The sequence below is a fragment of the Eleginops maclovinus genome, chromosome 17 (assembly GCF_036324505.1).
Source record: "Eleginops maclovinus isolate JMC-PN-2008 ecotype Puerto Natales chromosome 17, JC_Emac_rtc_rv5, whole genome shotgun sequence".
Classification (NCBI taxonomy): Eukaryota; Metazoa; Chordata; class Actinopteri; order Perciformes; family Eleginopidae; genus Eleginops; species Eleginops maclovinus.
This window is the reverse complement of record NC_086365.1, coordinates 3,544,170-3,778,934: the sequence shown is the minus strand read 5'-3', so window position 1 is coordinate 3,778,934 and position 234,765 is coordinate 3,544,170. Positions and strand designations below refer to the sequence as shown.

The 234,765-nt window shown below is 40.8% G+C and overlaps 6 protein-coding genes and 1 long non-coding RNA gene across 9 annotated transcripts; 3 read left to right on the top strand and 4 right to left on the bottom strand.

Moving 5' to 3' along the window:
* The first annotated feature begins 12,323 nt into the window (after positions 1-12,323).
* Positions 12,324-13,790, top strand: LOC134879415 (uncharacterized). The gene is made up of 2 exons (XR_010167843.1): positions 12,324-13,178; positions 13,305-13,790. It is a non-coding gene; the product is annotated as an uncharacterized LOC134879415 (long non-coding RNA).
* Positions 13,791-106,480: 92,690 nt separating this feature from the next.
* Positions 106,481-141,610, top strand: atp2b1a (ATPase plasma membrane Ca2+ transporting 1a). 3 transcript variants are annotated; one of them, XM_063905288.1, is made up of 22 exons: positions 106,481-106,551; positions 115,481-115,962; positions 123,240-123,437; positions 123,929-124,186; positions 124,375-124,500; positions 125,757-125,918; positions 126,405-126,443; positions 128,333-128,488; positions 128,617-128,831; positions 129,150-129,392; positions 129,872-130,113; positions 130,481-130,718; positions 131,739-131,918; positions 132,010-132,097; positions 132,186-132,292; positions 132,437-132,628; positions 133,619-133,832; positions 133,927-134,138; positions 134,295-134,402; positions 135,068-135,256; positions 135,801-135,890; positions 138,456-141,610. In XM_063905288.1, the coding sequence occupies exons 2-22, from the start codon at positions 115,770-115,772 to the stop codon at positions 138,843-138,845; spliced, it is 3,840 nt and encodes a 1,279-aa protein (XP_063761358.1). In that variant the 5' UTR covers positions 106,481-106,551; positions 115,481-115,769; the 3' UTR covers positions 138,846-141,610. The 3 variants fall into 3 exon arrangements, with proteins under 3 accessions (XP_063761358.1, XP_063761360.1, XP_063761359.1); XM_063905290.1 differs by having other exon boundaries at positions 135,801-135,981; positions 138,456-138,737; XM_063905289.1 differs by lacking the exon at positions 135,801-135,890.
* A 1,517-nt stretch (positions 141,611-143,127) lies between these two features.
* mest (mesoderm specific transcript) lies at positions 143,128-150,349 on the top strand. The gene is given in 13 exon segments (XM_063905735.1): positions 143,128-143,365; positions 144,212-144,401; positions 144,981-145,060; positions 145,482-145,559; positions 145,662-145,798; positions 145,909-145,967; positions 146,705-146,745; positions 146,845-146,915; positions 147,016-147,085; positions 147,087-147,118; positions 147,220-147,296; positions 148,035-148,098; positions 149,745-150,349. Coding segments are annotated over 12 exon segments (981 nt in total). The 5' UTR covers positions 143,128-143,365; positions 144,212-144,247; the 3' UTR covers positions 149,863-150,349.
* Positions 150,350-150,373: 24 nt separating this feature from the next.
* Positions 150,374-157,403, bottom strand: copg2 (COPI coat complex subunit gamma 2). Its single transcript, XM_063905734.1, has 24 exons — positions 157,250-157,403; positions 156,639-156,691; positions 156,272-156,352; positions 156,087-156,158; positions 155,871-155,950; positions 155,634-155,709; positions 155,432-155,524; positions 155,230-155,316; positions 154,919-155,076; positions 154,432-154,565; positions 154,260-154,327; positions 153,863-154,051; positions 153,581-153,676; positions 153,196-153,439; positions 152,958-153,033; positions 152,753-152,856; positions 152,500-152,625; positions 152,334-152,402; positions 152,054-152,235; positions 151,741-151,870; positions 151,534-151,631; positions 151,302-151,440; positions 151,070-151,168; positions 150,374-150,736 (listed from the first exon to the last, which is right to left on the bottom strand). The coding sequence occupies exons 1-24, from the start codon at positions 157,284-157,286 to the stop codon at positions 150,606-150,608; spliced, it is 2,622 nt and encodes an 873-aa protein (XP_063761804.1). The 5' UTR covers positions 157,287-157,403; the 3' UTR covers positions 150,374-150,605.
* Positions 157,404-158,218: 815 nt separating this feature from the next.
* Positions 158,219-159,930, bottom strand: ucn3l (urocortin 3, like). Its single transcript, XM_063905842.1, has 2 exons — positions 159,769-159,930; positions 158,219-159,552 (listed from the first exon to the last, which is right to left on the bottom strand). The coding sequence occupies exon 2, from the start codon at positions 159,540-159,542 to the stop codon at positions 159,084-159,086; it is 459 nt and encodes a 152-aa protein (XP_063761912.1). The 5' UTR covers positions 159,543-159,552; positions 159,769-159,930; the 3' UTR covers positions 158,219-159,083.
* Positions 159,931-162,054: 2,124 nt separating this feature from the next.
* col7a1l (collagen type VII alpha 1-like) lies at positions 162,055-208,738 on the bottom strand. The gene is given in 111 exon segments (XM_063905008.1): positions 162,055-162,238; positions 162,376-162,549; positions 163,375-163,446; positions 164,199-164,402; positions 165,132-165,180; positions 165,276-165,329; positions 165,646-165,723; positions 166,299-166,415; positions 166,541-166,603; positions 166,698-166,760; positions 166,841-166,894; positions 167,014-167,067; positions 167,153-167,233; positions 167,323-167,358; positions 167,437-167,508; positions 167,679-167,750; positions 168,018-168,074; positions 168,168-168,203; positions 168,481-168,516; positions 168,617-168,661; positions 168,821-168,880; positions 169,020-169,055; positions 169,208-169,279; positions 169,438-169,563; positions 169,920-169,979; positions 170,069-170,095; positions 170,909-170,944; positions 171,056-171,195; positions 171,304-171,487; positions 171,490-171,696; positions 171,792-171,830; positions 171,921-171,974; positions 172,049-172,102; positions 173,257-173,307; positions 173,420-173,470; positions 173,632-173,733; positions 173,982-174,038; positions 174,241-174,315; positions 174,733-174,777; positions 175,291-175,398; positions 175,695-175,895; positions 176,096-176,188; positions 176,410-176,544; positions 176,642-176,677; positions 176,763-176,801; positions 176,897-176,932; positions 177,017-177,034; positions 177,283-177,345; positions 177,568-177,639; positions 177,719-177,745; positions 177,828-177,863; positions 178,027-178,071; positions 178,271-178,336; positions 178,430-178,462; positions 178,584-178,637; positions 178,733-178,771; positions 179,011-179,073; positions 179,171-179,209; positions 179,375-179,401; positions 179,678-179,713; positions 180,382-180,453; positions 180,852-180,896; positions 181,033-181,065; positions 181,275-181,355; positions 181,807-181,842; positions 181,949-182,008; positions 182,140-182,211; positions 182,882-182,914; positions 182,991-183,062; positions 183,713-183,757; positions 183,959-183,994; positions 184,151-184,195; positions 184,292-184,327; positions 184,451-184,510; positions 184,618-184,689; positions 184,888-184,941; positions 185,118-185,144; positions 185,495-185,590; positions 185,675-185,749; positions 185,911-185,955; positions 186,307-186,333; positions 186,425-186,505; positions 186,694-186,759; positions 186,935-186,961; positions 187,056-187,073; positions 187,327-187,407; positions 187,817-188,004; positions 188,096-188,239; positions 188,966-189,089; positions 189,542-189,681; positions 189,802-190,062; positions 190,301-190,447; positions 190,977-191,096; positions 191,288-191,434; positions 191,793-191,930; positions 192,424-192,573; positions 192,726-192,839; positions 193,388-193,546; positions 194,392-194,511; positions 194,605-194,751; positions 194,864-194,980; positions 195,763-195,918; positions 196,105-196,221; positions 196,332-196,461; positions 196,961-197,121; positions 197,433-197,606; positions 198,734-198,827; positions 200,256-200,415; positions 200,633-200,813; positions 204,471-204,659; positions 208,556-208,738. Coding segments are annotated over 110 exon segments (9,057 nt in total). The 5' UTR covers positions 204,547-204,659; positions 208,556-208,738; the 3' UTR covers positions 162,055-162,200.
* A 12,778-nt stretch (positions 208,739-221,516) lies between these two features.
* On the bottom strand, positions 221,517-234,376 carry lrguk (leucine-rich repeats and guanylate kinase domain containing). The gene is made up of 21 exons (XM_063905009.1): positions 234,215-234,376; positions 234,022-234,057; positions 233,688-233,789; positions 233,413-233,494; positions 233,208-233,308; positions 232,849-232,930; positions 232,589-232,713; positions 231,273-231,416; positions 231,013-231,093; positions 230,685-230,771; positions 230,408-230,514; positions 229,778-229,897; positions 228,980-229,076; positions 226,871-226,984; positions 226,477-226,678; positions 225,621-225,737; positions 225,067-225,227; positions 224,783-224,871; positions 224,380-224,442; positions 222,938-223,056; positions 221,517-222,602 (listed from the first exon to the last, which is right to left on the bottom strand). The coding sequence occupies exons 1-21, from the start codon at positions 234,344-234,346 to the stop codon at positions 222,388-222,390; spliced, it is 2,376 nt and encodes a 791-aa protein (XP_063761079.1). The 5' UTR covers positions 234,347-234,376; the 3' UTR covers positions 221,517-222,387.
* Positions 234,377-234,765: the final 389 nt, after the last annotated feature.

Here is a 234,765-nt window from a genome sequence, read left to right as displayed (position 1 = left end):
TCTCTATTTTTGCACTATTGTATTTATCTTATTTGCACCATGTATGTTGAGTTGTTGGAGGAGCATGGGATATAAGATTTTCATTGCCAACATATACGCTGTATATGCTGTGCATATGACAAATAAAACCTTGAAACCTTGAAACATGCATGCTACAAACACAGTGCAACACCTACATAGACCTAAATGCATGCTTCAAACACTGTGCAACACCTACACCTATATACATGCTACAAACACTGTGCAACACCTACACCTATATACATGCTACAAACACTGTGCAACACCCACATAGACCTATATGCATGCTTCAAACACTGTGCAACACCTACATAGACCTATATGCATGCTACAAACACTGTGCAACACGCACATAGACCTATATGCATGCTTCAAACACTGTGCAACACCTACATAGACCTATATGCATGCTTCAAACACTGTGCAACACGCACACAGACCTATATGCATGCTTCAAACACTGTGCAACACCTACATAGACCTATATGCATGCTTCAAACACTGTGCAACACCCACATAGACCTATATGCATGCTACAAACACTGTGCAACACCTACATAGACCTATATGCATCCTACAAACACTGTGCAACACGCACATAGACCTATATGCATGCTTCAAACACTGTGCAACCCCTACATATACCTATATGCATGCTACAAACACTGTGCAACACCTACATAGACATATATGCATGCTACAAACACTGTGCAACACCTACATAGACCTATATGCATGCTACAAACACTGTGCAACACCTACATAGACCTATATGCATGCTACAAACACTGTGCAACACCTACATAGACCTATATGCATGCTACAAACACTGTGCAACACCTACATAGACCTATATGCATGCTACAAACACTGTGCAACACCTACATAGACCTATATGCATGCTACAAACACTGTGCAACACGCACATAGACCTATATGCATGCTTCAAACACTGTGCAACCCCTACATATACCTATATGCATGCTACAAACACTGTGCAACACCTACATAGACCTATATGCATCCTACAAACACCGTGCAACACCTACATAGACCTATATGCATCCTACAAACACCGTGCAACACGCACATAGACCTATGCATCCTACAAACACTGTGCAACACGCACATAGACCTACATGCATCCTACAAACACTGTGCAACACGCACATAGACCTATATGCATGCTTCACACAGTAGCGGTTTTGGGCATGGGCGAAGCCGGCAGCCATCCGGGGCGGCGTTTCGTGGCACGAGCGAGCACTTAAAAAAGAAACGAAAACTAATCTGGGCCGGAAGCTATCATATCACTGATGTGGGGAATTGGCAAATGGAGTGGAAATTCCCCACACCAGTGATATGTTATCCTGTCAAAAATTTAAAAAGAGGAAGATTGATTTTACTGTATTTGCCTTTAAGTGCTTTTTAAAATGAACAGAGCTATAAAGAGAACTTCACGGAGTGTATTTATCCCCTCGTGTGTAAAAAAGGATGTTGGATGACAGTAAAGAATAATTTGCTTCAATGTTCAACAGACATGCTGCTGTGGCACATCATAAAAATCTGGTTTATTTCCCTGTATATTTAAGAAATTATTAATTAAGTAGCAAAATGAGTAAAAGTAGTGCATCTTGTTGAGCCCACTGCTCATGTGTTCGATTTTGTAAAACTAAACCTGGGAGTAGAGCAGGGCCGGTTCTAGCCCATTGGCTGCCCTAGGCGATATTGAGATTTTGCCAGTCCAACCTGACGTGTTTGTGGCTGACAACGTTAATGCGTACAACTACAATATGGAAAATAATAAAATAGCACCGTAATTTCGAGTAGTGCGTGATTATTTCAATCATTTGCAGTGTCACGTCTGATATGCAAGAAAAAGGGGAAGATGACAAAAAATACTTTTGCGTTTTGGAGAAGGAACGTAGTCTCTCCCTCTCACACACACAAACGCAAACACTATTCTGTCCTCTTTTTTTCCGAATTGGCAGAGCCTAATTAAAAGCAGCCTAGGCACAACCATTCTCTTCTTCATACTTGGACAGTATAGTTCAGGGGTATTCAAGAAAACTATGAGAAGGTCCAGTTCAAATACATTTCCTCAAGCAGAGGTCCGGAACATCATATGTCTATTTGCAGTATGACGATATCGGAATAAATTGTGTTTAAAAAAATAATAATACAGGTTAAAATCATTTCAAAGAAGTTTATTAGCACTGAAACACAGGATAACCTTGTGAGGCTGCAGTTTAAATAAAAATTAACTAAATTATGTATTCAAAAATAAAGAAAGTGCGTAAGAAAAAATAGCAGCTTCAGTTTCCTTTTGATAGAACAATCTCAATATTTCTCCTGAACAAAACATTCTCAAAACATGTTAACTATTTTATGTATTCAAAAATAAAGAAAGTGCTTAAGAAAAAATAGCAGCTTCAGTTTCCTTTTGATTGAACAATCTCAATATTTCTCCTCAACAAAACATTCTCAAAACACCTTAACTATTTCTCTTACAGATTTCTCTCACATCTGTCTTCCCCCCTATCATTTCCCCTGCTCAGTGTGAGAATTGAGCTTTGGCTTGCCCTGCCAACATTTTAAATCTGGGCTTGAAGGAGGTCAAGGCCATTCTCATGCACATGTGCAGATGCTCATTGGTGAGCGTGGAACGATATTTTGTTTTTATTATGTTCATTGTAGAGAACGCTGCCTCACAGCTATATGTGGAGCCGAACGTGGTCAAGATAAACAGGGCCACTTTTTTCAGATCTGGGAAAGCTGTCTCAGAAACCATCTGGAGCCAGAAGGTGGTACATTCGGTTCTTGCAAACTGCTCTTTCAGGGCCACGTCTGCCTGGAGGTCAATCATTTGCATCTGGAGAGGCCCAGAGTTTGCCCACTTGAAGTGATGTGCGACATCATTTGAGAATGCTCTGACATCAGTGATGAGAAATGGATTCTGTATGAAGAGGGTGAGCTCCTCTCCAATACTGAAGCTATCAAAGCGTTTGCTGAAGTTTTCAATCAACTTGTCAACAAAGTCAACAAAAGAGGAGACATCTCTATGGCCCTGCACCTGTTCTTTCACTTTTGGTGTGTGTAGTCTCCTTGCAGATCTTCTTTGAACAGCTGAAGTTTTCGTTGAAATGAGCGGACAGCTGTCATCAGATCACAAATGGAATTGTTCTTTCCCTGCAGCTGCAAATTAAGCCCATTCAGGTGTGACATGATATCAGCCAAAAAAGCTATGATATCCACGTTTTTCTCATCATTTAGAAAGACAGAAAAGTTTGCTGCTTTCTGACTTTCCAGTTGTTCCAAGAAAGCTGTTACTTCACGTCTAATTGACCAAAATCGCTCTAGCACCCTGCCTTTGCTGAGCCATCTCACATTGTTGTGGAGCAAAAGATCATCAGAGTTTGCATTAACCTCTTTGAGAAATTCCCTGAGCATGCGATGCTGACAAGAAGAAGATGCCCTGAGAAAGTTTATGATTTTCATCATTGTCTTCATCACCTCAGCATACTCATCTGACAGGGAGGAGCAAAGGACAGCCTTATGAATAATGCAGTGGTAAGAGATGAGGTCAGCGTTGTCTTGTTTCAACCTTGCCACAGCTCCCTTTTCTCTCCCTATCATGGCAGGGGCTCCATCAGTAGTTATTGATATGACTTGTTTTGGCTCTATTCCTCGCTTTGATAGCATTTCCTTAATGGCCAGGTAGATGTCTTCTCCTTTGGTAGTGGTCTGCAGGGGAGTCAGTCTTAAGAGGTCTTCACAGAACTCATTTTTCTCCCTGTTTAAGAATCTTATGTAAACTAACAGCTGAGCATTGTCAGACACATCAGTAGATTCATCCACAGCCAAGCCTACACACGGTGCCTTAGAAATAGCATCTTCCAGCTGGGACAGTGTATCTTGAGCTAGTATCTCACTTCTCCTTGTGGCTGTGTAGGCTGACAGGGGTATTTTCTCTATTTTGTCACAGAGGTCATCTTTTTCTTTACCATCAAGTAACGCCTCTGTTATTTCAGTCATGCACTCTTTGACAACACTTGCATCTGTAAAGGGCTTTTTGTGTTTTCCTAAAACCCAAGCAACACGGAAGGAACATTCATTTGCACGCTGTTGTGCGCTGAAAGCACGGCTTAATACCCTGGTGGACTGATCATATTGGGCAGTGAGACTTCGAATTTTCTGCGCCCGGAGTTCGTCTGATTGGTCAAATGCTTTGTGCCTAGTCTCATAGTGACGCTTGACATTGGCACTTTTAATAAGTGCCACGGTTTCGGAGCATATGAGGCACACTGGTTTCGTGTTCGCAGGCGGAAGAATGAACATGTATGCATCAGTCCATTCCGTGTTGAACGCTCTATTTTCGGCGTCTACTTTTCTCTTTTTTGAAAGCGCCATAGTGTTTGCACCTCTTCTGACTATAACTCACGCCCTGTATTCCTGTATCATCTCCCTGCGTTTCTCGCTTCAATCGCTTTTCACTTGCCTTTCACCTTCTCTTCCTTATCACACTGCGTGTATGTCTGTGCCTGGCTGACTGGCTACAAACCTCGGCTTCGGTTTGCTCATACAACTCGCGCTGAGTTCAAGCTGGCGATTTGATTGGCTAGTTGAACCATGTGGTTAGTATGACTCGCACGCAATTGGTTTGTAGCTTCCAATCCTTGCTCAGTGTAGTGCTGGTAAAATCACTGTTGTGTCAGATAGGGGGAAAAGTAACGCTCCGGTTTAAAATGAATTCTCCCGTCAAAATAAAAAATATTTTAACAATTTATTCCGGGTCCGGATGGGATTGCATTTGGGTCCGTATCCGGACCGCGGTCCGTTGGTTGCGGACCACTGGATTCACCCTATTACGCCCCGCCCATTTTTAACGGCTTTTTTCTTCCGCTTTGTGTATGATCTTCCGGTCAGCTAGTTCCGGTTAGCTAGTGTAACCTAACCTTTAGTGTGACCTTTAAGATGGATGTTACCTGGGCAGAGACAAGCGATGCTGTTCGTAGTAGTGGAACCTCTAACCAGAAAGAAATGACCTTGCTGACAAAGGGCTGTGACACCTGAAACCTCTCTGCGATGTCTTGTTGAAGTAGGTTCAGACGAAGCTTCATGAGAGTCATTAAGACCTGATCCCACGGATGAATATGAGAGCTGTTAGAGAAATCACGGGTTAGGTCATCAGCCAAAGAGGTGAAAGCATCCAGATGCAACCCAGTGTAAAGTAGGCTCAGGTTGTCATTTCGCACAAGCTCTTGATATTTTGCAGTGCTCGCTGAGCACTGGGTTGCCTGGTCACACAGCAGAGGTTGGTGAAGTAAAGGTCTTGCAGCATAGTTGTGATCGGTCATGCATTGATCCTCCCACTGCGTTCCGATGTCGCGATGTCCATCACCCTCCGGCTCGAGCTCAGGCTCAGCCTCAGTACAGCAGCATTGCTGGTTGATGCCTCTATGAAAATAATGACTCAGTTAAAACTAAGATGTATCCGTGTTGTCATGGCTTAACTAAGGTTAACACTATTTTGAAAACATTTACTCCTAAACTACAATCGTTTAAAACTGTGTTGACAAGCAGTCGATAACAGAATGTTACCACAGCTACTAACTCGCGTTATGGCAAAGTATGTTCTGAGAACTTACCTGATTGCCTAACAAGCTGTCGTCGCGGACGTCGCACCGGAGCTTCATACCCAAGCCATTTCTCGGGATACGGGTGTTGGGTAGTAGGTCTACCATCCACAAAATGAAACGAACAGACATAGGGTCTTTTTGGAGTTTTTTTTAAGTGAAGTGCCCTCAGCCAAAGACGCCGGTCTTCCTCAACGCTAGGAGGCGGATATAGATGAAACGATGGCCCACAGCATTCAATTCGCTTCTTCCCGTGAGTAAAACACTCTTGCTGAAGAGACAATCTTCTTTTTCTCCAATTGTTATGGCAACCACGGACTGCACAAATTATACTCGTCATTTTACCTGACTTCTTTTTGCCCTTGCTTTTAATGTTAGCGAACGCCTCAGCTGTTCCACCGGAAGTACTAGCACAAAATAAACAAGATGGCTCCGCCCTTGTAACCATGGAGAATAGGGTGAATAGTTTATTAAAAGTTATGATATAGAAGACATTTTGAATGATTTTTTTAAGGATAAGCATCTGATGTTATACAATCAACTGGCTATGTATACATCGCCGAACAACATATATATATATATATATATATATATATATATATATATATATATATATATGCTGGTTCGCAGCAATACAATTATTGTAGCCTTAGCGTTAGCAGCTTTATTCTTCTTCTTCTACTTCTTTTATGTAATTAACTGCAAAATTCTGAATGAATAACTTGTTTCAGTGTGAACTAATTCCACAAAGTATGATTACAAAATTGTTTTAAACCAGGTAAGTTGTTATTATTTATGTTCTATATCGCTAAGTGTGTGATTACACATTTAACGTTTTATAATATTTATTATACTGTAGGCTATTGGTGCCGATGCGTTAAGATCGCCTCTAGTGTCAGATTTTGGAACATTGGGGACTTTACTTCCTCTTGACACCGTCGGTTAGTTACAAAAAAACACCTCAATATACTTGTTATTGTGCTTCTATGTCTTTTCATCTGCTCCGTAAACTCCCTCAACACTCGCTCTCTTCTCTTGATCGCCCTCTCACAAAGGGAGAACACTTCACTGACCCGCTTCAATGTAGGATTTCTGTCATGTCTCTACCATTTTAGTTTGACCATCTCTGTTATTAAGTTATGGAATACTAAATAAATAAGTCATTTGATACATTACCGTTACTGCACTCATAAAGAATGATAAGAATAAGAATAATGCGTATTGAACTGGTTTAATTAATTAGTGAGTTTATTTAAGGTACTTAGTTAGAAGCCCCTTTTCCAGTTTAGAGCAATAGCCCCTCCACATGTCTGTGCACGTCCCTGGCCAGGATGCTCAGCATCACAACATTTCAAACGCCCAAAGTCAGACAGTTACAGCCTGGAACAACTTTTTTGCTTATCACCCCCAGCAAAAGCCCAAAAATCTGTATCTGCAGAGAGTGTTCATTTGTAAAGATGGCACAAATCGCAAATGGCTCACATACTGTTAGGAGAGTCACACATTATATTGCACAGTGTGTTTGGCATTTTCCAAGCCATATGAAACAAATCCCTTCATAAGTGGAATGCAGGGCTGGAAGCATGTCAATCAAAGAGTAGAGGAGCATGAAAGGGGGGCCATGCATAGGGTGTGTGCTGAAGCATATTTCTTACGTGCATCAAAAGCTGATATAGCCAGTCTGCTACATGGTCCCCAAATAGTGTCCCACAGAGACCAAATAAGGAAAAGACGGCAAGTGTTGGAACGAGTTGTTGAAATAGTTAAAGCCATTGGTAAGAGAGGACTTAGCTATAGAGGGACACAATCTGAAGCAGCTTACACTTTGGATAACCTGAGTATTGACCATGGGAACTTTTTGGAGCTAGTAATTCTTCTTGGGAAATATGATGTATGTCTGAAGGAACATCTCACTGATTGCATTGAAAAAGTAAGAAGGTGCATCAAACAGGAGATCAGGGTCGTGGCTCTCTTGTTACATTTTTGTCCAAAACCATTGTGAATAAAGTCATCTCTACAGTGCAGCAACTTATACAGGAGACCATTGCAAAAGAGGTCAGAGAGGCTCAGATGTTTTGAGTGCAGATCGACACAACCCAAGACATAACATCCCAAGACCAGTCCTCTATAGTCTTAAGGTATGTCAAAGACACAGTTCAGGAAAGGCTTCTTGCAGCGGTGAAGTGTGAAGCATCAACTGGCCAATATTTTGTCACGGTCCTTGCAGATGTCCTTGAGAAATGTGAATTGGAGATCAGCAACTGCATCAGTAATGCCACTGATGGTGCATCCAATATGCAAAAGCCAATACAAAGGTTTTTCCGCTCTGTTGTCCTCGAAAGCGCCAAACCAAGTGCATGTGTGGTGTTATGCACATGTGTTAAACCTGGTTCTGGCTGACACAACTGAAGTGGCCATTAACAGTGGATCCATGTTCTCACTAATGAACAATATTGCTTCTTTCATGAGTCATACCAGAGGATGAATGTGTGGGAGCAGGAAAGTCAAGACAGTCGACATAAGCGTCTTTCCATGATTGGAGAAACAAGGTGGTGGGCCAAGGATGTTGCCTTGAGGAAGATTTGTGGGTCCTTTAGGAAGCCAGGCCAGTGTGTCTACACTGATGTCATCAGGGAACTGAAAAATATTGAAGGCCAGTTTAACCTGAAGACATCAGCGCGTGTCAAAGCAAAAGGGTATTTGGAAGGTTTAATGAGGTTTGAGACAGTTCTGAATGCTCAGCTTTCCCTCAGGATCTTTGAAGTCACAACACCACTCTCTAAATACTTGCAGACGCATGGTTTAGACATCTTGACTGCTCACCGAATGGTTCTGACCATGCCTGAACATGTCACGAGATTTTGAGTCAGTGAAGAAAGCTGCTGATGTTTTTGTTCAGTGGGCATATACAAAATTGTCTGAGGAGGAATGTGATAGGGAAGAGGAAGAAGCTCTTCCAGAGAAAAGGATGAGGAGAACAAAGATGATGGATGGTGAAATGGCAAGGGATGAGAGCTTTGGAAATGCTAACAGTGCCTATGAAGCAGAGGTCCATAACCAGGTGATGGACACAGTTACAGGGAGCCTCCAAAGGCATTTTCTACCCCATGGTTCCCTCTATGCAGACATGGCTCTCCTTGACCCAAGAAACGTTACGCAAGTTTGTTTATCAGGTCTGCCTGATACTGCTTTTCAAGGGTTGAGCAAATGCTTACTCAAGTTTGACAGCAATGCAACTGCTGCTAATTTGCAAAGTGAGCTTAAGTGTTTCGCAGCACAATGGCCACGTCTGAAACAGTCTGTATTGGATGAATACAAAGTTAGGACAGTGGTGGAAGAAGAGGCAGAAGAGAACAAAGACACAGAAGAGGAAGAGGAGGAACTTAAACTGAGCAACTGCAAAGCATGTAAAAACTGCCCAGCATGTTGTTACCAGATTCTGACAAGGTACAACCTGTTAACAGATGCCTATCACATCCTTGGCCTAGGCTACACATTTCTCCTCACTCTTCCTGTGACCCAAGTAGCCTGTGAGAGAAGTTTCTCTGTCCTCAAATATATAAAGAATAGATGGAGGAGCACTAATTCCCAGGAACATCTCGAAGCATGTATGCTTATGGCCATAGAGAAGGACATCGTAATGTCCTTGGGCATTGAGCTCATTATAGATACAGTTGCAGAGACCAGTGCCCTGTTGAGTAAGCTTTTACTGCCACAATATTCAGTACATTTTCATTAGCAACCTATAAATCAAGTTTCTATCCTCCAAGTTCAAGTTAATATAGGTTAGGGCTACCTTCTTTGTGAGTGTTCTGAAATACTTTTGTTTTATTGTGGTTTTATTGATGTTTTGTTATAAATAAACACCTCAGAAATGATCATTGATTGTGTAATGTTATTATCTGTGAATATCTTCAGTCTAAAAAGGCTTTTGGTATTGTACCTTGAAATGCTGGCAAGTGGTTATTTAAACAAAAAATCGCGCATGGGCTGTGGGCCTAAATTTGTCGAAAAAGTCCAGGGCCTTTATTTAGCCCCAGTCCGTCCCTGCATGTAAGTAAATACAATGTTAAAATTAAGAGCTTGAAAACTTTGTGGATGGTTTTCAAGCTCTTGTGCGGTGCCCATAATACAAGTAGCTTGACATTAAAGACCTAGAATGGCCCTTGTTGTTAAGTGTTTTTTTATATAAAAACGAATCAATTGAGTGACTGTGATGTGAGAGTAACTGATACTACACCGACAAACCATCTACATGTAACGGTACAGTTGGGTTTCATAGCTTTCACTGCAACCTATAAAACCACTTCCAGCCAACAGGATCCAGGAGGTCAAGTTGACTCTAATCGTCAACCACAAAATGTCAATGAGACAAAATAAACTATATTGAGACTTTGTTGAACAAGCCAGAGCTAAAAACCACCACTAGATACCTCTCCCAGATGCAGTAAGTCACTATCCAAACATTAGCCCTAACAACTTGTGAATATCAGGAAGGGTTTTTGGAGATTAATGCTGAGTGACTGAGTGAAGCAGTGTGCATGGGGCTATTATAACACCAGCACTAAATAATGGAGACAAAATTGTGTATTTGTAACCTAAGATAACTAGCTTATTACTTACAGTGAAATTGAAGAAAAAACAGCTTTTGCAGCTGCTGCAATGCATTCTGGTACATGTATGCATTGACCACAATGCTCCATGATACAAACTGTTTGTGTCGCTCCCCTCTGGTTGGAGGCTGCGCTCCATCAGGACCAAAACCTCTCGCAACCTGAACAGTTTCTTCCCCTCTCCTACCAGCCTCATCAACAAGGCCCGGGTCCCCCACTGACAGTGACCCTTTATCCACCCCACAAACACGATGCATTACATTTATGCAGATCATGTCAACAACACTTTGTTCTTTTTTTCCCTGAACACTGTGAGCCGTGTTCATGCCCAGATCTGATTGCATTTTGCACAGTCTGCACAGCCCTCCAACAATACAATCCACTGCAGTTTGCCATATATTGCCATATTTTCATTGTCCTAAGTGTTTGTGTTTTCTTTTAGCTTTTAAGGCTCTTTGTATATTTAATTTTATATTTGGTGTAAATACTTGTCTTTTACATTTTCTTTTTTAATGCAAAATAGTTTCTTGAAAATACTTATTTTTATTATCTTTATATTTTGGACCTACTCTTACAACTTTCTTAGATTGTTTATGTTTGCACAACCACATAAATTCCTTGTGTAAACGTACCTGACAATAAAATTGATTCTGATTCTGATGATGGGGAGAACTTGTGTTTCTCTGTTACAGCACACACTGAAGATGTTTTAGCTTTAATTGAAAGATTGTTATTCACAGAAAATGTGGCACATTCTTTCTTAGAGTATTTCCCAAATGGCTTGTATTACAATAATGTGAAATGACAGGTTACATATCATACATACAGCAAATCATCACAAACTTTACTAGTATGCTAGTATATCAGATTTACTGATATTAACTCTATCCTGCTCTTTATGTGTTTGTGGTAACAGTAGTGATTTCAGCTAGCGGGTTAGCTGCTTTTGTTTACTTGTATGAAATTAAAGACCCATTCTTTCAAAAATGTGTAAAATTCAAGTGTGAAAGCTTCAAAAGCATAGCAACATTAATATTGTTGCCACTTTTTGCTGCTCGGAAAGTGAGTCATGAACTCAAACCGTTTTGGAGGTTGTAACATAACATTATAATCAATGCAAGTGTCTCATTTCAATCCACACACACACACACACACACACACACACACACACACACACACACACACACACACACACACACACACACACACACACACACACACACACACACACACACACACACACACACACACACACACACACATACACAAGGGATTAGTAACACTCAAAGACACTCAGAGCCTTCAAGAGACCATAAGGGAAACAGATGAACACAAGACAGTGATTGTACTGCTACACAGTGGGCTCTCTGTCAGAGACATGCTGCCCTCTGGTGGGGCTTAGAAATATCTGCTAAATGGGACAGACCTACATTTCATTTTGGAGCCTGCCCTCCAGTGGATCACAATATAATTTCCCTGGAGATTGTGTTGACAGCTGTAATATCACTTTATCTTCCTGGGATAAATACACTAACTGTGAATTAGTTTGTCTGTTTGTAAATCAAGACAATCCGTTTAGGAAATATCCTACTGTGAAATATGCAAGATAAGAATTTTATTTAAACTTTTTCATACTTATGGTGTGTATTGTTCTCCATGTAAATGCAGAGGTTATAACTAAGTAGATTTACTGACGTTCTATACATAAGTGCAATTTTGAGGTACATTACTTGAGTATTTCCATTTAATGCTACTTTATATTTCTACTACACTACATTTAAAGGGTAATAACGTAACTTTACTCGACTACATTTATCAAACAGTTTTAGCTACTTAGAAGTTAAATTATTTTAATATTTGTCATAAAGTCAGTCGGAATTGTGTTGCTACTTGATGCAGCAATAGCATCTAGATGTGTCACATATTAATATTATTATGCTTCGTGTCCCTGTTGAAGTATCTCTCTGAGTTTCGTATGTCTCATTCCACACCAGCAGGGGGCAGAACTGCCATGCAGCCCTGTCTTTGTTTCGTAAAGCAAAGGATTCTGGGGGTTTTCTATTATAAATACGACGTAGGCCCTACGTTGCAACGGACTTTTGACCAGAAGGAACTTAGGAAAGGGCGTGTTGTTAGAGCTCCGAATATTTACCAAACAATTCTTCTACTGTCTAGATTTTGTGGTACTAAACAGTACAGTACTTGAGCGAAAAAAAAGGCTGTCCTTGTATTTTCACGTTTTCACTCCGAACAAGACACTTTGAACTCGCTCTACAGAGAAGTCGACAGTCGACGTTTTTTTTCTCTACAGTTCATTTTTGGTCGGACATGTGTCAAGAAGTAATGGATACCAGATCGAAACACATTAAGACCAACTGCCTGCGGAAAACCATGAAACCTGGATCCAGATTGAGATGGAAACTGCCTCGTGTCACCGCGGAGGGGGATGCGGCCTTCAAGAAGTGTTTAAGCGACTCTGTGAGGACCTTCCGAAAATGCCTCCGACGGCAACAGAGGCGGGCCCAGCTGGCTAAACTCGCCAACGCCCTGGGAAACATCGGGAAGAAAGAGAAGAAGCAATCCGTTTGCGAGGAAACCCCCAATGTGGCCTGTATGCTACCTCAACCATCGGGGGCAATGGCGCCGCCTAACACCACGCAGTACCTTATGGGTAATGTGTACGACGACTTAAAGACGAACTACATCCAGACAGTCTCGCATGCTACATCTCCACATCATGATAGTGAATTTGTTTCACCCAGTGTATGTGATGCACCAGACTCTGATTACGATAGCTGTCTTGCCTTTCAGCAGAGGGACTTTGAGGAAGTGTTTGACCTGTACTGGTAACCGGATTGAACTGGTCTGGCCGCCTCTCCAGCCGAGACTTGCCGATAAGGGCAAATAAAAGGTGTGAGATTACACTTTAAATGACATAAATGTGACATGTGCATATTGTGTTTTTGTTTTTATTTAAGCCCATGTTATGCATTTGCTATGTCGCAAGTTTCATGGTTGGGCTTTATTTGTCTCACAGCGGCGCACTGGATGGTGCCCGCCCAGTAGGGAGATTCCTGAGCCCTGTGTGGCGCCGCCCAGAGGAATGAAACAATCGCACTTCGGCTTTCGCCTGGCACGGATTGTGAAATCCAGGTAAACCCGGGCAGGTATTGTGTTGCACTGCATTGTCATTGAACAGTACAGTAACAACAGAACAGTAGTACATTGTGTTGCGATGTTGGGCCTTTGCACAGTTACTGTTGTCTGAGCGTTTTCCAGGTCGAATTCCTGCCGGGACACGTGACTCTGCTGCGAGAGGCGCAAGCGACCAAGGAGCTCTTCCGTCACGTGACTGACATAAGGTGACATTTAATGCCCATTGGTTATTTTGACTGTTTTCAAGAAGGTTACAGTCCAGCTGATGACATAGATGTAAACTGTGTTAAAAGTGAAAATATAAAGTGATTTATCCTGAGTTTTAAAGGGTAGTAATGTTCAATAAAATGTGCTTCCTAATGAAAAATGGTTGACTGTTTGCATTTTTTGCTGATTACTTGGGTGACTATTAATCTGCTTTTTTTTGAGAATGTATGACTAATGTAATGTCCATACCATAGCCTTTCAATATAAAACACTCTTGAGGATTGTAGTACTACACCGAGAAACTAAACATTTAGTTTGAAAAACGCAGTTTATTTTCCACAGATCTTACAATATGCGATTACATTGGCCAAGTAATTGCTGGTGAAAGAATTCAAGAGTATAATTTACAGTTCAACATGCAAATGTCAGCCATCGATGGAACTAAATAGATTTTACCATATACTCACTAATATCTCTTATTTGCTGCACACAGCCAGATCAGTGTAAAATACCTTTCAGGGCCATGGAATTAAACTCCATGATCCTGCTACATGTCTAACAGCAAACGCTAGTAATTATTGTAAAATATTTTTAAATACTATTTATTAAAGTATCAGCCATGCTCACCAAATCATACCTAGTTTAATATGACTAAGTATTGCCTGAACATGTTTTCAAAGCTGCCACATGGTGGCACTAGTGTCCTACAGATCTGAAGACCATAAGCAGGTCACTGCAGCTGAGGCCACGGGGAGAGGTGATTATTGGTCTTTAAGATCATGTTGCATGGCATTTGTCTCGGAGTGGCAAACTGTGAAGTCTTGTGGCAGCAGGCGGCTCGGGCCGAATGTCTCCAGTTACTAATTTTACAAACATTTCAGAATCTATAATCCTTAACATGTCCCACAGAGGGGTGATTTACATTATTACTGCAAGACTAAACATGGACAAAATAAAACGGATTATGGGCAATATTTACAATAAAAAAGAACAATTACAATTTACACAGTACATAGAAGGGTAGTAGCGGCAGTATTTATAAAATACAACATGTAGAAGCTAGATAACAGGTAAAAATATGTATTGCAGTTACTTAAAGATATTTATAGTATTAAATTATCAAAGTAAAAAGAAACTACTCAGCTGTGACAGGCTGTGCCGGAAGTGTCAAATTAAATGTTGTATGGCTCTAACAGTGCCCGTTTAAAAGGTTTAGCTTTACGTTGTGAGGTTTGGCTAATATATATCTGATAGGAGTTTTATTGGCTAAATCTGTGGGGTCTTAAAACTATGTGCACAAAGGTCCATGTCTTTTTAAGGGAGAAAAGCAGCAGGGCCGTTATCTGGATTCTTTTCATCTCAGCGTGTCTGATTCAGAGGCTGGTGGCTCTGAGGAATGGCCATGGTTGTTGAGTTAAGCATTGGCGTCACCATCTCTTATTCCTGCCGGGCCGCTGCCTGGTTTCGGGATCTGTCATCTAAAAAAACTTACCCTGTAGTCAAACTGCCAAGTATGATGGTCATTAATTACACCTAAAGGTACTGTGGGTGTGATGGAGACATACTGCTGTTTGCTGATAAATGGATCCCCCTGAGGCCTGCCACGCCATCGATCCACTGTCCAGGTATCAACTCCGCTCAATTCTGTTGTGTCCACCTGGTCGTATGAAACAATAGTCGGTTCTACACCAAGGTGTCTGGAAAGACATACCCCTGTAGTATGTATTGGGAAAACTGAAAAATAAATGTAATAAAGTATATAATCTAGCAGAGGTGAGAGAAGTACTCTGATGTTGTACTTGAGTTATAGTAGAAGAACCAGAGTGTAGGAATAATCTGTTACAAGACCTGCATTCAATTAAAAGTGCAAAAGCATTAGCATCAAACGATACCAAAAGCAATAGTAGTCTTTGTTTGATTGGTCCATTTCAGAATAATATATCTGATATGTTTTATAATTAATGATATTTAAAGTGTTCTCAAAGCTGCAGCTAGTTTTACTAGAGGTGGAACTAAAGATTTAAGGGTTGAATATATTTTAAATCATGAATCAAAATGTGCAGATTCTTTTAAGATATTACATTAATGTTGGGTAAAAGTACACAATTTACCCCTCAATTGTAGGGGGCTGGAACTACAAAGTAGCAACACATTAAAATACTCATAAATGTTACTTGACACCACAGTAACCTGTTGTTTTAGGCATTGATTCTCGGGTTTGAGTGAAGCAGTACTTTCAAGAAGTTCGCAAGTCTCAAAACGGCTCCCTGTACTGAATTAGCATGGTTTTTTATATGAAATTACAAGATCAAGCAATATCCTCTACATCAGATAAATGAAAGCATTCCAAAAATGTAGTGTTACATGATTAAAATAATAAAATTACAATCGAGAGGGTAGTGTAACCAGAGGTTGGATTACCTTATCATTCACATACATTAAGATCAGTACTGTGCTCCAAATGAACACAGATAATTATTGCAATACTTTTCTTGAGAAGCTCAAGCACATGCTTTCCTCTGACCTATGTGGATATTATGCTGAGATTATTTTTGTGTATTTTATTTCATACAAAAAGTAACATCCAGCAGTTATCTCTCCCCCCGCTTTAGAGAAACTCACTCATGGGAGGAAGTTTGGGCGCTTGGCTCCACATATAAAGGGGGAGGGCGGCCAGCCAAGAGTTGGGATTTTGGCTGTGACAGGACTTTTTCAGACAGCCTCCTTTTAATTGGAGTTGTTAAAAGAATCTTGTGTGAATGTGTTTGTGTTGCTGTGAGTTCGAGCCCTAGAGTGTGAAAACACATCAAGGATAAATGTCAGGCTACAGTAAGTGAGGAGGGAATTAAGGGGTAATCTTTATCCTCAGGTCCTTTTCTGCACCCCACATGAAGCCTAAAATACTGAGCTGACAACCGCCGATGACTATCTGTCTGGGCTGTGCTGACGTGTTTTGGTGTGAACTTCAGGACGCACCCAGGAGAAATCTGATTAGGAGAGTTCTCTACATGAATGAAAGCAGAGGAAGCTGTATTTACAGTCCCAAGAGAAGGAATTGTGGCAGAGATCCTTTGTTGAGAGAAGTGACTAACTAAAGAGTAAATATTTTTGCATTTTTCCAGTCTTGGGTGGAACTTCAAAGTGATTTCTAACTGGAAAATGGGGAACGGTGGGGGGTGGGATATCCGTGAGTTATCAGCATGCTGAATGATTAACATTAAGAGCACATCCTTGTCATGTAAACACTTTGGTTAAAGTGGGCGTCAGTGGACTTAACACCCTGGCTTAATCCCCTGATTTAAATATATTCCCTCCATAGCACCCTGGGACATTGAGACTATTGACTATTTCAATCTATAGGTTTACCTCTTGTGCAACACTGCAGCACTTTTTATCCCTTGATAGACCTTCCTGTGGTGGAACTAATATACACATAAAATAGAGATTTGGCTGAACAGTAGATGGCAGATTGTCATAGCAGCCATCTTGTGGTTAACAGAAAGACAGGATCTGAAAGATGAGTGTCTAAAAAAATCTCTCCTTGAGTTCTCAATCATCTGACTGAGGACATTCCGCCAGAATCAGAATCAGAATATCTTTATTCGTCCCACAGAGGGGACATTTTCATTTGTTACAGCAAAAAAGAGCCAAAGACAACTTAATATTACACCAAAGACACAACAATATATACTAAAATTACACAGTTTTACAAAATACACAAAAATAGACCTCAGAAACAATTCTGAATGAAATTCTGGTGAAAGGTTGTGCTCAAAGACACCTTGGTAATCAAGAAAAGGAAAATAAATGTTGCTTTTTAATGTGCCTTCCATATTTATCTGGAACCCTTGATGCTGGATTCCATTAAAGGATTTGTTAATTTCTTCACCATATTATTTTGCTGATGACTTCAGTCTCCTGTCTCCGTCTCCCTGTGATTATGAAGCTTATTAACACGAGACCGTGGGCTGGTTCGAAACCCACTTTAGCCTTGCCTTGGAGGTTTTTATTATGACCCATTTGGAAAAAGCTGGCTAGCAGTGCCCAGCCCAGGGTGAGTGTTTCATGTCAACCACACACAGTTGAAACAGACAAGCACACACAAGTGAGAAAGAAATAAGCCAAGAAGAAGGGGGCAATGACGTTACCCTGTGCGCCCTTTGGGAATTCACCCCTCTGCTATGCTGGCTCATTAGTCAAAACACTCAGAGGAGAGGAACTGAGGGATGTTTGTGCCACATCTATTTCCGTGCTCATCTTCCCATTTCTCCTCTGCACAGACAGAGCAGGGGACGTCATTGGCCGTTGACCCGGCAGTTTCAGGGAAATAGGAAGGTAAAGAAGTGTGTGTGTGACACTAACAGTGTGTCAAGGGGAGGAATTTTCTGTATGCGGTGACAGTCCTCTAACTGTGTCAAGGACTTACCAACGGGGTATATCCAGAGAGTGAGAGAGAAGTCCTGATTTAGTCACACACGTGTCAGAAAATAAAAATAAATCATGTTTTTGCTGTTCCACTGAGCAGAAGCTGGCCTCTTTTAATGTGCTCCTTTTCACTGCTTCTTCATGGGCGTTTTAATACATATCAAGCTGCTTTGAAGAGAGTATTGAGTAGACGAACAGGGTACACACAATTGCCCTGCTCATACCTTGCCATTCAAATGTTTTTTTAACTACTGCTTAAAATTCATGCAAAAAACCACAGGATAGATTGAATTGAAGAAAGATGCTGTGTTAATTTGTGAGCACAGCGCAAATGGCAAGTGTGACTCATCCATTCTCCCACACACAGACACACACACACACACTGGGCTGTCAATCTTGCTTGATACTTTTACGACTGCAGATTAGCCATTGTTGGATTCTCTTTTCAGATCATGTTCCATAACAGCTCACGGGTCACACTGTGGGTAAATAACTGTATGTAGTTAGAGTTCAGACATGCCATTGTCCATGTCATTTCCTGTCATATAACTTTGCCTTTCAACACAAAGGCGACAGTTGTTACTTTATGCTTTTAGTGTTTGATTTTCAATATGCCATGTCAAATCTCACAGCATATTAAAATCATGTCACAAAAAAAGAGTTTATAAAACCTGCGCATTGAAGGTGTCATGGCTGCAATGACCTCATTTCTTTGGGCTTCCTGTTGCTGTCATAGAAATGAATTCAACATGGTTTAACTGGGCCTTCCTTTAACCTTTGTCATCACACGATAAAATATTACAACCACAACAGGTGCCTGGCACAGACAGACAGAAAATAGAAACACCTAAATGTAGAGGTAGTGTTACGTTACACAAGTACTAATTGAAGGATAATAATCAGAACATATTGTCTTGCAGCTGTGCTTATTTGAAGAAGTCAGTCATTCTTGGGACACTTTTGTTTAGTTCCTCAGTGCTCCTTTAACCAGCAGTAGCTTTGTTTAAACAGTGCAGCTGAAAAAAGTGCAAAGGAGATCAGTGACAGCGCTGTGTGAGTGTCCGTGTCACTGTCACTGCAGAGACAGGGACAACTGTGTCATTGTCAGATATTGTTGAGGGCAGCCGAGTGTAAACAACAGATGGTTGAGTTAGAACCCGATCGGCATGTCTTCGTTCAGCTCAGTGCTTTTTGAGAAGCTGTATGTGTAATCAGAATCAGAATTCCTTTATTATTCCCACAGTGGGGACACTTACAGTGTTACAACAAGTGACATAGCAGGTAAAGAACAGTTATTCTAAAAATGTTATATTAAAAATGGCCAAAAAATGAGTAGCAGCAATTTAAGTACGACTAAGTGTCATAAATAGCATATTGAAGTATTGCGACCATATATAACCTATGCTTATCAGGTGTTTTGTATTGGCTCATGATTATATGGCTTAGTGTATACAGTAGATTATAATATGCAGTGGACCTCTGAGCTCGTCAACCTTGACTAAGACATCCCAACAGGCAGGAATACCTTCTGATCTTCAATAAGGAACACCCTGTTTCTAAAAGCCAAATATAAATCTTTCTTTATAGGACATAACGGGTTTCCTAGATTGCCTTCAATTACAAAAATATGGAGTAGTTACAGATTGGTAAGAGTCATACATGTGATTCCTATACAGTAGCCAACTATTTGCAGAAAATGACGCCTTTATGGTGCTTACGATACTAAGAGTCAGTATGAGACATGTGATGCCTGTATGTTAACTAATAGTCTTGATGGTAGAGGTCATGTGACCTCTTACAAGATCTTGTAAATGAGACATGAAATTTGCATGAGCTTGATATAAATATTTGATTCAACCGTTCTAAGTTTTTCCTTTTTTTTCCTTTGGCTATATAAATAGTTAAATCCAGAGGAAACACACACAATCTTCTCAGATCCAATTATATCAGTGTCCGGGTCATTTAAACTGTGAACAAGCCTAACATGTGTGACCCAAACAGCACCGCTGTGCACAGAGCTACATTTGTTTCTTTTAATTAGCAATGATGGATTGGATTGCCTTTCAGCCAAGAAGAATGTTGAGGTTTTGATAATGTTTTATAATGGTTTAATCCTTAACTGAAACCTTAGTATCTGTCTCTAAACGTAATGAGTTTCTTTCAGTGAATTAACCATCCCACAAAGCTAAAGGCCACAAAGAACCGATATTATCCACAGATCACCGAGTAAATTCAGTTTAAAACACTTGTTCTGGAGGCTTTGGAGCAGATGCCTCCTGCCAGCAGCTGCTTTGTTCTGTGGCTCGGTCAAAATGAGGTGTAATAAGCTTGAGTCAATACAGAGCTGTGAGTTTTGGCAGGAGCTAAATAAGATGGAGGGGGAGGATCGATACGATGAGAGACGGGGACGATATGAGCCTGCTGCTGGACACGCAGCCTGTCAGCTATTTGTCACCCAGTGCACACATGTAGAGAGGTGCAAGAGACACAGTGTCACACACCCACACAAACACACAACAGTTTAAACAGCTTACTTTTGTTCCAAAGCAGTGGAAGGCTGTGCGCATGCATAAAGCACACGGAAATGTCCCTGCATTCTCATCAAATGATGATCTGTGTGTGTAAATGACACCTATGTCACATACATCACAAGGGCTACAATAAATTGTCCCAACAGAAAGAAAAACCACACACACACACACACACACACACACACACACACACACACACACACACACACACACACACACACACACACACACACACACACACACACAGAAGAAGATGAACACAAAAGCTTTGGAATCGATCACGCTGCTTCACTAGGAGGAATAAAAGAAGAAAATTGATTTTTGCGAAATTCTCTGCGGTGAAGGATGACTCACACCGTCTTGCCGCCTTAAGATGATGTGTGAGTAGAAAATGGGAAAGTGGCAGAACAGCAGCACATAAACAACGGCAGCTTGAAGATGATGGCAGACCTTCGTCACTTGTAGATTTTAAGCCATTACATTTATTCTTTCTGCATGGTTCTGCACCTGATTGCGGGATGACATCACATCTAACCCCTCAGTGGCCCTAGGTACAGCTTCAGACAAATTTGTACACTGTCATCGGTTGGGTCTAAATTTGTTCTGTTCTGTCATCAGAATGTGTGGCTATCTGAGCTCTCCCAGAAGAAAAGTGTCAACTTGTCGTTCTGGATGTGCATCAAAGTCAGTCATAATGCCTCCACAGCCTGGATATGCTGTCACCACAAATGCAACATTACAGTACGCATCTAACAAATTGTCAGTCCACTCGGCCAGAAAGGTAATTCTGAAGAGGCTGTGGGAGAAACAACACATGGCAAAAACACAGTTTGGGGACAGCAGTACACAACATGCTGTACATTACAATGTACAGAAAACATGCACATCACATATTCTGTCTTCAGGCAGCATAGACGTTTTTTCCTGGATGTTTAAAAAGTTATTCCATCATTAGAAAAACTTTTGAAATCTTTATTCAGCCAGTGGTGATTCTCTGAATATGCGTTATTCTTTCAGATGTAACACACAGAAGTTATTTGAGATCAAAATGTGGTTTTCTGCAAAGGTGGGGGCAAGTTGGCATGATAAAACAAGAACAATGCACAACAGCATAAAAAAAAAGACAAGGCATTTCATCACAGAATGGCCAGTAAAAGCAAACAGGTGTCTGAAGGAGGGTTGGAGGAGGAGAAGCCTATTGTAGGTGGATCCAAGCCACTGATTGGATAGGTGGAGTTTATTTGAGAGGGAGCTTCCTGAAACAAGGAAGACAAGCAGATACACTGCAGCGCTTGAATATTTGTGGTCTTGGTTAACATTGTACCAGATTTAACAGGATGTGCATTTAGAAGATCTGTTTGAAATTAATCAAGAATGATCTATGGAGGTGAGTAAATAGAAACATATTGTTGGAGAGGGAAGAGGTAGTGCGTTTAGGAAGCAGAGACAAACAGGAGGGGATGCTTAACCATGGATGGATTACTTACAAGCGAATAAGATTATGACAACCCCAAATAACTCAAAGCAACTACAAAGAGACACAAAACATCACCAAAGAGACTCATAATGATCACAAAGAGACACCAAATGACCATAAAGACACAACATGGCCAGACGGTGACTCCAAAGACATACAAAATGACTATAAAGAGACACAAAACAACAACAAATTGACAATTATAAACTGTAATCTTGCTACAATGCCGGAGATAGTAATGCCCAATTATCTTTAATACAATATGCTAATTGTTTATGATTCATACATGTGTGTTGGGCCTTTTACATAACACACACTTCGCTGGAGAGGAGACCCATGAGCCACATTATCTCACTGTCAGACTAAACTTTCCCCCAATTAATGACACAAGTGGGTTTTAATTCTCTGGACCTGGGAAGCTAAGTCTTTGGCTGTGATGCCCTCTTGTCCGTATGTGTGATTGCTTTGATTTGGCCTGTAATTACTTTTCTTACGGCCAGTTGTTGGAGTGGAGTCACTAGAGGATACCCTGAAACATTTGAATTAGCTTAAAATAAATCTTCACTTAAAGGGACGTATACAAGCAGGTTACTAGTGCTCTTCGTTATTGTTTTCAGGATGTAATTTGTCGAGCTCGAACACATTAAATTATCAGGATTTACAGCTTTTGCAATAAAGTCATGAAGTTTTGTGGCTTGCTTCAGTGCTATTTTATGACTTGGCGAGCTTCCTGCTGTAATCAGGAGCAGGTTTTCTGGATTGAGGGCAGGGTGAGTTATGTTGAGTGGATTTCAGCTGTTTACATTTTGTGTTTCCTCTGCCTTTTGGTCAGATCAGATTCTGCCAGTTTAGATTGTTCCACATTAAAACATTGCTGATTCATTTACTTGACTCATAAACCCCTCACATTCACCACCGTGCAGCTATAATCTGTATTTCCTGGCTGATGTTTAAAGATGTCAAAACATTTAAAGAAATATGAGGATAATAAACAGATTCAGTACTTGATGTTTAGGTTTAATTGATTAAGATTTAAGAGGGTTTCCCCACCTCTGTTAGAAAACCTTTTTCATCACTGCTGATATTTCTTATCATTGCTGCACTCTCTTCTCTCTCACATCACACCAGTCTGTTGCCCTTGACAACCATTTTTCCCCGTTCATTATGCAAATGATATGGATCTGTGGGCCAAATAGATGCTCATAAACAACCAACCCCTCCACCCATCCCTGTGTTTGTCTATCTAAAGTGGCTACGATTAGCGTCGGAGGTGGAGGCGTGAGTTTAATTGAATGTCACAACTCATTTTGCTTTTCATATTTGCAAAAGGTCAGTTTTTTAATGAACACAAGCGTACACAAGTGGATGTGGTAAAGTGAGTAATTCTTCTTCGAATTCAAGCCTCCTACTCACCAAGAAATGGACAGAATTGCAGAGATTGACATTTTAGTACTTCTCCTGCCCACACTTTGGAAGACTCCCGCAGGGTCTATTTCTGCAGAACCTTAAGTCATTTCTGGTCCGTCAGTGCTAATACTTTATATAAACCAAACTACCAAACGGTTTCTTTTTCCACTCCTGCTTCCATTTCAAGGCAGAACAAACAGTCCTTTCTTTCCTTCCATTTTTCCCTCATTCGTCCATCAGTGTAATTGTTCTATTTCCAGGAATAGAAAGGAGCTGCCACAGTCCTGTCAGGGAGTCGGTGGTTAAAGCGTCCTTCAGGAGACCATTCAAACGATCCGTAGCTAAGGTTGTTTTGGAACAGTTTGGCAAGTTTCTCACACCTCAGTTGTGTCACTACCGTTACTTTTTCTAGACTCACCACCAAGCAGCTGAATCAGTCATGTCAAAGCACACAACATATTTTCCAGCATGTATAAGTGATGCTTTTCAAATGACAGTTACTTTGGTTTATGGGGATTTTTTGTTGTTGTTGTATTTATATCAGTGAATCTCTAACTGAGTTAAGTACCAGTACAAAGTAAACAACAGAATAATTAAGCTAGTCTTACCTTTGGAATTTAGATTTGTTACTATTCATAACACTGACAGATTTTTAGTGACACTGTTTAAAATTGCAATATGTTTCACTCGAAACCTACTAAGAATGCAATTTAGTTGTAAAGAACAGTACATTTTAAACAGGGAGACATAATAAAATGTGAATATCAGATGTGTTGTCTGTGCTTGTGTTATTTACAATGTTAAAACTGACTTGGGAGTCTAATTATTGGTGTACCTTTTTAAAAAAGCCTCATTCAGAAGCTTAAACATTGTTTTCGTATGGTCAAAATTCATGTAATGCAGTAGTTCGACTACAAAATAAGTTCTATGCCTTTTAGTACTAGCTATTTCTGTCCTTCCCCCTTCCATCTGTTGCAAGTAGGTACTGTGCGAATACAGCTCAATCTCAGTGTGGTATTTTTGTAAAGGTGGGAGAATAAGTGGCTGTTTCGCCCTCTCTGCCTTGCACACAGCTGTGACTCACTCTAACTACGTACAGCAGTTTCTTCTTTCATCTCTCTCTGCTTTATTTTTTGAAATTCAGTCGCTTTAAATTATCATCTAAAAGCATTTTTAAGCTGCCCCAAGGACACATCACTCGCCAATAGAAACAGCCTTGAAAGTGTTTTCCATCTTCTGCTTCTCTGCATTTGCTTTGTCCTCATTTTTCTTTAGTTGCCTTCATTGTTGTCTGTGATATCAGCCATCCGTTCTATGTTTTTCAGAAGATGAAATAAGAGAGGGGAAGATGTGATGAGGTTTTTATTGTCAAAGACTTTTACCTGCTCTTTAAAAGTTAAAGGGATTTTAGGAATGCACTTATTCTCTTTCTTGGCGAGAATGAAACCACCTGAACAGTTTAGTTAAATATGAAGCTATAGCTGATAGAGATAGCTATAGCATTAACACTAGAAACAGTAGGAAATGGTTAGTTTGGCTCTGTTACCATGCCTACCATTACCTTTTCAATACCTTCAGTATTACATGAAATATAATCTCAACCATGCTGAGAAATATCAATCCAAAAGCAATGTGATGTCTGTTTCCTGCTTTGGACATTCGCACTAAAATGTTCTGTGTCTTTCTTTCTTAGTCAGTCTGTCACCAAGCTTCATGCCAAGACACCGCACTGGAAGAAATAGTGTTTCTGACTCTTTTAATACAAATTATGTAAAAAAATATTGGATGGATAATATGTTCCTGATGTGGCTCCAGTTAGAGAAATATTTACTGGTTATACTAATTACCTTGGGTTCTCATTTACCTGCAATGTCCCTATTACACTGTTGTGTGTGTGTGTGTGTGTGTTTGTGTGTGTGTGTGTGTGTGTGTGTGTGTGTGTGTGTGTGTGTGTGTGTGTGTGTGTGTGTGTGTGTGTGTGTGTGTGTGTGTGTGTGTGTGTGTGTGTGTGTGTGTGTGTGTGTGTGTGTGTGTGTGGAGGGCATGGGGTAGTAGCATGGAGATCACACACATTGCATAAGCCTGTGTTAGTGAGAAGCCTTCACCCTCACCCTCTCTGTAAATTATCTCATCTCTGTCATTAGCCAATCTTGTGAGTCTGCCTTCCCTCCAAGCTTGCTGCTAAAATGCTAATGAGGGCGTGCACTGCAATTACAAATCACACACAAACGTAGAAACACACACCTCGCTCCGTCTTCAAATAGCGGGGTTATAACAACCCCAATGCTAGGCATGATTTAAATCAATAGGGCAGACTTTTGCTTTGGGCTATATTAATTTGAGATATTATATTAGTCCATTTTACAGTCTGATTAAGTGCACTTGGTTTGGATATTCAAGAGGGTCGAGGGAACCAACTGTAGGAATTACGGACTGAGAGTTTCGGGTTTGAGAAGGGGCTATTGTTAGATAAACCACTTTGATTCAGACTGAGATATCCCAAGCATCTACTTCATGGACTGGCACAGAATGTCGTACACACAATCGTGTCAGGATGAATTGTTAAACTTTTTTGATCCCTTAACTCTTCATCTCTTATTTCATAGAAGAGAAATGCTGCGTTAGTAAATCCTTTAGGTCCAATTGAATAACTCCAATAAAATGTAATGACATTTCTTTTTTTTAAAGTGCAGTATACACCATGGCAGATGGTTAATACCTTGTATCCTTAAGAAGAATATTAATCCAACTCTCTTCACGCAAACATAATGCTCTCTTTCTCTGCCTGGCTTTTATCTTAAACACACCAACACAAACAAATTGATCCTGGATTACAAAGCTCCACAACCCTGTGGAAAAAGCTAATTTTTACTAAGTACATTTCGGATTCGTTCAGACACTCAAGCTTGTTTTTGCAGGTGATGTATACAATTGAAGACATTTTTGAAATTGTTCTTTTTCGGTAGCTTTTAGGCACACACAGAGAAAGGCACATGCGACAAAAGTCCTGGTGAGGATTCAGACTGAGGACGTCACAGCCACATGATAGGTGCCTTTAGCCAGCCCAGCCACCCACACAGGGATTATATTTGGTGAAAAAAAGGATGCGGAGACACAAAAAAATGTAGTTCAACATACATGGGGTGGGTTGCTGACTTAATTTTATGCTGATTAATTTGTACACTTCATAAACACATTTGCCCTAGCCCCTGTTTTGCTTGGCTAAAAAAGCAGGATGAGTCTTGTTAACATCATCTACCAAATTCTATTTGTTTTTTTATTTTATAGAAGGCATACAGGAGCTCAGGGTACTGAGTAAGGCAGGCATGTTGTTTTGTTTGAGACAGGGAGGGGAAAAAAATCTGTTTGTATGCCGTTGCCAGGTAGAGCTCTGTAGGGATTTGAGTGTGTGACTGTGCATGTATGTGTGTATTTGGGAGAAATTACTTTGGGAGGCTGTGTATTTACCCTGCATGGCAAAATCATTTGTGTTGACTGTGTGGAAAATCAGTGACATGTCTCTGCCTGCCTGCAAAAGCTGAGAGTCCACATGGTGGCGCTCTGAGTCAACATCAAATCCCTCTTGAATGTCCCTGACACCTGCGCCTGTTCTCACCTGATTCTCTTTCACTTCTCTTTCCATCACTATCTCTTGTGTCCTCTTGTGTTCTCTCTGTTTTCTCTCCTCTGTTGACAGAGGCTGAATGTCACACCATCTGCCACGCCATGTTGCTGTGTTCCAGCTTTCGAGGTGGAATGTTATCAGTGCTGCTCCTGGCAAAGATTGTGGCCTTACCTGGCCCTCAGCAGGCACAGCAATTAGGAAAAAACGTTATACATAAGTATAAAGGGAAGATTTGATCATTTGTAAGCAATGATTTGCATTTTGGTTTAGCCAAACTGATAGAGGGGAAGTGGACGGGAGTAGAGGGAGAAATAGAAACGTTGGTTAATTCTGTCTGAGCTGGAAGCCTCGGCCCCCAGTCAGAGCATGGGGGCTTGTCTCTTCTAGTTCCAGAGAATGCAGTGAAATGCCCTGTGGAGGAGACACATGCGCAGCAACCAAAGAAAAGTCAGTGTGATCAGCACAATCGCTGCCTCTGTCAGGGGCGGGGGATTTTAATAAGGGTATTTAAATGTGTTTGGTTGTGTTTGTGTATGTTATTTGTGTGTGTCTGAATGCAGTTTGAAGAGAAGGAGTGAAGATGGGCTCTGATTGGACTCTGCATCAAACACACACACATACACACACATTGCCTACACACTGAGTTATTTTTAGTCACTGTCGCACTCTGCCCAACCCTTATGCTCTGTCTCTCTCAGTGCAGACCCCCCTGCCACCCCACAATGAAGAGAAGGACGGCAATTCATCAGGTTTTCCTGTACTACTTTTTTGATAAATATCTTCTTTGCACTGTTTTTTTTCTTCATCAAATGGCCATAGGCATGAGGTGATAGAAAGAGACAACAGGGGATAGGGATGCAAGTTCATAAAAATCTGGAAATTGTGTGAGATGGAGAAGAGGAATGACGAAAAATCAATCCTCCCTTCCTGCATCTTGCGGTCTCATTTTCTCCCTTCTATACTGACTCTGACACACCAGGATATTGATGTGTGTCTGCCCAAGCGCCTCTCATTGTTGTGAACATGGCTATTGAACAATGACCATTAATGTCCCAGTATAATCAATCACAGACCTGTTCTGCACAGCTACCACATCCACCACTCTCTGAGAGAGATTCTGCTGTTAGCTTAACAGCTTTTCAAGCTCAATTGTTATTGTGTTAATTCACACATAATGTAGGCTATGCATATTTTCACCTTGCACTGTATTGATCGACTATTGTGATAATCCCCTGGAGTGTGATTCAGTTTGAGCAGTAAATGAGGCAATTTCTATTTTGGGCTATATCCTCATTTTCCTCGTGTTACATGATGTAGGTTGTCGATAAGAATGGTATCTCCACATGTCTCTGTGGTCAATATGTTTTGGTGCTCCTATTGATTCATTTATTGACTTAGTATTCTTGACTACTTCATCTTACAATCAGTTGTCACATGGACAGTCACACGCAGATATACATGTAGGGTAAGTGTATGTAGTGCCAGTGACAACTTCCCCTAGGGCACAAAGAAGCTGTTGTCCCTTCTGTTGGACTTGAATAAACCATTTGCCAAAGTCACACTGCATTGCAGATATATACTGCCACTCCATCTTCCTGTATCCCTGCAGTGAAAAGCATGCTAACCCTTGGGACTGAAAAATATGTATCCAGAGCAAGAATGATCAAGAACAAAGAACAAGATAGTGCTTTAATATTGTTAGAAGATTTGAGAATTATAATCAGGGCACAGAGCATGCAGTTCATAGCAATGTGGGAGCAATTAATCATTAATTAATCATCACTATAATTATGGAACATGAATTAGAAATTACTCAGAGCAGCCTAACCACTCTGAATCAATTAGTACTTATACAACAGATTGCCTGTTATGAATTTAACAGGAGCATTATGTTAATAAATGTATGCAACAGGGCAGTGTGCACTTTTTAAAATTTGAATTGGATACAATAAGTTATTTAGATACACAACATAAATTGTATAATTCAGTCCATGCAGCAATAATCTTTTTCAGTGGTAGAAAGTACCTTACAATGTTTCACATCTCCAACAGATTTCAGAAAGGTTATATTGTGATTTAATCCACTGTAAATGATCTCATTTCATTTGGACATAGGCTACTGAACATATTGAGCTAATAAAATGTACACCTTAATACAGTACCACATAGAGAAGGCTGGATGAGTTAAACATAGCCAAACACAAATCCTACCTGTGGTGGTGGTAGCCTAGCATAGGCTATTTAATTAAGTAATTAGGATCAATAATAGGTTTTTATAATGCCCTGCCATAATTTAAGTGTGATTCATGGCAATCCATATGTGTCTTAACTTCTCAAATGTTATTTCAATTAAGTATACACAATACTTTATGTGTCAAGCCTTTCGATTAATGTATTGGTCAATTGATTGGCTCCTCTTTCTGTGTGTGAGTGTGTGTGTGTGTGTGTGTGTGTGTGTGTGTGTGTGTGTGTGTGTGTGTGTGTGTGTGTGTGTGTGTGTGTGTGTGTGTGTGTGTGTGTGTGTGTGTGTGTGTGTTTGAACAATTCTGACTCAAAATTCAGAAAGAAAACACATAGCTTTAACGCGATGCAGGAAGTGCACCAGCTAGCTATGCGCGCGGCCCATGTTTTAAAACGCTCAACCAACGTTGCCTTATGTTACGTAAGAAAGGCGTCAATAGCCACCACCAAAGCACTCTGACAGATGAAGGTAAGCCCCTAGGTCTACAGTGTATGACGTATAACTAACTGCAAATAAAAACAATTATGTGAACAGTAACTAGGCTAACGCTAGCTTATTTCTTTTTTGTGTTAGCAGCACGAACCAGCAGGAGAGGGCACAGGTGGAGCTGAATTATTGTGTAGTTCGCCATGACGGTTACTCTTTAACACTACTGCTATTATACAAGGTGTGAAATAACGTTTTATAGAAGCCTCATTGACAGAAACTAGTATTTTTGTTATTTGACACGTGTCCTCTTGATGATGTTTCCTATGTTGTCAGGAAATACCTATATAAAGTCTATGGGAAATACATTATATGAATAACGGTTCTTGTCCTCCAACTGTATTTGGTTACACAATTGTATTATACTATTCTGTTAGGTGCAGAAATCAGGCACCAGTAGCAGGGCAGAGACAAGAGGATAGAGGCCACAGTGTCTCAGGTAAGTACCACTGCATTTCAATGTAGGTGATTATAAGTGTGCTATATTTAAGCTGATATGTTTTTAACATCTTCTTATGGAATACCACATCACTTTGAAAAGTAGCTTTTATCACACGAGTGCCACTTCACCTGCAGAGCTGCATTATGCTGTAAAATCTGTTTTGCAGGTTTCTAAAATAATTGTTTTCTGAACTCAGCAGTTGAAAGAGAAAAAAGCTTTACCTTTATGTAATTTCTTTAGAATTATTTTCTTCATATTTAACCTTGATGAACAAATTGTTAATAACTAACCAAAAACAGCAGCTGCCCTTCTTCGAGCTTTAAGTTGTGTGTTGAGGGATAGTGACCTGCTGAGTTTACTTACTTTGGCGTAGCTCTGTTAAGTTTTCCCTATCATAGGTGTTGTCTTGTTTTATGCATTGTACTTTTGCTGTAGACTTCAGATACATCACATCCTGTGGTCCTAAACTGTATGAGTTTCATCACACAACTATAAACACACAAACAGACTGTCAGAATTGTTGTACATTTCAGTCATTTTCCATGAAAGCAATATCATACACAAGAACTTGTAATCTCTGACTTTGGACGGAATAGACTTATTTGGAGGGCCGAACATAAGTAAATACATTATTTCATACCCTTGGTGTATTCATTGGTGTTTCTGATTGCTTTTGTGGTCGGACCTGGGTGTGCCTTTTCCTATAAACCAGACACTTGTTTACCAGTGTTTCTGAGTAGTCTTGCTCTAGGTGTGTCACGCAAATACATCATGGCTGGAATTGCTTAGGAGCCAAGGAAGCGTAGTGTAGGGCGTGATGTTGTTCGACTGAACGGTTCTCGAAAGACCTGCAAGCATTAATACAACATGCCTAGCATTCGGTCTATCAAAAATGGGTATGTGTGCAGAGGCCCTGTGCTGCACTACTTGCTATAGACACATAGTTTCCTCCTCCAAGTGCTACCTAACCTCTTTGTTTTTGGCTAAAACTAATTCTGGGGATTGCAGTTGGTTTGTGTAGAAGTAAAAAAAAAAAATTGTTCACCATTATTATGACATGATGTTGAAAGCTCTTTTTAAAAATTATTATTCTGAGCTCTTTGGAATGCAAGAGAGCCTTTCACAGGAATCAGAAAAACATGCTGCCAGTCACCAGAATGTGAATTCACTATGTAGATCCAAGTAGAGCTGATAGGATTAACGTCACCAAAACTGCTCTTGGTTTCTTGGTAAAAACAAAAAGTGTGTTAAAGGTTTCTCACACTCTTACAATCTCCACATTCTCCTCTATTTTAATAACAACCAAGACATTCTGTAGGAAAGGTTGATGTGATTGATGGCTCTGTGTGGAGATGAGTGGAACTTGTCATTTTCTTCCACAGAGCTTTAGTGCCACCGCAGGCACAAGGGGCTTCAGTGAGACGAGATGGCATCACCTCAGTCATTTTGTTACCATTAACACTTTAATCAAAGCCCTTTAGAGTTTGTGTTTTTTTTTTACAAGGGCTTGGTGTCATGGTGCTTAACCAGCGTGGGAGTGACACTGATAGATCTGTTAGATTTAAGATGAGGGAAATAAGTGCTTTCTGAGCAGGAAGCAGGCCTGCAAATACTTACTGATCTGTTATCACCCAAAATGAAAATGCCTCTCATTTAGTGAAGAGGTGTGTTTACTTCCTCTTGGATCCTGCCAGCTACAGATAAACAATTTTGTTATAAGTCATACCACACTGGCATACTTTCCCCACCTACTTGACATCTGCATTTTTCTTTATACCTTCATATTTAAAATCTTGCCCGAATGTTTCTTTTTAGAATTAATTGAAGCTGATTTGTATGATTCAACTGAATAAGAGTATTTACTTAGTTTAGATTTTTAAGAATGTTAGTTTATTTACCACATGTTCATTAAGACAAAGTTCTTGGTTGCTGTAATCCTTCTTTATTAGAAGAAGGGTGAGTGTGTAGTGGTCTGGTATTCTAACCTCTAAAAGGCTATAACTGGAACATACTGTCAAAGGCTGTTGGCAAGAAGCTAATTTTACTGTTCGGTGTACGTCTCCCACCTATCAACACACACACACACACACACACACACACACACACACACACACACACACACACACACACACACACACACACACACACACACACACACACACACACATACCAACATCCTTAGGGAGTCAGTTCTAAGTTTGGGAGCTGCTAAGTCTTGTCAGGAAACCCTATACCCCTCATTGTCCCTGGGACGCAAGCACTTCACATATGACATTTGAAGAAAGACGATGCTATGTGAGGGTGGGTGATGTGGGTGTAGGTATCACAGATCTTAGTGCGTCTGTATGTGTCGAAGCTCCTAACTTTTTTCTTGAGCACTGTGTGGATTAATGCATGAATGTACAGCGACTGCATTAATTACTGTATTCGCTGAGTGTGAAGCCAAACATGCAGCAAGGTGTGAGGCGTTTCATGCTGCAGGGTTCAGGAACATATTAGTATATTAGTACTTCACAGTATAATGGCATTTCCTTTCCTGAATGGTTGGTTGCATGGACTGTTAGGACATTAGTCCAGATAACCAACGGGTAATGTGCTACATCTTCGGTGTGGGGGGTGTAGCCAGGTGAAGCTGCTTCATATCTGCCCTTATCAACTCAAAGCTCAGAGGTCACATCAGCAGTTGTTAGAAGCTGAATGGTTGAGGTCAGTCAAAGGTTGTGAGAGTCTTTTGACAATGCTTTTCAGCTCTGCAAACAAAATGTTTTGACACACAGCAAAAAACGCAGATTATATCAATTTATTCTAAGTCATCTATTAGATTATGAGACCTCTAAGGGCTTGAGCTGCCTCCATGTATTTTGATAGTGTCTTTTGCTGGCATACCATTATGGGAATTGGGGAATATCTGTAAACACACCTCTGTTGACCTCTCGGGCCATGATGCCAAAATGAATAAACATGAGAGCTCTGTTACAACAGAAGGGCGATGTTGCACACTGGATTAGCTCTCTCTATCTCTGCAGCAAAGCCAGCTAAACTTTTTCTCACTATTATTATTCCAGCCATGACTCTTTCCCATCACTGCTTCTCCTTTGACTTCTCACATTTCCCACAGAAATGCTGCTCCCTTATCTCAGTGTTGCGATAAACACTATTACGCTCTGTTGGCTCCACACAATCTTTCTTCATAGTGTTTGATTATCCCCTAATTGACAAAAATGGATGCCTTACAAAGAGCACTATGCAACTATCTGTAATCAAGCCCAGAGAAAAGCATACTTTATAAAATAAGTAAAGACAATGTTTACTAAAAGAACAGTAATTCACTTCACAGCTCCACAGGTCATGTTGCAGGCTTGGTTGTAATCAGTGTGTTATTTTTGTGGTTTACTGACAGAATGATTCATTACTCCACCAAAACCCTGCATACACCGAGGATTTCTTGGCATTTATGTGCAACAATAGATGTGGCAAACATTACATAAGGTCAATCTCAGGGAAATCAATTTCAATTTCATGGTATCATTTTACAACAGGGTTGTGAAATCCAGAGGATTTTCTTAAAGAATGAAAATGGAACAACATACTTGCTACTATATTTTCTGAGTCAATTACAGAAAGAATGATGGATGCATCAAAACTGTTGAACCTGAACTCATCATTACTGGCCGCCTCAACCATACTTCCCAGAGATACTTAAAGGAAAGTTAAATAAGGAAAAGTCTTTAATAAACAGATTGTCGGTGGGTCGTAAAATGTTGCGTCACGCTGCAGTGATTAGTTGGCAAAACAATTAGTCGATCTGCAAGAAAAACCAACTCGCTTCTGTTAGTAATTGAATAATTCTCCGCCTTTTCAACTTTTGACAATTTGCTCATATATCACAATAAATTGAATATCTTCAAATTCTGAACACCGTTTTTATTTTATTTTTACTGTATTTTTACAATTTATTAAGATTTAATCAAATATAAAGAGCAATCATTAGTTGCAGCCTTAATGTTGACACGTTAGCTGCCCACTGCTCCTAGTACTAGGATGGGTTAAATGCAGAGGACCAATTTCACTGTGTGTGCTCTGCTGTGTGCATGTATGTGACAATAAAGAGGGTTTCATCCTCCGATTCTACATAAACTGGAGCAACTTAAACATAATTACATTTGCATGGCACTGAGCATATAGTTAAGGACCATCATTTTTATAAAACACGTTATAAAGCTGAGAGTGAATTGAAACACGAGTTTAGTTTATTAAAATGTAGGTAAAACCAAATCACTCCATAACCTTCTATTTACACATTCCTTCAAGTGGTGCACTGAGTTCCTACTACTGTATCTGCACACATCTTGAATACTCCTGCATTACTTCATATTTTTTATTATAGAACAACTGAAATGTGGCTACTTAGTGTGAATTGGAAATGTACCATTAATTCCATTATGACACAAGCCCAAGCCAGCAGAATCCTCAAAAAGCTATTTAAATCATTATATTAAGAGCAGATTTATATTAATATTTAAATCCATATGATATTACTTAATAACACAGCCACATTAGATGGCTGCCAGCAAACACTTATTTTTTAATTTACACTACTGCGGTGTGTAACTAATGTTCATATTGGCTTCCTCCATGCATTCATTATCTTTATTCCTAGCTGCTAGAGAAGAGCTTTTAACCTTTTAAAATAATGAGCCAATCGCTGCTGCTTATTGAATTTCATTAGAATTCACTCAATTCCTGTCGCTGAGCCAGATGCACATCACTCTAACGGTAAAGTAACACCTTTCAAAACTTTTCACATTAAATGGCTGAAATCAAAAATAAATGTTCTTATATAATCACTTGATAAATAATTATGTGATTTAAAAAAAGTGTTTCCCCATACACTCCCGAGTCCCCTTTAAGCGGTATTTATGGGATAACAGGGAGGCTGATGTTTTGGTTGTAAGCCTTCCTCAGAGTCTGTAGTCACTCTGTGCTCATCAGTAGGGGGCTGCTGGTCCATCTGAGTGCTCTGTGTGAGGCGCAGTCTCCCCACTGAGAGTCTAAATGAGTGTTTAGAGGTAGAAGCATGGCACACTTTGCTATTGATAAAACCACCAATACATCTATACACACACTGAGCACAACACACTCCCATACGAGCATGTGATGTGGGCGCCTGTCTGATTGATTGTTTGCATGATGAGTTCAAATAATGGCAACATATAATCACAGATCAATGTGTGTTTGCTAGAAAGTATGACGGAGGCAGAACATACAGCTTCTTCAATGGACACTTCGTCACAAATCGTGCTTGCAGCTGTCGGTCAGTTGTGCTATCACCATGGCAACAGCACACGTATTTGTACGGTCCATTATAGCAATTTCTTGTAAGAACATATTTCAATTTTATTTTTCGTCCTTGCCGTCTGTGTGGCGTCAGAGTTCTGATGTTCTGATGACTCCCGGTCATTTTCCAATATAATCACAGACAATTCAACAAGTAATGATTAACCTGACCTGACTTTGAACTATATAAGATAACATATTTTTCATAGATTGCAATCCTTGTGAGTGACCTTCCTCTCTGCTACTTACAAACTGTATTTGACTGGATTTATTGTTACAGATCATATATGGAAAGACAGGAGGCAGCAATAATAACTAATGACAATCTTGTTTGTCAGGAAGGACAGTTTACTTTGTCTTCATCTGCGAGTAAACACACCCCGTATCAATAAAAAGCATCAATAAAAATGGATCACGCAACACAACAGCTGACTCTTTTTAATAAATGTTGACTCAAAGTGGTGGGCTTTTTTTCTGAACTGTAATGCTTGTGTAACATGGCACGTCCTTCAGCATATCCACTTATGAATTTCCCATGTTGAGGACAGCCACTTTGAAAAATACTTCCCTGGGGAGACGTGTTTACTGAAACTCACCAACGATAGCTGACTAAACGCTGGATGACTAAGAGTCAACATTGCCTTGTCTTCTCATAAACGATAGATACCTGGATCCACCATGACAGATTATAAAAATACACACACAGATGACTGCATTCCCTTCAAAGCAAAAAGAGGATGAATGTGTTACATAAGGGCTGAAGCTTAACAAAGACCTCTATTGAAAAGGCAGGGCATAATTGAGTGACGACAGCAGAGTCTAAAAAAGAATCTCACTTGTTATTTGCCAAGGTAGCATCTTTTCATCAAGGAAGAGAAGCAGTGTGCCCTCCAGAGATTCGGGAACAATGTAGTGTTCTGTCTTTATGAGGAGGATGGATTTCATTCACTCTGAATCCCGGAGTCAAGATAAAGCACCGTTTAAATAAGTTTAAATGATTTACGGTCCCATATTCAGGCATATAGTACTTCAAAAACAGCACAGAATGCCTTCTGCTCATCACTCAATTTTGGCCTCAATTTTCCTACAGGAAGTTCATCTCCTGGGAAGGTCGTTATAAACAAAAACAAAGCACAAAGTCTGAGCTTGTCCTTGCTTTTTAAGTGTTGATATGGGATGTCATAGAAGCATAACATTGATTTCATAACACCAAACGTGGATGGGAGGCTGTGGCTCAGTGGGCTAGTGCATTGATCTTCGGATCAGTGGGTAGCACTGGTTCCATCCCCACGGCAGTCAGCATGTCATTGCGTCACCCCGAATTTCACCTGTGGCCAAAGTGTTTATTTATGTAAGCCTCTTTAGATAAAAGCAGCAACCGAGCAATATGTAATGTAATGCAACATCGCTAAAAACAAAACCAGCACTCTGTTCAGCAGTCATCTCTTGAATCAATTTAAAGACGTCTGCCATGTGACTCCATTGGATGTTGCTGGTTATCTGTGGGAAGCAAAATGCCACTCCAACGAAACAGCCAGCCTTCTCTCTCCATGCATTAACTTAAGCGCTGACTGGAAACACACACTCCATGGCATTAATCTTTTGAGATTGCATCTGCAGTCTGTAGGCTCGCCTCCCAAGGGGGATACACTCTTATTAAAGAACACAAAAGAGACTAGTTCTAGCTTTGACAGAGATGACACATCTCACCACTGACATGAATATTCAGACGAGCCCTTACCCCTTAATTCGCATTTGAATCATCCTTCTAATTTCCATATGCAAATACGCAGTGTGTGTCAACATCTGGGTAAGGACTGGACTGTTTGGGATGATTGGTTTGGAATTGGTTCACTGTACTTCATTTGCTCGTTGCTCTGGGACACAGTCAGGAGGGGCGTTATTGGAAAAGATGGATTATAGTCCTGTGTGAGAGTGATCATTTTTCTTCCACTACTTTTGAGAGATCTAACAGAGAAATTGGCTGTAGTGAAGGACTTCATCGTATTTCCCTCAACAGCAATGAGGATTTGATGTATGTGAATGGGTAAATAAGAAGAAAAAGCCATGCCAAAAGCATCCACTTTCCATCAGCTGCAGCTCAACCATGTTCTGATTGATTTGTCTGACATACAGTCCTTAACCATAGTTTGACATTATAATCTACAACAATTAAACACATCCTCACATTTAAAAACACTGGAAATGGCAAATTGATTGTTTCTTTTAGTGACGTAAACCGTGAATCACCCAGTCAGTTTATGACAATTGAAAAACAAATAAATCGGCTTATCCTTTCAGCACCATCGTATTTTTGCCGATTTCCCAAAGGAGAGTATCTTGATAAAGCATGAGCTGTACCCAGGCTTAAACATCTCTCTGAACACAAGAATTTTAGGTTAGGTTAGGTCAGGGCGACTGAGTGTGATGTGGCATTATAGTGCTTCAATAAAGATGCAGCACTATAACACCATTCAAAAACATCCATTGTTGATGAGCCTTGCATTTCTTGCAGACATTTGAAAGCAGCTTAAGGGCTTTGTATGCATATTGGCTCATTTTGGTGAATCCAAGCATGGGAATTTGCATGTCTGAGCTCAGCCAATACGGATGAGTCTACTCAGCCTGCACTCTATAAAGAGTCTCTGCTGCTCATCCACTAGACCTTCACTGACTAAGTTACTGTCTCTAGGGAATTCAGAGAGCTTGATCTGTAACCTTTGTTTGCTGCCTTTCTCTGCGGCAGTGCTTCAGACCACTGGCCAATCTTTATATGTTTTTTTCCCCTGTTGTGAGCAAGGGCTTGATACTGATTCATTAATTTATTGACACTAGTCTGTCATCACAGCAATGTAATCAATTGAAATCCAAATAGGGAAAGAAGAGCAACTGCGGACTGGCGATCATAACCCTGTCAAAGTCACACTCTGTTGAATGTCAGTGTATGTGTTCATTTGCTCTATTTTCTACACGGTCCATCCATCAGGGGAGTTGCTCCACATTTTATTCTTAGCATTTATTCTCGGCAGGCCCCAGCACTGAAGTTCTTGATGTGAGAATACCAAAGGTTCACGGTTCATCTGCCACATATATTGACCTCGGACCACCCACCGTGTATCCCCTAGCTCTCTTTTAATGCCAAATTCCCAAACGTACAGAAATGCATGTAAGCTGGACATACTCCATATGTACAGTAAAGCCAGGCATTGGCCACTGCTTTGTCCTTCTCATGCAAACACACACACACACACACACACACACACACACACACACACACACACACACACACACACACACACACACACACACACACACACACACACACACACACACACACACACACACACACACGCACACGAGGCCACCCCATGATATGTGCTGCTGGTCTGTGAAGTGAGTCCATGCTAAGAAAAGCTCCTGCTTCCATCGATTGCCCCGATCTATTTTCCTTTCTAGCTCATCCCTACCACTGAGTGCACTGCTATTTCCTTCACAGTGTCATTGTGACATGTGAAGACACATGTGGCGTCGCTGACGTTCTAGACAGATTACCAGTCCTTAAATAGATCAACCTTTTGTATCCTCCCCCCCTTATCACCCCCTTCATACCATTTTATCTACTGTATCCATCTCACTGTCTTACTGTCTCCTTCTCAGTGTTTTTGCTATCAAATACGATGGATTACACCAATCCTTGGTGAGATTGCGTGAAATTATGGATTTGTATCAAAGGTCAGAACCGTCTTACGTCTTCTAAGGATTAAATATTGCAAGTCTGTAGGGATAAGACTGAGGGGGATAAAAGGAACAGCACTGAAGATCTGACCCTCACTTACCCGTTATATCCAATCTTCAGACTCTTAACACTTGTATGCTTTTTATGCAAATAAATAAAAACACAAAGTACAATACATTTCAAAAAGGATGCAGTGTATGCTGTAATAGGGTAAAAACAGATCTCAAGCCTACTGGGACGACCCAAACCTTAACGTATCCTACGTGTTAGATAAAAGTGAAAAGTATGTCACAAGAGAGGCATAAAAAAAGAAAAGTTTCTATATGGAGAGACGTAAAACCAAGAAGATCGGGACAGAGCTGAAGCATTGGCACTCTGACAGCTGGTTTTGTTAACTTGGAGACACCGCTCTCCACCTGTCTCCACCATGCCAAGACAAACTAATTACCAGCATGTCAGATCTCCATCCTAGAAACTGCTAGTGCCTTGGCTAATGTAACACCATGCCTCTGCTGCACAACAATGCAGGAGACATGACACGTCGTGGCAGAGCACACATGGGAAAGATAGAATTTCCTATCACGCTCATTCACACACAGCTCGGGGGAAATTCAGCCTCACTGTGTGTCATTTTATTCAGTCAAACTTGGGCTTTCAGCTCTTTGTCCGCAGCCATTCATGGCTGAGATCCTGAAAGAAGGACAGATGTTCTTATTATGTAAACTGTAATGCATTTGTGTGTGGCTAGTAAAGCCCCTCTCTCCCTCTCTGTAAACTTTGCCCCTTTAAGGTTCCATTTACTGTCTCACCATCCGTGATTACAAAATGCAATTTCATTAAAAAAAACAGGGGACACTGGTAATGCTGCTTTAAATCATTACATTATAAAATCCACAGCAATACCACATATTACCCAGGTTCCTTAATACTGTAATATCCGCTCAAAAACCCAATTGGAAATTCTTCTGTTGGGTCTCAGGTTATTCCAGTCTTCCTTTTATTGATGTTGCTGGTTTTACAGAATACTTTAAAATGGCCTTTTAAAACTGTTATTTACCTTTTACGATACACTGTTGAACAGTTTATACATCCTTGATTTGGTAATGAGTTTTCTTGTTGCTTTTGTTGGCTGTATTTCTGTGGCTACATAATAGAATTAGACATTTTCCTCATGTACTCGACATTGATCATCTATGGTATCCAGGTTGTCTGTATATTAGTCTCAGACATGGTGTATTAACATAAACACAACATCCGTCTCAAATCCCTTAATTTCCACTCTCTTGTTTTTGTTGTTGTAATCGAAAATTCATTTTGTTTTTTTACGCAAACAAGGATTTCCTGATGTATTCATTGACTGAGCTACACCCCTTCCCATTTGTTTATAATTGTACATTTGATCAGTTATTTATGACACAGGAAAACTATTTTCCATTACAGATGCTGTTCTATGGCTTTCTGGTGACCATGACAAATTGTTTTGTTTCCAATCTACTGTGTTCACAAGTTCACAAAGGTCCGGGCCTAGTGATGAAACCTGCTGTCAGTTAGAGAGTGTGGGTGGTGTCAGTTTTAAGCATATCATCTGTCCACACACACACACACACACACACACACACACACACACACACACACACACACACACACACACACACCACACACACACACACACACACACACACACACACACACACACACACACACACACACACACACACACACGTACACACGTACAGCCTCACTGTTCTCATTCTGGCATCCAAGGCCAGGGGATAATAGTGTCACTGTGTGTAAGGTTTGCATGCGTGTGCATTAGTTCTCTAAAGCTTGGGCCTGACTGCGTGAGTGGGTGCCTGTGTGTGTTGTGTCCTGTAGCAGTGGAGACAGTTACACAGCGAGTGTGTGTAAGCAAGTCCCAGAAACACCTGAGCCCCAGTGTTTGTGTGTGTGTGTGTGTGTGTGTATGAGTGTGTGGGTTCCCTTGTTGAAGGGTGAGCTCCTGACTGCAGCACCTGTCACTGGGTGTTGATGGTCCATCCTGCTATTCTTACAACCTTCACTTTAATTGGTCATTAGTTTCCTGTCACTTCATTCTATAGGAAAGCCTTGATAGAAGTCTCTTTGTTTGCTGTTCTTCACACTCCTTTTGCACATTTCTCTACATAAAGTTTTATCTTCCTATGTAACTACCTCGTTACATATAGCTGAAACAACACAGGGGCTTTATTCTAGCTGAAAGGTAAATGATTAATTGAATGGAAGTTACCTATTCATTTTATTATTAGTGTTTTTTATGAATAAAATCCTCTACAGTCATTTGCAGGACATTTTGCCTTTACTCAAAGGTTGACGTTATTTCTTCTTGCGAGGTGAATAGTAAAGAGATTGGGACAAAAAATCAAAATAGGTGCTGAACAAAACTGGAACAGCCTGCCACTAAAAAGACAACAGCTGGTCCACCTTAGCGCACCTTAAGTGAGTTTGTGGTCATTGTAGTTTCCAAACGTCAAGCCCTGATTTTGGTTTCATGTGTTCATAATTCACATTGTCTGTGTCTGAAAATGAACGAACAGTGCAATGCTCAAATTCCTTTAGTTTGATTTGCAATTTTTTGTACAACCATCCTACAGAGTATTTTTAAAATCACATTTCATGGTATAATAGTAATTTTAGCTGCTGTGTAGGCATGACTGACATTTTAATATTATGTATTTATCAATAATTATGACATGGCTTTTGAAACTGTTTTTTAAGACGTGATCGTGATATTTTGCATTTAAAAGAGAAACATCGAAATATATTTTATGATTTCCTGAAATGTTGTCATCAGCTGAGATACAGCGGGCAGCGTGCTGCTGCTGTGCATAAACCAGCTCTAAAGTCTAAGAATAGACGTTAAAACCCTCCTCTGCTAAACCGGAAGCCTCTATATTTAACTCATCTAAGTCTGGTTACCATGACAAATGAGGGACATGCATCCCATATTGCATTACAAGAGCACTGTTATGGACTCCTCTCTGGCCTGAAATTGGTCTGAAGATCAGATCAATAGATTGTGGATCTGGAAAGGTCATCAATATCATTACAATCAAACAATGATGATGCTCTAAAGCTCAGGTGCATTACTCATTCTGGGATGTTGGCTCAAGCTTCAGCATCCAATAGGATTTATCCGCCTCATGACTGCTGACGCAATTTCTGTTCTTCTTATAGGCCAATGTTACTCTCTTCATTTCATGTGAAGCTCCACAGAATATGAAGGGAAATATAAATAATTTAAAAAATGTTTAAAACTTTGATGTAATATTTGGGTCAGCTTGTTCACAGTCTGTGCCAAAAATCTGGCTCCTGTGACAAGTTGTACGTCACATTGTGTGTATGTGTGTGTGAAAGTAATATTTCGAGTTCTAGAAAGGCTATTTATATATAGCTAATATGTCTTTCCAACATCAGGCTGGTAAATGAATGCTGCCCTATTTAAATGTCTGGCATTTGGACAGTTTTGCAAGACAGTCTAACCTTATAATGTTTGAACATTATGGGTAGTACTGTATAAACCAGGTGAGGAAAGAAGTATTAAGATCAAAAAAGGTTACTTTTCCATGTTGGTTATTGAGTTTATTACTTTTTATGTATTGATCACTTGTTCAAACTAGTTGAAAATCATCAATAACTCAAAAAAATCGTAGTGTTTTTATTTGAAAATACAATTTGCTGTGATCTTTGTCCTATGGCAACAGCATACGTATTTTGGGGGATATCTGATGAAATAATAACAAAAAAATCCCAATTTTTTGGGAGAATTGAAGAAAAAGGCAGTCAGCCTCATAGCCTACAGCAGACACAATTAAATAACTCTGTCGGAAACATTTCTATAAGCACAAATAAACATCAGCAATGTGTGATAAGGAAAAATGTATAATGTTTGTTAAGTCTGTAAAATAGAAAAGCTCTTAGACTGTCAATCTGGGACTGTGTGCCTGTTTTCTTTGACCCTCATTAGTGTTACCATCAGTACAGCTCTGCCCCACATCTCAGATTAAAAACTCAACAATCCACTACTGAATTGCCTCGCTTGCTTATCTATGCCAATATGTTGAAAGGATCACAGTTTGACATATCATTCCAGTTCATTGTCTTGGTCTTGGTCGCACAGCTGTCATGCTTCATTTCCCTTTGAGGAGGGTCTACTAACACAATCAGTGAAACATGCTGCGTTGCCCTCAGGCGTCATGATAATGATTTTTAATAACATCTGCATGAGTCAGTTAATGTGCAATGACTTGAGATTTGTATTTTCATAGTCTGGCACACATGGAGCCTTACTCTCATTTCTACTATCTGAGATAAAACCAAGTGACATTTCCTCCTTGAGTTTTCATACAAGTCTCCAAAGTTATCGTGATTAGATTAGAAGTGCGGTGTCTTCCTCTGATTCAGCGCAAACCCAGGGAGATAAAGAGCAGCGATTCAGATCATTGGCTGTCAGATAGGAGCTGCCGTGGAGCACAAATTCAAGACAACTCCCGGTGTGCAGGAGCGCTGATAAAACCGTCAGTGCAGGGAGAGACAGTGGTGTCTGGGGTGTGTCTGTGTGAAGATGAATGAGGGAAAGTGTGCATTAGGATTACAGTAATCTGACTATATTAAATTGGTCAATTTGGGATATCAATGTAAAAAATATTGGATAAAAGAGATACATTTGACTGTGAGATCATAATCCTGTCTCATCCTGTGATTGTGCGTCATTGTACGCAGTTTGAAATAATTTTAGATGATAGCTATGATATTCAAATCAGACTGTAGCCGGAGTATATTGTTCATTTAGCGTCATATTCCATGTATTTCGGAGACAAAGTAATTGAAAGAAATCAGATTATGTTAGATCAACACAAAGGATTATATTGCTGGGTCAAATCTCGAGCGGGTGCGCAGTAATCCGTAACAGATTACATTTTAAAAGGAGCCTGTACCACGCGCAGGGTGGATGTGTGGCGGAGATTGGAAACGGTTTGGGAATGAGAGCCATGTCAGTGGGGCTGCATGATAAAAATTGGTTCTGACTGTGCGCAGTTCTCACATCCACCTCCTGCCAGGCGCCTGCGTCTGTTTGACCATTACGAGTGTACAGGTAGAAGTGAGAGCAGAGCAGAGGGATACGGAGGAGAGAGGACAAGTATATAAACTGCAGATACAGTATGCGTGGGTATACACGAATAAACATTTATTGTTTTGTGGTGGATGTTGATCAGAAATAGTGAAACAGCTACTAACAGTTGTTTTTATTATACATTTATAAGCTGGTCATTTTGTAATAAATGACCAGCTGGCTATACAATGACTGTCAATCATCGCAAGTCAGTCACTTTCAAGTCAATTAAAATGTGTATATAGCCCAATATCATAAATCAGTAAATCTGCTTGTTTTATTCCAATCCTACAAGTAGCAAATTCTTGAACTAGTGAAGCATGAACCAGCAAATGATTAACATTTTGTCTTGATCTTTTAATGATTATAAACTTGCTTCTTACATGGTTTAGGTGAATACTCGATTCTGATTGGTCAATTCAGACATGTGACACATTATTAAGATGTAACTTTTAGGTTATTTATTTGATTACTTTTCCCCACTATAGTTACCTCTCAGATTACAACGGGGACGATGTCATGGAATCAATCGAGATTAAGTTGAAACGTTTTTGGCCAGTAGCTTCGAACTCACAAAGAACTCATCTACTGTAATAATCAAGTGTGAATCCCCTTCCCTCTTTATTTAAATTATTTTATCTTCCAACAATATGAAAAGCTTCTCAGAGAACCAGCATCTTATCGTGGTGGAGAGGTTTGTGTGCCCCGATGAACCTGGGGGCTGTGTTGTCTGGAACCTTGTGTTCCTGGTAGGGTCTCCCATGGCAAATTGGTCTCAGGTAAGGGGCCAGACTAAGAATGGTTCAAAAGACCTCATGAAAGGTCCATGATCGACTTTGTTATCGTATCATTGGACCTGAGGCCGTATGTTTTGGACACTCGGGTGAAGAGAGGGGCGGAGTTGTCAACTGATCACCATCTTGTGGTGAGTTGGGTCGAGTGGCAAGGGAAGCCTCTGGACAGACCTGGTAAGCCCAAACGTGTAGTGGGGCTGAACTGGGAACGTCTGGAGGAATCCCAAGTCCAGGAGGCCTTCAACTCACACCTCCGGCGAGCTTTTCAGGCATCCCTGTGGAGGCTGGGGACATTGAACCAGAGTGGGCGGTGTTCAAAGCCTCCATTGCCGAAGCTGCGGCGGGGAGCTGTGGTCTCAAGGTCTTAGGTGCCTCAAGGGGTGGTAACCCTTGAACCTCCTGGTGGACACCGGTGGTCAGGGAAGCCAGCCGACTGAATTAGGAGGCCTTTCGGAATATGTTATCCCTGGGTACTCCTGACGCAGTTGCAAGGTATCGACGGGCCCGAATGGCAGCAGCCTCAGCCGTGGCCGAGGCAAAGCAGCGGGTGTGGGAGAAGTTCGGAGAAGCCATGGAGAAGGACTTTCGGTCGGCACCAAAGTTGTTCTGGAAAACCGTCCGACACCTCAGGAGGGGGAAGCAAGGTACCATCCAAGCTATGTACAGTAAGGATGGGGCGCTGTTGACCTCAACTGATAGTGTGTTAGGGCGGTGGAAGGAACACTTTGAGGAACTCCTGAATCCGACAACTCCGCCCTCTATGTTAGAGGCGGAGCTGGAGTATGAAGGGGATCAACTCCAATCTCACAGGGGGAAGTCACTGAGGTAGTCAAACAGCTCCACAGTGGCAAAGCCCCGGGGGCGGATGACATCCGCCCAGAAATGCTGAAGGCTCTGGGTGTTGAGGGACTGTCATGGTTGACACGTCTCATCAACATTGCGTGGAAGTCGGAAACAGTACAGAAGGAGTGGCAGACCGGGGTGGGGGTTCCCCTTTTTAAAAAGGGGGATCAGAGGGTGTGTGCCAATTACAGGCATCACATTACTCAGCCTCCCCGGGATAGTTTACTCTAAGGTGCTGGAAAGGAGGGTCCGGCCAATTGTCGAACCTCAGATTGAGGAGGAACAATGCGGTTTTCGTCCTGGTCGTGGAACGACGGACCAGCTTTTCACTCTCGCAAGGATCCTGGAGGGGGCCTGGGAGTACGCTCATCCGGTCTACATGTGCTTTGTGGATTTGGAGAAGGCGTATGACCGGGTTCCCAGGGAGATACTGTGGGAGGTGCTGCGGGAGTATGGGGTGAGGGGGTCTCTATTCAGGACCATCCAATCTCTGGTGCCCGAACCACCTCAATCTCCAATTGAGGTGGTTCGGGCACCTAGTGAGGATGCCACCTGGGCGCCTCCCCAGGCACGTCCAGCTGGGAAGAGACCGAGGGGTAGACCTAGGACCAGGTGGAGGGATTATATCTCTTCGCTGGCCTCGGAGCGCCTTGGAATCCCCCAGTCAGAGCTGGTTGATATGGCCAGGGAAAGAGAAGTTTGGGGCTCTCTGCTGGAGCTGTTACCTCCGCGACCCTGACGGAAAAGCGGGAGAAGATGATGCATGGATGGATGGACAATATGAAAAGCATGGATACTTTTTGCAGTAATTGCCTCTACAGAGAAGGTAAAAAAGACAGGATACTACTTTCTTTTTTCCGGTGGTAGAACTGGGAGAAACACCTTGAATGCCTTTGTAATGTAGATAGTCTGTCTGGCAGTGTGAAACGTAATCCCTATTTGCACATTTCTTGCATCCCCCCCCTTCTCTATGATGACAAGCTTTCTGCAGCAGTGTCACCGAAAAGCTCAGCAGAAATCACATTTTTCTCAGCCACAAATGAGAAAATAAGACCACACTGCCTCCAGTCCAAGTTTGACTGTGACTGCACACTGATGGAAGCGAATTAAGAGGAAGGGGCAAAGCATTATGTGTACCCTCAGGCCAGAATAAGGGCGTCAGTAATGAATGAAAGAGTTTTATATTTTAGTTATTGTGCAGACAGCATTCTATCACTAATTTCAATGAAGGAGCATGGTTTGGAAAAAGGCTGCTGCGTCTGAAATATAGCTGTGGAAGGCACGTCGGAGTGCATTTGTAAGTTTGTCCATGCATATGTGTTTTTTATGTTCCCTCTCGTGATGCTAATGCAAGTTTGCAAAGATTGTGGGCGGCTTGTGACGTAATGTGGTTTTCACATTTGATTACGATCACGTCACACTGCCCCTTCAAGGGTTATGCTTGCTCTGCTTCTCCCTCTCTCTCTTTCACACATACACACAGACACACACACACACACACTGAACGCATTAGTAAGTACATATCCTAAATGACTAGGTAATAGTCAATTAAGTCTTGTCTTAAAACAGACTGTCATTTCAAATCCTGAATATGATGATAAATAAAGCGATTCAGTGTGATGACATCTTAAGATCTTCGGCAGATAGGATTCTCTTATCTGTTTTTACTTATTTTTCACAAAGGAGAATAAAGGGACTTGTTTTTCAAACCTCTCCTAATTGGCAGTAGTAGCAGATGTGTTTCTCTCTTGCTCTTGATTTTTTTGTCAGTTTTCTTTTGTTCTCGGGGCTCAGGTCAAACATTTAAAGTAATTATCTTTTGGAATAAGTTCCTATTGTCATTGTTTTGATGCTTATTTCGAATGCAGCTGCTTGGTGATTGATGAAGCAGCATGCTGACACTGGTAAAGTGGCATTTAATGATTTTTCATCATTTCTAATCGGCAGATTTGACAGTTTATTATGTTTATTAACTCGTTATTTTCAGTTCTAACAGTTTGTTTTAAAACCAGTTACTCATTTGTATTTTTATTTCATATCCTTGTGTGAATCTGTGCAGATTAATGAAGGTACATCTTATCTTACCTTAACTGATTTGTTGATGAATCATTTCAGCTCTCGCAGCTGGTGCTCTTTCTGTGTTCTCAGGTCAACTATGTTATTTTTTAAAAATAATAATTTATGTATGGATAGGCCTTGGATCAGCCCAGTATAATTGAATTGGACTAGAAAAAACTATTCCCTGTGTTTCTTTCAAACAGTAATTGTTGTCACATTCTTTATGTTTGTCTTTCCAAATCACGGCTCCTTTTCTCTTACTCTATTTCCGTGTGTGTGTGTGTGTGTGTGTGTGTGTATGTGTGTGTGTGGCCAAGAGCAGTAGTAGAGGACCCATTTGAAAGCACACTTCACAAATAGATAAATCAATTTGAAGGCCTGCAGCAAGATACATGTATGGTTTGTGTGTGTATGTGAGTGTGTGTGGGTTTGCTTGTATGGGGATTATGCAACTAAATCTGCATAAGCATATTCACGTGCCTCCTTTGCTGTGTATTACAATGCATTTCTGTGCACATTCCCCACTGCTCACATAATTAATAATTTGCATATTTCATATTGGTATGGCTGCCTGCATCAGAGCTGCAGCCATCATGCGCCGAGAACAGACCCGTAATGGGGCATCCATGCCTTCATAGATTCTGCCTGTTACACAGTCTCCTCTGCAGGGCTGCGGTTTCATCGACTGTGTGCCTGTGTGTGTCCTCCTCACTGTGCACATTGACAGTGTGCTCGACAATAACTTCATTTAAACCTCATCATCACCCTGGAGCGTGGCGATGCTCCGTGTAGCCATGCTGTTCAGGCAGCAGGGTGCAAAAATGCAGGGGACACCAGACCTGTACTTTTGAGATACTGGTTTACTTGAGTATTTCCATTTTGCTACTTTGCACTTCTACTCCACTAAAATTCATAGGTAAATGGTGTACTTTTACTCCACTAAATGTATTTTGTACCTGTATCTGTTACTTTGCAGATCTGGATTAATGATGTGAAATATAATCAACCCTTCAATCTTTAGTTCACCTGGAGTAAATCCAGCAGCTACCCTGCAGTCTACAAAGCCATTCAAACTAGCTGCACCTTTACCAGCTCTGAGAACACTTTAATGATCAATAGTTATAAAACATATCAGATATATTATTCTGAAATGGACCAATCAAACAATGACTACTTTTACTGTCGCTACTTTAAGTACATTTAGATGAGAGTACTTTCTACTTTCACTGGAGGAACATTTTGAATGCAGGACTTTTACTGTAACAGAGTATTCCTACACTCTGGTACTTCTATTTGTACTCAAGTACAAGATGCGAGTACTCCTCCCACCTCTGCACATTAGTTAGTTGGGTTATACTTATAACGCTGTCCTTGAAGCTTCTGTGTAATGGACTACAGAACATTTATCATTCAGCTTGGTCAGTATGTGTGCGAGTGTTTTTGATTGTCTTTTGTGTTTAAGGAACCCTTTAAAGCAAGACGGTTCATCCCATGGGGCTTATCCTTTAAATGAAATATCTTTAAATTAGCATACCACCCCCCTTACTGCGAGGATTTGCTGATTTTCTCTGTCTTGACGTGCAGTAAAATAAATATTTCTGGGTTTGAGATTGTTGGTTGGATGCTATAAATGTTCAGGAGCCTTTTCTAACATTTTCTTTACTATTTCATCCAAAAAGGTAACATTATCTAAAGGAAAATAGCCCTACTTCTAGCATCCATTTAAATGCCGCAGAAAGTCAAACATTTCCAAAACTATTCAGTGTATTTTAATCCACAATAAAACTGTGTGTGTATTTGTGTGCGTCTGGTTTGTATCCGTACTCCATTACCAGTCTGTGTAAGTTGACGCCAGTGTTAACACCGGGATCTAAGTCCCTCGCCCTGCCTCTTTCTCCTCCTCTGTAACATACAAAGTAATTACATCTCTTTCCACTACACACCCCTCCCTAACGCACACCACACCCTCGTCTCCAGGCTCCAAATGTCAGCCTCATCAGCTCAATTATCCGCTGACTTTAACAACATCCTTACATAACCCATTTAGGTGTCTGAGAGCTCGGGAGATGACCAACTTCCTCTGCCAACCCCATGCCCAAATGACTGTTTCTACCTTTCCTCACCTGCAAGGAAGGGCCCTTTAAACTACATAGTGTAATATTAAGTACATACATCTTATCATTGTTTACTTCCACCCTACTTATTTTGTGCATCCTAACATCCTCGTTAAGATTCTTAAGAGGTCTTTTTTGGAGCCTGTTTGTTCCCTCTGCCTCCCTATTTGTATGCACAGGTCAATCAATAACTGAATCATTCCTATGAATACATAACTTGCTTATTCATGAACTTCCCCAGGTATATGGTCCTGTCACTCATTTTCATTCATATTTCCCCCTCTCTCATCCTTCCCAGTTCTTCACCTGGCATTTTATTTGTAGATCAGCATTTACGGAGCATAGATTTGCTTTGATGAGGCAAAGCTACTCTGGAGAAGACGTGTGATCTATTTTCGTTACAACAGCACATGGGACTCACGTGCCTGGTAATAAAACGCCCTTGATGTGTGTCCTCTTGTCTTACGGAGGGAGAAAAAGCCGCACATGCATACATAATGGGGAAAAAAACTATTTTGAGATGACTATTTTTTCTCTTTTTGACTGCGATCCATTCGCCTGCTGGTGGAAAATAGATGTAAATCACTCACTACGGCTCTCCACCATCCATCCACGCTACACTCCTTTCTTTAGTCATTCAATCATTCTGACAGTCCTAGGGAATTGCATTTAATTTTATAATAAATAAATATCTGAAACTAATCAATATGGCTTTAAAATAATCCTATACACTATATTTATTTCAACTTCTTTTGCATCATTTTTTCAGTCGCCTTTTATTTAATAATTGCTTCCTTTATTTGTTTCACAGACTTTTTTTACATAATGCCACTTTTATTTATCTTCAGAACACTTCATTCTAAATGTCACATTTATTTCCCGACTCTTTTTACTTCCGCTTCTTTTTCTTATATGCAAATGAACCAGGCATGGTTATCTTCTAGACTCTTGAGGGGTCTTGAGCTCGACTGGCCGCCTGACTGTTTTCCACAGGTGTGACTATGGCATGGAGTGGAAACCCTTCTGTGATAGGTTGTTTTGCTGCGAGATGATGACGTAATAACCAATCGGATAACAATCTGAATCTGTGAGATAACCACGGCCTGCTAATTTGCATATAAGAAATAATTAAAATGAGCTGGGAAATAAGTTTGGCATTATAAAATAATGAAACATGCAATAAAAGTCCCTGAAAAACAAAAAGAAATCCTATTTATTGTTTTAAGGATTTATTTATAGCCACATTAAATTATTTAAAAATCATATTTATTTAATATTGAAATTAAGGCCATTCCATACTTTTCATCTCCTTTTTTTTTTCCTTTTATTCCTTTTTCTCAAAACCATCGTATAGCCTGTAGGATGTACTTCTATATTCTGTCTTTCAACTCTTTTCAAACTTCCCTATCCCTTCCCTCCTGCCTGCACTCACCCTCCTCTCCTCTCCTCTCTGAGGGCACCCTGGGTAGCCTGTGATGTAATTTTGTGTGAGAGTCCTGTCAGGAGATCATAGATTGAAGTGGAGTGCAGTGCCGACAGCAAAGGGGTCTCACCATTGCAGGTTATGTTTTTAGAACTTGATGTCATCCTCTTTCCATCACTTTTTAAATCAGGCTCTCATAATAAATAATGAATATGTATGAGACCTGTATGTATGGTGATTTGGACTTTCTGTTACAGGACTGTGGAAACAGTTAAAGTCACCTTCTGTGTCGAATACATCATGTCAATTTCAGTTGGAGGGCATGCTCATTTCATAAGTGAGCTCATGATGTGCAGATTTTACAGCTTCTGGACTGAGCCAGGCTTAATGTGTCCTTATGTGTTCAGCCTCTATGCTAAGCTAATCAGCTGCTGGCTTTAGCTTTACATTTAGTATACATAGATTAGAGGGGTTTCAATCTCAAGAACATTTACCAACTTGTCAAAAATACTCCTTTGTACCGGAACACTCCAGTTTCTCTGAGGTGTAATCCACAACAACATATTTATCCATCATATTTGTGTTATTTGTTTGCACTCAATGGGTGCACAATTTTCCCTTTATTGTTCTTTCTATAAGTTCATCTTTTGAATAGTGCCCGACTAAAACAATACTTTTGATGCTTTTACCTTGTTCAAGCCTATTCAGAAGAAGAAGTGCATGGTAGCACCATGTTTTTACTGCCTTCATGCAGCCCCATTTAAAAACTGTACTTTCTGTACCTGTTTGCATTACAAAAGCACTGACTGAGTAAAATATATGGAACAGAAAGCTGTCCATGTTATGTAATCCAGTGCTGCAATAACCTTTTACTTTATTTCTGTCAGAGAGCTATTGACTCTGAAAAGAAAATTAAAATAGCAGCATTTCTCGCCTGACTAATTTTCACATTACAAGAAACCATATAGGATATTCAGCATGAAGAGGCAGGGGATATGAATTGGCATTGCTCTATATGTATCTGCCTTCTTTTCACCCAGCTTCTCTCTGATTGGCTAACGGTTGCCTCTCTGCTACTGTAGACCTTCTTTAGCCCGAGCATCTTCAGCCATGATGACACTTCTCATCCTCTGTAGCGCCGTGCTAATGAAACCAGTTAGGTTAAGGAGCTTTAGCTAATCGCTGTATTTTTTAGGTTTTATTTCTCTCATCCGTCTTCCCGGAGCTCTCTCTCCCTTGCTCTCTCTTCGATTCCCATGCTCAGTTTATTGCCCATTGCAGCTAAATCCATACAACCCTCTGTGCTATTGTAGATAACACAGCCTAGCCTCGGATTCCCGGGAATCTGTCACTGCAGCATTATAGAATATAGAATATGCAGGCATGACATCAGCCTTGACACCTACTGTAGGCCTATTAAAAGGATGAGCTACACACAGTTATTTCACACTGGGGCAAATATTAAAGCGTTTGTTAGCTGAATCTGGATAAAGGCAGATAATGGCTTCATTACTTTACTCAGTTTTCAAAGCCTTGTGTGTGTACCAACGCTGTTTGCTCCCATCATCAATGTTCACTCTGCAGAGAAGGTGTGTGCTTTAGGTTTTTGAGAAGAGAGAATAGAGGCAACAGCAGGCATCATGAGTCAAGTTTTCGAGCATTTCCGTGACTTATCCACAGTGCAGCGGTGAGGATTATCACTGCGCAGACTGTGAGATGCCGAGTGAGCTGGAGACTGAAGGTTCTGCCAGCTAGAAGCCGCTTTAACCTTTATCAGACTGCAGATAGCATCTCAGATAACCTTAAAAGACGGAGGGAGGTGACGAGTAAGAGTGAGTGGGAGGGATAAAAAACAAAGAGGAGAGCAGCGGTGAGAAAGGAAGACAGTAGTAAGGAGTTGGTTAAGAGTTTCTCCCTGAGGCAAAGAAAAGCTTCAAGGTCAGGGACATATTGTAGACTCAGAGCTAAACAATGTCCCATACAGCCTGTCCATTATGTCCAAATGTTATTTGTGTTTCCTTTTTTAGACCCTCCTCACACTCCACACACACTATCTTTATTTTTCTCTTACTCCTGCCCTTTCAGTCTGGCTGTCCATCTATCTGCCTGCGCGTCTCCGTCTCTCTCTCTCCTTCACCGCCTCTCCTGTCTCTGGGCTGCACTGATAAGAAAGTGCCCGCCCCGTCTCGGAGGAGAAACCATGGAAACGTACCAGCCACGTGTTGACATCACAGCATGTTAAATATAACCGTCTCCCGTGCCACACAACTAGTTGTTCTGCCGTTGATCCTGGCCCGGCTATAAATACATAGTTTCCTTCCCATAATTGCAGCTCCGACAGCCTTGTTTGGATGGAGGGAGAAATAGCAAATGCCAGAGAGAAAGAAAGAGAGTGTTCCTTTTTCCTCTATCTGTGCCACTGTGTGTGTGCGTGTACGTGTGTGTGTTTATATCCCCGTGGGCTTCCTTTCTCATTACAGGCCAATCAACGAGATGGTACATTGAAAGCTCTTAGAGATAATCTCCTTTTGGACGGACACACTACATTGTGACTTTGTTTAAAAACAGAGCATTCTAACAGTTTTTAATTACCCCTCACAATAGTCTGTTCAAGCTGTTTGTTATAAGCTTGATTCCACATATTTGGTCAGCTGCAGTGTGACGCTTTCGGGCTTTGCTTTAATTACTTCAGTTATGACATGACCATAGCTGTGTAATTTAGACTGTCTAGCCTGGTTAAGTGTTAGTACCAGGCGTTTCTTGTCAAGATGCCTACAGGTCGACTGCTTGTGAAAACCAACTGAGAAGATCAATACCACTCCTGATATTTGAGAGAGTATCGATCTTCTCCGTATCTCAGCAAAACATGTCAAATATTCCTTCATGGGATTATCTGAAACATTCAAAAGAGAGGTTAAGTCTTTCAAAAACTTCTCCATCATTTGAGGGAGGCACACTTTTCAGGGCTGTTAGACATTATGTTGAACACAGTATTGATTTATCTGCTTGTTGTTGGAAATGTCAAAACACAATTGTCCCTTTTCCCTATTCTGCAAAATTGGATGAACATTCCCTATAACTGAAGTTGACAGTCTGGTTGTGTCACTTCACCTCCACACAAATGAGAGCACTGAGCCAAGAAATTAAAAAGTCTTGACACTATACCCTTTTCTATGTACTTTGGTTTCTTTTGCTTTGAATCTACAGTACATGGTTCAGATATTAACTGAGGAGAGACACATATTGCAAGTCATATGCTGCATGTGGTATATTTTTCTATGATGTACAGCCCCGGAAAAAATGAAGGGACCACTTCAGCATTATCATTTTCTCTTGTCTTAGTATTTATAGCTACAGTATGTCTTTGAGTTAAATGATTAATAAAAAATAATAAACTACTGACAATTTTTCTCTGAGCTGAAATTCAACAGACACTGGAATGGCTGCCATACATGTAGAGATAAAGATTTAAGAAAAATCTGGAGTGGTCTCTTGATTTTTCCGGAGCTGTATATTCTTTATCTATAACTTTAACACAATGAGTATGAAAGGGCTTGGAATTTGTATCTTACATTTGCTGAGGAAGGTCGTTTTCAAGGTCAAGCATAAGCAGTCTATCATTACAGCTGCACACAATGCAGTAAATGCTGAAGATAACCAACAGATGATTCATGTTGTGCTATTAGCCTAATCATGAATAAATATGCTTTTGATCGATCTATTAGACAAAATGTGCAAAAGGAGTTAATTATAAGGCGAAGAGCTGTAAGGGCTGTCACAATAGAAGTACATTTCCCCAAAGCAACTTCAAAGCTACTTAGAAAAACACTAAACTAGATTGGAAAGGAAAGTGTTTGCCTGGAGTCTGTCTCCCCGTCTTTATGTAACTGCCAGTGTGCACGGGAGATGTTGTGAGCAGAGAGCATTGCATGTTGTGACTCAGTCTCTTAGCAGCCACCTCATCTTCACAACCCCGCGGGTCCCCAGAGGCCGGTGCCGGGCCGACCAATCGCAGCGAGATCCCACAATGACCAAAAGGCCGGCGCTGGGCTGTTGCCAGCCGAGAAACGCTTTCAGTCTAGGAAATGGACTCGGCGTGTGTTGATGTGTGTGTGTGCACTGTATGTGAATTTAATAGTCTTTGAGTATGAAGTGAGAGAGTGGCTACCTCAGTAGGCTGTGCATGTGTGTGTGTGTGTGTGTGTGTGTGTGTGTGTGTGTGTGTGTGTGTGTGTGTGTGTGTGTGTGTGTGTGTGTGTGTGTGTGTGTGTGAATGAATGTGTATGCCTGTGCATGTGTCCTTTTTTTTATCCCATTGTTCCTAATGCAGTTTAATCCCCTTTAAACCCAGATGATTTGTTATTTCCCCCGCTGTGACACACACACACACACACACACACACACACACACACACACACACACACACACACACACACACACACACACACACACACACACACACACACACACACACACACACACACAAATGCACACACTATAGAGATTGCAGGGTATTTTAGTGAGTCATAGTTAGAATTTTGAAAGTTTTGCACTTGTCATGTGACCTCAGCTGCTCTTTTTTTATATACTCTTTCCAAATATGAAAAGGGATAAAAGTGAACAAGCATTAGAAAAATCGCGTTTACCAAACCATAAACTTTATGTGCATTTGTGATAAAGAAAAGGCTATTGAACTGACGTTATCATTTCTCCATTTGCTACACTTTTATTTATTTAAATGTCTTTGTTTTTATTCATGAATCCTTGTTGAAACACGTTGGCTTTTCTCTTGAGATAATGTGCAGATCTGTTTTCATTTATTTTTTGCTTGATAGCGTGGGACCAAGAATACTTCAAAAGTAGCTTTCCGCTGACTTGAAAATAGGGCCCTTCATATCTGTGATCATTTTGAATATCGCAGCAGAATGTGCTCCACTTCAAAGCTAATGAGTATACACAAAGAGCCAGGGATCCCATTCAGGTGCACCAGGTGACATTAATTAATGGTTGGATGGATAAATTAAGTTTGAGAAGAGATCTGTGACCTACATGCTGACCTCATTCACAGCACACTATGAGATGAAATAAAATGTGTTATATTTCTATAATTAATTTTCTTCAGAGTTGAGTACATGGTTAAAACTTTTTTCTTCTGGTATTCCTGAAATGAAGCCACATAATAACTGCAGATGAAGAGGGGACTGTGGAGTAATATTCATCCTACGGGCACCATGAATATCCGTAGATAAATCCATGGTTATTCATCCAATAGTTATTCATATATTTCAAACAAAGTGGTAGTAAGACCGACGTTGCGATCTGTGCGGCTTCTTATGCTAAATGCTAAAACAATTGCAAGACATAAATTTGCGGAGGTGAATGTTAATGACACTATAGTACTTTCTTTAAATACTGAAATGCATGGCATCCCAAAGTGCACGCTGATTCCCAGAAAGTGACTGTGAGCAGGCAGTGACTTATCTTTGTCTTCGTGTCCCCTGTGCTTCTTTGTTTCTTTTCTCATTTCCCCAGTGTCCTGTGATAAGATGACTAATGTGCAGGTGGGATTTGGGTTGTGATCTGTGCGTGATAGAAAGCTCTGTCCCCAACTTGCATTACAATAAATCTGGCTGCCAAACTCAGATCGTACTCTGAACACAATAAACCCATAAATAGGGCTATCTTGCTTTTGATTGATGCCCGCTGACCTCTTTTATCATTTCCTAAATGCTGAGGGCCTGCACATACTCACGCCTCGCTGTGTTCGCAGCAAGATAAGCAACGTCCTAATGTGGGTCAGAGAGGAGGGACAGGATTGTGAGGGTTAAAGGTGGGGAGCAGGTTTATCTCCTGCTGGAGTTCCTTGAATTCCTGTTGAAATTAAACCCCCCCTTTAAGAATGGAGACTCTGAGAAGAAGTTGTGCTTTTTTTTAGACTGACCTGCTTGAGTGATGGCAGAGAAGTCGTGCAGTGGATGATTGACAAGGGTGGTTCTAGACCAATGTTGCTGGGGGGCCAGTTATTGAATGAGATTGGCACTTTTAATGCTGAAGGGAGACAAGTAAGTGTTCAAGATTTAAACGTTTCAGTTCGGTATAATGCACAAAAAAAAAACCTCAAATACCATATTGGTTTTGTTTTAATAACAGAATTTGTGTCAATGACTTAGTTACAATTTGGGGTAATTTATTTGGGTAACTTAGTTTCTATTTATTTAATTACAGAACCCCACGAAACCCCCTTCCTGTTATCTTAGGCCCAGACTACAGCACAGTATTGGCTGCAACACTATCAGAAATTTCATTATCATAGATTTATTCTTTTGAAAGGGCTATTAGGGGGGTCCAGGCTCAGTGTTCACTGTTGCCCCCCCCCCTTAGAACCGCCCATGTAGATTGAGGAATAGAGCTAAAGGGAGATGGATGTAACCCCCGCTGTTGTAAGCATGAACACACACCATTAGTTTGACTAAACATGAGCCATTAAGTTTGGCTAGCACAACTCATTAAGCAAACACACTTTGCTGCACGCATGCACACACACACACACACACACACACACACACACACACACACACACACACACACACACACACACACACACACACACACACACACACACACACACACACACACACACACACACACACACACACACACACTTTAACCTCCACAGCGTCAATATGTAGTCAGTCTGCAGCATCCTGTGCACATCTTTTATTCGGCGGGCCTATGCAATCATACCTGATAGCCCAGGGGATAATTGCTGGCAGCACTAACAGCAGCAAGACATTACCTCCTCGGCTTTCACTTGAGCTATAGCAGCTTGTAAATTGGACGGTGAAATTGCCTTTTTGGGAATCTCCTATACTATCTGCCCTAAGCCTTAATTCATTACATTTAGATTAAACCTGAATAGCACAGAGTGTTGGTTCCCCCATGATCACATGCATAAATATAAAGGTTGTTATGGGTGTGTGCATTCCGCATATAAATGATCTATGTTTTTTTCTGGGATCCAGTGTGTAGATATTTATAGTCATGGATTTGCATATGTATGTAGAGTGTATTTGTCAAGTTTTTGTTTAGCAAAGCACCACATAAATGTATTTTGGTGCACAGAATCCTGGCAAGGCAAAGTTTGTTTGTGTAGAAACCGATCTTGAGTGTTAAAGGCCCTTTGACCTCTACAGTCATTCACACCTCCGGCCTCTCACTCCCTCCAGATCTCTGCACTCTATTCACAGCCGTCTTCTTTGAAGCATTAATACGTGAACTCCTGCCGCCTGGACATTGATCAGTTTTTACTGAGGAGTACTTCTGCCTCCTATGTGACCCAATCTGAGCTTCTCTCCTCCTGCACCACTTCAAAGATGCAGAAAGTGCTTATTTAGAGTTTAGGAAGATTGAAAAGGATGGGATGTAAGAGCTTGGATTTGTAAAATGACGAGGAACATTTTCAGCACAAAAAATGTCGATTAGGACAACAGTCTTAGCCAAGTGTAATTTGAACCACTAGTGGCATTATCATTGTGTGTCAGGCAGTGACTCAGTCGGTGCTTGACTGGGAATCGCCGGTTCCAGTCCCCGAACAGACCGAGTATATGGAGTGTGGACTGGTACTTGGAGAGGTCCCATTTTACCTCCTGGGCCCTGCCGTGGTGCCCTTGAGCAAGGCACTTCTACCTGGTCGCTGTACATATGGCATCCCACTGCTCTTAACACTAGGATTGGTCAAATGCAGAATGTACATTTAAAAGAAACACAAAGTGTGTCCAATGACTAGTGGATAATCATTTTATACATATTTTACTATATATTCTTTATTATTGTTTGATTCTTTATTTCATGAGAGAGTTCTATAGCCATCCAACCCACTTATTTTAGTTTGTGTTATATATTTTAGACTGGGGATTTGCTTTAAATGGAACCCTTGCAGAGCAGACTTCTCAAAACCTGCTGAGACTTTGTAACTGGGACTTTACCACCAAAGTGAGGCCCCGATTAATAGATTTCCCCAAAATATCTTTGGTAGAAAAAAAGTCCCCAAAGCATGAAAGCAAATTATTAATTGGTAATTGCAACTTTACTGGACAGACATACTGTAGCTGTCGTTTCAAAAGTGTCATTCCATGCTAGTGTGCATCGTGAAGCAATAATTGTGATTATCCAGCATGCAAACCCAATCCAGCAAAAACAAATAAAAACACAATTGCACATGGCATCAGTATTCATTTTAAATGCACCTGTCGTAATAACCTTCCCCTAGCTTCTGCCTCATGAACACACTCTCGTATTGACCTTTCTTCCACCCCTTGTCTGCCGGTGAGTTGCTATATTTGTTTACATACAGTATGTGACTGCTGGAGGCTCGGTTGAAGGCCAAGAGAAAGCCATTCAAATGAGTTGCTAATAAAATCCTTTCAAGAGCTCCATCTCTTTCTTACAGCCAGCACAGAACAAACAATCTCAACATAAATCACATTGAACATCCCTCCAGAAAACAATAGAAATAGTTCTCTTCTGGGCCACAGAAAGTATAGTGGGAGAAATATGGAAGCAGTCAACAACTGAGGACTATAATTGATAATTTGACAGTTTGGTTGTTTACCATGCTGACAGATGTTTTGATCAACATCCTGGCAGAGAATAATGGAATCTTTCTTTCTGTGTATTTGGCTGAAACTGTGTGAGGTTTCCGGCTGCACTCAAAAGGTGAAAACGTTACACAACTCAGACATGTGATTTCTATTTTTTTTCACAGCGGTGGGGTCACCCACAGCTCAAAATACCCACTGGTTGGGGGACGGAGGTGTGTGGAAGAGTTTGAGGGGGTGGGCAGCTGCGAAACAAAAAGACTGACATTTGTAGCATAGGGTTTCCCCTAAGCTCACCCGAACCTTTCATGTACAGTAACTCCCCCCTCCTCGCTTCCTCTTTTAGGTTTTTACATAACATGGGGGACCTCACAGGGTTTCACCTCTTCCCGGAAGGTTTCCCCTACTAATCAAGAGCTGAGGTGCCATCTGAACCTCCAGGTTGTCCTCTAAAAGTGGGGAAAGAACATTTGTCATTCAGCTTTACTCCTATTATGCTATATTTTAGCAATATATTGCAGGGCACTATCTATACAAAACATGTCTGTGAAGTGTTTTGCTCAAAATAACAAACAGATCACCCATTGTAGCATGCTCATACCCCTCTATTTCAGCCCTGTTCTTGAAGTGCTGATTCTGTGACTGTAGCTTTAAATTTGAGCTGAGCTGAAGCTGGCCACGCCCATTTGGAGCATCATGGTCTCTCCTGAAGAGAAAAGTTTCTAACGGAGAAACTCAGCTAAACCCTGCCTTGATTAAACGCCATATTATGTTCCAAAGCACATCCAGCATTATTTCTGAAACACTTCTCAGTGTTTCCCACTAGAACAGAGACATTATATGTATTATATAAACAACAACTCTGAGTCCCTGCAGACATCCTGCTGAACACACACACACACACACAGGTGCTGCGGAGGGGGTTCAGCTCGCGACTGTATATTGCGGACCATTGGTTGGGACGTGTCACGTGGGAGGGACCTTGCCAGAAGTTCAATGTAAAGCCAGCCCACATTTCTGTGATGACATCATAACCGAAGCAAATCTGGAACAGCTCGTTTGTTAAAACGTTTTTAGAGATGTGGGTAAGGAGGAAAAGAGAGAGGGTTGTATTTTTTGACACTGTGTGAGTCTCCTTACACACCGGGGACACATATGTATGTATAAAAGACAGCAAAACATGCATTTTGCATAATAGGGGACCTTTAAGATCCATCCTACATCATGACTCTCCTCAACACTGTCATGCGATTTACTCACTTGACCACACCAGGTTGGAAAAGGTTTTAATGATTGAGCCTTAAGGATACTTATAATAGTTAAAGTTAGCTTGGAAGTGGCCTGAGCACACGTGCTCTCTATTGCTCTCTTGATATGATAAATCCATTATGTGCTTTCCAAAAGGAACATTTCATATTCCTTCATGTGTTAAGAAAGAAAAGTTATTGTTAAATCCAGTGAGGAGAAGACAGTATGGCCTCTATATTGGATTGTAAATAACTCAAAATGTCCAACTGAAAGTCCCCGCTGGCTTAATGACATAATGACTTTAGCTCAACTGCAAAGGGCATATTTATATTTCCGAGTTAGTGATGGTGGAAGGCAGAGACGGACAGAGAGAAAGCCTGCTCTCTGTCTCTCTCTCAGAAGGGGGGGTTCCATTGTCGCTGCTGCGGTTTCTGACTAAGTGCCCCTTTCTTCCTACACACCTCCATATCCCTGAAGTCACATGATTCTCTTAAGATCCGACCTCTGACCCTTCCAACAACCTGTCATCTCAGGTTTCCATGGAGACATGTGTCATCAGGACCAGTGTGGCGTCTTGGCAGGCTATATTTAGCTGCCCAGTCTCAGTGCCAGCTTAGTGCTCTGGAATGGGGTGCGAACGTCAAGCGGCCGGGGGAAGTTCTGTGGAGGTTTAGGGGCTTCCAGAGCGGGGCTTCCCAGCTGTAGTGATATCATGCCAGGGTGTCCTAGCAAGAATGTGAGTCATCCATCCACATGATCTGCTAATGAAACCTTATGTCAGTCAGTGTTGGACAACCTGGAAAGTCCTTCAACAAGTAGTCCTAACAGCTTGAGGAAGGGGATTTCAGCCAGCTAAAAAAAAGCTGTCCGGGTCCACTTAGTTTAGCTTGTGTGTGTTTCCATTTCCTTTGATAAATCAGGTGCTAATGTAAGGCTACAATGTCAAATGTGTGTGTATATTTGTCTGCTGGTGTGTTTGCGGATGTGTCACCTTCATTTAAGGCTTTTAGCTCCTTGTAAGAGAAATAGTTTCCATGTGGCTTTTCAGAATACACACTTTTTGGAAACTCACATAGACATAAGCACGAGTGCTACCCTGCCGTGTGTTAGTGAAAGCACTTGGATTATTTGTGATATGCTCAGTTGTTGGTGTGAGAATGTGTCTGTGCAGTGGAAACTTGGAGCCTCTTGTTTATCGGTTCCTATCTGTTGAGGTCAAGACTGAAAGAGGGAGTGAAAACGTGGCTGTGTTTCAGTGGTGTGTTTGGGTCTTTAGCAGCTGTTGTATACGTGAGTGTTTGAGAACACCTGCATTCATGGTGATCATTCCACGTCATGTTTGCCCTGCCATACTTCTTCAAGTGGTTTTTGCAAATATTTTGAAACAATTTGTCTGATTTTCCATGCACCAAACAGACAAACTCAGGAAAAATGTATGCAATTCACAACTTTTCTCACAATGTTTCTTCTTAATGCAAGCGTTTAAGGATGAATTTAAATGGAAGGTAAAATAAAAACACTACTGTTATAATATAATTATATACAATATAATGTTCCTTTTCCATTACATATTTCAATGACAATGTTGCATTTATCCTTTTTTACTGAATAATTTGTATTTTTTATTTCAATTATCACCTTAAAATTAACATGGAAAAATCCACTCCGAATGTTTCTTAAATCTCAATCTCTACGTGGAAGGCAGCCATTCCAGTGTCGGTTGAATTCCATCACAGAGAAAAATGATCAGTAGTTCATGGAATACAATAAATAATTTAACTCAAAGACTAAATAATAAAACAAGAGAAAATGATAATGCTGAGAGGTCTCTTAATTTTTTCCACATCTGTATCCCAAATTCAATTTGTAATTTAATAACCAATTTAACTTTTTAGTTTTCTTTTACTTTTTGACACCAAGCTATGACGTTACAATCACGAGAAGTGAAATTATAATAATTTATCATAATTTGATCGTTTTTTAACTATATAATGTGATGAAACATTTAGTTTTAAGATTCAACAAGCATAAGGTTTTATCTGGACCTCAATTAATTGATCCTCATGTCATGTGTGAGGACTTTCTGCTTTTCTATGGCATACAGTGGGGCAAAAAAGTATTTAGTCAGCCACCCATTGTGCAAGTTCTCCCATTTAAAAAGATGAGAGAGGCCTGTAATTTTTTATCATAGGTATACCTCAACTATGAGAGACAGAATGAGAAAAAAAAATCCAGGAAATCACATTGTAGGATTTTTAAAGAATTAATTTTCAAATGATTGTGGAAAATAAGTATTTGGTCAATAACAAAAGTTCATCTCAATACTTTGTTATATACCCTTTGTTGGCAATGACAGAGGTCAAACGTTTTCTGTAAGTCTTCACAAGGTTTTCACACACTGTTGCTGGTATTTTGGCCCATTCCTCCATGCAGATCTCCTCTAAAGCAGTGATGTTTTGGGGCTGTCGCTGGGCAAAACGGACTTTCAACTCCCTCCAAAGATTTTCTATGGGGTTGAGATCTGGAGACTGGCTAGGCCACTCCAGGACCTTGAAATGCTTCTTACGAAGCCACTCCTTCGTTGCCCTGGCGGTGTGTTTGGGATCATTGTCATGCTGAAAGACCCAGCCACGCTTCATCTTCAGTGCCCTTGCTGATGGAAGGAGGTTTTCACTCAAAATCTCACGATACATGGCCCCATTCATTCTTTCCTTTACACGGATCAGTCGTCCTGGTCCCTTTGCAGAAAAACAGCCCCAAAGCATGATGTTTCCACCCCCATGCTTCACAGTAGGTATGGTGTTCTTTGGATGCAACTCTGCATTCTTTTTCCTCCAAACACGACGAGTTGAGTTTTTACCGAAAAGTTCTATTTTGGATTCATCTGACCATATGACATTCTCCCAATCCTCTTCTGGATCATCCAAATGCCCTCTAGCAAACTTCAGACAGGCCTGGACATGTACTGGCTTAAGCAGGGGGACACGTCTGGAACTGCAGGATTTAAGTCCCTGGCGGCGTAGTGTGTTACCGATGGTAGCCTCTGTTACTTTGGTCCCAGCTCTCTGCAGGTCATTCACTAGGTCCCCCCGTGTGGTTCTGGGATTTTTGCTCACCGTTCTTGTGATCATTTTGACCCCACGGGGTGAGATCTTGCGTGGAGCCCCAGATCGAGGGAGATTAGCAGTGGTCTTGTATGTCTTCTATTTTCTAATAATTGCTCCCACAGTTGATTTCTTCATGCCAAGCTGCTTACCTATTGCTGATTCAGTTTTCCCAGCCTGGTGCAGGTCTAGAATTTTGTCTCTGGTCTCCTTTGACAGCTCTTTGGTCTTGGCCATAGTGGAGTTTGGAGTATGACTGTTTGAGGTTGTGGACAGGTGTCTTTTATACTGATAACGAGTTCAAAAAGGTGCCATTAATACAGGTAACGAGTGGAGGACAGAGGAGCCTCTTAAAGAAGAAGTTACAGGTCTGTGAGAGCCAGAAGTCTTGCTTGTTTGTAGGTGACCAAATACTTATTTTACCGAGGAATTTACCAATTAATTCATTAAAAATCCTACAATGTGATTTCTGGATTTCTTTTTCTCATTCTGTCTCTCATAGTTGAGGTATACCTATGATAAAAATTACAGGCCTCTCTCATCTTTTTAAATGGGAGAACTTGCACAATTGGTGGCTGACTAAATACTTTTTTGCCCCACTGTATATTACCTCCGAAGACTTTTATTTTCCTTATTTTAAACAGTTTTGCCTTCATAAGATCATAGAATAATATGCAGACAGGAAACCTGGGGACAGAGATAAAGGGGGATGACATGCAACAAAGGTTCTAGTTGAAGCAAAACATTTGCCCAAATCCCCGGGCTTATGTCTATTTTCTTCTCTCTTATTGTGTGTTGGGCTCTGAGCGCTGCCAGAATTAGGATCAACTACAAGCAATACTTTGCCTGAGCACATCCTCTGTATACTAAAGCCGCTGCTCCTGCTGACATGCTGCTTTCACAACCTGTGGAATCAGTTTCAGCTCAAACTAACGCTGAGAATAATATCTGTAAATTACACGTGAGTCTGTTGTACAGTTCCTTCTTAAAATGTCACAGTTGGATTAAGAAGCCTGGGGCAGCCATTTGTGAAATTGCAGTCCTATTAATGGAGTCAAGAGATGCCTGTGTTATATCACATCAGTGATCTTCAAACAGGAGTCACTGTGACACCTCGGTCATATTAGCAACTAAACAAAGGATGGCTCTTCAGAGCAGATGGAAACTTCCACTGTCTGTCTTGCCATGAGGGCTGAGAGCATCAACACACTGTCACAGACACGTAAATACTTTATCCCTTTTTTATTTTTGACACTCTCTCTCTTTCTTGTTCATCTCCTGTTAGCTTGGCTCTAATGCATGTCAGCACAGATCCACAGATCATGACCTCGTCTTACAACAACTCAGAACAAAAAGATAAAGAGTGAGCCATGGGCAGATTGGCACTTCCATTCTGCTGATGTGGAGATTTTTGGAGCATTCTTCCTTCACCCAAGGGATGTTAGTATACTTTTAGCCTCTTGAAGCATCAGCTGTTTATACGAGGACTGTGACACAGAGTTCCCCGAGCTGTGAATTACCATTCGCCTTCTTCAGGTGGGTTTCAGACTCTCTCTTGTGAAAAAGCCAGCCTAAAGTGCTCTGATTTGTGCATAGTCTCCCCCCTGTTACTCACCTAGTGGTCTGGCCCATGCCCACTGATGATGACTATGATGATGTCAGAGCAAAAGCTCAAAGCGGCTTTGGCGGGGTGCAGAGTGGAGTGGGGGTGGGGATGCTAGAGGTTAAAGAGGTGACATAGAAAACAATCTAAAATCGGAGAGAAGATCAGCTAAATGTTACCTAAAGAGACACACTAACACAGGTGAAATTGCACTTGCATGTATTCTCATATCACACTCAGTGCTCACTTCCTCCAATCAACAATAGACGCAGAGGGATTAAGACACACAGCAGGATGCCAGCGGGGAGTCGGCTTACTGCAAAAGTCATGATCAGATCAGAGCGGCGGCGCTCCTGAGTTGTAGACAGGGGGTCACGTGAGGGTGTGTGCTGCAAACCGGTCAGGGACTGGCCATGATGTAATGGTCACGCATGCAATGGCACAGCCTTATGCAGCATAACATTTCCATAGCCCCCCAGGCAGACATTTGTCCTTGTGAGCCACGGCAGCTGCCACCGCATTGGCTGAATAAACATTCAGGAGGGATTTCGGAGATTTGGGTAAACAACTGAGGTGCTCTACTATTGGATGGAGTGGTGTTTTACTCGCATCATATTAACTATTCTCCTATTGGTCAAAAAAATCATGTTTGGAGGGATTTAAAGAAGCTTTAGCTACTGGATAAAACGATTTGAGTGCTCTACTCCCCTGCAGTATTAGCAGAAGTCTTCTTCAGGGACATGTTGAATATCGACATCAAATTGAGTCTTTACTTTCATGGAAAGAGCCGGAACATGTCCTGGTACTGATGTCACAATAAGTGGTTCAGCTGACAGGGCAGCTTCCCATCCCCTGATCACACACACAAAGAAGTTCTCAGAAAGGCAGAAGTGGATCTCTTCTGCAACAAAGGGGATCAATTTAAAAGAGGCATCAGTGTCTGGATGTTATTAGTGTTTGTGTAAGCAGGCAAATAAACAACCGCAAAATGAATATCACTGGCATTGTTCAAGTGTATTCATATCCAGTGTGATTTCCAGCGTCAATAGGCAAATGTCCTCTTTGCAATTGGCTGGCGTTGAGTTTTGAATTGTTTTCATCCGGGTAAACAAGCTGTGCTCCAGAGATAGCAGCGAGGCCATTCACCCAACCCTGGCACGGAGCTGATAGTAATACCAGCCAGCACGCACACACCGACACGCAAGCATCTTTCAACTCCTCTGTTCCCTGTGTACTTGAATGCATCACTGCACCACCAGCAAGGTAACACGACTCAAAACAGAAACAATACAAATGCCCGACAACCTCCCCGGACAGGATACCACCTCCCCTACAGTGCTGTGCTCGCCCCAGGCCGTCATTCTCATTCACACTCAGTGGGTTCTTACTGATGTGTCCAGTGTTATGTCCCGGTTGTGCTTGTGGCCCGCCTCAAGTAGTGACCTCATCTGACAGCAAAGCTGCCAGTAGGCAACAGACTGCTTATGAAACCAGGCCATTCTATCCCTAAAATTCAGAGGTTGTGCAACTGGAGTGGGAGCACAGAGTGTGTCTGTGTAAGTTAGTGTGCAGTACAAACTGTGTGATTATGCAACAGCGTAGATATTTTAGCTGCAAATAAAATGCAACCACGCACACACATGGTCATGCACAGACTTGAAAGTCTCTGACCGCTTGTGAATAATAGAAACAGAAGCAATGTGTCAAAGTCCTTGGAGTGGCCTGGAAAACAGAGTAGATTAAATGTGCACCATCCCTGACCTCAGCCAGACCATGTTACCATGTTACCCCCCCCCCACACACACACACACACACACACACACACACACACACACACACACACCACACACCCACACACACAGTCTGCAGGGACGACAAAACTCTCTCACTGACCAATAACATCAGCCGGTAATTCCAGTGACCAGAGATCAGAGGAGCATCTTAATACCAGAAGATATGTATTATGTGGTTATTTAAGCACGAATTTGATGGTGAGAATAGTTTTGACCCTATGAAGGACGGTGGTTTGGATTTACATTTCCAAATACCCTAAAATAATTTCAAACGTGTCAATCCTCACCAATTCTGAAAGTTATATTTTTAAGTTGTAATTGTCATCTATCGTAGTAATCTGCATGAAAACACATATTTCCATTCATTAGGGAAATACATTTTTCATGTCTTTATTTAAATATTTGTATTCAGTTCTTGGCGCCAGACATTTAAATTATGTATTGCAAGATTCTTAGAGCTAATATTAAGAATTTAAACATTCCCTCCGGCATGGAAATGTTATATTGCTGTGAAATTATCAAGAGTTTGTGCTAAAAACAAGATGTTTAAAATTTGATTGGAACGCATCATTATATCACACTTCCGCCCAATACTGGTTCTTACTAAAAAGGGCCTAATCTCATGGTGATGAAGTGAATTAGATTTTGATCTCCTAGTGTCTGTGTATCTATCACAGTACATCAGAATTCATTGCACTTTGGTTTACACCTGAAGACCTGGCAAATATGCGTCAATCTTGCCTGCCTGTTGCACCAGGAGGAGCTCAAGTTCACGTTTTTTCCCCCTGCTTCAAAGTTTTTCAGCCGAGAGCAAACATGACCTACTTGTTGATAATTGGACTCTTGAACATCCTCTGCTTTCCAATCCCTTCAAACTTCTCCTCCGCCTTTTTAAAGAAAGCCATGAATAATGAAGTGAGCTTTGCGTCACCATTTGTACGGTTAACAATGTTGGCATGTCAAGCCAAGGCATCTGATCCTCTCTTCCAATGACATGATGGAATATGTTGGCCGGTGTTAGCTTTCACCAGGTAAGGCTGCAATATTGATGAGGACGTTGAGGCAGTTTTTCCACTGCCTCAACTCCAAGCGGCTCCTCCTCCCCGTCGACTTGTCCCGATCATTTGATACGACGGCGTGGCTGGGCCAGCGATGCAGCCGACAGGTAGATAGTCGGGCGGGTCGGACGAAGCGGAGTGGAAAAGGGAAGGGAGGAGTACTGCGTGCTGCACATTTTCCATCTGTCATGAAAGTGGAGCAGCTCATTATCGCAGAGTGCTCTCTGCTGAGCTGACCTGAAAAGACAGAGCCAGTGTGTGACTGTAGGTGTAGGTTTGACAGAATCTACATGGTAGTCCCAGTCGTACCTCTCAGAAGAAGTCAGTGTGTGTGTACAACTAATGCTAATGTACTTCTAGCTCTATATGTGTCACTGGGTTTGATTCAGACACCTTTATTCAAGGATGAACAGCGATCATTGTTGCATTTAATCCAAATGCTTTCCTGCATCCATCATCCGGCAACAAACTGAAGCATAAAACTGACTGATTGTTTTTACCATCGTGTTTCCTCTGTTTCCGAGCTGTCCCTTCATTTGAATAAATCATCACCCTCAAAAGCATATAAATAATGTAGTGCTGGCAGCAGTGTAATAGTGGCAGGCAGCTGATAATGATACCAATACACCTAATGGTTAAAATAGATGCATGGATATGAGGCCTAAACTATACTATCATGTTTTATCATTAGGCCAGTTGCATGTCTTTTTTCCTCATGGTTGCATCTTAAGAAATAGCAAAAACAAGCAATAAATATGTTGTAGTAGTGCTTATCATTTGAGCTTGTTCTGAATATACTTAAATTATATAACCACAGTTGTTGTTGTTTTGCAGCCCGGTAGCAGATTTGAGATGCGGGACATTGGTCCTTTGTGCCAGAATCTACCTAGTGCACTATGTGATGAACATAAACAATTTGCAAAGGGAGAGGATATAAAAGAGCTTTGTCTGCACGCTTGATCCCTGGGGTTTAAGGTCCCAGTTGAGAATTCAGCATGTCAATTTGTGACTGTGCTTGAGGGCACAACCGAAGAGGTGGCTCCGACACAGGAGTGGAGACAGAGGAGAGGATATTGGAGATAGAGGATAGACGCAGAGGAGGGAGAGTAGGGGATAGAGGAGCAAAATAAATCAAGAGGGACCTTGCGGATTGTTAATAATGCCTCTGAGCCCAGATGTCCATCTGAATGAAAAGCTATTTCCAGTTTTTTTTTTTTTCTTTTGTATTGCTTTTACCAACAGCCAGTGTGACGGGGAAGTAGAGCTTTGTCAACATATTGCTGCTGAACATTTGGGACTGAATTTAAAAATTGCAAAATAATCCAAGGTGTGAGGCCACAAACCTCTCTGACAATTTGTAGCTCACTGTGAGTCCTTCTGCAGGCTTTACCACTTGTGCCTTGACTGGAATTAACTTCCCTTCCTCACTCAACCATGATGATTGATTTCAAGGTCTGGCTGCCAACCTGTCCAAACTGTACCTGGCAAAAGAATGCGTTCGCAATAGCCATTTCATAGTTTGTACCCTTCAGTTTGACATAAAGGATGCCATAGAGGGAATAATTGATGACCTGCTGCGTCCTTGTTATGTCTACATCCATGGAACTGTGCAGGGCCCTGGGTGTTGTGTCACAGTTCTGGTTGTAGAGCATGGCTGCCGTGGTTAATCAGAAAACAGGCCATAACCTGTTTGATGTTCCAGGCTTGATCCTAAAATGGAAGCCATGGAGGGCAGCGAAAATCAGAGCTGCTTTGTGAAATAATTTATCTCACAGCAGCAGCTTAAACATTAATGTTAAGCTCATCAGCAAACATGCTGATGTTGTGCTGAATATTAACGCAGGGTCGACCATGACTTTGGATTGTCTGCTGGAGACTAGAAAAACTAGAGCACGGGTTGCCAACGCTGTGCCTGCAGGGAACCATCAGTCGCCTGCAGTGCATGTTTAAACATTTAATTGTCAAAGCCTTTATAGTAATTCTAACTGTTGTTCGAGCAATGCAGGAAGTATTGTGATGAGGTCCTATGGATGGGTCAACAAATATCAGACTTTAGCACATAAGGCTAAAGTATCCTGTCTTCTACCAACAGTCAACGTCAGTTTATTTGATTCATTCTGAGAGATTGAACCAAATCAACGTTAAACCAGAGAATTGTGAAATCATTTACAGTTTTCTCCGACGATAGGGGCGTCACATCAGGTGTTATTTAGTAGGTGTCAGGGTTGGGGAAACTTGACCCAAGTGCAGTAAATCAAGGGGAAGCAGGTAAGGGTCAAAAACAAAAGCGAGCTTTATTCAAAAGCTGTTGATGAAATCACGAATCAAGGGGAACACAGGACATGAATAACTTAGCTTCAGACATGAAGTCGACAGGAACAGGAAGGTAACATGGACAAGATCAGGGAAGAAATGAGGACGACCGAACAACAGACAAAAGGGAAACAGGGACTAAATACACATGGGTAATCACAAGACGAGAGAAAGCTGGAAGGGGGAGGAGAAACAGGTGAACACAATGACACAATCAGGCGCAGGAGGGAAACGCAGACAGGAAGTGAAGCTTAACGACTGACACAAGAGGGGAAAACATTTCAAAATAAAACACACAACACAAAGACATGACAGATACAAAACACGGATCATGACAGTAGGTAAATGGTGTATTTCTTCTTTTGCTTCATTCAGAGGCCTGTTCTGCATCATTTCCTCAATGTCAAACCTGAGGCAAATGTGTTTTTTCACCAACAGGATGTGAACAGCAACCCAGCAGGAGGCGTTTCCTCTTTCGGTTCCTCAGCCCCAAAAGTTCATAAAGGGTCACACATGGCTGCAAAAGCCGCAGTAGCAGAATTTCCAAGCTCCTTTGACCTGTCCTAATCAATGCTTCCTCGTTTTTTTTATTGTTTTACAATGGGAAAATAATTAATTCTTGGACTCTGGCCAAGAGAGTTATAAATCTCTGCTATCTCTGTTCCCTTTCACTCAAAATACAGTATATCCCATTTATTCAATCGTTTCCTTCCTTCCTTGCAATAAACACACATTACCTCTCCAAATTGCACCATCAACCCTTCGTTTACGGGCAGGGAAAGTGTCAACTAAGCATGACACTGTTCCAACCTGTTTGGCCCCTCTTGTACTTATAAAGCCTGACAGACCAAAGGTGGCAGCGCGGGGACTTTGGCTGAAGCCAAAGTTTGCTAGATTTCAGATAGGGCACAGGGTTCGTGTTTTGCCCACTGGTTTTTAGCTCAGTGGAATATTTCCCAGGATTTTGCAGCAGTTGAATATCCTATTTTAAACACATTCACTTTTCTTTATTGTTTTTTAGAATTACATTTATTTTTTTTGCACCTAAATATACCAAAGGAAATTCTTTGTGTGTGTAAAAATAACCGGCAATACAATCTGCTCCGATTCTGATCCTGATTCTGGTTTCCTCTGCTATGACAATATAGTGCATAAGAAACATCTTTTCTTAATGGTGAGAAATCGCTGTAAAGGAGCAGAGAAGGAGTCTGAATCACGTAATTGATCCAGGACCTGACCTTGTCCCTTCCGTCTCAGGTGGCCATGGTTAATTTGTCTATCATAAGTTGGCGTATTGAAGAGACTTGTTATATGGGCCCTTTGAACCTTGATGAACGGTGAGGGGGGGGGGGATACCAGTCCAGCCTAAGCTGAAGAGCTAAATAACCTTGTTGTGCTAATACAGTATGTCGATAAGCCTTTAAAAGCTCAAGCTTTAATCTTCATAACTTATGAAGCATTAAAAATCTAGAATAAGCAAAAGATTTCCCTGCTGCGTCAAGTTAGTGTTGGTTAAGTTTTAATCTGCGAGTGAGTGTGTTAGAGTCTGCTGTTAACCCCAATCAGTATGGAAATAATTCTTTGGTGAATTGACTAGACAGCTACAGTATGTCCTCGGCTGACCTAGTTAACCATGTGCATAATATCCCTCTGCTCCAATTGCTCTTGACTCATGGCAGGGTGATGACGGCTCCTGGATGCAAGAAAAGGGAGAAAATAAGTCTGAATATGTGACTGAACACCATGGACTCATTTAACTTTCTAAAGCTCATTTTGGGTAGCAGGGGATCCATTTTAAATCAGTACAGGTTTGTTCAAAGTGGGTCGTTTGACTCTGGTGTGAGAGACAACATACTCTTTGAATCTTATTTTGGAACATTTCTAGACTTTGAATCTAACATCTCAATTATCACGTATCATTAATCTGTGGTAAATCTATCAAAGGGACCTCTGCAGATATTCTTGTGATATTTATCCTTGAGTTCAGCATTTCTAATATTACATTTTTTATAGTACATTTTTAGGTGTGCTATTGGCTATTTTTTTAAATTTTAGTTTTACTTTCATTCACAGCATCTCTACTTTTACCAACTTATTTTTTCCTCAGGTTTGTAGCAAGTTCCATTATCAGAATCAGAATCAGACAGCAAAAATAAAGAGCCAAAAAGAGCAAAGTATTAATCAAAGATCATTTATTTAAAGTCTTTTAAAAGGACAATAAAGTTTAATTGATGTCAGATATTGTATTATTCTTTTAAAAATATTCTTTGGGTCAAATAAGCGTTTATCGGAGATGACAGTATTGAAAGGGGGGACAGAGAGCACGACTTGCGTACATGGTTCCAGGCCGGATTTGAACCTGGGTCCTTCGTAACGAAACTAAGTCCTGATACATGGGCCGCCAGCTCTTCCAGGAGAACTATTTAATGGGAAACTTAGTACTTTTTTTAAAAGATATTTTTTGGGGAGTTTTTGCCTTTAATCGGATAGGACAGTGGAGAGTGACAGGAAAGTGGGAGAGAGAGTCGGGGTGGGATCTTGAAAGGACCACGGGTCGGGAATCGAACCCAGGTCGCCGGCGTACGGTGCAGGTGCCCCAGCCAGTCGCGCCACAGCCGGGGCCATTTAGTACTTTTTAACACATTTCCCCCCCCAAAAAAAGGTTGGTGCTATAAGAAAAGTCACCGAATGCATTGGGATACATCTTCCCGGGAACACGAATGTCCATAGAACAAAGCATTGTGGCGGACCGCTCTCCATTTGTTGAGATATTTCAGGCAATGTGTTGAACTGAAACACTAATGGCAAGGCTAAAATGATTTAAAATATTTGTGGAATAATTGGTGCTGTCCGAGGGAAATGGGTTAGCATGCATCTGTGTTAGTAGCATGTGTGTCAGTGTAGTGCTGTTTGTTGTGCAGGTGTAGCAAATTGAACTTTTACATCTTCTCGTTGTCTTGACTGTACATCACATTTGCTCACCACTTACCTCCTGGGCTGAGCTCTTGAACTCCCACTCCCGACTCTCTCACACACACAAACGCACACTGAGTTCCCGGTAGAATCTCCTCTTCCTTCCCTAATTGCCCCCGGGACTTATGAGACCTTGGCATTCTACTCAGTCAGCACTTAAAGTTTAGCTGCTCGCCTGTGTCAGGGCATGACAGGCTGAGAGCCCCGTACGTCTCGACAGCGATACCTCTCTGTGGCACCGCGTTAACACTTGTGCCTTCCCTACGCAGCATGATGAGCCATGGCACAGAGACAGGTAGTGATGTAAGCCTCTCAGCAGTCGCTCCGGCCATGGCTCGTTGTTGTGATATAATTTTCCCTCTAGATAGGTGGTGATTATGTGTAAGGCAATGTTAGCAACTACACCCAGGGGATGACTTGAGCTGGACAAAAAGGGTCGAGAAACCTCCTGTTTGTTAGAATATACCCTGATTTTAAGGCAAATGTTTGTAGAAGCAGAAATCCACTTACAATTCACTGGGTTTGTTATACTAAATTCTCTGGCTGTTTCCAAGTGTTGTGACTCAACTAGTTACAGCTTTTTATTCCTTGTTATATTGATGTAATGGTGTATAAACTTATGAACAGACCCTGAAAATGCATCTCTATTAAATGCAAGTGTATGCACTTAACTGCATATTTGTATTGTGTGCAACTATGTAGGCTTATATGCTTAAATGAATCCATATCAATGGTATATACAATATGTCTCTCCACAAGATGAACCGTAACAGATCAAGTAGTAAACCATCACTGAGTGTCCTAGCCATTGTGTTTTTGGTTTGGTTATGCAGAAACGCAAAGCTTGACACAAAAGTGATCTCTACAGTTTTAATAACAGCTAAACGATGGGTTTCCAATGTTTCCTAGCCAGGTCCAATATCCCAGCTGTATGCCGTGGTTCTACTTGGCAGCATCCAGATGTAAATGCTTGAAAACATAGCGTCCATGTTTGTGCAGCAGGCTCTTCCTGAATCGATATAACATTTATTTTATCCCATGCTGTCTGTTTGAGGGGGTGCCTTAGTTTATTCCTGGTGCTTACCCTTGGACCTCTGGATACATGCTGCTGTCAAAGGAGCATGGTTCCAATGAAAGAAAAGGAGAATATAGGATGTGGCTGAATAGTGGATTAGAAGTAAGGAGATATTCATACATCTATTAACATAAGATACGATTCTTCTGGTGATAAGAATAGCAATCCTTAAACAAATAACAAGGAATTGGCTAAAAGATAATAACTTAATTCACTCACAATGGAAGAATCTAGTAAATGAAATCTACGGAATGGAGACAAAAACTATGAGGATAAGAAACCCAATGCATGTCTTTGAGGAAAGACAGGAAGAATGAGTAAAGTATAGAACACTGTAATGAAGATTTGTATTATTAATATTGTATCCATTCTTTTATTTGTATTTTTATTATTACTGTTCTTTTATGTAGGATTTGTCAACTGTTATGTAGTTAATGTAGGTACTAGATGTGTTTATTTTCTTATGTATGCTTTGTGAATAATTTCATAAAATGCAAAAAAAAGAGAGACAAGATTAACCTTTATTGATCCCTGGAGAAATCAGGTGTCTTAGCAGCAACAAGGGTGAAACACAGAAAAGATATGACAGATATGAATTCACAAAAGGCTTATAATAATAATAATAATAATAATAATAATAATAATAATAATAATAATAATAATAACAATAATAATAATAATAATAATAATAATAATAATAATAATAATAATAATAATAATAGAAATGTAATAAAACATTTAAACAAATATGTGACGGTATAAGTGAAAATGAAAGGTGTTTACATATATTCAGATGTGTATAGTAATGAGTGTGTCAATATGGAAGTGCACATCCAACAATGTATGCTTTCTTATTAAACAAAACAAACTCTTTCTGAATTAAAGTTTCCTTTGTTCATTGAATATCAGCTACACTGCCTTTGATTTTCCACTATTCCAACAATTGCTATTTCTAGTCTGGTTGAAATAAACTCTTCACCGAGTTAAATGCTAAAATATGCTAGCCTTACACACTGTTTTGCTTTCCTTTTATTCAAACCCACAATCCTTTACACCCAGTTATACAGTATGAGCAAGAGGGTCATACTTCAAGGCGCAATTGTATGCTAAAATAGTACAACAAAAACTTTGAAAAAATAGTATGCAATTTGCAATGCAGCCATGAGTCACATGTGAAGAAAGACTACATGTAATCTGTCAGTGCTCATAAAGTGTGTGTGTGTGTGTGTGTGTGTGTGTGTGTGTGTGTGTGTGTGTGTGTGTGTGTGTGTGTGTGTGTGTGTGTGTGTGTGTGTGTGTATCCGGCATACAATGTACAATTTGCTCTCCTTAATTTGAGTGTGTGCTCACTTGTGTGTGTATTTGTTATGTGTTGTGGCGTACAAAACAAATGACGTCATGGTTTCATGATTTTGATGATGCCTCGAAAACCATTTGAAGCAAGCATAGCTGCTTTGGAACTGTAATCTGTGTGTGTGTGTGTGTGTGTGTGTGTGTGTGTGTGTGTGTGTGTGTGTGTGTGTGTGTGTGTGTGTGTGTCATATGTGTGCACTGTAGTATACCATACCATAATTGAGTGACACATGTGCTCTCTGTCTCTCTCCCACATACATACACACACACACACACGCAGGCACACACACACACACACACACACACACACACACACACACACACACACACACACACACACACACACACACACACACACACACACACACACAGGGATCAGACCAGCCAAATGTCTCTATCAAACCCCATGCAGTCCGCTAGCTTCTCATTCCCTGGCATGGGGCACAGCTTAGCCAACAAGTCCACTTTCTGGTGTGTCTTTCTGTGTCCCATGTGTGTATTTTTCACACGATCCTCTCTCCCACCATCTTTATTCTCTCCTTCATCACCTCTCTTTGCATTCCTCTACTTTTCTCACCTCTTTGCATCTTTTCTCACTCTCTTCCCCTTCGCTGTATGCCGTCTTTAACAGCGGGTTATATAGAGTACGCCATAACCTTGCAGGCAAACTGAAGGCTCGTCCATCTACGAGCAGCAGAAACAGTGTGACAGAGTGATGGCTAGGCTAAAGGGTGACAATCCTCGGTAAAATTGGCCGAATCTTTTCAAAAAATAAATGTCTTCGGCAGGATGCTCTTTCAGATGCATAGACATCATCCTGAGAGGGAAATAGAAAGAAAAAGGGAGCAAGCATGAAAAAAGGTGTACGTAATTGGGTGGTGTTATTTCTGTGATTCAGTTCAAACCTGGTCCACTTAAAAGCAGAAAACATGTTGATGAATTATTCCCTACAGACTCAGAGAGGGCAAGGGTGAAGCTTCATTTTTAGAAAGGAGTCCTTGCTATAATAGGATTTACTGCAAACAAACGTCTATTTTAGATATTGAAGGCATAATATACTCACCCCCAAGAAGAAACTGCATCAGTCTGAAAAGCAGCACCCTGAATCAAAAACAGAGGTTGTGTATATAATTGGCTGAGTTTCAGAATTAAAAAAAAATATGGTTCAAAAGGTCTTCAAAAAAATAACGAGGCTATTGAGGAAATTCGGAAATGCTCTCTTGGCAATTATCCAAACACTTTTGAATAGCTCAGCCTTTCCAAGTTGCAAGGCTTCATTAAGCTTCCATAAGATTCACAAGGTATACAAAAAATACGACCTCTGGCATCATCCAGAAAATTCCGTATGCTGTTATGAGCTGTAATCCATAATTCATACTTATTTAGATCTTTAGCAACAAAATACCAACGTTTATACAGCTCCGGAAGAAATTAAGAGACTACTCCAAATGTTTCTTAAATCTTTATCTCTACATGTATGGCCGCCATTCCAGTGTCTGTTGGATTCCAACACAGCGAATAATTGTCAGTAGTTTATAGAAAACAATAACATTAAATAAAAAATAATGATAAATGAAGTGGTCTGTTATTTTTTTTTCCACAGCTGTATAAGACTGGCATAACACTATTTTAAAGTGTTTCAGTACACCTTTAAAACACCTTTAAAAGTAGCCTTCAACAGTGTTGGGTGTAACACGTTACAAAAGTATCAGAGTTACAGTAATGCATTACTTCTGAAATGTGGGTAATATATTAGCCATTACAATTCTCAGTAACGCAGTAACAACACATGTTAACCTGAAATGATGTGGTGTTTTGTTTCTAAGAATTCACAAACATTGCGAGACATTCCGACACCGGAGAAATAATTGTGCCGGTAGAATAGTAACTCAGTAAGTCTGTTTACTGTTGGTTAAGAGGGCTGCAGAAACAGATTCGCTATGGAGAACTGCAGACTCACAATGCAGAGCTGCAGGCTCACAATGCAGAGCTGCAGGTTCACAATGCAGAGCTGCAGGCTCACAATGCAGAGCTGCAGGTTCACAATGCAGAGCTACAGACTCACAATGCAGAGCTGCAGGCTCACAATGCAGAGCTGCAGGTTCACAATGCAGAGCTGCAGGCTCACAATGCAGAGCTGCAGACTCGGAGAAAAGCAAAGAAAAAGACAGGAGAGCGTGCAGGCTGAAGCAACAGAAGGTAGCTTTTCTCTGGGTTTGCTGTGCTGGTTGAGCCCCGAAAAGTTCAGAGACTCGTGGGGGAGTGTTGAAGAATTGCAGCCTCTGTCCTCTGTGGAATCGCTTTTACATTTTTGGAAGTAACTTGCCCATCACTGGCCTTCAATGTGGATGGAACATGTGTTTTATTTTGGAAAATGCCTCATAGCAAATGTGTTGCAGACATGGGACACCTAAATGAAGTTTAGTTTTGCACACATATTTACAAATCCAAGACTTTTTTTACAATCTGTATTTTTCCTTCTTTTGGATTGTATTGTATTTTTCCCCAGGATGTTACAAATAACTCTGGCCAGTGATGTGTTGTGAGCTAGCAAACATTGACGCAAGCTGTGTGGGTAAGAGAGAGAGAGACATAAAGAGGTTCAGTCAGGCAGCAGCTTCACAGAAAGAGAAGAATCCAGAGCTGCGATAGAAAAAGAGATGAGGCAAGATAAATATGCAGAGCCTTCCTGACAGGAGCAAGGGTAAACAAAATATGTATGCAGGATAGAGAAACCGAGAGGCAGATGGAGAGCGGCAAAGACAGAAGCAAATCAGATGACATCACTGGAGTTGGTTTGTGCATGTGTGTGTGTAAAAGTAGATGTGCCCGGCAGAAGGGAGGGCTGAGAGGGAATCTGTGACGTATTGTAATCTGGAAGGCCAGCTGTGCAAAATCTGGGCATAGCGAGGGCTTATGTTACGTCACACACACATGCACACATAGCCTGTCGTGAGTCCTGAAGGAACACAACTAGGGAGAAAGGTCAGGAGGGTTAGCTCACGTGTGTGTACGTCCTTGTTTTGATGTAAATCCTACCAAACAGCAGTAAACATTTCTCCACCCAGCATCTCCCGCTGACATTCTTCTCTGAGCCCTCTTCTTCTGAGCCACCGTGCACCCTGCATGGGTAGAAAGCAGTAACGCCAGATGGAGACGTGGTCAGCCTCATGTCGCCAGCCACAGTGCACGCTGGGCTATTTGGACCCCGCTCTCTGGCAGCAATTTGCCCAGGGCAGAAAATAACTCTCTATTGGACTGGAAATGTAGTATGTTTCTAATGCACCTCCAATCAAAGGACTGATGGCACAATCTCTACTAAGAGCAGAGGGAAACAGATTCCCAGCTCCATGACCATATTCGGCAATGACTTCAGGAAAAGGAAATAACTCTACCCATGTCACCCTCCTTTCTTCGGTGGTTATTTTTGACCTTCCCCTACAGCTCCCTTAACCCCGAGCTCCTCTGTACTCCTGATAAACATCAACTCTTAACCAAATGGCTTTTATGGTCTGAAGAGTATCAGGCATCCTGGCTTCTGCGATGAGTGTTAAGATGCAGTCATGTTCGTAAATGCATCCCCAGTGGTTAACCCATTCTGCAAGTTGAAGCTGTGGAAATAAATATTTATTCACAACTTGCGTGAGGGCTTGTTTGCCCTCTGGGTTGTCATGAAATAAGGTCATCGAGCATGGTTGCGTAATTATTTGTACGCACCACACTTTCAGCGAGGAGTCTATTAATAGAACACATGTATAAAGCCTCTGTTGCATTATGTGTCAACCTGATTTATTCATCCCATCCCAATACACCTGAGGGTCATTTATAAAAGATGACATAGTGGTGGGAGAGCAGCTCCATCATTGGAAAGCAGGCCTTTTGATGGATGTCTCCGATGAAATTGAGGCCACCAACAGTCACCCGCTCATTTTATTATCCCTTGTATAAAATGACATGTACAGGGCCATTGTTGTGTGACAGATCATTTACATGTTTCAGATAAAAGCTGTACGGGCAACAGAGCTCTGGGCAAAGGTTTGCTCTGATATCAAACATCTCCACAGATTGCAACAAATGGGTACAGATTTTAATTGGTACCCAGAGGATAAACCATTATGAATATCTGACTTTTTTTTTCTTGTGATGCAACAAAACAAATAAAAAATGGACTTGTCTAACACTTCAGTTTACAAGAGCTGTCTGCTCTTTCAAATCTGAACCTAAAAAGATGATTGTTAAATTGTCCTGGTAGATCACTTTTGAAGCATATTTCCAGTCCTTACCTCACAATCCTTGCAAAAGATATACTTATCGAGTTGTAAATGACTGTCCGAGTATAAAAGAATCGCTGGCATTCATGACTTCCTAGATGTTATTCCCTGTCATGTCATGTCGATGATTTCAGTCTTAACCCTCACAGACTGTTAAATAGTCACTAAACATTGAACAGTTTAGGCTAAAAGCTAATAAAATGTTGAATTCAAGCTTGATTTATTACCATATTGCATATTCTGTATGTGTGTGTTAATTACTGACACCCTGTTAAAGCAGTTTCAACCCACTTCAGAGGACCTAAGTGGGCACTGAGTGGTTGGTATGGCGCCGGCCTTGTGTCACTGTCTCCCTGGCATTGCATCCTGCCCGTTTCCCGCCGCCACCTCCTCCCTGTGAGTGGGCACGCTGTTGGGAGAGGCCAGATGAGTAGGTTGGTGTTGGAGATAAAGGGGCACTGTGCTGTCTTCACTTCACACCTGACTGACACACTGCCATGCTTTCATATTGTGCTAGAGACTTCTTTTACAGGACTATCTTAGGAGCGTTTTTATTCTTACACCGTGCTTTTACGGTGCATTTTTTAACTGTACTCATTGTGCATTATTGCATGTGCAGAATCAGCTCAAGTTAGTTCCAAATGTTATGAAATCCACATAGAAGAAATGTTGCAAGAGACCCAAGTAATCACAGTAAGTAGAAAAGTGATATGAAAAAGTGATCTGACTCACTTTGGAGACAACCACAGTTGGATTCTCCCAATGTGCAGAAGAATATTAAAGGGAAAGAAGCTCCTTAAGTCAATATTTCATTATTGTATTTTGTTTTTGTTTTCCATGCTTTTGTTCTCACACAAAGTATGTCCTACATGGAATTATTCCCGTTCATGTGCTGAGTGACTTAGTAACAGTCGTAGAAGAAACTGAATAGAGCTTTCTGTGAGCCTTAAGGAGTCTTTGTTTTATTCATTTGTGTGCCAAATTAAGAGCAACTAAATACAATCAATGCACATCAACCAGAAATGTATTCTGATAGATTATTTATCTTCATAGTCCACTGTATATATATTTCTTCTCTAATGCCAGTTTATTTTTATTTCTATTTCATCTTTGAGATGTCTATACTTAAGAATTGTTTATTCCTTTTTTTTATTTCGAATGATTTGCTATGCCTTGTGTTGTATTATGCTGCTGTAACACAAAAAACTCCCACTTTGGGATTAACAAAGTAATTCTTATCTTTATCTTATCTAAGGGTTGATCTTCAGGGGACCATGAATATGTGGAGATATTTCTAACTCATTCCAATAGTTGTTGACATATTTCAGTCAGGGCTAAGTGGACTAACCGGCTGATCAACAGAAAGACCAGCTGACATTAGCCTAAAGCCACACTACTAATGCACTAACCAAATAAACGGTTAGCCCAGTCAATAGCTGGGTTTCCGCTCTGACATCATCTACTACAGTGAGTCCTTTAGTGTGTCAGGGCCAAATGCAAAGCTCTAACCTGTCCCCACAAAACGTTATTCAGCAAAGCACACTGTGTTCCTAGGCCACTCTTCACAGAGGCAAGAGATATAGCCTCAAGATCTTTAAATTGTGAACAAGAAGTGAGAGGGATGAATAGTGAAGAGAAGGCGAACTTGTAATGCTGTGGAGGAAGAATGCATTAGTGGTGGCGATTATAATAGAGTCCTCACACTCAAATCTCTCCGCTTTGCCCCGAGGAACTAACTGTTCTTAAAGGTCGGTGTTTGTTCATACGTGTGCTGCCTTTGGTTTGACCGCTCACCATTCTTAACCGTCCATCAAATGTAGTGGTTGACGTTAGCGTGTTTTGTGTGTCTCTGCTTGATTCTTCAGTAGGCGGTAAACATCTGAAGGTGGGAGAATGTTCCAAAATGCAGCCTTTCACAGTGAGTCTTTCCTGTGCATTATCAGCACTTCCTGTCATTAGCAGGAAGTCTAGGCGGATTGAAATAGATGGACACTGGAGTGCTATTGACATAGACAGAGACAGTAAGGTCATTATTGCTTTGCCCAGAGGAGGAAGACCTCTCCCAAGTCTCTTAAGTGCTTCTCCTCCTGCTTCACCATCATCTGAGTCCTCCTGTCGCCGCCGGCCGTCAGGAAGACAGGCTCTCTCAAAATGAGAGTGGGATTGAGATGTGTCAATGTCTCAGCAGGAGATGCCTGTCATGTTAGAGAGTTCTGTTAGTTTGATGTCATAGAGAATCACATCCACTGTCCTTGTCAAGCAGGAGGGGATGCGAGCAGTTTATCTTTAGTAAACATAAACCGCCAGGAACACAGGCATTCGCTCTAAAAAAGTTTCCTCTCACTCCACCTCAGCAGCAGTGCTTGCTGCATGCTGCTGCTGGAGGTTTATAACTTGAACATTGCCATACGGACACCGTGTTTGAACCCGCAGTAGTCATGCTTGACTGTGTTTGCGCTCGCAGGCTAGCTGTGTGCTCACATACCATAATTAGCGTAATGAGTTATTTATAGCCAGCTGTGGAATTAGCTGTGGAATTGCTAGGCAGCCTCAGGGCTGATTAAGCCACTTGCCAATCAATTATTTATGGCTTCCTGGAGAAGAGTAGCTTGTCCTCTTCTGTGTGCAGCACCATGGCAACACAACAGGAAGCAGAAAGCCTGTGGAAAGGAAGTAGACCCTGTGATAGAATCAGCTGTGCCACCACTGTCTGCACCGTCTCCCCCCCTCTCGCTCACATTCACACACTGCGCTCTAATCCAAACCATACTTTTATGAGGAGCCCTGTATGAACTCCCTACACCCAATAAAAGGTGTTTATGTTCGGTATTTCATGGAAAATAAATAAACTGGAAGGATGAAATTAGATAATTCCCAAAGTAGGAACCGACTGAACACGGCAAAGGAAATGTGCTTTTCATCCAGCCACTGCGGGGTCAGGTAAACTACTTCTGGATGACAATAAACAGAGTTGATAAGGTTCCCAGGGTCACAGCAGCTTCTCTTTCACACTCTAATTGTTCAGAAGTGAGAAGTCCCAAGAGCTAGAGCCGTTTGATTGCAAATTTGGTCTTCTTCTAAAGAAACGGAAATATTACATTGTAAAATTTCAAATCAGAGTAACTGTTTCCTGCCTTATAACGGTTGTCACATCTTCCTCATGAGTAAGGATGAAGAACTCGCTTCTCAATCTGGAAGCAAAAAAGCAGCTGAGAATTTAGTTTTGTAGGTAAGAGTTGGCAACCTGCAAAATGACAAAGCACCCTACGAAAAGCTCATTTTGTCTGTTCTTACCATTAGCGATATCCTCACTCTTCTCATTCTCTCTCCCTTTTTTCTGTATGTATGCATGACTTTTCTTCCTCTGAGAAACACACACTCCCACAGACCGAAGGTAGACCAGTCAGTGTAATAACAGAACATCACAGTCGAATGAAAGTGAGCGCCTTCACCTCATAAAGTAATCGGGTGAAGTCTCCCCTCTGCGTGTCATCGAGGGCAGAGCGGCGCTTTGAGGCGAATTTCAATCAGTCTGTCTCACTCCCACACAGCTAGTTGGCTTCTGGCTGCGTGGGAGGCCCACAGGACATTGCCATGGGCTCCGTGTTCACAGATCTGCCTTCCAAATTGAATCTGAAATCTAAAATCTTCTGCAGTTTCTCCTTATCCACTTTCCTTTACTTATATAAACCTTGCAGATATTGCTGAGCCTAAAGTTAGAAAACTATCTGTCATCTGTCAATCTTTAGCAAACTTCTCCCCCTCACACCATCAGCTAAAAGGACATTTCTACTTTCGTACGCAGGAGAATCAGCACAGGAGAGGATTTCTTTACCTAGTTAATTGACAATTATTTAGATTTGAGTGTGTATTTGTTTGTTTCAGCTTTTCAATTGAGATTGCCTAATAAAAGATACAATTCAATTTAAGTTACTCAAGAAAACTGATACCAATTTCATTTCTGTACATTAAATATGAAGCTTAGCTTAGCTTAGCACAGACACTAAAAAGCAGCACCTCTGAAGCACACATTTTATCTTATTCGTTTGAATAAATAAGCAATTTCCCTGGTTGGGATTAATGAAGTATGTCTTCTTGAAAGTCTAAACACAACAGATTGCATATTTCCGGGGAACATATGTGCAGAACTATTTTTGGCTAACAGAGAAACAGCCAATGAATCAGCTGCTGTACCTTCCTCTGTTTTGTACATATAAGCAAATTTCCCAAAATGTTGAGCTATTCTTTTAAATATAAAGCATGTGATGGCCACAGAGATGACCCACAGGCCTCATTCTTTCTGGTGCTCAACATAACTTATACTCCAATGTGAAAAACCTTGTCAACACATACTCCTATGTGGATTTATTTTTATCACTTCCTGACTCCTTTTCTCACTTTGGTTCTCACATTTTTCCTCACTGAGCAGCGTACTCTTTGACACAGATGCTCTGGAAGGACAACTGTTTGCCCAAGGACTCGTCAATCCCAGCATACCTGGCTGTTGCCCAACTCTTTTTCCTACCGGCTGTCTACTAATTTGCCCACCAATCATCACTTTCTCATTTACAGCGTTTTGGAAGAGGAAGTACACACAGACAGAGCTAACGAACATGTGCTTCCCATGTGATGACACAGACACACGTATAATACACATTGAGTATATTGTTGTATGGACAATGCGTTCAGTCTAAGAGTGACACATGCATGCACATCTGAATGCAAATGGAAAATAATGAACTCATGAATAGGTTATTGTATCTTTAATATGCAATTGAGTGTCTATAGAAATATGTGATGAAAAAAGAGATGAAATTTATTCCAAGGACCTATGAATGAAATGTTTGCTTTTAGCTGCAGTAGCTACGGCAACAAAGTTTAGAAATGACAGATTGTGTACCGATAGTCGTGGAAAAGAACAGGTCCTTGATTTGACTACTTTCCCATCTTTTAAAGCCTTTAATTTATGTTTACAGGGGTCTTTTCAGAATTGTATGGATGTGACTATTCATGTGAAAGGTAAGAAATGATGGGATATTATTAATGTAGTCTCGGCATGTGTGTGCTCTTAGGAGCCAACTGTTGCTAAGGCACCTGTCCCACGTCTCCCCTTGAGCCTACATAACCATAGCCTGCAGCTGTCAGTCCTGTCCGTGTGTGTCATGTTGCTCTGCAGCCACTCCGTCTTCTTCGTCTTCAAAACTCTGTTTACTTTTGTATTGAAGATGTTGCAAGTCTTGTCTGCTCCCGCCATGACTCCCAAGCTCCTTCTCTTGGTGTAAACATCATTAAACAAACTAGGGATTTTTAATGCTTGTTTCATTAAATAAGCACATTGTTCAGAATATAAACTCATATTTGTACATTCAGTTTAAGCAAATCCCAACAGAGAATCAATTAAACAAAGACAACAATTCAACTGAAATACAAAATTAAGGGAAAATAATAAAGTCATATACTCAAGTTAAGTCTGATAAAAAAATGGCTCATACAGTTCATTTTTCTTCATAAGTTGTACTTAATAAAGGGATGATTTCATACATTTACATACACACTTACATAAACCTATTCACATACTTCCTTGTTGAAAATAAGAAAACATACTAGTTAGTTACATTAGCCCCAATACTACTACTAATAATAACAGTATTATAATTTGTATTTATTCAATCCAATTCTCCAGCTAATATTAACTATGTGTTTTTGGTTTCTCATTTTGTATGTTATCCTATCCATAGTGTACACTTGGTGGATCCCTAAAGAAAGACCTTAAGTAGAGTTTTATTGTAGCACTGCAGTATAAGTAATCAGACTGAATGAAATGTAACTCTCAGACATATATTTTCACTCTTTTTTAAAATAATCTGTCTGTAATATTAATTATCATCCTTGTTTGATTCATATTCTATCACACTTAAATGTCTAAATGCCCTGCTGCCTGTCCACATTTCCTGGACTCACACACATACTCACGTACACACTGCGTGGCTTTCGCCCCTTACATCATGTTTCCATTGCTCAATGAAAGCCGACCTGTATCATGTGCGGCCGCTGTTGTCACCGGGAGACAAATGAACAACTCTGTCTCATCTTTAGTTATTTCCATCTCTTCCCTTGTTCTCCTGCCTTCCTCCACAGGCTTTTTGACAGTGTGTCTTTATCAAATGTCATTTTCTGTAAAGGAATGTGGGCTAAAAAGTAAAGAAAGATGGCTTCACTGAAGATTTTAACCATGCAACTAGTGAATAGCTTATGTATTAGTTCTGTCACACACACACACTGTCTGTACACTGTAGCTTTTTTAAATCACTGACACACACACACACACACACACCCACAGCTTTGTGACTCTTATTTATATTCTAATTCATTTTCAAATTTGCATAATCTCATTTGTCTGATTCAGCAGCCACAAAACCGTATTAACTTGTATTTAACTCAATTATCATACTTGTTTTGAAGATGTTCAATATATCCACGAGCATTTCATTTGTCTGTACCTTTCCCCAGCTGCACATAAGCCGGTCTCGCAGGGCCGCACAGGCCATTTCAGCCAATTTAGCCTCAGTTAATTACTCATCAATAACCACCCCAACAGCTTTAAAAGCCCTGCTTACACACACACACACACACACACCCACACATTCCTCCTGCCTATTTTATCCAATTAAATCCATCATAAAGATTCCAAGGCAAGTGTATAATAGGAACACAATATCGCAGCAGTCATTATGCGAGTTTGAGTTGGCCTGGTTCTCATTACCTGGGGACCTCGCAGGAGCTACACACACACACACACACACACACACACACACACACACACACACACACACACACACACACACACACACACACACACACACACACACACACACACACACACACACACACACAAAGAACCACTCAAATGTACGTATGGGTTGCTTCTCACCAATTTGAGACCTGGTTAAAAATGTGGAAAATTCCCGGTGTCAGCACAGCGGCTTGTAAAACTTCCTCTGCATTCCTTTATCAGCAGCTGACAGGCACACACAGAGCGAATAAGTGGGCAGTCACATAAATGTAATCCATATTATCTGTACTGTTTCAGCAGTAGGATTTCATGTGTGTGTTTTTATCTGCTTCCAATGATGCAGATACAGATTCCTCGTACTCACACTGTAACCCCCCCCCCCACACATCTACTCTGACCTAAACTGCAGACAGGTACTACCATGCACATGTACTGTATGTTAATGTGCAATGGCCAAGACAACACACACACACACATCGTGTAATGCATTTGAGGTGGAAAGTGAGTGGCCCTGTTCATTGCCTTGGAAACGGCAGGCTGATGGGTGAAGGTAGTAGCTCTGCGGCATAATGATGTTATCACTAGACCCGGGTCACATCAGGACAGACCCCTAGAGACCTACTGTACACACACTCAAACACACACATAGTTATGCTGGCTGGACCTCTGCAGTCTTTATTGACGGAAAAAATCTGAATTTTCCCCAAAATAATGAGTGAGAGTGAGTTCTGACTGCGTTATCAGCAGTGTGCTGCAACTGATGGGATGTTGAGAGGTCTATACAGCATATATACAGACAGTGCTTCTTCATATCTTCAGCTATCCGCCTGAAAAGTTTTTATCTGCTCCTAAGCAGACATTCAAACTGGCAGTACAAATGTAATATAATCCTTGCATTAAGACAATAAATGCAAGTGCATATTATATTTCAGGTTTGTTCACTCTGCTTCAATTCTCAAAGTAGCATAATAATTGTATACTCCATTTATTATATACAGTAAATGTTGCATAGGGAGCATGTAATGAGCAGCTTTTATAGTACATCACATTATATATTTTTTAATAGGAATACTCAAAGAATCATTTATTCATTTGGGGATCAAATATTTAATTATACACCACATTTTTCTCAATCAATTCAACAACAATGCAAAACGCCAGAATTGCATTGGTGAGAGCTTCTGATAGAATTTTTGTGTAATCTCTAAATTCAGATGTAAAAATATGGGATCTGTTGATGAGTAAAAAAATGCTAAATTACAGACATTATCCTGCATGTAATTTTCACAACTCATGTAAAAATGTGAAAAATAAACCCCTTCCTCACTCACCGCCCATCCCACTGCAGCACCCTGTTCTTTCATGCGGTCATTTCCCCACAGAGGTAACACATAGTGGTGATTTTTATGTTCGATTGTCTTTGGATTCTCTAAATTCAGACCTGGTGTTTTATCCGCCCTCAGCCCTGTGAAATGTTAAATTCATACATCCCTTTTCTCTGCTAATTGACATCGCAGTGGCTGGGATACACTAACCAAGACACTTGTCTCACTCTTTCTCACTCACCACTCATTTTCACCCCCCTCCCTCAGCCTGCAGTGATAGTGGCCTTGGCCTCATTATTTTACAAAGTGTTGAAGATGGTTCGTCCCTTTTTACACCACAGCTATTAATGTTCAGAACAAATCTTCTGTACCTTCTGCTCCTTCTTCTTATGGAACAGTAATCTTAATGAATGAGAACCCTACACTCTGTGCTCTTTATAAGGAGGTACTGTAGTTCAGTGTGAGTAGTTTACATGTGTTCACAAACAGCTCTGAAGGAGGCATGTTGCTGTTCTATACTCAGTGAGGTGGATCTGTTATAGGTATAGCTGGGATAGAGATTAGATAACGTAATAAACAAGCTAACAGATTTTTTATTAGCTACTGCAACAGCGAAGCGTGGTAACATGGTCATTGGAAAACATGCTAACGTGCTAGCCCAATCCAAGTGGCCTTATATTGAGCATCAACCAATGTTGAGCTCTGATCAAACAATTCCATTTTCAACATTATAAATATCGTATATACTGGGAATAACAGATGCTTAGTGGGGGGTTGTGCAAACATACACAGCATCTTGCTTTCTGTAGCTGCTGCATCTTATTACACATGTTGACAGATATTAATATCTTCAATGTCCTATCTGTGTGCCAGCATGTGTGTTCATACTGGTGTGTTGGAATGATAATGTTAATGAGCCGTGGGCATGTGTCCCTTAGTTATTTATAAAGTGTTTTGTGCTCAAGGGTAGGCACAGCCTCCTCCCCTATCCTGTTACGTTCATGTCCCAGTGAAGGGACTGCGCACACTCCTGTTGCTTTCCAGGGTTGTTCTGCGTCTGTCAGAAAAACTGCATTCAGGTTTATATAGAGATTGGGGGTGTGTGTGTGTGTGTGTGTGTGTGTGTGTGTGTGTGTGTGTGTGTCAGCTACGCCAAGACCGCTGTGAAAGTCTGAGTGAGTGATGCTGCCTTTGATTCTTTCGCCAGGGTCACATCCTCTCTACAGGCGCACTGGTGACTGTTGTGTTGCCATGGTTACGCTGCATACAATAAAAGGACAAGCTAACATCTCCTCCTTGAAGCCCTAAGCTGTGTTTGCCTTACATGTCACCACATAGAAACAAATGTGCTCACACACAGGAGTAGCTATCGTACACACACTTGCTCTGCTTCTGTTCAGTTATAAATACCCATGTGCACCAAAACAGCGGCACATATTACATTATTGCAACACAAGAGACTCATCGAGTTACGGGTTTATGCGATCAGTTAAGCCATGCTGGCCCGCCAGCCGTGTTAACTTACTAGAAAATAGGTCACTATATTGAGATATTCACCAATCACATCACTGTGGATTACCAGATGCAGCCTCAGCACATCGGGACATTAGATATTGAAAATTAACCGGAGGATTTGGTGACAATGGAAACGTTTGTCATGATGTGTCTGATATGAGCGGATCAGCAGCTGCAGGGTTTCATGCATGAGGGTGTAATTGTGTTTTTGGTCTTCATAAAAAAACTTGTGAGCTAGAATTCACAGGCAATCTGTTTCGCCCGTTTGTCAAAACTTTCACTCTGTGTCGGTGAACGTGAAAGATTGCAAAGAACAGATCAAATGTTTCACTCAGAATAATGAGTAATAGTTGTTCTGCTAACCATCATCATTCTGGTATGGCAGCACACACACACACACACAAGCATTTAAAGCCCCTTATATTTCAGTGCTGGCAATAAATGTTGCCCCAGCAGCACTTCAGCGGAGCAAGATTTAGGGTGTTATAGATATTCATGCTGATGGCATCATTAACCATAACTCATGCTATAGTATTTATATTGTACTCAATTTACTTTTGTTACAAATCCATGTGGGTACGGGGGGGGGGGGGGGGGGGGGCAGTTAAGCTCACGATGTAAAGCCATCTCTTACTGCTGAAATGAAATGACATGTCAAGGTAAGCAACAGTGTGTGTGTGTGTGTGTGTGTGTGTGTGTGTGTGTCTGCTCATTTCCAACACAAGGGCTGCTGTCTTTTTTCCATGAATACATGTAAATAAAAGATGACATTCTCAAACTAAATATTCCCACCTATGATGTCCCATCCAGGTCTTCCCACAATTCAGCTGGTGTTTCATCTGAGGAGTAATCGACCCGAGGGTGACGCCGCCGCCACCGGTGGCTTATTCTGCCGGTGATGAGTCATCAATCACTGTCAGTCGTTAAACATCCAATCAGAGGGACCTTGCCGGTGTCACTTCCATCCGATTGATGGGAGAATTGTTCAACTTCCTGTTTAATCAGACTGGAAATGTCAAATATCTCTTCTACCAAAATATTTCATCTGTTCAGAGCCACAAAGAGCTATACCACCAAAATACGGAAGATTTCGAGGTAGTTAAGTGTGCTAACAAAACTACTACATAGATAAAAAATTCAAATATGTGCTTATCCATCCAGTACGTAACATACACCTTTATGAATGACTCGTGAAATTCAAAATATTTGGCATCTGGTCAATTCAAGATTTCTAAGTCATGCCCAGCAATGAATAAGATGTACAAATCACATCCTTGGATTGTGTATTGAATGCATTTGGTTATCAGAATTCCCTTTCTATGCTACAGCGTTATGTTTTACTCGTGTTATTCTGTTTAAAAAGGACTAACAAAGTGCGTCATGAGCGGTCCATTGGGGTGCAGCCACACAATGTGTCATTCAGGACTTGGGAAATGGATTTACAGAAATCATTTCCCTGACACTGAATGTACAATCGGAGGGTGTCGAATGGATGTGCGATTTCATGGCCTTGCGCTAAGTGTCGCAGCAGAAATTGAACAAGGTTTTTTTGTTGTTGCAGGCAAAAATAAATAGTTGATATACGGTTTACACAAACATTGAGAAGTATAGTTTTGCTGCGAGTGCTGATCATATACAACCGCAGAAGACCACTTCAGCATTTTAATTTTCTCTTGTTTTTATTATGTATAGGTATTGTAGGGTTCTAACTAAGTCCAGTAGGAATAGGCTAAAAGAATCCAAGAGACTTCTCATCTAAATGTACAGGATTTATGAATACAATGATATGATAAGTCTACAAAAGATACACAGCTGTGGTCCTTCCCCATGCCAACTGATCCAGAGTCCACATTCATGCAGGAAAAGGCCTCGCTCTTCTGATTACCTCACGCATTTCTACTCTCTGTTTCTTCCGGTCTCGTCTTCTCTCATTGGTTGGCAGCGGGGGCTGGATCCTGTTGGCCACTTGTCGTCAGATGGGCATATTCCCGTCTCTTCTATTGGCTGACGTCGTCGGAGGCTGGTCCAGGGCACGTTCCGCTTAGCCCTCTTATGAAGTCACCGTCGCCATCTGTTGATGTAGTTGTGACGCTTGTCCTTATGATATTCTATTATACAATTCTTCTGAGGTTTATTGATTATTAAACAATTAATAGTATTATTGCAGCATCAATGAGTGACAGTTAGAGGCGGTGTGTTTAGTATGTAACTCGACGCGTCATTCTCCCTCTACTCATATATACGATACACTATTAGCTACATGCTAACTGAGGCTAAAAACCATAACATCCTGTATGACCGGAAGTGCAACAATCCAGTCCGTGCGGAAACATTGAATTAAATCATTTAATGTTCTGTTTCACTATATTGATTTATTCTCACAGTATCTCGAGTTAAATGATTTCTTTTATTTTTTATTGTAATCTATAACCTACTTCAAATGTTTCTCTGTGTGGAAATTCAACAGACTCTGGAATGGCTGCCATACATGTAGAGATAAAGATTTAATAGAAATGTGGAGTGGTCTCTTAATTTTTTCCGGGGCTGTATATCCTGTTTGTTGACACTTTTAGAGTAACTCGTTTGTATAGAGAAGCACATATGGCCTTTAAGCCCTTATGCAGTGCTGGAAAGCAAGGAGAAATGTATAATAGTCATGCAGAGGGTTTATCAGAGTCTGCAATCTGAGGACTGCTATAAACTTTGGTTACCAGTTTTAATTCCTGTTTTGATTACAACTATATAGAAAAGTAGAGCTGTAGGAGTTGGGAATCAGACATTTCTCTGGCTGTGTTGGATATTAAAGCTGCCAACTCTACCAACTACCCTGCATTTTTGTCAAGCTTTCCGCCCATTAATTAGAATCAACAGTAGCTGTATTCAAGTGTACCACCTAATATATTCAGACAGCTCAGGTGCCTGCATGGCTGATATAAATTATATATTTTGTGACAACCTAATCAGCAATCTATTGTGAAATTTTGGCCAGCAATGCATTTCACTGAAACCTCAAGCACATTGAAACCTATGTTACGTACACATCTTAGGGTGAGTCACAGATCCATACATAAAACATACACAGAGGAGGGTTTTATAACACATTTGCAACAATATCATATTTGCTTTTTATGTTGGTGATCGAAACATGAACTGCTTTAGTTTGTCAGTTACAAGCCTAAGATGTCACAGTCGTCCTCCCACAGCTTTCTCTGCTTCACAGGATTTTTGTGAATGACTGTGCTATTGTTACAGTTTGCTTTTTATCTACCGAGCCGTGAATGCATCCGCTTGTTCTCCCTATCTCTTTCCCATTTCCCTGATAGTCACACTCATTCTGTACCGACACCTTTTCCTCTGCGCCTGACTCACGATTCATGTGTTCATGTTTTTGTGCTGCCAGTGCATGATCAATTTTCTGTGCCTACACAGCCACAGCCGAAGCCTTTGCTATGCAATCACACAGAGTATGTTTGAAATCCTTTTTACTTGCACACCTTAAAGGTCCCCAGATCTTGGCCCACTCACCAATGACATTACCTCCAGTAATGTGTACCTGCGCTGATCAATGGGCAGCCTCTTAGAAGTGTGGGAGGTTTAATTAAATAAATGGAGCACATCATTGCTGGAGTTGGGGAAGGGAATGGAGTGCAGCACAATCTGTCTTTTTCGGGATCCCACCCTCAGTACAGCCATGAGTCACCCTCTGATACACACATACACACTCTCTTCCTCACAGGCCATCAGGTGTGTGACTAAGCATGCTATTGTCAGTGTGACTGAGGATGAGCCTCACTAGTTCACTAGTCCCCCCACCCACGGCTCCTCCTACGCACAGAGCCATCCCTGTTTCCCATCTGTCACCCTCTACTCAGCAGACAGCAGTGTCGCCTGTCAAAAGTGCTGGTCATTGATTGCTACTGTAAGGTGGGAGGGGCCCTGCGCTATTGAATTTCAAATGACTGCAGTGAACTGTGGGGCCGGTGTGGGCAGTGGCAGCTGTTTGGGTACAGGGCTCCCTTTGTAGGAGCCAGCTGACTCAAAGATCTCACCGTGGACAGTTATTACTTAGCCGGCTGATTCATTCCACCCAGTTTAATTTGTGAACGTAAAATTGGCACATTGGAGGCTGCCATTGAAGATTTTGTGCTGGATTTTCAAGTCTTTGGACCGGCAAGAGACATATATAATTGAAAAGAAAGTCAGACTTACTTTTAATCCCTAGTATGAGTTAAGCTCCAAAAATACTGGTTACTACATTTTTTAATGATGCTGTAAATGACCACTTCTTACAAACCATGCAGACTTTCTATTAAAAAAATTAAGCTGAAGTATTTATGAGAGTCATTTTAATGCAACTCATTTCTTTCCTCAAGCTTTTGCACTAAGATTCAAATGTGCAATTAATTGTGGCCACTTTGAATAGACAAACTGAGAATACAACATTTGACATCTGTGAGCTTTATTCAACTAAGAAGTCCCATTGAGAATACTTTTTTTTAAGACCGCTAACGTCACCTTCCTATGTTGATATGCTGAACTAATTAGTTAAGAGTTTCATTTAAGAGTCGCATGTCTAGCCATCTGGTGAATGTAACACTCTATTTTAGCACTGGTTATGGTCTCTACCAACTCCTGACTGTTAAAGCTTCTCCCTGCTCCACTTTTGTCAACAGCTAGTTGCTAACTGTGTGAAATTGCTGCTGACGTATTTCCAAGAAATCTCCGCTGTGCTTTTGCATGATTCTTTGTGGAGAAACTTAGTGTACAGATCTGTCTATTAAATCATCAAATATATTATTTTTATTTGACCAAAAATGTCTTACTCAAGGAAAATCATAAATTATAGCTACTATAAAATGTATATTGCCCAGTTTAAAAACATTCATTCTTCATCAAAGTGTTTCCTCATAAACGTATCCCATGACATCTTGTTTGTTAGGTAGTTAATATGGATTTGTTTGAGTGCCATCATGTTTGTTTTCAATGTGGCCGTGTCCAGGTGAGCATCATGTTCCATGTTTACTGAGAATGAGGAGGAGGAAAAGGAGGCTAAGGCCGAAGCAAGTCTCCATGTCCCACCGCATCCTCAGGTTACTCACCGGCCTCATCCATTATTGCTGGACCTCATCCATTATGGAGGAGCAGGTACAATGCCACATGGCTCCGGAATTGACGCTCCCAATGCTCTCCCCTTCCACCACTAACACCACTGCCATTGCCACTGCTGCCCTGCCAGATACCTCCACCACCTTGGAGCTTCTTCATCATCTCTCTGACCTACATATACAGGGGAGCAGGGACCTTTTGGGGAGATGGAATTAAAAAAGATGGGTTGGTGAGACAGAAAACAAGAGGAAGGAAGTGGTGGAGGTTGATAAGATTAAAAAGAAGGGAAAGTACATTATGGTAAAAGTGATTTAGTACTCATAAAACAAACCGTCAGATGTATATTATCTTGCTTGGGGTTCCTATCAGATGATGGTTTCCATTTCACATCAGCACACCACAGTTTATACCTTGAGTAAACAGGCTATCCATAATGATAGCAATTAGCATCTACTAAAACCGGCCTGCTTGTAGACATCTTACTTTATGTTCCAGATAATAACACTAATGATGACTTGCAGCCTCCATCCAGAGTCGCCCCTCAGCCCTTTTTTCCCTTTTATAGCAAGGAGTTCCTCGATGCTACTGCTCTGGGGAATGTATTTAGTCCCTGCTCCCCTGCATTTGACAGTTAAGAAGCACTTGTTTGACATTGGGAAGTAAACTGGAAAGAATCCATGTTTTGTTGCAGCCTTGAGCACATCAACGGTGGCGGTAAGTGTTTGCTAACCAGACCTTGAAAACAGCTAGACATGCTGTTATTAAAAGAGAGCTGATAATACACATTAGACAGGAGAATCCTCACAAACAGATATTGCAAAGGTCTGAAATTCACAGGCACAAAAGTATGTTTTAAGATATCTGATTTAGCCTAGCTTTGGTATGGTGTTTAGTTTCTGGATGAATTACGAGTCCAGACTTTTACAAAATTCATATTACACAGTGGCACCCCATAACTTGTCACTCACAAGTTTTATCCCTGCAACTGCAGTCAGTGCTCATTAACAGCCGTGTGTCCTGCCAAGGTGTCCTTGAGAAAGATCACTGAGGACAGGCTTGTCAGATAGATGCCTAAAATATTCATGTATTATACCCCATCCCAGTTCTAGCTCCCTGTGATAGCTCTGCCCACTATTCCCCCTTTATTTCAGGGTGAGTGCAGCTCCAGCGTTAGCTCAGAGTTGCCATTACTTATTTGGACTCTGCTCACATGGAGAGACTGACGCTTTTGGGTGTTTTTGTAACTGGGCTATTGGAGCTGAAAGTAGGGTAGCCTTTAACTAGGCTATGTGCAGACTCCAACTGGGCCTCATGTTTTCTGGTCAGGCTGAAGTCGGTTTCTGAAAATGTGAATCTAATTATCTATGAATTGTTCAACATTTTTGGAAATATGCTAGGAGAGTCATATCTGTCATGTCTGTAAAGTGAATATCTAGCAGGTTAGCTTAGCTGAAAACACCTACCCTGGCTCCATTCAAAAGTGATAAAATCTGCATTTTTAAAACTCACTGATTAACATCTTATATCTTGGTTTTTTTAACTTAAAAAAGAGAAGAGAATAATTCATCGTTATATGGGGTGTAATGTGCCAGAATACTACTTTGCCGGGACCAGTTGCTTTCTAGACTATTCCATAAATAGTTATTTTGTACAGATTAAACAAACAATACATGTTACATGTTGATCAGTGAGCATCAGAGTTGCTGGTTGACTGATTTAATCAACTTTGGACAGTCTCGAGCTAGCTGTTTCTCCATTTTCCTAGTGCTAAGCTAAGCTAACCAGCTGCTGGCTGAAGCTACATATGTATTTACTGCAGAGACAAGAGTGGTATCAATATTCCCGTCGCGGCATGGAGATCAAATGGGCTTTTTTTCCCCGAAATGTCGCACTATTCCTTTAACAGTGTTAAACCTAAAGGAGTGCAGGACAGACACCATACCAATAGAAAGCGGTTTTCACAAGCTTGCATTTCTTCCAAATCATCATCATGTAATCCACGATTTTGACTCGAACAAAGAGTCTTTTTCTGAAGAGAATTTATCAGAAAGAAGAGTTGATGGAAAATCATCTTCAGCCTTTCAAAATGTCACACCTTTTATTAATGTCATTTTCACTAATTTTTTTCATTCGTCACTGAATGTGCGAGAGTGGCCCAGTCATCTGCCGCAGCAGTATTACTCAGTGGAGCTCACAGGACACTTTCCTGAGCACAAGAAACAAAGGCCGGCTTGTTTCTATGGTTTCTCACATACTGGAGATCTGAGTGGAATTTTACATAGACGATACTAATGGGTATACTGCAGCAGTGGATGGTCAACAAATACCAAAGAGAGGTACGATGAAGGAGAGAGCAACCCCACTACGCAATTCCACTGATAGGATTTTTAGTTATTGCTTGTGCAATTTTGTCGCTCATTAGTGAAATGAGTCATTAAATCAAAGGTGGCACAGGGGGAAAACGGCCTTCTAAGAACATGCTGGAAATAGCCCAAACACCTCCACCTTAAACAGAATACACACACACAAACCCCAGCCCTCCTGTAAGTCAAAACAGGAAGCCTACCAAAAGAGCTTTGACAAACATGCACTCCTTTTCTCCAGGCTCCTGATGCAGGGCTGGGTGTTTTTCTGCAGACAGAGCTTTGGAAAACTCCTGGCTTACCCTTCACATGTCACACTAACAGAGGAAAGTTTCCATTAACCGTTGGACAACAGCTGAAGGAAAATCACAGAGTTAAACAAACTGTATGTGAAAATGATTTGTGCAGTCTAGCATGTAAACATCTCTCTGAAAGGAAAACCCTCAAGTTTACAGGTCACCACACAGGCTATCAAAAAAGATAATCTGTCCCTAATTAAATCCTAGAAAATTGAAATTAACTGAGTGGTTAGCGCCTTTGACAAGCAACACACGTGTTCTTGAACCACTGCCTTGTGGAACCTTGTCAGTGTGTTCAGTTATTACATTGGAAGGCACGTTGTGTTCTTTTTAAACTGAAGTAGACCAAACTGACTTCCTGAATTGCAGTAAACCAGGTCAGCACAAATGTGTTCAATCTTTAAGACAACTGATGCGTTTAAATGGGCCGAGCATTTTTTGTTCCCTTTGTGTGGGCCTTTTGAAGAAGAGTTATCCTCGCCCAAACCACAAAGCTCCACATTATTAGTCATGCAACTGATAAAACTCCAAAAGATGGTCACCAATAGTTATAACCTTTAAAGTATTTGGTAGAAAAATAGTTTAAAGCATGTTCTCCACCCTGTCATCTTGTCAGCCAAAGAAATTGGTAGGTTTATCATTTCAACCCACAAAGTAAACAGAGTTTTGTTTCTTTTGTCTCATATTGACACAAGTTGGCCCTTTCTGGTCTCTCATCAGGAATGGAGAATCGAAGTTGAAACTGTCTCCGGCCTTTTTTCCGTCACAGTAAAGTGACCGAGTTTTCCCCAGACAGGCTCAGGGTAATTGGAAACGTGGATTGAGGGGTAGGCAGGCACACACACACACACACACACACACACACACACACACACACACACACACCCAGGTCATTACATTTACCACTAAGCATCTCCATAAGCCCAAGCAGGCATATCTGACATATCCATCTGCTATGGTAGGATCATGCTGGATCTGCCTCGCTCCCTCTCTCTTTCCAAATGGGGGTAAGGGGTCTACCAGTAATAATGATGATAGGGATATGACATGTAACCAAGCATGCCTATGATTTCCCCCACATTTCCGTCTCTACTGGAGCAACATGTCATATTGGTTTTCTAAAATATAATGAAAGAGACAGTTGAAATTCTTGAAATCCTTTAATCCTTTAGAGATGACTGGTTCTTAATGGATTGTGTCTGGTGTTATAAATGTAATATTACAGATTACATCCCTTTTTTCCTGCCTCTCCATCATTGAATGCATTTGAATTAGCTTAAAAATCTTTCGTTTACATTTCAAAGGCTAAGTTTTTTAAATACCAATGATATTACAAAGCCTGACTTTTTGCACCAGATTCACCTTATTGACAACAAACCTAAAACTAATGAGAGAAACGCAAAAAAATTATTTTCTGAAATGTTTTCATGAATATGCCTGACTGATCCATTAGTTGACAGCTTACTTGACATCACATTTTGCTTCTCTTTGAAACCTTTCACCTCGCTCTCTTTCAACCAGACACACATATGTCCACTTTTCCTCTTCCTTATGGTAGGAAGGTCAGGGTTGTTGCTTACTGCAGGGTGAGGTGTGTGTTTGTGTGCGTACGTGCATCACGAGTGCGTGCTCACATGCGCTCTGGGGTTCTTTTGCACCAAGAATCATAGGTCCTAGTCCGCAGCGCTACCTTCCTCTCTCTCTTCCCGTGCCTTATTTCCCTCCCAGGGGAAAAGCCCCCATGCGAAAGGAAAGAAATGGGGTGTAAAGGCCACCGAGTTCCCATTGGATCTTCCCCTCCATGCCCCATCTGTGCCCAGTCCATGCCACTCTGCTTTGGCCGCTCTGTGGTGGCTGGAGTAGGCCAGCACTTTTAATGTCCTGCTCTCTGCACATTCGGTGGGTTAAGCAAAAATCAGATGTGGCACTGTAATTAAGTTGCCATTAATAGTTTTGCCTGCTCCCCGGTGGCAGTGCTCACACTTTGGGGGAAGAGAATAGCAGATTTATAGGGCTGATGGGCTCCACGCCTAACTGAACAGCTAAACACAGTGAAAACGGTTCTTAATTACTGCCTGTGCCACTAATTCATCCAGTCACCTCTGCCAACAACGTCTATCTGCACACAAGTTTCTCTCTTGTGGTTTCCTTTTCTTCACATGTTTACCTCATTTCTAGCAATCTTTGTTTTTTTTAGCACACAGTTAGTGTTTGATTCTGCAATATTTTTGTCTTGTTTGTTTTGTTTTCCACGTTTCATTCCTATTGGACTCTTAAGGCAATGTTTTCAACTGAGTTTAAATGTGGAATCTCAGGTGTTTTTCTGCCTTACCCATAACTGAATCAAGACTATTTATATGCCCTTCATTTTATGACATGTAACTGTTCACTGGCCTGGACGAAATACACTTTCCAGCTCCCCCGCTAGCCGAGCCAAATGTAAATACAGAAGATATCGGTGGAAAACAGACCATGGAAAACATGTCCTTCAGGGCAATGGCACTACCTCCTCAACCCCGCTAACACCCTTCTAAGGCTGCTCTATGACTTCACACACACAAGTTTATATGCATACTATAACCATACACAGTCTCTTCCACTCACACACCCTCATATTGGGCTGGGTGGGTCGCTGTCCTGACAAAGTCTAACCTCAATGGGCACTTGAGGTGAATTATTGTTTGCAAGTGGAAACTTGGCCAGATAATCTCAATGCTGCTGGCTCAGGGCTGAGTAAGACCACTGTCTCCTTCCCTGCACACACACACAGCTTTTGTTTTACTATTTTCTATTTCCAGTCCACTACATTATTTGCTGACTCTTTTGCAAAAACTCCTTGTCTGTCCTGTCTTTGCTTTTGCTCGAGTAATTCTGTTCCTTCTCTAAAACTCCTGTTTTTCTTCTTCTGTTTCTTTCTGCTTCTCTTTTCCCAACAACTCTGGCCTCTATCCTTCAGACCATTCACCTCTCTGCGGCTGCCCTCAGCAGTGCCTGCAGTAAATTCCAGGGTAGTTGGAAACACAAACATGCACAAGCCTAGGGCGAGAGACTCACTCATGATAGACCCCTCCTTAACACCACCGCACCTCTCTCAGCTTTCCTCACCGCACAAGGGGTCTTTGTGTGTCTGGCTTCTTCACAAGGTCTCACTTCAGATCTTCTCCTAGAAGCTTAACCTGCATCATGGGCCTTTTTAGACAGGTATAAACATCTAGAATCCTGTTGTGATGGAATCAAAAACGCACAGCCTTAAGTAGAGGTGTGAATTACAATGTCCAATCACTAGTTCCACATTTGGAGGTGCACTGGGCTGCTTATGGCTACAGTTTTCTAGCATTGTGTTTGTATACAGCCCCGGAAAAAATTAAGAGACCACTTCAGCATTATCATTTTCTCTTGTTTTAATAGTTATAGGTATGTCTTTGGGTTAAATATATATATCTTTTTTTATTGTTTTATTGTTTTTCTATAAACTCTGTGTTGAAATTCAACAGACACTGGAATGGCTGCCAGACATGTAGAGATAAAGATTTAAGAAACATTTGGAGTAGTCTTTGTGATCAAGTGGTCCCTGGAGATGCATAAGGAGACACATTCTAATGCAAAGTGTGAATTGACGCACTCAGAGCTGTCCTCTTGCGATTGCATCATAAAATGCTAATACCAGGTCTAAACAGGGCCTATAGGTGTAATTCATGTGTTTAAGTCTCCCGTTGTTGTACCAGTCTGCAGAGTGCGAATGTTAATCATATAATTGATGATTCCTTCAGGACACATAAACCAATGTTTGGACTCTAGCGGTTTGCAGGACAAATGTGATTACAGTAATTGTGGCAGACTAATGACGTGTTGGATAAGAAAGGTTTGTTATTACCATGTGCGAGACCCATCCTTAATATAAACTTTATTTGAATGATTTAGCTACTGTTCTGCTTCAGTAATAGGTCCAAACTGTTTAGTGTTACACCAAGGGTATGACACATTATCTTTACTAAGAAACCAAAGCAAAGAATTGGCAACAAGAAGATTAATTTGCGATCGGAAAGTTCTCACACATCATCACCCCCCTATCAGCAGAAAGTATGCAACACAATTTTTCCTCTTCCTCTTCAAAAGAAGGAAGCCCCCCCTCCTTCTCAACATCTAACTCTTTGCCAAAGTGCTGAGCCAGTGGAAAAACCGACGTCCGTTCAAGAAACAAAGTGGTGTAGAAAGATGAGTTGACCAGAGGAAGCAATATTCATACGGCATGTCTTCGTTGATAGGGACCTGGTTGTGCAAGTCAAATAATGAAACATCTTCAGGTTTTTCCACTTGCTGTGGCTCAAGAGGCACATGATTCTCCAATTGCACCACAGACATTTCCATCACACTCTCATGTTTATTTAAAATTTGTTTAGGAAATAAATGATAATCTCTCTGTGGCTTGTGATTTTTTTTTTTCCATTCTCATTGGGTTTTCCATTGTTACTTGTGTAAATGTCTTAATCAGCTCACAGCAGCGTGCTATCTAAAACTAAGATAAGATGCAGAGTCCGCAACTTAGTTCCTCTCAGTTAGAACAGCAGACACAGCCGTGCGGTGTCACTTGCTAGACAGTTTTTCGACTGAACCTGCAATTATTTGTCAAGCTATCTTGTCTTTTGGTGTGTGGCTACCCCAGTAATTAAAGTTCTATGTTGGGATGAACACACACACACACACACACACACACACACACACACACACACACACACACACACACACACACACACACACACACACACACACACACACATACAAACACACACACTCAGCACACAGTGATCTCGTTTATTCTCCAACACTTTAGCTTAACTTCTTTTTGTGTTACGCAAGGTCTTTCTCTGTGGAAGCATGTTCTTGTTTTTAAACCTAAATTAATCATCTGTTTTCAGTGGATTTGATGAATGCAAAAGTTCACCTGAAGGCAACATCCTCTTTTAGGGAGACTTTTGTCGTGAATCATCGTTATTGCTTACTCAGACATCACGAAAAACACATTAGCATTCAGACAGGCTAATGACACTTGACATTTTACAGTAGTTCACAAGATGCTCCAAAGCATATGGTACATTTCCACTCAGAAACTGAGTAAACAGGAAGACACAGACAACAGCTGTTGGCAAAATGATTGGTCTCCCTAATTAAAAACTTGAAAACACTTTTTATGCAATGCTTAATTTTCTGAGATTGCTGCTCTACACTCTGGCGCAGATAGGTCTGTTATAATTCATTTCTAGCAGTCAATAATTTACTTGGTGCCTTAATGAGTCAAAAATATTGCATACAGCCCACATATTGTTGTGTGGATTCAGCCAAAAGGTCTTGTGTGTTGGGCTTCATCGCCTTGATCACTTCTGCGGTCCCAGAGTGTTTAAATGGATTGGAGCAGAGATTAAGTGGTTTCAACTGAACAAACAGGCTCTTATGACACAAGGCAGAATACCAATTTATTGTCTGTCGTATTAAGATAAACAATGAACACCACAAACACCAGCCACTGACTGGAGGGAAAATGTTGTCATGGAAAGTGGTTTCTTTCTGCAAGAAAAATACACACAAGAAGGTCATACAAGACAATCCTTTTCTAGATTAATAGTTTGGTTCAGAAATATGTCTTGTCTTTTCACTCCAAATCTCAAAGATTTTCGGTTGAATAAAACAGATAAAGGCAGGTTCTCTTTACATTACAGATGTCACATTTTCTGCCTTGTGTGGATGAAAATTTACATTTAACATTTATTTCAATATACTGACTAATCCCTGCAGGGAAGAGCAACAGACTGATGAACAGCAAATGATAGACATGATAGTGTCATGCTCAAGTTTGGCCAAACACAAAAAAAAAAAACCCTGCCAATCAGGAAGCCACCACAACTACTGACTAGAAACATCGCACATAAAAATATCAAAATATGTCTCATCACTACTTCCTGTTTGCCAGTCCCAGCACAGCTCAGGCTTGTTACTTTTTGGATGAACGAGAAATGCTGTGCATCAGCTTCAGGTTGAGGTTTGACAGCAAAAGATTGACTGACAGCAGAAAATGTGGTGAGGGTGTGGAGCAGCACACGTGACCCCGAAGTGATTGCATCATCTCACTGATGGCTGCTTCTGCAAACATTGGTCAAAATTCCACTTGTGTTCTCCTTTTTTTTTGCAACCACACCAAAATGATACCATATTTCAGAAGCTAGGTGAGATATTTCACTGTCAATTGTGCTTTGGAATGGGAGGACAAATGCAGATTGTTTTATCAATTGCATCCTTTAAAAATTTCCGTCCGTTTTTTCAATTTGAAGGATGTTCCTCTTTCTGATTTCAACTGAACTTACTTCGTCAAATTCCACACAATGCTAAAACCAAACTGTTGCACAATTCAATTTACATAATTGCGTTTTTTTTCCTGCTTCTCTTCCTCTTTCTTTCCAGATTTTTTTTCTCCCCTTTGACCAACATCTGACTCTACAAGTTCTAAAACAACATTTTTCTAGTTCAATTGCACACAGTCCTATATACGTGTTGAACTCTCCCCCTGTTTACCAAATGCTTCTGTGCAGTTAGGGCTGTTGTGTTAATGATAAATCCCGTTATGTCAAGACAGCAAGTATATTACACTGAGGTTTGACCTCAATCAGAGTTGTTTTCTGTTTATCATCTACCACCACTCGTGTCTTTTTTAAGCTACGGTCCAAAACCTAGTCATAAAATCTAGGATAGACAGTTTCTTTACCTGCTTTATTAATGCAAAGTCAAGATGACTGTAAAAAGGCTAGTAGGTTTGTCATATTAAACCTTCTTTACCATGCACTTTTTTATTTATTGATTTATATGGCTCCTTGGGCTAAGCATACTGCTATACAATATACTTTGTGATTTTTTTATGCACCATAATTTTGAAGCAGGTTATGTGATTCCTCTGTCCAGTATCAATGTGTTGTTTCTTTATTATTGCATAAAATAATTATAAGGAAAAGTAAAAGGAAAGGTGTATTTCTAATGCAATTCAATTCATTGCATTGCACTGCACTGTCAGTTGGCCCCAGTAACGGGAAATCTGATTGCCAAGTGTGTCTTTCCTTCTGAACAGGACTAAATAATCGCAAAGAATACAGGCATTGAATCTGCAGAAGAAGAAAAAAAGCGCTACGTCATGGAAAGAATGACGTCAGGTTTGATTAGGCGCCGAGGGAAGAGCCTTGTGTAGCCAAGGTGGAGTTTAGGCAGGCAGCAGGCAGAAATGATGCTGCAGTGAGATTTCGGTGTGTACTTTTTACCGACTGCATCATATGGTGGGGGTTGGGGGGACTGTTGAATAATCCTGTTATTATAAAGCGACACGGGAGCAAAGAGGGAGTATGAAGGGATCATTACGTAATCGTTTCCATAGGCGACTGATATGCTGGTTTAGCCAATGGGAATCCACACGAGCGGTCCATACCCATCCTCCTTTTGACGTGCATCACATGTCCCCGGCGGTGTTGTGACAGAAACGAACCAGGCGAGGCGAGAGGATTCCCTTCAGCTAACTTCCGCCTTCGTCAAAATATATGATCGAGAGACGGGACCGAGTTATTTTGGCTGGCTTTCTGTCCAACAATGTGTCAAATTGCTTATTGAGTTAAGAGTATAATATAATTGTATGGTAACGTTGTAAGATAAACATATTTCGTAAAATAAATAAACAAAGCATGCCATTTGGCCTACACTTGAATGAATAACCACTCGGTTTTTGTATTATTTAGATAAACATGGTTATTGACATATGTCAGTTAACCGAAACCGTTATTGAGCAAATAACTACGCAAGCGTCATAAGGTTTCCGGTCAAGTTGACGTGGGTTTTTCATGGGCTAAAAGGGATGGTTACTATCTTGACTGTTCTGTCTGGAAACTTTGGCTTGGTTGTGACAGGGCAGTGGGCGGGATTTTACCTCAGATCAGGGGAGAGAGTCTAGTCTTTGGTGAGACTGAGGGGGAGTTACAGAGAGAAAGGGACCCGGGGTGCTCTTCAGAGAACGGAGTGAGTATTTCTGGTTATATTCCTGTACTAGGGCGACAAAATACCGCAAGATAAGAGCTACTCTCAGGTGTTAAACATGCTAGAAGTGCCTGACCGGTTAAGTCATTTTTGTGTGTGCAATGAACAGCGAGGGCCAGCCACCGGTGGTGTAGCTGCCTTGGTTAGTTAGCCTTGTACCAAGCTAACATCGTTAGCCAGCGTTATATCTTGGAGAGATACTGACATTGGGCGTCTCGTTTTCCAATCCAGGTAAATAATCACCTAGGTTACGGCCAATTTTGTCTTTATTATTTCTAGGTAATTGGTACTTATGCATTGCTCTGAAATAAGTTTTTTGACTTAACGAATATTTTAGAAGTATCCTTTGCGTATTTCGCTCCTTTGCAATCAGCATAAGCTAATGCCTGGGAGCTAGTTGGCTAACATTATACGCCAGCCTGTTTTTTTAAAACGTTGGACTCCACGCCACGGTTTCTCATGGACAGCAGATTGACAGTTAGCCATTGAGGCTCCTCATTTATAGACTGCAACTCAAAATGTGGACTCGTGTACTGTTACGAGAAGGCAGTTCATTCTAACGTACGGAACCCAGAGTTTACAATGGGGTGCGTTTCATTGTCGGTCTTTCAGTCTATTTAACGTCATATGAACCTCCTTTAACTGGCATGAAGATAATGTCAGTGAGATAACGTCAGTGATGTTAAAGATGTGAACCGACCAGTAACGGTCATTTCTTGAGATAAAGAGGGGCACCGTGTGGCACGTTTTTAGTCCTTTTGTCGGCACACTGTCACTGGATATTCCATACAGCAAATGTCTAATTTGAATGAAAATCAGTAACGTCGTGTCGAAATCTACAACGTATCACCCTGATATCAAAGTTAACCATCAATCGAGGAATATCATTCCCCGGTAAATGTCGTATTTGTTTCCTCCTGGGTTTCTCATACCTTACCTATACTGTCACCGAACGAGCCTAATGTCATAGTAGGAACATGCCCTTTCACCAGTGCAAGCTATAACGCTATTTAAAGAAGAAAAAGACGTTCACTTGCACGACAACTGCAATTCGTCCAAACCTTGAACGCAGCATGTCGCTTTAAATTACCATGCCAGTTACCTTTTTATAACGGTAATGTGTCTCATATTCCCTAAGCTTTCCATGTACTGTTTATAACGTACGTTAACGTTGTATTCTTGACCTTTTTTTAATGGGCAATGTAACATAGTTTTCTCAGTCCTGCACGTTTTCAAGTTGATGTTGAGCGCAGCCACTGAGCACCTTGTGGTGTACAGTTGAAGGGATCACTCCTTATCCAATTAAATAGCACCCGCTTTGCTGCAGCGCCAGCAGTGTCTTCCTGTTCGTGTAATGACTTGTGGGCCTAAAGTGCATGGAAAATAGTGTTGTAGTTTTTATCAAAATGCATTTGGACACATCATTAATTGTGAACTTGAAGTGCATTGACTATGGTTCAATGATACAAGGTGTTCCAGTAACCGTAGTTGTCATAGACCTATTACATAATGTCAGGCAAGCCATTACATAGCCAAGCTCTATAGTCAGAATGCCTTGTTGGAAAGAATATGCTTGTTCTGATGTCATTGGTTGGCATTTATTTTTTTTGAATAGTAACATGTTGTCTCCTTTTAGATTCTACAACATTAGAAAATATTATCCAGGTTTAGCAATGAGTTATGTTTTATTAAAAATGTCTAGCTCAGCATATAGCGATTGAAGATTTTGTTCAATGATTCACTTAAACCATCAGTAACCCAATCTGTCGCTGTGTCTGAGCCCTTTGAACTCAGACTGTTGCTGTCACTCAAGAATGCCAAAAATATCCTTTCTTAAGCCTTGCTATACCATGCTTTTTCATAATGGCCGACTGGTGAGTGTACTGCTCGCACTGAAAGATATGAGGCAGAATTTCTTAGACTTAATTGGAAAATTGTATCTCAAAGGCAAGATCAGTTTAACCTCCTGGTCAAGTTTGATAGTGTTTCCCTTACTTACGATTCCACCTGCTCATAAAGGTTAATTAGCCATCCTGGAGAGTATGAGATTTCTACTAATCTTACATCATAGTTTGCTTCTAAAATGTGTGCCGTTGGCTTCTCTTGGCACAGGAGGTTTGCGTAGTCACACAGCAATAGTCACTGCGAAGTAATGCAGCACTTTCTTCCAGGCAGTTCTCGCCTGACAAGTCTGTCCCTAACTCATCACGGATGAGTCTCCCTTTCAGCTGCTTGATATGTCTACTGAATTTATTGTCATGCTCTGCACTTCAGTCAATTACAAGCACAGCCTACACAAATTAACTAATATTCGATAGCAACACTTCCTCGCATTTTGTAACATTTGTGTCAGCCTTGTATAAGTAATTATAGTTGTTGCAAACAAGCCACTTGGTCACTAATCTAAGGTGACATTGACATGAAAAGCTTAATGTAGTCTTTTTCTTTTTTTTACCAAGAACAAGTTCAACGTATTTATGGTGCTATTTACTTATAATGAACTTTTGCTTATCTTTCTTTCTCTGTGTGGATTGTGAGTCCAAGGTTATTCCAGGCAGAGGTTTAAGGTAACATGGAGTTTGAATCTTTCATTATTGATTATTCATTCAAATATGGCTTTACTAAGCAGTGAAAACAGTCCACACGGGTGTATGACTAAAATGATTTTTTATAAAATTTGCAAAACTAATTGAAACACTCTGATACAGCATGCTAAAACAATTATAAGGCACACTGCAAAATATCCTGAATTAGTCATCAAGGCAGCTAGCAGGTCTAACTATGTTTACATACAAAAACTATACTTAGACTCAGTCTCTCTATGTTAGTTTGACTGCTTCATGACTCGACATGCCACTAATCAAAGTAATTATCATGTTTAGGTAGAATGGAAGCTGTAGCTGTCCTATTAGTGTAAACTATGCGTGAAAACAACTTATTGTTGATTGTTCTTAAAGTGGAAAGCCTCTTTATTGACAAATCAACATGACCAATGCTGTTGGACTTTTCTGAAACCGTGCTAACAGGCAAGTGCACACATGGGGATTAATGGCTATCATTAGGGTTGTGAACCACAAATATTCATCACAATACAATATTTAATTATTCTTTGGACAAAAGTATAATGTTTGCTGATATCACAATGCTGGCCATGATTTGATTATGATACGGAAAAATTCAGGGACCTGCAATTGATTATAAGATGATATCATATGCCCTTTCAACACAACCACTTTCATTTATATTAATTCACAATAAGCAAATAGGATTTGACGATGTATTAACTAACCTAGACATTTGAAGAATACATTGTAAATCTTACTTGGTCAAGCGACGTAGAGAGTGAGTGAAGAGAGTTAGCGCAGTTAAATAAAGCAGTAAATACCCACCACCTAGTGGGATGGTGGGTATTATGAATTACTTCAGCCAAAAGAGCACGCTTCTTTCGTGTGTGTGTGTGTGTGTGTGTGTGTGTGTGTGTGTGTGTGTGTGTGTGTGTGTGTGTGTGTGTGTGTGTGTGTGTGTGTGTGTGTGTGTGTGTGTGTGTGTGTGTGTGTGTGTGTGTGTGTGTGTGTGTGTGTGTGTGTGTGTGTGTGTGTGTGTGTGTGTGTGTGTGTGTGTGTGTGTGTGTGTGTGTGTGTGTGTGTGTGTGTGTGTCGGGCTGCACACCCTGCCTATTGGCTGAGGGATACACACCCATGTGGGGCCCAAAGGCTTTTTGTTGATGCCCAGAAATGTCCCCATCACAGCAAAAATAACAAGAAAAGAGCAAATACAGGTAGAGGGCTGCAGGGTTTCTGCAGATACACACTTCTAGTGGGGCATTGAGAGGGATTATAATTAGATTTTGGGCATATTATACCTAAGATTTTGATTGATTGGCACCAACTAACAACAATCCAGTTTTAAAGAATATTTGATCTTTGAGATATCAGGTTTTGGGTATTCAGAGCACATATCTGAACCATCTTTAGAAAAATCCAGCTTCAGATTTTTGTCGGAGTGTATAGAGACCGACTTACACCGGATAAATTGTACTCTGCATCGACCTAGCCCTCTTTAGCTTTCAGAGTTAATTTACTTCTACGGCAGCCTGTAATATCATTGTGTCCATATATGTTTGTCTAGTACAAATTGCATTCCCTACCCCAGGTCCTGGGGAAACGACTTTAACGCTCCACTCTACTGCGTCCTGAAATTGTAATGGTAAAGACGGCAAGGTCAGACTGTGGCAGCAAATGGCATAGCGGTAGGACCTCGGGCTATTGAGCTGCTGTGTAGAACCACATATAACAAAGAACACACAGAGCCTCTCATCTTCAAAGTGGCCCAATGAAAGGTGCTTCATTTTGGAATATTTTTCCATCCTTTGGACTAGAACACTTCTGACAAAATAAAACCATCCCTCCTGGTCTCTAAAGGAAAAGAATGATAATATTTTTACCGTCACAGTTTAAAGATGACTCTACAGTATTGCCAATGCTTAAGCTGGTAATGTTATTAGTACTTGGTTTAAGGTACATTTGGTCCTGCAATAAAAAACATGTTCTTTTTAATGGTGTGAAAGAACTTTGTCCGTCATTAATTACAGTCCAGAACTCTATGCAGGGCTTTTAAATTGTTCACCTCTCCCAATTTACGCAGACCTCGTCTCAATGATCATACGCTTCCTTGCAGTGAAGTAAAACTGGAACACCATTAACTTTGTGTGACATCTTACAAGGTGTGATGTGGTTTTAAAACGTTGTGCCAGCTTTCACATCAGTGGTTTGTCGTTGATTTGCACATCATGTTTAACAAGAACACCTTACAGGAGAGACTCAGTCATCTACATTCAAGTGTGCAGGGATTGAATAAGGTCTTGATTTGATCTTGTTTTGACAGACCCCTTTCACAGACTTTTTTCCCCAGTGTAATTATGAGCAACCTGTTCTTCTTTATGCGTCTAAATGACATTTTGTGGACCAAAAACATAGTATTTATTTATCTCCTGTTATGATGTGAGGAGACAAAATCCTGCCACAGTTTCAGACTAGCATATGTGCACCTGCATGGATTTAGTGATGTGTTTTTTTGTGTGTTTAAAAAGAGAAAGGAATAATTGTTAATAATTTTGCCTTTTTATATTTAGGTAAAACAACAAGAGTTTGGTTAATAATTATTTCCGATGACATGCATACAGAAAGAAGGGCTGAAGTGGTTTGATGATGACTCCTCTGCCTGTGTTGGTATGACCTGGCAGCCTGACAGTGTTGGAGGGCCGTATAGAGGGTCCAGTCTGTGGATTGCAGTAGCGCTCTCAGCTGCGAGCCATGTAGCACAAGGAGGGCTGGATGTCTCTGCTTTGTACCCTCCACATTTACATGGCCTGACCCAGTTCAGTAACGGCTAGCAGTAGGGGGAGGGGGCAGTCTGGGCGAGGCTAAAAATACCACCCCTCGCATTAGGCAGCTCCATTGCAGAGGGATCCCTAGAATTGCTATCCTCGACTTGCATCGAGGTGTTGGCACGTAGAGGTGTTCAAACTGCCAGAGGGTTTCCTTAGCATGGAAACAAAGTATATTTCTCCGATGCCCACCACTGTTGTCCGATGCACTTGTTTCCACTCACCATAGCGTTCTGGCCGGAGAATCTAGTGTGCATCTCTAATGTGCGATCACAGCTGTAAATAGCCTGGGTGGAGAACAGACTTGTGACTTTCAAGACTACGTCTGACTGAAACCCCCTTGGTATTTCTACTCAACTGTGGATTTGCTGCTGCTGCTGTAGTGTGGAAAGGGTTAACCTTAGCCTCTGTCATTCAACCATACCATGCCAGCTGTTGGCTTGGAGATCCAATCACAATGATTTTCCACTGTTGTGACATGTGACCTGCTCCGCAACCCGAAACTGTCGCAGCGCAGCAAATGTTAGCACTTCCTTCATCTTGGCATTGTTGCTGCTTGCGGGGTTAGGGGGTGTGAATGTGGGAGAGGGCTCATGAAGTTATACATGAAGACGGAGAAATGGAGTAGGCAGGGAATCGCATTCATTCCTAAAGGCTGCACATGTGTTACCCAAGCAAGTCAAATATTCCTACTATTTGAAGATCAGTCGTTCAGAGACCATTTGCTCACTTTAAAAGCCACGTGTTATTGCAAGATGACATGCAGATTAGTCCTGACCCCTGAAATTCACTTGTCCTTTTGTTGTAATTAGTGAAAAGGACTACTGTTGGCCACAATGAGCTCAAAGGCTTGGTAACAAAACAACTGTTGTTCTCGGATGTGAAAGGGTGTTAGGATGTGTAAACAGTGAATTAGCAAACGGCCAAATTCACTACAAGAAGGCAAGTCGTTCATTATTCAGTTTGATATTTTGTATAGTTGTTTTGTTTTTATAAAGCATTGTGTCAGGCATATATGAAATGATTTATCTCACTTACAATAACATTACATTCATCATGAACATGCTGCTAACATTCCCTGGGATATCTGTCTAATCCCCCAAAAATGCCTATTCATGTCATAACCGTGGTGTGAAAAATAATAATACATGACGTGGATGTGGATGATAACAACATGCATTGAAGACCAGGATGGGTACAAAAGTATTTTATTTTCTTCGATCTCTCCCACCTCAGTAATGCACCCGGCCCTGCAATTATGCTGAGTAATAAATAATAAATTCTGTCCTGTTTTCCATGGCAGATGGCTCCAAATAGAATCTCAACATGTGACAGAATAGTTTCCAAGAATCTCAATGGAATAAGCTGCAAGCATTCATTTGTTCAGAGAGCAATAATAAAGTCTACATTTTCTCTCGTGCTGCATCTCTGCCCCCGTTCTGGCATATTCGGGTTTAGGGAAGTCATTCTGGTGTTTTATGTTTAAAGTCCTGTTTGACTTCTAAACAGATAAAGGGGTTCTCTGAAACATGATTTGGTCGCTGTTGTACCTTTAGTCGAGAAATGGAATGAAACCTCCCCAGCTGCAATATCTGCTGCGTGTTTTGCAGAAACCTTCTACAGTGCATCTTCCAAACTAGAAATCACTTTTTAAAATCATTGCATACTTCCTGTTTTTTTGGACAGATTAACACCTGCTCATCTTCAACCCTTGTCATTGTATTGGGGTTTTGTATGTAGGGCTGCATGATTTCAAAATGATCATTTTTGGAACGTCATCCACACTTTCATTTCAAATGTTCTCTCTTATTTTTTGTGTAAAATTAGGTCTAGTCCATAGAATACCGTTTTTAGGCAGGGACTTCTCTTTAGCACCCCGATACTTGCACAATACTATTCAGATATTTACATATTTTGCCTTCACCATATATTGCACTTGTTGCAAATTGAATATTGCTCTAGTCCATATTGTGATGTCCACACTGTTTTGATATTGCAGTCGTAGCTGTATGTGTGTAGTTCTGTTTCCTTCTGAGCTGCACCAAGACAAATTCCTATCACCTTGGTGGACATGAATGAATCAGCCTCATAGTGTTAGGCTGATTTAGAGCTGAATGGACAGCAGCCTCTCATTAGAATGGACTCTCCCATGTAGAGCAGCATGGAGCTCCCTGATGCCACAGATAGTCCTAATTAGATTAAACAGAAGGCTTGTCCTGAGGTAATCACTTCTCACTACGTTACCCCAGCAGTTGCACTGCAGGGGGGGGGCAGGTAGCTTTTGATTATTTATGTTTTCAATGTCACACCAACTGTATGTTGTTTGACATGGCTGGGTGCTGTGATGCAATCTTCTGGGTAATTATTGAAAGGATTGGACTGTAATGCTTTACCTAACTGGTGGTACCGGAGGAGGAGATTGCTGTTTGTTATTTACAGAAGGGCCATATAGTATGTAGGGTAATCAGCATTTTGTACTTTGCATATAAAAGTAAGTTGACTAAACTCTCACACCTCTTCATAGTGAGGGTGAGAAAGAAGTTTGAAACACATTCTATAGACAAATAAAAACAACACATACAAACCTAACAGTAAAAACACAATGTAGGTGAGAAGATTATACATTCCAATTAATATCAAAATACTTTAAGCTGGGATATTTGTTTAAACTGCACCCACAATTCAGTTACTTTCAATTCCATGTTGGGCTCCAAGCAGCTGCAGGAAGTGTTGAATTTGTACTGACAGTAGGTGAACATCGCAGAGGAGCAAGGACTACCTTTAAATTCTCCATTCAGGGAAAAACCCCGGGAGCAGAGTGGTTTGAGAATGCTAATGCTCCTCTCTGCTCACATACTGAAAGCAGAGTGCACATTACTCGACAAGAGTTTTGTCCAGATGACAAAATTATTATTACAACTCAAGCACAGCTAATCAAAATCTCCTGGCGATGGCTACAGGCAGTTTTGTAATTACTTTGCTACTTGTCTCAGCGGCCAAGTGGTTTTGTCTAAGGGTTTCAGTGTTTGCTCTTATGCAGCAATACAGTTCTTTGACTCCTGTGCTAGTGTACTGTAGCTGTGTGATGACTGAAAGTGTAAAAAATAGTAATGGTAACATACATAGGATTTGTTGAACATGCTAAATTGAAAAAAGGTCATTAAAGATATCAGAAAAGACTACTCGACAATAATATCCTCATTGAGTAAGCCTCATAGGTAATGTTTAGTGATATGTTGATAACAAAAGAGTAAAACTACATTAAACGTGGTTAAATTAAAATGTATTTTTCAAAACCAAAGTTAGTGACATGATTGGATAATGATATAGGAAAGAATAATCAATCCAACATTGCTGCCATGCTAACTTTGTTTACTCTGTAATGCTAATGACTGTCATAAAGCATGAAATGTTCCTAAACAGTTTGTGCAAATATGTCACTGTACGGGGATCCCTGCTGTTCATGTGGAAAATACTCGGTAGTGTTACTTATCTTTTTTTGTATCTTTGCTCTTCTCTTTTCAGATCTGCATGCATGGTGATCTCCTCCTCTGTGGGTGATCCGCAGTCACCATGAGAGACTAGGAACTCTGCTCTCCTAGGGAAATGGCTTGTTTTGTAATATCCCTGCCCTGCCTGCCATATGACTCCAGCTGCCTCTGAAGGTCCCGTCAGCTGTTTATGGGAACTACCACTGTGTTCGCTCCCTTGAGGATTTAAGCTTTTCCAGGACAACACTTTCTTTTTTTTCCCCACCCCTAACGTCGAGCCGGGGCAGCAACGCTTTGCAACAGAGAGGGGAGGCGGCGAGACAATGGCGAACAACTCGTACAGCGGTGTGAAGAACTCCATGGTGGAGGCCAACCACGATGGAGAGTTTGGCTGCTCGCTGAAAGACCTGCGCTCCCTTATGGAACTGAGAGGCGCAGAGGCCATAGGCAAAATTGGGGAATCTTATGAGGATGTTCAAGGACTCTGCAACCGGTTAAAAACGTCACCTATAGATGGTAGAGTAAAGTTTCCATACACTCAACATAAATACATTTAATTGAATGAAATACAGGATGTTTTCACCACAGTGCTAGTAGAAAGTTGTTGTTGGAATGCTAATGCGGTGTACACATAGTTTAGTTGGCGTGTCATTGGCCATATCATCCACATTGGGGATGACTTGACATCACTCCCTTAGAAAACTCATAGGCCAGACAGGTGGCTGGGCTGGCTGGCTCTGACCTGGGCCAGTCCTGCTCTATTTCAAGGCCTGTGGATATGTCCCTCACACCCTCCCTCTCTCCTTTTTCACCTCTGTGTCTGTGCGTGCATGTCTGGGTGTCTCTGTGTGTATGCTTCAGACAGAGCAGCTGTCTGCCTGGGCACAGCACCAGGCTGCAGGTACATGTGGCGGACAAAATGGGAGTCTGTAAGGCTGGGTAGTAATGACTTGAACATGGTAGGGAAGGAGTTCATCTTACGAATGTCTCTTCTGTCAAACTCGTGTATTTGGTCTTCATTTGGACCCTGATGGTGGTTTAAAGCTCCTTTTCCCCCTTTTCGTCTTTTCTCTCAGTTTGTCTCTCTATCAAGACCGGGCGCCTAATCGCCAGTATGACCTTGACTGAACTCTTATGGGAGGGGATTTTCAGTTTGATCCCAGATTAAAACGGCACCGCGTATTCACTGTAGCAGCACCATTCCTGTGTGCAGTGTCTCACAGCAAGCAAAACATGTCCAGGGCTTCAAAAACCCAAAGGGAAGGCAATACATTCCATGCTATATTGCATTTCTCATTCAGGAATTACTACCTCACTATTTAATTCTTGATCTTTCATTTAGTGGCAAAATGGTGTAAAAGCCACACCATGCTTTTGCCGCTCTGTGTCTGTCATACAGGCCAGTAAGCCATTGTAAGAGCTGAGCAGAAATAGCTGAATAGGAACTTCCCTGTTCAGAGAGAAAGAGTTGTTCAAACACGCATGTGGCTTTGTGAAGCTGGGGAACGAGAGTCCTGTCATATTTGTAGCATGCGTGACACTAGTTGTTTCATTAAGTGTGAGCGTGCCTCCCTCGCTTCCATCTAATCTATGATATAAAAAAAGAGAGTGGTTAGTCGAGGCCCATTAGCTGTTTAGCATTTTAATTTGAAGCAAAAGAACAGCAGGGTAGAGTGGTTGTGTAGGTAAATAAATGATACCATAATACTGTAAGCATGTTGGGAATATTAAACTACTTTCAACTTGTGCCTTCCCAGTACTATCCTCAGTCTGTCTACCATCATCAAACATGTTTTATTGAGAGAATAGCATGTTATTTGTAGATTGGAAAGGTAAAAAGGCCATCTTTTCATAAAACGGCTCTATACTTTATACTTAACAAAGAAAAGGCCGCTTTTAGCCATTTTGAAATAAACTCTTTGACTTCTGTTGTGATTTGCAACTGCTCTCTACTGATACAATAGAATTGGTCCACATTTAGTTTCCCTTCGCAGTAGGTGATGTTTCACTTGGCACGCAGCCACTGAGTTTTGCCACTTCCAGTTTCAATCAGCTCATTCGTCACAGGCTTGAGAAATTAAGCCATCATTTAAGATTACAGCAGCTTGACAATTGGAAAGGGATTTCTAATTAGTTGGTTGGTCATTTCTCAAACCTCTTAAGCCAATCCTTTGCTAATCCCCCACATTTCCAAGCTCTTTTTTTCACCCGAAGAAGTTTGACTGAAGGTCTCTGTTGCAGCTGTGCATGGCTGTACCACTCTACTCTGACTAGTGTTCAGCACGGTCTTGTTGGATTTGGCTTGATGTTATAAGGCTGAGTATCTAAGATCTCCCAGTTCTATGAGATCTAAATTCACTGGGCTATGAGTTTTAAGCAGATTTAACGAACCAATTCTCCAAGATAAAAAACATAATAATTAGGCCCACTGTTCCACGCACTCTGAATAAAATCAACTTTTAGTTTTGAACATATCTCAAATATCTTAACTTGGCTAGTATGCTGTCCTTCTCAAACAAACCCTGTTTCCATATGTGGAAGAACTCACCAACATAGCTGTTACCGGGCATTATTTATATTTGCGTTACTTCCTGTATGCATGTAAGCTCCCCCCCCCCCCCCTTAACAGGGGAACTCCTTCATGCTTTTACACCAAAATCAGTCATGGGGAGTAATACTCATCTTGTGAAAGCGGTTGTATAACATTTCTCTGTGGCTCTTGTAGGATGCTTTGTCAAGCCTGTGAAAATAGCTCGAGTGATGATGTATCACCAGTGTTATCTTGGCTTGGGTTTAGAGATGACGCATTTTAACTGGAAGCCTGCATTACTGTACGCACTGGGTGCATTTAGTAAGATATGGATGCTTTACTAGCCAGGGATGGTCCAATGAAAAGGCTCTATTGCATTATGAAAGTGTAGGGTCCATGCTTAAGCAGCTTTATTTTTGAACGAAAAACCCATTTATAAAAAAAAGGGGGGTAGGCAGAGCTGAGTGACTTGTTCATTTTACATCAAGGGAAGAAATGTTCCTGAATGGGTTCTACTTATTTTTCCAGATCTATCTTGATGAGTCAGGAGATCTGAGCCTTTGCAGCATCATTTGTGACCATTCTTATTTTTCAAATGTGTCCCTCGCGAGCACCAGGCTGTTTGAAGGAGCAATACTAAATCACTGGAGTATTGTGAAAATAAAATTCCCATCCTTTTAACACATTTTCTCAGCATTGAACGGATCAGTATCACAGTATTTGACTCAGATGTATGTAGGATTGGGGGTGTTTCTTCGCCAGTTGATGCTTAAAAGCCTGAAATGATGCATCCAGGGTTATTACAGAGGTGTCTGACGTTTTAAGCTGTAATATTTGAAAATAATTAGACCACACCATAGAATCAATAGGTTGAGCAAACCCAGCTTTTATTTTCTCCCAATGGGATCCTCTATTTCATCTGCATAATGAGACATCAAATAGACGAGGCCCCTTCCCATCAATATTATTGACAGTGTTCCCCTATTTTCCCTTTTGCCAGTATTCCCTGTTGACTGCTATTTTAGCATGGTCAAATATTTGGGTTCCAGGCTATTGATCAAATCGACTGTGGGCTGAGAGGCTTGCACAATTGGATTGCGATTCACAAAAAGGGGACAGGCTCTCTGTATCTATCATTCCAGACACCACACCCCCTTATTCAATAGGAAGGGTTAGACTGTTAAATGATAATTTACTCTACAGGGGGCTGGCGTTGCTTGTCTTCACGTCCAAACTCAAAATGATGCGCTTAAATAGGCTTTAGCCAGAGAGTGATTGTAGCATATGGCCAGGCCCTGCTTCTGTTGATGGAGCTGTTCCCTGGGTGCTGGGGCGGGACGCTGATCTATCCGTAATCTTTGGATTGAAAGCTGTGATTTGTGGGAACAATTGTTTTCTTATTTTTCCTTTTTATTTAGTTATTAACAATGGGCACGGGGGTCCTAGATTTAGGCAATTCTTTTTGGTTTGGGTGATTTTTAGAACCTTTGGCTGCAAAGTACTGTTCTAGTGATAGTTCAGACTCTATGGTTAAGTCTGATATCCAGTAGTTTAGTAGAAACTATAGTGCCCAAACATGCATTCAAAATAAAAGCATAATAATAATAATAATATATTCATTATAAACAAAGACAGCAAGTAAATAAATGATTAACTCTTAAATAATATAAGGCAATTTATAGCTCCAACAGAATCTCTGCCATGCTCCTTCTAGCCTGCCTCTCTGATATAGTTTCCAGGTAGAGCATTCTCTTTTTCAGAGGTCTTTCCAGAAATCCCCTGTGGCCTGATATTGATTTCAGGTGTATGAAATTGCATGGTGATTAAAAATCCATGGCTATTTTTGGTGGGGAAATGACCGTGTTATAGTAATTAGGGTGCAACACTATTGCTCCATTTTCTTTTTGTTGGCAAAGCCCTGCTTATTAGCACGGAATCTGCTTATAAGCTACACACAAACTGCCCTCATGACTTATAAATTGGAAGGTATTATTGAGAAGTAATTACTTAAAGGGCAGCTAATGAAGGTACATTTATATGTTATAGTATCCAAGTCGTTTTGGAATAAAGTAGAAACATGTGGAAGATGAGCCTTATTGCTACCAAACACACTTAGCATCTGAGTGGACTAACTCCCCCTGAATGTGTCTCTTAGCGCTGCGCAGTTTGGTTGTTTAAACAAATGATGTGAAATCAAAAACGCCCTTCCTCTCTATCAGTTCTTCCTACTGGCTAACTTAGCCTTATACTCTCTTCTTTACACGATAAAAGCAATTTTGTAACCTGTGTAGAAGTTATGGAAATCCTATAATCCTTAGACTCTGATTAGCTTAATATCATATTAACATAGCCAGATGTTGAGTTAACCTTGGTCTCATTTTACTCTATTCAACACTGACGATACGAACATGGAGTTCTTCAGTTTACTAACAATTTATCTCTTTAGATCAATAATCTACATAAAGAACACTCTTCAGGGACTTGAAAATCACGACTAAAATGCTCTGACTGTCATTCCTGTACATGCTTACGATCCGTGTCTACACACACTTCTGTCATTCAGGCGAGGACTGTGTGTGTACGAAAGAAAAGCAGAGCCGATTGTCATTCCTATACATCACCCACGTCAGACTTGCAGTTCTTACCTTGAGATTTTTGTATTGAAGGTATTCTGTGCATGAAATTGATAGATTTAAGATTGCTATTTATTATTTGTGATTCCCGATTGTACTAGATGGTGTGTTGCTGCATCTCTACCTACTCAGTTACATAAAGGTTGTAGAAAGCGAAATTGTGACCCGGTTTAATCGTGACAGACCCAGACTGAAGGCTCGCCCTGACCCTCACGGCTGGCTGAATTGACAGTACTCAGAGGGGTCAGCCAGGGACAAGCGTCCAAATGAAATGGTTAATGATTAGCTGCTTGACTTGAGACACACTCAGGGTGCTGAAATGATGTGAGGGGCCAGGGCCAACCTATTTTCTGTTTGTGTATCCAATGGAGGGGTGGCGTGTTGATCGTCCTCTGTCACTTGTATTTATTGCTATCATGCTAAGGGAAAATGTAGTGTAAAATTGAATAGGGTATTAGCTGTCAGCATGTTTTCATTAGAGGTGGAGAGAATCAAAGCAGACGCTGAGAGACAGCCAGGGAGCAGCAACAGGATAAACCCTGTAACCCTTTTTAATGCGCTGTGCCGGTGAGTCATCGTCATTCTTCTCACCCCCTTTTTAGAAGAGCATACGTTAGTGCTAAGTTGTGATGACAATTACTTAAGGATTTTATTTCTTAAATGAAATACACCAGTGTTTGTGTTAATTCAGAAATAGGTAAAGAAATATGAAAACGAAAGACTATTTTTTGAATTGAAATAAACGCATGACAGTCTGCTTAACTGAGGGAAGGCTTATTAACTGGGATCATTGTTTTAGCTGCAAGTTGGATGACATAACTTTCTTTTGGGGACATTTTCATTCATTTCAAATAAAGTATTGAATGATTTAATTTTGATTAGTGACAAAATAATCTGTACTTTACCGTTATTGCTGTGTAAGCATCAGATTAGGCGGATCATTATAATGATCTGTTCATCTATTTGATTGAAAAGTGGTAACCAACAAAACACTTTGTATGAGAGGATTTAACATACCATAAAATCCCCCAAATAAACTGTTCTTTTACTGCAGTGGCTGTGTTTGAATAGCACTTGATTGGCATGTGAAATGTGATTTACTGTAGTTAAAGACCATTTTGGACTTCACAGTGGAACAAAAGCCTTTTCTGTAGGATAACAGAAAACCCACAGATTATGGGTTACAATAATATCCAGCTAATTGATGTTTTTCCAGTATTCCTATATTTCAAAAGAAAGAACAATCAGTACGTTTTGTAGATATGTTTATTACGTTGCAGGAATACAAATTCAAGTTTGTTTGATAAATGAACACATTGTCCTTCATGAAGCTGTTGTAGACCTTTCTTTCTCAGTCTGCCATGACGTAGATGCATCTTTTCTCTTAGTGTGAAATAACAAAAATGGGACTGCAGTCTAGCGCTGAAACTAACAGTTATTTTCATCATTAATGAATCTGCTGTTTTGCCTGTAAGATGTTATAAGATAGTCAAAAAAGCATGTTAGCATTTCCTACTGCCAAAGCAATGCACTCATGTTGCTTGTTATATTCAACCAAACATCAAAAACCTAAAGTTATTTAGTTCAATATCGTATATCACAATGAAAATCAAACAATCTTCACATTAGAGGATCTAGAACCAGATATGTTTTGCTTGAAAATGTCCCATTCTTCAACTCTCTACTTGAGTTTACACCATCAGAGGTGTATTTTGACAGCATTTGGAATGAAGAATTGTCTTCTTGGCAGACAAACGGTGTGCCGTTCTCCCTGAGCTGTTGTCCCGGCACAGACTCATTATCCAAATGTGTCGCATGGTTAGCATTGTACCTCCAGCCTGTTTGAATCTGTCCTTCTATCTGTCTGTCTGTTTGTCCAAACGTTGACCCTTCTGATCCTTTTTCCTACTAAGACCCCGAGTGCAGCTTCCCTTCATCCGTCAATACCTCCACTCTTTATTAGTGTCAGTCCCTATCTCACCCCCATTTTTCTGTCAGTAGCTGTTTCACACTGTCACTCTTCCATGGCCCCCAATCCTCAGCCACACGCAGCTCCATAAAGTCTCCAGAGCCGCCCCCACACAGTCCGTCCGCACGGCATGAATAGAACTGAAAAACTGTCGTGCATCATCAAATGTGCGAAGGCCCTTTTGAATATACAACTGGGCCTTGAATGCGGGGCTCTCTGTGCACACAGATGAATGGCTCTCAGGCCAAGCAGCGTGTGGTGTGTCAGAGATGACTATAACAGCACAGCCGTGAGTCTAAAGCTGATTCAACTCTCCTCTCTGGTCATTTGTATTTAAAAAGGCAGGTTATGGGATTAGATTTGACCTCTAGTGTTCCCACATTGTTTAAACATGCCTGAAAGAGGTGAAATGTTGGACCTGCCCACAGAATGTGTCATTGTTATCCAGCATTGTGGCCTCCTTTGTGTCTGCTCAAAATGCTGGGGATAATGTTTTTAGAGGCCCTGTAATGAGAGTACAGCTTACTGGCAGTGATTTCCTCCTCTGAACTACAAGTCCACAGTAACGCATCCACAGCACATTATTAATGCTCTGTTTTACGTGACTATTTACCGTGGTAAATGTAAATCTAACAAATGTTCTCTGTCTTTCCCTCCTCAGGTCTAAGTGGACAGCCTGGAGACATCGAGAAGCGGAAAACAGTGTTCGGGGAAAATTTAATACCACCCAAAAAGCCCAAAACCTTCTTACAGTTAGTGTGGGAGGCGCTACAGGATGTCACACTGATTATTCTAGAAGTGGCAGCCATAGTTTCACTAGGCCTTTCTTTTTATAGACCTCCAGATGCCGAAAGAGAACGTAAGCAACACCTCTTTACAGTTTCCTGTTCTTTTATTAATCCATGTTAATGTACTGTTAACTGACACAAGTATATATGTATTATATTAAACAAAGGTCCGTACGTTGCAGGTAATTCATCTAGGAATTTTATAATGGTAAAATCTAATACATGTGCATATTACATACAGCCACAGAAGACATAAAGCGTTATCATTTTCTCTTGTTTATTATTTATAGACTTTGAGTTAAATTATTTTTTTGATTTAATTATTGTATTCTAAAACTACTGACATTTTTCTCAACACACACTGGAGTGGCTGCCATAGATGTAGAGATAAAGATTTAAGAAACATTTGGAGTGGTCTCTTATTTTTTTCCGGAGCTGTATACTGTCTAGATATTTTGTCTCCGTTTGTGCATTTCTTAGTTTCTGAGTGACTGAATGATGTGATAAACTGTGTTTATCTGAGAGTAAAGCTATATTAAGATTTCCCCCTGTCCCTCTGCAGACTGTGGAAGGGCAGCTGGCGGTGTGGAGGATGAAACGGAGTCAGAAGCGGGCTGGATCGAGGGCGCCGCCATCCTTCTGTCTGTTATCTGCGTGGTGCTGGTGACAGCATTCAATGACTGGAGTAAAGAGAAGCAGTTTCGGGGCCTCCAGAGCCGCATCGAGCAGGAACAGAAATTTACTGTCGCCCGTGGAGGACAAGTCATCCAAATTCCTGTGGCTGAGATTGTGGTCGGTGATGTTGCACAAGTAAAATATGGTAAGAAGAGATAATGATTTGCTGTGGAAGTCATTTGATTTAATGAAGATGCTGCATAGATAATGCTAAGAATGAATATCACACAATAATATATGATTTATTAAGAACACATTTGCAAAATTCAAAACAAATGTCGTAAACTATTGTTCCTCAAAACTAAAGATACGTTTTGTCTGTGTGTGTTTCAGGTGATCTTTTGCCTGCCGACGGAGTCCTCATCCAAGGCAACGATCTGAAGATCGATGAGAGCTCGCTCACAGGGGAGTCGGACCATGTGAAGAAAACTCTAGAAAAAGATCCAATGCTGTTATCAGGTAACACGCAGCCAGACTGTTACTTTTCTAAACCGAGTCTTATGCTTTCATTTGGTCATTGAAATGAAGACATCTGTAAAACTGACTGAGCTTAGTAAAATTCAACGATACAATACACATTGTCTTTAAAATGACTCCAATCATGGTATTTACAATTACAGTCTTTATTTATTTAAATGATACATAGTCTTTGTTCAATCTTTCTTAAAGGACCTATGCTACACGGAGGCATTTTGTCAGTGAAACCATCTGACTGTCCTCTCTTGTGACTTACATTTTAATCTACATTCAATGTGGTAAAGCTAATGTGTATGTCTTTGGTGACAAACTGGATTAAAAATCAAAGTGAATTAGTGTCGCTATCCTACTGCTCAGTGTAATAAATTAGCAGTCTTTCAAATCTCCAGATGTAAACCAGTATTAGAGGGTTTTTTTTTTTGTGTGCCGAGACTCCATGAGCACAAAGCCTCTTTAACACTGTGTTTGTGCCGTAGCATAGTATGTTTTCACTCAGATCCCCAGTAGAAGTGTGTAGGGATCCTGAAGAAACACTTCTTGTATCTGGCTTGTACTGGCATACCTCCAAATGAGCGTGTGTGTGTATCTCCCCTACTGCTTTTTAAATTTCCCTTAGCACAGGCTGGTTCCCTTCTGCAATCACTCACAAATTGAAGCAAAGCGTCCTCTCATTAACAGAGGCGTGAGAAAACTTTGTTCTTTCCTCTCTCTGGCTCTGTTTGCCTCTGACTGAAGCTTGTTTTCTCTTCTGCTGGTTTTTCTCTTTGCTTAAATCAGTAAGATGTTCCTGTTGTCTGAGAGGGATGGAGACCCAGAGATCTCCCTTTCAGATTTTCATTAATTTTGCCCACACTGACAATTGGCTTTTGATTAAAGGCTGTTGATTAACGGTTTGGAGGGTTTTCGCAGCAGTGATTGTGTTTCTTATCATTTTACTTGCAAACGCACCATTCCTTTTGTATTTACCGCCGTCAGTTGCGAACCGGCATTCAGTTTCTCTTTCGTGTGTAGAGAGCCACTTAAAAACTGGCTAAACCACATTCTGAGAAAGCAAAGGAATCCAGCTGAGCATTTAGGCTGAACCAAAATGATAGTCAAGTTACAGATATGTTTAGTTAAAGCTGCAACAGAACGTAAACTTGGTTTATAAAAGCAAGAAACATTACGTCAGGTCCTTCACATACCCTTCCCCTCCCTTCCTTATTGACTGACATGTTATTTTCCTCCTCTGTCCAAAGGCACCCATGTAATGGAAGGCTCAGGGAAAATGTTGGTTACTGCTGTGGGTGTCAACTCTCAAACTGGAATTATCTTCACTTTACTTGGAAGCGCCGAGGATGATGAGGAAGATGAAGAAGAGAAGAAAAAGGAAAAAGAGGAGAAGAAGAAGCAGAGAAAAAGTTAGTATCCCCATTGTTCTGTTGTTCACATTTGAATAGACATTTCCATTTTTTACCTACAGTTAGCATCTCGCATAAGGATTTCCTCCTCTTGCATTCAGAGTGTTTTGTATTGAAAGCAGAAGGCCAGTGCAAAAAGAGAAGCTGACTCGACAGAGCTGCATGCATAGACTAAGAACACAAGATCGATACATATGCCTTTTAGAAGCACAGTTGAGATCCAGGGCTGGATGATTAGCTCACTTTAAATCATTTATATTATCGATTAATCTGATAGAATATTAGAAAATAATTTCCCACAACCCATCATCAACCTGTCATAAAATCACAGCAACGTTTGTTTTGTTGTTGCAACACATTTCTTTTGCAAATACAGACATACTGTACTTCTCTACATATTACACGTGTACTCGTTTACAATAGTAGTTTATAGTGTAGACACTGTGTTGTTTGTTTTTACTTACTATACAATATATTTTGTAACAGTCAAGAAGCAGGAAGGAGCTGTGGAGAATCGTAAGAAAGGTAAGTTGCTTGCATCACACACACACACACACACACACACACACACACACACACACACACACACACACACACACACACACACTACATATATTATCCTTACAGCTTAGTACATACATTTTTAGCCTTTTATCTCCCTCTCATTTAACAGCGCTGGGTGAAGGTGAATGCATCAATTTGGTAATAGTTTGCTGCAATCTTTTTGTTCCTGCAATAACGAGGAGTTGCACATTCTTGCGTGTCCCCGTTCATACTTGGTACTGGCTGTTCTTGCCTATCCATTGTGCTGCCGCATTGGGCTTTGAGCAGCAGGTGCTACTGAATCCAGTTATAGCGATTAGTGATGAGGAGATTAAAGCCATGTAACAATTCTGGAGCCAGAACATCTGCTTTCCCACCCATCGCGCTCTCTCTCTGACTTTTCCTCAGGCCCCCACAATTTGATCTATATTAATGAACCAATCTGAACAATTTGGAGTAAAACTGTACGGATTTTCCGCCTTACAACAATGATGATGAGGCTTATGAGTGGTGGCTCAGCCAGCTAGCTGGGGTTGTGTTCTCCTCTTGGGACACTATGATCAGTTTGCTTGGGTCTGTGACCACAACCCTGGCACTAGTCCCTGGTGCACAGATTCCCTCTGCCTGCCAGGAATCAACAGTAATCTTTTAGACTGAGATTACACAGGCCATGTAAGAGCAGAACAAGCCACAGTCCACAGCAGCTGCAGTCGCCCAGTGTTAATGCCCCTCCTCTTCCTGCTGCATACATCCACACACAATACTACTGACTACATAGTAAAACATCTTTAAGCATAGAGAAATAGGGAAAGGACTGCATCTGCTCTGAATGGAATGGAGAATGGAAATTGTCCTTTAGCAGCAGTGCTAGTGCCAGTGCCCGGCGGATCTAATGATTTTATCATGAGGAGTGACACGCAGAGACCTGCCCCTGCTGGCCTGCCGGCTGCCTCTCCTTCCTCCTCTGCCATTAGAGGCTTTGCGTTTCCAAGGTTACCTGGTTAGACGTGGGTTTGGGATTCCTGTCAGTTCTATGTGCAAGGGAGGGGAGTCCGGAGGGATGTTGAGGAAGAGATGAAAGCGATTTATGGGAATGTAACTAGCCACAGGAGTTGCTGTCGAAGGAGGAGGCGATTCCTCAGACAGATCTGAATGCTATTGGCTAGGTAACCTGTTCTTTAGATCTCTAGGTGGGAGTATGCTAATTACTCCACCAAATCTTGCCTGCTAATTAGTGTGCAGACAGACCACTGCAATCATAATTACAGTGACATTTCCCAAGTTCCATAGATAAAAGGAAAGCAGAAGAAAAATAGCTTTTGCTCTTGGCAGTCACTCTGATTTAATCTATTATCTTTAAATATAGTGTTTTTCATAATGCTTCTTGTAATGCTGTTCTAAAGCAACTTGCTGTGAGTAGTTAGCAGCTAATTAATGAATCAAATAAGTCTAGTCTGTGTTATTTGACCTCCTACAGTTTATTTATTCTCTGGTGCAACAGCAGCGTTTTTACTTCAGTTCATGCAAATGTAAGCAAACAGGCAAAGAGGCTTCATGTGGAGCCAATTATACACTGCATCTTCTGTGTGTTCTTTGGATTTTGCTGATTTGTCACAACTGCAAGACATAAATCCTGGAATCTTGTGGAATATTTGATTTAAAAAATAAAGTTTGGTCAGTAAGGTTTTCCAGGTAATTGAAAGAAAAATACATCGGACTGACAAAGTGCTGGGACACTGTTTACACCAAAAATGAATATGTGGGCTGGGATGTAGAAATTGAACACATTTACACAAATTCCAAAACTAAAATGAAACAGCGGCAGGGGAAACTGCCAGGTCGTTTACATTTTTCTTGTCCTTTTGCTGAAGCTAAAGCACAGGATGGTGCTGCGATGGAGATGCAGCCCCTGAACAGTGACGAGGGAGCTGATGCTGAGGAGAAGAAGAAAGCCAACCTGCCGAAGAAAGAGAAGTCTGTTCTCCAGGGAAAACTGACCAAGCTAGCCGTACAGATTGGCAAAGCAGGTGAGGAAAAACCTTGGATTCGTGCAAAGCTGTATGCTGCATAGCTGTCTCCTGATTGTCTGCCATTCTAACAGTGTTATGATTGGTTGGTCATTCTCTATCTTCCTTTTGTCTCTTATTCTGCTCAGGACTGGTTATGTCGGCCATTACTGTCATTATCCTGGTGGTGCTGTTTGTAGTAGACACCTTCTGGATCCAGAATCTGCCCTGGGTCAAGGACTGCACACCCATTTACATTCAGTTCTTTGTGAAGTTCTTCATCATTGGCGTCACTGTCCTGGTGGTTGCTGTTCCCGAAGGCCTGCCTCTTGCTGTCACAATCTCCCTGGCCTACTCCGTTAAGGTAAAGTCTGCGAGCCAAGTGACCTGTGGCCAATGCTGACCTGCTTACACTTTAGCCTATTAAAGCTAGCAGGCCAGGCTGTTAGACAAGGAGGCTTGGCCATTTGATACCGTCAAACCAAGCTATGATCCCTGTGCTGAATCTGTTCGCCAACAGAGGGCTTCATCCAACTATCTTTTCAATCTTGCTGCCTTTAAAAACCTTTTTTTGGCACACAAGTTAAAGTTATGTTCAGCCAAGAAAATATAGTGATACATTTTCCCTTAGTCATACTGAATTAAGTTGTGTTTATTCATTGGGTGTGTTGTTTTTCTACAGAAAATGATGAAAGACAACAACCTGGTACGGCATTTGGATGCCTGTGAGACTATGGGCAACGCTACCGCCATCTGCTCTGACAAAACGGGAACGCTCACCATGAACCGCATGACTGTGGTGCAGGCCTTCGTTGGGGAAAAGCACTACAAGAAGGTCCCTGAGCCAGAGAACATCCCCTCCTCCATTCTAGACATTTTAGTTCTGGGCATCGCCGTCAACTGCGCTTACACTACTAAGATCATGGTGGGTCTGACAAAATGTGTGTGCCTCTGAAAACATTGTGTCACTGTGAATATTGTCTTGTGGAGCTGTACCAAATGTCATTTAAAGATTACATTTTGAAGCTTCTATTGAGGTTTTTCAAATGTTTATGACATTATCCTAAAAAGGAACAAATGGATTAAATGTATTTTTGTGTGCTGCAGTAAAACATTTCGTTTTTTAAATCCAAACGAATATGGATTAAAGCAGAATATTTTCCAGGATAAAAATGTTGGAAATAGTGACTCTATTTTTTCTTTCTAACTATTATAACATTCATTTATTGTTGTTATCTTTATCCACAACTGTGCAGAGATACCTGGTACCAACACACTTGTAATATTGATTTAGAATATGGTTATTAACGTTATGAGTGTTTTTAACTATTTGATACAGCCCTATTATAGAGCCCTTTTTGGTTTTTAGCAAAGTACTTACTGTCTTCCACCTTTTTGTCTCAGCCTCCAGAGAAAGAAGGCGGCCTGCCACGGCAAGTTGGTAACAAGACCGAATGTTCCTTGCTTGGTTTCTCCAATGACTTGAAGCGCGACTACCAGACTATACGCAACGAGATCCCAGAGGAGAAACTCTACAAAGTCTACACCTTTAACTCAGTCCGCAAGTCCATGAGCACTGTGTTGAAAATGGCCGATGGCAGCTTCCGTATGTTCAGCAAAGGGGCCTCTGAAATCCTCCTAAAGAAGTAAGAGAACACTTTTTATCTTGGCATTTTACGTTAATATCTGTCTTCTATTGGAGTTGACCAGTGTTTTCCACATGCATTTTTCTTATCAGTAAGAATGATTCTATAGATGTATTTCTACTTGTTTTAGCCTGCCAGTCTTTGCAGTAAATGATATGTGTAAGGTCTTAAGCAGCTAAGAAGTTCAAGTGCATCCCACCCAAGCCCCTTACTTTGCGACTTAAAAACAGGCGCTAAGAAAATGAGCCTGTAACAACTCTGTAAGCCTCTTAACCAAGCGGGCTTCTTTTTAACCCACAGAGGGCTTAGTGGGACTCCTTACTACCACAGTTAACCATTCAAACTCTTGCTCCTCTTTTGTCTTCAGGTGCTATAAAATCATGACAGCAAATGGTGAGTCCAAGGTGTTCCGCCCACGCGACAGAGATGACATGGTAAAGAAAGTGATCGAGCCCATGGCCTCAGAAGGCCTGAGGACCATTTGCCTGGCATACAGAGACTTCCCCGTCTCGGAGGGGGAGCCTGACTGGGACAATGAGAACGATATCCTCAGCGGACTGACCTGCCTCAGCGTGGTGGGCATTGAAGACCCTGTGAGACCCGAGGTGAGTGGCTGCACACACATCAGCAAGAGGGGCCCACTTTTAAACGGAGAGAACTTAATTTCATACATGAAAGGGCTTTGCTTTAATCAGGGGAACAACTAACTGGTTACACATTTGGATTGCTACGGTATCTTGAGCCTGTGCTGTTTCCTTCATCACTTTCATATAATGTGCCAGCACTTTATGCCCTTAAATGAAAATCATAGATTCAACTGCAGTGTTTCCAGCTATATCAGGATGCACATTTGTTTTATCCAAAGAGTCTGCAAAAAAGCCAGTCGTCATAGAGAGTGGGTGAGACTTAACGTTATTTAAAAATTGGGCTTTATTTTCGTTCTTTTCTGGAAGGCATATGTAGTGTTGCACAGTGATGGAAATAGCTGTGTGTCAAGATTTAAAATAGAAAGCTAAAGAGAGAAGAACAAACTCTTACTCCTTTCTTACCTCCGCACAGATGGCCAATGGTTGTGAGTTCCTGTACCAGAGCTATTTGACCATCAGAAAAGCACTTCTGATGAAGCATCCTGGCAGCTTAATGGGGTAGCTTACTCTAGTGTGCTGTTTGGCACTCAGGCCTTCTGAGAAAAACAAGACGACTGACTGACAGGAGATGCTGCATCAGCCATATTAGACAATGATATTGAGGCTTTTGAGGGTGTGGTTCCACAGTGAGATATCCCAAATAGAACCGAGTCATTAGTTCCTGCTAGATGATCTTCTTCAGTCCTTCTGATTTGTCTGGCTTTATGCCATTTTGTGCTGGGCAGGTGGTATACACACAAGTTGTGTGCTGGGAAGAATTGCCTGTCGTTGGGAGGGAGCTTACAAACATTGCGACTGCAGCATATAGTCACAATATCAATGTAAACCTCCCAAAACCTAAATAAGATCATAGCTGCGTATAGATGTGTGGTTGAACATAATCATGACAGACTCACAAAACCTGATCTTTCATTTTAATATCCCCAGTGATATGCAAAGCATGCGTTACTCATTCATTGTGTTTCCGCTTTCCTGCAGGTCCCAGACGCCATCAAGAAATGCCAACGCGCCGGTATCACCGTGCGGATGGTGACTGGGGACAACATCAACACAGCTCGAGCCATCGCCTCCAAGTGTGGCATCCTACTGCCCGGAGACGACTTCATCTGCATAGAGGGAAAAGAGTTCAACCGAAGGATCCGCAATGAGAAGGGAGAGGTGGGCCTCAGCAGCAAAATACTGAACCTCAGAGTTGACTGTTGAAAATGTGCTTTTGGGATTCTATCAGGGTTTCTTCTCATGTTTCTAGATCGAACAAGAGCGCATTGACAAGATCTGGCCCAAACTGCGTGTACTGGCACGCTCTTCCCCCACAGACAAACACACCCTAGTGAAAGGTAAATCAGCTGTCCTGCTCTGACTGAAATGTTTTGCTATTTTCAGCTTTAGGATTATTCTGAACATGTATGTTTTACTTTTATCCAGGTATTATTGACAGCACAGTGATAGAACAAAGACAAGTCGTAGCAGTGACAGGAGATGGTACCAATGATGGTCCCGCCTTGAAGAAAGCTGACGTGGGCTTTGCCATGGTGAGTTATCTGTTTTTAATCAGACTTAAAAAGAGGATCTATTACCTAAAGATGCTTACATTACATGTATTGGTCATGTAGTAGCATGTTAATATATTGTGATCAGATGCAGGCAGATTGTTGATCGTCTTTCTTTCCCTCCAGGGTATTGCCGGCACAGATGTAGCTAAGGAGGCCTCTGACATCATCCTGACTGACGACAATTTCTCCAGCATCGTGAAGGCCGTCATGTGGGGACGCAACGTCTACGACAGCATCTCCAAGTTCCTCCAGTTTCAGCTCACTGTCAACGTGGTGGCTGTCATCGTAGCATTCACAGGAGCCTGCATCACACAGGTCAGCACCAACAGAGTTCATATCAAAGAAAACTCAAAGAAAACACACTGGTCTCTATCCAGCTAGGTGGTTGAACTTAAAGTTTGCTTCACTAGTTCACACTTTAACAGGGTGTAAATATGACCTTGTGAAGATCCAGCTAGGACATCTGAGGGGAAACACAGGGTGGGATGTGATTTTGTACACCATTAAAGTGGCCGTATTTTCTATCTATTGGTGGCATGCATTAGAAATGATCAGTACCTGTGAAATGATTTTAGAATTTCTCAGTTTGGTAGTCAAGATACGCTGTGCTCTGCTGCCTAATGCAGTGATTTGAATATCATCTTTTTGTATCTCAACCAGAAGATTGCAGGTCTATCTTATATATTCCTCAGACCTGCCCTGTGGCATTAAACCTTCATCAGTTATACCAGTTGCATTTGTTTATGGAAACCAAATGACTGACAATTGTGCTGCAGAGTAGGGCATAAATTGCAATTTGGTTCATGGCAGTTAAAATATATTTAATTTATGCGTTGCATTCCCATGGTGATGAGATCTGATCGTTGTTTTGCCTGAAAGGTGGATTATTTTTATGTTTTTGAATAGAATTTGATGATACATTTAGTTTATATTTAGTAATATTTGATGTATATTTAGTGTATATTTAGTAGTTTAGTTATATTGAGTGTATATTTCTCCTTCCTTCTTTGTATTGAACTGTTGCACCTCAATTTCCCTCGGGATAAATAAAGCTTCTTGAATCTTGAATCAAGTTTGTGGGCTTAACTCAAAACACATGTGCTTTTATTAAGACAATTTCACACACATTTCAAATAGGATCAAATTATGAAGTGATGACATTTTGCACGGACATGGCTTTAAACTGCAGCTGGACTGGTAGGCGGAGGCATTCAACCGAGAGGCAGTAATTCCACTTTATTCCTCCCTCTCTTCCCTCTCTTCCCCCTCTTCTCAACATAATGTGATGCCTCTCTCTGCCTCCAGGACTCTCCGCTGAAAGCAGTCCAGATGTTATGGGTTAACCTCATCATGGACACTTTTGCTTCACTTGCCCTGGCCACGGAGCCCCCTACAGAAGCCCTGCTGCTTAGGAAGCCATATGGCCGCAACAAGCCCCTCATCTCCCGCACCATGATGAAGAACATCCTGGGTCAGGGAGTGTTCCAGCTCATCACCATCTTCACTCTGCTCTTTGCTGGTAAGAAGACATACAGGGTGCACACAGAGCCGCTGGACTTATAGTGTAAATCCGTCTGTTTGCTCTAACACATTCTCTCTGACTGCTCCTGTAGGAGAGAAAATCTTTGATATCGACAGCGGCAGGAATGCACCGCTCCACGCTCCACCCTCTGAGCACTACACCATTGTTTTCAATACCTTTGTACTGATGCAGCTTTTCAACGAGATCAATGCCCGCAAAATCCACGGTGAAAGGAATGTCTTTGAAGGCATCTTCAACAACCTCATCTTCTGTAGTATTGTCTTTGGTACCTTCATTATCCAGGTAAAGTACACAGGAATATTTTGGCTTATACATTTTTCTGTAAATCTGCTTAGTGATTCATACTGCAAAAAAACATGATCAGTCTCTGAGACCTACAAATGTGAAATCTCAAAGATTGCTCTGTAATTAATTCCGCCTCTCTTCCTGCTCCTCCAGATCGTCATAGTGCAGTTTGGTGGGAAGCCGTTCAGCTGCGTGGCTCTGTCCCTCGACCATTGGCTATGGTGCACTTTCTTAGGCTTTGGCTCTCTACTATGGGGACAGGTACGAAGTGACTATACAACTGAGCCTCACAGAGAAAAATGGTATGACACTGCCCCCCTGTGGTGGATTTGGTGTAATGGGTGTCTAATGGTGGCAGATGGGCGATGCAACAGTAAAGAACGTTGTACTCCTGTAAAGATATGGGTTAACTCCCATTCAAAGATAAATATTTAAAATATAATCTGTTGTAGTCATACTTCTCTGTACATAGCTTCAGAGCTCATTTTAATTGGATGTATCGGAATTTGTTAATCACAATGTAGAATAGCTTTTTATTAATATGTGGCCAAAACAACTGTATATACAAAACACATTCAAATGATAAAGTAATCCTGAAGCTAAAATCAGAGATAAAAAATGACTGAAATGTTTAGTTCATTATTATGTCAGGTCTATTGTTGTAACATGATGAAATGATGTGTTAGCATAACTTACAACATCATCATTATCCTCTTTTATTAGCTTTCTTACAAAAATGTGGTTATTTATAAGTCCACACCCAAATGACGTACGGCTGTCGTTCACATGGAGCCCGGCAGGCGGCTCATGTTCAGGGTCACCGGCTCTTTAATGTCTAGGATGAAACATAGCTCGTTACTAAAGGCCAATCTGAGGAGACATTTTCACAAGTCAGTGCAGCTCATGTAAATACTCATGTGCTCCAGGTCATCTCTTCGATACCCACCAGCCGCTTAAAATTCTTGAAAACGGCGGGACACGGCACCCAGAAGGAGGAGATCCCAGACGAGGAGCTGGACGAGCTGGACGACAACGATGAGATCGACCACGCCGAGCGGGAGCTTCGTCGAGGGCAGATCCTCTGGTTCAGAGGCCTCAATCGCATCCAGACTCAGGTAACAATCCACAGACCCTCCCATCTACCACAAACACTGCCCCCGAACTCCAACGGAATCAAAAGCCATAAACCCTTTAACTCTCTATTGCTCTTCCAGCTTTAAATCTATGTTCCCTTTCTTAAAGAATGGCTTGTGCCCTTTAAACAAGAGCCTTTCCTCTAATTTTCTGTTTTGCTTCTGGGCTATTTCTGACTCGTTCTGAATCTGTCTGCTAAAACACGACAAGTTTGAAGGTACTGATGAGAAGCAATTGGATTGGAAGCATGAAAAGCATATTGGCATTGCTATTAACTGGAAATATGGAAGAATTCTGCAGAGAAAAGAGTGAAAGTGAGGTCAGAGCTCCCTCCAATCAGTGCCTTTAAACCCAACGTCCCCCTTTACTCTCTCTCTTTCAACTATAATGCCTATATCCAATTTCCAAGTTACATGTTTGCTATTGTTACTGGTGCCTTTTCTTTATTTTTCTCTCTCCTCTGGCTGTGTTGTGTTTTATTTCCTCTGGGCTTTTTCTCCTGTCACGCTGTCTGATTCTTTGCAGATGGATGTAGTGAGTGCGTTCCAGAGTGGAACTTCCTTTCAGGGGGCTCTAAGGCGGCAGGCCTCCAACTCCAGCCAACAACAGCACGATGTAACCAATGTTTCTAGCCCTACACATGTAGCCTTATCCACTACTACCACTACTGCCACTGCCGCCAACACCGCTTCTGCCACTGTGGGGTGTGAGTGCGTGTTCTCCTCTAGTGCATGAGACTTTTTTTTTTATCTCTTCTGTTCTTCTAACATCTTCCTCCTCCACTCTTTTTCTCACCTAACGTTGACACTTTTACTCTCTCATGCCTCAAATGTCATGTAATGTAAAAAAAAAAGACACCAAAAATACATCTTCCATATTGCTTGGATAACACTGCTGTATATATCTGTATGTAACCAGGTCGCTTCTAGTGTCCAAGTGTTATCTCTGTGTCATCATGTTTTCTGTTCTGCTTCTGCTTCAGCCCCTACAAATGGAGAGGTTGGGAAAGGGCGGGCGGGGGCGGGGGGGGCTGATGTGTATTTCATATTTGACAAACATTATATTCTGGATTGACTGTCACCAGGTTTGTCTGCAGCTGCCCCCGTGTGCTCTGTGCCTCTGTAGCACCCATGGGTCTGTGTCGCAGCTCGCTAGTCCCTAGTTGGGTAAATGTTTTGAGTATATGCCCATGATCACGGCCAAAAACGATAGAAGGGGACCTCCTGTGAGAAAATGTATCCGAGTGTCAGTGGATGTCTTGTCAGTCAGTGAAATAATGAGCTTTCCTCCTCCAGCTGTGGCTGTTTCTGTCAAAAAGATAGGGGGTGGAAAGGGAGAGGCTCCAACAGCAGCCTGTAGTGGACGAGCAACTGCAGATGATATGACCGTTTATGATGCAAGGCTGTGTTTAGTTCTGTAAGATCTGGCAGCCTGTACTATTCTGCGTGGAACATCACTGCATAGAGAGCGGACACGGATCATTTGATGATGGCATTTCCAAAGGCCGTGCTCTAACAACCGTGTGGCTGGTGACTATTTCTCTCTTTCAGATCTTCCTAGGCAGGATCATCTGACCGGCCGTGGATCTTAAATGTCTAACAGATGTCCCCGAAAAAAATAGTTTAATGGAATAAATGTAATGTAAACATGTGGGACTTTCCCAGAAACATTCACAGCAGTTCTCCTGTCCCGTCCCCGTCCCCCACGCCCGGCATGTTGGAAACTTATGCAATTGAAGTAATGTTCAGATCTCTGTCTCAGGTGGGACCCCCTGAATCCCTTGGTCCTGGCGGGGGCCTCCATTCTAAACTCTAAACTTCTCCTTTCAGGTTTCTGCTTGAGTCTTTTCCCTTGTTGAATATTGTTTGTTGGCAGAATGTGTCCACCTGGCAAAGTGTTGCCTGAAAAGAATGAATTCCACTGACTCCCCACATATTCTTCTTTAGATTCTGTGAAATGTGTCATGGGCTATACTCAAAGGTTTACTACCATTGAACACAAGGTAGCGCCACGCTCTGCATGGGTTCAAAGTCTATGGTCTCGTTTGTGAGTTTTCTCTTTGTGCTGTTTGACATGTAATCCAGCTTGTAGACATGCTTGGCTGCCGCAGCTTTTTTGTTTTTACTCCACAAACATAAGCTGTAACTGACCACCCCTTCCTCCTCTGTCTCTGTCCTCGGTCTGTTTCCTCTGTCTCGTTCTCTCTGCCTCTCTTCCTTTCTGTCTGTTTCCGTTGCCTCTCTTTATTTCTATCTTTCTTTATGCCTCTTTTCGCACTGTCTCTGTGTCTGTCTTTCTTTCTGTTTCTCTTCCTGTCACTTTCTTTCAGTTTTTCCTTTCTGTCTCTCCTCCTGTCTCTCTTCCTGCCTTTCTTTCTCTCCTAACTCTTTCCTAAGCATGTCCAACAAAAGTAAACTCGTGTCCAGCCTCTGTCCTCTCTTCTCTTAGGATGTGTTCTTGTCTAAAGAACAACATCCCTCTTGTCTCTTAGTTTCCTTTTTGCATTTTGATTAATCAGACACAGGCGTCTGCCAAGTGTATTGTGACATCCTGCAACTGAACTCACAAAAAACCATACATTGCATTGGGTTTGACATTGGATTTACCCTTCCCAAAACATTGGAGGCTGTACTTAATGTTTTACGCTCATTTTTTTACAAGCACACACTCGGGTATCAGTTTTATTTCTACCGGATGGAACTCAAGGTTTCTTTTTCTCTGAAACACTTTTCTTAGACTCCTGGCTAAAGTCTAGCTCGTGCTTATACTTGATGAGCATCATTTCTGTCCATCAGAAATGTAAATTCAGTGACAGGTTTACATAACATTTTTGGGTATATTGGGTACTCAACAAATGAATCAAACTGAAGAGGCTGCTCCCCTTTTACACTTTTTGCCAAAAACATATGAGTTTTCGGTGGTTTTAAGGCCAATTCCTCGGCCCACTTACAGTTCACTGGTTTTCCAAGTTGTGAATTTAAACAACTGGTCATAACTGCACACCTGCACGAGAGTTCTCCCCCTCACAGATTTTTTGACCCTTAAACTCACCTCTAATTGACCCAATAAAACTTGCGCCCTCCAGTTTTTATATGTGTTACTCAGGTGTTTAAAAAGGCACAAACATCCGTGCTGAATGTGACTGACTGTGTGTTCCCTGTCACTTCTCCCTCCCTCCAGATCCGGGTGGTGAATGCATTCCGCAGCTCCATCTCCCTCTATGAGGGGCTGGAGAAGCCCGAGTCGCGATCATCCATCCACAACTTCATGACCCACCCCGAGTTCCGGATAGAGGACTCTGAGCCCCATATTCCCCTCATAGATGACACCGACGCAGAGGACGACGCTCCCACCAAGCGCAACTCCGCCAGCCCCCGCAACACCACGCCCACGCCGCCCTCACCCACACCCTCGCACACCACCATCGCCCCCATCACGCCAGTCTCTCCCTCCCCAAACCAGAACAATAACGCTGTGGAGAGCGGTAACCACCTCCTCCCAGAGGGCCCCAAATCAGGAACCCCCTCGGCCCCGGGGAGTCCCCTACACAGCCTGGAGACCTCCCTTTGATCTGACCCCGTGCCACGTGTCACCACCACCTTTCTACCCGCCAGGAGGAGCTCCACGCAGACAACAGGAACGAACACTTGGAGAGCAGAGGCGAAGGGCTAGGAGGAGAGCGTGTGTGAGCTCGGCTGGCTGGACTCGGAGAACAGCAAACATTCAGAGGAATGTACGGCTTGGTGTGGATGCTTTGGTCTTCTTCTTTTTGTTCTTATTATTACCCCGCTGCAACACAAGGACTCTATCTCCACCCCTCCCTCCTTGGTATTTTTTTTTTTCTCGGTAAACAAGGGGTGATTATAAACTCAGATTGAAAGTGACCTGTTTTTATTATTCTATTATTATTATTATTATTATTATTATTTTAATTGAGAAGGGGAGGTGCTCCTCCTGGCTTGAAGATCGTCTGTAAGAATTCTGAAAGAACCTTTTAGCTTCTCTTCTATCTGAATGGTGTTGTATATTTATCTCTTTGGCCCTTGCTCATTCAAAACTTATTTCTGCTCCATTGGCTGTTAATATTTTGAGTTATTTATGTTTTTGGAAAAAGCAGGTCTGTTTACAAAGTTTGTAGATACTTTTTTTCTGTTTGTAGGCAAAAGAGCTTCCTGATGTATGATGCAGAAAACTGGGACAGAATATAAAATGAATGAGAGGATTATTTCAGATACTGCTGTATTTTCAGGAAAAAAAGGGTGTTTCTATTGAAACTTAACTATTTTTGCCTGCAAGTTTTATTTGTTATATATTTGTAGATAAATGTAGAACCTTCTAGCCAAACCGATAAACACTAAGGCTTGTACAGAAAAGAGGTCCACCGGTTCAAGGAGTTTTCACAGGAGACGTCACGGGAAAGACAATTCGGGCCTCTGTCCACTAACATTGCTATAAATATTTACTTCTTCCATTTCTTCGATAGTTTTCATGTGCACAAAACCTTCTGGAGTTCTGGATTCTCTTTTCATTCATTATTTTGTGTTCAAGGATTTCCACATGTTAAAGGTTCACTCATTAAAGGGAGTTCAGATGATATCCGGGCCCTTATTTAGCAAGCATCTCAGACTGACACCAATGTCATGCTGAAACAAAGTCTTACCTCGCAGTCGGAAATGAAGTTATTAACCTCCTGCAGTCGCTTTCAGCAGGAAGTAGAAGTTCTTCTTTAGATTTTTGTAGTTTTACACACTGCACCGTAAAATAAAATGTCTTCTTGTAGTAGTTCTTAGTTAGATTTGAAAGATCCAGATAATTGGATGGGTGTGTGACTAATTTATGCATGCAAGGCTCAAATTAATTTTATCCAGAGCTCATAAAACACTACTAAGATCACATTTTTTTCAAAGTATTGCTGTATTCAGCTATGCGCCTATTTATTCTTCACATACACTAAACTTGAATGTGCCTTGGCTACAATTACAATTTAGACGATGCATTTCACTGCAGGTAACTCCTCAGATAAACACTGTTACTCCTACAGCTAACCGTAGGACCAAATCCGCTTCATTCTGATCACTCTGGGCCAGGATCATTTTCTCTCTCTGGATGCTTGGTAAATATGGACCCTGGTCATCTTTGTTTTTTGTTTTTTTAAACCAGTGCATTTCATTTTTACTTTTTGTCTATCTCAGCAAACATACCCCCCTGCCAATGTACAATATTATCATTTGTTGACTCAGGCATAGAGGAAATATTTAATTTAAAAGGAATCTATAACAAAAGAACCTTTTAATTTCAGACTTTGTGTATTTAGATAGCAACAAAAATGTCTTGGTTAAAAAAAAAAAAAAGCAAGTGATTATTTTCATATTTCATGCCTTAGAACATTTAATTTAACTCCTCCGAGTTCTGGTTTGTTGACATTTAAAACATCAAAAATGGGGGGTGGGGTTTTGGTCTCTTTTTTTGACCCTGTCCATAAGACTCCTTTCAACATGGATAAATGTTGCTGCATTTGGTTTGTTTGTAAAATATTTTTGACACCTGATGTACTGGAAACGCTAAAGAATTGGACATGTGCATTTTTCAAGAATAAAGACTAGGCATACACTGGTATCTATCTGCACAGGGTACTTTATTTCATAGCGTTCCTTGGGAAAACAATTTTGATACAAATCATAATAAAAAGTAAACCTTTGTATTTTTATGACAATACCGATGATACCTTTCATCGTACTAAACCAATTTTGGATGATTTGACACCAATCACGTTATATGGGGAGGGTTTTGGCCACTAAAATGTGTGTTGTTCTGGAATATTCATCTCAGGGTGCAATCGGTGTGAAAGAGAACAGGCCTCTTTAGTTCTTATATTACCACGCTTAATTAAATGTTTGGGACGGTGCTTGTCAACCACACAGGACTGCCCGGGCAGCAGGCTGCAGATTCTTCCTGCAGCCTGCTGCCCGGCTCCACCTGGAGGGCCGTGGACAGGAAGTGGAGATGTTAAAACACAACATTCTCTGAGGAAACGCATAGATTTATATCTTTTACAGATGATAGAATAGCAGCTGGGATTGCATACAAAGTGAGAAATTGAAAAGGCAAGCAGAATCCACATGAGGAGTTTGTTCTGTAGCTTCTTCCTGTAATGGGAATGAATGTTTTTCCATCTGTTTTATGGATTATTTTTTTATCTTTTAACATTTGGAAATAAAAGTACTTCATGTCTGTTTATCTTGAGCATTTTAAATGGATATCGTGATTGGATTTACATTTGAAACTTGTCGAGTAATGTGTATGGTTTTTAAAAATAAAAAATGTATTTAGCCTAATTACAGGGCCATGCTTTTCATTTCCCATGCACTATTTATGGAGTCATGCATTCAAATGTGGTCTGTTTCATTTCTGCAGTGAAGGCAAGCAAAGAGCTCTGGCTTTTGTGAGAGTGATTTTCACACAAGAGAGTAACTGTTCAATTCACTCATCTGTTATAATCATCAGCTAATGGACAAAGAAGACACATCGCTGTTCAATTTAGTGATAACTTACATTCTGATATATTTGGATACATTAGCAAATGAAGTAGTCAGAGCTTCCTGTCAGATTCAAGGTTAGAGATTAGTTACATTTTAAATAACGTATGTTGAATGCCTGAAATTGTTCATTTCTTATGTCAGGTCTTTTTAATTCAAATAATGATGATCCAAAAAACATTGTAGGTTTTGATATTTAAAAAAATATATAAAAAGTGGCTGATACAAATACAGTGTAAATGTATGGAGTCCCTCATTTTACAAAACATTACAATGATAACTTTCTGTTGCGACCCGAAACGTGCAAGAAAATATGTTGTGCTAAAGACCACCAAGTGCATTTCAGACTGCTATGTTTCTATGAGGTCGTGACAGTAAATTCATTCATGTAGATATATTTTAGAGACCCAGCTATTCTTACAAAATAACCACATTTGGTTGGCATTAACACTCATGTGATTACCTGAAGACAATTGACATCTGTACTAACTGCTGCACTGAAGGATTATCCAGGGGTGTATGTGTCTCTTTATACATCCATGAGTAGTGCTATTTGTTAGAGGACACCTATGATGCGCATGGGTGCGCGCGCACGGTTGTTGATTGTTGAAAACGGTCACTGTCAATTACCCTCTAGACAGAATCAGAACTGCAGGAGTCAGCAAATCAGTCTGCAATGATCTATGAATGATTGTGGAACATCACACACAATATCACACATATTCTAGCATCGTAAGGCATCAGGTCAACATTGGGTTGCAGCTTGATGTTTACCTAATTGTTGTTGTCAATAGACATCAATTGTGTTTTAAAAACGGTCTGTTTGAGTTATTGATCCGTAAAGTTCAAAGGACAATATGTGTGTGTTTTTCTATCAGTCTGCCGATCATGTTTTAATTTAAAACACACACACACACACACACACACACACACACACACACACACACACACACACACACACACACACACACACACACACACACACACACACACACTTTTATGGAGTGCTTAACTGTAGTAATGCATTTTAGGATTAGATTTTTTGTGAGTTTGATTTCCCTTTTCATAGGGGTGCTTATTTACTCATCAATGTTTTATGTTATACAGATACACTTTGTTTTAAGTGGCTTTGAAATGATTAATATATGAAAAAAGTTGTTGCCAATTGACTCATTATCTGCTAAAGGATTCATCGGCCGTCGACGTATGATCGCTAGATACACTGAGTTGAGAAACTTAAAATCAGTTGTCGTTTCACATCCTGTCCACCAGAGGGGATCGACTTCTCTCCGGGCCTCTGCTTGTAGCCCTTTAAACAAAGATTGTGTATTGTAGAGATGCGTCACTCGGGGTCATCTTCTTCAAATGCGGTCGGGCAAATAACCACAACCGAGTGCTTAGCTAGGATACTTCCGTCTGCCTATCAACAGAGTGGGACGTCCACACCGTTCTTCCTCTGACCGTGGTTCCTTTCCGCTCTGCAGGAATCCCTTCTGCAGTAATGGACTCTAAACACTGGACGAAGGTCTGCTAACCACAGGTCACAACGTTTCTGTAAGTACTGCAGTCTGCTACACTGTCAGCCTCTTACAAACAAACACACTATGTTGTAGAATGAGTGAAGGGGAAGCTGTGTGTGGCTCTCTTGTATTGGAGGTTGTTGAAAGCCTCGTTCATGTTGAGCTAATTTACTGTAACGTTGTGTCCTTATTTGAGTGTTAGAGCTCAGTTAGCATGTTCTCTCAGCTGGTTCTGGTCCCTGAACGCCTCACAAATGCACATTAGATGATCGTGCTGTATAGCTGTGTCAACAATGTACCTGGGTGTGGGGGAGCTGATCTCACCTGTGTGGAGATATATGACCTTTTCCTCGTTATATTAGCTTAGATTCAACTTTATTGTCATTGCACAGTACTAAGACAACGGAATGCAGTTAGCATCTAACCAGAAGTCCAGAACAAAGTGCAGGGTTATGCATAATATACATTTACACCTGACAGTATACTATGAACACTATAAGGAGGTATAGACATTATAAACAGCAGTATATACATTGAATATACTATATATCAGATATAAAATAGATAGTATGATACAGCCACTATAAACACAATAAATATGAATAAACACTGTTACTTTTTTAAATAATTGGTATGCAGAACCATTGCAGTATGTTGGTCTATTATAGTGTATTCTAACTTATTCTGTATTGTTTGCTTTATAGATACTCTATGAATATAACCCTTTGTACTGTTCATATGTAAACATTAACTTCTTCTTTTTAATCCTTGTGCAATGATTTGTTAAGAAGCTGTTGTAACAAAACTGTTTCCCAATTTGGGATCAACAGTCTACATCTAATCTAAACCATACTGCTGCATGTGACCCATCGTCTCCTAGAGGCCGGAATGAGACGCCCCCACCGCTGAGCTCAACATGAAAGAGTGGTGGGTGCATGTGGGTTTGATCTGCATCCCACTGGTGGCTGTCTACCTGCACATCCCGCCCCCCCACCTGTCCCCGGCCCTGCAGAAGTGGCACAGTGCCGGAGAGGCGTTCCACTTCAGAGGCAGGGAGGTCTTCTACAGAGGTAAGGGAGGAGTTTTTAATGAGTCCTCAGTCTCAGTGCTGGTGTGAATGTACACACACATGGGCGTCATTACGTTTTCAATTCATGGTTAATTGTTTAACATACCAATCAGGTGAAAAACATCCATCCTAAAAGACATCTCATGGTGGCTTGTTTTGTCTGATCGGCTAACAGTCCAACACCCAAAGAGATACAGTCGAGAGGACGCTATTTTGTGGCTGTTCTAGAGCTTTCTAAACCAAAAACATGATCCTTATTTTATCAGAGGATACCAGTTGGCATAAATTGTTGGAGTTTTGTTTATCGATTAGTTGTTCAGTCTATAAAATGTCAAAAAATGTTTAAAACATATCAGAAATCGATTTATTTTTGGTTAATAAATTACTAAATAGATGAAGAAAATATTCAAATTGTTGTCCATAAACATATGTCACATTAACTAATGATCTATGTAAAACATTGTGGTCTTCAGGGACTTATTGATATTATCTTTTATAATCTTGTTAATTATTTTTTCACGATGACATCCATCCTTACCCCACATGTGCTTAGCATACATGTGTTCTCTCCCTGAACCAGATTCCTACGGTGCTTTGGGAAGCTCTGATATCGTCATCCTGCTCCATGGCTTCCCCACCTCCAGCTTCGACTGGAACAAGGTACACAATCTGAAGCTAGTTAAACACACCTAAGCACCATTAAAAAGCATAGATATGTTTTGATCTGGTCAGCTGACCTTCTCTGTATAGGGTCCCGGCTAGGCTGGGCTTCAGCTCTAAATGTATTAGAGGCATTCAATCTCTCTATAATGAACCGTCAGCCAGCATTAAGATCGATGGCGATCTGACAGAGCGCTTGAAGCTGTTTAGAGGGACCCGGCAGCGATGTAGCTTGAGCCACACCCTCTTCGCAACGACAGGACTTTAACAAACTATACGAAAAAAAGTACAATATCATACATAACATGAAAAATACATAGCAAGATGGTCAACTCAAATATTGGACTGAAGCGGTAAAACTGAACGTGTTTCCGAGGCTGTTTTTGTATCACTTCCAGTATAAGTGTGTTTCTCCTTACAGATCTGGGAGCCCCTCACTCAGCGCTTCCATCGAGTCATTGCGCTAGACTTCCTGGGTTTCGGCTTCAGTGACAAGCCTGTGAGTAATGTCAGTTAAAATGTGTCTTATTTATCACCCAAGGAAAAACACATGTCCTGCTTGATGATCTTTAATTTCACTAACTCATAACCTGTGTCCCAGCGACCCCACAGGTACTCCATCTTCGAGCAGGCCAGCGTGGTGGAGGCTCTGGTGGCTCACTTGGGTCTGAGCAACCAGCGGGTGAATGTGATGTCCCACGATTATGGAGACACTGTGGCCCTGGAGCTGCTCTACAGGTGTGTGTGTGTGTGTGTGTGTGTGTGTATATACAGTTGATAGTCAAAAATTGAGCACAATGATAAATTGCTCACCACACCTCTTCTGTTTTCTCTGTCCTGCTAAACAGAAGTGACCAAAACCGCACAGGTCACCTGACCTTCAACAGCCTGTGTCTTTCTAATGGAGGTACAGTGCAGGCTCCTGTCTTTGGGCATGTTGTAGTTAGCAGCTTTGCAGCAACAACATGGGGGGGTCTTACATACTGTAATCAGTGAAGAAGTCAAATATAGCAGCTCTCCTTTATTTTCTTGCATTTTCTCAATGTTTTTCACAATTCTTTACCTTTTATTGTACTTAGTTTTAATAGTAAGCATTGGGACACTTGTATATATTATTAGCAGGCTTTTTACCACATTTCCAAATTCTGAATCTCTGAAGTTACTTCTTATCTTATCTTAAAACATTGTTCCTCAAGCAATGTTTCATCTGCAAAGACCATCTCTATATTAGTCTTTCATCCAGGCTTACCTTGAAATCTTAAGGATTAAAAAAAAATCTTTCATACTCTTCAACACAAACAGTCTCATGTGGGAGTGCGGTTCTATCTGGGGTCTTGGTTCGATGTTTTTGCTTCAAAAGTGAAATGATTGAACGTCAGACTAAAATATTGTCAGTCCACTGTGAATGGAGTTGAATCCTCCTTTCTCTGTCGATTATTTCAGACATTCATTCAGCAAAACTACCAAACATTATCTACATTTAGCTTCAAAATGTCTTTTATTTCTTACAGCAATGTTCGTTGTACATGTTTTTGGTGTGACAAATCAACGCTGAAATATTTATGTTGGTAAAATAATGTAACCTAAATCTGGTTCCTCTCTTGTGAAAGTCACACTCAGTGCTGAATGTATTATTTCCCACAGGTTTATTCCCAGAAACACATTACCCACGTTTGCTGCAGAGGGTGAGTCATGTGCATTTATGTAATGTAAGATTTCCGATGGTACTCTGGTGTAGCTGTTTGGCTGTCGAAGGTCTAACTGAGACGTTTTGACTCTAAAAGCTTCTGAAGGACTCCAGTTTCCTGGCTCCACTTCTGACACGTCTCACCAACTATATGATCTTCCAAAAAGGGTAAGAGAACCAGAGTTTTCTTCAAAAAAGAATGAAATCTATGTTGCAACTGCAAACATGTTCTTGTTTATTATTGACACTGTTTTCTGTTGTCTGGCAGGATTGGAGACGTGTTTGGGCCGTACACGCAGCCCACAGACGCTGAATTCTGGGACATGTGGACAGGGGTTACGCTACAACGATGGCAACTTAGTGTTGGACAGGTGTGTGTGTGTGTGTGTGTGTGTTTCTGTGTGTCTTTGCTTTGCGTTCAAATTCACTTTATCATGCTGCTAACTGATTTAATCTCCTCCTCCCCTCCCAGCATTCTGCAGTACATCAACCAGAGATTAAAACACAGAGAGCGATGGGTGGGGGCGCTCACTTCCACCTCCGTCCCACGTGAGTTCACAGTTGCTCCATGTTGATAAATCGGAGGGTGGGGGTTATTTTGTGCAGCCGAAACATTTCCTTGAGGTTTATTAACTCAGCAGCCTGGGCCCAGGGAGCTGTGGACGCTAAGCTGCTTAGCACACGAGAGGAAGCCTTGTCGACCATCTGTGATCCCAAGCTCAGGGGTGTGTGTGTGTGTGTGTGTGTGTGTGTGTGTGTGTGTGTGTGTGTGTGTGTGTGTGTGTGTGTGTGTGTGTGTGTGTGTGTGTGTGTGTGTGTGTGTGTGTGTGTGTGTGTGTGTGTGTGTGTGTGTGTGTGTGTGTGTGTGTGTGTGTGTGTGTGTGTGTGTGTGTGTGTGTGTGTGTGTGTGTGTGTGTGTGTGTGTGTGTGTGTGTGTGTGTGTGTGTGTGCGCGCTACAGACACAGACCTTATAGTAAATACAGCTAAAGCTTTAGCTAGAGTTACTGAGACAATTCTTCTGAGTCACGGCAGCAGTGAGTAAATGTGAGAATAAAGTGTCGGCGTTTTAGAAAATAATGTGGTGTCCTGTCACCCATGAGTCGCACCCACTTAATAAAAATGTGTATATCACAAAAGTTGTTTTGCTTTTAGGCCTCATCCACAAATTCTCTTGGCTATTCCAATTTTAAACCAAACTACCTTCCTTTTGTTTCTCTCCTCCCCCTCAGTGTTCCTCCCTCCATTTCTCCCTCCCTGACCGTGTCTCATCCCTCCTTGTGTTTCAGTGCACATGATCTACGGACCCCTGGACCCCGTCAACCCTCATCCCCAGTTCATCCGTCTTTACCAGTGAGTGCCCCAACCTCTAATTCTTAATCCGTTTCTGAACCCTCTTTACAGACACCCTGGTCTCTGTTCATGTTTTATTTTTGAGCTCATCAACACACAGTAGATGTTAAACACTTCACATATATCTTGTTTGGTTACAAAATGTGGACATATTTATAATATTTATATTTATAAATCTAATTAGAGTATTAATGAGTTCAGGTCGTTTCATTTAGGTTCTGATCACAAATATTTATTTTTGTTATTATTTTAGGGTTTTTTGGGTTTTTTTGGGTTACTCATTCTACCACCCAGGTTTCAAATATAACGTTTTTGCAAAAAAGTGATATTGGTTCCTATTTTCCCACAGTGCTTCACTTAGGATGCCCTAGACTGTTGGAATCTTTTGGGAATTTCATTTACCATTGAGACTCTCTTACATCTCTTTTGGGAATCGCTCACATTTCTTTGAGTCTCTGTCTGTCTCTTGGAGCCGGCTCCGTCGTTTCACCATCTTTCGGGAGTTTGCTCGTTTGGGAATCTCTTTCGTCGCTGCTGAGTCTTGAACCAACCACCTCATGCATGAGAGGCCCTCGCCCCTATCACTTCACCATCTTTCTTCTTACATCTGTGTCAGCTCTTCTTGCGTAGATGCAGCAGGAATCATTGAGCTGATAGCCTGAAAATAAAACTGTTCTGTACGGGGTTTGAACCAAACACCTCCTGCATTCATCACCTCTAAAATCTCCACTACACCATGGTGAAGATACTGGAGAGCTTCACTTTGTTTGTGTTAATTGCATTGCGATTAAAAAAGTCAAACAGAAAATGTGTTCCTGGTTGGATTTGAACCAAGAACCTTCTGTATTGAGTACCTCGGACATCTCCACTCTACCACGATGGAGAGACTGCTGTCATTTGTTTGTCTGACAAATGCTGCAGGAACTCATAATGAAGAGCAGAAGAAAAGTGTTGCAGATTGGTTTTGAACCAGCAACCTTCTGTGTGGAGGAGCTAAAGCATAACAACTACACCACAGTGAAGAGGTTGGAGGGGGTAGTTTGTTTGAGTGAATGCAAAAGTAATTAATGAGGAAAATCCGTTAAAAGAAGAGTTCTGTCGGGGATTCGAGCCACAAACCTTTAAAACTAAAACTCAACGACACTATCACTACACCAAAGAGGAAAGAAAGATGTGAATGTCCTCACATCCAAACTTGTAGTCAGAGATATTAATTATTTGGTTTAAATTGTATCTGTTCTTTGGAGGCAAATAATGAAGCAATACTTATGCACAAACAAATAACGGTTTCTGCATTTTAGTTTGGAGATAAGGAGAATAACAACAGATTTTAATCAGTGCTGGATTTGAACCCACAAGCTAAAGAATTCAGGGACAGTGTTCTACACCACTAGAGCACCCATACAATGAGCAAGTGTGTGTTTTTTCTTTATCTCATTTATCTGACACTGACCCTCAGCCATAGACTTTATGCATCACATTTATGCACCCGATGTAACAATGAGGTGAACATTTCTATCAGTTGTTTTATTATGATGTATGTTTATGTGTGCACCACAACCATGAATGAGCCCTCTTATGTTTTAACCTACTTGGCAATAAACCTGTTTCTGACTCTGATTCTGACATGTGTTCTGTTCCTGCAGGAAGCTGGTCCAGAGGTCGACCGTCACCATTCTGGACGAACACATCAGTCACTACCCTCAGCTGGAGGATCCCACCGGCTTCCTCAATGCATATTTCAATTTCATTCACTCTTTCTGAAGAGAAACTAAATGCAATAACCTGTGACCATGAATGAATTCCGACCCTTAACAAGCTGTTCTTTTCCAATGAATTTCTGAATGGTCACGTGGTGCCGAGACCTTTTCTGATGACTGCAGACAGGAGTAATGCTTCATCAGATTGAGATTTAATCACCAGTAATTTACCAGCATCAATCCTTAAATACCAATTACTACAAGAGACGTCAAATGTGAGCTATAAATAACATTAATTGTAGTCGATGCGACTGAATGACTAATCTGATAATGCCAGAGTTCAGTTATCGACCCTTTTTCAGTGCGACACAAAGATATCTCATCTGTGGTTATTTTACTTTCTGTGGGACGTCGTTCGGATTGCCTTCTGTTGATTTGGAGACCTTAATTGTATGCATTCTGAATGAATTTTGATATGATTTTCTACATTTCTCCTGAACGCTGAAATGTCAACAGTTTCTCCAAATAAAACTAGTTTTGTAAAAAACACATTTCTGAATGAATGAAGCTTGATATACTTTGACAGACAGAATTTATTGAAGATTTGACAGAAGAATATTCTTATCGCAAAGAAAACGGGGGACCAGCAGACAGTAAAAGAAAGGAACATTTTAGAAGTAATAAAACAATGATGTTATCTTCCAGGTGGCATCGTGTCAGCATAATTATCACAATAACATTATATATTTAATCATTAGAGCTGTGGAAAAGTGATGACTGTGTCGTGCAGAGACGAAAGGCGGGGCTTTAGCCGACAGACGCCAGGATGATGTCGACGACCGTCTCGTCACTGCTGCGCACCGTCACTTGCATGGTGACCCCATCAGCCAGCGCCAGGCGAGCGCGGACCAGCACGTCATGACACCCCCGAAACACACCTGAGAAGAGGGAGGGAGAGCTGTCAGCGGCCAATCAAATCACACCTGTCAGAGCCCTGATTACCAGGATAGTTTTAAACAAGAAATAGTGTTTGTGTTCAACTGTGTCGTGCTTTAGAGATAGTTATTAGGACAGAATGTGTTTTAAATCAGATTGAACAGGACTTTCAATAACTACGAAGGTATATAATCGTCATTGAGTGTAATAATTAAACTTTAGTCTGCTTTTTTAGTTATGGTATTTGGTTTCAAAAAACATCTTGAAATTTCATTAGAACCATACAGGCTAAAGTAGATATGTGAGAGATTAACTTGTCCAAATCTAGCACCCACCAGCGAGGAAGAGGACGTGCGAGTTCTTGTTTTCGGGAACTTTGTCAGAGCGTTCGCATGGCTGCATTCCCAGGAAGCTGATGATGTTACCCACCGCCTCTGCACCAGAAAACCAAAGATGAGTCACTCAACACACCGGGTATCATCTACTGCAAAGTCCTTGAGTGACAATGATTAACATGCACAGTATATATCGTTATTGCTGATTACTTTAGGAAGTGCACATTCTCACCGTCCAGAGTGCGTACAGACGCCAGGGCGAAAGTCTCTTCTTTCTCAAATTCATCTCCCACTTCTTCCCACGCTGCTCCAAAGTTTGGTTTCAAGACCTTCTGAATGTGGTCTGCCACCGTCACCTCCAGGTCCTCCAGCTACAGAGGAGGGAAAGATATGAATATGATTTACATTCTCATACACCACATAAACCTCACTCTCCTTGTTTGTATAGTTTTGAGGTTACATACCACGTATTCATCATCATAACCGTCATCATCGGGCTCTCCTGTGTTGGGGTCGCAGTCTCTGACCAGGTACTTCATAGTACAACTGAACGTGCAAGACACTGTGGAAGGGAAACATCTTTAATACTCTCATACACAGTCAATGCTCTTAACCCACCTAATCAATCTGACACTGCTCAAATGAGCCCAAAAACATCTCTGTGTTCCTACCAGCGGTGGGGTCGTCCTCGGGCAGGCGGACCAGGGTGTAGCAGGACCCGGGCTGACTGTAGGGGAGGTTAGCAGCGGGGATGTAGTGGATCACCTCGTAGGACTCCGACGGCTCCATCTGCACGAGGACCTGACACAAAGATCAACACAACACAATCACAACACTGCGTAGATTCTTCTCTTGTGCGTAAGATTTGTTTTAAGATCACTGAAAAGAGCTATTTAAGAATAACAGAAACGTATCAAGGCAGGTCGCCAGAAAGAGTCAAGTTATTTGTACAAAAAGGAATCGAAGTCCCCCCTCAGCTGGTACCTTCTGCAGGAGCTGGTCGTTCAGCGTGTTCGTGCAGTCGAACTGGAACACCATGTGCCTGGCGAAGGTGTGTTTGACGCAGCGCACCACGTATTCTGTCTCAGCCTCCGTCAGCTGCACCTGCTCCGAGGACTTGAAGAGCGGGCCGAGACCCTGGAACTCTTGGATGGCCGCCAGTTGTTCTGTAAAACAAACGAAGCAGAGACGGTTAAAAACAATACTATAGTTTTATGCATGAAGGTGAGTATCAGTGTCTAATTTAGAATGTTATTGATCTTACCTTGATAAATGTCCTGGCGTGACGGGGCCAACTTCTCTGGCATTTTGCTGGTGGCAACAGGGGCCATTTCTAGGAAGAAAAACATTAACAGACGCCCCTTAACTTCAGTGAAAGCTTCTCATTTGAGGATAACAAACCCTGTGCAGTTCAGTAAACACTTATGTACCTGTTTTGTGTTCATTGAGAGGAGTGGTGGCCAGAGGGACGCTCTTTATGTCGAAGGGTTTCTCTGAGGGCTCCAGAGTGTACTGGTGGAGAGACTTCTCCAGGCCAGGGATAGAGACCGACAGACCTGAGAGCAGCACACAGGAGGAGACGTTAATAACACACCTAACATACAGGTGTGTACTCTGACAGGCAGCTGCTATGAACTACCATCAAGACAGTGAACCCTGAGTGAGTGAGTGAGTGAGTGTTACCATTAAAGATGTAGGCAGCGTTCAGAGCCTTCTGCTTCTGCTGCAGAACGTTCATGTAGAAAGTAGCTCTGTCGCGCACCTCATCATCACTGTCCATCATGCACCTACGAGAACAAATATAGTATGAGATTTATTTAATCGGACTATTACCAATTATTTTAAATAATCGTTTTTGTATTTTCCTCAAATGAAAGGAAATAAATACCTCTGCATGAGCACCAGGACGCTCGGCAGCAGATCATCATTCTGAGCTCCAAATTTAGCCAGAGCGCTGACGGCAGCTGAAGAGGGACGAATAAATGATTACACTGGTTATAAAAGACCATACACTTAATGTAAACAGTATTCAATAGATGTCCCGTGTGCCGACACGGACACTTGGATGTTAGAGATCAGTCTCTGATATCATAAAACGTTCATATTCCTTTCTGTTCCACACTCACCTGCACGGACAGCTTCGCTCTCCAGCACCACCCGGTTGAAGATGAAGCGGATGTACTTGGAGGGCTGCGGGGTGCGGGGGCCCTCCTTGCCCAGGAGGTGCAGGATCTTTGTGGCGAGCACCGTGTGTTCGCAGTCCTCGATGAACTCACACAGGTGGGCCAGGCCCGTCTCCTTGCTCTCCGGGTTCTCCTCGATGATGCTGATGATGCAGTCCACGATGGCCCGCTTGTAATCAAAACCACCCTGCAGAGAGAGGACAGTCTTAAACACACACTGCAGGACTTTATCAGGTCCTATGCACCACTGATGTGTTCTCTCACGAAGCTGCCCTGTGAGGCCAAGACCAAAGTGTGAAGGTCAGCACTCGGTAAATGATCCACTCACATCATCTCTGAGCATGTTGGACAGGAAGTTCATCATGACGCTGTGCTTCCTGGGATACTTCTGGCACAGAGCGCTGATGGCCTGCACCACCACCACCTGGAAAAAGAAGCGTCAGGGACAGGTTGAGGACAACAGGAAGTACAACAACAATAACAGGATAGGTAGGTGCATCTCACAGAGGAAATTCATCTGCCTGGCTCTAATTTGTGTGTCTGGAATTGAATTGGCAAGATTCACTGTTTATTTGTAGAGAAATACAGGAAGTAAACATCAGTGTCTGACCTTGAACTCGTCAGAGATCTCGGAGACGAACGAGGAGATCTGCTTCATGAGTCGGTCCACGCTGCTCTCGCTGCCCGTCTTCAGCAGGGTGGTGATGGCCAGCGTGGCGATGCTGCGGTTGGAGTCGGTGATCAGGTTCTCCAGGTCCAGGTTGCAGGCAGTCACAGCCGATGGATGCTTCATGGCCACCTGGTGGACACGGAGAATGTCAGTGTGTGTCGAAACAGATGGATGATAAAAAAAAACTGCAAAGCACTTTATGCATGGAGCTGTGAAATCAAAAAGGACTCAAACTACTCTTACATGGTGTTATAATGCCATTCCTGAATATATCAGCAGAATGACAAACTATAGATTAAACAAAAGAAGCCATGTAGAGGAGGATGATGAGCTGTACCTTGTTGAGGGTCCGGACTGCAGCGTATCTCAGGGCTGCTTTGGGAGAGCTGCAGAAGAGCTGCAGCACTGCGGGAGGACATCACAATGAGTCATAAACACATCCTTCAGTTTTTACAGTCAAATACAGATGGAAATGTAAAGAGAGAGGACTGAGATGTGAGTCTCCTGACCTGACACAGCAGGGGCCAGCTCCCGAGCCGTACAGTTGGGCATGTGGACAATAGCAGAAGCCGCCTCGTACACCACCATCTCATTCTTGTTCCTCAGGCAGCTCTCGATGAAGTCAAACAACGGGCTGTCGTGCCTGGAAATAAAAGAGACAGAATTTGATGCGTTAAAACACAACATATTCACCCTGCAGTTTGCAACATGTTTTAGGTATTATGCACTAAGTGTGCTCAGCTGTACTATGCAACTACCAAGAAGTTTATGTTTGTCTACTGGAGCGTAGGTTCAAAGGACCCAATGTACTGGGGATGGCCTCATTATATCCCTGGGAATTAGAATGTTATTTATGAGTATTTTTGCATTTCAAATGTATGAAAATGTGTTGAATTCTGACGCTTCTTGTAAATATATAATATATGCTTTCATATCGTGATCGTTTAAATGAACAAATGTGGAATCTGTTCCTCAGCCCGCTGCAGATGCACTCACCCCCCCTCCGTCTCGTCCAGCAGTTTGCTGGCAATCCTGATGAGCATGCAGTAGGCAAAGGGAGACTTGAGACCGGACTTTGTGAACTTGTTGAGCATCTTGGTGACGGCAAGGCGGTCGTTCTTCCTCAGGTGATACAACAGGCCCAGGGCATGGTACTGGAAGACAAGAAGAACACACAAGCAACAGCTTTGGCATTAAACTCTGTGAAAAGTGATTTAATAGATCTGTTTAATCAGAAAAAGTATCATTTGAATATTCCGTCTACACACAAATAAATGTTCAAACTAACATGGATTTCTTCTACACACCTGGACCATGATGTTGTCACTGGAAGCAGCCTCCTGAGCCTCGTTCACCCAACGCTTCACCACATCGTAGCTCATCTTCACCATGTGCTGAACACACAAACAGAAAGGACTACATCACCCCAATCATATTACATACAATTACATCTCAATCTGTCCCGAATAACAAAGTTGTTTTTGAATGTATAAACGAAACATTTCTTACCAGTGAGGAGACCAGGGCCGAGCTGGACACACTGGGCACCTTGTCAACGATAGCCTGCTTCATGTACCTCTCAATGGCCTGCAGCATGGTGGTCTGTGGGGAGCCAAGGTACATTTTAATAAAACAATGCTTCCCCTATCAATTATGATGACAATGTGAAAGGAGAGATGGGGCAACGGGACAAGAAAAAAGCAGCACTCACATCAGTGATCCTGCAGAGGGCTCTGATGGCAGGTCCTCGGTATACATCCTCCTTCCCTGTCATGTCTTTGGTCAGGCTGTAAGATATCAAGGAGAAATCCGATTTATAACAGAGTTATTCTCCTTTGTGATCATTTAAAAGACTGTTTACCAGAACACGCACTGGAATATGAGAGCCGAGTATATCAGTATTTGCACACAGGTCATACTCAAAGCCAGTTTACTTCATGCTACAAACCTGCTAGTGACAATGATGACATCCTCAGAGATGTTGGCCATCTCTTTGATGGTCAGGTAGCACATCCTCCTCAGGGTTTGCTGAGAGAGAAAGAAATGATTAACTTATTGAACTTATAATAATTATACTTTAACACTACACACTGATTTGAAAATGGAATCTTAACATGCGTCTCTTAGTATCCAAACCAATAACTAACTGTGAATGAGATCTTACGTCATTGGACTGAAAGAGCCTGGTCATCGCAAAGAAGGCCTCTGTGGCCTCTGTGGTCCCAAAGTGCTCCCCCTTAATAAAAAATACAAGAGAGACATCTGATGTTAGGATAGGTAGATGGGTGGACCACAGAAACGCAATACTTGCCATAAAAAAAGTTTAATTTAAAAGGAACAATTGTTTACCTGGTTGAGCAGGTAGATGATCTTGGTGAGAATGTGGAGGCATCTCCTTGGGTTGATAGGAGTCTCGTTGAAGATACGAGCCTGAGAACACAAAGGACACCTTCATTTATTTCAACGGCAAGGATATTGTACCTTTGGCTGATGCTACTTACCCTATATTACAGAAAATGCCTTTTACTTGATTATTGGTTTATTTGTTTATTTTTGAACATAATGAAAATATAAACGAGCTGAATTAAAATACAAAGAAAATACATTAAATCCACTCAACAATGTTGGATATAATGCTACAACACAACCGGACACAAGCAATCAACAAGAGAGGTAGAATTGTATATTTTTAACAAGTATTATGAGGAGTATTTACCTCCTGCAACACGGCACTCTTCTCCAGATGTTGGAAAGGGTTGGACCCACTTCCTAAATGTCAGAGCAGAGCAGTCAGACTTGTGTGAAGGTAAAGCATTTCTGTACAGCGTTATTCAACTTTAATGAAAGCGAACAAGCGGAGAGGATGTCAGCTTAAGATACACATATTCAATCCAAATGAATAATTAAATCAAACATGAAGACATATCTCTTTGTATTATAACCTCCCTGCAGCACGATTCACCCCTCTACACATTCAGAGATTAAACGTCTAAAAAACAACACGAACTGACACTGCCTAGACTGCAATGCTAACGCTACATTTCGCTTATCTGGTGTTAGTATTTCGGCACATGGAACAATACCACGAACACATTTTAATGCAACTGCTATTCGGTGAACAATTTACCTTCAATACACATACATAGAATTTAACCTGACAGCCACGATTAAACGATTTTTGTATTCCTCCTGTTACATTTAGCCAGCCGGCTTGCAGTTACAGGCTAGCTCCATTAGCTACCAAAGCGTCAAACATCTTGTCAGTCCACACACAAATGACCTTTTACAGACGTTTTCACTTTAGAAATAATAACTGTATGATCTTACCTGACTCCTCGTCTTTCTTATCAAACTTTTTAATCATGTTGTCGGAATGGGGCAGAAAGACGAGATGCTCTCGGTCAGAAGAGAAGCTACTTCCACGTAGCCAAAATGAAAACTAACTTCCGGTTGAAGCGTCCACGTCAACGGAAGATGCGCATGAACCTTTCTACTTCATGACCGGCAGAGGGCGGGCGCTGCTGACAAGCTACATGATACAGGAGGGTTGGCACCTATAGTTCACACTGGATTTAAACCAAATCACACATTAAGTAACCATTTTATTAAAATTAGTTTAAAAAACATCAATTATTATACCGAGTTTTTCAAACTGAGGAAAATGCTCCAAAGATCATGCAGGAGCCTCCTTAATGCTGCATATAATGTTACATTTCTGTTATATTCTGCTTAAGTGATGCCAGATAAATGTTCATTATAGTGCACAGTGAAAATGGAGCCCTCTGCGTTGCTTGGTAACCAAACCTTGACTAAGGTATGGGCATGTGAAAATGTAGGAAGAAAAAAGAGAACTGAGAGTGGCCCAACATAGAAGCAATAGGTAAATAATCATTACTCAAAACAGCAGTCGAAATTGTTTTAATGACCACAAGATGGCGACAATGCCGCGTGTTTTGAGACTTTTTCATGAAAAGGGATCACCCCATCTTAAAAACCCAAATAGCTGCTAAATTATTCTGTTTAGTGGAAAAGAAAACTTCTCATCCACTGACAGTCATTAAGAATTTATAGCCGGACTGATACTGACCATGATATTTGAGATTTGAATTACTTCAAATGATAAAGATGTTGTGTTTCTGTCTGTACAAACGATGATTATTCCGAACCTGCTGTTTCAGTCAGTCTCTACTAACCTCATGAATTGTAAAGGAATAAAGATGTCTCTGAATACATTATGTTCCCGACTGTTTAAAATGCTGTATGTACAAAAAGGCAAATGTAGTTAGTCACATCTGCTTCATTTGAGGAAAAATAATCCTTTATTTTGCGTATAAAAATAACAGACATCTGATGAACCCATACATTCTCATGCATTTGCATTTGACTGTATTTCATGATCTTGCAGTTGGTTTGTACAGTATTTCAGTGTTTTTCCACTGATGATGTTTCACAAATCTGGATTCATTGTAGGCTCCGGTGTGATCTTGAGAACAGCAAACCTCGTGAATAAACCAAACAAAGGGAGAGAGGAAAACCTTGTACGATACAATGTAATGTTATGATTATGCAACAGAGTTACAGAACACACCATCTTTTGCTAAGGATGTCAGAATTGATCATCAAAACAGCTTTGTTCTTCTTGTTTAGTCCATGTTTTAAAATGTGATGACTCCCGGGCAACTCAGTATTAAACATAAGTTTACAGACAAAGAAAAACGCAGGGTTTGTTTTAATTACACAGTCCTGCTTTGCGGCAGCTCAAACTGATAGGCTTCAAGTCTTCCTTTCAGACTTGAAACCATCCCGTGTTCTCTTGCCTAAAACACCAATTCTCTTGATACAAGTAAAATTAATTCCTTATTGCTCCCCAATGTATTATGTCTGCTACAAAATATATGACAGACCATAATAAACACGTGGATCTTTCTCACATATGAAGGCATGTTTTTTTAATAACACTCAATCTCAATTTAAGAGTCAATTAAAGGGTAACACAATTTGTATATATTTTTAGAATCCTTATTTTACTTGCACTATGGGGGGAAATACACTAATCTTCCAATGAGAAATAAATCGAAAGCATTACTTTAAAAGTGAATAATGCATTACATTTGAGGCCAACACTGGTCATGGCTGATACATCTGAATTTGTCCAACATGTTCACTTTCTCCTTCCAATCTGAGCCAGCATGCGCGCGTTGTCGGCCGCCTTTGCGCGCAGGTGTTTGTTCTTGGCAACGTCAAAGAGGACGTTCATGATGTTGGTCGGGACGTCCAGAGACAGGGTCAGCCTGCTCCTCCGGTCACCCTTGATGCTGTTACGGAGCATCTGCTCCCTGAGCTTCGTCCGGCTGATGAAGCGGTAGTTCCGCGGACTTGAAGTCCTTTTTTCCCGACTGGACTCGGCAGAAGTGGAGGTGGAGGAGGAGAGATACTCTGCGGACTGCAGGAGGGACCCCCATCCGCCCAAAGGGAGCTCTTCCTCGTCCCTCCCGACCCCGACTGCCATCTGGTCGTCGCACAGGAGGTTGGAGCGGGTGTGGTAGAGGCGGAGGCACAGGCTGGAAGTCGGCGTGCACAGGACCGAGAGCAGCAGCAGGGTCTTCAAGGAGGACAGCATGCTGAGTCCTCTGGGACCCACACAGGTGAAGAGGGAGAGCGAAGACAACATGTTTACTTTTTCCTGTGTTTACCATTTTAACAACTATAAGTTTCCATCATAAGAAGATTTTTAATTCAGATGAAGTTCGGCTTTTTTTTTCTTCAAAATTGTGTTTAAGAACAGATCATGTCATTTTGGATCACATTCAATTGGGTCACAAAAAGACATTTTCTGCACAACTTACCACTCGTGTACTACAAGAAAGAATGCAGTTAAAGAGGTCACCCAACACCGAGCCCTGCAAGGAAAAGCCAAACCGGCAGATATCCTCTGAAGTGAAGCGTGATAAGAAATCCTGATGAAGTGATAGTGTGCGGAGGTCAGCAGTGCGCACTGTCTGACCGGCAGCGTGTCTTGCGCGTCCATTCCCTCTGCATTCATTTAGTAGGAGCCACCAAACTGCAGCCCTACGCCAGCAACAACGTCATCCCCGTTCACATGTTGGTCTGCTCTCAAGTATCCCATTGGTTGTGATGCAGTGATGTATGGGTACATTGAAAAAAGTTGTTAAATGTGACGTCCTGTCGGTGAACACAAGGCATCACGACCACAGAGAAAACGAAACACCTTTCTTGCAGCCTGATCCTTTTTCGGTTTGTTTAAGCCTTCATGTGATGGTTATACAGGAGTTAGACATAAAAACAACAGTCTGCTCCTCATTTAATTGGGCAAAGTTCTCGTTTAATGACATCTAAGATTGCTTGTTGAGGACAAGTAACAATTCCCATTCTGAACAATTAAAAGCTCCCTCAGCACCATGGACAGTTACCATTCAAGCAAGACTTTTCACAGTTATTATAAATTCAGTCAAAATAATTGCATTATTTTATACGTGTATCCGTCAGATACTATTTTGAATACGTTTAGTAATGCTTTTCAATGTGTTTTAAATACAACTTTGAGTCTAGATGTAACACACACCATGGGAACAACCTGCAGTGATGTAAATTACATGTCAAAACCAAGTTGGAAGAAGTGAGAGGATCAAAGGGTGTTGGGTCAAGCTCTAATGAGCAACTTCATCGTGGGATTAGTATGACTGTAAGTCTGCACAGCTGGAGTATGTAGTCTCTGACACACTGTGCTAAACATGTCCTCCCACTCCTGCCTCCACTCCGCAACTGAGCTCTGAAATGGAATTAGTTGCTCCTCTTTAGCTTCAATGGAAAACCTCACTTCCATGCTATACTGGATTAAGTTGTTGTTAGTCACTTGAAATGGACCTGTTAAAAGTTCTTGCTCAGTTTAGGTGTGATTGGGTCTTGACCCCACATAGTTCTTGTCTGGTTTTGAATGTTGATCAAGTTAAATAATATGTCCCAACATACTTCACTTCTTTCTTTGTGGAAATATGGTTGAAATACATTTTTCTAACTTCTTTCCTAAATTTTGAGTTTCTTACTATAACATTGTTATGATTTGTGTGTGTTTGTTATTTTTTGGGGGTTCCTGGTTTAATGTGCTCCAGGTCTAGATCCATTGGGCAGGCTGGCCAGCTAACCAATCAGAGCAGACTGGGCTCTGGTTTCAGACAGGGAAAAAAGAGGTGGTGCAGCACAGGCAGTATCAAAAGGTTTTTGAACTTTAAAGCATTGAGACATGTCATAGTAGAAGCACAAAATGCTAATACTAGCTATATACTGTATATATAAACTTTGAGAAAGTATATTAAAGATAACGACGAATGATTTGAAAGTTAAAATATAAGTTTCAAATATTTTTCACAGTCTGGCATCTGCCTCATCTACTCTTGTTGTGTTGGCAGAGGGCGTGGTTCATCGAGGACAGCCTGTCACTGCAGACTGCGTAACCACATCTTACAGATCTATGAAGTCCCCTGGCATGTGGGAGTACATAGTACAGAGCAGAATCGTGACTAATATAGAGAAAGCCTCTGGAGGCTTGTCAGCGAAAGAGACGTCTGTATCTATGAACCAAATGTAGCTTCTGCTTTAAATACTGATTATTGTCAGAGAGCAACTTTTTGATACACAGAAAACTAACATTATTTTTCTTTCAAACATCATCAAATGACACCGTGAGAATCTAGGCTGTGTCGTGCTTTTTCATGTGTCACACCGCCAGCAAAAAAACCTTGAATGCGCACTGCTGCCACATCCACACCCACGCAGGAATCCCCTGCTACTGCTGCGTCGCTCCGATGGAGAGTCCCTTGCAACAGTCCCTGCGTGATCTTCCTCATGCAGCTCCCAGCCTGACCCATAACACCCCCTACCAAAGAAACATATGTAGTGCTGGAGGTAGCAGCAGGCATTCAGAAATCAGCTTCTTATTTTTCTCACCACACAGGAGGCAGAGCACTTGATAAAAACATCAGAGAGGTGACTGAGCATTAAAGAGAGGTGGAGAGAGAGAAGAGACAAACATGACAAACATACACAATAGTGATTTAATATTTCAGGATGGAAATTGATCTTTTCAGACATTCAAAAACTCAGTCTAATGTCAGTCTATTTCAGAATAAAAGTATATAAAATTCACATTTTGATTTTCAACACTTTCAACAAAAAAATCAAGCCGTTAAAATATATAAATAAATCCACAAAAAACACAAAATTCTAACTTTTTACAAAGTTATGTACAGAAATAATTTCCTCATTTGCGGTTGAAAGTTTCCTCTCCAGGATTCGTACCTGTGGAAGTGTAAATACCATTTTAATCACCATTTGAATCCACAGCATCCTCCCAATCAAACTGCACAAGAGACACTTTTACAAAAGATGAGCAGAACAAAGTTTACTTAATCTGTAATCGAATTAGTGCCGCTTACCTCTCCTCTCCACCCCACACCAACTCTGGCACTCTTGCCTTGAAGAGAACTGGTTTCTGTTTCCTCCACAGCCCCCGTACACAAAGGGCCTGCACTCCCCTGAGCGAGGGTGGAAGTACCAGAGGAGAACAAACTCTGAACAGGTCCCCTCTGACATCGGCTCCAGGCAGCGTTCTGCTTGCATGCATGCAAAAAAATGTTTCTAATGTTTCAATATGAACGACGATGTGAATTACCGCCTACATTTCTCTCTCACGACACTCTCAATATATTCACTCAATATATATATGTATTGAGGCCACTTGGGGCCACTAGTGTGCAAAATGTTCGGGGAGATTTTAGGGTTTGACTGACAAGATTTCACAAATCTGACGATGAAACCTGCATTGCTTTACAAAGTGTTTGTGTTAAAGGGATGCTTACTTGTTTGCTTTCTTATAGAGATAGATAACAGTTAATAATGTGCTTATCACACCAGTCTATTTATTTTTTGGATGTACTGGTACTAGTTAACTTTTTGAATAATTTCCCCTCTATAATCCTGTATTTGTGCTAAACTAAGCTTAACACCAACCATTTCCAACAGCTCTGTATTAAACACACATATATTTAAATGATATTCATCTTTTCTGAAGAAGAAAGCAAATTACAACATTTCCAAATGCCAGACTATTCCTCAAATGAATTAATGACTATATACTGACCTGCTGGATGTTATCAATTGACTGTATGATCCAAACAAGGTCTGCTGAGAAGCTAGGCTCTTCATTACATTGTATTTTTCACTGCATTTGTTTTTCATAAAGTGCGTCACGAAATCTAGCACAGGCTATTAAACATTCATGGATTAAGTTTTGCTCTTATCATTCTCTCCCACATTGTGCTTTTTTAACAATTTCAAGGATATCACTACTCATAGCTTATGGAAATATGTGATGCACAAAGCAAGTAAACAAGATTTAAAGATGAGGAGTAAAACAAGTTGTCTTGGCCACTCACCAGCTGTGTTGGTTCCAAGTACCCTTCTTTTCTTCCTCTGTCTCCACTCAGCAGTGCCTCCCTCAACAGAATCTGACGCCCAAAACAACATCAATTACAAGTAGGACTACAGGGTGGATTTAATCATTAGGGGCCAAAAGAGGGAACCACTGTGACTTAACCAACATTTATTGAATGCCGGTTGTGTTCTCCTTTCAAAAGTCCATATTAAAAGGGACCTCCTGTGCCTGAGCAAATTCATAATTATGTTCACAGAATGAGTTAATTGTTTTCTACTAAATGATTATAATTTATGAATAAACATGCTGACATTGACAATGGGCAATGACAAGCTCAGTCTTTCATTAGTCTTCTGGTTATGTTCACCTGAAACAAGAATGGAAATAAATTAGGTAGCAGAAAGCTGTTCTGTCCTGGGGCTGTGTTCAATTTATAGAGCAAGCTTCATGTTGACCTTCAACTTGTGGTGGCTCTTTATCTTCGTGTTCTTGGTCTTTAACTCCATTTGTGACCTTGACAGAATCATGATAATATACTCTGAAGTGTCCCAATGGTAACAAGTTATCAAAACACAGTTTATTACATTATTTCTGTTTCAAAGTCCCTACAATCTCAATCAACACACTATGAAAATGCCCACATCCCAGCTGTTACACAATAGTGTGACATATGTAACCATTTAGCTGCGACACACATTTGGTCACACTCTATAAATGTGTTGTGGACAACTGAGCATGTTCAGAAATGATGATGTCTCAGGCATCTGTGTGTTTGGCCCGTGGGCTTAGACCCTGCATGTGTAATACTGAAATGATTATAATTACTAGTGCTGTTTGGTAGGACCACAGGGGCAGCAGTGGTCACTTCTCCCAATTTGTCTCCATAGTCGTCCCCTCCTTCCTCCATCCCTTCTTTATGGAGGTCAGGGTTGATGGGTGTCACTACATCAGCCGGATGTTTTTTATTCTCAGTCACAGCGGTTGTTCCATCTGGATCCACAGACTTCACCATGAACTTGTATTCCAAACCTGCAATGATACAAACATTATACACACAACCTTCGAAACTAAATAATATCTGTACTATACATCAACATACTTCTGAAATATAACCGCAACATTTGAGTCTGAAACCAAAAAAACTGTGATTTTAGTTTTTTCGTGTGCTATATTCAGACCAGTTAATTTATCCTTTTAAACTTCACATAAGGAGAAGTAAATAGCAAAAAGTTATGGGAACACATATTTTTTCACCAAATCTATTGTGGTATTAGACGTGTAGTTTAAATAACCAGCTATTAGCTAGCTAGCAACTAGAACATGGGTGGTCTGATATTCTGGGCAAAAATCACGAGTTATTTTGGGAATACACCTTTTCTAAAAAGCAAATACTCATCTTTCTATCATTTCAAAACATCCTCCATTAAAAAAGTTGGCAATGTGCAGAATTGTCCTTTAAGTATTTAGTGAGTGTGTTGTGGATTTTTTGTGAGTTGTCCCACTTAATGGCAGTCTCCTGTTTGTGAATGGCTCTACCGTGGCTGGCACCATGGTGTGTGTTCCTCTGAGAGAACATAACAGATGGCTAAACACACACGGGTGCCATGCTGCCGCCGTGACAGCTCTACAACAAACAACCACACACACAATATGTAAGCCTGTCAAGAGTCACACATGTATTCAGTCTTGGTTAAATATACGAGCACACGGAAAGGGTTCAAGATGTCCAAATGAATCATGTGACAAACAGGATCTTACCGCACTTCACCACCACCTCCTGAGTGACTATCTCCTTCAATTCTTCAGCCTTGACACAGACAAAGAAAATGCTAGTTTATTGAGTCATTCATTTTACCACCACTCTATATACAGTTTATATGTTTAAATGTGATGAACACGTACTGAGAGTCCAGGCTCCCCCTTCTCCCCCTTTCCTCCTTCAATACCCAGTGTACCCTAAAAAAAAACACATTTTCAAAAGTTTGTTTACATTCTCTCAAGCACTTTTATCAAATATTTTAATTCTAACATGCGACAACACAAGTAGTACAGTAGAGTGTATAAAGTCGCACCACCTTCCCCATCTAGAAAAGCACGTGTAACCAAGAATAATACCACAGTGTATTTCAGTGGACCAAATGCATAACAGAAGCTAGTAAAACAGAAGCGAGGAGAAGACCAAAGCCTCGATATCTCCACTTTTGTTTGTACAAGTTTTTACGGAGAAGTGTGGGTGTGTGATTGAGTGTGTGTGTTCATGTAGGATTCTCACACTCTGTCCTCTGAGTCCTGGTGTCCCGGGTGCTCCTCTCTGACATGTCTTCACTCTGCCCCTTCTGCCCCTCTCCCCCTGTTTGACAAAGCGTGTCCAGAGAAACCACAGTGTGAGTTTGGACACTATTTCTTACAAAACCTCTACGTTAACAAATAGACACACAGCGGTAGCCTCGCTGCTGAGCAGCAGGAAACACAGACTGATTGGATAAATCCTCAGAATATCCTTAATAAAGGTTTCAAGACTGTCAAAACTCAGTCTGCTAATTGTAGCTGAAAGGAGCTAATTGAGTAAAATATTACATGAAATCTGCAGACACATAGTGTGTGTGTCTGTACTGTATCCACTGCTGCAGTACATGCTGAACAAGGCACAGACATGGTGAAGACTGTAATCACACTCATCCCCTCCTCCTAAAATACCCTGAAATTGCACTGTTTCTTATACAGTATGTATATTGTTTAAGACTGACACATAGCTAAGTGATGATTGTGAAAAATGTATGCAATTGTTTGGGACAACTCTTTTACTTTTTGCTATACATTATTTTTTAAAAACAATTAAAGAACAAAATGAAGCATTATTAATGCAGCATACAAGACATGACAAGTCAGAATCAGATTTCCTCAAAACACTGAGGAATACTGTACCTTACGCCCTGTGTTCCCATGGGGTCCGGGGGGTCCTGGCGGTCCCTCATCTCCGTCCATTCCTGGTCTCCCTTCCGACCCCTTAAACCCTGGGAATCCAGGGAAACCTGCTGCACCCTTCATGGAGCAAGAACACAATTAATACACCAACACATTCTTTGCATGCAGGAGAAAATAAAACACATGATCACTGCTGAAATGAGTTTGACTGTTAGCAGTGATGTTGACGTTAATTTACTGACCTTATCTCCTTTGACTCCTGGTTCACCATCAACGCCATTGACGCCTCCCTGCCCCTTATCACCCTAAAGTGATGTCACATGATAGGAACAGAGAGTTTGTATATGTTTGTGGAGGAGAGAAAGAGAAAGAGAAATATTTGCAAAGTTGAATGTTCACCTTGCGCCCTGTGAGTCCATTCAGCCCGGGTATACCAGGCGTGCCGTGTAACCCCAAGTCTCCCTGCATACACAGAGTTATTTAGATTATTGAAAGATAATGTATAACTCTGCTTTCATCTAAGATGTTAGTTCTTTACTAACCTTTTCTCCATCCAGGCCTGGACTCCCAATGCGTCCCGGTAGACCTCTGAAACCCTGTAACAGCAGGTAAAAGAAAAAAGTAATTAAGCGATCATGAAAAATAGCACATGACCGTGGCAAGATGAAAACAATAAATGGGGGGATAACTGTGTAAAGCAAATGTCTGCCTTAACCTGTTCTCCATTCACCCCTGTGTTTCCTGGTAAGCCTGGTTCTCCCGGATCACCCTGTGACAAAAATCAAACAATACCTATACAGTATATGTATGCGTGTAAAGGATCATGATTGGTTGAATATAGATTTTCAATGTACCTGATTTCCCTTCTGGCCCAACAGTCCTATGTCTCCTTTGTCCCCCTTGACCCCATCCACTCCATGATCCCCATTGCGACCCTTAAATCACAACCATGGATATTGCTATGTGTGTTAGAAGTCAAATTTGGCCCTTTTTACAGTAGAGAAAATAAGTATTGTAGCTGTACCATTTCTCCATTTACTCCAGGCTCTCCAGAATCTCCCTGGAGGAAAATAGATCATTTTACACACAGCACTTACATTAATGAGGTGTAACGATATTAAAACAAAACTTTATTTACCTTCTGGCCTACTGGTCCTCGCGCTCCAAAACGTCCCAATGCCCCCTTAGTTCCTGCATCACCCTTTATGCCCTTTCCAAAACAATTGAAAATAGTTTCCATGAAGATGCAGTCCCCCCTTTATTGTCTATCAGAGACCGTGATCAGCAAAGCAGTATTTTGAATCGCATTTCTGCACTCAAATGATGTTGTGCAAAGTATTGTTGTTTACATATTTGAAATGTTTACAGTAGGATTTATACCTTGACTCCAGGAGGACCATCCTCGCCCTTTTCTCCTTTATCGCCATCAAAACCTGGTGGGCCACGCTCACCCTGAAAAAAAAAAGATCTACTAAATTCTTCATGGGTCTTTTTACTAGTTTATATAATGTGAGCTTTGTGAGGATTTTGAATGTTAAAAGTATCTTTCTTAAATGAATTCCTTCTAATACCGATATGGATTCTGACTGCATTATCTTTTTTTCCCTCTAACTTATTGTATATTTGTCAGCCTAGCCTAAGTGACTGGCTCTACTGTTATCAGTTATGTCGAAATATGTGAAGTTTAAATCATATGGCAAATATAATAAAGTATTTTACCCCCTCTCCTTTGGAACCCTTAAATCCACGGGGTCCTTGGATTTGAAGTACACTCCCCTGCGGGAAGATATTAAAGTTTGAATACAAGCTGCAGAATGTAGTGCAAGCTTACAAACTGCATGTGAAGTAGTAAAAAGGAACACATCATACCCTTTCTCCTCTCACCCCAGGCAATCCAAAGTCACCCTGCAAACAAAAGAGACCTTTTTTTGAGCAAGGTGTTTATTGCCATTCTAGCTGTTGATAAAGTACAATATCTGTTGCTGCTTTAGTGTTGCAACGGGAACATTTCTAAAACCCCTCACAGGATTGTATTAAAGCCCTTCACAATACAATTAACCCCGTCCAATGGGATCCATCTGATCACATTGTCACGGATGATTGTTGCAATGACAAAGGCTTTGGAAACATTTGAAAAAGTGTGTAACACAATTTTGTTAATTTATGTGAAATAACAGCTCACCTTTTCCCCTTTGCTGCCACGCAAACCCTTTGGACCCTCAAAACAAAGAGCAACAAAAGCATCTTTAAATGTACAAAAGGGAAACCTGTAACAGTTTTGAATGGAAACAGTAAAGTGGTTTAAAAAAGTTACTTACTAAATGTCCAGGCGGCCCTTTATTGCCAAAAGGACCTTTCTCACCCTGAAAAGAAAATAGATGTTACGTAACATTTTGCATAATCCACTAACATTAAAGGAATGAGCTAAATAATGTTTGTGAGGTCTTATCTTCTGTCTGTTTCTGGCCAGGACTTTTTTCTCACAAGGGTTTTCTGTGAGGTATAAGCTGATACAAACTCACCTTTCTGCCTGAGAAGCCTGGCAACCCCCTGGCCCCGGGCTCTCCAGGAATACTGCTGGCCTGATGAGGAGGAACATAAAGTCATGACTCAACTGTGAAACGACAATAAGAGTTTGCTGCTCATAAAAAAGCTTAGTATAATGTAGGATTCATGGGCCACAGAAAAACCTATTTATGCTTAAATATCATACATAACTACCTTTTCTCCTTTTACTCCAGGTAACCCAGGAGGACCCTTCATTAGAGAGGGGCAGTGGTAGCAAAATAAAATATCATTTCCAGTGGACAGTTAATCAGAGGAAGTGTCACTATTATCAAATCATGAAAAGTACCAATATTCAGAGAGAGCATTTGTGAAGCCCATTTTGCTAATTTGCATTGTCTTACTTGAAAACCTGGTGCTCCTCGAAGTCCGGGAGATCCAGGCGATCCGTTCTTCCCCCTTTTTCCCCGTTCCCCCTGCGTCAAGACAGAAAATATTCATTTGTGTAAATGTATTTGTATTTAATAATTATTCTTTACAACCCATTTTAGCATTCATTCTATTCAAATGCTTCCACTGTCTTCCTCAAAGACGAGCTAAATAGCAGCTGATAAGTTGATAAAGTATGATGCACCTCTCTGCCTGGGTCTCCTGGGTCCCCTTGAGGACCCCTAAGCCCCTGGGAGCCCTGCAGGCCTGAGTTACCATGGATACCCTGGATGCCCTGGGCTCCCGGAGACCCCGGTTCACCTGGTTCACCCTAAAATTAAAAGAAAGAGGAAAAGTACGAAAAAACAAAAAGACAATTTCAAATGTCTGAGACAATCACAAAATTAAAGGTCACTTCTTTAATGTAATGTAATTATTCAGCTCTTCTGTTACTTTTGGGTAATTGCTTTCAAATAAAGTTTTTCTTTTCTTTATCAATTTAAATGCTCAGACACAATTTTAAATGAGTGAGTGAGTCACTGAGCCAATTACATTTGCTAAATTAAAACCGCCAACAGAAGCAAATCAATTAACAAGAATGGGATAGAAGCCTTGCAGGGGATTAATTGATTTAGAGAGGAAGTAGAAAAATAAAGATTGCAACGTTTTTATTTCTTTAAATTGTACCTTATGTCCCGGAGGACCAGCCTGGCCTTCTGGACCTCTGTGGCCGATGCCTGGCTCTCCCTAAACACACAAAACAAATGTAATTGGAATATCTTTAGCAATGTCTTTAATTTACAAAACATATTATTTAACAGTTTATATATATTTACCTTTTGTCCTCTTTCACCAATTTCCCCCTGAAAAGTTCGGACAAAAATAGTTAGAAAGAGCACCTCTGAACATTGTTTTCCATGAACCAAAATAAACCAACTCAGAGGAATTTGAATTGAATACATAAATGAAAAACACTAAAGAATAAGCAGCCTTGTCGGCATGTTTAACAAGGGGAATAATTAATGTCTGCTTTAATCTACTGTCTCCCAGTCAAACAGAAATAGAGCAGAGTGTCACATCAAAGGCCTGGACTCGACTGGTTTTACTGACAGGCGAGACGGGAGAGGAGTTCTCCCCCAGCTCTGATGTAATTCACTGATGCACTGTGGGTAGGTGGGGAGAGCTGCAATAATATTTTTATGAACTGGAGGCATATTTTGTGTGGTGACTGTCATTTTCCCCCTGTGATCTAAGATCATGATGATGCTGCTTTGTATTTGTTTAAACTGTGAGCTGATATCAGTGACTCAGTAAAAGCTGGAAGGGACGTGTTTGAATTAAAAGGGTGAGTTTGCCCAAATTACAATTTTCCGTCCATGCAGAGAGCTGGGATTGTATATGTTCACCTCTCGGTTTCATAAACTAACATCCCCCTCAGACTTAGCTGTGTGTGTTTTCTAATATCCTGAACATTGGGACATGTTTAGCATGCTCATTTTTCGTTTTCCCCCCTCAAATCTTGTAAGTATAACCTTGGCTCCTATAATTAATTTATAATAAAGTGTTGGACCACAAATAAATGATTCCATAACAGCAGGCTTTACATGAGTAAATGTACTTGTCCTGTACAAGGATAACCATGCTTAAAATGGTTTTATCTAAAAGTCTTTAGTTACCTTCCGTCCTGGTGATCCATTCTCACCTGGTTGTCCCTATTGCATAAGAAATGCACATGAAAAGCATTGCATATTCAAAGAGGTGTTCTTAATGAGCAGAACACAGGTTGTGTTATAATGACGGGAGTGTTACCAGCACTTCCTCACCTTCAGGTGGAAATAATCTGGGGGGTATGGGTAGGGCTGTCCAGTTTCTTCATCATAACCCCCCAATCTCCCCCTCTCAATCTCCGCCTTCCTCCTCTCCCACTCCTCCCTCGCCCTCTCCAAGTCTTCCTCCCCTTCCTGCTCGGTCCTTTCCCTCTCCAAGTCTTCCTCCCCCTCCTGCTCTGTCCTCTCCCTCTCCAGCTCCTTCTCCCTCTCCATATTTTCTCTCCCCCTCTCCAGCTCCCTCTCCGTATTTTCTCTCTCTAGTTCCATCTCGGCCTCCCTTTCTCTCTCAAGCTCCTCTCTTTCTCTCTCCATCTCCATTCTTTCCTTCTGTCTCTCCCTCTCGAGGTCTTCATCCTCTTTTCCTCCTCCCTCTCGATCTACGTCCTCCTCTGTCTCCCAGTCATAGTCTCCACTCCTCTCCTGCTCTCCTCATAGACGGGATCAGGCTGTGGTTCTGTAAATCCATCTGTCTCTATTCCTTCGTCTTGTTCTCTTTCCCACTCCTCCACTTCTTCAGCTTCAGTTTGTTCCTTTCCTCCCCCTTGGGTATCTGTTCTGCTGTATCGCTGCCTGTCCTTTCGCTCTTGCCTCTGCTTCCTGCTATGTGTTTGAAGGTCAGAGATTTCTTGCTTCTTCTGCAAAAGATAAAAGTTTAACAACGGAAATGAACATGTTTATAAGTCACAGCATCTTGGTTTGGATTCATAATTTCCAACCCTTGATAACTTACATTCAAGCTGTTGTAACCTTGAGCTCCAGAAGACAGATGCTGAAAATAAAATAAGGTGTCAACCTTTGTAATTTATTAGATGCAATCAGAGTCCCATGCATTAAGTAAAGATTTTTAAGACTGAATTACTTTGTGTGCCTCCTTGAAACGAGTTCTTCCACCTGGGGCACCTGGCATAAACACCTAAAAAAATACAGAATGTTTATTAGTGACATTTTTTACATTATCTATCTGTCGTCTACAAAGGTGGCACTTACCATGGAGGCGGGCCAGGGAGCACTTCTCTTCACCCTGATTTGGGACCTAAGCACCTATTAAGACCCCCATAAATTCTCATGAAACATTTATCACATTATTGTGAAGCTTTATTAGCAGAAAGCTGTATGTGTGTATACGAAAGAAAGACACAGATTTGCTTAGGAGGTTATTTCAACATTTTTACTTAAGGATACATGCACAGAGAGGTTAAACACAGACAAAACAATGTAATACCAGAGAGAAATTTCACCAGTGAAAAAAGTGTTAGCTCCACATATGCTTATAGTAACACAACATTATCCATATTCAATAAATAAAATGTCAGTACAACTCAAAAGGAAATATGTTTGGAAACTGTTTTTCACATTGGAAAATGTTTTATCTAATGTGATCCGTTTTGTTACAAAGAAAGAATTGTCTTAATAAATAAATTAGGAGTTGAGTAAGTTAAAGGGAAGACTGGTGTGTACATTGAACAAGGTGAAGAATGAAAATAACCTGGACATGAAGACACATATTGAATATTTTAACAGCTGTGCCTGGGTTTCTACAGAGCTCTACTAAAGATATAAGCCCTTATAGCATATTTGAACTTTGGTATGGCCTTGGGCATGGGTGAGTGTCTCTGTGGAAAGAAGTCCTTCCTCAAGATGAGTTCAGGTCAGGTTCAGGGCTCCTCACCAGCAAACACTTCACAGTTTATTCACACCCTCCATGTAGCGTGAGCTTTCTTATGAATGCTTAACACCCTATAGTCACAGTCTCTTGGGACTTAAGAGTCGCCCTGTTTAAAAAAACCAGACAGAGAAAGTATTAAAGGTAATTCTATGGAAGTTTGTCTAGGCAACTTTTTCTGCTCATTCCCAATCAGGCAAGCATTAAAGAAATCATGCTCGGAAAAGCTGTCCTGTCTCATGCTTTAGTAATGCTATGATGCTATATTTCCATTCCCATTGTGTTCACATTAGTCATATGTGCACCTTTTTTTGCACTGGTGAAATTTTATAGTTAGAAGAAAGAAAAAAAGAAACATGTGAAATATTACATAAAGCATGTTAAGTTGAGTGTAGCCATCAATCAGTTGGTTCAAGCACTTTTCAATCTCATGTTAAGTGAACATAAAAGAGATTTGCATTCCAAGGCATGCAAGGGTCTTCAGAAACAGTCAGGTAAGTTTCAAGCGTTTCAAATAAAATCAAAGCTCTACCTTGTCTTGTTCTTCTGTCGTGATGGGAGGCGTAGGGAGTGACGTTTCCTCCTGGTGATAACGTTGACGAACAGATCAGAATATGACAGTGAAGGTTAGACTTTAAAAGTCACACTCTCTCAAAATCCATATGTGACAGCAACCAAAACAAACCCCTCCATACCATTTCTATATCTGCAGGTTGTGATAGTGGTCCTGAGGTTGTCAAGTTAACCTTGGGAAAACAAAACCCAAAGGGAAAGGTTATTTAGATACAACATTTCCCAGTTGTGTTTATTTGGTATATATTATATATAAATACTTAAGATATAATTTTCAAATGACAGGACATTTTATTCAATCTTTTTGTACTTCAGCCATTGAGTGTATTTTCACCTGAGCATCCATTTCTCTGTCTGTGGAGGATGTTAGAGGAAGACTGGAGCTTTCCACCAGTGCTTCTGAATGAGCAGGACTGTGTGTGGTTATCTGTTTCTCCTACATTGAAAAACAGAGAAATCATAAATATGTGACGTGTGCAGCAGTGAAAGACTTTTGTTGAGGATCTCTGCTACAGAATGACATGCTCAGCTAGTTATTTCACTGTATGGGGAATTAAATCATATTGAACTTCAAGCTGTATACCATTGAACAAACGTGGAACATATTTAACATCAAAAATGAATCACAGCATTTTACCCAGACCAGCTAACACAGAAGAGACATGCTGTTTGAAGCAAATGTACCTGTGTGTTGTTTTTCCTCTCCTGAGAGGCCAAGAAGACATCTGTAGGAAGTTCTTCCTGTTTAGAAAAAGCAGATCAGGTGGGCTGTTATGGTAATTTATTCCTAGTGATAAATTCAGGTAGTGGGTGTGTCATTAATCAATTCTCTCAGTATTTAGTGTGGGCGCAAATGAGACGTTGAAAAAAATCCCAATTTATATATGAATATGACTGTTAGTGAGAAGCCTCCCACCACGACAACGCTCCAGCAGCTCCCTACCTCGTATTCATAACTGTATTCTTCGCCATCATAAAACTCCTCTTCCTCTTCTTCTTGCGTGTCCTCATCAGTTGTCTTTAGTAAAAGGACACGTAACAATATTTAGAGGTAGATACTGTTACACATCATCATTTGAAAAGGCTGGAGGACGAAGATGCCAAGCGCTTACAATAAAAATGAGATTTGTTACCTTTATAATGAGAAGCACATGGACGTTGAGATAAATGCATGCTTTTATTTTTATCACACCATAAAATACTGGTTTTTATTATATTTAAATGATGTTATTTTATTATGATTATTTTTAAAACATTAAGCTGTTATTTAGACAAATAATGTCATGTTAATGTCATGTTAGCAGCAGCCAGTGTCTTCGTTTAAACCTTGCAGTGTTAGATGGACGAGTTAGTTGGTAGTTTATTTTTAGTTTAGTTGGGACAAAAGAGGGGTGAATTTTTGAGGTTAAGATTGGACCCCTTCAAGGACATTTACCAGGCGTTGTCTCTGCCTCTTATGTCTTCCTTTATTTCCTTTGCCCTGGTTAAGAAGTTCACAGTCGGAGAGAAAAAAGATAAAGGTTTCTCATGCTTTGGACGTTGATGATCAAGTATTAAATTATGAGGTTGATACTATAAGTTAAGGGAGATATTTAAGAGGGAGATAAGTAGTTAATGAACACAAATTAATGCAAACATTATAACAGATGTTTATGAGTTCTTACAGTTAAAGTTATCAAATGGTTTAGATCTATTTATATAGGAGCACACCAGTGGTTTTGCATGTTTCAGCCCATATTTATTACAAATTAAAGATAGACTTTCATGAATGAGTGGAATTATTGAAGGTAGGGAGCAGAAACATGCAACACTAGGGTTCTCCTTTAATTTGATACATTTAAGTAATCAAGAATCAATACGAATCAATCAAACAGCAATATTACAACATGAACATAGTATTTTATGATAGTGTTGTATATAATAGATGAGCAATACTGAAAATGTATGTTTTGATCAGTCAGGGAGATTTGTAAGTTGTCAATAGTAGCTTTACCTTCCCTCGTTCCCTGTTCTTCTTTTTTTGTCCGGAGCTCTTGTTCCGGGAGTCCTCCTGAGTGAGGAGAACAGTCCCTGCCACAGTATCCGCAGACTCTGAAACCGTCTGAGACACATATTTTAATTTGTATTGTTTGTAACCACACTTAGAGCTTTAACACTAAAATATCTTTCACGGAAAAACCTGGTTTTGCTCAAATCTTGTGAAATTTAGCCGTAACAACTGATACCTGAAGTTGTGTAAATGTACAACTCAGTTTAATTCAAGTTGCTGTACAATTGTCCTAATTCATTTCCTACAAAAGTTAACTAATTACCATTCTTTATGTACTCAGCATGTGCTAAGCACTTTAGTAAAAGCCTGCTTTTAAGTTGTCGTTCTTTATTGTACAATGTTCTCACCTCCTGGGTCGTAGTATAATTGAAAGTTGAGTTGTTAACAGTCAGATTCATTTTGTGTGATGATGCGTTCTCACTATCGCCATCGACAATCTTATTCCATCTTCTGTTTAACTTGGTCTCAGTCCTGTTGATATCCTGATCTCTGTTCAGTGTGGTGGCGCTCCATAAAGTCGGACCCTCTGCGGCTTCTATTAAAGGGTCCTTAATGGCAAAAGACAAAATAACGTGAAAATGACATTTTTTACCTGAGGTAAAATCATTTCAGGGACAATATCCAGTGCACAGTGGGTAAAATGCTGAGTGGGAACCATTTCTTATGTGTTATAGTGTGTGTACAACTTAATGGTCTCGAAGAAATAAGACATTTTGAGAGTCAAAGTAGAAATGTTTAGGTAACTTACAACTGTCAAAGACTCTGGGATATGTCCATCTAATTTGGGGTCTACGATGTCCTCCTTCAGCGCCTGACTGGTGAGGTCAAACTTCACTGAACTCTGTCCAGACAACACATACAGGACAGGAGTGAGCTGATACGTATCACATGTGATTCTGACAGTTGTTTGAAAACTATACCATGAGTTGGTTTAAATAAAGCATGGGAGTTGAGGAAAATAAATCACTAGTCCTACAGCTAGCATCTATTAACTGTTGTTCTGCAACATGGTATTATCTTTTTAAAGACCCCTCACACGCTATTTCCCCAGAGTTTACGTACTGTGTACGCTGTGATGATGTTCGAGGTGTGAGTTTTTGTGTTTGCATTTGTTTTCTGGGAGGTTCCGAGCACACGAAGCAGGTCCTCTATTCCATCCTGCAGCAGCCTGTCAATTAAAGCCTTCAACAAAGGCAGCTGAGGAAGTAGAAAAGTTGCTGAGAAGGTCAATCTGGTGTACTGATACAAATTCTATCTACCTTAAAATGTGGACGTTGTTGTGCTCAGAGCTCACCCTTATGCCGTAGTCTTCAAACATCACTTCAATGTCCTTAAGAAGAGGAAAAAGATATTATTCAAAGTGCAAAAAAGAGAACATTTATCCAAGAGGAGGAATTACTACCCACTGCATTCACCTTCATCTCTATTGATTTTCCAGGAGCCCCAGCATCGCCCTACAGAGACATTAGTGTGAAAGACAGTAAAGCATATAGTATTCGTAGTATATTTCTACTGACATATGTTTTTGAAGGAGAAAATCAAATACTACCATGTCTCCTTTTAGGCCGGTTTCTCCTTTATCACCCTGCAAAACAGACAAATAAGCTACACACCCAACATTTCATTTTTTTGAACAGTTGTTTTAGTATGAAACGCATACCCATCTTACCTTCATTCCTGGTGAACCCTAAACACAGAGACACAGAGGAGCAACACATTGGAACATGCATCTACATGAAGCTTGCCATATCTGTTCGCAGATAGTGGCACGACTCATTGCAACCCACAATAAAAGCACTACAGTCATCGCTAAATAATGACTCAGATGTCATGCAAGCCAAATATTACGCATGCCATGCAATAGCTCAATTAATGTGCCATTATTCATGAGCTATAGATATCCTGTTGTGTGTTCAGTGCAGGCATCAAACTCACAGTAGCTCCTGGAGGACCCATTGGGATGGGAAATGCTTCTCTTATTTCCTCAATGGTGGCGGCCTGGAAACGGATCCATGTTACAAGTAAAGTTTAGGTTGCCAGGCAGGTCATTGTGCCCCTGCTTAATGTTTTTTTCTGAATAAACAACAATACAAATGAGCAAAGGTGACACTGATTGGAGTTATAACCTTAAATACACAGCCAGATCAACTGCTTTTAAAAAGGTCTAGCTTTCAGCTTCCCTGCTTATTAAATATTGATATTGCAAGTGGTCCTTTTTACCTCTGATGTGACAAGCACCTGCCTACCCGGCAAACCTGGAGGTCCTGGTTCCCCCTTACTACCATCTTTACCCTGGGAAAGAAGAAAAACGTCTTGCAGCTACTCAGTTTTCTCCCAAAATTAATAATTGTTTTATCTCAAAACCACTTACATTGGCCCCCCCGTCTCCCTTGTCCCCCTGGAATGAGAGAAAAGTTAACACACGTTTTCAAAAAATTGCTTCATAATTGTTTCAATTGGTTGCAGTAAAATGAAAGGACCTTATTGCCGTCATCTCCCTTTTGTGCTCTTTCTCCCTGTGAAATGAAAGTACATTTTCAGTTTTAATAATTCAAATATAAATAGTTACACATTGAAAATATCTGAAAATAGTCAAAATCGCTCAGTGGTTCAGCACAAAAGTAAAACGGTGGGTATCACAATGCAGCATAGTAATTGTTGGACAATTATGCTCCTTACATCTTTTCCTGGCAGGCCCCTCTTCCCATCAACGCCAGCTCTGCCCTGTAGAGAAGAGGAAATTAAGGAAATTACATTATCTGGAGATATGTTCTGGATGATTATCATAATCATGCTAATTTAATTTAACACCTGAAACAACGATATGAAATATTGGCTTTAATATAACCATTAGAAACATGTTAAGTATGGATTTCATATTAATGTTTCAGCCACAGGCACTATGATTCAGTCTGATACTCACTGGAGTTCCCGGTAAACCAGGTATTCCGGCAATCCCAATCCGTCCTTGTTCGCCTTTATCACCTTTCTGTTCGCATGCACACATACAAATATTAAAGCAAACCACCTCCCTAAGGGGAAGGTAACCATATTATGTCAAAAACAATATCCGAGCACTCACCGTACTAAGCTCCCCTTTTGATCCCTTTTCACCCTGCAGTTAAATATGAAACATCTTGTGAGTAAGTTCAGACTGTAAGATTCCAAAACTCAAAGCAATTCTCAGGGGACATATTTTAAAACTACAAGTAGAACTGTGCTCAAGTTTGTTCAACCTTATCTCCTGGTTTTCCTGGTAAACCATCAAGTCCACCTCTTCCAGAACCACCCTGCAAATCAAACAGTTCATGATATTAACTCATACACTTCCCCACAGATACAACAGTCACACAATAAATGTCATTTTAATGCTACACACACATACCAGGGATGGTCCTGGTAATCCAGGTTTCCCCTCTGGACCCTGAGAAGAGGGAAAACATATTCAAATATTGGGATGATTAAATAGATTCAGGAAAGGTTGATTATTATTTTCTTCTACAAACTACAACAAACACATTTCATTATAAATCCATTTTTCCCTGATAGACTGATGGTTTCAGCTCTGATTTGAATGGTTGCACTGTAAATGGATGGTCATTTTGATCAGCATGCGTCTTAAATTGAAGTCAAAATTGAATATGACGTGTGTAAAATACTCACTCTTGGTCCAGTCAGACCTGTTTCACCTCTCAACCCGGGCTGACCAGGATCTCCTGGCTCACCCTGAAGGTAAGAGAAGAAGAGAGGATTGAATCAATTCACTCATGAAAAAACGAACAAGTTAACTGGATAAAATAAGGCATGCTATTCTATAAATTACCTTAATCACTCTGGTCATTACATTGTTGTCTCCAGCAATCTGGACAAAATCAAAAATCAAAAGTTAACTTGGTAATTGATGGACAATTTCAGACGAGGGGGGGACGTTTTATTGTTCTTTATAAGCTTCGCTACCACCAATGCCTTTGTCAAACATGACTGAACTGATGAGAAGCTGTCAAAATCATAATAGAGGTTTGTTTACTTGTCCTCCCGGAGGTCCAGGTTTTCCCTTTGTGTGACAACGGCAGCACGATCAAAAGAAGAGCACAATAAAACTGTTAAAAATCTAACATGTCACACTGCTAAACACAATCCATATTGGCAACACAAAGAGGAAATAGTAGGTGCACTGAAGGGTGGCACACACAAAAAGCTAAACATAATTAGTTAACATATCACAACACAAATCATGTCACAAAGGAATGGTGACTCAGACGAATAACCAGGAGGCGCCAACCAGGAGAAACAATACATAGAGAGAATGAGATGGTCGATACGAACAAACCTGCTCTCCTTTATCGCCTTTTTTTCCATCAGCACCCTTTCAATACAAAAAGGAAATCAATGGTTATCTCAAGGCATTGCAGTTTAAGCTCATTTATAGTGACATTCATTCTACACAATAAACTGAACACAAGGTTTTATTCAGAACAGACATAACTTTAACAATTTCAAGTGGCCCTATTAATCTCATTTCAGGTTCATATTTGTATTAATACCTCTACTGGGACACGTCTCCATGCTTTAATGTCATTTAATGTCTCATACTGCCTGTGCTACAGCAACTCTTTTCACCCTCTGTCTGAAACCAGAGCCCAGTCTGTTCTGATTGGTTAGCGGGCCAGCTCTGTTGTGATTGGTCAACAACTTAGAGATGTCCAGCCCCTTAGCCTATCACGTACAATGTGTTTGAGTGCAAGCTAATAGAAGCTTGAGTGTAACATAGTGATGTCACTGTGTTAATGAAAGTAAACAAAGGAGTCCAGTGGAGGCATTTCAGGCAGAGGGGGTTGGTAGAAACTCTCTCTGGAGGGAACACAGGGATTTTAGCCTTTGAAGACCATTTATATGTACAAAAACTTATATAACCCACTACAGGAAATGGAACCCAAAAAACCATAATAGGGCCTCTTTAACTGTTTGTCGATTGTTTTGACAACAACTTTACTTGTAACAATTTAAGAACATGAAATAAAAGAGTGAACTTACAAACAGGCCAGGAGTTCCTGAATCTCCTTTTTCCCCTGGGTCACCTGGTCGTCCTGGTAATCCAAGTGGACCCTGAACCACATTATCAGAGGAATAAAAAAGAGCATATAGCCTTGAAGTGCTATAAACATGTAAAATGACACGACACTGTGAGCAAATGTGTTTCAAATGGCTGCAATGTGATGTTTGCTCAGCAGGAGTTCTGGCAGACATTTGAAGCTTGAATATATGTGAGCCCACTTTAACTATATATAACTAGATACATTAACAACTGGCACACTTCAGCACAAGAGGTTTAACAATAGAGGTTAGAAATGAAGAGAACTAGAAATCTTACTCAAATACGCAGTGCATTACATTAACAATGTATAGATTAAGTCAGAATGTTGGTATATTGATTGGCAGATCTACACGTTTTAATCTGTAGATATATTTCTGCCATTAATGTTATAAAAACACAAAATGAATACCCTAATTCCTCTGTCACCAGGTTCTCCACGTGGTCCTAGTTCACCCTGTGAAGTGAAAACAATGTAATCATTTAACACTATTATATTTAGTACACAAGTGTATGCACTATATATAGAGGTACAACCTCCTGAGAAACATTGCAACAAAACAAAGTAAAGCACCAGGTAAAAATGACGGTACCTTAGAGCCTTCGTGTCCTTTTCCAGGTGCACCCTAGACACAAAGTCAACAGTCATTGTCACCAATATCACTATGCAAAAACATTTAAATACATTTAGAGATTTATCACATTCTGTATGACTTATTTTTCAAATAACACACCGTGAGCTGTGCCCTGATGTAATGTTTTTTAGGTAAATGATTGTGTAATACATCTGAATTGTACTGTATCATTCTGTGACAGTCAGTCAGGATTTACTTACATCTTTACCTCTTAATCCCAGTACTCCAGGATTGCCGGATAACCCGATACTCCCTTTGTCACCTTTAAAGCCATCATGTCCCTGTACAAACACAGGACTTCTGTTTTAGTTATAGTTACACTCTCAGTGAACAATTAAGATGTTTCAGGGGTTTTAACAGTTCCAATGACAACTTGTAGGGAACTTTTACCAGAATACACAACATCAATTATATAAGAACATTTAGCATCATTTGGAGTCCAATATATATCTATTTATGTTTTGGTCTCCTCCAACAACCACTTTTTTGTTGAAAGCAGCTGCTGTAGCTGTAACTGAGGTTGATGCAACTAGTGAAGTGAACTAAAACAGCAACATCTTAAAAAGCTAAAATAATTTTGAACTTGCAAAATGTAGGGCTCCTTCAAAGTTTTATTATTTATTATTCATAGTCTTCACTATAAGCTTCACCTCACACATAGTCATTAGTCACACTGTTAATATACACATTTTTATAAGAGCATCTCTAAGCAAGTATTCAGGTTTCACTCACTTTTGGTCCTGGTTTTCCAGACAAACCAACATTTCCCTGTGATTGATGAAAACATAAAAATAATAGCAATAAACATCTGTTTTCTATCTCAATATGATATTGTACATTTTAAATGAGTGATTTGACTTATCAGGTGACTCACCCTCTCTCCATTTTCTCCCTTGGGTCCCCGCTGTCCTGGAATCCCAAAACCTGGACTGCCCTGCACACATCAAAACAAATCATACCTATATATATTTGTTTTACGCTAACAACTATTAGTCCGTCCTATTAATAGTGAATAAGATAAATTACAAAATGAAAGCATGATGCAGAGTATTTTTCATTATTAACCTTATCTCCTTTGGCACCTTGTTCACCCTTTATTCCCTGGGGGCCTGTAGGGCCGTCTGGACCAATGTCTCCCTGACAAAAAGCAGAAGATATGCATACACATACAAGTAGCGTCAATCATTGTGATTCTCGTCAGCAGCCCAATCATCAGTTTCAAAACAATACTCTTCACTTTAAATGGCACCCTGTGGACCGACATTAAAGAGGTCCCATTCAGTGGAGCGTTCATTCCCACTTCAAAAGCTAATGAGAGACAAATCTTAATTGTGTTTGATAAGCAGACCCAGAGGACTGAGTCTGAGTGTACAAGAAATACCCCGACCAATTAATTAACAATGTCCCGACAGAATAAAGCATTAAGAGAATCACTTCCCTCTGGCTAACTAACTTATTTTAAGCCAGTTATAAATACAGTTTTTTGACACATATTTATAGTTGTGTCAAATTCACCAAAGTTTGGTTATGTTGCCAGTTCAGATATTTTGACTGAAAAAATAAATAAGACTCTTCTCTTCTTGGACTTTCAATAATAATGGTTTATATGCAAATATTTCATGAAGCCGCGTGGAATTGTATTGGTGGCGGCAAACATTTCAAATATCCAAAGCTCATCCAGCCAACTAAAACTTAGTGTATATTTGGTATTATTTAATTGAATTTATATATATATAGGTGTGTAAAATATACAGTATGCATGCTGCCAAAAAAAAGCCTTTCCAATTATATAAAGTTGGTTACTTACCCTGGCCCCCTTTTTTCCAGTTGGGCCAATTATCTGTTGGCAAAACAAAGTGTGTGATTATTAAATGTTTCTATTTCTAAAGTTTAAAGTAGTAAATTATTTTTCTTACACCCTTGGCAGGATCTCCAGGGGCTCCTCTTGGACCCTCATCTCCTTTTAACCCCAAAGGCCCCGTCAGTCCCTGAAAACATGATCAAATAGAAACAAATAACATTTCTAAAACTAAAATACCCTTTAAACATTAACCATCACTCCCAGCAATCTTCTGTTAACCAGCACTTTTGTTTTCAAAGCTGAACTTGTTTGTGTAAAAAAAAACACAAAGTATGTCAACTGAAGACATGATAATGGACGTCACGACATCAATGTTTTGGTGAAAGTTGTTTCAAAAAGGACTACGCTGCCTAAAATTAAAAATCAGCGAAGCATTTGGACCATTTGATAATGATACTCAGTGAGGGTTGAAAATTTGGCACATGATCGTATGTTATCATACCCATCTCTGATAGGGCAAAAAAGCCAAAGCAAAATTGCTTCCTCATTTGTTCATGTATATCATCATCTAAATCTTTGTTTGGAGACACAACGTATTAAATAGGGTATTACTGGCATTTCTAATCATTCAGTCCCAGTTGGTCCTGAATAAATGTACAACAAAATTGAAGTGGATTTTTGCCCAGTATAGTGGTTTAGTTGGAAAGTATGTGAAGTTCCAGTGCAGGCAGTATCTAAATATATGCAAGTAATTAAAAAAGTGTTAGTTCAATATGCAACCTCAAGCTTGCTAAGATTTGTATATTTGTGTATTTTCAAGATGTAATCTTCACTTACTGAGTGTCCTTGTGGCCCTATTGGTCCTATGTCTCCTCGTTCCCCCTGACAAGATAAACAACATGTATTTTACATTGAAATATGCATGCACACAGTCATGTACAAACATCATTATTTCAGTATGACGTCAATGGTAATCAGACAATTACTAAATGGACTACTGGCTAAGGTAAATTGATTCTTTTATTTGGCATGTTAATTATAAAGTGATTATTTTCAGCTTAATGAAGGCAGGGATGAACTCACCTTGTCCCCTTGCTCCCCTTTGAATCCCTTCTTTCCCTGTAGGTAAAAATAAACAACTGCCTCTGAATTCTTTCATCATGGATCCTTTCAAAAATGATCAGCCTTAGTTAAACATCTTTTCGTCTCATTAGACTGTAGGTAAAGCATGCAGAAACTCAATGCATGTTATGGAACAGTGGATGAAATGCAAACCCGAGGTCCGATGATTCCTTGGATGCCCTGCTCGCCAAGATCACCCTTTAAAAGATTTCACAAATTACAAATGTTTTATTTTTACTAAAACATTTCAAATTCAAATTCTGAGGGTTCAAATATATCTTTCATGGCTGTTACCTTTGGGCCAACTGGTCCAGTAAAGCCAATATTTCCCTGTAAGACAATAGTTCAAACACTGAGACAAAAATGGGATTTCCTACTGAGGCTGTGGACACTGAACAGAAACGTTTTAAATGATTTTTTATTTTACTATGAATAAAATCACATATACTTTACCTTGTCTCCCTTCTCTCCCAGAGGACCCTGAATACCTTGTATGCCAATTCCTTCTACTCCCTGCAAAATAATGAATATTTATCAAGCCAGGTACTCAGTCGCATTATCGTATTTGTTTTGTAGACTGGATCAAAATGTGTAATTTTCTTCATCAAGAAAGAAATCACCTTCTCCCCTTTCTGACCGGACAATCCTGGCACCCCATCAATGCCAATAGGACCTGGTAAACCTGCAATACCCTACAGTAGTTTGAGTGTGTGTGTGTGTGTGTGTGTGTGTGTGTGTGTGTGTGTGTGTATCAGAGTTTGTGTGTTAGAGACAGTAAGCAAGAAACAGAGAGGAGAGAACATACTTTCAGAAGGCGACTAAATTATCTTTAAATTTAGATATACAACTTATGTTGCTACTTCTAATACTTTCATCAACTTTGCACTTACATCTCTTCCCGACTCTCCTTTGTCTCCTTTCACACCCTGCTTCCCACGTAAACCCTTTCAGAAACAATGGAAGTGTTATCACATTGAAATTAAACAATGAACTTTTCGGACCTGGTAACATCTGATTCTGAGGCGGTAAATGTAGGTGTTTATGATGCATGATTATGAATGTATTCCAGTGCAATATTTAATAAGGGTATCACGGAGACGCATAACAGCATCACACTTACTTTCTCTCCCGGCTCACCAGAATCCCCCTACCAACAGCAGACATAAACTGTGATTAGACATTTTGTGACACTCCGTACTGAGTATTAATAGCTTATAAACCTACAGGATTCTTGCTTTCTTATTGAGTTGTTATTTTCACCTTTGAATGCACTTATTGTAAATCGCTTTGGATAAGTGCATCAGCTAAACAAAATGTAATCTAATGTAAGGTACGGAACACTGTAGGTGGGTCGAACATTACAAGATGTAATATGATAGTTGAAACATTTTGGAATCATCATGATGAAGACACAGGGTTATATTGTGGTAGTGTTCACAGTTTGAACATTACACTGTTTTTCTTTTTACTTAGAATTTTGAAGCTGATGCACATTACCTTGACAGATATTCCTGGTGAGCCTGTTGGACCTGGCTGGCCAGGACGGCCTGGAGATCCATTCACCCCTGGTACACCGGGAGAACCCTGGGGACCCTATGACGTGCAGTGAATAATATTAAAGTTCCCCTTAAGTTCACTGTTCTGAAAGTACAAAACATGTTTTTTTTGAGCACTCACCGAAGATCCTGGCTCTCCTTTCCTTCCAGGAACAAAGTTTGAGTCTGTGCCTGCTATGACATATCCAGGCTCCCCCTGGAAACACATAAAAGAATACCTGGATAAACAACCAGGCATTTCCAAGCCATGCTGTTGTTGTAGCACAAAAATCCCTTTGCACAAGGCAACTGCGTCATGATCTCAAATCTCAGTAGAAAGCAATCAGTCATTAAATGAAATGCAGATGTTAGACTTACTCTCTCTCCCCTCTGTCCCTTTGGACCAGTGGTTCCAGGTAGACCCTGTTATGGAAAGAAACAAGAGCAGTGATCATTGGGCATTAATACAAGTAATATTGTACAGTTCATTATTTTGTTTTAGATGTATAGAACATTGAAATGTTTAATGGTAAGGTGTCCCGGTGGTTACTTTAGAGGTTTTAAGACACCAACCATGTGAAGTAATCACATTCTCTTGTGCACGCCATTTTTCTCCCTTGTTGATAGAAATCAAATCAGTTTTATCTGTATACAGCATGTTCATATATCTGCTGTTAAGTTAAGTTCCAGGTCTCCATTCAAAGACAGGACATTAAAGTTGTATGATCTGTTTTTGTTTGTTGTATGAATGAGTATTTGTCATGTTGGTCTTACCATATCACCTGATATTCCTTGAGCTCCCTGAATAAAGAAAAGATAAAATGTCAGACTACCATTGAGTTAAATAAAATAGATTTTAAATGGTTATTTTTCTTTGTCTCCATTAGGTTACCCGTTGGCCAGCAGAACCGGGTGGTCCAGTTCTCCCTGGTCGTCCTGGCAACCCAGGTATACCATCTGTTCCTGAAAGCCCCTGTCAAATTCATAGCAGGGTTTTAAGGAGTAATTTAAACCATATTTCTATATTGTCGACATACATCCATGCTGCATACATAATCAAATGTGTTATACATAAAGCAATAAAGACAGCAGATAGGTTTCGATAATACATTACGAGAATGATGGCAGAGCGCATTGTTGTGTGTGTAAGTTGATTCTTACCCTTTCTCCCTTCTCCCCTTTGGTAGAAGTGAAGGGATCAAACTGTCCCGGGCTTTGCCTGAATCTCTACATAACAGAACAAAGACTACAAGTCATTCTGAAGGTTAATAATAGAGATAGTAAATGAGAAAAAAGCAAAGAGTATTTAAATATATGACGGAGGAAAATGGATAAAGAATTGAAATGTCCAAGTGGCAGCAAAGTATTAACAACAGATACCAGAAAACTAGATAATCCATACCAGACCTCCGAGACCAGAACCATCTCCCTGAGAGAATGAGAGAATGAGAGAAGGAAAATAAATAACACTTACAAAACGTGCATTTCTAAATCAATTTAATGTTCAACACATTTTTACTCACCCTTTCCCCTTTCTGGCCCTGAATGAAAAACAAAGGATATGATCCATAGTTATTGAATAATCACGAGAGGTCATTCATCATCCATTGCTAACATGAGAAGCTCAGAAAAAATGTGCACCTCAAAATATAAAACCAGCTTACAAATAAATCCTATTGTTCTGCTGTTGAATGGGTTAAGAACAAAAGACAATGTGCATTTATATTTTCTTGTTGTTATTTGATTGATATGATCATGATGATGACAACACTGACTTCGAAAGTGAAGACCAACCTTCATACACTGGGAGGAACAGGGACCCTGAGGCTTAAGCAGCTCCTCTGGGTCTTCAGTCGGGGTGTCCAACTGAGCAGACTGAAAATAGACACCAGGAAAAAGGAATTAATTACCGACTGGTCGAATATTTCATGATCAAATTGACATAATGTAGAATTAAGTGGTCGAGATGGCTGAGTAACATCCTCCAACGCTCTTACATCAAGCTGAAAGAGCCTTTGTGAGTCAATTAAAAAAGTGATTAAAAGTGTATTAATGTAAAAAGTTGTCACCATGCATGCATGACCAACTCCAGAGGTGGTTGAGAACCTCACCTACACATGTTTAATTAACTCAACATGCGCCACTAGTGAAGGAGTTTCAACATAAACATATTTTTGCCAGTTGTAGAGTTTGACTTACATTGCATGCATGAATAAAGCTAAGCACACGATTAAAGAATGGTATTAACGAGAAAGGCAATATTTTAGTTTCGTTTATGTCTTGCCTCATCATTTAGTTTGAACTCGGAGAGAAGTTCCTCACTACACATGATATTGATGAATTCTCTCTCTACGGAGGGGAAGTCGTCAAAGGTTGGTGAGTAGAAGATATTTTTGTAGCTGGTTGGAGCTGCTATCTTATTCAGCTCCTCCATGTCTGCATTAGAAACTCCAACTGCCAGGACACTGACACCTAGAGAGAAACAAAGCTGGCTGACATTCTTTTGCTACAGTAAAAATGATTAGCAGCACATTTAGGGAGGATTTACAACCCTTTAACTGACCTAGAGCACGTGCAATTCTGGAGGGTGGCACCACATTATCCTGAGCCCTGCCATCCGTAATCAGAACCAGAACATGGGCCACATCCTGTCTCATCCCCAAGGACTCCTGGAACAGTTCCTGCAGGACATAACTGATGCCTTTTCCTGAGGGTACACAATGGTATTAAGAGCAAATTAGGAAACTTTTGGAAGACTTTTTACTACGATAAGTGCCCATAGAATAATTAAACTTGTCTCAACAGCACTGTTTATAAAATGTATGGCATCTTTTATTAAATATTACAGATGTCTGATGAAAAAAATCTCAATTTAAACAGCTAAACAACTTGGGTTTACATACCAAAAGAACAAAGCATTTAAATACAGTAATACAACTAGATAAGAAACACAAATATTTAAAATCATAATTATAATACAATAAACAATTTGAGCCATTATCTATGTGAATTTCAATGATCAAAAGCAAGGCTCAATAGGTAGGTTGTTAATTTAGATAGCTTTCATAAACAGCAAGGATTAATTAATAATTCCAATTAATTAGGTGATTACATTTAAGTATACTTTTTCAATTATGAAATGTCAATTCTAAAGGTTTCATGGAAACCTGTGGGTTCCCAACTCTACAAGTGTTTGACGCAAAACTGTTCCTCACTTTTAATTGCTGATACCTTCAGTATTAATCTCTGGAATATTAATGGAAAAACATACGTCATTATAACTACTCTATATGGAAGCAGCACCAGCAACACCAGCATGGCAGCTGGTGCCATGACATCAAAAGCAGGACAGAAATAGAGTTACAGGAATAAGAAGCTGCCATCAGATGACAGGCGGCAATTTAGTGTGCACATTTGTGTGAGTGTCACTAACCTGTTTTAGTATTGCCCCCTCCATAACGCAGCCCTCTGAGCGCCCTGAGCATAGAGTTCCTGTCTTTGAAGTCACTTAGGCGGAATTCAATTCGAGGCTCATCACTGTAATGAACCACGGCTATCTGAGGGAAAATACACATCAACATAAAATCATTATAACAACATCTAAATTGAATGAGGTCTGACTTCAAGATGTAAGTGTAAATTAAAAACACAACTTCTCTCAGATACTACTTTACATATTGAAAAAAAACATAATTTGTATGTTTAAGAAGCAGGCGCATATTCCTTGGCTTATACTCTTTACCTGCCAGGTTGCTTTGTGCCTTGTTGATCATTTTGGCAAATCTTTTTCTGCCCACTTGATGACAAAACGTGCACATTATGGTCTTGCTGATGGTGCTAGCTTCCACCAGAGACTCACTATAACACTTTGCTAACTTGCATTATTTATTGTCATTTAAAATCACTGCAATCCAGTCTGTAATTGACTTACAACTCTAAAAAACAAGAGTCTTATTATAGTGTAGCCAGACCAAGGTGAAGCAAAGGAAGTATTTACTGAGGGACTAACCTGTGTGCCCTGAGGGCCAATGACAGGGAAGTAGGTGGCCACCCGGAAAATGAAGTCTTTCATCTTGATAAAGTTGTTAGCGCCGATGCTAGAGGATTCATCTACTAAGAATACTATGTCTGCTTTGGCCTTACCACAGGCTGATAAAACACAAAAAGATGAGATCTTACACGGTGCAAACATATACAAACTATATACAGACTTTATCATTTTAATCGTATATAAAACTTAAGCAATATCTATGTATGAATAAAGCATACTTGGTCTTGGTGGACCTGTTGTCTCTGCATGTAGTGTGGTTAAATGATGGAAGGGGACTTCTGATTTGGCCTCAGTGACTCTTGGCTGACCTGGAGTTTTCTTGGGGGTAATGGGTTTAGTTGGTGGTATAGCGATGGGGTGCCGGGTGGTCCTGCTGGCTTTGCGAGAAATTGTAGTGTCGCTGATGGAGGCAGTCGTGATGCGAGGGGGAGCTGTGGCTGGCAGAGCCTGGACTATTGCAGCCGGAGGATCCTCTCCCACTGAGATGTACAGAGACATAACATCATAGATTGAAAATAATTGTTGGAATTTTGATCATACTCTTCTGTTTCGTAGAAGTGTTATTTAACTTTACAACTGATACTTAACTGAGTAGGACAAATGTAAACCTATATTAAGTGTAGGTATAACCTGAGGAATCAATAGGCATATTGTAGCAAACAGAAAGAGGTTGATGGATTATGCAGAGCTGAACAAACCATTTAAATGATGTCTTACATATTTTCTGATACACAGTGCTTATAGGGCCCTCCACTTCTCCATACAAAGGTCTGATGTTAAAAATATAGGTTCTTCCATACAGCAAGTCACTGATTTTATAGATGTTGAAACCAGGGCCCAGGGTCTCTGTTTTAGTCTCCAACACTGTGAAGACACGCACAAACAAAGATATTTTTGCAGTTAATTGAGTTTCCAGGAATAGGAATTTAACCTCCCTATTTAAATGTGTTTTAGTCAAAAGGAATATAACTTACAAATATCATATTTTTACTACAATGAAGACCACTCCTGTCTTTAAAAAGTGAGCTTATAAAAATCTGCATGCATGATAAAGCATGACTATTAGTTTAGAGAATGTTTTTCTTTATAATTCCCTTTTTAACAAAAGAGTGCTTATGCGGAGACTCAATACACAATGCAATAACATGTGCCATGATTAATTTCCACTTTAAACCCTAAATAACCTTCAAAACACGTAATTACACACACAATGGATTAATAATGTTCTTGGAATTTATTCTAAAGATCAAATTTACTTCTACGGTTGCCACTGTTAAACAAAGCAGTGCTTACCACAGGGCTCAATCCACAATGCAATTACATTTACATAGCATGGGAATAAACCTTTGTGGGTTAGCCCTGATGCTAGATTAAGTTGAACACTTTGTCTGACCTGAGATGTGCCTCCAGGAGAGAAGGTATCCAGAGACACCAGCCACACGTGTCCAGTTTAGTACAGTGCTGCTGTCTGTGGTGTTCAGAGCAGCAAAGCCATTCACTTTTGGAAGATCCACTGAAACAGAAAAACAAATGAAACATCAAAAACAAAAGGACAGTAGTTCTTCATGTCAGAAGTAAAAACTGGGGTGGTTTATACTATTGACACATTCATATCAATTTGTGTTTTGTATATCTATCCCTTGGATCTCTGACTGAGAGCACATGTCATTCTGTTCCTCACTGTTTCAGGCAGGCGGGACTCACAGGTGCGTGCAGTGAGCAGGACCGGGCTTCCCTCCCTGTGCCCCACCATGGAGGACACCTGGATCTTGTAAGCTGAGCTCGCCCAGAGGTTGTCGATGTTGAAAGTGGAGGACGAAGCAGATACCACATGGGACTTCTCATCGCCCCCTAGAGCAGGGAATAATAAAAGCCAATATGCGGAAATAATGAGTGTAAAACAATACCGTTGTGTGCTCAATTATAGTTAAAACCCTATTGCGATGAGCCACAGGAGTTGAATGGAGATATTCTAGCTATTACCAATTATAAATAATTATGCACAATCATACTAACAATTTGTTGTGATTGTGAAAGGATGCAATTATCGGAGCTTCTTTTTTATACAGCGAATACAATGTAATATTTTGTTATTTGCCAGAGATATATTTGTTGGAAATTCAGCATAAATAAGTCATTAAGTCACACAGTATGTAATTATGAGGGTGTAAGCAGTGCATACATGGTTGACTGTTATGTAGTGTCTTACCCAAGAAAGGGGTCCAGGAGATTTTGTACCCAGAGGCCCCCTGTGTTTTTTTCCAGGACAGAGTGAAGGAGCTGACTCCAATGTCCACAACCCTCACCTCCCTCACTGCCTGGATTGGCTGTGAGTCTGAGGAAGCAGCTGCGTAAAAATATCAATAACCAGGTCCAGAAGAATGAAAACAAACATCACATTTACCTCCTTATTATTTCCAAATCATGACGCAAGAGGTAAAAACATTATCACACTTAAAGAAATCCAAAATCTTTAAGCTGAATGAGCCTGGATTTCATTCACACACCCTATCATTTGTCAGTGAAATAAACTCAGCAATTGAACCTTGGTGTAACACACTAGCTTTGACAGTGACAGTGATGAAATGATAGCAGCTCTTCTGACTTTTACTCAGTGACACATACTGCAAGTGACATTTCAGCTGTGGTTAAATGGGAACACCAAAGTATATGACTTGTCAGTCAAATAAAGACACCAAGAGGGTTCCGGACACAGGGTGAGGAATTTCACCGTCCTACCCATTTAATAACAATGTGGAGCACAGCTGCACAGACCTATTTGGATCTTAAGATGAATCATGATCAATTCAAAATAAACTGTGAGACATTACTAACTGTACCTGTGAGCTGAGATAAGGAGATTTCTGGTCCCTCTGAGTTGCCGTACACGGCACAGATAGTGATGGTGTAGATGGACTGTGGGTTTAGGACTTCGATAAGATGGGAGAGGACAGTGCGGTCCAGGTAACGTTTCTGAGGGCTGCCATCACCTGCAAGCATGTGGGTACATACACTCAATATTATATTTGTGTCACTCCCACATTCAAATGGACTTTTTTCGACAAATGAAATGTAAAAAGAAATGTTGTTTGACTTGTGAAAACAAATAAAAGCAGATAACACAGATGGGTAAATATATCACCTGTGCTCCAAGAGAGTTTGTATTCAGTAGCTCCAACTATGGGACTCCACTCCATATCTATGGAGGTACTGGTGTAGGAAGACACCTTGAAGTTGGAAACATAGCCCAATGGAGCTGAGACAGAGGAAAATGGAACATGAATAACCTGTATCAGTTTGTTTTAAACACAGTTTTCATAAATGATGTGCAACAGAAAGAGGACAAATGATATAGATTAAATCATTTCTTCCTAAGAGTTCTCTTATGTCAATTTGACTGGGCTTCTTTAAAAGGAACTCTAAGTAGCTGAAAATCTTGTATTTGCTGACCTCCAGTGGTTTAACTTTCTAATCTGCTGCAGTGACAGAAGTGCACTCCAGGATGTGCCAAAGCACTGAGACACCACAGCTAGCGCAAAGTTACTCTTTAAAGACTTTAAACTTACATCAAGGCATTTTAATACATAATCCTAACATGAATGATGCCCATGCAGGGAAAATACTTCAGAATGCTACTTGAGCTTTGTGGAACAGGAGAGAAGAAAACAATGCTGAAAGGGAAACTGTTATTATTCTTATTATGGCGTACAAAAGGTCAAGAAAGAACAACAAAACCAATTGTAGATGTTTTTTATAATCAGCCAGTGGTACTCGTGGTAGGTAGTAGACATATTGAAATCTCACATGTTCTGAAGGTAGCACTGATCCCAGGCCCCACCGCAGATCCAAACAGCACATAGAGGGACAGGACATACTCAGTATCATGAGCTACATTCCTCAGCTTGTACTCTGTGGTGCTGCCGTTCAGAGCCAACTGCCTGGGACGATCCCGACCAACAAACTCTGAAATAATATGAGAAATCACAGTACATTAACATCACTCTTCTTGCCTTACATTATTGCATTGGCATTCCTATCAAATCTGGCTCAGCATGAAAGCCTTTCGAAAACAACCCCCTGCTCTGTTGACCCTAACATTTGTATTTCATTAAGGTTAGTCGCCAGGGCACCTGTCACACCTGTGTCTAGTGTGAAAGAGGGACATTTCAAAACGTTTGTTAGAGTGAGTCTGTCACTGGAAGAAAGGCAGCCAATCAGCATTAGAATCAAACATTGACACGCAAGCATAACATGTGTTACGTTTTCCCATTATGCTCGATAACTGGATCATTTTGATGAATATGAGTAACCTGATGAATCAAAGGTTCAAAGGTTTTATTGGTCATATGCCCAGCAGATACAGCGTATATGTTGGCAATGAAAATCTTATATCCCATGCTCCTCCAACAACTCAACATACACAGTGCAAATAAGATAAATAAAATCATGCAAAAATTAGACAAGAATAACATGTAAAATATATATATGTGTTCTATAAACAGATGTGAGTAGACATTCACAGAGCTCAGGAGTTCAGCAGTCTTAAAGCCTGTGGTATAAAACTGTCTCTGAGTCTGGTGGTCTTGGTCCGGATGCTGCGGTACCGTCTGCCACACGGCAGCAGACAGAACAGATTGTTGCTGGGGTGATGGGGGTCCTTTAATATCCTACCGGCCTTCTTCCTACACCGCTGGGTGTAGAGGTCCTCCATGGATGGCAGCTCCATCCATCATTAGAACAACCAGGGGGTACTTTTATGGCGTAAAAAGCAAAAACATGAAGACTGAAAGAGAGAGAAAGTGAATCACCTGGAGTGGGGCCCCAGGCCAGTCTGTACCCTGTGGCCCCTGGGACACTGTTCCATGAGATGACAGCAGTACTGGTGCTCACAGCAGACACCTTCAAAGTTTGTACTGCGCTGCTTTCCACTGGGTCAAAGAAAGAAATGAAGGGCATTGTCACCTGATCTTGTCTGTGTCTTTAAAATTGTAACCATGTATTTTTTTGTAAATCTTAGTTACATGTCTTGACTTTGGTGCTAGTGACGGGCCCCTCAATGTCTCCAAAGATGGGGTTGATGGTGATGGTATACTCAGAGCCTGAGTGGAGGCCCTGGATCATGTAGAAGTTGAAGTTGTCCCCAAGGTTTATGTTCTCTATGTGGCCATCTGAAAGACACAGAGAGGCAGAGAGACACTTTACGCTTTATTTCACAAACCAAGGTTATTTTCTTTTTGCTTCACCTCGTGTCTATAATTACTAAAGTAGACTGAACCGTACCTGGGGATTCCCATGTCAGACGGTATCCTGTGGCACCCTTAACGGATGGCCATCGTGCCTGGACGGTGTCTGTGGTGGCGTTTTGAACCAGGAACTTCTGAACTTTTACCAGTTTTACTGTGAAACACACCCATGTTCAAAATACACACATATGCCAAAAGAGCGCACTCATGTTCAATATTCAGAATAAGTTTAGTTAGTCATTTAAAAAAAATCATAGTTATGATAAGAGTAAAGTTATTTATTTTAAAATAAAGAAAATCATTATTTAAGAAAATAAGAAACATCACATCCAAAACCTCTGGAGATATTTCTCTAGCTCCATGAAATAGAGATAAATGAGTCTGTATGTAAAGGACCACATGCAAGTGTTTTCCTAGAACAACAGCGCCATGCTGTGTTAAAATGATGGTGTTACACCTTAGCATTTGCTTCCTTATGTAGCTTTTTAAGATTCAAGGGTTTTTATTGTCATATGCACAGTAGCTACAGTGTAGTTATGGCAATGAAAATATTAGGTCCCGAGCTCCTCCAACAATGCAGCATACTATATACAGAGGCTACTCCAACCTTTTCTTAAATCTTTATCTCTACATGTATGGCATCCATTCCATTCCAGTGTCTGTTGAATTCCAACACAGAGAAATGTTGTTGGTAGCTTAAAAAATACAATATATATTTTTTATTTTACTCCAAGACAGGTCTATAAATAGTAAAACCAGAGAAACTGATAATGCTGCAGTGGTCATTTGTTTCCAGATCTGCATATATAGCTTCTTTCCTATTATAACAGCTATCCATATATTTTTGTCAGTGTTAAGTCAGAGTGTTACAAGTGGTAAATAAAAAATAAAAAAGTGGAAAGTGAACAGGTGTTTTCATCAAAGCAATAAACTTACATGTCTTGCCCACTATTGAAACAGTTTCACTTGGTCCCTGGGGGTAAATAGCATAAATACTGATGCTGTACTTCTTATCCTCCTCCAGGCTGTCAATCACATGAGAAGATTTGTCTCCAGGAAGCAGGTTCTCATAAATAAATCCTGGTCGGTCAGCTGCAGAACAAAACATCCAGAAGAATAAAAACTCAAAACATTTCTATTAGAAACAGATGTGTATACAAATGCCTGTAGAAACAGAGATAGTTACACTTGTCTGCAGAAACACATATTTTTATACTTCATACTTGCTATGTGTTGGTTCTAAAATGATAATAATTGCATTGTGTATTGCAAGCATACATCTTGGGATGAAGATCTTAAATCCGTTGAGCTTCCCTAGAGGAGGCGTCCAGCCCAGGCGCAGAGAGAACAGACCCTCCTCGATAACTCGGAAGTTTGACACCTGAGGCAAAGGGGCTACCAGGCAGAAAATAGCAAGGTACAGTGAAAATAGAAAAACAAATGAACAGGAGTATTTTTGAATTTTCTAAAAGGTGCATGAGCTTGCAATGGTGTGTGACACCCACTTGTCTGGGCGGTGATTGTTGCTGATTCTCCTATAAGGCTGGGGTAGACAGCGTAGACGGTGAGGGAATAGTCTGTTTTAGGACCCAGCTCACTGACCACTGCTGTGTTCACATCTGCCTTCACATCAACCTGTTGAATACAATCAATACAGAAAGATTGAGAGGAGCTAGGGGATGTGTGTGCCTGTGTGCATGCATGTGTGTGTTGAAGTTAGAGCAGAAGAGAGAAATACACACAGCGGCCACCGGCATCCTTTTGCTTTTATGAAACTGAGGGTTTAATTTCCTCTTCTCCATTATATTCAAATTAGATGGGATGTTGTGCTTTATGCCATACATTATTCATCTGTTGGACCAGTCTATGTTTATCAGGAGTACCACTGCAGCTAAAACGGAAGCGCATATATATATTGTGGGGGAAATAGGCATCATGCTGATCACATTGATGCAATATTGGATTGTACATACTGTATAACGTAATGACTCAATTCTTTTATGTGCAGTTCATGTGCTGGTCACACATGTAGTTAGAATTGACATGCAGTTTTGAGCATAAGCAGTCATGAGTGTGACAAGTTGAGGGAGGTACTGTACTTTAACTTTCACCATGCACAGTTGTAAGATCGCACCTGTTTCTGTTGGAGGGGGAGGTTTCCACTGGAGCTGAGAGGGTAGATGAGGACACGATATCCAGTGACATCACCTGTGGCGTGGCCCCATGTCAGTCTGAGGGAACTGTGGGCCAACTCGCTAACCTGCAGGTCTCTGGGACCCACCACACGCTCCTCAACTAGGTTTGAGAGAAGGTACAGGAAGAAGCATTTAATGACAATAAACATGAAATATTTGTGAGAAAGGAGCAGGGAACATTAAACATGCAAAGTGGTTTTGCAGTAAAACCTGTCAGCAAGATAAATCCATCTTAGTGACAAAGCTGCAGGGCATATTGAGATAAGCGAGAACTATTAATCATATGTATGGTACTTTGCAAGCTGCAATTTATTACTTTAAAATGCCAACAGCTGTCAGAATAAGGGCATCTTTTCTTTTTAAAATGAAGGTTGGTTAAATTATTTTGACACTGGATGTGTATTGACCCACCAGGCTGGGAAGTTTTCACAGGAAGTGGTGGTTCAGAGGCACTAAAGCACACTCTGCGGGACAGTTTGGGAAGGATGGCGTCAAGGAGAGAGTAGTCAGCGCCCGGTAATAGGTGCTCCTCATGTGGCTCTGACACAACTCTCCTAAGCTCTGCCTCATCAGCCCCTTGAACACCTGGTCAAATGACAGAAAAAACCCCACAATGCAGTCACCCTCTTTACACCATAATAATATTACAACCTCTCAAAAACAATGAGCACAATAAATGGCCTGCCATACATATAATAAGGCTCATTTGATTAATGCAGTGTGAATATTAATCATAGTTGTTTTCTTTACATACGTACACCACTAGGAGGAGCTGTGGCAGTTTGAGTGATTCATTTGAGACGTGCATACGTTCTCTCTATACATCCCGAGTACATATCCATATACATATTTTAGACATTAGCTGTTTTTGTTCATGGAAGTGACAAACACCTGCTAAAGATCCAATCATGGCTCAAAAAGTTGTACCATTCTTAAACATACAAAACATGTTGGAAAGATGCAAATAACCATGATGCAAGTCTTCAGGGAGAGCGGGGTCACAGTTACTGTTACTTAAAACCTGAACCTAGACAGGATACATGTGTGTTTTTTTACTACTTGAGTAAGGATCATGTATTGAGATGCATATATTTGTGCATATTTGTTATCAAACGTGCAATACAGGCTCCACAGGCTTGGTTTAGCACTAGTACAGGGGAGGCACATGGAGCTTCTCTGCGGGAGTGATGAACGAGTGGAGCAGGCCACTGTGTCAGAGGTGCAGATGGAGGACACTGAATCGCCTAATGAAAAATGGCTGCGATTAGCACACCACCGGCTAATGAGCAGTAATTATTACACCGCTCCCAGCTGAGGGAGTAAGTGGTGGGCCTGTGTGCTCTTGCATGTGTGTAAGAGATATGTGTAAGTACACTTGTGGGTTAGCAGCAGTTTGTATTCATGAGTGGGGGAAACATGTAGGATAAAAAAGCTTTTCCACACAGTGTCAAAAAGTAAACTTTTACAGCATAGCAGATGAATACATATTTAGTAGACGTTGTTATGTTTGCTCATACAAACATTCAAAGACTCTCCAAAACAAGAATGTCATGCACACTCACAAATACCCACACTGAACCATATGAGTTCAAATGTACAGGACATGAATTTCTGACTGCAAATACTGCAGATAAGCCGGCAGAGCTCTAATAAAATGTGAGGGGTCTCTGCAGTGGGGATGTTGAAGGAATTTACAATACTTCCACACTCACCTACTGCGAAGAGAGAAATCCCATTGTCAGCTACAGCTCTGGCTGCGGCATCGACCAGGTCGTCTGAACGTCCGTTTGTGATCATTACAACAATCTGTATAAGGGTGACAGAAATACTCTATTATATTAGGTCAATAAACATAATAAACAATCAAAAAATAACCTGATCATTTGCATAACAATGACAGCAGTGTGTTTCATTAGGTCTGTGGAAATGTGTTTAATCGATCTTTATCCACCAGCCAAACAACGTTTTATTTCAATAAAAATAACATCCTTGCCATCAGAGTTATGCTGAAAAACTAACATGGACTCATGGTTTTACTCCTGTCCAATAAATCAAACCCAAAGACAAAGTGGAATTCAATGATGCTAGCTTTCAACTGAAAGCTAGCATCATTGGTAATTTGCCCATTAAGGAATATTTAAACAGCTACTTCACAGCTCATCCATCAGTCAATGAAGGAGGGGAGCTAGAAATCATCGTTGTGAGCATGTGGCAGCATGTGCTCTGGCTGTACAATGTAATACATCAGCTAATCCTGAACTCACTGCCTTCCCACGTCAAGTGTGCTGCTGCAACATGATTCGCACACACACTCAGGGATAGAGAGGCGATTGGAATGCTAACCAGCTGTGTTATACAGAAACTCCACTACATTTAGACTGAGACATTTAGTTCACAGAAACGAAAAGCTTTTGGAATAGCATTAACGGGGCTCATCAGTACCAATTTGAAACATTTTTGTTTGTTCTAAAGAGATTGCGCTGTTGGCCTTTAGTATGTTGAATCTGTGGCAAAGGCATATTGTTTTGCCTCCCCTCTTTCCTTTTTGTTCTTCTGCAAGCAAAACAACAAAACCTGTTTACAATAATAACTTTTTCTATCAGACAAACTCTCAGTTTGTATTCAAAACTTTAAAAAGTAAGTGAGTGAGTGAGTGAGTGAGTGAGTGAGTGAGTGAGTGAGTGAGTGAGTGAGTGAGTGAGTGAGTGAGTGAGTGAGTGAGTGAGTGAGTGAGTGAGTGAGTGAGTGAGTGAGTGAGTAAGTAAATAAATAAATAAGTAAGTAGTGTAAAATGGTCAGTTTGTTTTTTTCCTGTAAAAATACAGACTTCGAACTCGTCATTTCCTTTCAAACAGGGCCAGAGTATGCATCATATACGTGTTAATGGCCAGCTGGAACCAGCAGTCTTTGCAGTGTGGGTTGTAATCTTGAATCAATTATCTCCCAGTTGCTTGTGTGTCAACACTTCGTCATACATTTAACAAGATATGTGCCCTTTTATATTTTTAACATTCATCGAGGAAGATAAAGAGCTTTTTCTGTGACCTCTTTTACCTTTGGTTATTCTTGGTATTACCTACAGTAGGCGTAGTTTCTCGCACATTTCAAGGGCACCAGTAGCTTTTTTTCCCTATGCTTTGCTCCAAGTCTGTGAGAATACTAAAATCCCTTTATGGCAGACAAATGAAGTCACCACGGATAGGTTTTCACATCTACCCAGTTGAAGCACTCTACCTTCGGGGCATGGTCTCGACTGATAACAGGGCTGAACACAGAGTCAACCAGAAACTGGAGTGCTTCACCCATCTTCCTTGATCCACCCTCATAGAGGAGGTCTCTGACGGCTCTGAGCACCTCTTCCTTTGAGCTGTAGTCTGTCAAAGCAATCGGCATCCTGCACAGATAGAAATAAAACACAATCAGCAAAAATGAAATCATTAGATGGGATATTAGAGTTTGTGTACATTGGGTTTGGTTTCTCTTTAATTTAATTATAGACTTTTTCGTGTTTTTCTAACAGATGCAGGACAGAAAGATGAATGTGTCTGGCTTGATGACAATTAGTTTAAAATATCTTTGCTGTCTTTAACATTTTGGTATGTGAGTATTACCTTGGGACATCCCCAAAGAAAGTGACTCCAAATCGGACCCCCTCTGTCCCAAACACACTGCCCTCAAAGGAGGACACGATGGTCGTGATGAAGTCTTTGACCCTGGAGAAGCTGGTCTGGCCCACACTCCATGACTCATCCACCAGAAACACTATGTCTGCCTGCACCACCGTCTTGCATGCTGAGGGAAGAAAAGAGGGTGAGTTAGTGTGTGAATGAATACCAAAGAGTGAGGATCAGGGGAATCGGTTTCGAGAAAAATCAAAACAGCAGTATGTTCTTGACCTAATCTTTAAAAATGAATCAAACCTAGGCCTTTTTAGGGTTAAAGGTTGAGACTGGTAATGATATTTAATCCCCATACGGACCACCAGAGAGCAGTCTTGTTCCACCATGAAAAGGTGTTTCCTTCTACTTGCTTCAGTAATGCAGCTAAAGCCTTGCACAAATCCATATGAATCTTTAATGAGACACAAGTGAGCCAAAGAGACTATCAATATTCTGAGCACTCCAGCAATAAAACTTTGGTACAGCGATGAGGAACGCTTAGAATAATAAGGTAAACACGCCCAAAATCAGGGTCAGTTCCCTCGCTCGAGCAAACAAACGCATTTAACATAAGGATCTGATGCGTTTGCCAGCAGGATTCAGATGTGTTTTAATGTGCAGTTAAAAAGCCAGACGCGTAAAAAAGGTACACTGATGCAGTGACTACACGTTTACACACACAGACACACACACACACACAGACACACACACACACACACACACACACACACACACACACACACACACACACACACACACACACACACACACACACACACACACACACACACACACACACACACACACACACACACACACACACACATATAATATCTCTTGCGACTCAGATGAACACGCCTTCACACATTCATTTTCCACATTGATATACAGTACTGTACTATCAAACGCTCAACACAGAAATCTGCTGCGTGTGGAAATGCCCTCTGAGTCAATATTCTGCCATTACATATGCAATAAACCATGGTGAGGACAGCATTGATTAGTGTGGTGAATAAGAGATAGGCACCACTGATTGTTCTGTATGTGATAACTCAGCTTCTCCCGCCTCTATTATTTTGCCCTTCTTCCTTTGGCTGCAATCCCAGGATTCACTGGGGGGGACATATGTCTCCAGCCCAGGGCGACCTAACATTATGCTCTTCCTCAAACACCTATACAGCACATCTCTGGCCACACACACAAACAAAACATCATTGTGAATATTATTTTGGAGCTTTCTCTGGTGGTAAGCTGCTCTCTCTGGCCATAATAGAAGCTTTAGTGCCATATATTAACAAAAGTGTTTTCAAAACTGATGCAAAACCACAGTTTAAACCACTGATGCAAATAAACAGGATGTTCATAGTTCCCATCCTGAGTTGAGCCTCAGAGGCAGTCAACAACCCTTGTCTACACTCTTGGCTTTTTCCAAATATTGTGATGCATTTTTCTAGCCTGTTGATTTCTGAAAAAGCACATAAACGCGGTGGAGACTTTGAGCAAGGAGGCACCCGGAGATGGTAGTGGAAAACTAGATAAATGATCTAGAAGTGTGTCAGTCTGGTCTGGCAGGTGAGATCCACATGCCAAGAATCAGAAGACAACACATGCTGAGGGATTAGGAATGGTTTTCTTGAAGGTTATCTATGCTGATGTTTCAAAGGTTGTGTATATTAGACCACCATTGATTTACAGCTTAGACGTGGCTCAGTGGATACAGCATATTCTGCAGAAAATTCAGCCAGGAAATAAATGCCTAGGAAATAATGATGGACTACTGCAATCAGCTTTAACAAGATCAAGAGAAACGTTGTGAACCATTAGAGAGCAGGTTCAGATTTTATCTGGACAAATGAATGTAAAGGTCAGTATAAAAAGAAAAGGAGAGTAATTTGCAGAGAAGCTAGGAAATATAGGACAGAAATATTATAGAAAACATGACAAATGCAAAGGCATTCCCCTAGCATCTGTTAGCAGTGCTATGTACTCTCCCCTTTGGGACAGTCAGGGCATGTAAACAAGCAAGTTAGTCAAACACTGTATTCATGATGTTGTTCACATTTTAATTCAAAGTACTTCATTATTAAGTTGGAAGATAATAGAGAAAACCACAACCTAATAACTAACAGGCTGACAAGGGCGAGGATTATGTGATGTTTAAATAAATGAATAAACGTTGCTTAAATTGGATTTGGGTAAAATAAAACGTACTGCACTTCGTACGGCTTTTTGCTTCTATCTAGGCTACATACCGACCTCCTAATAGCAAAATAAGAAAGTTAGAAATTAGCAACACATGGAGCATTTACCATCTAAAGGAGTCAAATACTTCCCTTAAGAGTTGGTTGAGACCAAAAACATACAGTAGATGGGAGGAAAGTGAATATTGGTCTTACATTTATCTGGCGGACAAAAACATGGTACCATGCCTATTTTATTTACACATCCAGCAGACATTGAGCATTCATTTGCGTCTGTGTTTATGACCAACTCAGTGGGCCATAAAAGAAAATCCCTGACTCACTTGAAAGAGGCAAAAGAAATCCATTGAGCAGTGAAGTTGGATTATGATTCTCTGAGGGATCCACACATTGCTTACAGGAATTTGAATCCTCATCAATCCAAAAATATCAATTATTGGAGCTTGAAGTTGTCAATGTATTCATTTGAAATTGACGACATGCCCCCCTTGTGTGTAATGTGAAACAGTAGCCCTCAGGTTGCTACAGACATTCACATGATGTGATATGACAGCATTTTAATTAACACGGTCAAGAACAAGCAATGGTACCATTTACAAGGGCTTCAAATATGGCCTTGGGCTATTTATATCCCTCCAGAATTCTGCCCAACAACTTTACAAATCACTTTCTGCCAACCACATTCCAGGTGGAGGAAATCAAACTTTCGATTGGCTGATTGACCTTTTGGCCACATCCAATAGCACCTGAGGCTTAAGGTGCTGTATCCAGGAGATGGGTTTGACAGGCTGGCAGATAGAGTGCTGTACGGTACATGAGGCTAGCAGATGTTAAAATTCCCTGACTAGACACAGACTGGAGAGAAAATGGAGCTGGGTAAGTATCGGCCCTGTGTTCCAGTCCATGTGTCAAGATTTAATGACGGAGCACAGACTGTGTTCATTGAGCACCTGGAATTTCTCTGGCCTGTGCATCCAAGTCATCTCATTCATAGATCAGTGAACATTGTGGACAATCAGACATATGGTATTAACTAATATTGAAAACTGATTGTGCCATAAGGCTGAATTTCAGTGGTGTAAAGTAACTAAGTACATTTTCTCAAGTACTGTACAATTTTTAGGTACTTGACTTGAGTATTTCAATGTTAAGCTATTTTGTATTTTTACCCCACTATTTTTACTCCTATACATTATTTAATACCTTTAGTTACTTTACAGATCTGGATTTATGATGTGAAATATAATCAACCCTTCAATCTTTAGTTCACCTGGAGTAAATTCAGCAGCTACCCTGCAGTATACAAAGCCATTCAAACTAGCTGCACCTTTACCAGCTCTGAGAACACTTTAATGAACAATAATTATAAAACATATCAGAGATATTATTCAGAAATGGACCAATCAATCAATGACTACTTTTACGAGATCAGAGTACTTCTTACACCTCAACGACAATTAGTGAAGGAACAAAAGGAAAAGGTGAGTGCAGGAATGAGTCACGGCCTGGATTTGTGTATAAATGAATGGCTGAATAGGTGGAAGAGAAAAACAAGAACAGAAACTGCTTGACTTGATGTTGTCTGTTACCTTCAGCTTGTGCTGTGACGCTTTGGTAGGAGAGAGAAAGGGACAGTAGAAGGATCCACACAGAAGAGCAGCCCATACTCTTCCTCTTCCTCCTGCGTTCACCTGCTCTTGCTCCCAGGTCTTTTCTTCTCAAATCCCCTTCTTAAATTCCACTCCTCAATATCAATTCCAACTGTTATTTCCTCTTTTCTGAAAGTACACACATGAATAGACAGTGGAAAAAGTCATTAGAGGCACTCAAAGATAAAATATAATCAAGCATTTTTAATTTGTGAAGGATTCATGATTCTTCTGCAGTCATTGAGTTTTTCTCCCATCTCCAGGGACGCAGTGTTGAATAAATGTATGTACTAGGAAGGATGTCTTGTCTTACCAAATTTTGACTTATACTGCATAATTCAGGATTCATTTTACATATCTTATCTATAAAAAAGTTGGCCTGAAGAGTAAATTAGCATATGTGATTATATTAATTTATCCACCCAAAATTAAATTAAATCATATTCTTTTTAATTTGTTGTTTTTGCCATCATTCAGGTTAATATAAATTGGTTATCATAATGTTGTACTCTTTTATGTATTTACCTTTAACTCAAATTCCAATCACAGAAAATAAAAGCGTCAAATGAGGTTATAAACTGTCTGATATAAAACAAGCTATTAAAAGCCGTTATTGGGAGGTGTTATCATTATGAACCTACATGAACATTAAAAATGATTACCCCAATAATCCGTTATATGACATTCTGAGTCAACATGCAGCTTGACCTGGATGCATGCCTCGTTCATACTGTTCATAGATGAGAAAACCCTCAACATGTGCCAAAGATATTTACACTGGTCAGCCAAACCTCTGGACTATGTGCACCTGTCCCAGACTGAGGATTACCCAACCCCCCTGAGGGCTTGCACTGCCCTGGAAGTCAAACTGCAGAGGTGATTATCTACAGAGCTGAGGCCGAGGCAGCATTGCTAATCACTTCCGATGCGTGTGCACATACTACATTGCACTTGGTCAAAATGTTTTAGCCCCATGGCAAATCTGCAATAAACGACATTGAGTGTGTCTTATTAAAGCTTCCACCTGCACCCTCTAATGTTTGGTGTATGTGTGAGTTTCATTGTTTGAACACAACATGGTGACACTACATTTGAGGAAAAAATGTCTGCATTCCAAAATGTGTTTTTGGTTAACATTTCTGCTTAAATGATAATGTATTTAAAAGATTTTATCTAAGCTTTGAGTGAGGCGTAAGAAACACCAATAATTTAAAAAATCTACATAACCAAAGTTTCGCTCCGGATGTGATTTTAGACTCTCTTGCAGTGTTTCCAAGAACTGACAGGTAAAAGAACAGGAACACTAAGACAGATGAGTCTCTCTGGAGGAAGCCCAGTTGTTCTTCACAGCAATCTAGATGGAAGGAGAGTTATAGCTTTCCCAGAGTAAATGGAGGTTCAATAACACTGTGGGATACAGAAAATCCTTCCTCTTTTTTTCCTCAGAAGACAGAGGAAACTTCAAGTTAGCATAAAAGAGATTAGCCCCAAGGCTACAGCTTTTGACTTGGCATAATACACTGAGTGGAGGCAATTCAGTCCCTTTGAAATGTTGCGGCTGCTTTACCAGCATATTATCTCTTTTGGAGACGTGTACCTTGGAAAGGGATATTTAAAAGCATGGTGCAATGATAGGAGCGCATTGGAGAATCTTTACTGCATTTGTGCTGCTCAACGGTCTACTTCAAATTCAGCTTAAGGATATTGCAGACAGAATGTGTTGAGAGTGTAAACCTTTCCTTAAATGCATACGAAGGGAACACAGCAATGTATCAACACAATTACATTCAGTTAAGAGAGCATAATTAATGCCTAAGTAGAGTTAATCCAAAACTTAAATCACAATAGCAAAGAATCATGTAGCCGTCACGGATTATCCCGTATGAAATGAATAAACCTCCATCAGAGAGAAGCACGCTCAATGCAAATCTAAGAAATGGTTAGTACCGTTAGCTTTCTATCTCCCATGTGTCAGCACATAAGTGTTCATGTGTGCCCAAGTACATGTGCATGAATATACTCTAGCCTATAAGCATATGGTATTGCAAATGCATAGGCCTAACATCAAAGAGAGGTCTGCCTTTACTCAACTAGCATACATGAGATGAAAACACATTACTTTAGCAATAATGATTCACATTCTATTCATCAAGTGATCTGCCAATACTTCCAAGGTTTCAGCTACAGAATAAATGAATATGATAAAGCCAAAAAAAAGTAAAAAAATCTGAATTCCAGCCAGATCTTTGGTGTGATTTGACCATCTGTCCTGACTGAGCCGGAATCGCTGAAGGCGGACTAGTTTACAACCTCTGCAGATTAACTCTCATGTAACAGCCAGAAAAAACTAAACTCTCCCCCCCACATACCAATGCAGATCTAAGATCTGTCTCTGCATGTATCTCCTTATTAGTGAAGTGCAGAGAGGACAAACGTCTATGAATGACAGCAAGTGCACGAGTAGACAGTTGCTGTCTTCTATCCCAAATGGTGGAAATGATACAAAGGTTCAATGGGATAAAGGTACAAGCTCCCTTAGGCAAGCAGTGGATCTCAATGTTCAGCACTGTGCAAAAGAAAACAGGAGAAAAACAAAATAGCCTCAGTTTTAACTTGACAGTTAAGTGTCTCTCAGTTGTACAGGTATTTGGTCTTAAACCGCAAACATTTAGCATGATGGTGGCACAAAAGTCAGGCAATCACCAAAGTCACTGTAATCTATCCATTAGGTATCATGAATGCCTGTACAAGATATCATGGCCATAAATATAATTGTTGTTGTTGAAATATTTAAGTCTGGATGTGATGAACTTATTTACTGACTTAGTCATGCAAATCCCAGCTCATTCCAACAGTCCTTTAGGACATTTCTACAACGCTTGTGATCATAATCTCAAGTCAGATACTCAGACAACATGCTTGCAATGATCCTGCATCAAGAAAAAAATGCGCAGACTCCAACCATCACTCAAAGCATGCTGGGATCACAAGCACTCTGCCCAGCCTCGCTGAGGAGGAAATGTGTATATTGTGCCCGAGGCCTTAAGTTTATCACTGCCCCAGAGGATTAAATAATGTTACTAAATGAAGTTTGCTGTCTCTGGCCCTGATACTCCGTCTTTGTTCCCTATCTCCCTTCCTCACACACACTGGCTCACACATCTCATGCCCTGCAAGTCTAACTGCATGTCAGCTATTTCTACATAATGGCATTTTCCACCTCACCACTTCACAGAATGGATTATCCCCGTAGGTACAAAAACTGGTACAGTGAAAAGGCACACACACACTCAGCTCAGAACTGGTACGATAGCCCATGTTTCCAGTGCAATGAGTACAGATCTACAGTTAAAACACAAATACTATCACACTCAATGCATGTCGTCTTAATGTCGCTTTGTATTTGCAGTCAGACAGCACAGACAAGTCCATGCATGGAAAAAATCCACATTCATTCTCCATAGTTTCCTCCCGACAATGCTCTTGCTAACAACCTGGTATGTTCATATTATTCATGAATACACTAGAGCTCACATGACTGTGAAATCCATGATATCTTGTTTTTTGTGCTCATATTGAGGTTGGAAGTGTAAAATATTTGCATTACATTCAGCAGAGAAGCACATGCGGATGACAAACACACAGAAGCATGCATTCAGTATTTCTGCACTGCATGGTCAGAGTGGGATTCTAAGTGCATGTTCTCAAACTCAGTGGAATGGCACATTTGCAGCAATTACTGTACTTTATCACATAAAGACACATCAGACAACAAAGAAAATGGGCATTCAGCAAGCACTAGTATCAGGCAGCAATGCTGTTTAAGGAGAAATTGTACTGCAAGGAGCAGCAGTAAAGGCTCAGTATCACAAGTGCTGGCCTTAGTCCAGACACTTAGGCTGTAACAAGGGTATCTGAGTGGTTAAGAATTCAAAACTACTCAGTAAAGCACCATATTAAAGTGCAGTTAAAGTAATGGGTTTTGACTATATGGCACTAAAATGGGCCCACACAATCTCACTTACCACTGCAGACAAGTGAATCATTATTATCTTCCCAATCCAGGTGACCTCTTGACGGCTGACAGGAGAGAAAATATCCACTAAAAAACACAAAAAGGTTTCATCCAAGTCAGGGGAGCTAACAAAAAAGAAGTCTGGAATTGATAATGTATTCCTGCAGAAGGTGTTATCAGAGATAATCGACTGAATGGTACAGGAGAATCAATGTGTGTGTCTGAGGGAAGGAGGAGACGGCTGTGTTTGGTTGTGTGTAACGGTGCATGAATGACAGAGAATTTTTTTTTTTCTGGGCTCTGCTGCAAAAAAGTTTCGGAAGAGGGGTGGAGGGTGAGGCTGCTGCAACCTGTTGGCTCAAAGAGACAGAGAGAGAAAAAAAATACAGAGGGAGAGAGGTGGGGAGTTACTGACCCGCGAGGAATGCTACTGTTCTACATTGCATGTGGTAAGTGCATCATGCCAAGCTTTCACCTCAGGGGAACAGAATAAGCAGTTAAGTGAAAACAATGCTAAGGACCTCGAGGTTAAATCTGCCATCACCCATCTTCATACTGTAAGCAGAATCTTCATTGAAGAAAATACCCTGGATACACACAGACTAGCTGACAGAAGGGACCTCTTGAACAACCTCTATGAATAGTGACGGAAATTATATACAATTTGACATGTGAGGGAGCCAGTCTTTTACGGCTTTGGCTGTTAAAATAAAATAGTTTAATGGTGATTCAAACTACATATACACACCACATCAACTCAGTATCCCCTTCCTTTTCACAATAGACTTTGAGGTAAAAAGCTTATGATAACACCTATAACGCACAAGGTCACGTTTGAGCATGACTTCTTGTATTCTCCCCATACCTCTGTAGTAAAGGTTTGTATACTCACACATAAAGACAACCCAAAATAGCTTGTATAGCAAACACCGTCTGAAAACAGAAAGGAGAGGCAGGATGATAAATCTGTCATGTTTTACAAGCTGCTCTCAGTAGGTGTGTGTTGCTCTCTATGTGTGTCTGTGTATCAAGGGGCTTTGGGTCACCTTTAATGGTGGACCCCAGGAATGTGGTGACTAGTTTAATAGGGTTTGGCCAGCTGTCAGACTTGTCATGCTATAACTCAAGTTATAAACACTAACGCTCTGCTGCGACAACAGCGGATCTTCTTGCTGATATGCAGATTCTGATGGTGAACAGATGAGAAGCATTGCCAATGTATGTATATTCTAGAGCAGGGGTGACAAAACTATGGCCTGGGGGACAAATGGGGCCCATTGTTCATTTTCAATTGGCCCTCAGCTAATTTGAAAAGTATAATGGAATATGGACCACACATGAAACTTGTGCTTGTCTTATACTTCTTAAATAAACAGCCACGGAAAAAATTAAGAGACCACTTCAGCATTATAATTTTCTCTTGTTTATTATTTATAGACTTTGAGTTAAATTGTTTTTTAAATTGTATTATTGTATTCTATAAACTACTGAACATTTTTCTCTGTGTTGAAATTCAACAACCACTGGAATGGCTGCCATACATGTAGAGATTGAGATTTAAGAAACATTCGGGGGGTCTCTTATTTTTTTCTGGAGCTGTATATGTAAACATACATTACACAGTATAGTATTCATGTATAAAAAAGCCAAATGTCAAATCAATTATGTCACTTAAATTGAAAACATTTTCTAACAAATCTTAGTTGATGAGAAAAAGCCCAATAACGTTTGCATAACACTTGAAATAGGCCCTTCATACTTCTCCTTATTATGAGCTATCTGAGGCTTCTGATTTAAGGAATGAGCTGCCAACAAAATAAATGAAACTCTATGAAAAGCTGTGATGGATACTGGAGTAGTCTCTGTCTTCCAATTTTATAGCGTGCTGACCTAAGGTTGAGGTTACTAAAGTTTGTTGAAGTGTGTCAGAATCAGTGAATGAGTGTCAGACGTCGATGCGTGAGGCCTCCCTTCACATCCAGTTTTGCACTAATATTGAAGTTCCATCAGTGCTTCTGGCCGGCGCTGCAGCAGAACAGCTCCAATCATAAAACATGAGGGACTACTCCAGGGGAGGTGATATATTGACGTAGAGTAAAAGGTGGCATATTGTGGTTTGGCCTCAGGGCTGTCTGAGTTACGCGCTGTCCTGCTGCTGACCCTCAGCAAATGTCAAGGAAGTTCAGGAGGGTGCATCAATCAGGACCACTCTTCCTGAGCATTCAAAGGTGAGTGTGTCCCTGTGAGTATATTGCTCTGTATAACACAGCAGTGTAGCTACTGCTGAAATTCAAAAATAAGCCTCAGTGTGTGTCAATTATGATAGCACCTATGCAGTGGTGGAAGAGGAACTCAGATGTTTAAGTACAAGTAACAAAACTAAGTCGTAAAATTACTAATTTAAAAACTTTGTATACTGCAGTTTGATATCTTAACTTTTAATAGTATATCATAGTGGATTTTTAAGGTTGTTCTTTTGTAATGAAGTGGAATGTAAAAAAAACAACATTGACTTTGAAATTGTAGTGGAGTAGGAGTATATTTAAAAATGGAAATACCCAGGTGAAGTACTTCAAAATGTAACTTAAGTACAGTGAGTAAATGTTACCACCACTGCACTTTAGAGAACACAACCTAAAGCCGTCTTTACCTCATCAACACCTTGCATTGTAAATACTATCCACTTTAGTCTTGATAGATCAATACAATGTAATGGGTGATAAGCCTAACCATCTTTCAAGAGCAGGTGTGATTATACATAAAAGGGGTTTTGGACCAGTTAGGGGTATTCAGATGGGGAATATTAACAAGCCTTGTCTCAGTTAATTGCACCCTTTCACAAACTGGGCCTAAATCCCCCCAGTCAAGAGAGGTGCCGGCAAAAAAGTGAGCTTTTTGTATTTAATTTACGCTGTAGGCTAACCAGAAAACAATCATGTGCATTGGGAGTCAAGAGAAGGAGGAGAGAAAGGAGAAGAAATGAAAAGGGGCAGCAAAAGCACCGTAAATTAACAAAGCCATTAGGAGTTGATGAAGGAAAGGTGTGTGAGTTGGGTTATTATGTCTGGCTTGCTTTAAAATGTGTGTAAACAGGTTTGAACGTGTCAATTACAGCTGAATATAACGTCAATAACATATAATTACATCCGTGGTTATACTATAGCTTCTCTTAGGTAGGAATGAAACCTTTATCCCCCTGAATAGTAAGAAAAAAACTTGGGAGACCAATATTAAGTTCCTTTAAAAAAGCCAGATCTGTTCCATGACACTGCTGAGGCCACTGATGAAGTACAGAATTAAGTTATGAATGAGCATAATAACCTATTAATATACAGTTTGGAAAAGCCTTGGTCATTCACCATTCATGCCTCCAGGCAGCCTTTCAGTGAGCTTCTACTTATAATTTGATGAAATACAGACTTAATGCATTTCTGAAATCTTAATTTCTCCACCTCCTTTTTTTTGCTCCAGTGGTTCCATCACAGAGGTTAGGAGACTCACACGTTGCTTTAGACCCTGGTTGTAAACCCTCATATGGCACTTAGAGCATTCAGTTTCAAATTTGAAATGTATGATTTCTGTATAGTTTATCGTTTAATTTGTGGGTGTTTAAAAGTAATCTCATTAGTGTGTGCTCAAGCGCAGATGGAAGTGTTTTTTTTCTCTGTGTATGTGTTAGTAACTCTGAACTGAACTTTGACCACCCTTACTTTGGAACATTTTCCAATTAAACTTTCAGAATCAGGACATGTCCCCCTGCTGCTGTGTTCTGAAACCAGGCTGTGATGCTTGTTTTCCCCACGCTGGTATTTCATTTGCGCGCGAGCCTCCTTTTGTGTGGCAGTAACGTAAGTATTGATAGACTGACAGCATGAGATGCGTGTCAGCCATGTCTGGTGTTGTTTCAGTTTCTCTTTAATGCTGTCGGTGTTGGCACATTTGTTGGAGTTTCCCACCAGGAAGATGGGCAGTCTCTCTCTGGCCGGAGGCTCAAACAATTCTGTCTCGCATCCATAAACCATACAAGCTGGGCAGAGCGCCCACTGCTGCCAACTACAAAAAGCTCTGCTCTGTGCCAAGCCTTGTAGCGGAACAAGCGTACGTACAAACACGTGCATGCATGTACACATGGCTGAGATGCACGATAAGGCCCAGCATGCACGAAACAGACAAATCACATACATCCATACCCTCAGTGCATACACACTAGGCGCTTGCAGACAGATTTTGTCATGATAAATTAATTTCATAAACCACACTACTCTCCGCCTCCGACTGAGATACGAGCTGTCATGGCAACAGAAGAAAACAGCAGTTTCAGCATGAGGGCTGGTTTGTTGGGACAAGCTGCACCAGAGCAGAGAATTGAGATGCAGCAGAAGTCTGGGCTGAAGGAATTAGTCATGATGAGTGTGTGTCCAATTACCACTCTGAAGTCGACAAAGGATATCAGAATAATGAAGAAAACCAGTTCTCTTCGCTGTGCTTAAGAAGACAAAGTGTCACAGAAAATCCTATAATCAACATGGGTACACATGTAGAAATGTGAGTCAATAACCTCACAGTAAAAGAGATTCAAGACTTCTTTCTTCAGGGATTAAAATCAGAATATAACTGTCTAATCTAAATGGTGATTCAGAAAAGGAAATACAATAAGATCATGTGTCGAAAACGAAAGATAACGCTTTTTATCCCAGGAGTTATGAGTGTGTGTCTGACCTGGAGAGAAGCTTCTAATGCATATAGGATTCTAGACAACCCCTAAAGGTCAAAGGGCAGCAGCTGTCCACAATTGCCCTTTTAAACCTTCCAAAGACCAAAGACATACATAGATGTAGACAGTGAACGAGGTCAAGAGAGGGGTATGGGATCGAGCTACCTTTTGGATTCATCAGGGGAAGACATGTTCCCCCCTGCATTACTGTGTGTTAAATGTTACTACTGATGGGCAACGCCTTCACAGTTCAATGCAGAGGATGTATCTTTGAGAATCAAGTAGCATTAAGTTGAGTCTATGTCTGTCAAACCTCCGACTCTGACTGAAACTCTTACAATCACACAGGGATTTGACTCAACTTGTAGAAGTGGCGTCTTAACAGCATTTAGCTTTGCATATATGTGATGACTTTGCTTCAGGGGAAAACAAAAACCTTCAATTGTTTGTGTGTGTGTGTGTGTGTGTGTGTGTGTGTGTGTGTGTGTGTGGTGTGTGTGTGTGTGTGTGTGTGTGTGTGTGTTAGTGTGTGTGCGCGCACCTTCATTCATTCATTTTACATGATTTATCAGCCCCGGTCCCTGCATGCTGCTCTCCATCCTACGACTCGTACAGACTCATCTCACCTGGCAGTCCCAATGTTTGGCTGCAAAACATAAACATCAGAGAGGTTAATCTACTGGTTTGTAAATCCAGGTGTTTCTGTGAAATGCCATTGCTTGTTATCAGCATGGGAATTTAGATCCAACTCTGCCAATTAAACTTAACCAAAAAGTGTGTAGGTAAAGTATTGAAATGACAGTGATTGCTTGATGAACCTAACCTCTGTCAAACACATCTGGAAGAAAATGACAGAAAACTTTTTGGTGACAATTATTGAAAGTAATCGTTGCAGTTTTGTACAACTCAACGTTTGTGCTCCAGTACATCATGCAGGATGTATTGTTTATACTGATCCTTTTTAAAAGACACAATATTTATTGAAACCAAAGACTGTTCAGTTAAAAAGGTCATCATGCTAAAGGAGTTTGCAGCAAGACCTATGATGTAGTGCTTACTCTGCAGCGCTGAACCTGATCCAGCTTTAGTGAGTGGAGCAGAACTGAATTTAACTGAGTTCACAGAGCAGGACTGCGAAGGACAGTAAGAGAGTTTACTCAGGAATGCTGTGTAGATGCATTAGTATTGAAGTAGAACAATTTTGAGATGAAAATAGCCCAAAATGGAATTTAGGATTAATGTGACTGTCAACAAATCTTGTAAAAAAGTAAGTGCTAAATATGTTCTGTCTTCCCTGTCCTGCGATATTTTCAGCATATTGGTTTCTACTGAAGATTTACATTTTTAAGAACAGTTCATCAATATGTACTTTCACATCTTTGAAAAAAAATGACTATGGTTCACCCTGGCAGTTCACGATGTAGGGTTGGAGCCCTTCCTGCAGGTTATACTCTCTTTTACTCCCTTTCCTGTCTAGTTAAGGTTTCACCTCACAAAAAAAGAGGCAAAAAGCCCAAAATAATCTATTTATCAAACATCATTTAAGCATGAGGCAATTGTTATAATAGGGACTTTTTTCACCAAAAGACTTATACACATTTTATGTTTTAGTAATATTAACAGCAGCAAACTCACATTCAAAATAACTGTAAGTCCACATGTGTCTATCCATCTACCCATGTTCATTATATTGAAGGAATACATTAACCAGGGCATTACTATCTTATTTTGTTATAGGTTTTGGACAAAAAAGGGTTAATTTGGCACAGATCAACAGTATCTCTCAGGCTTTTGCCAAGCAACACATATTTGTTGCTTGGCAAAAGCCTGAGAGAGCCTGGGAAACATTAATAAATGTGGTCTTTTCATTGGATTTGTTAACAATATGAACAACATCAGATGTAACCAGGAATGAACCTCATCTGTTGTTGATGTAAGCCATCATTTCTGGTTGTTTTTGTCCTCTGATAAATAGAATATAATGTGGCTTCATGAGTGAGAATAACCATGTTCTGACTTAACTCAAATCAGGATATGAGCTCATATCTAAAGACTCTGTGTATACTGTGAAGTATAAAAGCACAACATCCATCAGTCAGGCAGTGAGCTCGGTGGAATGTGTTGTACAATATTGCACGTTGGCCATGGTTGAGAGATGACACACACACCCACAAGCAGAGACAAGTCTGCTGTGTGTCTGCCGAGAGCAGGTCAATGGAGCTCTGCGGCAGTACTCAATGGAATGGAAAATGGCCGGGGGGGCGGACTGCCGCTTTGAAAGCTGCTGCTTCATATGCATTATACAAAAGTAAGTGTTTGCATAAAAATTGTAGAAAAGTAGTTTTTGCATATAAACATGACAGCCGACAGAGACGTGGAGAGGTAAATGTGGTTCAACACTGCAGAAAAAAAACGTGGTAGGATAATTCCTAACATTATCTGTGTGTGTTTTCAATAACTGCACTGGGGTTGCCATTTACTGACCTTTACAATGTTGGATTTTATGGAAACAAATTCAAAATAAAGGTAAAGAAGCAGACTGCCTCTGCACCCCATCAACATAGGCTTTTTCCTCATCAAACCCTGCTCAATGAACTCCACAAACCCTGGAGTAAACAGATCAAAAATGATCTATTCAAATGATCATTAGCACTTGACCATATGGTGGGGTAAAATATTTCAAAACAAGGACACCTGGGGGTTTTACCTCTGTCACATAACCTTTGTCCCTATAATCTCTCTTTCCTTTTGTCCTTCATCATTTGGTATTTGGAAAGCCCCTCTTTGGTTTAATTGATTATGCATGACACAGCATGGGACACAAGGACAATCATTTGTTGCATAGTCAGAGGCTCTACTGTCTTTTCGTGTATGCTTTCAAAAGGACATTCAGTGGATCACTCAATTTCATGGAAAGTAGACTGTGGATGTAACAAGGCAACAACTGAAATGAAAGGCTGGGAATATAGGCAGTAAAAGCAGGACTTACAGATACAAGGAGGATGAGGAGGAGGAGGAGAGGGTAATGGGGACAGAGAGGCTGGACTGACAGAGATATGGAGTAGGCTTGAGGAAGGAAGGTGAAAGAAATGTATTTCTAATGCAACAGGACATACAGGATCCTAAACAGAGACAAAGGAAGCATAAAAAGAAACAAGGACCATTTATTTTTTGAATCGCTAACACATGTTGCATCTGTGGTTTGGTCTAGTGTTACTAGCTGTTACTGCAGGGTTCACCACTTCTCACAGAGATGAAAGAGTGAAAGACAGAAAGATGAGGTGATGGAGACTACTCCAGAGGGGGCGGTGAAACCGACTGAGGGGAATAACATCTGCAGAAAGAGAGAAACACATGGAGGTGGAGGAGAGGGAGACAGAGATATGATATGATATGAGGATAAGAGAGCTGGTGTGGTGAGAGGGTACGGAAAGGTTTATGATAACGGCTGTCATCACCTTTTGGAATGCCAACATCAAACCAAAGGTCAAAAGTATGATCAAAGGTCAGACCTTATAAAAAAATCAAAGGAGAGATCAAATGCAGACACTCTAATTCAGAGAAAGTAAAACCCCGCCTCACCAGAAAGCAAGGAATGAAGCCAAGATTCCTTCTTTTCCTTCCCATCCCCAGCACAGCTGCAGCTCTGCTTCCCTCAGGCTGCCATTCCCCGGCTCGCAGGTGAGGTCAGCCCACCCTGGAGGGGGCAGTATTGCTCAAGTAAGGGTATTGGTCTGGGCATGTCCACCCCATCCACCTGACCCACAGCCAGAGGGGACCAGCCAGATGTGTCATGCGAGTCATTTTGTAGTTTAGTTGGTCTTGCTATGTAGGAAACAGTCTCAAAAGTGTGTTCATCTGAAAGTTACTATGATGTTAGAACAATAATTTACAATCACAGAGACTTACTGTCTGGAAGTTTATGAGAAACATAACTACTTCTTGTTTTTAAACATGATTTTATGGTCTCAATCCCTAGTTTCATGATGTTCATTTTGTCTAATATGGTCCCATTTAGAGTAAAATAGACAAGGGCTTGGCCACTATTTACAGATCTTTGGTGTTGTCCTTTATTTTCGCAACCTCTTTTATACAGTCTTTGAGTATTTACAGTATGTATATATATATATATATATATATATATATATACAGTATATACAGCCGCAGAAAAAATTAAGAGACCACTCCAATTTTTTTCTTAAATCTTTATCTCTACATGTATGGCAGCCATTCCAGTCTCTGTTGAATTCCAACAAAGAGAAAAATTGACGGTAGTTTATAGAATACAATAACAAATAAAAAAATCATTTCACTCGAAGACGTACCTATAAAAAATAAAACAAGAGAGACTGATTATGCTGAGGTTGTCTCTTATTTTTTTCCAGGGCTGTATATATATATATATATATATATATATATATATATATATATGTGAGACTTAAAATCTTGGCAAGAAAGTGAAAAAGTGTACCTCCCAAAATGTCAAACTATTCCCTGAAGGCTAATATACTGTATGATAGATTACATAGTAATTGCTACACACCCCACAAGTATATACATATTCAAAGATGATGTCCATGACCAATTAAAGCATACAAAACATGTAAATCAATGAGGAGCAAGTGAGCGTTTGCTCCCTGACACATCCTGCCTGTATATTGATGAATAGCAAGCTCCTTAGTATGCACTGTGTATTGATTATTGCAATTACACACTATTACAGTTCTATTATCCGCACTGACTGTCTTTAATTACACTAGAGAGCAAGAGGAGGAGTGAAGGAGGAGAAGGAGAGACAGTCAGAGTGAGAGGGAGACACTACACAGATAGATAGATGAAGCGAGACACTGCACCAAACTAATTAAAACAGAAACTTTTTGTTTCAGCAAGTTGACAGGGAATGAATCTGGCAGGGAAATAATCTGTCCGCAGGGAACACAGTGAGGAGCTATGCACACACACACACACACACACATAGGGAGGTGCAGTGCAGTGTGCCGTTGCCATAGTTACTGAGTGTGGCGCCACATCATGCGGCAGAGTTAATGCAGAGGTGTGTGTTGTGTGTGCGTCTTATTTAGGCTTTCATTATATCACCGCCCTGACCTATCCCCACATCCTCTAAAAGCTCAGAGAGGGAAAGGTTGCAGAGATAAATCCAGAGTGTTCCTGTCGACATAGCTACGTCTATGCCATCGGTTACAGCCTCCTATCTGTAGCTCGTACCCTTGAGGTGTACCATCCTTATGCTAATGGTGGATGATGGCATGCTGAAAGAAAATATTTTACATGGAAAGATAAGTGCTTCAAGTCAGGGCCTAAAGAGAGTGCTCCTTTGGTTGGTTATAAAGGGGGACTGGACAACCGGATGAACTGATTCTTATGCTGCTAACTGTGCCTTGAACACTGCCTCTCTATGTGTACATGGGATTTAAAGGATGTTTGTTTGTAATCTGAGAGGAAAGAAGTAATCACATAATGAACTCACGCCCTGCATTCAAGATTAAGTTTTCAGTCAGACAACTCACGCGTTTCATTAATATGTTTATTAGAAGCAGTATATAGTTTGAGTTAGGCGTCTAGGCTCGGGCCTCATCACTCCACATGTTAACATAGAACATTGAGTGATGATTAGGTAACTATCCCCCGAGCCTAAAGGTGGAAGCTGGGGAGGAGCTGGGGTGGTGGTGGGGCAGGCGAGCATCGCCAACGTGAACGCAGCAGCAGCAACAGCAAGGTGAACACATTAGCAGCGTGGAAACAGCAGTAGCAGCAGCAGCAGCAGCAGCAGCAGCAGCATTAGCAAGGCAGAGGTAGGCAGATCCAACAGCTTAAATAGAGCGCCACATTAGGAGACTATGTTTGGTTGATTGCAAGTGTGACGAGGGGCGTTATGTGCGAATGTATCATTGGTGCTCGAGTTTACTGCCTGAACTAGCTCGCAAGCTTCGCCCCATTAGTGAAAGTACAGACCTAAAATCCGCAAAATATATCAAACATGAAAGGTTTATAAGAGAGAGAGTGTGGTATTTTACAGTAGAAGGGACCTTAAGTAAGTATACAAGAGATATCTTCTTACTGACTTATTATAACTATTCCATTAACAATTAATCAGCAGTTCAACGTTGGCTGGAGAGCTGATTCTAACTAAAGATGCAAGGATAAGGACAACAAGTTCAAGTGGAGAGCACTGCATAGGTAAGTGCTAAAGTTTGTCATCCATGATGCTCAAACATACTTCCAGCAAATGTCCAGTAATAAAAACAGCAAGTTGAGCACAAACCCAAAACACCTGGGAGCTGCCGGCTCTTATTGTCCTCTACCTTACAGATCTGCCTGGTGAATAACCCGTTAAAACTTCATCCGTGCAAGCGTACATAATATTAGTCCTCTTTAAAGAGCAGGACATCAAAGATAGAGAATATAATTTTATTGCTGCTGGAAGGATGTGTAGATCAACACTTGAAAAGGGTAGGTACAGTATGTCACTGCCCTCCTACTGTGCACTGCACATGTGCACAGGTTGGTTTACAGGTTTACAGCTGCGCTCTTAAAATATTATTGTATTTTCACTGACTATTTTCCAAGTCCATTCTTAACCCAATAACCCCCCGCTTCCCCAGTATCTATTCCCAAGACATTTCAAAAGGAAACCCCACAGTAAGGGGAATTAGCTGTAACTCAGGGACCTGTACAGTAACAAATGACTACTGCTGTAAACCAGGGGTATAATTGAAAGATGCTGTTAAATAAAATTCAAACTACACAGAATGTTTCTGTCAGAATGACGGCAGGTTTAAGTCAGAGCTTTATCCTGTGATTGCAGATTGAAATGGATTGTGGAGATCACTCTGGCGATGAAAGATTATTGTTTTATTAAACTGAAGCTGACTGCTGAACACGACTGAATACATTACAGGATATCTCAGATCATATCTATCGTTACTACTTAGAAATGTGCATGTTAGTTTTTTGACGTTTTTAAAAATCATACACTGAAACTGTTCAAATAACATGTATTTGATTGGAATTCAACCCTTAACTTTTGTTGTGTTACATTTGATTCCCACAAGAATATATCAAGTCCATAGTGCAGTACTAGAAACAGGGCTAATATCTGCTCGCTGTAGTAATGTTTCAGATTGATATTTCTTTCCATCTATGGTAAATCTTACAAAATCCTCTCTGGAATGGAAAAATAGTTTAATGTTCTTTCTTTCTCTATAGCTCATGTCTTACAAACATCATCAAAAATACATTCAAAACATCAGGCACTTAAGCTTTGAAAACTGATAACGTGCTTGTGGATATCTCTCACATAAAGACTCTTTTCTGCAGACATAAATCTTAGATGCACGTTTTTTTGATTTCCTTTTCTCTTTGGTGAAATGTTGCTGTCTTGTGGAAATATGTCAAGAGGACAGTGTGGGACATGTTTATTTTACAGCAGGTTGTGAAACGAGGAAAGACAGTGTGGTGTGTTGCACTCATACTGTATGCTGTTTAAACTTGCTTTATGGGCGATGTGTTGTGATACACAGACACCAGCAGAGAGACAGAAATATAACTGTTGCTATTACAGATAACTCAATGTTTAATGCAACAGTTTCATTGCTTGCAAAAACATTTGTTTTTGTAAACATAAGGTTTTCTATATATTGTTTGCATCCAGTAGCTCCTGTAATCATTGAATTTAAAACTGCAAATAGGTAGGAAAACTGACAATTACAGGTGGAGACGCATGAAAAATAGATAAGCAGAGAAAACGTCTGCATTGAGTAGATTGTCAGATGGTGAATATGATTACACATCTACAATGACAAGAAGCAAAGCTCCCAGTCACTCGTCCTCCCATCTCTGTATCCAGTGTTATGTTGAAGCACAGGAGGCCGACGTGTTAGTCCATGATCAGCTTTAGTAAGGGACGCAGACTGCAATATAAGTGGGTTGGACCCCAGACGCCAAAAAGACACTGCTAGTTTCAAACTGCCAAAGAAATATGACAGGGTTGCAACATCTGCTGCTTGAGAGGAAGACAGACAGTGATGGATGACCAGGTGTGTTTTGCGTGGGTGCAGAATCTCTGCATACACAACACTGCGTGCCGGTGGAGGCACCAGCTAAATAAGCAATGCACACATCTGTGACAGATCACCATTTGTATTTACTATGGATCAAAAATGAACATTGTGCAAAATTCACAAACATACACACACACAAACTGTCAATAACACACACAGTTGTTTGTCATGGCTCACAGTTTAATACCTGTCAACAACTTCCATATGAACGTATTTCCAGTTGGATAAATAATCCCATTAGAATAGATGAAGATTAATGAGGTGTTTACCATCCAGTGACAAGAGATCTATGCTGCATATGAAAGATCAGTATCCAGATGTCAATGGCAAACCTTATTTGATGAGATTACTAAACAGTGGGAAATATAATGCCACTGTCAGGAGACTTTATGCTACATTCATAAAACATGAACCATGTACCACGCAGTTTGTACACATTAACTTTTCCATGGCAAACAAGTATTGAACACATTTTAACAAAGTAAATAGTAAATAATAAACACCAAGACAGGAGATAGAAAAGCTTGTCATCAGTGTATGAGCTTCAATCTATATATATGTCAACGCCACAAACCTTAAGGCCTGTAAGCTAGTAATTTAAAGAGGAAAAGCACAACGTTGCTTATAATTATACTGTAGTCTCCCTCTATATATGGTCATTAACACCATCATTTACATAGTATATAGCAAGTGTAGAGAATCCAGACGTGCTGTGGCACGAGTGACAGCTCACAGGAAAGGACAAGTGCTGACAGATGTTACCACAAGTGTTTGTCTTGGCTTTACCGCACATGTACCAAACTCTGTGTAGTTTGCATGAAGATAGAAACAAATGTGTGGTTTGCGGTCCACTCTTAACTTTTGCAGGTGCAGACCTTTGTTGTTTTCATTTAAGAGGAATGCTTATATTTACTACTACTATATATGCACATATTTATTGATTGACGTCTTATTTCATCTGATTTTAAATAAATGCATCCTTCCTCAAGCAGTTGCTTTGAAGATTTACAACTGTGTTAGTTATGAGAAAGTCTGAAACGTTACGAACTATCCTTCCCTGTCTACATCTCCGCCCTCTCCTCTTGCTGGGTTTGGGCTGGGTCTGGGTGACGTAGCTGGGCTTGGAGAAGCAGGGGTCTTGCGCCCTGCAGGGATTGGTGGCAGGATAGGTTTGTTGTTGGATCCAGGACGTTTATCTGAGGAGGGAGACACGACCACATCGAGCAGATCTATGCCTGGGCGGGTTGCTTCGGGAGTTTGGTCTGAGGAAGGAAAGGGAATATTTGACTTGATGTAAGCACAGATCTGGAACCAGATCAACACATCTTTTGAACTTAGCTTCACACAGCTCACTTATCTTATAATCAGTTGTAATAGTGGTTACCAACATACAGTGAAAACTGTTTTAAACTATACATTTAATGACATATGAGAAATATAGGAACATGTTAAATCTTAAAGCAGAACGAGTGTACAAATGACTTGCTAAACTGTCTTTTTCATGACCTCTAGCTGCTCATGAATCTCTCCTCTCTTTCCTATCTATTCCTAACACATAAATGCCCTAAATGAAAAAAAAGAAAGAAGCAATAATAACCTTTGAGTGTTTCCAAGTTATGTCCCAGGACAGATATGTCTAGCGGCTCCACAGAGTCATTCAAGCCCCCGGCTGAACCGGGCACAGTCAGCGTGGAACTGGCACGAGACTCATCAGAGCTGCTTGTGAAAGGGAGGAAAAGAAGGGATGGAGGAAATGAAGAACCACAGAGGGTGAGGGAAAAAAGGGACAGATAAGGAGCGAAAAGGGACGAAGACGTTCAGGTGGCAAGAGTTGTGATGTGTGCAGTGAAACCCAAATTAGGTTGTTGAAGGGACCAGAAATTAAAGGAGGAAAAACGCCCAAAAATAGAGAGTGTGGAGGTTCTGCTTGAAGAAAGTTCAGCAGACTGTGCTTGTGGAAGCTTTATCATATTGCCTCTATTGACATACTGACGGTACTTTTAAACGTATGCCTCAATATCCAAGATTATTCATTTGGGCTTGACTATTTGTTTTTAATAAACAAACCAACAGGTATGCATTTTTGCCATTCCATTGACTAATTGTGTACGATTTTTTTCATCTAGATGCATACACACACAAGCAAGCACACTCTGACATGGACAGTGTTTGCAAAAAATGGCCTCCCAGAGAAATACAAAAGCTCCCTCTGTTACATTCTGTGAGACAGACATGCACAAGTAAAGACACATCCCTTAATTAAGAGGGCAGCTAGAAAAATGTCTGGAATTATTTATAGAAATACTGAAGGGATGAGTAATGCTAACATTACATACTGGGGGCACGAATCACACATCATGTTGACAGAAAGTTTGGTGAAACTCACCTTCTGAGAGCATGAACCAAGTTCATTCTGACTGAACATGCTCTGTGTCTCTGTATGAATCTTAAATGTCATCTTTTGCTAATTTGTGCAGGTCAGAAAAACACACACACACACACACACACACACACATACATGAAACGTATTATGTTAAGGTCTGATGAAATCCATAGTTGTTCAGTAAGCCTGTTTATTGAGAGTAAGTACACACAGGGGAGTAAAAACACAGCAAAAGCTATAAAACCAGAATTTATTAGTGTGTGTATTTGTGTGTAAGCAAGTGTGTGCTGAGCATGTGCGTTCCGATTTGTCCCCACATATCCAGCACCAGTAGAATGAGCGCTATAAAAGTGAACATATGTTTTTTAGAACAGGCACAGGGAGCAAAGATGACCACTACAAAAGCAGTGTCCTGATCCTAAATCTTCACATTGTTTTAATGAAACCATAAGGCTGGCTCTGGCTTATAATATACAGATTCTTAAATCAAAAAGCCATTATTATGAATTTAGAAACCATAAATACTGAAATGTTATACAACTTTGAAGAAGGTAGAATACATCTGTTTTTTTTCATACAGTAACATCTGGCTGTACCGCTGACTGCATTAGTAGTGCGTGTGAAGATGAACTGTGTATTTGTGTGTGTGTTCTTACCTGCCGGCTTCATTCAAATGGGGATCAGGATTCTGCAGGGATGATGGTGCAGTTTGAGCAGAGCTGAGATAAAAGAAATGGGATTCAATGATTACTCTTAGTGACTATAAAGCAAAGGAAAAAACATGTTTTACACTCAGATCTTTTCATTCAGATGTGGATTACTCATTAGTGGCGACAGGTATATTTTAGGACAACTGAGAGGAGATCGCAATACACAAGCCCATCATATTTACAAACAGTCTGATTCAAATAATGAGGCCACCTGCCACTCCACCTCCAAGGTCATACAATAACCTCAACAAACCATTTAGGACAAGTGCACAAATGAAACCGATTTAGCCCGGTGAAGTGTGCCCACTTGAAATGAATGATTGAGTGCAGCGGGGTACTTATGATGGACCTTTTGAAGAGCTGGCTGTAGACCCCTGGACTCTTCCCTACTATAGCCTCTCTCACCAGGTGCTCACGCCTCCTGATGGAAGCTAGCTCCTGCAGAGGAGAGGGAAGAGGATGAGTAGAGAAGAAGTGATCAAAAGGAAGGGGAGACAAACAGAAACTTCAGGTGTCAATGTGAAGGGTGATTCAATGAGATAGGAGAAAGGGGGAGAAATTGGGGAGTATTGATGTTCGGCAGTAAGGAAGAAGAATTCATATTTTTTTTGGACATACAGTATTGTTACTCACAGCATGGCTCTTCTGAGGGCTAAGCTCTGCCTGAATCTTGGTAAAATAGTTCCTGTAACATGGATCTGAGGGGTCAATAGGTGTGGCAGGGTGAGATGCAAGTGCGCCGGATCCTGACCTCGATAGGGGTGGTGAGCGTGGCTTCTCCTCTGGCTCGTGACCTGAGAGAGGAAGAGACAGACAGTGTATATCAATACTTCTTGGTAAGACTGTCTATGGTGGTTGCACAAAATGCATGTACAATAAAAGCAGATACACTGGCTGGCTCTTAGAACCGGGTATGCTACAAAACTAATGCATTTTGGACATCAACAAAAAGCATACTTTCATGAGACCCTGGACTGCAAAGCTTTTCGAGAGGCATAGAAAACATTACACATTTAATATACTTACATTTCCTGTCACAAGCTAATTGTCTTTGGCATTTAAAAATTGTTGTTTGACCACTAAAAAAAGGAAATAACAAAGATGCCCTTGACTGCACTTTGCAGCCAGCATCTTGCATCAACAAATAGTCTGTTAATGATGATCTGAACAAGCAATCAAAAACACACCATTGGAGGTGTTGTCAGGGGATCCTTTGGTGTTGTTCTCTCCTTCTTCCTGCTCCTCTAGCAACAGGTACTCTTTCACAACCTGCCTCAGTGTCTGGTAGGCTTCTTCCCAATCATCTATTCACACATACAAGTTCACACACACACACACACACACACACACACACACACACACACACACACACACACACACACACACACACACACACAGAGTCCATTTCCCATCAAACAGTAATAAATCAAAGATATGGGGATGATGACCTTTGTGTAATGAGGCGCTAGCTAGCAGTGCATAACAGTGATGAGGTTCTGCGCTCCCTGTATGTTCATCTCATTAAGAAAACAGCTAACATGTCTAAGTGCTTTCATGAGGGAATGATAAACACAGCTATACTGCGGCTATGTGCCCTTAATACATGTGGTAATTGGATTGAAAGTGTAGTGTATGGATTTAAGTGAAGTGTGTTAATTTATCCAAGGCTACAGCAATGACACTTGGTTTGATCTAAGCCAGGAAAGGGCTCTTTTTATAGCCCTGCCAGCAGCTACCATAACAAACAGCCAGAGAACAGAGCGCTTTACCAGCATTACATCCAAAGGTTGAACAGGTAGAAAGAACATGTATCCCCTTGAATGTTTTTTCTTAGCTTTGAATAATAACTGTCAGTATCTATAATTACACTTTGCACTACAATTAAAATGGCATTAACTTAATAGTAAAATTGATCTGATTAGCCACTAAAGGACGTACAATTCTATTACTGTCCTCTGTGATGCACTCATAACTTAACAATGTAAATAAATACAGATTTGCACAATTACAATACTTGAATTGGAAAATGTTTCATTGTCGTACCACAGGGGATAACATTATCGAAGAATCCCAGTCTTTGCCTGTTAGTATTTATGTAGAGCTCTACACGTGACGCCGCCATGTCTATCTGTGCTTGGGTGTAGATATCCCGGTTTGTCAGGTGGCCCATGTACTTATCCATTTGGGTGGGGATAAGCAGGATGTATCGAGGCTCAAAGAAGCTGTTCTTCAGACTGAACACACCCTGAGACCAAAGACAAACAGTCAGGGTGTTTATGTTCTGTATAGTGCACATTCATTTTATACCTGGAAGACTTTTTATGCATCCTATATTTCTGGTAGAGCTTTAATCCACTCTCTGGCAATCTACTGGCTTTAGACACATTTTGCACATATGGTGCTTGATGTACTCTCACATAATATGTTCCATACGCACCTCCAGCTCCATATGCACACAGCAGGCCAGTCCCTCCCTGGCTACACCCTCTATGGCGTCCCTGCTCAGACCGTAGCTGTGACCTCCGTACTGCATGGTCTGGATGAACTTACCCTACCAGTTACGAGGGGAAAGAAAGCAAGAGAGAACATTTTAGTGCACCACTTTATTGTCCCATTATTCATCATGGTTACCACAGTCATGGAGCTTTTATCTTCTAAAGCGGATATATCTTTTGACAAAGTAACACAATCCCAGCATGTTCTATCAAGATTAACAACCTCTGGTCCTTTGCCCACCTGTGAACTGAACGTTTGAAATGGTGGTCAGGGCGAACTCTTTCCCTTTGTTACTCCTCACACATGATCCCTGACCTGTTGTCTGATGTCCATCCTGGCAGTTTTCTTTGAAGAGCACATTGTAAAACACTTCAAATCCCTGAAGAAAGTGATTCTTGTTCTTTGGTTTGTGGCATCAAAAGTAAAGGAAGTTTGGTAATATTCCCAAATGTATTTTTGCATATTTTTTCAAAAGTTTTCCATTGCTTTATTTTTCCTCTATGAAACCTCAGCAATAAGAGATCAGGGATTTAAAACATTTACCATAAAACAGGCCTGTTAATTAATTGGCCATATGTGGAACCAGCGTGTGAACCCTATGGCAACATGAGCCTAGCTTGGCGTTATTTTGTAATTTTTTTATTTAAAAAAAAGTTTTTACTGTGTACTGTTTCACTTTTACAGTCTGAAGTATGACTGACATTAAAATATGTAAATTTGTATAAATTAATTTACTGTGACTCACCACATTATAATTGAGTGACTTTTTACCCATGATTCACAATGTGTCTTCTGAAAATACGAGGTCAAACAGGAATCAAGCTCCTTCAAAATGTTTGTATAATGGGCCTTCATAAATAGGTAATTGAAAAGCACTCAAACACTCAATAACAAACATGCTTCATATGATTCCATATTATCAGGGATGGAGTCGGTTCAGAACATAGTGAACAGCAGGTGTTCCTTCTGTTTCCTTCATAGTTAGGAGTAAAATAAGTACAGGGTCTGCTGATTGGGGTTAATTGTGAACAGCCGCAAGAGGCAGGGTCAAGAGGTTATGATTGCATAGCACTTAAAAAACACATGTGAAGGGAGGAAAAGTGAAAGAGGAAGAAAGCAGCTGACACATGAAAGGTGAGAGCATGTAGTGTAAAAAGGGAGGACAGGACAGCCATAAACAAAGTAGCTGCCAACAGGAGAAGAAGAATGGAAAAATCAACTAGACGGAGAGGCAGACTCTAAAGGCAACCTGATCCACTTCCTTTGTTGGACTACACAAAAAGGAATCAATTCCAGCATCAAAGGCAGCTCTGTGTAAATCATTATATGACCCAGACCTCCATCTATCATCCCCCAACACTCTTACATAACACGCAGCTAGACAAGAGGGACAAGATGGAGAACAAATGAGTCCAAGGCCGCAGAACCTCAGCACATATTTATCCTTCCCAAAAAAAAAAAGTTGGTCTGAATTATTAGTTCTAGTTGTTGTTGATCAACACAAATACAAACTACGCACGTAAATAAAATCAGACCCTGGCAGTTCCCGACCCTCTAATAAAAACTGTGTTTTCATGGAACTTTTCCAATGTCTGCATTTTGCTGATTTGAAAACCCATTCTGTGTCCTTTATTAGTTGACTCAGACTAATAATAATAGCATGGAAAATGTTTATCCCTTAAGAGATATTTCATTTATACAGTAATTACACCTTATCAAAATGGCTCAATTCATCTGTGGTAATTGGAATATCATTCAGTTAGAGTCAAATCAATCAATCCAAGTAAAATTAATTATCCCAACCACTCAACTCATTATGGCCAGTGAGTGAATTTAAATGGAAACTTGCTGAGGGAGGTTTGTGAATCAAGCACAAAAACAATAAATACATATTTTAAAACCAAGTGCATATTTAATGAACTTGTGGTGAGTATTCATTGATTTGCATGATAAATGACACTGAGTGTGGAACATTATTTTAAGTTCTGAACTCTAAATCATTTTAAAACCTGTACTTTGGAAACAACATCTAAATGAAGAGCAAACGCACCATGTGAATCATGTTCTGAAAATCCTCCTCACTGACAAAATGGTAATCAATTCCATCCTCCTCCCCGAAGTAAGGACCCCTAGTGGTGTGGCTGGTTCTGTGGAAAAACACACAGTACAGCAACAGTCTTGAGATTTCATAGAACATATTTAGCCCTATAATTTACGAGGTCTCAGTATGTGAAAAGTCTCAGACCTGCAACCACTTAACAGAACCAGTAGAGGGGCCAATAAGCTGGGACAGGACCCTCTGTTTTCTGGGACATTTCAGACCATAAAACCTTGGGATGTAGGTTTATCCTCCATCTTGCTGCACTGTTTTGCCCCCACATTTAATAGGTAGTGTTTGGGCACATGGGACTACTTTATACAATACATGTATATATTATTATCTTCACAATGTCTGACCTTTCCATTCATATATTCAGGAGCAGATGGTATCTTTTTCATCAAGTTATCAACCTTTTTTCTTATTAACACTTGAAAGGGTAGCTTATACTCCAGTAAGAACCGTTGCTGCCATTTGCAGATATGTGCAGCTTGAGTGCTAACGGCTTCGCTTCACCAGACTCTAAAACAAAAAAACCTAATTGTTGTTTTTCTTTTTCATACCACCAATACTTTTGCGAAAACTGTACATAACACCATTTAGTTTCTTTAAAAACACAGAGCAGATCAAACTATTTCAACATTTAACGATTATATAATGTGTGTTTTCTGTTTCGTTTTCTATATTTTGGGATTTATTTTAGTATCCCTGCAAGTACTGTGACCATGCATGACGTGTACGGAAACTGACCCATGGGCAAAGTATTCGTTCAGCTCCTGACACAGTCTGTGAGCCAGCTCTCTCTTCCCATAGCCCTGAGGACCAGTCAGAACCAGCATAGGATATGGAGAGTCTGTATTCGGCATAGTACTGTTGGAGAAACACACACACACATACACAGGTTTCTGATACAATGTACAGGTATGATCTCTGTGAGATGAGCCGAGTATAACCTTGAAGCAAGAGCACCATCTTTTCCAGTTGTGAAAGCCACTCCTTCAGTCAATATAAAGAGGAGCCCTGTAGGGCGATATGGATGTGCTTTTTCTAGGAAGCACGGGGGAGAACGGTGAATTGAGTGTAGCTGCAGCATTTTATTCGCTGATGATAGATGTTTTCAAAAAAGTGCTGATGCATGAACTAATTCTTTTCTTTTAGGGAGTAAATATGAGCACAGAAACACTGCAGATAAATGCTGCACATTTGAATTATAACCAATCAACACATCTGACTGTAAACCTTCACATTCAGTTCTCTTAACAAATTCAATAAAAAGTTAACTTAATAGACTGGGTGGTTTTGTTTTAAGCTTAATATGCACAAAGAAAGCAGAGGTCCAATCCGAGGTTAGCATAATTACAGTACAGTATTTGGACCGACCTGTCATAAAGCACCTGGGGCTGCATCAGCTGATACACAAGGTGGGTCATGTGATCCCGGGCTGCTACCACATCCATAGGAGGGTCATACTTGTTTACTGAAGATACCTTGGATATAAGGAAAGTAATAAAGTGTTGTAAGCAACCTCTGATGCATGGCAAGATATTAGTGCAGTATGCTGATAGAACATGGTCAGGTATTTAGACATTATATGTCTGCTGTGAAATTGCAACAGAACCTCTGGTCAAGAAATATAAATACTTGTGTTTATTTATACCTTTTCTTCAACGCTGACTTTTTCTTGGTCTAGCACAGTAAGATGTTGGAGGAGGAAGATGACTGCCAGTCTGTAATCTGGTTGATCCTGCAAATAACAAAAAACACATGATAAAGATGTATATGAAACAAACTCTCATCAATTGTGAAACGCCACAGACAGGTGGAAGTCAACATCGAGCCACAAGTGATAAAAGACCGGGTACAGAAACAAAAGTAGAGAAGAAGCAGGAAAAAGGGACATCTTTTAAACAGAGTATACAGTTTATCAACATATAAAATAAGGGTTCTCATAGCAGAACCATGTGGTTAATGAAGGGTTAGGTTACCTGTACAGGGTTTCCCAATAGGTTGAGGTCTCTCAACAGGAAAAGATCATGAATGTGCTTGCACTCCTGAATTTCACTGATCTGTAACAACAATTCATCCTGTTTATTTGTAGATAATAAAATAGGAATCACGTGGAGTGTGGAAGTACAAATTCGGTACATTTAAATTGAAAATGTGCATTTGTGTCTGAATTTGAAACCCATAAATGAGCTTTATCGCATGTCAGATTATCGCTGTTGAGATTCTCAAAGATCAATACCATGTTTTTCTCCAGATTGATGGAGCCCAGCAGGTGGAGATTGTGGAGCCCAGACAGGCTGGTGATGCGGTTCAGAGACAAGTCAAGAACCTGCAGACACTTCAGATTTTCCAACCCTTCAATCCTCTCCAGCTGGTTTCCCCTCTGGACACAGAACGGAAGGAGAAGACATTTAAAGAGGCGAGTACGTGATGTTCATGAATATGCACACATACCTAAGTGGATTCTCACCCACTGTTCTACTTCATATAAAGCCAACAGTTCCCACTTATAAATATTAAGGACGTGCTGCAGTTGCTCTGCAGGTTGCCTGAACCTTCTTTCCCCTCAGTGTTGAGATGAGTTGCGGGCCTGTCTCTTTCTGCTAAATCCTGACAGGTGAGGACTGACAGCCAAACAGCTGGCGAGGTGCTAGCGCAGCACGCTAACCAACTAAAGAACCAGACCTGGGCACTCCTCCCTTGTCGGGGTCCCCAGCCTGCTTCTCACTCCATTCCACTGACTGAAGTTGTTATCCACCCGTCTGGCCACACCTCGTCCTGCTCTTGCCAAGCATGTTGCCTGGCAGAGGGTTGCTGTCAGAGAGGTGGGTGATGGTGCTGTTCCCTTGAAGCTCTGGGTCGGTGCTGTGATGGGCAGGGAAAAGGGCTGACAGGGTTGTTCTGTTTAGGGAGCCAGCATGTGAGGAAGTGGGGTCAGGGATGGGATTGGAAGGATGCTGGTTTGACAATGTATGTGTGACTGTGTGTCTGTGTGTGTTTGTGTGTGTTTGTGTGTGGTGAACTCAATCCAGGCTCACTCAAACACCAACAGCTGGTCCCAAAGCAAAGCCACAGACAGGGGCACATCCAGCCAGACCGATGGCTGCCGACAATGAGGAATCACTGATAAAGGACAGAACATGTATGTGTGCACAATCACACACACTAACACACCCAGAGAGAGTGAGAGGGAGAAAATGCCTGCTGCTGGACCATATGGTGATTCTCAAACAGGGGGCCAAGGTTTTACTGAATGTAAAAATTCAGCCAAAAACAGAGACATACAGAGGAAGACAGCAGGGCCAGATTACAGAGGCAAACATAAATAGGTGAGATTTAGCATCCATTGAGTAAAACATACATAAGAAGAGAGAATAACTCTCTGTGGGTGTGGAGATGATCTAGCAAAGTCATAAATTAAAGTAGAAGTATTCCCAAGCTCTGGCAAAGACAGACAAAGTATGTGTATGCCTGAAAGAACTGTGTGTATGAATGTTTGTGTGGGAATCAGCATTGTGTTTGTCATACTTCTGACTGTTATAGAGGAGCACCTACCAGGCAGAGGTGTGTGAGAGGCAGGCTGTGCAGACCGCTGATCCTCGAGATCTTGTTGTGTTCCACGTTGAGATGGGTGAGCTTGCAACATTGCTCAAGACCAGTGATCTCACTGAGACTGTTGTCTAAATATGGGTGTGTTAAGAAAAAAAACCACGAGAGGAAAACGCATTTGAACATGACACATTTGTTGCAATGATGCAAAGACAAAAACATAGGAGATGTGCAAGTTCAAGTGTACATGGATGTAGTAAGGATACAGTCCAGATCCAGATTACAAAGAGATGTATAGGCTGACAAATCCTCCATTTTTGTCAAACGGTTGTGGGAGAAATTGACCTCCTGAAAAAATAGCAGCATAATATTTTAAAAAGAAAGTGTTCTTTTCACTGAAGAAATAATTTCCGACTGAATTGATGGAGTATGTGAAATATGTGTGTTATTCACTAAAGTCCACTGTCGTTCAAGGGCAGTTAATGCCTTATAAGCATATTCAAAGAGACTACAGATGGTCGACCATGGAAATTCATTCCTATCTGGAGGGAATAGCAAGAGAAGGTAAAGCCCAAGCCGCCCATCAAATGTGGTCTTATCCTGTCAACTCAAGGTCCTGTATTACTTTTAAGTTCATCGGGGGCTGGAATCCAAAGAAGCTGGAGATTTCGTTGTGTGAAGCATCCAGGGTGACGAGGTAGGGCATGTGGCTCACGCAGGATAAATCTGGTAGTTGAGAAAAAGCGAGGGCAGTTGAACATAGGATAAATACAGCAAAAGAAGAGTAAACATATTAAAATGTAAATAAATCATTAATAAAGAATAATCACCTTTAATTTTGTTGTGTGGCAGTTCCAGCATTTCCAGGTGGACATACTTGGATAAAACAGAGACGTCACTGAGATCTTGACTCTACAATAAAAAAAGAAATACTAATTATTTTAAATAAATGTGACTCAAAATAAACTGCTTAAACAGCGGTTAACATAACTACAACATGACATAATGTCAATGCACACTGATTTGTCGTGAATTGCTTTTGTCTTGATAATCTCAGACAAGCTACATACATACAAGCTTTAATATGTTTTTGACAAATACTTACAGGCAGTGACAGGTGGTGGTACAAATGATGCAGCCCAGAGCCAAAGCGTCCAAGGTTGGACACACATCTGGAGACCACCTCAGCAGTTAAAACACCTACCTTCTGTAAACATAAACAACCTTAATGTAAAACTTTATTAGAATAGTGGGGCAGAATGTAAAGCAATGAACTGCTGGAACAATGCAGTTACAGAATTCAAATGGAGTCTAAAAAGCACATGCACAGATCCATGGAGTACACACACAGCTTATGCTTTATATGAATGCACATCGCTCTAATTATATCACAAATTGCAAAAAAAAGACCACCATTTGACCTTGCTGTGTTCTTTTACTTGCCCAGACCTCTTGTGCAAGGTAACCTGCTTTATCTGTGGCATTAGAGAACACATAAGGGTTTTAATTGAAACTGCACTTACTTTTTGCCATGATGAAAACAATAAAAGAAAACCAACAGAAAACAAAAGTGTATTTCTAATAAGTATGATAACAAAATACATGTAGCTTATTCGTTAACGTTATCCTTACCTCCATGTCTCTGTTTTCCTCTAGCGCCTGGCAGCCCGGAGCCTCTGCGGAGGGAGCGGCACTGTGGGACCCTTGGGGGGTGCAGCAGCTAGGCGACGCTGAGGGCAACTCTTCCCTCTCCGTTTCCTTCATTATTCCTTAATGAAAACTCGACAAAGTGGGACTAGAGACTTACTGAGAAGCAGTCAACGTGCGGACAGAGTTCAAATTAAATTGAAAGTACGGCTGTCCGTGTTCCTGTTAGCTAGTAAGTTAGCTTTTCACATTAAGCACGCGCCCTCGTAGCTAGGCAACGATAAGACAAGTGAGAAGTGAAAGGAATAGTGGGTCATGTAGTTTTCCCGCTCCAAAAGGCGAAGCTAAGCTCTTTATTTAACACAGCAGAAGGGGTAAACAACCAGTGGTGTTGGAAATACTCCGATATTTTACTTAAGTAAAAATAGAAATACTACAGGGTTAAAATACTGTATCACAAGTAAAAGTCATGCATTTAAAATATTTCTTAACCCTTAGATGCACGAGTGACTGGACCCTACACTCTTCCATAAGTG

Coding starts and splice junctions, on each gene's coding strand:
- atp2b1a (XM_063905288.1), top strand. CDS start 115,770: ATGGCGAACAACTCGTACAGCGGTGTGAAGAACTCCATGGTGGAGGCC. Junction 115,963..123,239: donor AAAAACGTCACCTATAGATG/GTAGAGTAAAGT, acceptor TTCCCTCCTCAG/GTCTAAGTGGACAGCCTGGA. Junction 130,719..131,738: donor AAGACCCTGTGAGACCCGAG/GTGAGTGGCTGC, acceptor GCTTTCCTGCAG/GTCCCAGACGCCATCAAGAA.
- copg2 (XM_063905734.1), bottom strand. CDS start 157,286: ATGATTAAAAAGTTTGATAAGAAAGACGAGGAGTCAG. Junction 153,677..153,862: donor AGATCTCTGACGAGTTCAAG/GTCAGACACTGA, acceptor TTCTTTTTCCAG/GTGGTGGTGGTGCAGGCCAT. Junction 153,440..153,580: donor CCAACATGCTCAGAGATGAT/GTGAGTGGATCA, acceptor CTCTCTCTGCAG/GGTGGTTTTGATTACAAGCG.
- ucn3l (XM_063905842.1), bottom strand. CDS start 159,542: ATGCTGTCCTCCTTGAAGACCCTGCTGCTGCTCTCGGTCCTGTGCACG.
- lrguk (XM_063905009.1), bottom strand. CDS start 234,346: ATGAAGGAAACGGAGAGGGAAGAGTTGCCCTCAGCGTCGCCTAGCTGC. Junction 231,094..231,272: donor TCAATCTGGAGAAAAACATG/GTATTGATCTTT, acceptor TTGTTGTTACAG/ATCAGTGAAATTCAGGAGTG. Junction 223,057..224,379: donor CATTTGAATGAAGCCGGCAG/GTAAGAACACAC, acceptor TTTCACAAGCAG/CTCTGATGAGTCTCGTGCCA.